Genomic DNA, 210715 nt, shown 5'->3' on the forward strand with positions numbered 1-210715 from the left:
CCTGCCATCAATGGAGCAGTACCACTCTACACGGTGCAGTTAGCCACTGAGCTATTGATGGGATTTTTCATAATTTCCATCAAATGAAACTGACAGATGTCAGGCCAGTCAGTTTCTTTAAAGAGTGGGTAGAAATGTTCAACAGATCTCTTGTGCTCTCCTAGATTCACTGTGGGGGGGCTTTGAGCTGCACAACTCTTTGATCCTGTAATTGGCCCCTGTAACCATAAAGAGGAAATTGCTCTCCAATAACCTGCTTTTAATGACAGTGTACGCATTCTCGGAGAAAAAAATGTCATTTAACTTAAAAACCCAGCTTTCGGAGGGGGTGGGGGTGAGGCAAGTGTCACATGGACCCAATCACGCTCAAAGCCGGCCGATTCCTTACACAGCAGGGAAAGAGTTGGGAAAGAATTAGTTATAACTAATTGAAACTTCTATCCTTTTACACTTTAATTGTTCTCTGGTAAATGGCACATTAAACACCAGACTGATAGCACATTAGGTACAACACTGTATATAGTATATAAAGTAAAGTGCGCGTGACACAGAGTGATGATCAGTGGCACTGCAATGGCTGTGGAGGGAGGTGGCAGTGTTGGGATATGTAACTGAATAAACCTATTGAGTATATTCTGCAGCCTTTGGTTGCACTCTCATGGAGTGATAAATTATGGGGGTGCTATGAGTTGGCAATACACATCAGCCCCACTGCACAAGCCAAGGGCCAACATGATCTTCCTGTATTTAGGATGATTAGAAGAGTGGAGGGTGGGGACAGGGTATGATTTGGGATTTGGTTTAGGGCTTGGAGCTCAGGGTTGTTTGCGTCTGAGTCAGAAGGTTCCGGGTTCAAGTTCTGCTCCAGAGGCTTGAACACAAAATCTAGGCTGACACTGCAGTGTAGTACTGAGGGAGTGATACACTGGCAGAAATGCCATATTTCGGATGAAGTGTTAAACCGAGGCCTAGTCTGTCCACCTAGATGGACATAAAAGATCTTACAGCATTATTTCAAAGAAGAGAATTGCAATTCTCCCTGGTATTCTGGTTGAAATTTATCCCTCAATCAACATCTCATAAAGCAAATTATCTAATCAATATAACATTGCTGTTTGTGGGAGCTGGCTGTGTGCAAATTGGCTGCTGTATTTCCTAAATTATAACAGTAACCACACTTCAAAAGCATCTTATTGGCTCTTCGGATGTCCTGAGGTCAAGAAAGGGGTTTTATAAATACAAGTACAATTGGGACATGACCCCGCCCCCCCTCAACATTTTGACTCAGAGCGCTACCACTGAGCCACAACTGGCATGGGAGGCTTCCCCCCCCCCATCAGCCTGCTGCTTAGGCCTCAGCTGGACTATTGTATCCAATTCTGGTTATACTTTAGGGAGGATTTGAAGACCTTAGTCTTCAGAGGGTGGAGAATAAGGTCTTAGACCTTAAGAGGGTGGAGAATAGATTTACTAGGGTGGCTCTATGAAAGGCCATTGACCTGAAACGTTGACTCTTTCTCTCTCCACGGATGCTGCCGGACCTGCTGAGTCTTTCCAGCATTTTCTGTCTACATTAACCCTATTGGTACCAGGGACAAGGGACTTCAGTCAAGGTATATACAGAGAGATTGGAGAAGCTGGAATTGTTCTCCTTAGAGCAGAGATGGTTAGGGGGAGCTTTGATAGTAATGATCAAAATCATGAGGGGGTTTGATCGAGTTTCTAGTGGCAGGGGCGTTCCAGAGGACACAGATTTAAGATAATTGGCAAAAGAACGAGGAGGTGGGGGCAGGTGGGGGGAAGAGGAGATTTATTTTTAACACTGTGAGTTGTTGTGACCCGGAATGCACTGCATGAAAAGGTGGTGTGAACGCAGCTTCGAATATAACATTGAGAAGGGAATTGAATAGATAATTGAAATGAAGATATTCGCAGGGTGAAGGGAAAAAAGCTCTTTCAAAGATCCAGCACAGGCACGAAGGGCCGAATGACCTCCTTCTGGGCAGTAAGATTCTATGATTGAAGAGAATCACAATTAGGAAGAGGGTTGATTGTGTGTGTGTGTGTGTGTGTGTGGATTACCCTGTTGTTGGGGCTGATGTAATTTCCGTTGTTTAGTGTTAGGGGGCTGGCTGTGTAACCTGATCCATTGCACGTTAAAGCCTGCGGGAAACAGGGGATGTGGAAGCGCTGGCCGGGGAAAGACAGGAGTCTGCACTTTGGAGCCAGGAAAGGAGACACAAGAGGAGAGAAAGTTCAATCCAGATGCGAAGGCGCTGGGATCTCACTGACCGTCACCTCCGGCCACGGGAGTGAAGAAGGAGAAGGCTGTTGACCCAAACACAAGGTAACTGCACCGACCGTCTCTGTCTGTCTGTCTGTGTACCTGTACCACGGGGCTGCTTCAGTCCTGCCACACAGCTTCAGAAGGCTGCATTTTAAACTTTTAAATGACTTTCCCTCTTCCTCCTTGACTCTCCAGCCCCAGATCAGCTGTGTTTGGGCGCCGAGCGGCAATTTCAAAGCTCAGCTCCCTGTAAACAGGGCGATTGTTAAATCGCAGCAGTTCAATTCTCCCGGAGATCATGGTTAATTGTGGAGGGACTGTTATGTTCCGGATCTCCTTTTATAAGTGGATTCATTTCTGATCTAGTCGATTTCAAGGTGAAGTTTTGATTTTTTTGCAAAGGACCCGTTCACCTGCAAGAGAAAAAAAAAATTAAAGGACGTAAAGTTATTTATTTTAAAATTGGTTTTCTGTCAGTGTAATCGACAAGAAATAGATTTCCCAAACTGTGAGCGTCAATAACCGATCATATAATATCAGGAAGGGTTTTCTTTAATATGTGGGGAGGTCTAGATTGTGCACTTTGAGCTTTACAGTCAGTGTCCGTGTGTTTTAAAGGAGTTTGCAATGTGATCGCAGCTCAAATGTCCCTTTCGCACTTTCTGCAGCCTGGGTCCGTGGGAAAAAGCCGGACTGAGCGAAGCGATCAGGGGGGAAATGGAGCGTCTCCCCCTCAGAACCTCACCCCACACAATTCCTACACCCCGGATCCCACTACCAAGCTCACACACCCCTTACCCCTCCCTGACCCCACTCCCCTCCCTGCCCCCACACCCCTTACCCCTCCCTGCCCCCACACCCCTTACCCCTCCCTGCCCCCACACCCCTTACCCCTCCCTGCCCCCACACCCCTTACCCCTCCCTGCCCCCACACCCCTTACCCCTCCCTGGCCCCACACCCCTTACCCCTCCCTGACCCCACACCCCTTACCCCTCCCTGACCCCACTCCCCTCCCTGCCCCCACACCCCTTACCCCTCCCTGCCCCCACACCCCTTACCCCTCCCTGCCCCCACACTCCTTACCCCTCTCTGCCCCCACACCACTTACCCCTCCCTGTCCCCTTACCCCTCCCTGCCCCCACACCCCTTACCCCTCTCTGCCCCCACTCCCCTTACCCCTCTCTGCCCCCACTCCCCTTACCCCTCTCTGCCCCCACTCCCCTTACCCCTCTCTGCCCCCACTCCCCTTACCCCTCTCTGCCCCCACTCCCCTTACCCCTCTCTGCCCCCACTCCCCTTACCCCTCTCTGCCCCCACTCCCCTTACCCCTCTCTGCCCCCACTCCCCTTACCCCTCTCTGCCCCCACTCCCCTTACCCCTCTCTGCCCCCACTCCCCTTACCCCTCTCTGCCCCCACTCCCCTTACCCCTCTCTGCCCCCACTCCCCTTACCCCTCTCTGCCCCCACTCCCCTTACCCCTCTCTGCCCCCACTCCCCTTACCCCTCTCTGCCCCCACTCCCCTTACCCCTCTCTGCCCCCACTCCCCTTACCCCTCTCTGCCCCCACTCCCCTTACCCCTCTCTGCCCCCACTCCCCTTACCCCTCTCTGCCCCCACTCCCCTTACCCCTCTCTGCCCCCTCTCCTCTGCCCTCCTGAGCCCCCTTTCGCTCTCTGCCCCCACCCCCTCTCCTCCCCTCCGCTCTCACCGGCCACTCCCCTCCCCTCCCGACCCCCATTCCCCTCTGGGTCCCCACTCCCCTCCACCCCCACTTCCATCCCCTCCCCCTCTCCCATCTTGGACCCCACTCCCCTCCCCTCCCTTCTCGGCCCCCCTCCCCTCTCGGCCCCCCCTCCTGGCCCCCACTCTCCTCCCTTCCCCTCCCCTCCCCTCCCAGCTCAGCCCCTTATCTGCCCCTTCTCTGCCCTCACTCCCCCTGACCCCTCCCGCCCGCTCTCTGCCTCGCCTCCAGTCCCTCTGTGCCCCTCACTGGTCCCTCTCTGCCGCACCCCATACCCTAACTTGCCCACAAAAACATTCTTAGCCTTTCTAAGTTGTGTTGTGTATCTTTGTAGGACAGATGATTCCAGACCTCTATCATGCTTTAAGCGGACAGGTCTTTTCTGATGTATAACTGATTTCAATTTACTTTTCACCAGTGCCTCTGACCTCTGCTCTGCCTTTCTTTAAAGCAAGGTTATCTTATCTAAGCTATTTAACATTGTATATGGTACACCCTGGTGGTTCATCTCTCCTCATCCTCCACTGCCTGCAGTTAACTCTTTCCTCTCCAGATTTTGACAGGCACAGATTTAACTCCTTCACGTTTGCCAAGTTGTTTCCAATGTGCACTGCCGGTAAATTCTCAAAACAAATGCTAACTCACTGATCCTCCCTGTCCCAGTTGACACAAGCCACTTGGAATACTTCCAAGTTTGTCCTGAGGTATAACCCCAGCATCACCTCAGATGAAAGAAAGATTTATATCTATATACCTTTCATCTTCTCAGTATTGCAGAGATGAGGAGAAACTTCTTTAGCCAGAGAGTGGTGAATCTATGGAATTCATTGCCACAGAAGGCTGTGGAGGCCAGGTCATTGAGTGTATTTAAGACCGAGATAGATAGGTTCTTGATTGGTAAGGGGATCAAAGGTTACGGGGAGAAGGCGGGAGAATGGGGTTGAGAAACTTATCAGCCATGATTGAATGGCGGAGCAGACTCGATGGGCCGAATGGCCTAATTTCTGCTCCTATGTCTTATGGCACAAAGCATTTCCCAGCCAATGAAATGCAACTGAAGTGTATTAAGATGCAATTAAAACACAGGTAAACTAATCCTTGGCCAATGGAATCCACAACCTGCAAGAGGTGACGCTGCTGCAGTACCTAACAAACCAATGAAACAAATGGCTATGGACAGTCCAAAACACATCCCCAGACTTCAGCTTCCTACCTTCAAGCCTGATGTAAGTCTACAGGACAATGACAGCACTGTGACCCTTCCCAACCCCCAACTCCACGTGGAAATGTTGGAAGAGGGGCTATGTTTGACAGAAAGATGGCTTCAAATTGATATTGATATGAAAATGGTGCTGTTTGATAAGAGTTGTGCTGCCAAACGAGGGGACAATGGCTTTGCAAACATGACATGGTGTCCTTCAACTCGCTGCCAACAAAACTCAACACAGGCCGTTGAGCTAATGCATCAACCTTCCTTCAACCAGTGACTTACAGCAACAGCTACTTGCATTTATGTAGCAATTTTAATGAAGTGTAACCTTTACATGAGGTTTTGGGGAGATGGCTGTGTAGTGGTAATGTCCCTGCACTAGTAATCCAGAGAGCCAGGCTTGAATCTCACCCTTGCAGCTGGTGGAATTTAAATTTAATTAATTAATAAAATTCAATTGATTAATAAAAAACCTGGAATTAAAAGCAAGTGGCAGTGATGGTGACCATGACAACCATCATTGATTGTATTAAAAACCCATCTGGCTCACTAATGCCCCTTAGGGAAGGAAATCTGCTGTCCTTACCTGGTCTGGCCTACATGTGACTCCAGACCCTCAGCAATATGGTTGACTCTTAACTGCCCTCTGAAATGGACCAGAAAGCCACTCAGTTCAAGGGCAGTTAGGGATGGGCAACAAGTGCTGGCCTTGCCAGTGAGGCCCACATCCCATGAAAGGATTTTTAAAAATCCTGATCTCTGTTTATCAGCTGCAGGGGTTGTGGAGGAATGTTTTGGACATGACCTTAAACCAAGACCCCACCTGTACTCCCAAGCAGAGGTAAAAGACCCCACAGTGAAGAAGAAGAGCAGGAGGGTTCTCCCTGGTATCCTGACAAATATTTATCCCTCAACTAACATCACTAAGACAGATTATCTGATCATTATCACCTTGCTATTTGTGGGAGCTTGCTGTGCACAATAGACTGCTGGAGTAACTCCACTTCAAAGGTACTCTTTGGCTGTAAAGCACTTTGGGACCTCCTGAGGTCATGAAAGACTAGCATTTATATAATCCTTTCTTCTAAAAGATCTTTTCAAATGTCAGTTTATCAATGACCTCTCTGTGCTAATATTTATCCTTAGAGATCTTTGTATATGTAAAAAGAAAAGCCACAAGTGTTGAAAACAATTCATCCACTTCCCTGATGTAGGTAAGATTCCCAGTCTGTGCTGAGGTAGCTCACTGACTGAGGACTAACCTCAGTGTCCTCGGACTTGTGGGGTGGTGGGGTAGGGAGGAGGTGGAGGTGGGGGCGGCACCAGATCAGACAGTGCCTCTTCTTCTAATAACAATCCCTAGATCCCTGGTGGATCGTGCACTGTGGGTTTGTAATAAGGGAAAGCACTAGACTCTAATGTGATGCTCCCATTGTCAAATAACACTTGCTGTCTCGATTTATGCGTGAGAATTGGCCACTTGGGTGAAGTACCCAGTTGGTGAGCTGGACACTTTACCCTCAGCAACGGCCTGAACCATGGGCTGTAGGCAGCAGAATGGATCATCGTTGTCAGTGCAACCAGCTCCCCACTTTAAGGTTGAACTGAATTCAAAGCTATCTTTGCTACTCCCAGTTAAAGATATTGTCCTCCAACATTCACCCTCACAAGGGATGTATCGCGGTTTAGTTGAAGATTAAAACATCACCACATGCTGCTGCCTTGTGTGCGTTTTACTTTACTCTGACATGGGTCAAAGGTCGCAGAGTTGAATTATATCGTCGCAAGCTTTTTTCCATCTGTTCCTTGTAAGAAACAGCAGCAGAGCAAAGTGCCTCGAAGTCAGTGCCACGTCCAAATCTGGTTGAGTCTGCAAATTCTTTTCTTGATTGTAAACCTTTTCTCCAGCAGCTGACGAGTTCAGGCATCAGGAGCATTTCTGTATGCTGCTTATGATAGATTGATCTGTCATTTATGCCCTGCGTTTCCCTCTGTTCTTCTTCTGAATGGTGACCTCCCACCTGAGAGGGAAAACAGGGCCTCGGTTTAATGTCTCATCCGAACAATGGCCCCTCTGACAGTACAGCACTCCCTCAGTGTTGCACAGGGAGTAGAACCTGAACACATGATCTTCTGACTCAAGTGAGAATGCTACCAACTGAGGCACCTACTGATCAATATTGTCGAGGCAATAATGGAGGGAAGGCTGCGGTGTGTGAATGGCTGATGTAGAGTATTGGGTTGAAAGTTCCCAGTGTGTGAAAGGGGGGCAAACGCATAGCGTTGAACACAGGTCAGTGATCACAATCTCACCTGCGTCAGAAGGTCATAAGTTCAACTCTTAACTCCAGAGACTTCAGGACATAATGTAGGCTGGCACTCCAGTGCAGTACTGAGGGAGGGCTGCACTGTCTGCGGCGTTGTATTTTGGATGTTGATGGACCCCTCTCCTCCCCACTTACCTCCCTCAGGATTTGGGGTGTGCTGGGTAGATCCCACCAGTGAAATTGGAGTTTGGTGGAATCAGCAATGATTATGCCACATATTAGAATTTGGGTTTTGTCTGAGTGTTTTGGTTATGCCATCTCTTGGTTGGCAGCATAACAAGGGCGTACGTAAGGTGTGCAGAAATTCGGTGTTAATGTGTGGATCTTGAGCGCTTCTGTCTGTTCCCACTTACGATGTACTTAATTAATTGGAATGGACCTGACAGAACATTAACTTTCCAGTCATTTTCCTCCTCTCTTCTGCCAACATCTATGTTTTTTCCCCTTTTCTTTATCCGATTCTCCATTCTGGCTCTTGCATTTTCTTTCTATCTGTGTTTCTACATATGATTCTCCTCGCCTGGACTTGCATCCTCTCTTTCTCTTCACCTGTGTTTTTGCTGTCTGTCTTTGTCCCATTATTTTTCCCTCTCTTGTCTCTGTCTGTTATTGTGTGTCTCGTCCTCCCTTTCACTCTTACAGTGTCTTTGTCTGTGTGCACACGTACTTCCTGCCTCTCCTTTTTTCTGTATCTCTCCATCTTCTCTGTGCATGCCTCTACCTTCCTCTGTCTCTATCCCAAACTGCTGCTCTCTCTTTCTCTGTCTGTGTCTCTCTCTTACTCTACAGCAACAGCAATTGCATTTATATAATGCCTTTTAATGCTGTAAAACGTCACAAGGAGCTTCACAGGAGCAAAATTGACACTGAGTCACATAAGGGGATAATAGGGCAGGGTGGTCAGATTCTTGGCTAAAGATGTAGTTTTAAGGAACACCTTAAAGAGTGAGCGAGAGAGGCAGTGAGGCTTGGGGTCAGATAGGACGCCTAAGTTGCGAATGATCTTGCTCAGCCTCAGACAATGGGCATCGAGGAGGATGGAGTCACCGTTTAGGGACTGGAGTTTGTGATGGGGACCCAAGACAATGGTTTCAGTTTTCCCAATGTTTTAACTCAATTTTCTGCTCATCCAGTACTGGATGCCAGGCAAGCAGTGTGCCAAACCGAGGGCAGGGCTGAGGTTAAGAGAGGCGGTGATGAGATAGATAGGGGTGCTGCCAGCTTACATGTGGAGCCTGGTGTTTTGTGTTTGGTTGATGTTGCCAAGGGGCAGCCAGTAGATGAGACTCTGCATTTCCCTCTCCTTGCCAGTTCTCTCTCCCTCTATTCAACCTGTCTATCTTCCTCTGTCTCTAACCCTGTTCTAGCTCTCTCTATCTCCTCTCTCTGCCCCAGCCCCCGACTGATCTTGCAGGCAAGTGCTACTCTTTGATTTTGCCCGATGGTTCCTATTTCCTAGGCGGTGAAAGCACAAAGCAAAAACCCTGCCACTCTTCCTCCGCTCCCAATGCCCTTCAAGATGAATATGTATGTGCCACGGTGTTCAGACAGCAGATAGGCAGAGAGTACCATGTTGTTATAGAGTCCTGTTTGAAGGAGAGTCTTGCTGCTAAATGGCTCAAGTAAATCTGCTGACTGGATATGATTGGGTTCGTATCACTGTGGCAGAATGTATATAATGGGAACAGTACAAGTACTAAAAAGATGAAAAAAAACTGCAGTTCAGTGCACAATGAGCGAAAAGAGGACTGATTCACCTGGAGTTTCTACTTTCGAATGGGAGTTTGTGGAATTGGAGGTGTGCTAAAGAGTCTATACTGGCACATTAATTGACCAAAACGCTTCTCGGCCTTTTGGCTAAGGTCAAGTGTCGTGAAGCGATGGCTATAACCAGTCGACCTCCATGGGGTACGTAATACCGTTCGGGTGACGGTGAAGGACAGCAAAGGACGAGCACCCATGGATCGTGCCTTCTTCATTAAGCGAATCCTTTTGGAGTCATGAGGATTTGAAGCCGCGGAGATCTACTGCCTGCAGGACTTCCCCAGCACTGGATACTTCGACGTGACCTTCAGGAATGTTGTTGCCTGCGTCAAGTTCCTGAAGGTGTTCAAGGAGAAGAGAGACCAGCCGGAGATGAGGATCCTGACGGTGGAGCCGCACTTTGCTCTGCCATTGCAACGGGACCGTGTGGTGACTGTGCATCTCTACAACCCCCACGTCTCTGCCACCGATGTGCTCACCTTCCTCGCCAGGAACGTTGACAAGGCTGGGAGCTGCACAGAGGTTAAAGACGCCTTCAGGATTTGGACAAGCAAACGCCAGGTCAAGGTCACCCTCAAGACCGATAGTAAGGGAGCCATCCTCCACCCTCCTTCCAGCTTCTCTATCGGGGGAAGCCGTGGCTACCTTGTCTACGCTGGGCAGCCCAAACTTTGTTGCTCATGCGACAAGTCTGGTCATGTGGCGGCCAACTGCAGTGCTGCCCTCTGCAAGAACTGCAAACAGGAAGGGCACCAGACAAAGGACTGCAAACAGCCTAAGTGCTGCAATCTGTGTGGTGAGGCAGGCCATCTCTACAAGACCTGCCTCAAATGCTGCCTCACTTATGCACAGGCAGCCAAAGCCAACGAGGGGGAAGCAGATGAAATGCTTCGTGTCACTCCAACCACCAAGGCCCCCAGTGAGAACAATGGGTCAAAGGAGGACACGGAGAAAAACAAGGTGAAGGAAAAGTTGAGGCAGCAGACAGCCAATCAAGAGCACTGCCCCCTGAACCTCCCACTCCTCAGCACAGCGAATCAATGGAGGAGGAAGCAGCAGAAAACAGCAGGGGGAGTGGCAGCTGGTGAAGAGAGCCAAAAGGAAGAAGGGGCTAAGAAAGGACCAAGCCACTTCCCAGACAAGTGGCAAGAGGTGTCTCCCATCCGGCATGGATGATAAGGGCAGCTGCTCTTCGGGCGAAGAAGCGACAAAGCTGTAGGGAGCTGGAGGACGAGCCACCCGAGCTCCAGAACATTGGAGACAATGAGGAGACCAGTGCACCTCAGCCCCAGGAATCTGGGAGCAGTGAAGTGCTCAGCGCATCCCAGTTCCGGGAAGCCAGGAACAGCAACGCCCCGGAGGGGGAGAGGATTGGAGAGACTTCTTCAACAGAGAACAATTCAAAGCTCGTTCCTTGCATGAACCCCCAGATGCGACCTGAGCGGAACATCTTCAATGGGGTGGTTAAGGACAGATTCCTCAGCTCATCCAAAGTGAGACAATTTGTGAACACTATGGGTATGCAGGAGCAGACCAAAGGTTTGGAACTCTCAAGACAGCAGGTTTGATAAATGACAAAGTGCTTTAAAAATGGGGGTAAAATATGCATTAATGTGCGTAGCATTAAATCTACCATGCGATGTGTTGCGACCTTGGACTACCTTGCCAAGGTCAAAGCTGACCTGTTGTTTCTGCAGGAGTGTGCCATACCGCACCTCAGCTCCTACAGGCAATGGTCACGATGGTGACCCCATGGGCCATCGATCTGGTCGGGCTGAAACGACTCTCGTTCCTCCGGCCTGGGTATTCTGCTGCGGGGAGGCAACTTCACCATCTCCGAGGTTAAGGAGGTGGTGGGCGGGCGCCTCCTCGTAGCAGACGTAATGTACAAGAATGCTCCACTCCGGTTAATTAATGTGTACGCCCCGTCACAAGGGGCCGAGCGGCTGGCGGTTTTTCAGCAGCTCCCACTGCTGCTGGCGACCTCCAGGCTGGTCATTCTGGGTGGTGACTTCAACTGCATCATCGATGCGGCTGGACGATCCAGCAGGGCCAACAGCAGATTGGATGCTACGTCCAGATCCCTGATGGAAACGGTAAAGGATGCCAAGCTGCATGATGTCTTCAGCAACCCTGCAGATGGAGCACAGCGTAGATACACCTAGTCACAGACAGACGGGTCCATCCATTCCAGAATAGACTTCCTGTTTGTGTCCCGTGAGTTCACAGTCAGATCCACCGACGTCAAGCCGGTGTTCTTCCCTGACCACTGCCTCCTACTGGCTGACTGTCACTTAGAGGAAGACCAGAGGGTTGGCAGGGGGACATGGAAGCTGAACGTGCAGCTGCTGACCCCAGAGAACATTGAGGAGCTCAAGAGGGATTACAAAGGTTGGAGAACTGTGAAACCCCTCTTTGAGTCCCTGACACACTGGTGGGAAGCGATCAAGGGAAACATCAAGAGGTTTTTCATCCTCAAAGGCACCCAGAAAGCTAGAAAGGAACAGAGGGAAATGTCCCGACTCCAGAAAAACATGCAGAATCTGCTCCAGCTGCAGTCGATGGGGGTCGATGTCATGGAGTAACTCCAAGAGTTGAAGGGCCAGCAAGCCTCGCTCTTTACCTCGGAGGTCTCCAAGATCATCTTCCAGTCCAGAGTCCGCTCCGTGGAGCAGGATGAGATGTGCTCACGTTTCTTCTTCCAAGAGGTACACAGAGAGAGCTCTGTAATCAGCAGCCTGAAGGAAGAAGACGGCTCAGTAAAGTCATCACAGTCTGACATTTTGAGGATCAGCAAATCCTTTTATGCCAGATTGTATGACATGAAGCCCACACACAGCGCGGCCTCCCAGTCCTTCCTGTCCTATATCACAGAGGTGTTAGACGACAGTACACGGAAGGGTCTAGATAAACCGTTAACTCCTGATGAACTGACTAAAGCCCTTGAATCCTTCAAGAAGAGTAAGACTCCTGGAAGCGACGGCTTGCCGGCTGAGTTGCATTCGGCTCTGTGGGACTGGATCGGCCCAGACCTGCTAGAAGTGTAAGAGAGTATGCTTCTGGCCAGCAGCGTGACAGAATCCATGAGGAAAGGCATCATCACCCTCATCTACAAGCACAAGGGGGAAAGGGAGGAAATTAGAAATTGGCGATGCATCTCACTGTTGAATGTGGACTATAAAATTCTGTCCAAAGTCATCACCAATTGGGTCAAGTCTGCTCTGGAATTGGCAGGAAGATCTCTGACAGCCTTGCGCTACTCAGGGATATGATTGCCTATGTGCAGGACAGGGGGGTGGACACCTGCCTCAGCAGCCTGGATCAGGAGAAGGCCTTTGACAGAAATCGCACACCTACATGGTGGATGTGCTCTCCAAAATGGGGTTTAGGGAGGGAATCCGCAACTGGATCCAACTGCTCTACATGAGCATCGGTAGCGCAGTTTCAATCAATGGGTGGGAATCAGATAGCTTTCCTATTAAATCTGGAGTCAGGCAAGGCTGCTCTCTCTCCTCTCTCCTGTTTATATGTTGCATAGAACCCTTTGCTGAGTTCATCAGGAAGGATCCAGGCATAACAGGAGTGACAATCCCAGGCAGTGGAGGCACTCAGGTAAAAGCCTCCCTGTACACGGATGATGTCGCCGTCTTCTGCTCCGATCCACTGTCGGTGCGCAGACTGATCCACATCTGCGACCAGTTCAAACTGGCCTCGGGAGCCAAGGAAAATCGTGGGAAGAGTGAGGCCATGTTCTTTGGGAACTGGGCTGACCGATCCTTTGTCCCCTTCACCGTCAGGGCTGGAGGCCTGAAGGTGCTGGGGATATGGTTCGGAGGGACCGGGGCATGCGTTAGAAACTGGAAGGAGCGAGTGTCTATGGTGAAATCTATGGTGAAAAGGAAACTGGGCATGTGGGAGCAACGCTCCCTCTCCATTGCAGGTAAGAACCTGGTCATTAGGTGTGAGGCACTCTCGCTGTTGCTGTACATGGCGCAGGTCTGGCCCATTCCACACTTCTGCATGGTGGCGATCACCCAAGCCATCTTCCGCTTTATCTGGAGGTCAAAAATGGATCGTGTTTGCATGGACATGATGTACAAGCCTCTAGGTAAAGGGGGAAAAAAGTGCCCAACATTGCCTTCACCTTGATGGCCACTTTTGTGTGCGGCTGCATCAAGCGGTGCGTAGACCCTCAGTACGCAAACACCAAGTGTCACTACGTGCTGAGGTTCTACCTGTCCCCAGTGTTGCGAAGGATGGGTCTGGCCACGCTGCCGCGGAACGCTCCAAGTAGTTGGACCGTGCCACACCACCTGTCCCTCCTGGAAATATTTATGCAGAGAAACACCTTTGACCACAAGTCCATCAAGCAGTGATCGGCACGTAACGTCTTAGAGGCCCTGCGGGAAAAGGAGATGTTTGATCCTGTCGGATGGTACCCCAAGCAGACTGTCTAAGTCATTTGGCAGAATGCCTCATCGCCAGAACTTTCCAACAAGCACCAAGACGTAGTTTGGCTGGTGGTGAGAAAGGCCCTCCACGTCAGATCCTTCCAACACGCCAGGAGTCTCACATGCTGCATGTTGCCCTCGAGGTGGCTGTGGTGGGGAAGAGACCGTTGTTCACCTCCTTGTAGATTGTGCCTTTGCAAAGAAGGTCTGGAGAGAGATGCAGTGGTTTCTGTCGAGGTTCATCCCGAGCAGTTCTGTGACACAGGACTCTGTGCTCTACGGGCTGTTCCCAGGGACACACACCGAGACAAACATCAACTGCAGCTGGAGGATCATCAACTCGGTGAAAGACGCTCTTTGGTCTGCCTGAAATTTGTTGGTCTTCCAGTGCAAAGAGTTGTCCCCGACCGAGTGTTGCAGCCTGGCACATTCCAAGGTCCAGGACTATGTGCTGACGGACGCACTAAAGCTTGGGGCAGCCGCCGCAAAGGCGCAATGGGGAAAGGTCGCTGTCTAAGACCTTTCTGCCACAGTGCACCGAGGGACTGGGAACTGTGTAGAGCCCCTCGGGCTGTACAGCTTACAATGAATATATGCATTGAATATTAATTGTATTATAATTGTATTGAAGCACCTCAGAGTGCAACATGATGTATGATTGATAACTCCAATACCATTGCACTGTCTGTGATGACCATATTGAAATTATTGTAATATTCATCGATTGTATTGAAGCACCTCATGATCCATGTGTAAAAGTTGAATCTGATTGCACTTTTTGCGATGGTGATTTAGAAATATTTTGTAATGTTCTTCCTGATATTTTATGAATAAAGTATATTTTTCCAAAAAAAAAAATTAATTGACCAAAAACAAATACTTGCATTTATATAGCACCTATAGGGTAGTAAAACATTCCAAAGCGCTTCACGGGCATTATCAAGCAAAATTTGAAACTGAGCCGCTTGGGGGGATATTAGGACAGGTCATCAGGCACAGGGGTGCTGGGTGAACAGGATTTTGAGTACTATTCTGCGTGCTGTATACCTTGTGACAGCGGCTCTTCGTTTGACTGGGTTTAGTGTTGAGCAGTACAGCAGTATCCTAGCATACCAGCTGATGAAACCTCAGGGTGGCGAGGGTGGGTCGGCGATTGGTGGGAATGGGAATCACACTGAATTCCTGACAATGGCTGTCCTGTTCTTGGTATATTCATTGTTAGATAAAGAATGTTACGTGAGATGAGGGGACCTGCACTGAGGGAAAATAAGAGCTTCAGCCTCCTATTCTGTCAAAATGTGGATGGAAGTGTGTCGCAGGCCTGGCTGTTTTTCAGAGCTTTCGAAAGATCACTTTCAGCCGTAGTTTTGTACCATGGAAATGGTGAAAATGATTAAGCACCAAGTGCATTTGGAAATCCATGAGATGTCGGTCATTTTGTCCCTAGCGATGGATCTCTCTTGGCTCTTGACCTCCCAACCTGCAGTTTCTGGCACCGTGACAGCCTCTCAGGCACTGAACGGATCTGTTCTCTTGCTCTTGTGCTCTCCCTCTCCATTTACCTTATCTCTCCTGGACTGTGTTTGATTACCGAACCTTGTCTTAATGTGTCTGTCATGCAGAAAGACACTCGGTCCATTGTGCGCTGATTATTCCAATTAACATATGGTCTGTGAGCATTGAGTTGCGGGACAATGGGTGGAGATGGTTGGTTAAATCAGGGCTTTGTTATCAAGTTTAACCCCTAAATATGAAATGGACTCTCCAAATCTGTCTGTTTGACGATAGCAGACCCATTGGGCCAGTCTCCTACCAGTTTTCCTTAGAGGATCCTCCAAGTGTGACTGACCCTGGAAATATGTTCATGTGGTGCCAAGGCAGGAAAAGCCTTGCCAGTGCCCTTTACTTCCAGTCGCCATTTTGATTGGGCTGGGAGGAGAGCTTAGCCTAACCATACAGGGCCAACAATACCCGTCTCCACCCCTGCCTCAGCTCATCTGCTGCTGAAATCCTCATCCGTGCTTTTGTTACCTCCAGACTTGACTGATCTAATTCTCTTCAGGCCAGTCTCTGTAAATTGAGCTCATCCAAACCTGTGCTTCCCACATCCTAACCCTCACCAAGTTTCATTCACCCATGCTCCTTTGCTTGCTGGTTGACAATGGCAACACCTCGATTTTAAAATTCTCATCCTTGTGTTTAGCCACTCTATGGCCTCACTCTCCCTCTCTTTGTAATCTCCTCCAGACCTACAACACTCAGATATCTGCACTCCTCCAGCCTCTGACCCATCCCTCATATTCTTCACTCCACTATAGACAGCAATTCTTTAATTGCCCATGCCCTAAGATCTATAATTCCCTCCCTAAACCTTTCCACCTCTCAATCTCTCTCTCTCTCCTCTCTCTCTCCCTCTCTCTCTCCCCTCCTTTAAAACCTATCTCATAATTATCTGGCCTAACGTCTTTTTTCGGCTTGGCTAACATTCCTATGAAACATCTTGGGACTTGGAACCATGTTCAAGGTGCTACACGAATACAAATTGCCGCTAGTTGTACCAATACTACAACATCTTGCATTTATATGGCACCTTTTAGTTAGGAAAACATTGTAAGGCTCCTCACAGGGACATTGTCAAACAAAGTTTGACATTGAGAAGAAGGAGACATTCGCAGGAGGTAACTAAAAGTTTGATCACAGAAATGGATCAGGGAGATGGAAAGGACTATGGAGAAAATTCCAGATGTTGGGGCCGAGACAGCTGAAGGAATGGCCGCCAATGGGAAGGTGATGAGACATATGGTACATGTAAGTGGCAGCCATTTTACACAGAGCAAGTTCCCACAAACAGCAATGTGATAATGACTGGCTAAGCTGTATGAGTGATCTTGGTTAATGGTTAAGCATTGACCAGGACACTGGGAAGACATCCCCTGTTATTCTTCATGGTGTGTCATTGGACTTTTTTATGTTTACCTAGGTGAGAGGGAAAACAAAACCATTGTTTAAGATTTCACCTGAAAGGAGGCTCATCCTCAGGACCAGACAAAAGTGTGAGATTGAAATAATATTTATAATGCTTAATATTATACCCCATGTACCAGCTTAAATATTCACTCCTTCCACCACCTGGGGAGCAGTGTACCTACAAAATGCACTGCAACAATTCACCAAAGCTTCCCCGACAGCACTTTCAAAACTCGCAATATCCACCATCCAGAAGGACAAGGGCAGCAGACACATGGGAACACCACCACCTGCAAGTTCCCCTCCAAGCCACTCACCATCCTGACTTGGAAATATATCGCCATTCCTTCACTGTCGCTGGGTCAAAACCCTGGAACTCACTCCCTAACAGCACTGTGGGTGTACCTATACCACAGACTGCAGCGGTTCAAGAAGGCAGCTCACCACCACCTTCTCAAAGGCAATTAGGGATGGGCAACAAATGCTGGCCTAGCCAGCGATGCCCACATCCCATGAAAGAATAAAAAAATGCTGACCTTGCCCATATCCCAAAAATTAATTTTAAGAAAATCTATCTGCAGTGGGACTTGAACCTATGACCTTCTGACTGAGACAAGAACACTACCATCTGTACTACAGCTAACGCCAGTTACAGAGTTCCCTCTATCCTCCCCCAAGTACCCACATGAAGTGGCCAGGGTATGTTAGTTGTTGACTGAAGTGCAGAAACATATTGGATCCAAGCCCAATCATATCCTACATATTAATTTTCTGGTCGGAGGTCATAGGATTGAGTAAAGAATTTAAATTAGTAAGGAAGGGGGACCATATACAAGAAATGAAAGAAGCCTAAATATGTACAAAACAGGAAAGGAGAGTAAAGGACAGACTAAACGAAGGGAGGGCAGAAATAGCCAAGGAATAGAGTTCTAAAACAGGAGTGCAAAAAAGGTGGCTAAAAATAAAATGAGAGGAATTGCTATTAAAAATGAGTTGAAGTGTAGAGCATTGGACGCAGTGTGCATAATAAAGCAGGGAAACTTGAGATGATAATACATGTGAAGAGCCAGATATAGTAGGGATTACTGAGATGTGGCTACAGAATCAGGACTGGAAATTAAATGTTGTGGTGTATAACATACTTAAAAGAGATAGAGAGGGGGAAAAGGGGAGGTGGGGTAACTATTTATTAGAAGAACATAGCAGCAGACAAAAGGGACACAGCTAGAGTAATACAGAAATAGAATCCATGTGGATGGAAATAATAGATAATAAAGGATCAATCACACTAATATGAGTAGTCTGCAGACCACCTAACAGTGAAAGGGAAGTAGAGGAAAAAATAAGCAAACCAATTGGGGAAATGAATGAAAAATAGAGAGCAACCATGATGGGGTATTTTAACTACCCTGACATTAATTGGGCAGAAGAGGTAGGTAAAGGGGATAAGGAAATGGAGTTTCTACAACATGTACCGGATTCCTTTCTAACTCAGTATGTAAGAAATCTAACAAGGGAAGATTTATTATAGGATCTAGCAATGGGGAATGTACAAGAGCAGATGAGAAGTGAAAGTAGGAGGAAATCTAGGCAATTGTCATAATATAAAACTGGTTAGGATAATAGTTGAGAAGGACATGATAAAAAGCAGGGTAATAGATTGGAAAAAGCTGATTTTTGAGGGGCTAAGAATAGAACTGGGAAAATAAAATGGACGGCAATATCGGCAAACAATTATGTAGGACAGCAACGGGAAAGAATTAGCGTCTTTTTTTTCTGTATTTGCTCATGGGATGTGGACATCGTTGGTCATTGCCTGGCACTTGTGTGGCAGGAATGCAACTTGCAATTATCAGCCCAAGCCTCGATGTTTTCCAGGTCTTGCTGCATGCAGGCACAGACTTCTGAATTAGCTGAGGAATTGCGGATGGTATGTCAGAGTCCAAGGAAAATGTATTACATTAACACCAAGAACAAACTAAACACTAATGGGACTACCTGAGGACGGATAAAGACATGAGGGAAAAATTGAGGGTGAAGAAAGAGGCATGCACAAAATATGTGGACAGGAGGGGAGAATATAGAGATTAGGGGAGGTGAAGAATGAATGCAAAGAGGAACTATGGAATTAAATTATCCAGGAACATAAAACAAAATAGTAAAATATTCTACAGGCACATACATTTTAAAAATGGAAAGCTGCGATGGGAATAGGGCTACTAACAGATGGACTTGTGGAAAATCACAGACATTTATAGCAAAATGGCAGAAATGTTAAATAAACTTACCGATAAAATAATTACCAGATCAGTTAGACACGACACCAGAAGATGAGATTTAAAAAGTTATAACATTTAAAATAAAGAGCAGAAAAAGTGAACACACTAATGTGAACTTATTTTATACTGTTATGATATGGCAGATGATGTGTGCCAGGCCGATCAAATCCACGAGGGAAACTTGATTACACGGTCACAACTGTATTGCAATTTGTATTTTATTTTGCGTTGCGTGCCTTGAATTCAGAAGTAATGAGACTACCACGACTTCAGAGGTTTTTTAGAAAACTAAATGAAACATTTATTAACAAAAGGCAAGATTTCAAGCACCTGCATAGGTCTACAAATTACTACTATAATAACTCCTAAAACCCCTAATTAATCTGGCTCCCAGTTACACTTCAGCTAAGGCAACAGTAAAAACAAATAGATTTAAACAGACCCAGGCAAAGCCACACAATATCCTGGGCAGTCACATTCAAAATGAGTTTTCTCAGCTTCTGTTCCTTTTGACAGCAACTCGATGCACAGAGGCTGGAGGCTTTTCACACTTGGTGTTGGATCTTAGAATCTCTTCTCCTTTTACGCATAGCCTCATCTCCTTTATACATGTTTCTCCCTTTTAATGCAAAGTTCATTGCTCCCATATGTTTTTGCAACTTTACTTTTCTCATAATATAAATCTTTCATAATACTAATTTTATCAGTACCTTTTGGGAAAAATAAACACGTTGTTTGGCTTAGCTTCTTCTGGCTAGATGTAACATCTTACCATCCCTTTGAAATTCAAACTACTCTGGTTTTAGCTAAAAATACAAATTTTTCTTACATTTCACATTCTAAAGCATTTCAAACCTAGCTTCCTTTTTGATGGCGCAAAGCCTCCAGACCAACTGTCTCCAATTCAATTAAATCCCACTATTAACCCACTTTCAATAAATCACAATATTGTGAGAATTATTATATTTTTATGACAATACACAGATTTTAAAAGAATCTTGTGAAGTAATAGCAGAGGCACCAACACACGTATTTAATACTTCATTAGATAATGGTGCGGTGCTAGAGGACACCGTGTATAACTATACCTACATTTTAGAAGGGAGCTAGAACATGACCAAGGAATATAGATCAATCAGCTTATCATTAGTGGTAGGAAAAATAATAGAATCCCTACTAAAGGAGAAAATAGAAGAACATCTAGAAACAAAAAATGTAATTTTATGTGAAAAATATAAGAATGGATAGCATGGATTTCCAAAGTGAAAAACTTGCTTGACCGACTTTATTGAATTTTTTGAATTCGTAATAGAGCAAGTGAGTGTAGACTAAGGTAATACAGTCAATGCAATGTATCTAGATTTCCAAAAGGCCTCTATAAGGTGCCACATAATAGATTAATTAATAAAGTCAAGTGTGTAGAGTCAAAAGACAGGTAACAGAATAGATTGCCAGCTGGCTGCAAGCAGAGAGTAGGGGTAGAGGGCAGGGACTCGGAATAGCAGAAAATGGGAAGTGGGGTCTCAAGAATCAGTGCTGGGACCACAGTTGTTCACGACTTACATTAACAATTTAGACTTTGGAATCAAAAACACAATTTCTAAATTTGTGGCCAGCACCAGGTTAGGCTGGGGAGGAGAGTCAATACTGGGGACAACTGCAACAAATTACAAGATGACATTAATAAACTTTCAGAATGGAGATATAATTGGCAAATGAATTTCAACATAGACAAGTGTGAGGTATTACATTTTGGTGCGAAAAATAATTGGGTCACTTTGAAAATAAGAAGCTAAATGGGGTAAGAGAGCAAAGGGATCTTGGATTACAAATAAATCACTAAAATTAGAAAAGCAGGTTATTAAGATCATTTAACAAAAAACAAACCAAGTACTGTGGTTTATTTCTAGAGGATTAAAACTGAAAAGTGGAGACATTATACTGAACTTGGATTGAACCTTGCTTAGACCATACTTTGAGTCGTATGCAGTTCTGATAGTCATCGTATAAAAGGGTATAGAGGCACTGGAGAGGGTACAAAAAGGATTTACAATGATGATACAAGGGCTGTGACAATATAACTGTCAGGATAGGATGAACAGGCTGGACCTTGAAAAGAGATGGCTGAGGGGTGACCCAGCAGAGATCTTTAAATTCATGAAAGGTTTTGATAAAGTAGACACAGAGAATGTTTCCTCTTATGGTGAAAAGCATAACTGGAGGCCATCAATATAAGACAGTCACCAAGAAATCCAACAGGAAATTCAAAAGAAACTTTTTTTACCCAAAGAGTGTTGAGAATGTGGAATTCACTACCACAGGGAGTGGTTGAAGCAAAGAGTATAGATGCATTTAAGGGGAAGCTAGATAAGCATATGAGGGAGTAGGGAATAGAGGTTAAGCTGATAGATGAGGAAAGATGGGAGGAGATTCGAGTGTCCTGGTTGGGCCACATTACCTGCTTGTTGTATGTATTTTTGTAATTTTATGAACTCTGACCAATTATCCCCAGGATGCTGAGGTAAGGTGTAAAAGCTCTGACAGTCTATGTGGCTAAAATTTGCCAACTGACCGTGAGTGCTTGTGGCCCCTGGCTGGTGTATATGACTGAGTGGCATACTACATGGCCCATTACAGTAGCTGGCTATTGGGGCTCCTTGAACATTCTTTTCCATTCTTGTTAACGTTGGTCAGTGGGTAACTTGCCTCTGAATCAGAAGGTTGTTGGTTCAAGCTCCACTTCAAAGACTTGAACATAAAATCAGACAGGTGCTTCATTGCAGCTGAGGGAGTGTCACAGTAAGGGAGCTGCTACCATTCAGGTTGGACTCTGGCGCTTTCCTTTCTTTAGTAACGAGTAGTCTCTGTTCAGGCACTGATTTGTTTGGTGCTTTGTTTGCAGGGTTGAAGAACCTCGAGGACCTGCACCCCACCCCCGGTGAGAGCTGGTTATCATGGAGACAATGACCGAGAATGGCAGTGGTGGCTTCAATTGGCAGAAGCGGTGCATGACACTGGAATCCCAACTCTTCAGGTTTCGGTTGCAAGCAAGCAAGATCCGGGAGCTGTTAGCCGAAAAGGTGAGCAAGGTGGAGCATAAAGACACTCCCAACCAGAACATAAAAGCAAAAAACTGCAGATGCTGGAAATCCAAAACAAAAACAAAAATACCTGGAAAAACTCAGCAGGTCTGGCAGCATCTGCGGAGAGGAACACAGTTAACGTTTCGAGTCCATATGACTCTTCACCAGAACTAAGGAAAAATAGAAAAGAGGTGAAATATAAACTGGTTCAAGGCAGTGTGGGGGGGCGGGGAGACAAGAAGAGCTGGATAGAAGGCCAGTGATAGGTGGAGATAACCAAAAGATGTCACAGACAAAAGGACAAGGAGGTGTTGAAGGTGGTGATATTATCTAAAGGAATGTGCTAATTAAGGGTAGAAAGCAGGACGAGCAAGGTACAGATGGCCCTAGTGGGGGTGGGGTGGGGTGAAGGAATCGAACCAGAACAGTCTGTTTTACCCAGTGCGCATATAAAAGCCAATGGGGCTGGGCCAGTTCCTATACATTATACAGAACCCAACGAGACTGAGCCAGTCCTATGGGGTATACAGAACTCAATGGAACTGGACCATTTCCTGTAGTTCATATAGAACCCAGTGGGACTGAGCCAGTTGCTGTAGGTCAAGTAGAACACAATAGGACTGAACCAGTTCCTATAGGCTATATGAAATGCAATGCGACTGAGCCAGTTTCTGTAGGATATATAGAACCAAATGGAAATTGAGCCTGTTCCTACACATCATATAGAACCCAATGGGACTGAGCCATTTCCTGTATTATAGGTCCTGTAAGTCATATAGAAACCAATGGGACTGAGCCAGTTGCTGGACATCAATAGAACTCAGTGGGACTGAACCAGTTTCTGTAGGGTATATAGATCCCAGTGGGACTGAGCCAGTTCCTATAGATCATATAGAACACAATGGGGCTGAGCCATTTCCTATAGGGTATATAGAACCCAATGGGACTGAACTAGTTCCTGTAGGGTATATAGGACCTGATGGTACTGAGCCAGGACCTGTAGGTCATATAGAACCCAATGGGACTGAGCCAGTTCCTATACATTGTATAGAAACCAATGGGAATGAGCCAGTCCCTATATATTATATAGAACCCAATGGGAACGAGCCAGTTCCTGTAGGGTATATAGATCCCAATGGGATTAAAACAGTTCCTGTATTATATAGAACCCAATAATAACGAACCAGTTCCTGTAGGGTATATAGAACCCAATATATGTAGATCATATACAACACAATGGGATAGAAACAGTTCCTATATATATAGAACCCAACTGGACTGAACGAGTTCCTGTAGGTCATGTAGGCCCCAATGGGACTGAACCAGTTCCTGTATTATATAGAACCCAGTGGGATTCAAACAGTTCCTGTATCATATAGAACCCAATGGGACTGAACCAGTTCCTATAGGTTATAAAGAACCCAATGGAACTGAATCAGTTTCTGTAGGTCATGTAGAACCACATGGGACTGAACCAGTTCCGGTATAATATAGAACCCAATGTGAGGCCATTTCCTATAGATTATGTGGAACCCAGTTGAATGTGGCACATATGGGACCATGAATGACTGTCCCAGTTTTATAGAGCCCACTGAACCTTACCAAGGCCCTCTTGTTAAAATAGTAATGGAGGAAGATATTGCTTCTTCACTTGGACCAGGGTTGTGGAGGTCGGGTGGGGGTTTTTAAATTGATCACTTTCTCTGAGGTTTGTGCAGTGTGAAGTTGATGTGTGTGGATCAACAAATTTATGGAAGTTTATACAAATGTCCTTGTAAAATGAAATGCTCTTGAGTCATCAGGCAGGACCTGGAGACTCAGGGCAGGACTTGCCCTTCATTGGGCGGGTGCAGTGGGCAGGCCTGGGAACGACCATGAAACGGACCACCAATTAAAGGCCAGCCAACGTGAGAAGTGCGCTGAGAGCCTCAGCACGACCAGGGTGAGGGGCGGGAGGAGTGTGAACACAAAGTCTGTGCGGGCGTGGGGCTGCGCTCACTTTCAGCTCCCTGAAGGCAGGGAGCTGCCTCAGGGAGCTGAAGAATTTTAAAATGAAAAATGAAGACTTTACAAATAACATAAACATGTCCCCCACACGTGACTCAGTCACACGAAGAGGGACATGTTAACAATGGTGTTAAAACAATTTTATTGTTTTTTTAATTTACTGTTGGAAACCTCATCCCGCCCATGAATGAGGTTTCCTAAAAAATGCAAAGCTGCCTGGTCTATTTGCCCACCCACCAACCGTAAGGTTGGACGGGCAGCGGAAAGTAATGTTCAATTACTTCTCTAATAGCCTTAATAGGCCTCTTAATTGTCGGCAGACGCGCTGCCGACTCTCACGTGCCCACCGACTGAAATATGACGCGAGTGCGCAGTGATGTCAGGACGCTCGCCCGATGCCATCACGCGATATTTTACTCCCGATCGGGTCTGGCGGCACCTGCCCATGGGACAAAAAATTCTGCCCTTCGTTTTAGACATTGCAGTAAATTTGGGGTGTGTTAGTGGGCTGAAGCAGGGAGACCTGAGAGCATGTGCTGTCAGATCGAGGTGGCAGTCTCAGTGGGTGGCACGGTTAGATTCTTCCAGAAAATAACTTTGATAATCTAGATTTGGACCTGCACCCCAATCATCTCTATCCATAGTTCTAATGCAAGGCTGGTTGATAGCCCAGTTACGAGTTTAGATGTCACAGTGGCTAATCATGTTACACTTTAACTATGTCTTGTTAAAATTGTGTGCGTGTCAGAGTTCAGACTGTAACTAGTTCCGTACATATAGGGTAGCTTTTTATTCCAAGCCTCTGGCACCTGTTTTTCTTAATAGCTCTGGATTAGACATATAGTATTCTAGAGATCAGTCAACCATGCTTGTCAGGTGTCAATCTTGGCTCAGTGTCTTGTCTGAGTCAGAAGGTCAGAGGTTCATGTCCCACTTCAGAGATGTTAAAAAAAATTCATTCTCAGGATGTGGGCATCTCTGGCAAGGTTATTCATTGCCTATCTCTAGTTTCCTTGAGAAGGTGGTGAGTTGCTTTCTTAAACTGCTGCAGTCCGTGTGCTGAAAGTGTTCCCATAGCGCTGTTAGGAAGGGACTTACAGGATTTTGACCCAGTGACAATGAAGGGATAGTGATACATGTTTAGTACATGTGATACATGGTGGAGTGCAACTTGGAGGGAAAATGGATGAGAAGGTGTCCCATATACCTGCTTGTCCTTCCAGGTGTGGGGGTTGAATATTTGGAGGGTGCTGCGAAAGAACCTTTAGTGAGTTACTGCAGTGGGTTCTGTAGATGGTACGCACTGTAGCCACAGTACACAGGTGATGAAGGAAGTGGATGTTTAAGCTGGTGAATTGGGTAAAATTATTGAGCGCACAATTCATTCTAAAACTTCAGTGCAGTTCTTAGGGAGTGCCACAATGTTGGAGGAGCCTCCCTTCGGATGAGACATTAAACCAAAATCCTGTCTGCCCTCTCAGTAGATGTAGAAGATCCCATGGCACTACTATTTGAAGAAGAGCAGGGGAGTTATCTCCGGCGTCTAGGCCAATATTTACCCTTCAACCAACATCACTTTAAAAAAAACAGATTGCCTGGTCATTTATCTCATTTCTGTTTGTGTGACCTCGTATATAAATCTGCTGGCCAGTTTACCCCATTACAGTGGTGCCGGCATTTTAAAGTTGCTGTAAAGCTCTTTGGGATATCCCGAGGTGCTGAAAGACACTGCATCGGTGAACATTGTCTCTTTCTTTCTTTGTATATGTAGTCAGAATGGGTTTGTCGATGGTTAAGAACACACCCAGTGAGGTGGCGTCAAGCTGCTGTTGGGATGGTCCAGAAGGTTCCCTGCTTCCCAAGCATTCAATGCCGGCTGGCTCTGAAGTCAGATTTCTTTCTCCCTTTCAGGCTGTAATCACTGGACCCTGATTAATGCCAGATTCTCCAGCGGTTTCATTCTATAATTAGAAAGACCATAGAACCTACTAAGGGAGGTGTCAGGATGGAAATGGCACTGACAATTACCCTAAATTGCTGGCTTATTATGTCCGCGGTTTCAGAATGAGGGAGTTATGCCCCCAGGACTCAGCTCCTGCCACCAGAGGCAAGATTTCTTTTGATCGTCCTCTTCTTAGCTTCCTCTTCTGAAGAACTTTTCTGCTCATTGAAGTGAGGGATGTCGTTGCAGAGGAATGACAGAAGATTTTTTTCCACGCTTTTTCCCTGTGCCACGTCTGTATTGGATACCTCCAGTTAAAGATTGACACAAGTTTAATGACTTGGAGCTGGAGGGCGTGTGCAGCCTTTCCTAATCAAGGCTGATTCTGTCTATTTTCATTTATTTCCTGGCTTGGTCTGGTTTGAATTTTGTGGGTCTGGAGATTTGGAAAGCACCGTTTTTAGCGCTGTTCTCACTTCGGTGGGTACATCAGAACACTGAGCTCTCTATATTAATGGGAATACACATGGTCCCACCCCGAGTTTCAATAGTATGCACTGTCATGGTTAACAGAGACTAAAGGTTTGAACTCCTTGTTTCACACTGTTCCATTGAGCATTGCCAGGTCATGCACAGCTCAAATTACACGCAGTGTAAATCTCCTTCTATTGTGTCCCATTGAACACAGCCAGACCAGATATGGTGCATATCAGATTCAAAAGTGTAGCTTATGTGGAAACTTGCTGTGTGCACAAATTGGCTGCTGCATTTCCCATCTTTACAACTGGGGTTACACTTCAAAAAGTACTTCATCGGTTTGTAAGGTGTGTATTGGGAGGTTCTGAGGTTGCGAAAGACTCTGTATGAATGCAATTTTCTTCCCTCCTCCCCTTTCCTTGCCTTCAATGGCAGTGCTGTGTCAAAGGGGCAATGTACGTGCCTTCAGAGGCAAGGAGCTCCCTCTTCCGCAGTTCCTCTATGCCTTTGGTGGCACCAAGTAGTATGGCTTCCATTGCTCGGCTGGTAATGTGGCTTTCCCAGTGTTTGCCATGAAGGACCTATTACAATTTGAGCTTGTTCCAGATCATTTTCTTTCTCATGCCCACACTCCCTGTGAATTGAGACATGATTCGATCTGGGATGGCAGTTCACAGGGTGAGCAATAAACGTTTTATACTTTTTAATAAAACGTCTATCCTTGTTTATTCTGGTTATTAAAATCGATCCATGGCCTTGTCACCCCTCCCTATTCTCTGTAACCTCCTCTGGCTCTACAGCCTTCCAAAAACTCTGTGCTCCTCAATTCTGGCCTCTGATGCACCCCTGATTTTAATCGTTCCACCAGTAGCAGCCGTGTCTTCAGCTGCCTAGGCCCCAAGCTCTAGAATTCCCTTCCTAAATCCCTCCTCCATCTCTCTACCTTTCTCACCATTCTCACTCCTTAAAACCTGCTTCTTTGAACAAACTTCAGTCACCTGTCCTATTATCTGGCTCACAGTGTCAGGGTCAGTTTCTTAACATTCCTGTGGCATGTATTTTGGCTGCTTTATTGTGCTCAGGGACTTATATAAAGCCAAACTGTTGTTTCGATGTACATTGGAAATGGTAGACAGTTTCCACTGTATGTTCCGGATCCCTCTAACTAACAGGAAGCAAAACTTTGGCTAGAGTTCCAAATCAAGGTAATTATATAGGAACCTAGAAATTCTAGGAAATAAAAGATCAAAGTCCATCTGTTTCTCCTTTTACCATCCTTGTATCTACATAATACAACAATAATGGAGTTGTTGGCTAATCACAGGAATCAATCTCTATTGATTCGCCTGCAACCGACCCAGACATAATATGGCAGGATGTTAAAACACAGAAGGGGGCCATTCAGCCCATTGCGCCTGTGCCTAAGCGGTGAAACAAATATCCAATTATTCCTATCCCCCTCCACTGTTCTTTCCAAATAGTTCTGCGCATTTTTCCTTTTCAAGTATTTATCCAATTCCCTTTTGAAAGTTATTCCTGAACCTGCTTTCACCAGCTTTTCAGGCAGTGCATTGCAGATCAGAACACTTGCTGAATTCTTTTGTCAATTCTTCTGTGTTCTCTGCTGGTCGACCCTCCTGCCAGTGGAAATGGTTTCTCTACATCAACTCTACCAAATCTTTCATGATGTTGAACACCTCCTTTAAATGTCACCGTAACCTTCTCTGCTCTAAGGACAGCGATCCCAGTTTCTCTGGTCTCTCTACATCACTGAAATTCTTCATCCCTGGCACATGACGTGAGGAAAACCCTCAGTGCTGGAAAGCTTTGGGAACCAGGGGTCCAAAGTCAGCTGTTCCTCTCAAGCCTGCTGCACTTGACACTTACAAATTTTAAGAAATAACATTTATCAGAAGCACAAGCAAACAAGGCAGACATCAGTAGATTACAATGATTACAATGACATCAGTCGCCATCCCTATTTCAAAACAATAATCATTATGAAGTTCTTTAATTTACATTAGACCTCTGTGTTTGAGAGGTTTTGTGGAGGATTTTACAATATACTGAGTCTTTAGCTGCCTGGCAAAGTAGAAAGTGCTGAAGGGTCATTACTGACAGCCCCAGTTATAGCCCTCTCTCTGCTTGCAGGAAAAAGGCCATGTTTCAACTCCCGGGAAGTCACACTGAGCCTGCAGAAGCGGCAGAGGAGAAATGATCTACTATAGCAGGTCACAGGGTGAACAATGAGCCTGCTGTACTGTGTGGATGCACAGTGCTATGGGGTTAACTCCATGTGGGCTGGATTGCTGTGGAAGTGGACTTTTGTGTTGGGTAAAGGAGAAATGATCCGGGGTGACAGGTCACAGGGTGAACAATGAATCCATTGTACTTTTCGGGCAGCCAACTGGGGTTAACCCCGTGTGAGCTAAATTGCTATGGAAGTGGGCTTCTGTGTTGGGCATGAGAGATTGTGCATCTGTGAACGTGTGTGCGTACGTGTGTGTGCGTACGTGTGTGTGCGTACGTGTGTGTGCGTACGTGTGAATACAGCCAGGGCTCAAATCTGTGTCAAGGAAAAGAATCCTTGTTAAATAAAGCTGTCAATTGCAAATAGGTTTCAAAGACACACTGCTCACTATGCAAGTCACATAGCCTTCTCTACAGGACTCCCTGATGGGGTCGTCGTGGATAGGCCGTGGATAGATATATAAACAACTGATCAATCCAAAATGAGAGGATCTGGTCATCAGCAGTGACTATCAGTGAGGCTGATGACATCCCAGGAGTGTGCAGTCTAGAGCACATTGACAGCACTGAGAGACAAATGACTGCCCAAGAGAGCACAGCAAGGTATAGAAATACAGTGGCCATAGCGGATTAACAGTCAGGGGGGTAGACAGACAATTTCTGCAGCTGCCAATGTGAGTCCTGCATGGCGTGTTACTTCCCTAGTACCAGTGTAAATGATATCACTCAGAGGGTGCAGTACATTTTGAGGGGGGGTGGGGGAAGGGAAACAAGTCATAGTCCATGTGGGAACCAACGTCCTAGGAAGGAAAAGGGTTGAGGTCCTGCAGTTAACCTTTCAGGAGCCAGGGAGTGAATTAAAATGCAGGACATTTTTTCTTTATTCTTTCATAGGATGTTGGTGTCGCTGGCAAGGCCAGCATTTGTTGCCCATTCCTAATTGCCCTTGAATTGAATAGCTTGTTGGGCCATTTCAGAGGGCAGTTATGAGTCAATCACATTGCTATGGATCTGGAGTCACATGTAGGCCAGACCAGGCAAATTTCTTTCCCTAAAGGACTTTAGTGAACCAGATGGGTTTTTACAGAAATCAGTGATAGTTTCATGGTCACCATAACTGAGACTAGCTTTTCAATTCGAGATTTGTTTATTGGATTTGAATTCCACGGGCTGCCGTGGTGGGATTTGAACCCTTGTGCCCAGAGAATTCGCCTGGGCCTCTGGATTACTATACCAGTGACATTGCTACTTTACCACCGTCTCCCCCAAAAAGGTTATAAGGTTTTAACTCCCAGTGCCGCATGTTAGTGGGTTTAAGAATAGGAGGATAAAACAGGTTAACACAAGGCTAGAGAGATGGGAGGGTTTCAGATTCCTGTGACATTGGGACCAGTTCTGGGGCAGGAGGGATCTGTTCAAGATGGACAGGTTGCATGTCCACAGAGTCGGAACCAATATTTTTGTAAGGAAGTTAATCACTGTGGGGGAGAGTGTAAACTCATTTCGCAGAATGAGAGGCACCAGGATGAAATATTAGGAAGCAGAACTAAAATAGAGAGGCAATAGCGCTTGAGTAAAGTTCAGAAACAGGAGGGATGAGGAGGGGCAAATGCAAGGCAGTCTGAGGTGATTTCGAGTGCATGTGCCTGAATACATGTAGCAGGCTAAATGAAGATTGGTGAGTTGCAGGGACTGTGATAAAGTGGCAAGAATGAAGACCTGGCTCAAAGAACAGGGAGATTGGGAACTTAATATTCCTGGTTTCAAGGTGTTCAAGCAAGATTGGGGAGGGAGGGCGGCATTATTAATCAAAGATACTATTATGTACTGGAGCGGAATGATGTATCTAAGGGTTCAAGACTTATTTAGTTTGAATTAAGGAATAACAGCAGAGTTATTATACTGCTGGCTGTATACTATAGGCCACTAAATAATGGGAAGGAGATAGAGAAGCAGATTTGCAGGCAATTTGCTGAAATATGCAAGAACTACAGAGTAGTGATATTGAGGCTTAAATTATTTGAATATAAACTTGGATAGTAAAAAGAAAGACTTACATTTATTTAGCAACTTTCACAACCACTGAGCATCCCAAAACATTTTACAGCCAATGAAGTACAGTCAGAGATGCTGTCTTTAAGATGAGACATTAAGCTGAAGCCCCACCTGCCCCCTCAAGCAGAAATCCGGAACACTATTTCGAAGGAGAGCAGCGGAGTTATCCCCGGTGTCCTGTCCAATATTTATCCCTCAAACAACATCACCCAAACAGATTGTCTGGTCATTATCACATTGCTGTTTGCAGCAGCTAATTGGCCATCACATTTATTCCATTACAGCAGTGACTACACTTCACAAATTTGTCTTTGGCTGGGAAGTGCTTTGGGATGCCTGGTGGTCGTGAAAGGTGCTATACGAATGGAGGGCCTTGTTTTGTTTATCACCAGGATTAGAATAACTATGAAAAAAAGGCCCAACCAACCTTAAAAATACTTACCCGGAGAAGACTTCAGTGCTTGAAAAGGGACCTGGCTGAGCTGATTGGATTCAGGAATTGGTGTCAAAACAATAATTAAATAATAGGAGGCTTTCAAAGGAGATGCTTCAAGTACAGAGGAGACATGAGGGGCAAAGGGAAAGGTATCCAAAGCTAGAACTCCCTGGTTAACTTAAGATATGGAGGTTAAAATAGGACAGAAAGAGTTCTTGAGGATTGTAAGGTTCATAATGCAGTAGAGAACCAAACTGAATACAGAAAGTACAGAGGCGATCGGAAAAGGGGGGGAACAATAGGGCTGAAGAGAGTATGCGGATACACCAGTGGCTAACATAAAAAAAGGATCCCAAAAGCCTTTTTAAGCACATAAATAGTAAAAAAGGTAATGAGAGGAAGATTAGAACTGAGAGGCAGTGGCACTAAATTAATGCTTTGTGTCTGTGCTCACTCGAGAAGAGGATGTATCAGTGGGGAGGTTGTGGATAGCAATCTTGAATAGGATAAAAATTGATGGAGGAGGTAGTTAAAAGGTTGGCAGTCCTCAGAGTAAAAAAAGTCACCTGCTCCAGATGGGATGTATCCTCAGTTACTGAGGGAAGCAAGGGTGAAATTTATAGGGAACAGTAGCATAGTGGCAAAATTACTGGATGAAGGATTCAGAGACCTGGAGAAATGTTCCTCAGGCAAGAGTTCAAATTCCACCATAGCAGCTGGAAGAATTTAAATTTAATTAAATAAATCTGTATAAAAGCTAGTCATAAAACCCATCTGGTTCATTAACAGCAAGACCTGGACAACATCCAGGCTTGGGCTGTTAAGGGCAAGTAACATTCGCCCACACAAGTGCCAGGCAATGAACATCTCAAATAAGAGAGAATCTAACTATCTCTCCTTGACATTCAATAACATTACCATCACTGAATTCCCCACTAGCAACATCCTGGGGGTTACCATTGACCAGAAACTGAACTGGACCAGCTGTATAAATACTGTGGCTACAAGAACAGGTCAGAGGCTAGAATTCTGTGGTGAGTAATTCACCTCCTGACTCCCCAAAGCCTATCCACCGTCTACAAGGCACAAGTCAGAAATATGATGGAATACTCGCCACTTGCCTGGATGAGTGCAGCTTCAACAACACTCAAGATGCTCAATACCATCCAGAACAAAGCAGCCCACTTGATTGCACCCCATCCACCACCTTAAACATTCAATCCCTCCACCACTGACGCACAGTGACCGGCAGTGTGTACTATTTACAAGATGCACTACAGCAGTTCACCAAAGCTCCTTCGACAGCACCTTCCAAACCCGCAACCTCCACCACCTAGAAGGACAAGGGCAGCAGATGCATGGGCACATCACCAACTACAAACTCCCCTCCAAGCCACTCACCATCCTGACTTGGAAATATATCGCCGTTCCTTCACTGTCGCTGGGTCAAAATCCTGGAACTCCCTCCCCAACAGCACTGTGGCTGTGCCTACACCACATAGACTGCAGCAGTTCAAGAAGGCAGCTGCGCACCACCTGCTCAAGGGCATGGGGCCTAGCCAGCGATGCCTACATCCCATGAACTTAAAAAGATTGTGGAGGCTCTGGCCAAATTCTTGCAATCCTCCTTAGGTATGAGGATAGTGCCAAAGGCCTAGAGCCTGCAAATATTGCTCCCCTGTTTAAATAAGGGGGTGGGTTAAACACAGCACTATAGTCAGCCTAACATTGGTGATAAGGAAACTTTTAGAGACAATATTATCCAGTTAATTTGCAAAATGCATTTGGAAAAGAATAGTCTTATAAATGAAAATCTACATGGATTTGTAAAGGCAAATCATGGTTGATGAACTTGTTCAATTTCTTTCGTGAAGTAACAGAGGCTTCATGAGGGTAGTGCAGGCGATGTTGTGTACATGGGTCCTCAAAAGACTTTGACAAAGTATCACATGATCAACTTATGACAAAATGGCAGCCCATGAGATTAAAGGGACAATGGCAGCGCAGATACAACATTGGCTAAGAGACAAATGAGGGAGAGTGGTAAATGTTTATTTTTCAGACTGGCAGAGATATATGGCGGTGTTCCCGAGGGTTCAGAATTGGGCATTCTGCTCTTTTTGTTACATTAAGACAGGACTTTGATGTATAGGGCATAATTTCAAAGTTTGTCTCTGATACCAAACTCTGAAATGTAGTAAATAATGGGGAGAATGGTAACAGACCTCAGGAGGTCATAGACAGACTGGTGAAGTAGGCAGACACGTAGCAGATGAAATTTAACATAGGCCGGGATTTTCCTTGAATCGATGAAGTCTGACATCAGACGGGGAAACTAGCGTTTGACCCGGCAACGGCAATGGTGAAATTTCACCCCGGATTGTGTGGATCATTGTAAAAAAAATAATCAGAGGCACGGGTTTTATGTTGGGTCGCTAGCGGGGTGGCCTCAGATCCACCCACGCCGCCGTGACCAATGCTGCTGGGAACCAATGGGTGTCAAAGAGGGGAAACATGCTGCCCCCCAAATTTAGTGACGGCTCCCTTGAACACCTATTAGACGCAGTGGAGGCACGTTGCAATGTTCCCTACTCCCGCTCTGGGCAAAGACCAGCAAGCAAGGTCACCAAACCAGCCTGGGAGACAGTGGCAGCGGTGGTCAATGGAAAGAGGATGAATGATCTCCTCCATTCCATCAGGGTAAGTCACTCTTCTCATCGCTCTCAACTCACACACTCACAAACCCATCACACATCCCCCCACTCACTCACTACCAGCTCAAAGGACGTCACCACATTCTGTCACAAACCTCTTCATCTGCCCTGTGGATCATGTCCTCATTCGTTCCTTGGCACCACTCACCACCCACATATCCATCCTTATCATCTGGCCTGGCAGGCGTCCAGCTTACACTCTCCATCTGTCTTCATGCAGGACAAGCTGGCACACAACAAAAGGGGGAGGTCGCAGACCGGTGGAGGAAAGCCTGACATCAAGGTCCTGATGGACTTTGAAAATAGAGCAGCTCAGCTGGCCGCTGAGGGTGTGGACCATTCCTGTGCTGACAGTGAGGTTGGTGGCACTCGCCAAGTGAGGATCCAGCACTGCAACATCTATCAGACAAAATGATGCCTCCTGTTTCACAGGCCACTGCCATGCACTAATTATCTCTTTCTTCTTTCGCCAGGCACATGTGGGAAGCAGCTGAGGGAGTCCATGAGCCAGGTCCTCAACTCCAGCACTGAGGACACCTCAGAAGAGGAACCCACAGACACCAACATTGAAGTCCCATCGCAGTGCTCACCGATACCATCCACCAGCGCAGAGGCACAGATCTCAGTGGGACTTAGCTCTAGAGTAGCTGGTGAATACATTGCACTGTCTGATGCACAGCAGGCAGAGGCAGGGACATCCCAGGGCGCTAGCACTCAGAGGATTGCTGGAGGCGAGGAACCTGCTAAGTCTGAGTCAGAGGAGCCTCTGGACTCGATCATACCTCAGTTGCTGGAGCTCCAGAGACAAGCTCGGGAATATCGGGAAGGGATATCTGCTGCACTCCTCGGATTACAAGGCACGATGGAGAATTCTGTCCGCATTCAGACCGAGGTGATAGTGCTGGTGCGCCAACACACCGAGGTCAACACTGCTAACGTGACAGTTGTCGCAGAGACCTTGGCCAAGGACATCGGTCCTGCGCTGCTGCAGGAGCTGCATTTCATCGCTGAGGCACTTGCTGGCATCCACCAGTGTCAATGCGAGAGGGGGTAGGGCATCTCAAGCTCACTCCAGCTGCCCCTTCCTCAAAAGGAGTCAGCCAGGCGCCCTTGGGCACCCATAGGGAGGAGGATCAGCAGCTGCACAGCCTAGGGCCATCCACCCAGGTGACTCCCGGAGTGATCGGCCCATCGAAACCCCTTTTCCTTTGACCCTAGCAGCTCCAGCTCTACAGGCCAAGGAGCGTGGCACTGCCACACAACAGCACCCCGAAAGCAGGCCGGGGCCCTACAGGTCTCAGCCCTCCAGAGGACACCCACCAAGGTCATCACAAACAACAGGGTGTAGCAGTCAGCAGGCTGCCTCCACCTCTGCTATGGATGTCGGGGATGCGCCAAGATGTAGTGGCAGGCTTAGGAAGGTCAAGAAGATGTGGCTGCACAGCTTGGGCACGGTTGTTACTCAATTGTACATAATGTTGACCATTGTAAATACACTCCCAAGAATGTCTCCTTGTCTATGGCTTCTTGTGCAGCATTTGTGTCAATCAGATGCGGAACCCTGGTTCCTACACAAAATGAAGGCCACTGCCGCAGTCCAGTGTAACCTTTTGAGCACAGCGATTGTCCAGCTTCAAGGTCACTGTCCAGATTAGTGATGTGAGTACTTCTATGTAACTTGTGTTTGCTGCAAGAATCTCGTACCCAAGCATCATGGGTTCCGTGATGTTTTCGGTGTGTTCTCAGCATCTTAGAGGTGGGACTGCCCCCCTGTCCCCATCTTGACACCATTCCTGACAGGTGAAGGTGCGGTGCTGAAGGGAACAGGTGATGAAGCCTGCCAAAGGACCAAGTTGACTCAAAGTCCACGTGGCTGCTGTTTCTCAGCAGTGTCTTAATGATATGAGCCTCTTCACAGAGCGTGTGTGCGCTGCCCTCAGCCAGACAGGTGTCAAGCGTTCCCATATGCAATGTGAAGACCTCAGGAGTGTCTTCACTGTATCTCATCATCATTCTCCTGGAATCTCACAGCAATGAGGGCCTCACAAGCATAACTGCCTCATCTGGCCAGTGCAATGGCCTCATCACCTGCATCCTCCCCTTCCAGGACCTCATCACCCTCATTCCCTTCAACTTCCTCCTCATCTGTGGAGACGTGCAGCTCTTCCTTATCTCCATCATCCAGGTCTTCCCGCCTTTGCATTGCCAGGTTGTGTAGCGCGCAGCAAGTCACGATGATGCGTGACACCCTCTGGGGAGTGTGCCGGAGTTCTCTGCCAGATGTGTCAAGGCACTGGGACCTAATTCTCAGTATTGCTATGGTGTGCCCCACCAAACTCCGGGCTGCGGCATGAGCCTCATTGTACCTTCCCTCAGCAGCAGACTGAGGCATGGGCGTCATCAGTCACATCCTTTGCAGGTAGCCCTTGTCCCCGAGGAGTCAACCATGCAGCCTATGTTGTCCCTGGAAGATGTCAGGGATCTGAGACCTGCTGAGGATGTACGAGTCATGAATGCTCCTGGGATATCTTGCACACACCTGCATGATCCGTTTGTTATGGTCGCAGACCAGCTGAACATTGAGGGAGCAGAAGTCTTTGTGGTTTATGTACTGGATTGCTTGTTGCCAGGGAGATTTAAGAGTTGATGGCATCCTGCACCTGTGGTAATTTGAAAATCTCCACCAATCCCAGTGCTCTTGCTTCCTGGCTCGCCTGATCCCTGTTGAAGTTGAGAAAGTTGTGTGCCTTGGCAAAAATGGCGTCAGTGACCTCCTGGATACATTTGTGGGTGGAGGCTCGCGAGATCCCACACAGCTACCCAGTGGAGCCCGGGAAGGAGCCGCTGCCATAGAAATTGAGCATGGTAGTAACTTTAACTGCCACTGGCAATGGATGCCCTCTGAGTCTCCGTGGTGACAAATCCTGCAGAAGGTGGCATATGTGAGCGACCAGTTCCCTTGAAATGTGGAGGTCTCATGACACTGGTTGTTGCTCACCTGCAGGTAACACATGCGCTGTCGATAGACCCTGGGTCTAGTGAGGCGCCCATGAACAATGGCTCCCTGGGGTTAATTCTCTGTGTGCGGAGAAGGCCCTGATGCCCCTTGGTTTTGTGGGATCCCCTTTGGCAAGCCAGGCGCTTCTGTCACATTCTTCTCTGTCTTCTCTCCTGCCAAGAAGCAACGAGGCAGACAGCAAGATCACCAGACTCCATGTTCCTGATGGTCTCCTCACTGCAGTATCAAAGAGAGATGCAATGGTCAGCAATTGTCTCCCAAGGACCACTATGGGTCAAGTCATCACCTGCGGCTGCCTCTCAAAGCCCCTTTACACATGCCGGAGAGCTGTGACCATCACATGGATGCCCAGCATTTAGTGCACATGATGATTGACCAAAACCCCATCCCCACCGCCCCACACCACATGACCGAGTGGTGACCACCTCAGCCACTTGACTGCATCCTGAACTCTCATCTCAGGCGCAAGCATTGTCCTAAGCTGCAATCCATGGCTTTGCGGTTTGCTTGGACTATGGGGTGACTTTTCAATGTCAACTTAAACATAGTGCAAGGGATTAGGAGCACAGTCAGTGTTCCATGGCCACCTTTCCCAAGGGGATCCTCAGGCTTGCCCGGTCGCCCAATGGTTCTACAGCACCATGGCACTCATTTGAAATCTGCATGCGAGGGTTTAAAAGTAGAGGTGCAATCATTGGCACTCTTAGGAAGTAGTGCTGCTTGAATGGGCACAATTGCTTGACTAGCCTGACTCCAAGCATGTCAATTGAGCTCAAGCTAGACAGTCTCAGCTGAGGAAGAGTGCTCATCTTTGACATGTTTTTCCATTTGCCTGGCCATTTTCATCTCCACCCCACCCCATCCCATCCCATCCCACCCCATCCTATCCCATCCCACCCCACCCCACCCCACCCCACCCCACCCCACCCCACCCCACCCCACCCCACCCCACCCCATCCTATCCCATCCCATTGGCATATGTTAGTGTGCAATTTGCAGCCTGTGCTGCCGTGACCTCCAGTTGCACTGTTGCTCTTGCCCTGAGATTCCCTTCTCTCCAGCACTGTTGCCCTAGCCCCGATACCATTAGCCAGCCACAAAGAAGCCACTATGGAGAATTGCCTGTGGCCCACTCCCTGACTCTACAGAGCCACTTCCTAGTATTGGGATCCTCGAGAGTGCTCCGCTAAGCTGTGTGCTGTGAGTTCCCCTCAGAGTTCAGGTCGCCAGTTGCACACGTTGTAAAAGCAGTTGTAAATCACACCATTCTAAAATCACGCTGATGCGGGATTTAAATTTGACGTGAGGGGGTGCGATTCCGGCATTGGGCCACAATAATGATATGCAAATATATTCAAATTAAGTTCCTGATTTCCAACAACAGGAAACGGAGCATGCCATTGACAGGGGCGATGGGGGGGGCGGGGGGGTAGGGGGTGGGGAGGGGAGGGGAGAATTGTTTCCTGCATTTACATCACCAGGAAACATGCCTAGGCCTTCTTGAGAGATTTTCTGATCTCGCCACCAAAGACACCCACTCTATCAGGCTTGGGAAATCCCAATCATAGAGAAGTGAGAAGTGATATGTGCTGGTAGGAAGAATGAGAAGATGCAAAATGATGTAAATAATACAATTATAAGGTGCGTCCAGGATCAAAGAGAGCTAGGGGTGTATATAAATCTTTGAAGGTGGCAGGACAAGTTAAGAAAGCAATCAAAAAAGCATGAAATAAAAACAGAAAATGCTGGAAAAACTCAGCAGGCCTAACAGCATCTGTGGAGAGGGAAACCAAGTTAACATTTCAAGTCAATAGGACTCTTCCTCAGAGCTGAGGAGGGTTAGAAATGTGATGGATTTTAGCTGTTTAAGAGGGAGGAATGTCAGGGATGGGTGGGAGCTCAGAAGAGATTTGACAAAGATGTCATGGACACAAGATAAAGGAAGCATTAATGGTAGTGTTAAAGACTAAAGAAGCTGCTGATAGTGGCATAAAGGTAGGATAGCAGAATGTGTTAATAGCAGAACAAGGGTCAGCAATTTGTGAAAGCAAAAGATAAGAACAAAATATAGGAACAAGTGACAGATGGCCCTGTGGAGTGGCGGGAGGGGGAGGAGTTTGGGGAAAAAATGGATTAAAAAAGGAGTCAAGATGGAGGAGAGTGTTCCTGGTCTGAAGCTGTTGAACCCAATGTTAAGTCCGGAAGGCTGTGAAGTGCCTAATCGGCAGATGAGGTGCTGTTCCTCCAGTTTGCATTGGGCTTCGCTGGAACATTGCAGTAGGCCAAGGATGGACATGTGGGTATGGGAGCAGGGTGGTGAGTTGAAATGGCAAGCGATGGGAAGACTGGGGTCGTGCTTGCTGACTGAGTGAAAGTGTTATGCAAAGCGGTCACCCAGTCTGCATTTAGTCTCCCCAATGTAGAGGAGACCACCTTGGGGGAGCAGCAAATGCAGCAGCCAGATTGAAGGAGCTGCAAGCAAAGCACTGCTTTACCTGAAAGGAGTGTTTGGGGCTTTGGATGGTCAGGAGGTAACGGGACAGGTGTTGCACCTTCTGTGATTGCATGGGAAGGTGCCGTGGGCAGGGGATGAGGAGGTGGGACTGATGGAGGAGTGAACTAGGGTGTCACGGGTATTAAAAAAACATATTGGCTCCTTGATTTATTAATAGAGGTGTAGGGTATAAACACAAGGAAGTTATGCAAAACACTGTTATGAGAAGTTATAAGACACTGGTTAAACATTAGCTGGAGTATTGTGTTCACTAATGGACACTACACTTCAGGAAGGATGTTAAGGGCCTAGAGAGGGCCTAGAACAGTAACAGGGATGAGGGCCTTCAGTTATGTGGAGAGACTGGAAAAGCTGGATTGTTGTCCTTAGAGCAGAGAAGGTAAGAGGAGATTTGTTGGAGGTGTTCATGATCATGAACAGTTTTGGTAGAGTAAATAAGGAGAGATCGTTTCCAGTGGCAGAAGAGTTGATAACCAGAGCTCACTGATTTAAGGTGAATGGCAGAAAAACCAGAGGTAACATGAGAAAACATTTATTTTACACAGCGATGAAGTGAATTATAATCTTAGCCCCTTTTGGGGTCTATTCTGGATCAGGCATACTCCTTGGATGATCACTCTCACTTAAGATTGAGAAAGGCAGGCCTCACAGACACTTAAATGGGTCTGAAGAACTACTCTAATTCTTCTGGAAGGTAAGGAACTACCAGGGAATATTACTGTCCTATAGATAGCCTTTTTAACAAGTGTTAGCTAGATTGTAACAATCCGAGGATTATAAGGGTCCTGGCATCTCTCCTCAACAATGTACCTCTCTATAGAAGAGTGTACAGAGATGGGTTCTCAAGTTTGAATACAGAAGACTATATGAGACAATATACTTTCTAAATTATATAAAAGTTTATTAACGGACCGAACATGCAATTCACATTTGATGATAGTCGCAACTTTGATAGTTCTAGGAAAAGAACATATAATCTTGTTTCTATTAGAGAATCCAAGTTTTAAGTCTAAATAATGTTACACGTATTTAAGATATTCATGAACATTTAAAGTTGTATTTACCTTAAAGCCCTGAGTAGAAAGCTACAGAGTCTAGTGAGATATCTCTATACCAATTAAGGGGAGAACTATCATCATTACATGCTGCCGCAAACCTATACCTTGAGAGATCCTAAAGTGAATCCAAAGTATATAAAGAGCCAAGTGTGTGGTTCCAATGTTTAAACCATAAAACAGCTGAACTAGCAGGAAGTATGTTGGGCACACATGCTAGACAATATCCTTCGTTCTAGTCAACATCCTTCAAGCAAGCAGGATACTGAGAGGTACAGATGGTGGTCACTTTCTTGCTACACTCAGTTTCCAAAATTCTATTGACAAGTAATTTAGGGACGTCCTTAAGGTTATCCATTGTTAGATTGTGGTATCCTACAATTTATCAATTCCTTGCTGAGGTGATGTAAAGGGCAGTCCCTGTTTTTCCGGGAACTGCCCTATGTTAGACTAGAGGATATATCACAGGATATTGGTGTCCTTTAGCACATAATTATGCCTAGGCATGTTTATAGGCTTCTATACCTTTTGTCTAGCAGATGAGATCTGCTTTTAATTTTTAATCCCTCATAGGAGAATCACTCTTTTTAATCTTATACCTCCATATTTATAGCTGGATTCTCCATATTTATAGCTGCATTCCTTCACAGTGTGTTGTCATGATCTAGAAAGCACTGCTTGAAAGAGTGGCGAAAGCTTATTCAATAGGGAATAACTTTGAAAAAAAATTGGATAAGTACATGAAAAGCAAAAATATTTACAGGACTATGGGGAAAGAGTAGGGGAGTGGGACTAATTGGATAGCTTTACCATAGAGCCAGAACAAGCACAATGAGCTGAATGGCCTCCTTCTGTGCTGTACAATTCTATGATTCTATGACCTAGAACTGTCTATCCCATATGTCTGATAGTAGTTAACTGTACAGTTCTGAAAGGCTTGTTTTATCTCCTTTCCTTTCTGCCTTTTTTCCTTTCCTACCTTCCTCCTCTCTCTCTCTCTCTCTCTCTCTCTTCCCCCCCCCTTCCTTCCTTCCCTTCCTTCCTTCTCTACTATTCTCTATTTCCTTTCTCCCTCCCTTCCTACTTTTTCTTTCATACTATCTTAGTCCTGGCCTATATCAATCAAAATCATTAATCTGAATATCTCATTGCTATTTTTGGGATCAAGCAGTGTGCAAATTAGCCACCCAGTTTGCTCCATTACGACAGTGACTAAACTTCAAAAGTACTTAATTAGCTTTAAGTGCTTTATGATGCTCTGAGGTCGTGAAAGGCGCTATAGCAATGCAAGTTTCATTTCTTTTCTTCTCTATCTCTCTCTTCTCCTTTAAGACCCTCTTTAAAACTGACCCTTTTAACTAAGATTTTGGCCGTGTGTCCTATGATATCTCCTCATGTGGCTCATTGTTGGATTTTATCTGATATTGCTCCTGTAAAGCACCTTGGGACATTCTAGGATGTTAAAAAGCGGGACGCCGTTCTTGAGTAATAATGAGATCTTTTGGGGAACACTGCCTCACGAGAATGAATTCATTTGCACGTCAGTCGTGAAGGAGAGCAGGATCAAGAAATTGAAGTGGGAAAGAGACAGAGTCAGCAGGAGACTTGCCAAGGCCTTGACTCATGTGACTTAAGAGAGATTCAGCTCTCCATGAGGTCTGGGCCTGTTGAGTGAAACAAATTGGAGCAGTAAATTCTCCTGGCTGAATGCTGTTAAATCAAAGGGATCACGTTTCTTGAAGGACCCAGGGTCAAGAGGAGCATCTGACAAGACATATACCCACTATGCTTACTGAGAAAGGACTTGTACCTGTTTTAACTCAGCCCAAAGCTCAGTTTTCTGAGCCCTTCCTTTCTATCTTTCTTCCATCCCTCCCTCCCTCTTCTGCTTTGCAGTTTGGGAGTTATTATCTGTACCTTTCCCTGAGATCTGATGCTTCCTTGGCATTGCCTAGTGCCAGTCTTTCCCAAATGGAGCAAGTTGGAGGTCTACTGAACTACAACAGCTTGCATTTATATAGCGCCTTTCAGTGTAATCAAATGTCTCGTGCATTTCACAGGAGTGTAATCAAACTATTTGACACCAAGTAATATCAGGAGATATTAGGACACATGACCAAAAGCTTGCTCAAATAGATTTTCAGGAGCATCTAAAAGGAAGGAAGAGAGGTAGCGAGATGGAGACATTTGTCGGGGGTATTTCCAGAGCTCAGCTCCTAGGAAGCTAAAGGCACAGCTGCCATTTGTGGAGCAAACTGGCTGCAGTGGAGTTGAAGGGAGATTAGAGGTGGCTGAGCCCAGCGTTCCTGGAGGGTTGTAGAGGATTCAGAGATAGGAGGTAGAGGCCGTGGTAGGTGAAAACTTGAGGCATTGCTGGACTGGGGGCCAATGATGGTCAGCGAGTACAGGGGTGATAAATTCCAACAATGTCTTTCTCAAGACAAGTTCCAGGAGACGAGCATTAGATCCTGAAGTGAATAACCTGCCTATCACTTCTTAAGGAATCTGCAGGAATTCACCAAGGCACCTTAGACAGCACCTTCCAAACCCACGACCACTACCATCTAGAAGGACAAGGCCAGCATATACATGGAAACACCACCACCTAGAAGTTCTCCTCCAAGTCACTCACCATTCTGACTTGGAAATATATCACCGTTCCTTCACTGTTATTGGGTCCTGGAACTCCCTTCCTAACAGCACAATGGGTGTACCTACACCGCATGGACTGCAGCGGTTCAAGAAGGCAGCTCACCACCACCTTGTCACGGGCAACTAGGGATGGGCAATTAATGCTGGCCCAGCCAGCGACACCCACATCCCGAGAATGAATTGTTTTTTAAAAACCCACATCGGAAACCGACCCTGGGGGCCAGGCAACAGCAGGATGAGAATCCGTGCCACTCACACAAATGGTGCAGCCCAAGAATAGGGTAGAGGCAGCTAGATGTAAAGCCCACCTGTTACCTAGGGCTTCCAACTCTCCAAAATTGCCCTGGAATCTCCAAGAAATAATGATTAATCTCCAGGATATTGCTTTGAGCGAGCAAGGGAGAAAAATTACAGAGGCATTTAAAAAATGTTTCTTGAATATTTTTACTTAGGTATAAAAATATTGGACTTGGCCTGTTGGGTGTGGGTGTTGTGGCAAGGGAGGGAAGCAGGGGTTGGAGGGAAAGGCTGTATGACTGACAGTCAAGAATCTCCACATCTCCCAATTAGTTCATGGAGAGTCTTTTCAGTTTGTGATTGGTGTGGAAGGACCGGACACATTGAGGATGGACTTGTTGTGCAACCAATGGTGAGAATTGAAGGCAGCAGGTCATGTGACAAAACCTCCAATAGTTGGCAACCTTACTGATGCCCAAAACAAGCCCTGATAGACACCAGGTACAGCTCCGCCCCCACTAAGTGATTGAGGGGACAGGGAAAGGGGTTTTCCTTGATGGACAAAGTGACATTTACACAAAGGGTACAACTTGGGGCAGAGCTGTAGGTGTTTTTCAGGAGAAGGAGCATCTCCTCTCTGCACCATCATCCCATTGATTCTTTTACGATTCACGAAACAGTAGCTAACACCCTACCCAAGCACAACTGTCCTGGGGCAATTTGCTAGGCTGGGATGGAAAGTTACATCAGCATCCTGGGGACTATCATTGACCAGAAACTGAACTGGACCAGCCATATAAATATACATAAACACCATGGTTACAAGAGCAGGGCAGAGGCTGGAAATTCTGCAGCAAATCTCACCTCATGACTCCCCTAAGATTGTTCACAAGATACAAGTTAGGAGTGTGATGGAATACTCCCCACTTGCCTGGATGAGTGCAACTCCAACAACACTCATGAAGCTCGACACCATCCAGGACAAAGCTTCCCGCTTGATTGGCACCCCATTCACAAACATTCACTCCTTCCACCACTGATGCACAGTGACAGCAGTGTGTACCATCTACAAGATGCACTGCAGAAACTCACCAAGGCTTCTTCGACAGCACCTTCCAAACCTGTGACCTCAACCACCCAGAAGGACAAGGGTAGCAGATGCATGGAAACACCACCACCTGTAAGTTTCCTTTCAAGCCACCTGCCATCCTGACTTGCCACTATATCACCATCCCTTCACTGACACTGGGTCAAAATCTTGGAACTCCCTTCCTAATAGCACCAGATGGACTACCATGGTTCAAGAAGGTTGGTCACCACCACCTTCTCAAGGGCAATTATGGGTTGGCAATAACTTCTGGCTTTGCAGGCGACGCTCAAATCCCATGAACGAATCGAATAAAAAGGGGCTGAATTTTGCCGTTGGTGAGCAGGGGGCGGGGCCTGCTCGCCGACGCGCAAAATGACGCGGGATGATGTCGGGGAATCCCTGATGTCATCCCGCCCCATTTAAATCTTCAGGAAGGCGGGGGCACAGCCAAATCAGCTGCGGGCCCACCGACCTGTCAATGGCCAATTGAGGCCATTGACAGGATCATTGAAACAATTAAAGGACCTGCCCGTCCAACCTTAAGGTTGGCGACAGGCCAGGAGCCCCGGCGGCAAATAGATAAAACATGAAACCTCATCCACTGGCAGGATGAGGTTTCATGTGGGATTTAAAAAACTTTAATAAAGTTTCTGTGATATTTATGAACATGTCCCATCTCGTGTGACATTGTCACATGAGGGGGACATGTTAAGGATTTTTTTTTCCCTCTATTTTTAATGTTTTTACAACTGTCAGCGATCTCCGTGAGGCAGCACTTAGCCTCAGGGAGATGTGCGGTCTTTCGTGCGCATGCGTGAAAGAGCGCACTCTCGCATTTGGGGAATCCTCCCCCGCCCGCACAGGAAGCGCATAGTGCTTCCCGCCAGGTGTCACGCTGGGCGGGCCTTAATTGGCCCGCCCACTTAAGATGGCGGCGGGGCTCACTTCTCCGGCGGGAATTGGCTCCCCGCCTGCCGGAGATTGGGTCGGGCCCGACCGACAGGCAGAAAATTCTGCCCAAGGTGACTTTGAACAAGACTTGGGCCAGTAGTAATGGCTTGTGAGGGAGTCTTGTCCGGTTAGTTGTCTCTGAAAGTAAACCTGCCCGGTTAGTTGTCTCTGAAAGTAAACCTGCTTTAGAGTTAAGGGGATTAAAGGGAGGCAGTGGTGAAGTGATATTGTGACTAAACTAATATTCCAGAGACCCAGGGTAATGCTCTGGGGACCTGGGTTTGAATCCCACCAGGGCACATGGTGAAATTTTGAATTCAATAAAATCTGGAACTAAGAGTCTGATGATGACCACAAAACCTTTGCCGATTGTAGTGGTACACTAATGTCCTTTAGGGAAGGAAATCTGCCATCCTTACCTGGTCTGGCCTACATGTAACTCCAGACCCACAACAACATGATTGACCCTTTAAAAAAAAATGCCCTCTGAACAAGGGCATTAGAGATGGGCAATAAATGCTGGCTTAGCCAGAGATGCCCACATCCCATGAACGAATAAAAAAATGTGCAGAAAGCACCTGCCCAGAGATTAACACTCAGTGGCATAAAGTCGGATTAAATATGTTTTACTTGATATCCTTTAGGAAGGAGGAGATGACTTCCATTGCTTTGAAGGGACACTAGGAGCCAATTTAAAGGGACAGCAAGGATTGGGTGCTTGAGAGTTGTACCATTTTTGAAGTGTAACAAAGGGAGCTCCTGGCATCTGTGAGGCCTGTGCCCCAGCAGGGAGTCGGCTCCTTTGAGCGAGGGGGGAAAAGGAAGAACGGGAACAGGAAAATCAGCAGAAAAAGGGATAGGTTTCCCGATCGATGTGCGGAGCTGGGGATTGACTTAGCAGCTAGTGTAATCCTCGGCCAAAAGACTTCTGGGTTAACAGCTGGGATTTTAATTGAGACACTGAACCATTTCTGAAAACAGATGGAGAGCTACTTGAGCGGCTGGGGAAGGGGGTTGTGTTATTAAGTCTTCCCCCTCCCGGCCCCCCCCCCCACCCAAGTCAGCAGAGAGGCTGATTTCAAGGCTGGTGTGTGCCTTTTACAACTTCCTCATGAGATGCCTGGGCTCAATAGGAGGCGGGTGGGTTGGGAGAGAGAGGGGGAAAAAGTGTTAGTTCAGACAAGCTGTGTAATTGTTTTACACACATCAAACAGGTGATTAATGAAACCTGAGACTTTCCAGCTTTTCTCTCTGTCTGCTGTGTGCGTGTGTTTTTTTTTTCCCTTTTAAAGTGAATCCCCGTGAAAGACTTCAACTGTTTCCCCTCCACCCCAACCATATTTTGGATCAAAGCCTTGGGCTCCACTCTACAATTACACACCAGCTGTAAATAGGGAGCTTTATTCCAACAAATAGCCTTCTCCAGGGGAAAGGTCATTGCCTTAAATTGGGAAGATTAAAAAAAGACCTTGCATTTCCATAGCACCTTTCATGATCTCAGGATGTTGCACAGCACTTTACAGCCTGTGGAATACTTTTGAAGTGTAGTCACTGTTGTAATGTAGGAAACATGGCCACTAATTTGTGCACAGCAAGCTCCCACAAACAGCAATGAGATAATGATGAGATGATCTGTTTTAGTGATATTGGTTAAGGAATAAATACTAGCCAGGAACACTAGGGAGAATTCGCATTTATAACATGCCTTTAAAGTAGTAAAATATTGCAGTGTACTCAACAGGAGCATTATGAAACAAAATTTAACAGTAAGCCACATAAGGCAACATTGTTATTCATGGGATGTGAGCTTCGCTGGCTAGGCCAGCATTTATTGCCCATCCCTAGTTGCCCTTGAGAAGGTGGTGGTGAGCAGCCTTCTTGAACCGCTGCAGTCCATGTGGTGTAGGTACACCCACAGTGCTGTTAGGGAGTGAGTGCCAGGATATTGACCCAGTGACAGTGAAGGAATGACAATATATTTCCAAGTCAGGATGGTGAAAGGCTAGGAGGGGAACTTCCAGGTGGTGGTGTTCCCATCTACCTGTTGCCCTTGTCCTTCTAGATGGTAGTGGTCGTGGGTTTGGAAGGTGCTGCCTAAGGAGCCTTGGTGAATATCTGCAGTGCATCTTGTAGATGGTACATGCTGCTGCTACTGTGCGTCGGCAGCAGAGGGAGTGAATGTTTGTGGATGTGGTGCCAATCAAGCGGGCTGCTTTGTCCTGGATGGTGTCAAGCGTCTGGAGTGTTTTTGAAGGTGCACTCATTCAGGCAAGTGGGGAGTATTCCATCACACTCCTGACTTGTGCCTTGTAGATGGTGGACAGTCTTTGGGGAGTCAGGAGGCGAGTTACTCGTCACAGGACTCTTCATCCCTGATCTGGTCTTGTAGCCACAGTATTTATATGGCTAGTCCAGTTCCGTTTCTGGTCAATGGTAAACCTTAGGATGTTGATTGTGGGGGATTCAGTGATGGTAATGCCATTGAATGTCAAGGGACAATGGTTGGATTCTCTCTTGTTAGAGATGGTCATTGCCTGGCACTAGTGTGGTGCGAATGTTACTTGCCACTTGTCAGACTAAGCCTGGATATTGTCCAGGTCTTGCTGCATTTGGACATGGACTGCTTCATTATCTGAGGAATCGCGAATGATGCTGAACATTGTGCAATCATCAGCGAACATCTCACTTCTGACCTTATGATGGAAGGTCATTAATGAAGCAGCTGAAGATGGTTGGAAGAGGACACTACCCTGAGGAACTCCTGCAGTGATGTCCTGGAACTGAGATGATTGACCTCCAACAACCACAACCATCTTCCTTTGTGCCTTTGTGCTAGGTATGATTCCAACCTGCATAGAGTTTCCCCTTAATCCCCATGGACTCCAGTTTTTCTGGGGCTTCTTGATGCCACACTCTATCAAATGCTGCCTTGATGCCAAGGGCAGTCACTCTCACCTCACCTCAGGAGTTCAGCTCTTTTGTCCATGTTTGAACCAAGGTTGTAATGAGGTCAGGAGCTGAATGACCCTGACGGAACCCAAACTGAGCGTCAGTGAGCAGGTTGTTTCTAAGCAAGTACCGCTTGATAGTACTGTTATGACCCCTTCCATCACTTTACTGATGATTGGGAGTAGACTGATGGGGCAGTAATTGGCTGGGTTGGATTTGTCCTGCTTTCATGTACAGGACATAACTGGGCAATTTTCCACATTGCTGGGTAGATGCCAATGTTGTAGCTGTACTGGAACAACTTGGCTAGGGGCGTGGAAAGTTCTGGAGCACAAGTCTTCAGTACTATTGCTGGAATATTGTCAGGGCCCATAGCCTTTGCAATACCTAGTGCCTTCAGCCGTTTCTTGATATCAGGTGACAAGAGGTAGGTTTTAATCAGAGTTGGGAGGGAGGAGAGGGAGGCAGAGAGGGTTAGGGAAGGAATTCTGGAGCGAAGGGCCAAGGAGAACTCTTCAATTAGTGCCATGGGTTCCCTTTCATTCACCTGAGAGAGCAGATGAAGCCTGGTCTCATCTGAAAGGTGGCACTAGTGACAGTGCAGCACTCCCTCAGTGCTGAACTGGGAGTGTGAGCTTGAACATTTGTGCTTAAATCTCTGGAGTGATGCATGAACTCAGCTTTTAACTGAGGCAAGAATGCTACCAAATGAGCCACAGCTGAAACGTGTGAAGCAGTGCGAGAGTGACTGGTAGCAAAAGCCAAGTCCTTGGCACCACAAGTGGCTGGGGGACAGGGGATTCTACTGTAAGGGGAACAGTTAGATGTTTCTGTGACCACAGACGTGACACCAGAATGGTATGTTGCCTCCCTGGTGACAGGGTCAAGGATGTCACTGAGCGGCTGCAGGACGTTCTGAAAGGGAAGGATGAACAGCCAGAGGATGTGGTCCATATCAGTACCAATGACATAGGTAAAAAAAGGGGTGAGGTCCTGAAAGCACAATATAGGGAGCTAGGATAAATTATAAAGCAAGGACCTCAAAGGTAGTACTCTCAGGATTACTCACAGTGCTAACGAGAACTGGAATAGGAGAATAGACCAGATGAATGTGTAGCTGGAGAGATGGTGTAAGAGGGAGGGATTTAGATTCCTGAGGTTTTGGGACTGATTCTGGGGAAGATGGGACCTATACAAGCTGGACAGGTTGCACCCCAGCTGAACCGGAACCAGTATCCTCACAGGGTATTCGCTAGTACTGTGGGGGAGGGGTTAAACTAGAGTAGTAGTGGGATGGGAACCTGACCAGGGAGACACAAGAGAGGGAAACAAGGATAGAAATGAAAGACAGAAAAGTAGAAAGCGGAAGTGGAAGGCAGAGGAAACAAGGGCTAGCAGCAAATTGGGCAATCGTCCTAAAGATGATGTGTAAAAATGTTAAAAAGACAAGTCTAAAGGCATTGTATTTGAATGCAAAGAGCATTCACAATAAGGTAGACGAATTAGCAATGTCAATCGGTGTTAACAAGTACGATATGATTGTGATTACGGAGAATGGCTACAGTGCGTCCAAGGCTGGGAACTGAATATCCAAGGGTAGTCGCTATTCAGGAAGGACAGGCAAAAAGGAAAAGGAAGTGAGGTGGCGTTGTTAGTTAAGGATGGAATCAGTACAATAGTGGGAAAGGATATTGGCTTAGAAAATCTAGGTGTAGAATTGATCTGGGTGGAGCTAAGAAGTAACAAGGGTGGAAAACATTAGTGGGAGTTGTCTATAGGCCTCCAAACATTAGTGGTAAGGAAGGGGATGGCATTAAACACAAAATTAGAGATGCATGTAACAAGGTTGCTACAGTAATCATGGGTGACTTTAATTTACATATAAACTGGGCAAACCAAATTAGCAATAACACTGTGGCAGATGAATTCCTGGAGTGTGTACGCAATTTCTTTTAGGCCAGTATGTCAAGGAACCAACTAAGGGAACAGGCTATCCTAGATTTGGTATTGTGCAATGAGAAGGGGTTAATTACTAACCTTGTTGCGCGGGACCCTATAGGGAACAGTGACCATAACATGATTAGAATTCTTCATTAGGATGGAAAGTGAAGTATTCCAATCCAAAACTAGGGTCTTAAATCTAAACAAAGGAAACTAAGAAGGTATGAGGCATGAGTTGGCTACGATAGATTAGGGAACTTCATTAAAAGCCATGATGGTGGCTAGGCAATGGCTAATATTTAAGGAATGAATGCAGGCATTACAACAGTTATACATTCCTTTCTGGTGCAAAAACACAACAGGAAAAGCAGTCCAACCATGGCTATCAAAAGAAATTAAGGATAATATCAGATCCAAAGAGGAGTCATATAAATTGCTAGAAAAAGTAGCAAGTCTGAGGATTGGGAGCAGTTTAGAATTCAGCAAAGGAGGACCAAGGGATTGATTAAGAGGGAAAAAATAGAGTATGAGAGTAAACTTGCGAAGAACATAAAAGCAGACTGTAAAAGATTCTACAAGCATGTAAAAAGAAAAAGATTAGTGAAGATAAATGTAGGTCCCTTACAGTCCAAAACAGGAGAATTTATAATAGAGAACAAAGAAATGGCAGAACAATTAAACAACTACTTTAGCTCTATCTTCATGGAGGAAGACACAAATAACTTACAGAAATGCAGGGAAACAAAAGCCTAGCGGAAAGGAGGAATTGAAGGAAATTAGTACTACTGAAGAAACAGTGCTGGAGAAATGAATGTGTCTGAAAGCTGATAAATCCCCAGGGCCTGCTAATCTACATCCCAGGGTACCAGAGGAGGTGGTCATGGAAATAATGGATGCATTGGTTGTCATCTTCCAAAATTCTATAGATTCTGGAACAGTCCTGGCAGATTGAAGGGTGGCAAATATAACCCCACTATTTAAAAAAGGAGGGATGGAGAAAACAGAATTATAGACTGGTTAGCCTAACATCAGTAGTTGAGAAAATGCTAAAGTCTATTATAAAGGATGTGATAACAGGACACTTAGAAAATATCAACGGGATTAGATAAAGTCAACATAGATTTATGAAAGGGAAATCATATTTGACAAACCTACTGGAGTTTTTTGAGGAAGTAACTAGCAGAATAGATAAGGGAGAACCAGTGGAAGTGGTTTTTCAGAAATTTGGATTTTCAGAAAGCTTTTGATAAAGTCTCACATAAGAGGTTAGTGTACAAAATTAAAGTACATGGGATTGTACGTAATATATTGGCATGGATTGAGAATTGGTTAACAGACAGGAAACAGAGAATAGGAATAAATGGGCCTTTTTCAGAGTGGCAGGTGGTGACTTAGTGGGGTACTGCAGGGATCAGTGCTTGGGCCCCAATTATTCGCAATATATACCAATGATTTTGAGGAGGGAACCAAATGTTCCATGTTTGCTGACGACACAAAACTAGGTGGGATTTTGAGCAGTGAGGAGGATGTTAAGAAGCTTCAAGGCAATTTAGACAAGTTGAATGAGTGGGAAAATACATGGCAGATGCAGTAAAACCTGGATAAGTATGAAATTATCCACTTCAGTAAGAAAAACAGAATGGCAGGATTGCTGTATGAGGAGAGATTGGGTCAACTAGGCCTGTATTCGAAGAATGAGAGGGTATCTCATTGAAATGTATAAAATCCTGACAGGGCTGGACAGACTGGATGCAGGGATGATGTTTCCTCTGGCTGGGGGGTCTAGAACAAGGGGTCACAGGCCAGAATTTTCCAGCGCCGTTGGCATCGAGCGTCATGGAGGGAGGGGGGGAACAATATGGCAAGAAAGCCAAAAATCGGTTTTACAGCGTTGTGAAACTAGTTTGCAATCGTCCGCTCCACTCGTCAATGGGGGGCTGCGTTTCCCGCTACCACACGTTGGGAATGTAATTTTAATACATTTGCGTCTAATTATAAGCCCTGCTCATTGGAAACGTTCCCCCACATCAAATTTACCACCTACGTCCCCATGACTACAGAACACTGTGCGTCACGACTGCCTTTAAATGGAGTGCGCCTGGAGACCTGAACTTTGAGGGGAACTCGGAGGTGAGTGCGCACAACCTTGCACAGCTTCACCCCTGCACCATCACAGAAGAGGTGCCGAGCATTGGCCAGGGGCACAGGCAGGTTGCTTTTTCCCAGCTGGCTTTCAGCATGGTGCCGGGGCAAGGGCTCCGGTGCGGGTCAGGCCGGGGCGGGGCTGGGGTGCAAGACAGCACAGGCTGACTGAAGGAAATGCTCACGCACGTGCCAGGGAGCTGGTGGGGTGGTGGGGTTGAGGGAAGCGACCACACACTTGGAAAAGCTTGTCGAAAGCGAGCATTCTTCCACAGCCGAGGCCGTTCAGCTGCAGCTCCATTGACAGGCTTGGAGTCGGGGTCTGAAGCTTTTCTGCCCACTCAAGCAACACAAAAGCATGGCACAGACAGCAAATTAATGTGTGTTTTAGGGGGCAGCAGAGCAATTGACCGACTGGGCAAGTTGTACAATACCCTTGCAAGAGGTGGACATGCTGCAGTCACTGGTGGAGGCACTCAGAGCCCCTTGCAATGTCTTTATTAAGGTTTGGACCAGTACCCATTATGGTTCAAGCCAACAGTGCAGCCTTGCAGGTCCGGGTTAGGAGAATGCCTGTGCCTGAGCTGAGAGCACAGCATGCAGTCCAATGGGCAAAGCTGCCGCCAATCGGTCAGGTGGAGTGGGGCGGAGGTGGGTGGGGTTTCGGACAGTCAATGAGTGCACTACATACTGGCCATTCAAGTGGTGGCCAGCACTCCCTGGGATGCGGTAAGGGGCCTTCAGACTTAACCAAGAGGCGTTCTTAGTACGCCCATGCTAACCCACAACACTGTCTCTTTGATCCTACAGGAGGAGAACATCAGGATCATGGAGCCTGGTGGTTTAGTAGTCTGTCTCATGGCTTACAGAGACCAGAGAAGAAGAGGAGAGCAGCCGAGGCACCTGGCCTGGCAAAGGGTGGAGAACCTGCCTGAAGATGAAGGGGTGGCAGGGCTTGCAGCACACGCAGCTGAAGATCCAGAGTGAGCCATCGCTCATAGGTGCCTCGCTAGACCCAGGGTCTAAAGACAGTGCCTGTCATTCCTGCAGATGACTGAGAACCAGTGTCGCTGAAGACTGCACATGTCTAGGGAACTGGTTGGTCACATATGCCACCTGCTGCAGGATTTGGTGCCACGGAGACTTGGAGGCCAGTGGCCATGGAAGTGACTGGGGTGCTCAATTTTTATGCCAGTGGCTCCTTCCAGGGCTCCACAGGTGGCCTGTGTGGCATCTCGCAAGCCTCCACACACATGTATCCAGGAGGTCACGGACGCCATCTTCTCGAAGGCACAGAACTTTGTGCATTTTGCCCGGGGTCAGGAACGCCAGGAAGCAAGAGCGCTGGGATTTGCACAGATCTCAGGTTTTCCACAGGTGCAGGGTGCCATCGACTGCACTCACATGGTGCTTAGATCTCCATGGCAACAAGCAGTCAACTACATCAACCCACAACGGCTTCCCCTTGCTGAAGGTTCAGCTGGTGTGTGACTACCACAAACACAACCTACCTGTCTGTGCATGATTCCCAGGGAACCTCCACCGCTCCTATATTCTCAGTACATCTCAGATCCCTGACATCTTCCAAGGTCCACAGATACTGCAGGGTTGGATCCTTGGGGACAACGGCTACCCACAGAGGATGTGGCTGATGATGCCTGTGTGGCAGCCTCCTCAGCAGAGCGACGGTATAATGAGGCTCATGTCGTAACCCAGACCTTGGTGGAGCAAATGCTAGGCATTTTGAAAATGAGGTTCCGGTGCCTTGACAGGCTTGGTGGAGCCCAGCAATACAGTCTCCAGAGGGTGTCGCGCATCATCGTCACTTGCTGCGCACTACACAACCTGGCACTGCAAGTGGGGGAGGACCTGGCTGAGGTGGACGTCGAAGGGGATGATGATGATGAGGTCTTTGCATTGGCCAGAGGAGGCAGGCATGCATGGGGGACCCTCATATCTGCAAGATTTGTGGAGAATGATCACGAGATGCAGTGAGGACAATCTTGACATCTCCCTGTGCATCTGTGAACATTTGACTCCTGTGTGGCTGATGGCAGCACACATACCCTCAGTGCTCAGGCTCATGTCATGGAGACGCAGCTGAGGCCCTAATAGTCACTAGATCCCAGGAGGAGGATGATGATGACATGCAGTGAGGACACTCCATAGATCTTCACATAGCCTCTGAGAATGTCTGACTCCTGTCTGGCTGAGGGCAGCTCGCTTGTGCTCTGTGATCAGGGTCATATCATAGAGACACAGCCGTGAAACTTTAAATGTACCTGATCCTTTGTCAGCCTTCAGCACCTGTCCCCTTCAGGAGCACAGCGTCGCCAGTCACAGATGCTGACGCCTGCCCACGACATTCTGGCAGCAATAACAAGCACCCATTAAGGTGCAGGCATCAGTAATGTGTCCAGTTAGTGTGAAGCTGGGCCATCACTTTGGTCTGAAGGTTACACACTGCACAGGGAAGAGGCCCTGGAATGAGACATCTGCCTTTATCTTGTGCAGGAACCAAGGTTTCACATCTGAGTGACACAAACACTGCTCATCATAACAAGGAGCCATAGGCAGGGAGACATTGTTGAGAGTTTATTTACAATAATGAACATTAAGTGCAAGTGAATAACACCTGTGCCCAGGCTGTGCAACTGCATCTTCTTAACCTTCCTAACCTGTCTTGGTGCTCCCTGGACATCCACAGAGGAGGTGGAGGCAGCCTGCTGACTGCTATGCTCTGTCTGTGATGACCCTGGTGGGTGTCCTCTGGAGGGCCTCGGCCTTTCTTTCAGGGTCCTGCTGTATGGCAGTGGCACCCTCCTCAGCTTGTGGAGCTGGAGCTGCTGGGGCCACAGGAAGAGGGGATTCGGATGGGCCAGACACTCCCAGACCTCGGTGGATGGCCCTGGGGTGTGCACCTGCTGATCCTCCTCCCTATGGGTGCCCGAGGGCCCCAGGCTGACTCTTTTGAGGAAAAGGGGAAGCTGGAGTGAGATCAAGCTGCCCACACCCCTCTCGCATTGACACTTTTGGAGGCCATCTATGGCATCAGCATTGGAGTTCATCCCATGCCAATGCAGGACCAATATCCTGTACCAAGGCCTCCTACCAGTGTTGACCTCGATGTGTTGGCATGTCGGTGTTATCACCGCAGACTGAAGGCAGACATACTCCTCCATCGTGCCTTGCAATCTGAGGAGTGCAGCAGATATCCCTTCCTGTTGTTCCCAAGTTTGCCTTTGCAGCTCCTATAACTGAGGTATGACTGAGTCCAGAGGTTCGTCATCTGCCTGGGACTCAGCAGGTTTCTGACCTCCAGCAGTCCTCTGAGTGCCAGGGACCTGGGAAGTCCCCTGCCGCCTGCTGTGGTTCAGACAGTGCGATGTGCTCACCAAATTGTAATCCCGAGGCTACTCTAGAACTAGGTCCCAGCGAGGGGTGTGTCTCTGCGCTGGTGGAGGGTGTGGGCGAGCGCTGTGAGTGCTTCACTCAGGGTGTCAACAGATTCTCCTTCTGAGCTGTATTCACCGACCAGCTGGATGACTCTCTTTTCAAAGTCTGTGAGGACCTTGATGTCGGGCATTCCTCCAAAAGTCTGCGACCTCTCCCTTTTGTTGTGCACCAGCTTGTCCTGCATGAAGACAGATGAAGAAAGTGTAAGCAGGACAGCTGCCAGGCCAGATGATAAGGGTCGTGCCGATCGTTTCAGACTGTTCCTGCCCCACGGAACTCATTTCTTCCTATCTTGACTCCATTCTCTCTCCCCTTGTCCAGTCTCTTCCCACCTACACCCGCGATTCCTCCTGATGCCCGACATCATATCAACAATTTCCAGTTCCCTGGCCCTAGCCGCCTCCTCTTCACCATGGACGTCCAATCCCTCTACACCTCCATCTCCCACCAGGATGGTCTGAGGGCTCTCTGCTTCTTCCTTGAACAGAGGCCCGAACAATCTCCATCCACTACCACTCTTCTCTGTCTGGCTGAACTTGTGCTCTCACTGAACAATTTCTCCTTAAACTTGTCTCACATCCTCCAAATAAAAGGTGTGGCTATGGGTAACTGCATGGGCCCCAGTTATGCCTGTCTCTTTATGGGGTATGTGGAACATTCCTTGTTCCAGTCCTACTCCAGCCCCCTCCCACGACTCTTTCTCTGGTACATCAATGACTGACTGCTTTGGTGCTGCTTCATGCTCTCATCTGGACCTGGAAAAATTTATCAATTTTGCTTCCAATTTTCACCCCTCCATCACTTTCACATGGTCCATCACTGACACTTCCCTCCCTTTCCTTGACCTCTCTGTCTCAATTTCTGGTGATAGACTGTGCACCAATATCCATTACAAGCCCACTGACTCCCACAGCTACCTCGACTACAGCTCCTCACACCCCGCTTCCTGTAAGGACTCCATCCCATTCTCTCAGTTCCTTCGCTTCCGTCGCATCTGTTCCAATGAAGCCACTTTCCAAAATGGCACTTCTGACATGTCTTTCTTCTTCCTTAACCAAGGTTTCCCCCCACGGTGGTTGACAGGGCCCTCAACTGTGTCCGACCCATCTCCCATGCCTCTGCCCTCACACCTTCCCCTCCCTCCCAGAACCATGATAGGATCCCCCTTCTCCTCACTTTTCACCCCACCAGCCTCCGCATTCAAAGGAACATCCTCCGCCATTTCCGCCAACTCCAGCATGATGCCACCACCAAACATATCTTCCCCTCACCCCTCCTCCCCCAGTCAGCATTCTGCAGGGACCGTTCCCTCCAGGACACCCTGGTCCACTCCTCCATCACCCCTAACACCTCATCCCCTTCCCACGGCACCTTCCCATGCAATCGCAGAAGGTGCAATACCTGCCCCTTTACCTCCTTCCTCCTCACCGTCCAAGGCCCCAAACACCCCTTTCAGGTGAAGCAGTGCTTTACTTGCACCTCCTTCAATTTGGTCTACTGCATTCGCTGCTCCCAATGCGGTCTCCTCTACATCGGGGAAACCAAACACAGACTGGGTGACCACTTAGTGGAACACCTCCGGTCTGTCCGCAAGCATGACCCAGATCTTCTGGTCGCTTGCCATTTCAACACACCACCCTGCTCTCATGCCCACATGTCCATCCTTGGTCTGCTGCAATGTTCCAGTGAAGCTCAACGCAAACTGGAGGAACAGCACCTGTTGTTCTTTCACACAATTCTACCCTTGTTCTGCTATAATCACATTCTGCTTTCTTACCTTTACGCCACTATTAGCACCTTTTTTTTAAGCACTCACCATTACCATTGACTTTGTCCTTTAGTTCATGAAAATCCCTCCATTGTCCCTACCTATCGTTAGCCTTCTATCCAGCTTCACCTGCCCCACTCCCCTTAAGCAGTATAAATTTCATCAGATTTCCACTTCTCTTTAGCTCTGAAGAAGGGTCATAAAGATTCGAAATGTGAACTTTGTTTCCCTCTCCACAGATGCTGAGTTTTTCCAGCATTTTCTGTTTTTGTTTCAGATGAGAAGAATGCCTGGCATGTGTGGGTGGTGAGTGGTGCCATGGACGGGATGAGGACAGGATCTGCAGGGCAGATGAAGGTGTGTGTGAGAGTAAATGGTGATGTCCCTTGAACTGACAGTGAGTGAAATCCCTGTGGATGTGTGATGGGTTTGTGAGTGTGTGAGTTGAGAGTGTTGAGAAGAGTGACTTACCCTGGTGGAACGGAGGAGATCATTCATCCGCTTTCGACACTGGATGGCTGTCGTCTTTTGTAGGGTGTTGGCGCTGACCACTGCTGCCACCATCTCCCATGCTGGATTGGTGACCTTGCTCGTCTTCGCCCAGTGGGGTGGGGTAGAATACTTCACAGCGGGCCTCCACTGCACCCATTAAGTGCCCGAGGCAGGCGTCACTAAATTTGGGGTGCAGCATGTTTTCTCCCTTTGGCAGCCATGACTTTACAGTAGGTTCCAATTTCTTAGCGCTAGGTCTGTGCAGGGGAGCCCTTTAAATATGGCACCCGGATAACTGAAGGCCTGAGGTAATGGCAGGACGTGTGAATCAGAGGCCACCCCACCAGCAATCTGGCGTGTTTCCCGGGAATGCATTATTAATAAGGCGGGACATGCCAGGATTGGGACGATGCAGCGCAAAAACCCACCATTGCGGCCAGCCATAAAATGTTCTTTATCCCACCCGCTACGGCGGGATATAGGGTGGGCCATTTAGAACTAAGATCAGGAGAAATTTCTTCACTCAGAGGATGGTGAACCTGTGGAATTATCTACCACAGAAGGCTGTGGAGGCCAAGTCATTGAATATACTTAAGAAGAAATATATAGATTTCTAGACTCTAAAGGTGTCAAAGGGTATGGGGGAGAGATCGGAAGTATGTTGTTGAGATGGTGGATCAGCCATGATCATACTGAATGGCGGAGCAGGCTTGAAGGGCTGAATGACTACCCCGCTCCTGTTTTCTATGTTTCTATAGTAACAAACAAAAACAAGTACACAAATTGAACAATATTGCACAGAAGGCCATTCGGCCCATTGTACCTGTGCCATATAAGTAAAACAAAGCAAATATTTGCATGCAGCCTTCAATGCTCATTACGTGTAACTGAAATCCGACTACAATTCCATACAAATGATTGCAGCAGTTTCAGATTCTTGGTTTTTTTTTGCACAGTTTGGGACTGGTTGCCAGGGAGCCCTGAAGAATCAAAAAGCTCCGGGAATCATGACAATAGTGTGTCTCTGGGGAAACTCTCTGCTTCATGCTGGATGGTGTGTGTCTTTAACTCAGAAAACATACCTTACTTCAAGGGGTTTAGGGAGGTGGGTAGCAGGTGCAGTTAGAAACTCACCCACTGCAGCTGTCATGATGATGGGAAATTGTGACTGAGTGAGATCTACCTATAACTTCACCAGCTAACCAAATACATATGGGACTATTTAAAGAGGACCACTTTGTTTTTAAAAAACACAAGAAAAGACACTAACCAAAAATGGCTGCCACGAGTCATCTGATGTCTGATATCGTAAGTTGACCACTTTTCTGGAAAGTTCCGATGTGGATTGCACTGCAGACCTGCCCTGACATGTTGTATGGAATTTCACACCTGGTGGGGTGTCAAGGTCCACTTCAAAAATGGACATTTGAACGGAAGGCATTAGAAATGCAAAGTGCTGGATTTTAATCAACTGAGCCAGAGAACTAAAAAAGTGCAAGAAGGAGTGAGACAGAGATAAACACAGTATATTGTAGTATACATAGGAATTATTCTAAATTAAAATAATTAAAATAAATTAGTAAGTACTTTAGTAAACGCTTCATATAAAGTATAAAGTATGTCAGTGCAGCTCGGCCATGTGGAATGTGCATCTTGTGGAATGTGGGAAGTCATGCAGGCACAAAGTGCCCTCGATGACTACATCTGCAGAAAGTGTCACCAGCTGCAGAAACTTGAGCTCCAAGTTGCGGAGCTTGAGCGGTGGGTGGAGTCACTGTGGTGCATCCACGAGGCTGAGGATTACGTGAATAGCATATTTAAAGAGGTGGTCACACCGCAGCTAAGAAGTACACAGGCAGAGAAGTAATGGGCGACCGCCAGAGTATTTAAGAGAAACAGGCAGGTAGTGCAGGAATCCCCTGAGGCTATCTCGCTCTCTAACCGCTTTCCCATTTTGGATACTGGTGAGCGAGATGGTTCCTCAGAGGACTGTAGCAAGAGCCAAGTTCGTGGCACCACAGGTGGCTCAGCTGCATGGAGAGGGGAGGAGGAAGAGTGGAAGTGCTATAGTTGTAGGGGATTCAATAGTTCAGGGAGCAGACAGGCAATTCTGTGGCCGTAGACGTGATCCAGGATGGTATGTTGCCTCCCAGGGTCAAGGATGTCACAGAGCAGCTGCAGAACATTCCTTTTGTGGGAGGGTGAATAGCCAGAGGTCGTGGTCCACATAGAAAAAGGGATGAGGTCCTGAAAGCAGATTTTAGGGAGTTTTAGGGAGTTAGGAAGGGAATTAAAAAGCAGAACCTCAAGAGCAATAATCTCAGGATTACTCCCAGTGCCATGTGCTAATGAACATAAGAATAGGAAGATTGAGCAGTTCAACACATGGCTGGAGAAATGGAGTAGGAGGGAGGGCTTTAGATTTCTGAGGCATTGGAATTGGTTCTGGGGCAGGTGGGACCTGTACAAGAAGGATGGGTTACACCTTAACAGGACTGGGACTAATGTCCGTGCGTGGTTGTTTGCTAATGCTATTGGGGAGGGTTTAAACTAGATTGGCAGGGGATTGGGAACCTGGGGGAAATTCAGAGTGTAGAGGAGAAAAACTGACAGTGGGAAGTAGTGAAGTATCAACTGGTAACGAGGATATATCAGAATTGCATCAAGGTAGATAGAATACTTGGAGAGTTTGACAGAATTAGAGTAGACAACTGTGAGTCATTAGATGGGGTCAGAATAAGCGGGGAAGTAAAAAAAAGTCTAAATCAGGGTTAATGTGCATGTATGTGAGTGCACGGAGTGTGATAAATAAGGTTGGTGAACTGCAGGCACAGGTTGACAAATAGAATTATGACATTATTGCTAAAGCAAAGCCCTCAAAGAAGGGCAGGACTGGGTGTTAAATATTCCTTGGGTACAAGGTGTTTAGGAGAGACAGGAAAGGAAGAAAACGGGGGTGGGGGAAAGGCAATATTGGCTAAAGATGGCATTACAGTGCTGGGGAGGATGTTCCAGAGGAGTCAAGGACAGAATCTTTCTGGCTGGAGGCAAGGAATGGGAAAGGTGCAATAACATTGATTGGTGTAGTATATAGACCACCAGCTAGTGGAAGGGATGTGGAGAAACAAATTTGCAAAGAAATTGCGGAGAGGTGCAAGAGTTATAGCATAATCATAATTAGGGACTTCAATTATCAAACTATGGACTGGGATAGGAATGGTTCAAAAGGACAAGAATGTGTTCAAGATAACTTTCTGCAGCAGCACGTTTCCAGTCCAATGTAGGACATGCACTTTTGTACCTGGTTCTGGGGAATGAGTTGACCCAAATGGATCAAGTATCAGTGGGAGAGCCTCCAGGGGACAGTGACCATTGTATCATAAGGTTTAGGTTAATCATGGAAAAGGATAGAGAGCAATCCAGAGCAGGGATAATTAATTGGGGGAAAGCCAACTTTGATGGGATGACGATGTATCTGAGTCGAGTGAGTTTGAATCAAATGTTGGCAGAAAAGACAGTGGCTGATCAATGGGCCACCTTCAAGGAAAAGGTATTGCTGGCAATGTCAAGGTATATTCTCTTGAAGGGGAAAGGTAGGAAAAATAAATCTAGAGTGCCCTGGATGATGTGAGAGAGGTAAAGTTGAAAAGGAAGAAGTGCACGTACGACAGGTGTCAGGTAGAAAATACAATGGAAAATCAGGCTGAATATAGAAGGACCAGAGGGGAAGTGAAGAAACTAATAAGAAAAGCAAGGAGAGAGCATGAAAAGAGGCTGGCAGCTAACATAGAAGGGAATCCCAAAGTCTTCTATAAGCATATAAGTAATAAAAAGGTGGTAAAAGAAAGAGTAGGGCTGATTAGGGACAAAAAAGTGGACTTGCGTGTGGAGGCTGGAGAAATAGCGGAGGTGTTGAGCAAGTACTTTGCATCTGTCTTTACGAAGGAAGAACTTGCTACCCAGGCCGAGGTGAGGGAGGCGGTAACTGGTACACTAGAAGAACTTACAATCGAGAGGAAGGAGGTGTTGGAAAGACTATCTTTACTTAAAATGGATAAGATACCAAGACCGTATGAGATGCCTTCAAGGATACTGAGGGAAGTGAGAGTCTAAATTACAGAGGCACTAGTGATAACCTTCCAGTCTTCCTTAGACACAGGGGAGGTGCCAGAGAACTGGAGAAATGCGAATATTACGCCCTTGTTGAAAAAGGGATGCAACGAGAAAGCTGGCAACTACAGGCCAGTCAGTTTGACCTCAGAGGCAGGGAACCTTCTGGAAACTATAGTTCGGGATAAAATCAATAGTCACTTAGACAAGTGCAGGATAATTAAGGAAAGCCAGCATGGATTCATCAAGGGAAAATCATGTTTAACTAACTTGCAGGAGTTTTTTGAAGAAGTAACAGAGAAGGTTGATAAAGGAAACACTGTTGATGTGGTGTAAATGGATTTTCAAGAGGCATTTGATACAGTGCCACACAACAGACCTATAAGCAAAATCCTAGGGTCATGGAATGAAATGGAAAGTAGGCACTTGGATAAGAAATTGGCTGAGTGACAGGAAATAGAGAGTAGTGATAAATGGTTGTTTTTCAGATTGGAGGGAGGTTCGTAGTGGAGTTTCCCAGGGATCATCGTTGGGACCCTTGCTCTTCCTGATATAGATTAGTGACCTAGACTGTGGTGTTCAGGGCATGATTTCAAAATTTGCAGATGATACGAAGATTGGGAATGTTGTCAACTGTGATGGGGATAGTCTTGAACTTCAAAGGATATAGACATGGTGGATTGGGCAGACAAATGGTGAAGTTCAATGCAGAGAAGTGTGAGATGATTCATTTTGGCAGGAAAGATATGGTGAGACAGTATAAATTAAAGGGAGAGACTCTAAAGGAGGTGCAGAAACAGAGGGACCTCGGTGTGTGCATACATAGGTCATTGAAGATGGCAGGGTATGTTGAGAGAGCAGTTAATATAGCATAAAGTATCTTAGCCTTTATTATTAGAGGCATTGAGTACAAGAGTAAGGAGGTCATGTTGAATTTGTGTAAGACACTAGTTGGGCCTCATCTGGAGTACTGCGTCCAGTTCTGGGCGCCATACTTAAGGAAGGATGTGAAGACATTGGAGAGAGTACAGAGGAGATTCATAAGAATGATTCCAGGGATGAAGAACTGTAGCTATGAGGATAGATTGGAGAGGTTGGGGCTGTTTTCCTTGGAGAAAAGAAGGCTGAGAGGAGACTTGATAGAGGTATTCAAGATCCTGAGGGGTATGGACAGGCTAAATAGTGAGGAACTGTTCCCACTCAAGAGACCATCAAGAACTAGAGGGCACAGATTCAAAATAATTGGCAAAAGCAGTAAATGTGATGTGAGGAAATTCTTTTTCACCCAGAGGGTGGTTGGAGTCTGGAACGAACTTCTTGAAAGGGTGGTGGAGGCAGGTTCGATCGAGGTATTCAAAAGGGAATTGGATTTCTACCTGAAAAGAGGGAATGTGCAAGGTTACGGGGATAAGGCAGAGGAGTGGGACTACGTGGAATACTCTTTCAGAGAGCCAGTGTGAACTCGGGCCGAATGGCTTCCTTCTGCACTTTAAAGATTCTGAAATTCTGTCAAGACAATGGAAACTGCTAACCAGCCAGATACCCAACAGGCACTCAGAACTCCCTGTGGAGGATGAAATGACTCCATCTCGTGTTGGTTTCTACTATCTTGAAATATGTAAAAGGTTTCTGAGATAAAAGATCAAAAATGCGATTATTTGTTTGACCTGGTCATAACACAGCAGGACCCAGGCTCGGAGGCAATGTCACCATGGGCTCGCCCATTTGTTGCACTAGCAGGAGGTGGATGCCAGCCTCTGGGAAATTCTCATGAAGCTCAGAGTGTAGGGGGCTACTAGCAGAAGCCAGAGGCACGAGACACAAACCATCTCGACCCATCAAACCCCGCGCATGCACAGAAGCAAAAATGGCTACAAGGGAAGCTAAGGCTTTATGACATTCGATGGGGTGACACCGTGTCAGCTAGTAATATCCATACAGAACCCTGCCCATTCAGATTAAGGACTTGAAGATCACATTAGGTAATCAAGCACGATGATATTGGTATAAATGTGGGACACTCCTACTCTAATGGGAGGTAAGAGCATGTGGTGAATTCTGGGCTGGGAACAAGTTGGTTGTTACTCTGTCTCACCTGCCTTATTTGGGTGACTATTACAAGTCCTGGGTAGGAACACTTATTGGAGGGAAATCTAAGGTGTTTTATCTTAAGCGGTGCCATCGGCCTTCCAGACTGAAATTCCCTTTCTTGCTGGAGCAGTTTCACTTCAATAGACAGAACTTTCACCTAAGTGAAGCCCAGACTTACTAGATTATGTTTCACATGCCCTTTTAATTAATAGAAATGAGCATAGTGCACTGCTGCTGCGTCAATAGGGTGCAGGACAAGTCCAAAAGGATCTTTCCTCATGGACATACTCACCGACTTGAAAATGATCATGGTGGGGGGCGGGGTGGTAGGTGGAATGGTGAACTGCCATTTGGAGCCGCCTAGCCTCTAATTGGCTGATTTTTCCATCATCCATTTCCAATTCAACATTGCAAGCCCACGTGAAATGAAGAGATTTGACTGCATGGCGTTGCAAACAGTATGAAGCAGTGCGAACATTTGAAATACCAGACCTAAGGCCGCTTGATACCAGATCAGGCCGGAATGGAGTGAAATTCAGACGGTCTGGTCCCCCTATAGGTGTGTGGGGAAGGGGGTTCTGGAACGAATGGATGGGATCCAGGGAATGGGAGGCCTAAACCTTCCTTATAGGACCTACTTCCTCAGTCTTTCTGACCTCACAAAGGAAAGTTTAAAAATTCCATTCCTATTTGGGCCTCTTTATGTTCCCAACAGATCCCAACTCTCTCCAGCCCGGTTGAACAATGGTTTTCTCACTCTGGCCTGAGTTAGAATCACAGTCAAGGCTCAATGATGTCATCGGAACATGCCTTATGTTTAAAGGAGGACCCCACTGGCTTTGGGTGGACAGCATGGCTGCCCTCCCAGAAACCTGGATAAGAATCACTAATGGGGGACCTGGCAACTCAAGAGCAGGTAAATAAGCCGGGCAATTTTAATTGCACTCTCGCCCAGCTTCCGACAGGCAGGTAGGGTTAAGTTCATTCTCAGTGTATTAGGGTGAGTCCCAAGATCTCTGCTTGAAGTAAAAGCTCTGTTAAAGACCAATGGGCCTCTCGTCCTAGGTGAGCTTCACTGATTTCAGTGTTGAGTAAAGTTTCTTCCTGTCAGTATCCCATGGATGTTGCTTAATTCTTGTCTTCTGTCCTCCTTACAGATGCAGGAGTTGGAACAAAGAGTGATTGAGGCTGACCAGCGGGCAGAGAATGCAGAGAAACAGGTATCCTATATGCAACAGAGAGGGACAAAGGAAGTGGCTGTTTGTTATATGAAGTGCCCCTTCTTAGTGTGTTTAGCACTACCATGGCAATACATTCTCAAAGGATTGTCTTGGAGTCTCTCATGAATGAACGATTAATTTCCAAGTCACTGCTCTGAACAATGCCTGAGAGAAATGAGTAGTGATTTCTTTTAAAATAATATTATTTATTTTCTTTGAACACTTTTGCATATTAGTTATGAAAATATTGGACATGTAAGAGGACTGATTGACAATCAAAAAGCATCAACAAGAGTCAGTTTACTTTCCAATTAAGAACATAAAAACTAGGAGCAGGAGTAGGCAATTCAGCCCCTCGAGCCTGCCCCGCCATTCATTACGATTGTGGCTGATCTCATTTCGGCCTCAACTCCAATTTCCGGCCCTCTCCCCATAACCTTTCAACCCATTACTAATTAAAAATCTGTCTATCTCCTCAAATTTATTCAGCGTCCCGGCATCTACTGCACTCTGAGGTAGTGAATTCCACAGATTCACGACCCTTTGAGAAAAGTAATTCCTCCTCGTCTCTGATTTAAATCTACCACCCCTTAGCTTAAAGCTATGGCCTCTCGTTCTAGAATGCCCCACAAGGGGAAACATCCGCTCCACGTCTACTTTGTCTATCCCCTTTAGCATCTTATATACCTCAATTAGATCTCCTCTCATCCTCCCAAACTCTAGCGAGTATAGGCCTAAACTGCTCAATCTCTCCTCATAAGACAAGCCCTGCATCTCTGGAATCAATCTAGTCAGCCTCCTCTGAACCGCCTCCAATGCAATTACATCTTTCCTCAAGTAAGGGGACCAAAACTGTGCACAGTACTCCAGGTGCGGTCTCACCAATGCCTTGTACAGTTGCAATAACACTTCCCTATTTTTATACTCTATTCCTTTAGCAATAAATGCCAAAATTCCATTTGCCTTCCTTATTACCTGCTGTATCTGCATACTAACTTTCAGCGATTCATGCACAAGGATACCCAGATCCCTCTGCACTGAAGCATTCTGAAGTTTCTCTCCATTTAAATAATAAGTCGCCTTTTTATTCTTCCGACCAAAATGGATAACCTCACACTTATCCACGTTAAACTCCATCTGCCAAATTTTGGCCCATTCGCCTAACTTGTCCATATCCATTTGTAAATTTCTTATTTCTTCATTGCAACTTACTTTCCCACCTATTTTGCTGTCATCTGCAAGTTTAACTATAGTACCTTCTATCCCTGAATCCAAGTCATTAATATAGATTGTAAATAGTTGGGGCCCAAGGACCGAACCCTGTGGCACCCCACAAGTTACAGCTTGCCATCCAGAAAAAGACCCATTTATCCCCACTCTCTGCTTTCTGTTGGTTAGCCAATTCTCTATCCAAGCTAATATATTACCCCTAACTCTGTGTGATCTTATCTTGTGTATTAATCTTCTGTGCGGCACCTTATCAAAGGCCTTCTGGAAGTCCAGATATACTACATCTGCAGGACCCCCATTATCCACTTTGCTTGTCACATCTTCAAAGAACTCTAGCAAACTAGTCAAACACGATTCACTCTTCATAAAACCATGCTGACTCTGATGGATTGCATTTTGACTTTCCAAATGCCCCATTACTACTTCCTTAATAATGGATTCCAACAATTTCCCAATGACAGACGTTAAACTAACTGGTCTATAGTTTCCTACTTTCTGCCTTCCCCCCTTTTTGAATAAGGGCATTATATTAGCATTTTTCCAATCCACTGGAACCTTTCCAGAATCCAGGGAATTTTGAAATATTATAGCCAATGCATCCACTATCTCTGCTGCCGCTTCCTTTAAGATCCTGGGATATAGGCCATCAGGTCCTGGGGATTTGTCACCCTTTAATCCCGATAGTTTGTTCAGTACTTTTTCTCTAGTGATGGTAATTGTTCTAAGTTCCTCCTTCTCTATATCCTTTGCACTACCTGTTACTATTAGGGTGGTACTAGTGTCCTCCACTGTGAAAACTGAGGCAAAATATTGATTAAGTGTCTCTGCCATTTCTGCGTTTCCCACTATTAACTCCCCAGTCTCGTCCTCTAAGGGACCAACATTCACCTTAGCTACTCTCTTTTCTTTTATATACTTGTAGAAGCTTTTGCTATCAGTTTTTACATTTTGCACTAGTTTTCTTTAATAATTTACCTTTGCTTTTTTATTTTTTTTTAGTAACCCTTTTTTGATCTTTAAAAGTTTCCTAATCTTCCAGCCTGCCACCGACCTTTGCAATTTGGTATGCCTTAGTTTTTGCCTTTAAGTTATCTTTAACTTCCTTGCTTAGCCATGGATGCTTTTCCCCCCTCTTACCATCTTTCTTCCTCTTTGGAATATATTTTACTTGTGAGGAATTGAATATCTCCTTAAATATCTGCCACTGTTCATCAACTGTCCTACCTTGTAGTCTTCCTGCCCAGTCCACGAGGGCCAAATCTGCCCTCATACCTATGTTAGTTACCTTTGTTAGCTCCAGAACACTAGTGTGGGACTCAAGTTTCTTGCTCTCAAACTGAACTTGCAATTCTAGCCTGCTATGATCACTCTTCCCTGGATGATCCTGTACTATGAGATCATTAATTAATCCCATCTCATTACACAAAACCAAATCCAGAATAGCCTGCTCCCTGGTTGGCTCCACAACATATTGCTCCAAGAAACAATCTCTAATACACTCTATGAACTCTCCCTCAAGGCTACCCTTGCCAGTTTGATTAGGGAAGGTGTTGCACCATGAGTAGGAGCATGTTAGGCGACCAGTGGCATGCGTATGGGGGCAGGGAGGGGTGGTTGGAATGCAGGAGGTCATGGGACGTAACCTCCAAAAATACATCCAACCAGAGTAAGCATCCCTAGTTGGGGAAATGAGAAACTTGGCTGATCACTTCAGGTAGTCCCCATGATACGGTGGAAGGTTTTTGATCTAAATGGCATTTTCTTACACCGCGCTTTATGTTCATAAAACCCTGATCTTGCTTCTCTTTGCTGGCTGTGCGAGAGAGAATGTACTGGCATCCTATCTGTTTTGCCTGTGACAGAGGCGTGTCTCTGGCACAGATTGTTCCACACTGTTGTGCATACGCAGTTATCTTTTTGTGACTCATTTCCTTGGTAATAACTTGTGTGGATGAACTCATTCAAATTTTCCTGCCTCCCTCATGGGATCAAGGAACCCTACAGTACAGAAGGAGGCCATTCAGTCCATCATGCCAGTGCCAGCCCTTTGAGTTATCCAGTTCCTCCACTCCCACTCCTGATTTTTCCCCATAGATTTTTCTTTTCAACTATTTCTCCTTTTGAAAGTTACCAGTGAATCTGCTTCCACTGCCTTTTTCAGGCAGCGCATTCCAGATCAGAACAATTTGCTGTGTTAAAAAAAAAAGTATTCTTATTGGTCCAGTCCTTTTTTTTGTCATTTATGTGTGTGTTCCAGTGAGATTGAGAGTTTGGTGATCTGGTACCGAACTGATTACCCCCTTCCCACCACCTCCCACCCCAATCTCACTCCCAAATCCAGATCCTGAGGTGATGGTTGACACCTCAACCATTGTCCAGCCAAGATCAGCTAACTTAGCATCGATCAGTGACTGACTCTGGGACCCTCTTGGCCTCAATGCTTTCTGTTGTGCACTGGGGCACTGTATCTATGAATTAAGCCATTGAGGATGGTGACCTTTTAGAGCTCTGGTTAGGCCAGAACTAACATATCCCGTCTAATTCTGGTCAACACATTTCAGGAAGGACACGAGGGTCCTTGAGAGGGTGCAGAGGAAGTTTACCAGAATCGTTCCAGGAATGAGGGATTTTAGTTACAAGGTTAGGTTGGCAAAGCCGGGGTTGTTCTCCTTGGAGAAATGAAGATCGGGGGAGATCTGGTAGAGGTGTATAAGATTATGACAGGTTTACATAAGGTACACAAAGAAAAGCTGTTCCCATTAGCTGATGGTACAAGCACTAGGGGACACAGCTTTAAGGTTTTGGGCAAGAAATACAGGTGTGAGTGGCAATGACCTGGAACTTGCTGCCTGCGAGGGTGGTGGAAGCAGAGATAATTAATGATTTCAAAAGGAAATTAGATGGAGCACTTGAACGAAACAAACTTTGCAGGGCAACAGAGAGAGAATGAGGGAAATGGGACTGACTGGATTACTCTACAGGGAGTTTGCATGGACTTGATGGATCGAATGGCCTCCTTCTATGCATTAATGGCTCTATGGCCTGTTTGGAATGATGTTGCTCATATCCTGATTCGCACCAGGTCCCGTTCACCCAACGCCTCTGTGCTCAATGACTTATTTAGGCACCCAGTCCAGCAGCACCTCAATATTAATGAGTATTATTAATGGTTCCTAATGAATACTTTATCTCTATCTTCACAAGAGGGAGGGATGATGCAGACATTCTCATTAAAGAGGAGGATTGTGAAATATTAGATGCAATAAGCATAATGAGACAGGGAGTACTTGAGGGCCTGGTATCCTTGAAGGTGGATAAATCACCAGGGCCGGATGGATTGTATCCCAGGTTGTTAAGGGAAGCCAGGGAGGAAATAGCAGATGCTCTGAGGATCATTTTCTCACTTGATACAGGCGAGGTACTGGAGGATTGGAGGTCTGCAAACATTGCACCATTATTTTAAAAGGGTGCGAGGGATAGGCCAGAAAATTATTGGTTGATCAGACTGACTTCAGTGGTGGGCAAATTATTGGAATCAATTGTGAGAGACAGGATAGACTGTCACTTAGAAAGGAATGGATTGATCAAGGACAGTCAGCGTGGTTTTGGAAGGTGAAGGCCGTGCATCACTAATTTAATCAAATTTTTTGAGATAGCTACAAGGAGGATTGATGAGGGTCGTGCAGTGGATGTTGTCTACATGGATTTTAGTGAAGCATTTGACAAGGTTCCACATGGCACGCTGGTCAGAAAAGTAAAAGCCCATGGGATACAGGGGAAGGCAGTGAGTTGATCTAAAATTGGCTCAGCAACAGGAAACAAAAGGTAATGGTTGACGGATGTTTTTGTGAATGGAAAACGGTTTCCAGTGGTGTTCCACAGGGCTCAGTGTTGGGGTCCTTGCTGTTTGTTTTATATTTATTAATGCTTTAGATTTAAATGTGGGAGGCATGATTGGGAAGTTTGCAGATGACACAAATATTGGCCGTGTAGTTGATAGTGAAGGTGACAGCTGTTGCCTCCAGAATGATATCAATGGTTTGGTTGACTGGGTGGAAAAGTGGCAAATGGATTTCAACCTGGAAAAGTGTGAGGTAATGCATTTGGGGAGGGCAAAGAAAGCAAGGGAATACTCAATAAATGGGAGGATATTGAGAGGGGTTGAGGAAGTGAGAGACCTTGGTGTGCATATCCATAGGTCCCTAAAGATGGTAGGACAGGTGGATAAGGTGGTGAAGAAAGCATATGGGATGCTTTCCTTTACTGGACAAGGCATTGGATACAAAAGCAGAGATGTAATGCTGGAACTGTACACAATGCTGGTTAGGCCACAGCTGGAATTTTGTCTACAATTCTGGTCGCCACATTACAGGAAGGACACAATTGCTCTGGAGAGAGTACAGAGGAGATTTACAAGAATGTTGCCAGGGCTTGAAAATTGCAGCTATGAGGAAAGATTGGATAGGCTGGGGTTGTTTTCCTAAGAGGAGGGGAGGCTGAGGGGTTACCCAATTGAGGTGTACAAAATTATGATAAGCCTAGATAGGGTAGACAGGAAAGACCTGTTTCCCCTAGTTGAGGGGTCAATTATGAGGGGGGCATAGATTTAAGGTGATTGGTAGAAGGATTAGAGGAGACATGAGGAGAAACCTCTCCACCCAGAGGTTGGTGGGTGTCTGGAATTCACTGCCTGGTTTGGCAGTGGAGGCAGAAACCCTCAACTCTTTTTAAAGGCACCTGGATCAGCACCTGAAGTGCTGTAACCTGCAAGGCCACGGACCGGGTGCTGGAAGGTGGGAATAGAATGGGCGGCTAGTTCGTTTTCTTTTTTTAATCGGCCGGTGCAGAATGGCCTCTTTCTGTGCCGCAACATTTCTATGGTTCAATATTCAAATTCTCTTCCTCGTGTTTAAATTCCTCTATGGCCTCACCATAGCACTTCCTCCAGCCCTACAACCAAATTTTTAGTGTCAACGTTTGTCTTTTAGCAGTCCTGTGAAAGGTCATGGAACGTTTCAGTGCATTAAAGGTGCTAGATGAATGCAAGTTATTGATGTTAGTGTTGTTGCTGTTGTTGATGATGTCGTCAGTGGTGGTGTTGGTGTTTGGTGTTGGTGTGGAGTGGAGTATGTTTGACGGTTGGGGCATGTACAGATTCTGCGGAGCCTCGCGTGGTTACCTAGGTGAGTCGGCCTAGTGCTGGATTCGTGCTCAAAAGGTTCCCACAGCTCCCCTGGCAACTGATGAATGATTAAACCCCTGGCCACTGGGCCAAACCGCCCCCCCCACTCCCTCATCCCCCAGCTTCACAGTTCACTTGCTCACATCAATGTGTGCGCCTGGGAAAACCCCTGGAATCAGGAGAGAAACGGAGACCTCAGCTGAATGAGGCGTTTTATTGCTTTTAATGAGTTGGAACTGCCCTTCCCCCACCCTCCCCTCTCATCCCCTCCCCGTCCAAACAGCCTGGATGCCATTCTCCATCAGGAGATTTTAAAACTTTGTTACCTATAAACTCAACAATTCCTTTGCTATTCTGGCCAGCCTCCCACCTTGCAACCTCTGTAAACTTGAACTCGTGACTCTCTGCTGCTCATAATCCTAATTTACAGCAAACTCCTTTCACCCCTCGCCCCATCGCTTGCTGACCTACATTGATTTCCGATCCAGCAACTTCTGAATTTTAATGTTCTCATGCGCATGTTCAAACCGCCCCTTAGGCCTCACTGCCCTTTATCTCTGTAACTTCCTCCAGCCCCGCAAACTTCTGAGACAATCTACGTTCCTCCAATTCTGGCCACTTGTGTGCCGCCCTTTCCCTTCACTCCACCAACGCTGGTGCCTTCGGGCGCTAGGGCAGGATTTTCGGGTGGTAGGTCGGAAGCAGCGGGCAAGCCCAGTAGTGGCTGGGAAACGGTCTGCCGCCCACAATCGGGCAGTGTGAAAGGCACGCTGAGAAGCTCAGGGCTGCCGGGGTGGGAGCACTGAAGTCTGCGCATGCGCGGGGTGGGTGGTGGGACTGCGCACTGAAAGCTCCCTGAAGGCAGGGAGCTGGCGATTTTTAAAATATAGAAAAAAAAAAATGTCCCAACGTGGGACTCACTCACAATAACATAAAGAGAATAAAGATTCTGACCAAAAATTTATATTTATTTTTTATTTAATTGTGGAAACCTCATCCCTCCCGTGGATGAGGTTTCCTGAAAAAAATCAAAAGGCCGCCTGGCCAATTCGCCCGCCCGCCCACCAGCTGTAAGGTTGGACAGCAGCGAAAAATAGCATTTGATTAATACATTAATGGCCTCAATCGGCCTCTGAAATGTCGTCGGGCTTGCTGCCGACTCTTCTGAGCGCCCCCGACTGAAAGATCGCGTGAGTGCGCGATGACGTTGGGACGCTCACCCGATGTCATCGCGTTGCTACTTTACATCCAGTCGGGTCAGGCACGTGCCCACCCGCAGAACGTAAACTCCTGCCCCGAAGCTCTGGAATTCCCTTCCTAAACCTCTGCCTCACTACCTTTCCCTCCTCCTTGAACAAGCTTTTGGTTCACCTGTCCTGATACCTCCTGGTATGGCTGAGTGTCAAATTATAAGGACATGAGAAATAGGAACAGGAGTAGGCCATACAGCCACTCGAGCCAGCTCCACCACTCAATAAGATCATGGCTGAACTACATCAACTCCACTACCACCTGCATCCCCCACCACCATCCCCATATCCCTTGATTCCCTTAGTGCTCAAAAATCTATCAGTCTCGACCTTAAATACAGAATGCATAGCCCACTGGGGTGGAGAATTGCGAAGATTAACAGCCTCTGAAGAAATTCCTCCTTATCTCAGACCAAAATGGCTGACCTCTTATCTGAGACTGGGCCTCCTAGGGCAGAATTTTCCATGCCCGCTGGCGTCGGGCGTCATGGCGGGCGTGATTGCACGTTGATGTGTTTCATAACTGAACATAAGCGATGCGCACTTGGCGAGCTGAACTTTGCCCAGGACTTTGAGATTTGTTTGTTTACCTTGCTTCAGGCATCACTCACGGTCAGCACGCCAGGCAACACGACGTTGCTTTTAGGGGAGCTCACGGGCAGGTCACCCACCTACCGGGCCAGCTGTAAGATGCAGGTGGCTTTTCAACGGCTGCAGGGCTCGGGCTTGCTTGGCGAAGGGGGAGAAGTGGCCTCAGGCAAGGGAAGAGGCCACAGGACGAGTGATGTACTGGGGAGGGGGGGCATCCCAGGGTGTACGTGGGGGCACATGTTGATCTGTGCAAATGGCCTCAAGAGGGTGAGGGCTGAGGAGGCAGTTTCCAGAGGAGATGAGTCCACATGGAGTCCAGGAATTTGCCTAGTGAACCTTTGTCACACTCCTTCTATGGCAAGTATGTCCGTCCTTGGTAAGGAGACTAAAATTGTTCATCTCTGAAGTGCCTTGGGATGTTTTTCTACATTAAAAGCGCTATAACCAAGCAAGTTGTTGTTATTGAAAGGTCAACATTTATTGCCCATCCCTAATTGCCCTTGAGAAGGTGCTGGTGAGCCGCCTCCTTGAACTGCTGCACTTCAACTGGTATAAGCACACCCACAGTGCCGTTAGGGAGGGAGTGCCAGGTTTTTGACCCAGCGACACTGAAGGAATGGCGATATAGTTCCATGTCAGGATGGTGTGTGTCTTGGATGGGGACTCCCAGGTAGTGGTGTTCCCATGCATCTGCTGCCCTTGTCCTCTTAGATGGTAGAGGTCACAGGCTGTCGAAACAGCCTTGGCAAGTTGCTCGTCCCAGAAAAGAATGGTGTGCTTTAATTTTTCATTTTCTTCAAACGCCCTTCTTTATTAGTGATTGGAGGTGCTAAAATAAGGCCAAATGACTGAGCTGGATGATAAGTAGTGTTAGAGACAGGGAGAGATTAAAGGGATGAAAGGTCCTTTTTCCACCTCGACTGAAGACAGCGTGTTTGTAAAAAAGGAAAAAAAATGTTTTAACCCTCTGCATGCTGAGACTGTCAGGAACGGACGGACAAATGACAGGTTTTCTCGTCTGTTTTAAAAGGAAAATGCATATTAATTATTCAACATCCGAATATGTATGGAAGTACACACACTCACACACTCACACACACACATACACACTCAAGAAAAGGTTATGATTAAAGATGGTAGCATGCACTTTGCTCATCAGAGTTTGAAAGTTCTTTGGCTACACTCGCTTTTCCCCAGGATAAAGGCTTGGAAACGATGCAGGCCAGTAATCCTTTTGGTCCATTGAAGTCTGGAGGTTTAGGAAGACGGATTCGCTGTGGTTTATTGCTTGCAGTAGCAAATTTCTCTTGTTCCGCTCCAGTTGAGGTTATTTCAAAGCCCTGTGGTGAAAACCATGGTTCAGTTCCTCAAATGGAGGAGTCGAGGCCAACCCGATGTCTATGCTTTCTGATGGTTCTTAGGCAGGTTCTTCTTCCTCCATTGTTCTGAAAATGCGCCTTATTAAACGTCTTTATTAAAAACCTGATTTCTGTCATCTGACCAGAGTGCTTCATTTCCATTATCCTGATAGCAAGGCCATTGTCAAACACTGGGGTCTGGGTTTCACCCATTCCCATGCCATCGTGACAGAATAGGGTTTTTTCACACCCATTCTTTGGATTTCAACTCTGAAGTCGAAAAGTCTGCAAGCAGTATGGTGAAAGCAGTTTCTTTAATTATTTGGAGAAGGGCAGATTATCTTGGGGGTCCTGTAGCTCCATGTGTATTGGCGGGAAAGAAAAGGTACCTGACCTCTCAACTCCATTTTCTTTTCAAGTAAAGTGTCTATTTCAAATTTATACTCCAAAAGTTCATATTGCGTGAGCATGACAATAGCCATTCGGCCCCGCGTTCCTGGCCCAACTCTGAAATTGGTCCCGCGTCTCCTCCGTGTCATGAAAACTCAAGGAAGATGTCAAGTCAGAGTTGGCATCTCTAGTTAAAACTGCTCAAAAGCCAAAGTAACTTTGATTGTACCTGGGATTCCGATCCTCATTGAAGTTCATAACAGCTGGGTGGAGATAGACCTGTTGGATACTGGTAAGGATTTTCAGACCTCCAATCCGGCTTCTCCATGTTTACATTGACTAAGTCAAGATTATTTCCTTTCATCCAGCAGAGAAAGTACTAATGGTCCAGTATGTTTCCTCACATCCCACAGTTCATTCGCCAATCATCAGAAAATTCCCAGCGGTAGACCAGCAGCATAAGGGTTAAAACCATTCAGTAATCAAGGCTTCAGCTCAAGGCTTCTAGGTGAACTTCAAAGGCTTTAAGCCCGTCATTAGCCATATGGACAGATCGTCAAAAGAATTCAGACGATTAGCCCTCTCTGTGTTGTCAAGGTTGGCACTTTACTCAATTACCAGGAAGCTGAGGCCCATTATTAAGACTGAGTGCATGTCAAGACGGAAGGTTATGAGTGGGGTGGTGGGAGGGCTAGCTTTCCCACACTCTGTGCCTGAGTGTCAATAAATATCTCCTTTGTGAGGATTCGCTCACAGAGTTGTGTTGTGTCAACATTACTGAGGGCCTCCGAAGCTTGATCTGTTACCGTCTGCAAAACAGATTTAGCCTCCCCTGTTTTTTTTTGTGTGAGTGGGAGTTATAGGGGTACTTTGGACTGTGACCTTGTGTGGAGAATGGATGGCTTCAAGTTACAACCTAACGCGAGCTTTGTTTAGCCGACATTAAGAGCAGACATTAAACAAAGTCTTGGGTGGTCATTTCCTCGGCTTCTTCCTTCTGTCCTGTTCTTTACCCATAACACTATAATCATCGGGAAGGAATGAAAGGTTGAGGCTCTTTTGTCTAAAAAGAGAAGGCTGAGTAGTGACCTAATACAGATCTTTAAAATTGTGTAGGGAGTTTGATGGAGTAGATGTGGAGAAAAATGTTTTCGCATGGGTTTGTCCAAAACTGCAGGCCTTAAAATATAAGATATTCACTAACAAATCCCATAGGGGACTCATAAGAAACACCTTTATCCAGAGAGGGGCTAGAATATGGATCTTGTTGTCAAGTGGAGTAGTTGAGGCAAAGAGCATAGGGGAAACGGGCTAAGTACAAGAGGGCAGCAGGAAGAGAAGGAAATGCTGATGCGTTAGATGAAGTACTCTGGGAGGACGCTCTTGGGAAGAATAAATATTGGCATACACCCGTGAATGGTCTGCTTCTGTGCTGTAAATTCTATGTAACACCAGTTCTCTGTTTATGTCTCCAGCTGAGAGACAGTTGACCTCCCAGTATACTCTCTGGGAGGATGGCGTTTTGGTTCAGCATTCTGCAGGGCCTCTCCTTTTGCCTCTGCATTTAAGATAACGTATCACTGGTACATCAGAATGTGGAAATAAAACTTCCCATTGGACACAGAGCAAAAATTGCAGGGAACTCGCCGGAATTGAACTTTTACTGGAGGTGTAGAACTGAGGGAGTGCTGCACCTTCTGAGGTGCCATCCCTGAAACATTATCTGGCCATTATCTCATTGCTGTTTGTGGGGTCTTTCTATGCACTGATGGGCTTGCACTCTCCTACATCACAACAGTGGCTATGATTAAAGTAAAAATCACTACGCACTGAGCTAAGGCTGGCACCCTAAAGGAAAGGGAAGGAATTGGCCAGGACAGTAAATGCCAGCTCAGTCACTCCCCACTCAGCTACGTGTGCTGGAAGAAGCTCGCTCAGGTCAAGCAAGGTGAGAGAAGCCACCAATAAGGATAAACTACTTTAAGTATGCATTCTTTCCTCCCCATCACACCGTATAAAAGGGCTTTAATGGATTATAATAAATGGCCCTAAGGTCACAGCATATCCTTGTCACCCCTATCTTCATCTAGCAGTGTTCATTCATTAGCAACAACTTATATTTATACAGTTCCTTTAGCGTAGAATGCTTCTGCTAAAATTTGTTTTACTTTTAACTCTATTCAGGTGCAGGCAATGAGGGAGAAATTGAAAGTGGCCAATGTCCAGACCAGCGAATCAGAGAACAGTTTATTCAGGAGGTACCAAGAAGTAACCAATACACTGCAGGAAAAGGACGACATGATTCAGAGGCTGGAACAACAGTTGGACAAACAGGTAGTTCAACAAAACAGTTAATGTTTGGAACCAAATATCACAATTGCAATCATAAATCTTTTAGGTTATTTGAAAATCAAGCAAGACCTTGAAAAGTCTTTATTATATTTTTACTCTCCTTTGCTTACATTAATTATAGAGAGCAAGACTCTGAAACCTCAATGTTTCAGTAGATAGTGTAATTGTTTTTAATTCGTTCTCAGGGTATGGGTGTCACTGGCAAGGCTGGCATTTGTTAACCATCCCCGGTTGCCCTTGAGAAGGTGGTGGTGGACCTTCTTCTTGAACCGCTGCAGTCAATGTGGTGTAGGTACACCCACAGCGCTGTTAGGGAGGGAGTTTCAGGATTTTAACCCAGTGACGATGAAGGAATGGTGATATATTTCCAAGTCAGGATGGTGTGTGTCTTGGAGGGGAGCTTGAAGGTGGTGGTATTCCCATGCACCTGCTGCCCTTGTCCTTCTAGGTGATGGAGGACATGGGTTTGGGAGGTATAGAGGATTATATATCTGTAGGTCCCAGATTCAAATACCAGTGATGCTGACCTCAACAGATGGCAGTAGTGGACTAATGGTGAGTATCCAGTCAATAAATTTTAGTCTGAAAACAAAATGTAGGTGAAAGCCTAGACAGGAACCAGCTCTCAGATTATTTATATATGAAAGGGACATCTGGATTAAAATTGTTTGATGTGTGGTAATCATTACAATGTGGGAAATGTAGCAGCTAATTTGTGCACAGCAAGCTCCCAGAAACTGCAATGTAATAGCAGCCAAATAATCTATTTTAGTGATGTTAGTTGAGGGAATAAATATTGAGCAAAACACTTGGGAGAAGTCACCTGCTCTTCTTCGAAATTATGCCATGAGAGGGCAGATGGAGTGGCAGCTTAGTCTTGCCCAAACTACGGCATCTCCGGCAGTGCAGCACTACTTCAGTAATGCACCAGTGTCAACCTACAGCCTGTGCTCCAGCCTCTAAAGCAAGGCTTCTGACTCAAAAGATGATAGTGCAACCCACTGAGTCATTGCTCACACATTATAAATATGGTAGTTATATTGTGGATGACATTTCAATTAACAACAATATATCCATCTTAAATAGGTTACTATTTAACTTACCATTTAAGAGCATTAGGATTGGACAGCCCAAGCCTGGCTGTGGTTACACTTGAAACAGTTTTTCTCACAGAATATTCCGGATCAGTGGGCAGATAGGTCTAGGAAGAAATGTTTCCCGTCTTATTTCCCTGTTGAGATATTTGAACACTGAAGAACCCCAACCAACATTATTAATATTTGAATGGAAATGCATGTTTTGTTTTCACAATGTGTGGAATCGCTGTTATATTTTTTACCTCATTAGGCCTAAAATCTGTGTATTTGTAGCCAAAATTGCTAAGTTCTCATTCGATCTCATCTATTTGTGTTTTGACATAATTTCCAAATTCAAAAATTAATTCCTGCTCAAGACATGAAAACAATTTTAATTACCTTAATTACTAATTAATTTTCTCAGAACCAGTTAAGAGCCCAGGAAGCGAAGGTGATTGAGGAAAAGGCGGCCAGAATCAAAGAGTGGGTGACGTTTAAGTTAAGAGAAGTAAGTCCTGAGTCGTGGTGTATACTTGAGGTGACTTTGCAGCATTAAATGAAGCCACTGTAGAGAGGATGAGGCACTGAACCCTCCGAGATCACTACACTTCTCTAATCTTGAGCTTTTGTCCATCCCCGATTTTAATGGCTCCACTGTTGGTGGACGTGCCTTCCGCTGCCTTGGTCCTAAACTCTGCGATTCTTTCCCTAAACCTTTCTACCTCTCTGTCCAACTCTTTCTCTCCTCCTTTAAGAGGCTCCTTTAAACCTGCCTCTTTGACCAATTTTTTCGCCACCTGTCCTAATATCTCTAAGTGGCTTGGTGTCAAATTTAGTTTGCTCATGTTTGTGAAAGCTCCTTGGCATGTTTTACTACCTTAAAGGCACTGTAGAAATACAGATTGTTGATTCTCCTCATGGCCACAGCTGCCTCCTTTCAGCATTGGCTATGGGGTGTGAGGCTTTACAACTCACACCCCCAGATATTCATGGGGCAGAATTTTGCCCTTGTCGGGCGGGCTCTTCCTCCTCGCCACACACTCCTCCACCCTCCCTCTGTCCATGCAGCAAAGGTGAAGGATGCTATTGCTGCTGCAGATGTTGGTTTCCTTAAAGTGCAAAAGTGAAAATTAAGTGTTCATAAATCAACAAACATCAACTAGAAGGTTCGCCTCCACCTTCTCAAAAGCAACTAGGAATGGGCAATGTCCACATCCGAATGACTCTATAAAGCAATTACAAGTCAGTCCTGTTTCCCCCTGGATTCCTCCCTTTTCCAAGTTCTAGGACCACAGTGTGCTCATTATGAAAAAACTTTGGCCAGCGAGGGACAATTCTGTGAGAGTGACCAGACTCCTTTCCCTGTGGATAAGACTTGGCACAACCAGACAGGAGAATTGAAAGAAAATAGCAGCTAATCCAGTGTATGGAGAGAAGAGTCATTTCCACTTTTCTGCTCCTCACCCGAAGGCTTGGCCCCATTGTAGGGAATGCTGTACTTGCCTGAACTACACTCGCATGTACCTCCGAGCACAAAGTCTTTCGATAGTGACTAGGAGGGAGGAACCCTGTCACGTTCTCCCCAACTTCCTCCTGCCACCTTGGAGAGTTATGGGTTGCTGAAAGTGGCTAACTTGCTGAAGACCAGAGTTTGAATTCACGCTTTCCTGCTCTCGCACCAGGTGCTGCATCCAGGCAATACATCATCATTCCGGAATCTCGGCACATTCCTTGACCTCTGACCCGCTGTTATCATGAGATGAGTAACGTGCATTCCTGGGCTGAGATGTCAAAATATTATTAAACACCGAGCCTGGACTTAACCATTTAGAAGAAGGTCCTGTTCTTTGTTTATATTATCCCTCTGCAAAGTTCCATATTTCCACTACCCTTTGTGTGAAGAATTGCTTCCCGACATCAGCCCTGAACTGGCTGGTTCTAATTTTAAGGTTCTGTCCTCTTGTTCTAGGCTCCTCTCGTCAAAGGAAATAGTTTCTCTCTATCTACCCTACAAATTTCTTAAATCATCTCAAACACCTCTACTAGCTCAGCCCTTAATCTTCTGTACTTGGAGGAGTACAAGCCTAGTCTATGCAATCTGTCCTCATTGTTTAACCCTTTTAGCCCAGAATAATCCTAGCAGAGGTCACGGGATGATGATAAGGACAGGATCCCCAATTGCTTTTCATTTTGTTTCTTGCTCCCCCTGCAACCTTTGACTATGTCCATGAGCTCCACACCTCTCTCAGCTGAGACCACAGCTGGTGGTCTTTGGCTCAGCACAGACCATGAATAGAAGCTGAAGTCGACCTGACTGAGATGGAGGAAGTGGGGATGCTCAGTACTGCAAAGTATTTACCCACTTTGGGGGTTGAGGGGGGACAGGGAGCTCACTTGTTTAGCTTTGAGCTTTCAACTGTTTAACAATCTCTCTCTGCTTTTTATCTCTTGGCCCAATTCATATTCATGCTGCCACCACCCCTTTAAACCGTGCACATCATTTTTCCTGACAAGTCTGTCATGTGGTACTTTATCAAACACTGTATTTTTATCAGGGTTCAGCATTTCAGCACGCGAATGGCCACACTTACATTCTATTTGGAGGAAATCTGATTTTCCTCCGCACTCTCGACCCACGTTATTTACCTCTGGCCTGTTTGCGGGCCGGGACTGCCTAGTGTGCAGAAGACACACCCGAACCCGCTGAGGTCAGGTTCCCCATTTTAAATAGGGAATGGAAATCAGATTTCTTCCCACACACCATTTTCTTCTGGTGGCGCAGGGTTCTGGAAGCCCAATAAACGCACGCCAGGTTTGACAGTTCATGAAGAAAATGGAAAGCCTGCTGAGGAGTCTGGAACATTCTGAAAGGTAAGTGTAAAGTGTTTTTAGAACTTCAAGTGTCACTATTAGATGCTGTATGGTAATGTGGGTGTGTTTTTAATGCAGTGATTCATCATCGGGACCTGTCCTGCAAATATAAGTTGACCCTCATATTGACCAGCCTTGTGCATTTGTTCACAAGTATTGCAGTGCTTTGCCAATGGAGAAAGCATCATAATACAATGAAAAATGTATCAAATTGTCCTGTTAGCCCGTGCTGTCATCTTTTCTACTGTGATTTAAATGGCTCTGGCTGATCTGGAAAAAAGCCTGGTTTTGACCCTTGGAAAGAATCTAACCATTTGCTTCTCTACATTGATTGACAGGCACCCTGCCTTGAAATTGAAATGAGCACCTGTTCTTCCCCTTTCAGAGAACAATCTATTATTTGGACAGCTGTGACCATTATCAATGCTTGGCTGAGTTTCAAGTGCTAATGGGTTTCAGCACAGGTGTTCCATGCATCTGAGAATGAATGATAGTTTCAAGAAATTGTAATAACAGATAGTCCCTTTCATGTTTCTGGTTTGTTGACGCAATTTAATAGGATTACAAGTTTTTTTTTTCACATGCCAGAATGCAATTTCTTTCTTCATGTCAATGATATGGGGAAATCTGAGGAGGAATGGAGGATACATGAGGGGCAAAGAGGTGGCTTGGTGGAATCTGAGGGGTATGGAAGATACATGGGAGCATAGCGGTGTCATGGGCAATCTGAGGCAGCATGGACTGGCATGGGGGTGGGTAGGAGGGTGAGGGGTGAGGCTTCGGAGGTTTTTAAACACTGTTGGGAGCTGGGATACCATGTTGGAGAATCAAGGCTGGCCTTCTAACTGACCCGTTTCTACGCCAAAATTCCTCCTGCACTGGTTAGTGACTCACAAACTGTGCTGGAAACCCAGCTCCAGTGTGAAAAGACAAAAGTGACACATGAAGTCACACAAGGGTTGGGTGCACAGTTTGCGAATCACGAAAATGTGCAGGTCAAGCTTTTCCCAAGGCAAGATAAATATTTGGCCCCTTTTGTTTATCCTTCAGCTTTCAAGAGCATTCCCATTCATTGGAACCTAAAGGAATAGATTTGTACTAATGCTGCATGGGAAAGTAGTGCTCACAATGTCACTTGTACCTTATGGATTGAACATAAGTCTCATTTTTCTCACCTCAGAAAGTACATTTTATAGTGCTAACTTTCAGATTGCGTTGGATTGAAGGTTGTCAGGTGGGAGTGAGGAAGTGAGATTAGTCACAGGTACAGGAGGTAACACTGCTTCACAAGGTGGCGCATTGAGCAGGAGAGATCCAATCAGCAGTTCCCATTGTGTCCTTGTGTTACACAGCTTATTCCAAGATCGCTTTACCTACACCACAATAGAGGCTATGGGGGAAATTTTACCAGGCCCTTGGAGGCGGGGAGGGCATGGGGCAAGGAAAATCAGCAAACATGGTGTTGGACAAGAATGCCAACATGTTCCCGCCACCTTTCACTTACCAGGGTGGCAGCTTCTGTGCGCTGAATGTAACCCGCCCAGCAGAGGCGGGAAGCCTGTTGAAGTTGTTAATGAAGCAACTCATTTTGCATTTTCTGAGGGCAATGGGATTTTTTGGGGGGCGCACGGGACCCCCCTGCAGTGTCTGCAGCTTGTCAACTCACAGGAGGCGCGTGCACCAGCAGGAGATCAGAGTGCCATGGCAAGACCATGCGATCCCCACATTAGAGGGGCAAATGGGCAAGCCTGAGGTCCTCCGCAGGGGAGGATTGCCTCTGTATGATTATCTTCTGAACGCTGCTGTCGGGCGTAGTATTCTGATGAAGAAGTGGCCGGCCTTTCCTCCAGCTGTTTTGCTCATCCCCTCCGTCCTGCCCTCGCTCTCTCGTCCCATCCACCTCGGCAGCACCCGCACTGCAGACACAGTGAAGACTGCCTGCCACCCTTTAAATCGCACACCCTGAATCACCCTCAACTCGCCTTCCTTCCCTAATTGAATGCCCATCCCGGAGGCTCCCTCTTAATCGGGTGCATCCCTGAAGATTGCACCAGCAGTCCTGATCGGGATTACAAGCCAAAAATGATCCTGACCTCGAGAGGAAAAAGACCCAAAGATCCAGCCCTACATTTCAGAACTTCCTGATTGGTTGTGAGGCCTTTTGAGTTGCTCGAAGGAGGTGAAAGGTGCTGTATAATTGCAAGTTCATTCCTTACTTATTTTCTTTTGGTTTTGCTTTTTAAAGCTGGAATTTGAAAACCATCATCTCAAAGTAACCACCCGGAAACAAGCTGAACAGATTCAGGCCCTGCACACCAAGATTCAAGGTACAGAGACCTGCCCTTCACAGGAAGGAGAAGCACAAAGCTTTGAAATGGAAAATGGCAACACTTTAAATTCTTCATCTTCTTCTTGTTTGGCTAACTTAGAACAGGATGCTCCTGTGCATTGACTGACGTGTGGTAACATAAGATTGTGAAGCATCGGAAGAAATCTTTGGTCTATCTGGGTGGTCCTGAAGTTTAAAAAAAAATTACCATTCTCGCTTTCATTCCTTTCAAAGGTGGTATCTGGCAAATTTTCTCCCAGTTCCCTCTTAAACCAGTGGATATAATCTACTTTCCCCAGGGCACTTTGTTCCTTCTATTCACCATTCTCTGTGTAACCTAAATTGTTCACTCTCTCTCATTAGATGTCCTGGCCAATAGTTGTCCTTCAATCAACATGACAAAATCATGTTATCAGGTCACTTATCACAGTGCTGTTTGTGGGAGCTTGCTGTGCAAGAATTGGCTACCACATTTCCTACATTACAACAATGATTACAGTTTAAAGGTAGTCCACTGGTTGTGAAGTGCCTTTGCCTCTGAGGTTCCACTCCAGAGACTTGAGCACATAATTCTAGGCTGGCACTTCAATGTTAGATGGGACCTCAGGTTAAAGTCTCCTTTAAAAGAGAGCAGTACTACACTGAGGTCAGAGCTTGGACCCATTGTTTGCTAGCACAGAAGTACAAGAGCTACTATTGAGTCAAACTTTTTAATAATTCATGAATGGAATGTGGGTGCCACAGGCAAGGCTACCTTTTAGTTCCCATCCTATTTGCCTTTGAAAAGATGATGGACACCTGCCTTCTTGAACCATTGGAGTCTATGTGTTGAAGGCATTCCCACACTGCTGTTAGGGAGGGAGTTCCAAGATTTTGCCCTAGCGATGATGAAGTAACAACAATATATTTGCAAGCCAGAATGGTGTGTCACTTGGCTGGAGGAGTTAACTGAGATAGGGTGGGATGTAGAGGCTGGAGGAGGTTACAGACACAGGAAGGGTTGTAGGGGCTGGAGGAGGTTACAGTGATATGGAGTGTTGTATGGAATGGAGGAGGATTCAGAGATAGGGAAGATTGTAGGGGCTGGAGGAGGTTACAGTGATATGGAGTGTTGTATGGAATGGAGGAGGATTCAGAGATAGGGAAGATTGTAGGGGCTGGAGGTGTTTACAGAGATATGGAGGTGTGTAGGGGATGGAGGAGGTTACAGAGGTAGAGAGGATTGTTGGGGCTGGAGGAGGTTGCAGAGATAGGGAGGGTTGTAGGGGCTGGAGGAGTGAGGAACTTGCAGGTGATGGTGTTCCCATGCACTTGCTGCCCTTGTTCTTCTAGGTGGCAGAGGTTAAGGGTTTGGGAGGTGCCTGAGAAGCTTTGGTGAATTGCAGCCAGGGAACGTTGCTAGTAAAGGGAATGGATGTTTAAACCACTCACTGGTAAGATTGTAAAATGGGTAAGATCAGACAGATTCGCAGTTATACTTCTCTCCTAATCTTCATTCCCATGCAAATGAACAGAAAGGCATCCGATATCACCCCATTCACATTATTGCCAATAGCTAAAATCCTTTATTACATTCCAAACTTTATTTCCATTCCCAAGTGAATGCTCAGCAAAAGGGAGGAACTAAGATGGCAGTCGGGAACATTGAAAAATGTACGTATTTGGGATGCTTTGATTTGCCTCACATTTCCATTCATTTCCTGGCAAATTCTTTATTTACAGGTGCCCATGGTTTGCTCCTCAGCAGAAATTTAATGACCCATTTTCCCCATGTTTCATATGCACCCTCTTCCAGTTCTAACGTGATTGTCAGTGTTTTATAACTCTGAGCCCATCAGCTGCAGGAAATTGGCATATGTGTATGTGTGGTTCTGATGATGCAGTGTGGCTGACTAGATGCAATGTTTTTATACATAGATACAGACAGCTGTTTCAACGTTAACAACTAGTATTTATATAACGCCTTTAACATAGTAAAGTATCCCAAGGCACTTTACAGGAAGTCAGACCAAAACAGCCAAGGAAGGAGGTACTTGGCAGCTGACCAAAATCTTGGTAAAGAGAAAGGTTCAACAGCGTCTTAAGGGGGAGAGAGAGCTGGAGAAAGAAATAGGTTAGTGGCAGGGGAGACAGTGGTAATGTCACTGGATTAGTAATCCAGGCTATTGCTCTGGGGACATGGGTTCAAATCTCACCATGGCAGCTGGTGGAATTTAGATTCAATTAACAAATCTGGAATGTATAGCTAGTCTCAGTAATGGTGACCATGACAGCTATCATCGATGACAGTTATCATAACTATCAGCGATTGTTGTAAAAACCCATCTGGTTCACAGATTTCCTTCCCTAAAGGACATTAGCCATCTTTAACAAAAACAAAAATTGCTGGAAAAACTCAGCATGTCTGACAGCATCTTTGGAGAGGAATACAGTTAACGTTTCGAGTCCGTATGACTCTTCATCAGAACTATTGAGAAATAGAAATATGGTGAAATATAAGCTGTTAAAAGGGGGGGTGGGACAGGTAGAGCTGGATAGAGGGCCAGTGATAGGTGGAGGCAAAGGAGAGATTGCCAAAGATGTCATAGACAAAAGGTCAAAGGGGTGTTGACGGTGGTGATATTAGCTAAGGAATGTGCTAATGGTGACATTAAGGGTAGAAAGCAGGATAAGCAAGTGACACATAGCCCTAGTGGGGGTGGGGGGGAAGGGATCGAAATAGGCTAAAAGGTGGAGATAAAACAATGGATGGAAATAAATTTTAAAAATAATAATAGGAATAGGTGGTAAAAGAAAAAAATATATATAAAAATATTTAATTATTAGAAAAAAGGGGATCAAAAAGGGGGTGGGGATGGAGGAGAGAGTTCATGATCTGAAGTTGTTAAACTCAATGTTAAGTCCGGAAGGCTGTAAAGTGCCTCATCGGAAGATGAGGTGCTGTTCCTCCAGTTTGCGTTGAGTTTCACTGGAACAATGCAGCCATCTTTACCCAGTCTGACCTATATGTGACTCGCAAATGTGGTTGACTTTTAACTGCCCTCTGAAATGGCCTAGGAAGCTACTCAGTTCAGGGGCAATTACGAATGGGCAACAAATGTTGGCCTCGCCAGCGACGCCCACATCCCATGAAAGAATGAAGGGGAAAAAAAATCAGTAAAGCAGTTTAGGACACCCTGAGGTAGTGAAAGGTGCTACATAAATGCAAGTCTTTCTTCCTCTATTCACCCTGGACCTCTCACCTTCTGACGGGAATGTTGCCACGAAGCCCAAGGCTCACTCCCCAACAACATCACAGTGTGAATGTTATAGAATTGGCTCTTGGTGGATAAAATCATGAAAAACAGCCCAGCTCACTATCTGAGGGACCGAGTAGACAGATATTTAGCTGGTTTTGGAAATATCTAATCCCAGGGTTTAATGTTTGACCGCTTCCCATAACATTCTGACTGAATGACTCAACGGAACTCAGTAACAGATTTACAGGTCTAAAATGTAATCCTGTGCTTTGTTATTCAATAACTAGGGATTAATAGGTAGGAATGCCCATCACCTTGAGTTGGGCCATTCAAACATTGCCAACCCATCAGCTGAGCTGTTTCTTGCAACAAGAAAAATGAGGTAAGGGTCAGAACTGACAGATTTTCTTTGACTCAGTTTCATTTCTCAGATTGCAAGAACAATGGGTGTGAATTCTTGTCCTCACCTTCAAAATACTACATGAGCCCCAGTTTTACCATGGCTTTCCTCTTTACAGTCGAAGTTGAAATTTTATTTCCCAAGTAGGTTGCCTTTAACGTTAGACTAGATGCATGTCTTCAAAATCTGTATAAGAACATAAGAAATGGGAAATGGAATAAGTTATAAGCAAATAGTCCAAAAGCAAGAAAGTTATGATGAACCTGTATAAAACACTGATTCGGCCTCAACCAGGGTATTGTGTCCAATCCTGGGCGCCACACTTTGGGAAGGATTTGAAGGCATTAGAGAGGGTGCAGAAAAGATTCACAAAAATGGTTCCAGGGATGAGGGACCTCAGTTACAAGGATAGGTTGGAGAAGCTGGGGTCGTCCTCCTTAGAGGAGAGAAGGTTGTGAGGAGATTCAATAGAGATATTCAAAATCTTGAGGGGTCTGGGCATAGTAGATAGGGAGAAATTTCCCACTGGGGGAGGGTCGAGAACCAGAGGACCCTGATTTAACATGAATGGCAAAAAATACCAGAGGCGACATGAGGAAAAACTTGTTCACACAGTGAGTAGTTAGGATCCTAAATACACTGCCTGAGGGTGTGGTGGAGGCAGGTTCAATCGTGGCTTTCAAAAAAGCCGTTTGTGACATCCCTCCCACCTCAGTCACACCTCCCCCACCCCATCACACCCCTCCCTCTTGTGTCACTCCTTCCTGCCCCCATCACGCCCCTCTCACCCACTGTTACCCCCTTCTCCCTCCTCTATCCCCGCTCCTCCTGCCCTCATCACCACCCCAGCCTCTGTCACTCCCCGCCCTCCATTACCAACACCCCCTGTTGCCCACACCCACATTAACCCTTCACCCTGTAACCCCCCCAGCACCTGCCACGCCTCCCCCTCCATCCCTACTAACTATCGATAATAAGAAAATATCTCCAACTCAGTGAGGCTGGATCCAATTACTGATGGTCGTAGAGTCAAGGGTTTCACAATAACAGAGGCTGATTTTATATTGAACAGATTTACAAGGCAAGAGACCAGGAGCAGATTTGACGGAAATCTCGGAATCTCCTCCTGTGCCACCAACTCCACAGGCCCTCCCCACATTCGAGAAGCCTGACCAGGTTACAAAGTTTCCCACCGAGGATAGGAAAGAGCTACTTCAGCAAAGCTCCACGGTAACAGCAGAGGAAGGAAGACTTGGCGATGCGGAAGATCAGCGGGGTTGCAGTCCAATCCAAGCAAGTGCAAAGACAGACACATGCAGTCTGGAGCCTGCTGGTTCCTCCCATGATGGTCAGTCAGGTGTCACAGTGGACAGTGGCTCCGAACTTGAGGGAGTGAGGGCTGAACAGGCTGTGCCTCCATTGCGAGTGACGAAAGAGACTGTTGTGCTGAAAACATCTTCAGACAAGAGTACTTCAGCCTCATCGACCAGCACACAGCTGGCCTCAGACCAGGATGTTTCATCTGACGAACTCAGCAGCAAGTTCCGCTCACAGAGGCTGGACTCTTCCTCATCCTCAAGTGAGACCAATGCGCTAAGCCCTGGCATACCTCCCACAACGCCTGTTAAACTGCCCTCACCACGCTCGCCAAGGCCCGCTCCACAAACCTTCACTGCCAAGGAAAGCAGCATTGGCACGAGCATGACCCTGCCCAAGGTAAGGACTCCATTGGCGCCCAGGGACAGTATCCAGCTGGCGAAGAAACACTACAGCCAACCGCAGCCTGGCGCAGAGAGGTTCAACCACATTGTCTGTATTGACATCTGCTCCTTCAAACCCATCGCCTTCCCACGGCAACCCATCCAGGTACAAGAGACGGATATCGACGATGTTCCTGAGCAGATGGAAACGGAAGAGTGTGATGGCTCTCCCACACAGGAGCTCTCCCTCCCATCGCCATCTGTGTCGAAAGAGGCATTGGATTCTGAAAGTGCCAAACGTGTCTCGATCAACAAGCCTCCACCGCCACCCTTACATCGTTTTCCTTCTTGGGTAAGGTTAAACTTTCCCTGCAGCACGTTCAGAACATGTCTTCCCCCCGTGGACCCTCTTTCTCAGTGTAACAGCGCTCAGCTCTGTGCCCCTGCCGGCCCCAAGCCCCCACAGCATTTTTTTTCATTTTCACACTGGACATGGGGGCTCGCTGGCTAGGCTAGCATTTAATGTCCATCGCTAAAGTTACAGGAGATGGAGCACCCCTCCCCACCCGAGCCCACCAGTATGAAGGGGCTCTCCAACCAAGTATCGCAGAAATCTCCTCTCCCCCAGTATAATAGCACTCTCCCACTCCCCCAGTACAATAGCACTCTCCCACTCCCCCAGACAATAGCACTCTCCCTCTCCCCCAGTACAATAGCACTCTCCCTCTCCCCCAGTATAATAGCACTGTCCCACTCCCCCAGTATAATAGCACTTTCCCACTCCCCCAGTGTAACAGCACTATCCCACTCCCCCAGTACAATAGCACTCTCCCACTCCCCCAGTATAATAGCACTCTCCCTCTCCCCCAGTACAATAGCACTCTCCCACTCCCCCAGTATAATAGCACTCTCCCACTCCCCCAGTATAATAGCACTCTCCCTCTCCCCCAGTACAATAGCACTCTCCCTCTCCCCCAGTACAATAGCACTCTCCCACTCCCCCAGTATAATAGCACTCTCCCACTCCCCCAGTATAATAGCACTCTCCTTCTCCCCCAGTACAATAGTACTCTCCCTCTCCCCCAGTACAATAGTACTCTCCCTCTCCCCCAGTATAACAGTACTCTCCCTCTCCTCCGGTATAATAGCACTCTCTCCCTCTCCCCCGGTATAATAGCACTCTCCCACTCCCCCAGTACAATAGTACTCTCCCTCTCCCCCAGTACAATAGTACTCTCCCTCTCCCCCAGTACAATAGTACTCTCCCTCTCCCCCAGTATAACAGTACTCTCCCTCTCCCCCGGTATAATAGCACTCTCTCCCTCTCCCCCAGTATAATAGCACTCTCCCACTCCCCCAGTGTAACAGCACTCTCCCTCTCCCCCAGTATAATAGCACTCTCCCTCTCCCCCAGTATAATAGCACTCTCCCCAGTATAATAGCACTCTCCCTCTCCCCCAGTATAACAGCACTCTCCCTCTCCCCCAGTAAACTAGCACTCTCCCTCTCCCCCAGTATAATAGCACTCTCCCACTCCCCCAGTATAACAGCACTCTCCCTCTCCCCCAGTATAATAGCACTCTCCCTCTCCCCCAGTATAATAGCACTCTCCCCAGTATAATAGCACTCTCCCTCTCCCCCAGTATAACAGCACTCTCCCTCTCCCCCAGTAAACTAACACTCTCCCTCTCCCCCAGTATAATAGCACTCTCCCACTCCCCCAGTATAACAGCACTCTCCCACTCCCCCAGTATAACAGCACTCTCCCTTTCCCCCAGTATAATAGCACTCTCCCACTCCCCCAGTATAACAGCACTCTCCCACTCCCCCAGTATAACAGCACTCTCCCACTCCCCCAGTATAACAACACTCTCCCTCTCCCCCAGTATAATAGCACTCTCCCTTTCCCCCAGTATAACAGCACTCTCCCACTCCCCCAGTATAACAACACTCTCCCCAGGCCCTGGTATAACAGCACTATCTCTCTCCCTGAGTATAATCGCACTCTCCCCCCAGGGGGAGAGGGAGGGTGCTGTTATACTGGGGGAGGGGGAGAGTGGTATTATACTGGGGGAAGAGTGAGAGTGCTGTTAAACTGAGTTTAAATTCCACTAGCTACTGTGGTGGGATTTGAACCCATGTCCCCAGAGCATTGGTCTGGGCCTCTGGGCCCCATTATTCAAGTGATATTCCCACTAGGCCACTGTCTCCCCTGTGCCAGGAACAGGACTATTTCCCTCTGCTCCAGCCTCAATCCCTCAACCCTATCGAGCTACCCTGGAAACCAACCTGCCATCCAATACCCTCAATTGGCTGACCCCATCCCCCACACCCCTTACCTAGTGTCCAATTCAATTCTCGACCCTGAATGTCTGCCTCACCTCCCACCCCCTAGGTCCCCCAACCCCAAATCCCCTCTGCTTCACTCCCCAGCCGCCTTCCCTCTTCATAACCAGCCTCTCAATCTGTCTGGCTGCTGCCATAAAGGATGCAAGTGTGCCGAGCTGTTTAACTGTCGAATTGTGTGCTGTGTGATGAGCTGCGATGAAGGAATTGTCAAGTTGGGTGCAGGATCACTAGTCATTGGGCTAGTAATCCAGGGGCCTAGGTTATTACTCTGGGAACCTGAGTTCAAATGCCACTATGGCAGCTGGTGGGATTTAAATTCAATTAACTAATTTAGAATATAAAGCTAGTCTTAGTAATGGTGACCATGACAACTAGCATCAATTGTTGTAAAAACCCAGCTGGTTCACTAATGTCCCTTAGGGAAGGAAATCTGCCATTTACTCGGTCTGGCCTACCTGAGACTCCAGGCCGACAGCGATGTGGTTGACTCTTAACTGCCCTCTGCAACGGCCTCAAGCCACTGAGTTCCAGGGCAATTAGGGATGGGCAACAAATGCTGGCCTTGCCAGCGACGCCCACATCCCATGAAAGAATGAGGATAGAGAAAAGGATCAGCGTGGGTGAGCAGTGAATGTCAGTCTGGCAGCGCTTCCTGAGCTGGTGTCTTGCCCCATCTACCTGGCACATGGTTTAGTAATCTTACTTGCCAGTTTCCTTAAGATGGGCTGCTTTCTCTCCCAGATCCTCCAGCCAGCCAAGGGCATATGCCATCCTCTTGGGGAGGGTACCCTCAGATCCCGAACAAAACTGCCCCCTCCTCTCCCATTTACCTCAGGAGAACTGCTCGGGACTGTCACGGAGACACGCTAAGTGATTATATGGTTCCTGACTGAAGAGAAGACTGCCTGAATCTTCAAACATACGCAATTTTTTTTCCAAACCACAGGAAAACAGCAATTACTGGGATTACATGTCTAAGCTTCCTTGGGAAATTGTCTCAGCGTATTTAAAGAGAAAAGGTTCATTGCCATGTATATAATGAGTACTCCCGATCTTACTGGGTTTTTTATATATAGAATGATTTATCTATGAGCTGAATTTTACGCGGGTGGACGGGCTTCAGGCCTGCGCTTCACTTGGTCAAGTTGCCCCACAGCCATTTAACCCACTCTAATTGGTCAGATTCAGGCTTCCACCTCCAAACAGGAGGCATTCCTCATCGCCTGGCCAAAGGGCCCTCAGCTTTTACTAGGTGACCTGGGCACTTGGTGCCAGCCTCCACCGCCACGGGAAAAGTACCTGTGGGACTGGCAGGGGTGGGTAGGCGATGAGCAAGGCACCCAATTTTATGTGCAGTCCCACCTCGGGGTGGGGCGGGGGGGCTGTAAAATTCAGCCCTACTTAGCCGAACAAATATTTGAACAGATCTTGTGTGACTTTGTTCACCGTGAATCAGAAGCGTATGTCTAAATAGAAACTACAGCACAGAAACAGGCCATTCAGCCCAGCCGGTCTGTGCCAGTGCTCATGCTCCACATGAGCCTCCTCCCACCTCTCTTCATCTGGTTCGATCAGCATATTCTTCCACTCCATTCTCCCTCATGTGTTTATCCAGCTGCCCCTTAAATGTACCTACTCCATTCACCTGAACCATTCCTTGTGGTAGCAGGTTCCACATTCTAATCACTTTCTGGGTGACGAAGTTTCTCCTGAATTCCCGATTGGATTTATTAGTGATTATCTTTATCTTAGATTTATCACCCCTAGTTTTGGGCTCCTTTACAAGTGGAAGCATCTCTATATCTACCCTATTAACGCTTCATAAATTTAAAGACCTCTATCGGGTCACCTCTTAGTGTCCTCTTTTCGAGGGAACAGGACCCCAGCCTGTTTAGGGTAACCTGATATTGATATTCTGACTTCAACTTTTATTTTGTTTGCTCTGTTTTTGACATATTAAAACCAAACAGTGTCCATTTAGTTGGTGGGGGTGTTTCCTCTGTGTGTGTGTGTGTGTGTGTGTATGTGTGTGTGTACGTGCATGCACGCACATGTGTGTGTGTGCACGCGCGTGTGTGTGCGTGCATATGTCTGAGTGTGTGTGTGTGTGTGTGCGCGCGCATGTGTCTGTGTGTGCGCACGCGCGTGTGTGTGCGTGCATGCACGTGCGTGTGTGTCTGTGTGTGTACGCGTGTGTGTCTGTGTGTGTGTGTAATCAGGTCAGCCATGATCTTATCAAATGGCAGAGCAGCTCAAGGGGTCAAATGGCCCACTGCTCCTAATTTATCTGTTCGTGTGGTATGTGTGCACACGTGTGCATGTGTGTGTGTTTGTGTATACATGTACACACGCTGTAGTGCCAGGAAATATAGTGAGGAACATTGGAAGAGGAGCTCCCCTTGCCATCATTCCATAACCTTAATGAATTGTCTAACAAAAATTATCTAACAAACATCTGAGTTTGAAATTTTCACTTAGAAACCATAAAAAAGTTACGGCGCACAAAGAGGCCATTCAGCCCATCAGGTCTGTGCCTCCCAAATCCTCCCATTGATTGACTATTCCCTTGCTTTGTTTGCCCTCCCCAAATGCGTTACCTCACATTTTTCCAGATTGAATTCCATCTGCCAGTTTTCTACCCACTCAGCCAAACTATTCATGTAATTCTGGAGACAACAGCCATCCTCTTCACTATCAACTACACGGCCAATTTTTGTGTCATCTGCAAGTTTCCCGATCATGCCTCCCACATTTAAGTCCAAGTCATTAATATATACAACAAACAGCAAAGGTCCCAACACTGATCCCTGTGGAATACCAGTGGAAACCGTTTTCCATTTGCAAAACCATCCATTGACCATTATCCTTTGTTTCCTGTCGCTGAGCCAATTTTGGATCCAAATCGCCACATCCCCCTGTACCCCATGGGGTCTCTCTTTTCTGACCAGTCTGCCATGTGGGACCTTGTCACATGCCTTACTGAAATCCATGTAGACAACATCCATTGCATTATTCTCATCAATCCTCCTTGCTACTTCCTCAAAAAATTTGATTAAGTTCGTAAGACATGACCTTTCCTAACAAAACCACGCTGACTGTCCCTGATCATCCATTCCTTTCTAAGTGACAGTTTATCCTGTCTCTCAGAATTGATTCCAATAATTTGCCCACCACTGAAGTCAGACTGACCGGCCTATAAATTTCTGGCCTATCCCTCGCACCATTTTTAAATAATGGTACAATGTTCGCAGATCTCCAATCCTCAGGTACCTCACCTGTATCTAGTGAGGATTGGAAAATGATCCCCAGAGCATCCGTTATTTCTTCCCTGGTTTCCTTTAACAACCTGGGATACAATCCATCCGGCCCTGGTGACTTATCCACCTTCAAGGATGTCAGTCCCTCCAATACTGCCTCTCTCATTATGCTTCAGAGAGCTCCAAAGAGCTCCAGATTTTCTCTACCCTTTGTGTGAAGAAATATTTCCAGGAATCACCCCCGAAACAGCCTAGCTCTAATTTTCAAGGACATGTCCCTGTGTACTGAGCTCCCCCAGCAGAGGCAGCACCTTCTATCAACCCTGTCGAAAGCTTTAATCATTTTTACACCTCAATCAGATCGCCCCTTAATCTTCCAAACTGGACAGGATATTAAAAAAAAGGTATGGCCCATAACATTGTTGATGACTGCGATAGTCTCTGGGGTTATCATAGAAACATAGAAAATTTACAGGCCAGAAGGAGGCCATTCAGCCCATCATATATGTGCTAGATGAAAGAACTATCTAGCTTAATCCGACTTTCCAGCTCTCGGTCCATAACCCTGTAGGTTATAGCACTTCAAGTGAATGTCCAAGTGTTTTTTACTGCATGCGATGAGGGTTTCGACCTCTACCGCCCTTTCAGACAGTGAGTTCCAGGCCCCCACCCCACCTCTAGGCCTCCTTTCATCCCATGGCAGGGAGATGTTACAAGAAGTAATAGTGAGACTTACATGCAAAGCATGCCGGATGCACAACTCATTATTCGTCACTCTGCTCTGATGTTGCCCATGGGGGCTCCAGAGCCCCCCTTAAAACCCTCGAGGAGGAACTAACTCAGTAGACCACAAAATCCAAGGACATCACTGTGAAGCAGGTCCAAAGTTTCTTCCACCAATTGTTAGAAGGGAAGTTAATGCCTTAGCTCATGACTGAGACACCCCTGAGCACTGGAACAAAACTTCTGTCAGTGTCCTTGTTGAGTTGAAATATGTACAGCGGGAAGGGCATACTTTTACCCTGAGAAACAGCCAAAATTCAGTTCTCATTCTTAAAGCCATACATTCTACCCTAATTTTCCTCTAATACTTTGACTTTCCGCTATTTATAATTTAATGCCAAAACGTGCGTCAAATTGGGAAGCAGAGAAGTTAATTTAATTGGAGCAGAGGAGCTTCTCTGACCCAGAAGCTGAGGAGGCAGTATATGCAAATCTAAGGCATTGCTCTGCTGCCACTGATGGGGGGGTATAATTACAGCATGACATGTTTACATAGCAGTTTCCAATCCAATGTAGACATGGGAAATTATAATGGAAGCGTCAGCAGATATAGTCACAAATGAAATGTTTTGCGACTGTGACTATGGCATATTGTGCTAGCTAACCTTTCTTGACCTCTCCGCAACCTTTGAACAGTCAGCCACATCATCCTCATTCAATGCCTCTCCTCTAGTGTCCAGACACAAGTGCAAGTTCTGTATTTCTTAAGCTCTTTTAGTCTTTCAGTTCTTGTTTTGCATAGATAACACATACAGAGACCATTCAGCCCATCATGCCTGTGCTGACTATTTGGAAGAGCTTTCTGACTGACCCAACTCCCCCGCTCCTTCCCCATAGTTCTGCAAATTATTTTACTTTCAAGGTTGGGAGACAATCAGATTATATTGTAGCTCTGACCGCATGTGCTGTTATTCATTCATATGACCCTCTGAGCAATCCGGGAACCAGAATCTTTGTTCTGATGAAAGATAGTGGGAGGGGGGAATACAGTTGCAAAGCTGAAACTTAAAGGAAGTAATGGAAGGGCCCCACCAGAATGAATCAACATGGAAAACCCGACCTGCAGCAGTCCTACGAGGGATAGACCGACTGATAACTCGCTCATGATTGTGTAGGTGATGCTCCATGACTGTCCTTGGTTGGCGAAACAATCTGTCTGGTTAAAGAAAGGAATATATTTATTCAGCGACTTTCAGAATGTCCCAAAACGCTTTACAACCAATGAAGTTGGTTACAGCCTGTTGTAACGTGGGAAATGCAGCAACTAATTCTCACACAGCACGATTCCACACACAGCACGGTGATCGTAGCAAGATTATCTGTTCTAACAATGTCGGTTGAGGGATAAATACTGGCCAGGACAGCAATGAGAACACTTCCTGCTCTTCTTCAAAGTCACACCATGGGATCTTTTACAACCACCTGAGAGGGCAGTCAGGGCCTCAGTTTAATGTCTCATCTGAAATATGGCACCTCTGATAGTGCAGCACACCCTCAGTACTACACTGAACAGTTGGCCTAGATTTTGTACTCAAGTCCTGGAATGGGACTTGAACCCATACCCTTCTGACTCAGGAGTGAGTATGCTACCCACTGTGCCATGGCAAACTAAGTTAGCTCCAACCCCTCCAGATTAAATAGTTACATTTCTCTTCCCCTTATTCAGACAGAGATTGTGCTTTGAGATGAGTCACTTTGAGCTTTGTACACAGGGACTGATTCCCATCAGTTTATTCTCCCCATTGAGTCCATCCCTTGTCTTTACAGGAAGGTCGAATCTATGCCCTGGCCAAGTCTGGCATGAGGATGTCTGACGTGACCTTTGGAAGCAGCTCCCCTAAGAGACGTAAGTGCAGCTATTCAAGTGACACCATTCCTTGACTGCGTGCTTGAGCAGCTGTGTTGCTTTCGCTGCATCACAGTCATTTCCCAAATGGTGGGTATGAGGGTGGAATCATTAAACCAGTGCTCAGGCTTCATCTCTGATGAGGCCTATCTTGTAGGCCCAACAGCCTACTCAGCACTTCGAAACCAACTAGTCAACGTGATTGTGAGGCCTCATCGATGGATATAGTCATAAGAAAGAAGGACTTGCATTTCTACATCAGCTTTTCCAACCTCAATATTACTGCCAATTAACTACTTTTGAAGTGTAGTCATTGGAATGCAGAACTCAGTTGGTGCATAGCAAGACCCCATGGGCAGCATTGAGAATTTATAATCTGTTTTAACATGCTGGTTGTGGGACAGCTATTAGCCAGGGCATGGGAGAAACTCCCTTGCTCTTCTTCATACAGTGCCATAGAACCTTTTACATTCACCTGAGAGGGCAAGCAGGGGCCTTCGGTTTAACTTCTCACCTGAAAGATGGCTTCTTCAGCGGTGTAGCGCTCCCTCAGTGTCGCACTTGGAGCGTCAGCTCAAATGTCTGGAGCAGGGCTTAAACCCAAGAGGCCTAGGGTTGCCAGCCCTCCAGGATTGCCTTGGAGTCTTCAGGAACTGAAGATGAATTTCCTGGTCACTGCCGCGAGAAAAACTCCAGGAGAGGAATCATATTGGGTGTTTATTTTTTAAATTTCATTTTCTTTGAACATTTTTGTTTCTTATTATTTATATTGGGGATGGGAAAAGAGGTCAGGAGGGCCAGTTGGAGATGTGAGGTCATGTGATGGAACCTCCAGGAATCTGTCCAACCAGAGTTGGTGATCCCAGTAAGGCCTCCTTCGAGTGGAGTTGCTTTGTGCAGAGTGGGTGACCCTTCAATCGTCCGGCTGGGGCTCCTGGTTTGGAAGGTAAGCCTTCCCTATTAGTCTACCGGAGCGGTCAAGAAGCCTCTTCCAGTGGCCATTCAAGGCGTTGACTCTGACACCTGCACAACTGACCATGGGAGCCACTGGATCTCAGATTGCTACAGCTAACCAACAGGAGCTGGAATCCCCCATTCACTCCCTGCGGCTCACCTCCCAGATAAAAGGAAGGGCTTCCCCCTGTAATTAAGCCCAAGGAATGCGGGCTGTGTTTACTGGTAAATCCTCACAAGCTCAGCTTCAAAGCTTTAAATAAACAGAAGGCAGGGAGGCAGGATCTGAAGAGGGTTCGAAGGAATCAAAGAGACTGCAGGGAAAGATGAATTCTATTCCTTGGCAGAAATGAGATTGTTTTCATTGGGTTTTGTATCTGACTCTTGGCCATTTTCAGCTGGGATTGTCAGGTTTGTTAGCTTGTTACGCTCTCTGTCCCCTTCACAGAGGAAGGGAGCAAATGCTGAAATCCTAGATTATCTCTGGTGCCCATCTCACCAATAAAAGGGTTCAGTGTCCACCCCTGCAGCTGTTATCCTATATCACTTGGGCAGTTAAAATCAGCCAAGTTACTTACCTGCTTGTGAACTGTCCAGATCCCACAAACTGAGATTTTTTACCCAGGTTTTCCGAAGGGCAGCTAAGGCACCTACCCAAAGCTGGTCTGGTCCTTCTTTAAGGATGCAGGCCGGGGTCTGGTCTGGGCTCTGGTCTGGAACTGGTCTGGGGTCTGGTCTAGTCCTTCTTTAAGCATGCAGGCCAGGGTCTGGTCTGGTCTTTCTTTAAGCATTAAGGCCAGGGTCTGGTCTGGGGTCTGGTCTGGTCTTTCTTTAAGCATGCAGGCCAGGGTCAGGTCTGGGGTCTGGTCTGATCTGGTCTGGGGTCTGGTCTGGTCTTTCTTTAAGCATTCAGGCCAGGGTCTGGTCTGGGGTCTGGTCCTGGGGTCTGGTCTGGTCTTTCTTTAAGCATGCAGGCCAGGGTCTGGTCTGGGGTCTGGTCTGATCTGGTCTGGGGTCTGCTCTGGTCTTTCTTTAAGCATGCAGGCCAGGGTCTGGTCTGGGGTCTGGTCTGGTCTGGTCCTTCTTTAAGCATGCAGGCCGGGGTTTGGTCCTGGGGTCTGTTCTGGTCTGGGGGTCTGGTCTGGTCCGGCCCTTCTTTAAGCATGCAGGCTGGGGTCTGGTTGGGTCTGATCTGGTCTGGTCCTTGTTTAAGCATGAAGGCCAGGATTTGCAGACAACATCTGGCCTTGACTGCGATTTGTTCTCAGGCCTGAGCAGGGGAGCTGCTGTCCAGCTGGGATGAAGAGTGTTAGCCCCTGCCAGAAAGGTGAAGAGGCCAGAACTTGGAGGTGTGTTTTAATTCCCTTTATGGGGCCAGGGGGACCACAGAAAGTAGGCCCCACAAGGAAAAATAAGCCTCCATTGTCCTAGATTACCCCCTCCTGTGAGACCTTTCCCACAGTCATTTCAGTGTCACCAGTGAGCGTGGGCTGTCTGATTCTCAGATAGGGTTGAACCTGTGCCACCGACACTGATGAATCTCCTCTGATTCTTGATCGTTGAATACGAGTCTCATTGCCAGGTTCAGCATTTTATTTCCTAACAGAACCAAGCAGGAGATATGTGCTGATATGAGATCCAATCCCCTCCAGGGAGTCTCAGTCTAAGTGACATAGGGCCTTCCCTCTTGAGTGCTCTTCACTTGACATTAACGGAAAGCTGAAGGTCCCACAATGGGCTCAGAGGCCTAACCTCCCTATTAACACCAGCAGTGCAGCTGGCTCCATTTTGAAAGGGCCACCCACCGAGTGCCAGAAGTGCCCACCTACTTTGAGCAATAGGCCCCTTTCCATATGAAAATCAAGGTCCTATGCCCTAAATTGGAAGCCAATCCTGATTTTAGGTGTGGACTGGTTGGAGCCTGCGCTGTGCTCACTCTGACCAGATCCACTGGTGATGGAACCGAAAGGGCCCAGGAAAGGTAACTGTCGAATTATTTTCATGGGCTTTGGAGGAGCAGGAACCTGTAAAATTAATCTGTTCCAACCCAGGAACCTCACGCCCCGTGATGCCTTACGTCACCGGGGGTTACCCTGGCCTGATATTTGAGGCCTCAATTTGGTGAGAAGTCTGATTGGTCCCCTGCAGCTCGCCTGCCAGACTTAAATGCCTCAAAATGTTTAGGCTTCAAAATGATGGACAAGTCTCCTCACTGCCAGAAGGCAGGGGATTGGCCAGAAGTCGAGTAGATCTTGCAGTGTGAGGAAATGTTACAATTCGAACCGGTAAGTGTTAAGTTCTAGACTCTTCACCCTCATGCTAACCTCCTACATTTTTCTGTTTTGCTCTCCAGTGTCAAACCTTCCTGCGAGTATAACCTCTGGTCCCTTCACACACCTCATTTACAAGAACGTGACTGTTCCTGTCTACACCACCTTGAAAGGGGTAAGACAATAAAATGTTTTGCCAAAGCTTATTGACCAGATATGACCCACAAAGAACTGTTAGGACTTTCCAAACATGTTGTAACCTTGCCACTAGGGAGCGATGTTCGCACTTCATAGGCATATGGAGGGTCAGCTGTGGGCTGAGGCTATTACAAGGCAGGTTGTTTCTTGCTAATTCATTTTAGGGATATGGGTTTTGCCACCCATCCTTAGCTGCGCCTCGAGAATGTGGTGGTGAGCCGCCTCTTTGAACCTCTGCAGTCGATGTGGTAAAGGAACGGGCGATACAGTTCCAGTTCTGGATGGTGTGTGGCTTGGAGGGGAACTTGCAGATGGTGGTGTTTCCATGCGTCTGCTGCCCTTGGTCTTCTTGATGGTAGAGGTCATGAGTTTGCAAGGTGCTGTCGAAGGAGACTTGGCGAGTTCCTGCAGTGCATCCTGTAGATGGTACACACTGCTGCTACTGTGCACTGATGGTGGAAAGAGTCAATGTTTAAGATGGTCGATGGGGTGAGGGGTGTTGCAGCTAGGTCCATCCCTTTACTTTTGCCTCACATCCACACTTCCTGGAAGGATTTGCTGGGATAGAGATCAGGAGTGAGAACACCAGCTGATTGTATCTCTCCCATTCAACAGAAGATACTGAGGCCAGTAGGAGCATGTCAGCCATCACCCCGGCTGGCATGAGTACAGGCCTCATTGTCCATGTACTAAATTGTGTATAGGTCACTGGGGAGGCACATTAGAAATGATTCTTCCCTCTTCCATTGCTAACAGCCCATGAGGCAATCCATTTCTTACACTGCTCCATGCCCAGTCTGCATTGTTTCCATAACAAGGGCCCTTTGTATGTGAGCAGGTCATTATCCTGTCTCACAATCCCTTATCAGCAGCTAGATGTGATTAGAGGGGAGGTTGTCCCTCCACTCCCATTGGACACAAGTACTCCACCTGAGGCCAGAGCTTTGGTCCCCAGTTCAGCAGGGTTACAACCTGCTCATTGGTTAATCATACACGGTTTCATCATTAACCATTTGCCCATTCTCTTACTCTGTGCTTTCCCCAGCTGGTGACAAGCAGTGACTGGTCATCACTGGCCTCTCGCACCATGTTCAACACTTACAGAGATGTCACTTCCATATTCTCTGGTTCTGAGTGTCACATGTGGACTGTGGGGAGGAGGCGCTTTGTGTCATGGTGTCGTGTTTGAAAACATTGAAGAAAAACTTTCTCAAATGTTTTACCATTGACACTGTGGCTGTGGTTTTTATCAGCCCACGACTGGAGTGTGGGAGGGGGAGTTAAATTCTTAAAAAAGAGAATCCTGATCCCCCCGCCCCTACCCCCACCCACCAACCTCCTGAAAATGTGCCTATTTCCTGTTTAACCAGGAGCCAAGCAAGTGGCCTGTTCCCGAGAGGTGTGTCAGTAATTATAACATTTGAATGAGGTTGTGCCTCAGATTCCGCAGCCACTTAGATTAATGGCTGCAGGATGTGGCTGTCGCTGATCAGGACCTCCTCCACTCCACTCCTTGGCTGCAGCCTTCTTCTGCTGGCCTCCCCTCCCCTCCCCACAGCCTCTGCTGGCCTCCCGTCCCCTCCCCACAGCCTCTGCTGGCCTCCCCTCCCCTCCCCACAGCCTCTGCTGGCCTCCCCTCCCCGCCCGACAGCCTCTGCTGGCCTCCCCTCCCCTCCCCACAGCCTCTGCTGGCCTCCCCTCCCCTCCCCACAGCCTCTGCTGGCCTCCCCTCCCCGCCCGACAGCCTCTGCTGGCCTCCCCTCCCCTCCCCACAGTCTCTGCTGGCCTCCCCTCCCCTCCCCACAGCCTCTGCTGGCCTCCCCTCCCCTCCCCACAGCCTCTGCTGGCCTCCCCTCTCCTCCCCACAGCCTCTGCTGGCCTCCCCTTCCCTCCTGACAGCCTCTCAGTCTGGCCAGGTGCCAGGCAGGAAGCAGAGTAAAGTAATTCAAGTGAGGTCCTGCCCCACAACCCCAATCCCCCTTCTCCCTGTTGAATGCCAGAAACGTCCATCCTCGGAATGTATGTCCTTCTCTCAATGAATGTACAGAAAACTGACTCTCTGGTACTCGATGTGAATGAGTCTTGACTCTCAGTCAAACAGCCAATTTCCCCATCTCCGATAGTTTTACAACTAATAAATGCAAGTGCTCAATATAAATTAAAACAATTTACAATTATTTTTCAATTCCCCTGTGATATTTCTCCTGGGTTTTTGCTCACAGCAATGTCCTGGACTCTGCAGGCCAATCCTGGAGTTTTGGCAGCCCTAAGGAATGACCTGGATATTTCTCCACCCCAATCCTAAACCCTAAGTGGGAGATTGGGTTGGGCATTTTTAACTGCTTGATGTTTGTCCAAAACAAATGGCTGATTCCTTTCTTCCTGACGGACTTTTCACAGAAAGCCACACAAATCAGCAGCATTCCCTTCCCGGATGAGTCCTCGGGATCCGACGATGACAGCAGCTCCCAAGCCAGCTTCAGAACATCCACCGTGGGGTCCGAGTCAAGGAAAAACAGTGGCCCTGGCAGCCCCCGAGCTGTAAAAAGAGGTAGGCGATCGACGGGATTGGAAACTGAGTGCGCTGGCGGCAGTCCTCAGTGAGTAGAAGAAAATAACTTGCATTTATATAGCGCCTGTCATGACCTCAGGACCTCCAACAGCACTTCACGCCCAATGAAGCACTTTCGAAGTGTAAAGTTGGAAATGCAGCAACCAAATTGTGCACAGCAAGCTCCCACAAACAGTAATGTTCCAATGACCAGATAATTAGTTTTACCCCAAGGGATAAATATTGGCCAGGATGCTGGGCAGAACTCCCTTGGTAGTTGTCGAAATCATTTCATGGGATCTTTCACAACCCACCAGGGAGAGCAGATGGAGTCTCATCGAAAAGACAGCACCTCCAACAGTGCAGCACTCCCTCAGTACTGCACTGAAGCATCAGCCTGGATTGTGTGTTCCGGTTCCTGAGAGTGGAACTTGAACCCACGGCCTCCTGACCCAGAGGTGAGAGTACTGGGCCAGGGCTGACACTGTAAAGAACCTTTAAAGAACCTCGCCCCGAGATGGGAATAACCCAGCAGAAGTGATTGAGGTGGCGATTGTAGGCAGCTACAAAGAGATAGCTTTGTAGGAGGCTTTTGTTGGAGAGGAGCGAGGTGGCACAATGAGGGGATGTGGGGCCATGATGGCTGACAGATCTTGGAGAAGTTTGATGGTGTTAGTGCTCAGGACATTCTCCACTGCATCTAACCTGTATTGTGAACACTTGCTAACTACAGTGAAGAGACCCTCCTTTATATAAAACATAAAATTACACACAGCTCATGGAATCGTGAGTAAATTGGGGGCCCATCAGTGTTGAGGCCACCTAGGTGAGAACTGAACATGAATTTTGTCACATTGCCACAATTTAAATGAGTCTTACAAGATTGTAGTTGGATTTAATCTAGTACATCCTTGGTGCACTGAGAAAGGTCAGAGTGTAAGGTTTGGGTTTACAGAGTAGACCAATGCAGCGCCTATCTGATTGGACGATTGAGGTATAAGCAGGTCCTCCTGGCACTGCAAGATTTCTGGTTTAGGTTATCCTGTGCATGCACGCCCCCATAAGGGGTGACCCCATTGAAGTGTTCAAGGGGGAGATGAGGGTCTCGTGGTAATGTCACGGGACTAGTAATCCAGGGGCCTAGGCTATTGCTTTCAGGACACGTTCAAATCTCAACACAGTGGAATTTAAATTCAATTAATAAAGCATGGAATTGAAAGCTCTTCTCAGTAATGGTGACCATGACAACTATCATCGATTGTCGTAAAACCCCATCTGGTTCGTTAATGTCCTTCAGGGAAGGAAATCTGCCATCCTTAGCTGGTCTGGCCTACATGTGACTCCAGACCTAGAGTAACGTGGTTGACTCTTAACTGCCCTCAATTCAGGAGCATTCGAGGGGCAATCCCATGAAAGAATAAAGAAAAAAGATAATTAAAGGATTTAATAAGGTAGATAGGGGGAAACTATTTCATCTGGTGGGGGAGTCCGGAACCAGGGGGCATAACCTCGAAATTAGAGGCTGCTGGTGAATTGGAAGGCACACAGGGGCAATGTCAGAAAGCACTTCTTCACACAAAGGGTAGTGGAAATCTGGAACTCTCTCCCCAAATGCTATTGAGGCTGGGGGGTCAATTGAAATTTTCAAAACTCCGATTGATAGATTTTTGTTGAGCAGGGATATTAAGGGATCTGGAATCAAGGCACTCTGATTGAATTGTGAAGCCTCCTCCTGTTCCTAACTTCTAATCCCTTCATTAGCTGCTCTTAGCTAATGCATGTGATTGAAGCGGTTTATGAATGAGGGAAAAATCACCGTGTGTCTTTCTCCGCAGGGGTCTCGATGTCCTCCATCAGTTCTGAAAGTGATTATGCCATCCCTCCTGATGCCTGCTCCGTGGACAGTGATTACTCTGAACCTGAGCACAAGCTCCTCCGAACCTGCTCCATCTACTCGACAGAGAGCGGCTGCAATGTAGGTGATCAGCAGACTGTCCTTTCAGTACGTTAGGGCCACTGATCAGACATCACCTTAAGGGATTAGAGCATCCATTGAACGACCCTGGGGCAAAACATTCACACCCCAAAATAAGAGTTATTTACATGTATTCGGCCTGTGTGGGTGCAAGCTCCACACAACCATCTCTGCTGGGCAGTTCCCTCCCAGGTTGTTGTAAATTAATTCACCTGGCCCATTTACAAGCCTTTCGGATTCTCCTGTGCTCCTAGCCGGTTCCAGTCTGACCGTGTGACATTTGTCCTTGGCTATCCTCTGTGTTTACACCACATGAACCAAAGTAAGCCAAAAAAGAACAGGAAACAATTGAGGATTCATGTGGGCAGCTTAAAAAATGTATGGTTTTCAGACATGGCCAGCTTTTAGGCTAGCCGGGTTTGAGACACTGTACCTGTATTTCACATCATTTACTGCACAGAAACAGCCCATTCAGCCAATAGGTCTATGCTGGGGTGTATGCTGTGCTTCTTCCTAATTTATCACACCTTCAGGGAGCGGGATGCAGAACTAATTGAAGGTAATGCTCCCAGAGGGTTACCTACTCTGACCAGACGTATTCTACAAGTGTCATTACAAGACATGGGATGCTCAGTTTCATAAATAGAGGTCTTGAGTATTAAAGCAGGTAAGTTATGCTGAACCTTTTTAAAGCTCTGGTTAGGCCACAGCTAGAATATTATGTCCCGTTCTGGTCACCACACTTTAGGAAGGGGTGGGGAGGTGAGGGTCCTTGAGAGGGTGCAGGGGAGATTGACCAGAATGGTTCCGGGGTGAGGGATTTTAGCCACGTGGTTAGGTTGAAGAAGCTGGGATGTTCTCCATGAAGCAAAGGAGATTGAGGGGAGATCTGATACAGGTGTACAAGATTCTGACAGGTTTGGATAAGGTAGACAAAGGAAAGCTGTTCCTATTAGCTGATGGCACAAGGACCAGGGGACACAGATTGAAGGCTTTGGGCAGGAGATACAAGGAGGGCGTAAGGAAAATGTTTCTAACTCAGTGAGCGGTAATGGCCTAGAACCCGCTGCCTGCGAGGTTGGTGGAAGCAGAGACGATCGATGATCTTAAAAGGAAATTGGATTGTTGGGCATTTGAGGGAATTAAACTTGCAGATCGACAGAGATAGTGGCGGGGAATGGCACTGACTGGATGGCTCTACAGAGAACTGGCACTTACTGAATGGGCCAAGTGACCTCCTTCTGTGCCACACTCGATGACCTCCCACCCCCTACCACACTGCCTCCACTCACACCGCCTTCCCACAGCCGACTGGGAAGCAAACAGACTCTGCCTCATCTGATTAGATAATTCCTGACTGTCAGTCGCCAGCCTTTCTCCCCCATCCCTCTTTTTCTAATGTTCCTTAGATTTTTGTTCTCCCTGTCGGTTCATGGAACTGAAAACTCCAGCACAATCTAACAGAGTCGACAAAATCTACTGGCTAGTTCCTGACTGACTCCCCCTCACCTCCCCTGGAGGCTGCTAGAGACGGTACAGTTTCCTCCCTCGGGTGTTTGCAGACTCCCTGATCCGTCCACGTGTCTGTTGATTGCAGGAGCCTTTAGAGAAATCTGGTTACCTGCTGAAGATGGGGGGCCAGGTGAAGACATGGAAGAGGCGATGGTTTGTGCTGAGAAACGGCGAGATCCTTTACTACAAGTCACCTGTAAGTATCCCAAGTCGGAGCCTTGAGGGTAGAAATGGAGATGCTCGGTTTAATATTGGAGATTTCTGAACTTGATGCTTCGAAGGCACATTAAATTCTTACCAATATTGCTGTGCCTTTTTCTGTCCGTCGGCACTGCAGAGCGATGTCATCCGCAAGCCACAAGGCCAGATTGAGCTCAACTCCTCCTGTCGCATCATTCGTGGGGAAGGAGCACAAACCTTCCAGGTGAGAACCTCCCATTTTCATCCAGCATGACAAAAAGTACATATAGAAGCTTGCTTGGAGCGTCCATCCCTGCCCTGGCGCTGGGTTCAAACTCCTGCCTCCATCTCCATCCCGCCTCAGCCCTCCTGCCGCTGAAACCCTCACCCACGCCTTTGTTACTTCCAGATCCGACCCTTCCAGTGCTCTCCTGGCCAGCCTCCCACCTTGCACCTAAGCTAGAGCTCATCCAGAGTTCTGTCCTTCCCGCCCTTGCAGACTCCCTGCCCTGCTTCCCGCCCTTGCTGACTCCCTGCCCTGCTTCCCGCCCTTGCCGACTCCCTGCCCTGCTTCCCGCCCTTGCCTCCTGGCCTCTATTTTGCTCCAGGCTTCACTTCTGAGCTCACACTGAAGCCTTGGGCACCATCTAGTGGCAGAAGTTGGTCGATACAGGTACTTCTGGGACTTCAGCTACGACCTGCACCAACCAATTTCTGCCCTTAAATCGAGCCTGCTCAACCCAAAAGCACTGAACTGAGGTAAGTACTGTAACTTTTTAAAATAATTTAATTGTATATTGTATTTCTTCTAGAATTAGTCATTTATATATTATTTATGTACATATGATTTATATATTAAATTTTGCAAATTATTTCAGCTGGGAATGCACAATTCTGCACATGTATGGAACAGTATTTCAACTTGTATATTGATTTTCCTGGGCAAGAAATGGCTGAAGAAACATAACTCCAGCTTTAACATTTGATTCCTATGGGAAACCGTGATTCACATGGAGTTGGTTCACTTAAAGTAATGATTTTCAGGAATGCAACCATTCTTTTGAGTGAGGACTTATTGTACTGCCTTTCTCGTCTTCCTGCCAAAGTGGTTGGGTTCGCGTTTCCCTACATTATGCTCCTGATTACACGTCTGATGTAACGCCCTTGGGAAGTTTTACTGCAAATCATTAAGCTACTTCATTTCACAGCAAGTGAACATGCAGAGCCTCAGTTATAAGTGGGTTCACTTAGCTCACTCAGTAAAACTTACCTCGCATGTTCACACAAATGAATGAACATTCTACACTTTGCCAGGTCAACTGTCAACTTCAACTTCACCTGAACAAAATAATTGTTAACTTCCTTACTGCACACCAAACCACTTCTATCTGACCAGAGCCTGCCACTGTAGCTTTCTGCTTCAAAAGCATTATTGTCCATCACTGTTTTTGCTGACTACCTGTCTCTCCATCCCCTTTTCTCCCCCCCTATATATCCCTCTGTTCACGGTCAGATGGGATCAGAGACTTCCAAACACAATGGGTGTGAAGTGCTTATTGAATACGAAGGCAATCTCACCACAGACTCTGCCAGACCTTGCTGACTATTTCCAGCACTTTCTGTTTTTATTTTGAACACACTGTTTATCTGTTTACTGTCGGGGAAAGAGTACTTCCGTGTAGCATATTAAGAGCATTTCAGAGGTGCCTTTCTTTAAAAAAAAATAATGGTGAATATCTTTTGTTTTAAAATCCCAACATTCAAACTCCATTTCCAAATCCTTTCTGTGGCAAAAAAAAAGTCCAAAAAAAACCAAACCAAATCACTGAAAGCATTTTACACAATTCCAAAGGGGGGTTGGGCTGAGTTTGTTTTTTCCTAAAACACATTGGAGCCAATATACTCAATGTACCCAGTATGGGGTGTGCAGTAGAATTTTTATTGATGCAGTGCAGCCTCACTGCAGGGAACCTGAGGACTACAACGCACTCACAGGGGGCTGAAGAGATCCTCCATCATGATTCATTGCTGCTTGTCTCTCCTGCAGCTGGTGACGGAGAAGAGGACGTACTACCTGACTGCCGACTCCCCAAACATCCTGGAGGAATGGATCCGAGTACTCCAGAGCATTCTGAAGGTTCAGCTGGCCAGCCCTGTCATCACACAGATTGAATCAAAGCCTTCTGTCAGAGGCTGGCTGACCAAGGTAAGAGGCTGATGGGAACTTCAGCCAAGACTGTTAAAGTGTCAAGCAATCACTCTCCTACCCGGTGCCTTTGGTTCCGTAAGGACATGCCAATACGCCTTTGGTACCACACTGAGAAGCAGTGGGTCCGCTTCTGTTCGGCACTCATTGGGCTGATTTTTACAGGCCCCCAGGGGCAGGAGGGTGCCCATAAAATGCCATGGGTGCTGTGCTTGCCACCAACCCACCCACTCCTGGCGCCCCCTGCCGCAATTTTACCAGTGGCAGGGGAGGCATCGGGCCCGCCCGCCCGCCCGTAGGTAAAGGGCCTTCATCCCGCCACTGCTGGAATTTAACCAAGCATCCAGCCCGGCAGTTTTCACTGCACGGGCGGGTGTCGGGCAGAAGGGCTGGTGCCTCCTTAACGGGCCCCCTGGTCCCAATGGATAGGTTCTGCACCTCGGGGGGGAAAAGCATGAAGGTAGGAAAACAACAACTTCATCACAGAAAGGAAAGGAATCACAGAGAGGGTGACTCTCCAGCTCCCTTGTGCATGGTTCTTAACCGCTGATTCCAGAGTGCTTTTAGCAGACACTTAGGACGCATGGACAAGAGATCGGAATGAAGGAGATATTAGAACCAGGGAAAGGCCAATAGGCCCTGACTAAAATAAGCACAGTAAATAGTCGAATACACTCCGTGGGTCAAGCAGCATCTATAGAGATCTTATTAGATCATAAAACCATAAGATGTAGGAGCAGAAGTAGGCCATTCGGCCCATCGAGTCTGCTCTGCCATTCGATGAGATCATGGCTGATTTGGTAATCCTCAACTCCGCTTTCCTGCCTTTTCCCCATAACCCTTGATTCCCTTACTGGTTAAAAATCTGTCTATCTCAGCCTTGAATATACTTAAGGACCAAGCCTCTACAGGCCTCTGCAGTAGATAATTTCACAGATTCACTACTCTCTGAGAGAAGAAATTCCTCCTCATCTCTGTCTTAAATGGGCGACCCCTTACTATGAGATTATGCCCTCTGGTCCTAGACTCTCCTACAAGGGGAAACAACCTCTCAGCATCTACCCTGTCAAGCCCCCTAAGAATTTTATGTTTCAATAAGGTCACTTCTCATTCTTCTAAACTCCAATGAGTACAGGCCCAACCTACTCAACCTCTCCTCAAAAGAAAATCCCTCCATCCCCGGGATAAACCTAGTGAACCTTCTCTGGACTGCCTCTAATGCCAGCATGTCTTTCCTTAAATACAGAGACCAAAACTGTTCACAGTATTCTAGGTGTAGCCTAACTAGTGCCTTGTATAGTTTTAGCAAGATTTCCCTATTTTTATACTCTATTCCCTTTGAGATAAAGGCCAACATTTCATTTGCCTTCCCTATTACCTACTGAACTTGTATGCTAGCTTTTTGTGATTCATGCACGAGGACCCCCAAATCCCTCTGTGCTGCAGCTTTCTGCAGTCTTTCTCCATTTAAATAATATTCAGCTCCTCTATTCTTCCTGCCAAAGTGCATAACCTCACATTTTTCCACATTATGTTCCATCTGCCACATTTTTGTCCACTCACTTAACCTGTCTATGTTCCTCTGTAGGCTCTTTGTGTCATCCTCACCACTTGCCCTCCTACCTATTTTTGTGTCATCTGCAAACCTGGCGATGGTACATTTCACTTCCCTCATCCAAGTTATTAACATATATTATGAATAATTATGGCCCCAGCACTGATCCCTGCGGCATTCCACTAGTTTCACGTTGCCATCCTGAAAATGCCCACCCTTATCCCAATTCTGTCTTCTATTACTCAGCCAATCCTCTATCCATGTTAATATACTATCCCCAACACCATGGGCTCTTATCTTATTAAGTAGCCTTATGTGCTGTACCTTATCAAATGCCTTTTGGAAATCCAAATATATTACATCTACTGGTTCCCTTTTATCTATCCTACTTGTTACCACCTCAAAGAATTTTAATAAACTTGTCAAGCATGATTTCCCCTTCATGAAGCCATGCTAACTCTGCTTGAATATAATATGTATTTCTAAATGCTCTGCTACTACATCCTTTATAATAGACTCTAACATTTTCCCAATGACAGCTGTTAAGCTAACTGACCTATAGTTACCTGTTTTTTGTCTCCCTCCCTTTTTGAATAAGGGTGTTACATTGGCTGTTTTCCAATCCTCTGGGACTTTTCCAGAATCTAAGGATTCTACAAGTGCATCCATTACCTCTATAGCTACTTCCTTTAATACCTTAGGATGCACCCATCAGGTCCAGGGGACTTAGCAGCCTTTAGCCCCATTTGTTTCCCTAGTACTTTTTCTCTAGTGATAGTTATTGTATTTATTTCCTCCCCACCCCCCTTTTGCCCCTTGATTATTTAGCATTTTTGGAATGCTATTAGTGTCTTCTACTGTGAAGACTGATGCAAAGTATTTATTCAACTCCTCTGCCATTTCCTGATTCCCCATTATTATTTCCCCAGCCTCATTCTCTAAGGGGCCTATATTGACTTTGGCCTCTCTCTTCCTTTTTATGTATTTAAAGAAGCTCTTACTGTCCATTTTTATATTACTTTCTAGTTTATCCTCAAAGTTTACTTTCTCCCTCTTTATTTTTTTGGTCACCTTTTGTTAGTTTTTAAAACTTTCCCAATCCTTTGGCTTACCACTAATCTTTGCCACATTGTATGTTTTTTCTTTCAATTTGACACTACCCTTAACCATGGTTGGTTTATCCCCTTCCTAGAATCCTCCTTCCTCACTGGGATATATCTTTGTTGTGAGTCATGAACTATTTTCTTAAACATCTGCCATTGTTCATCAACCATCTTTTCTGCTAAACTCCTTTCCCAGTCCACTCCAGCCAACTCTGCCCTCGTTCCTTTGTAATTACCCTGATTCAAGTTGTTTCGGATCCAGGTTTCTCACTCTCAAACCGAATGTTAAATTCTACCATATTCTGGCCACTGTTTCCTAGGGGATCTATTACTCTGAGATCATTTATTAAACCTGCCTCATTACACATTACCAAATCCAAAATAGCCTGATCCCTGGTTGGATCCACAACATATTGTTCTAGGAAATTGTCCCTAATACACTCTATGAATTCTTCCTCGTGGCTACCTGTGTCAATTTGATTTTCCAAATCTATATGAAGATCAAAGTCACCCAAGATTAATGTACAGCCTTTTTTACGCCATGATTAATGTACTGCCTTTTTTACACCATGATTAATGTACTGCCTTTTTTACATGCACTAATTATCTCCTGATTTATTCTTTGTCCTGCAGTATAGCTGCTATTGGGGGGCCTATAGACTACTCCCACCAGTGTCTTCTTCCCTTTGTTATTTCTTACCTCCACCCATATGGATTCTGCACCTTCCGATCCAAGATCGTTTCTTGCTATCGTACTTATTCCATCTCGTACTAACAAAGCTACCCACCATCCTTTCCTCCCTGCCTGTCCTTTTGAAAAGTCACATACCCCTGAATATTTAGTTCCCAGCTTTGATTTCCTTGTAACCATGTCTCCGTAATGGCTGTAAGATCATACCCATTAACCTCTATTGGTGCCGTTAATTCATTTATTTTGTTCTGAATACTACACGCATTTAAGTAAAGAGCCATTAAATGTGCCTTTTTACCATTTATCAGATACTCACCAATTGACCAGCTTCTTCTCCTGTAGCAGAGCAAGATTATTGAAACATATAAGTTCCTGGGGGCATTCGATAGGGTAGATACCGGGAGGATGTCTCCATTTGTGGGAGAGTCTAGGCCAGGAGATTAAGATCATTTAAGACAAAGGTGAGGAGAATTTTTTTCTCTCAAAGGTCATTCGCCTGTGGAATTCTCTCCCCCAGAAAGCAGTTGAGGCTAGGTCATTGAATTTATTCGAGGCTGAGTTAGATAGATTTTTGATAGGCAAGGGGCCAGACAGGAAAGTGGAGTTGAGACCACAACCAGATCAGCAAGGAAAGATCTGTGACAGGATGGAAGGCAGATGTGATTAAATGAGACCAAGTTATCAGTGTGGGAAAAGGAAAAACCCATATAGGAAAGAGTTAAACAAACCTGCAGAAAATTATATATTGCAGAAAAAAGTGTCTGACTACAGCAATGTGAGGAAGTAAGTATCCTGTACAATGTGACGCTTTCCTGCAATGCACCTTTATTTTGACAGTGGGAAACCCCATTTATCTTTTCCCCCTTAAGACAATAATCCAGCTAGGACTATAGGAAAAGAGCAGGGGAGTGGAGTTAATCGGATAGCTCTACCATAGAGGTGACACAGGAACAATGGGCAAAATGGCCTCCTTCAGCCCATTCATGAGCTGAATAGCTGTTTAATTCTATGCCTCACCCTTTGAGAACAAAAAGCAAACAGAATTGGGAGGAAGGGTCGCTCCAGGTACTCAATCCTCCTACCTGTGTGCAAAAGACTGTGTAACCTATACCTCTGTAGTGTGTGACATCCTGATTCATTAAGAGACTGGTCTGCACATTGAGGACACGATTTAAAGGAAGGTGGAGGGTGCAGGGAGGTGAAATCACTTATTTTCCAGAATTGCAAACCAGGCTGTAGCTGATTGTCAATCCATCTCACACTTTGCCCCTTATTCTGTTACGATAAAAGTCCATGTTAACGACGATGGAACAAGGTGTGAAACGGATGCTAATCCACTTTGTGCTTCGAGCCAAGGGTTAATTTCACCCCCAGGATGTGTGGTGTCTGCGCTTCTAGAGTCTGAGTAAATGTTGTGTTTGTTTCAAGTATGTTTTAGCCTCGACACGTTGCTCAGTGCATTCAGCCTGCCAGATGTTTCTTCTGCATCAGGTCAACTAAACAGCTACTTTTCATTTCTGCTTGGTTATTGGGGGGTGTTGGGTTGCTCGCTCATACGACACTCCAGCGAGGATGCTTTTGAGTCGGCACCAGTCCAGAAGCAATGGTTCAGAAAAACCAATTAAGTCATTTGAACTGGTGCCAGAGCAGAAGAATGTTCAAGTCGCTTCTTCATTTTTTAGCTGCGTTTCACGCTAACGGATTATTTTCTATCTGCTCCCCCCACAGTTCCTCCCACACAGTGTCTTCAGCTCAAACCTTTGCCCCACCCTCACTGCCCTGCACTGACATCCAAGTGCAAAGTCAACCATTTAGTGCTCAGGCTGGGTTGCTTGGAGTATGCCTGGAGACAATGGTTGACTTCGCTCATCAGCCCTGTATTGTTTCTTTAAGATCTTTCTACACTCGGCTTAATCAGCCAACTCAAATTCAGTAATACCCTGTGGCTAAGATATCAAAAGCACAAAGACGAGCTTTATCACAAAGTGATGTGGAGTAGGCGTTCCAATAATCTGGAAGGCGGAAGATAACCACTTGCACCCCTCCCCCATGCACCCAACAAACATAGCATGCTGATGGACCTTCCAGGTCTCCGCCCACCCGGTCGTTTATCATTGTCTGCTGAGACAGTTGCTATCAGCTGTTAGCAGGCTTGGGAGGCTCCACCTCCAAGCTCACCTGACATCTATCCAGAATGACAGATTTGTTACAGCAGAGAAGGAGGCCATTTGGCCCATTGTGTCTTCACCGGCCCTCCGAATGAGCAATTCACTTAGTGCCATTCTCCCGCCTTCTCCCTGCACATTCTTCCTCTTCAGATAACTGTCTAATTCCCTCCTGAATGCTTCGATTGAACCTGCCTCCACCACATTCTCAGGAAGTGCAGTTTCAGAGCTTAACCACTCGCTGTGTGAAAAAGTTTTTCTCATATCGCTTCTGCTTCCTTTACCAATTACTTTAAATCTGTGCCCTCTCTTTCTTGATCCTTTCACGAGATGCAACAGTTTCTCCCTATCTACTCTATCCAGACTCTTCATGATTTTGAATACCTCTATAAAATCTAATCTCAGCCTTCTTTTCTCCAAGGAAAACAGTCCTAACTTCTGCAATCTATCTTCATGGCTGAAACTCCTCCCTGGAACCATTCTTGTGAATCTTTTCTGCACCCTCGCTAATGCCTTCACGTCCCTCCTGAAGTGCGGCACCCAGAACTGGACACACTACCCCAGCTGAGGCCAAACGAGTGTCTTATACAAGTTCAGCATAACGTCCTTGCTTTTGTACTCTATCCCTATTAGTAATGCCTAGGATAATGTACGCTTTACTAACCGCGCTCTCAACCTGTCCAGCCACCTTCAATGACTTATGCACATATAGACCCAAGTCTCTCTTCTCCTGCACCCCCTTTACAGTTGTACCCTTTTACCCTTTATTTTATATTGTCTCACCATGGGAAGAATTCTCCCCCCCCCGTTGGAGGGGAAGTGCACGGCACGGGCAGGCACGCCTTCGATCAGCACCCCCAATTGGGGGCGCACCACTATTTTATATTGGCCCGCCCAGCGTGACGTGCACCAGGAAATGCTATGCGCTCCCTGTGCGGGTGGGGATTCCCTCAGCCGAGAGTGCACTCTTTCGCGCGGAGCGCACTCATCTCCCTGAGGCTAAGTGCTGCCTCAGGGAGATCGGCTCCAAATGTAAAAGTGGTAAAGGTACAAAAACAAAATTTCCCTGACATGTCCCCTCATGTGACACTGTCACATGAGTTGGGACATGTCCATCACTTTAAATCAAACATTTATTAAATTTTTTAAAACCCTCATGAAACTTCATCCCACCCGTGGATGAGGTTTCATGCTTTTTCTGAAGCCCGCCAGGGCTCCCGGCCTGCCCGCCGACCTTAAGGTTAGACAGGCAGGTCCATTAATGAGGTTAATGACTGTCAATGGCAGGCTCAACAGGCCGCATGGTCTACTCCTGCTCCTACTTCTTGTGTTCTCGTGGATTCTTTGTTTTCTGTAACTCAGCCAATTTTGTATCCATATTGTTCCTGTCCCTTTTATTTTATGACCTATAACTTTGCTCACATGTCTGTTGTGTAGCACTGTATCAAATGCCTTTTGGAAATCAGTGTACACCACGTTAAAAGCATTGCCTTCGTCAACCCTCTCTGCTACCTCTTCAAAAAACTCCAAGTTAGTTAAACACAATTTTTCCTTAAGAAATCCATGCTGGTTCTCAATTTTGTCCATGTGACTGTTAATTTTATATCAAATTATTGTTTCTAAAAGATTCCCCAACACTGAAGTTAAACTGACTGGCCTGTAGTTGCTGGGCTTATCCTTACACCCCTTTCTGAACAAGGATTTAATGTTTGCAATTCTCCAGTCCTCTGGCATCACCTCTAATTTTAAGGAACACTGAAAAATTATGGCCAGTGCCTCCACAATTTCCACTCTCACTTCCCTCAGTACCCTTGTATGCACCTCATTCGGTCCTGGTGCCTTGTCAACTTCAAGTACAGACAGCCTATCCGATACCTCCTCCTGATCAATTTTTAACTCTTCTAGTGTCTGAATTATCTCCTCTTTCAAAAAGGCCTGGGTAGCATCTTCCTTGGTAAAGACGGATGCAAAGTATTCATTGAATACCTCAGATATTCCCTCTGCCTCCATGTGTAAACCCTCTTTTTTATGCCCACTCTTCCCCTTACCACTTTTTTTTACTATTTATATGCCTGTGGAAGTCTTTGGGGTTGTAATGCATTAAAGGCGATATATAAATGCAGGTTGCTGAAATATCTTGCCCCTTTCCTGGTGCAGATGTGCTGGGGGCTTATTATTGCATTCTTTAACTGTCCAGCTGAGCTCAGCTAACTCGGCATGAACCTGAGAACAGCTGGTCTTTCAGTCGCTCTTTTAAGATGGATTTTGTGTATTTTTCTTTCAAGCTATGTCAAAGATAAGGAATCAGTGGCTTTCTGAAGCTGAGGGTTGCACAGATCATAAAATGACAGCTGGTTTAGCCTTACCCTGTGAGCATTCTGTTATTAATCTTATCACGAGACAGAATCTTAAACTACCTGCCCCGGTGATTTTGGAGTCTGATTAAAAGAAACTTGTCAGTTTAACGATAAGCAGGAGCGGACTCTTGTTCTTACAATGATCTGTCCTGGATTACATTACAAAAAGCCAACCTGACCCCAAAAAGGTTATTTAAATTTTGGTTCCAAGTTGGATGGAATTGATGGCTAACTCTTTTCTATTCTAGGGCATAATGTTTGGGCGGAGAGGTTGCCTCCCGTTTTGAATACCTGCAATTTTTAACCTCGGCAAAATAAGGAATGTTGGTCGGCATTCAATTCGAGGCTCAAAACGACTAAGAAGCTTGGACCAATTTTCCTTGAGTCATCTTATCTCCTGTAGGGGTCAATGATGAGAAGCATTGTATGGGATCAAAATGTTAATTGGATTATTATCAAATGGGAGAGGAGGCTCGAGGGGCTGAATGGCCTAGTCCTGCTCCTAACTCGTATGTTTGTGTTATAGGCCTAGTCTTGGCTATCGTGAGGTAGTGAGTTCAAGTTACTTGTCCCATAGTTAACCTTACCACATTTGAAAGATGCCCTACTCACTCTCTTGGTGGTTGACTGTCCTTCATGTATATTCTAGGTGAGGCATGGCTACTCCAAGCTGGTCTGGTGCTCCCTCGTAGGAAAAGTGTTCTACTACTTTCGGAACCAAGATGACAAGGTATGACCAGTGATCGGATCTAGCGACAGACTGAAGCCAGCTGATTGAACGGACATGTGCTTTCTGACTGGTGATTCCTGTGACACTTGAAATTTGAGCTATTCGTGGCTGCCTATGGCCTCTGCCTAGTATGGGGCTTGAATATATCAGTGTTACCCCAGTATGCTAGCCAGATGTGGCTAATTGGAAATCCAGATGTGGAAAATTGGATTTATCCTTAAGTTTTTTTGTGCATTTGATGGTTAAATGGTGAGATGAAAAGCAGAATGTTCTTTGATCATTACGAGTGCTTTGCTCCCTTGATTCCTGAAAGGTGGTAGATGTTCATTAAGGATATATACTCATGGGAGATGCATTTATCTATGTTGTGTGAGTATATCTGAGGTGTTTTCCACTAAAATCAGTGCACATCTTTAACAAAGTGTTGCTGTTGCTGTAGCTGTGGCTGGTCAGCGACTTCTGACAACGCTGAAATATGTAATTCCATGAAAGCACGAATGAACATAGATAAAGCCATTGGAAAAGCCAAAAGTGTTTTGGCTTGAATAAGAATGGGAGAGGAAGACAAGGGAAAATAAATAACGATGAACATTGGATAGGCCACATTGGGTACTGTGTGCAGTTTAGGAAACCCCATTATAGAAAGAACATGGGGAAACTAAAACTTGGGACCATAGTTTAAGAATAAGAGGTCCACCTTTTAAGACAGAGATGAGGAGGCATTTTTTATTTCCTCAGAGGGTCGTTAGTCTGTGAAATTCTCTTCCCCCAGAAAGTAGTGGTGGCAGGGTCATTGAATTTATTCATGACTGAGTTAGATAGATTTTTGATAGACAAGGGAGTCGAGGGTTATCGGGGTGGGGAGCGGGGGCAGGCAGAAAGGTGGAGCAGGGACCACAACCAGATCAGCCATGATCATATTGAATGGCGGAGCAGGCTCGAAGGGCCAAATGGCCAACTCTTGCTCCTAAGTCCTATATTCCCCTATTCCTATTAAAACCACTGAGAGCTTTTGGCATTCATCATCAAGAGGTTGGCAGAAACAGGAACCCATACTTAACGGGAGATACTGTTTCCACTGGAGCAGCGAGGGATAAGAGCACATTTAATAGCAGTTTTTAAAATGATGAAAGAGTTTTGATAGTATCAGTAAGGAATGATTATTTTCTCTGGTTTGGGAGTCAGTGGTTTCAAGTTGCCTCCAAGAAGCTGAGGAGAGAAATTAATTAAAAGAGGTTTAATTGCAGAATGTTGTTGGAGATCACAATACTTGACCACCCGTTAAAGGAAAATTTGATCAAAAAGTGAAACAGTTGCAGATATAAGGCTGTGGGAAGAGAGCAGAACAGTGAGCTTAATTTTGGAATGCACTAGCAATGGACCAGCACAAACACAATGGGCTGAATGGCCTCACCTTGTGCTATAAACTGTAATTATACGTGGCATGTTGTCATCAGATAACAGTTTAGTTTCATTGCTTGTTATGTCCCAAAAAAATACACTTATCTGGTGTGTTGACGTAATGGTTCTTTAATTCAGATGCTCTGGAACATTTTCTCCTGATAGTAAGATGCTAGAATGTTTGTTTTAGGGGAGGAAATTTGAGTTCTAGCTCTGTAAGACTCCACATCAACCCTGTCCAACCAAGGAAGAGCAGCAACCAGCAAAGACAATAAAATGTTAATCTACAAAGCTGCTACAAGTAAAATGAGGTCATGGTCAAAGCGTATGGAGCTCTGGTCAGACCACACCCTGAGTACGTACTGTGACCACAGTGTGACAGACCAGACATAGGAACAATGGAGAAAAGAATCTTGAGGAATGGTGCACAGTATCAAGGGCCTGACTAAGCTTTGTGGAAGATTAAAAAGACCGAGGGGTGGGCCCCACTAAGAATCAGGCAGCCAACAGGTAGAGAAGAAGCCAGAGCCATTTTAAGACCCAGGTCTCATTTAAATAGAACCACCAAAGAGATGGGGATTGAGGCTGGCTCAATATGGGGGTATTTTTTGGGGCTCGGAGCCTGTTTTTTTTTGTGGACCCTGAAAAATAATTTGAAAATTGCTTTTTTGGATGTACTGCCAGTAAAAATGGTAAATGTGTGTATGGCCCAGACCCCAACCAGCCTGTCATAAAATGGCAAACAGGGGCCATGGGATCCTGATTTGCATATTAAAAGAAGCCTACCACCCGAAATCAGTGGGAATTTCATCCATCCAGCGCTAGGCCGCAGGAGAATGGTGGTAATCAGAGAATTGGTAGTGACATGGTGGTTGATCCCATTTTGAGGCCATTAACCATCTGCAAATTTTTAGCCTGATACCATCATCCTACGCTGGTTTCATGTAAGGGAGACATCAGCAAAGCAGTTTGATCTAGTTTGAAATGCTTCCTTTGGTCATTTAGTTCCCTCTGGGCCACCTGAAAGTCCGAGAGGCTAAAGTCGGAGAGGTGGACCGTTCCTGCGATTCCGATGAGGATTACGAGGCGGGAGGCCGAGGGTTCCTCTCCTCGCACTTCACTCTGGTCATCCATCCAAAGGATCAAAGTCCGACTTACCTACTGATTGGAACTAAGCAGGAAAAGGTAAGAGATGTGTTGGGAATGGGAAGAATAAAGTTCAATTTGACCCTAAACTTGTTCTGGAGAGGGTCGGGGAAAATGAAGGGAACGTTTGCCAAGGAAATAGTCTTAGTGCTTTGATTATCATCGAGCTTGGTGCCTCTGTGGAGTTCCCCTCACTGTGGACAATGGACTCTGGTAGATAATCAGGCCGCACATTGTGGTAGGGTTGCCTGGTTTGCCTTGGAATCTTCAGGAATTAAAGATTAATCTCGAGGATGTTGCTATCAGCAAACCAGGAGGACAATCATAGGGGTATTCAAAAAAACTCTTTAAACACTTTGGCCTGAATTTTGCACTCCTCCTGGGTTTGTACATGGGGTGAGTGTAAAATTCCTCGGATAAGCTTCCTGCTGGATTCCCACCCACCCCAACCATTCTGCAACCTTACACTGGGGCAGGCTAGACCTTGGGCACCTTTGTTCCAATTGAGGCCATTAAGTGGCCAATTATTGGTCATTTAAGGGCCGTTTCCCTCCCAACCTCAATATTTAGGCTGGCAGGAGGGGTTCCCGTGTATGGGGGGAAGCTCGAAAATGATCGGGCTGAGGCCTTGGGTAGTGGGGGTGGAAGGTGGGGGGTGGGGGGGGTACCTCCATCAGATGCCCCCTTTTAACTTCCTCTTCCTGCAGGACTTTTCTCCGCCCACAGCCTCTTCCTGCAGGACTTCTCTCCGCCCACAGCCTCTTCCCCAATCCCCCACTATCCAGCTGACCCCCCTCTCCCCCCCCACCAAGGCCTCCCTGCCCTTCCTGCCCTGAGATCCCCAAAACTTACCTCTTCCTGGAAATCTGGGACGTAGGCTCTGGGGATTGCTTGCAGTCCCAGTCTGTCCAGTGCAGCTTCTGGCGCTGCACGGACTGGACAGCTGCCGGTTAATCTGATTTTTAAGGCAAGACTTTGTTTTGTGTGAGGGGCGGAAGTCCCGCCTGCAGCCAATTAATGCTGATTGGCGTGTGAAATGTCTGTGGAGCAGGCTGTGTTAAGCCAGGATGTGTTCCCCGCCGACTCTTCAAATGGTGGGACAGGAAACTCTGCCACCTTAAAAATCCTGGTCTTTGTTTCCTAATTATTAACATTTTGGACATGGGAAACAAAGCTGTTTGACTGACAGTCAAGCTTCATCCAGTCAGGTAACAGAGTTTGTTTTCCAATTTGCGTGACAAAGGCAAGGGTTGTTTGGCATGTTGGGAGACCAATGGTGAGCGGCCATTCGTGGGTGGTGGGGCAGGGTGGTTGGAGGTGGGAGGTAATGTGATTCCATCTCAGCCCTGACCCCCCCACTCTGCTCTCCCAGCCAAGGTTCATCCCCTCCTCCCTGATTCTCCGAGCTCTGATTCTCGATGCAGGTCATTTAGCACTGGTGGAGAGAACAGATTAGTTAATGTTTCGTGGAAAACCCTTGTCAGAAGAGTGTCTGGGTCCATCTTTTTTTGTGATCCCTCTCTCGCTCTCTGCTTCTCTGACTCCGACTCCTTCTCTCACTGCCTTGCACTCATTTGCAATGTCTCACTCTTACTTTACATCTCGGTCTCTCAATCTTAACTTACTATTCTTGGGTGATTAGTTTGCTGCCAAAATGGGCATTTATTACCCATCCCTAGCTGCCCTTTCTTGAACTTTCTTCAGTGGCATAGTGGTAATGTGACTGGACATAGTAATCCAGAGCCCCAGGCTAATTCTCTGGGGATATGGGTTCAATTCCGACCAGAAACTGAACTGGACTGGCCGTATCAATACTGTGGCTACAAGAGCAGGTCAGAGGCTGGGAATTCTGCGGCGAGTAACTCACCTCCTGGCTCCCCAAAGCTTGTCCACCATCTATAAGGAATACTCTCCACTTGCCTAAATGAGCGCAGTTTCAACTACATTCAAAAAGCTCGACACCATCCAGGATAAAGCGGCCCACTGGATGGACAACCCATCCACCAGCTTAAACATTCACTCCCTCTAACACCGACGCACATTGTGCGACAACATTGACAACACTGCAGCAACTCACCAAGGCTTCTTTGACATCACCTTCCAAAACCACGACCTCTACACCTCGAAGGACAAGGGCAGCAGATGCATGGAAGTTCCTGTCCAAGCCACATACCATCATGACTTGGAACTATATTGCCGCTCCTTCGCTGTTGCTGGTGTCATGACAGTGGATCACAGCCCTGAATTACTTGCGGGCATAGTGAACTTTTTTAAGGAAAACATGTGTTTTTAAAAAAGACATACAGGAAAAAGCTGGCTGAGAATGTAAAGTAACCACTTGCTGGAAAACTCCTATGCCGATTATACTCAACCAACAAGTCCAGAGAGAACATGGAATGTCGCACCTAAAAAGGTTTCAAGGCCTAATTGACAGAGACACTTGAAAGGAAAAGATGCAATGCAAAAGACTGAACTTTAATCTCCTGTGGTTAGGGAGACAGTGGAAACTGATTACCACATCTCAGCAGAACCCACCTCTTGTTGAATTATTTCTCAGAATGGGGAAATGGTCTGAGTTGAAAGAAAGCAGATTCTGGGCAAAAGACATGATTTTTTTCCATTCCAGGAATACACAGGGAAAGGGGTTAAAAAGCCAGCTGCAAACCCAATTTGTGTGTTCTAGTTCTGGTGTGCTGTGAAGGTCACAGCAGAAGAAGGTCAACTAGGCACCCCTGCAGCTTGCAGGTAAAAGTCTCTATCTCTCTCTCTCTATGGCTGGAGGAAGTCAGCAAAGCCACGGTCGGAAAGGAAATAGGACAGCTCCTTCAGCTAACCTGCAGAACCAAGTGTCTCCAAGCCAACTGCTCAATTGCCCAAAGTCATCTCTACAGGAATCATCCAACTTAACGGCTGCAAAGTTTCACCATCTACTCCCCATGGACAAGCCAAAGACTGATTCGTATATCTTTTTAAACTTTAATTTTTGGACCCAACTTCTCATTTCTGATCTGTGTGTTGTATTTTTATTTTTATTTTTCTTGGGCTTTTAGGAACTAATAAACCTACTCTTTCTTTGGCTCCTGGTTAAATTGGCTCCTTCTAAAACATAAATATATTCGCACTGGGAAAAGGTGTCCATGAGGGAAGAGATCCTTTTTAAACTAACCTTGTTGCGACCAACCAAGGGGGTTGAATAAGGAAGGGGAACCAGCTCATTCTTCCTCACCCAGGAGCATAACAAAATTGGGGTCATGTTCAGGAAGTTAACAATTTGGGGTATCTCGTCTGGGATCATAACAAACTGGGGGACCTCACCCAGGGACTGGTCGTAACACTGGGTCCAGATCCTGGAATTCCCTCCCTAACAGCACTGTGGGTGTAACTACGCCATATGGACTGCAGCAGTTCAAGAAGGCAGCTCACCACCACCTTCTCAAGGGCAATTAGGGATGGGCAATAAATGCTGGCCTAGCCAGTGACACACACACCTTGTGAAAGAACAAATTTAGAAAAATGCGGCAGCTGGGGGAATTTAAATTCAATTAATAAAATTTTAAGTTGAAAGTTAGTCTCAGTAATGGTGACCGTGAAACTATCATTGATCATCATAAAAACCCATCTGGTTCACTAATGCCTTTTATGAAAGGAAATCTGTCGTCCTTACCCTGGTCTGGCCTACATGTGACTCCAGACTCTCAGTAATGTGGTTGACTCCTAATGACCCTCTGTAATGGCCGAGCAAGCCACTCAGTCCAAGGGCAATTATGGATGGACAAACAAATGCTGGCCTTTCCAGCAATGCCCACATCCCATGAAGGAATAAGTTAACTGCTGCAGCCCATTGCTTGTTGTGGTTGGAATGTAGTTGAGTAGCTTAAGCAAGTCATGGTCGTATGGGGCTAGGGTCACATACAGGCCAGATTGGGTAAGGACAGCAGGTTCCCCTCCTTTAAGGATATAAATGAACCAGTCGGGGTTTTGCAACAGTCTGACAGTTATGTGGTGACTTTTGCAAATACCAGCTTTTTTATTTCTGTGCTTTTTAAACTGAATTCAAATTCTCAAACTGTGACGGATAAGATTATAACTCATGATCTTTGGATCATTAATACAGGCCTCTGGATTTTGAATCCAGTAACATAACTACTAGCCTACAGTACTCTGCTGCTACTCCCTCATTCTCTGTCACTCAGTCTCTCACTCATACTGTCACACTCAGACTGAAGTATAAGTCCTTTTTATCATTCACGTGTTTCTCCAAAACCTTCTTGACCCACAGGACACCTGGCTGTACCACTTGACCGTGGCAGCTGGGAGTAGCCGTTCTAAAGTTGGCACTGAATACGAGCAGCTCATCGGAAAACTGCTGGATGTCGATGGGGAGCAGAGTGAGTGTGACACAAGAAGATCCTGAAACTGAAATGACCAAAGGGCCAGGGATCTTCCAACGGGATGTAAATTAAAAGAATATCATAATTAGGTTTTTTGTTAACTATATATTGTGTTATTCAATTACATCCATTGCATACTATACCTTCGGTCTTTAAGATTAGGAAAGGATTTGATAGGGTAGATTTGGGTAGACTTGGGGTAGACTTGTGGGAGAGTTCAAAACCAGTTGGGTCATAAATATGATAGTTGCCAATAAATCCAGTAAGCAATTGAGGGGAACTTTATCCGGAGAGCGGTGTAAATGTGAAAATTTCTTTTTAAGGAGAGGCTAAATAATCACCTTAAGGAGAAATGAATTGAAGGATATCCTGATAAGGTGAAGTAGGGTGGGAGGTACCTTTTGTGGAGCATACAAAATGGCCTAGACTAGTTGGGCTGAATGGCCTGTTTCTGTGCTGTAAATTCTAGGTAATGTAAAGAGTGTGAAGTGACTGTGAGTGAGCCTCACACACTGGATTGGGTTGGAGTCGACCCTGACATCAATTTTAGGTGCTAGGGATGTAACAGGAGGAGGCCATTCAGCCCCTCAACCCTGTTCAACATTCAATTCCATCATGGCTGACCTCATCTCTGCTCCATTTACCTGCCTTGCTCCTGTCCACGCCTTACTTTATTCACCTAACAACGTTGATGATAGTGTTGAGAGTGTAGAGCTGCGCTTCCCAGCTGAATTGTGACCTGCCTTGCCCTGGCCCCCTGAGTCACCATAATCTGGCTGACTGAAGAATATCCCTCTTGCTCGGGACAGGGGATGAATAAATACGGAGGAGAGAAAACACACTAACCACCTCCATAATTACAAGCAATAAACTTCTAGTGCCTGTTTGGATGCACACCCTTCAATGTGTTGAACAAGTGGGATTTGAGTTGGATTGGGCTTCTCTGCACAGTCAGCTAATTGTGGATTAAAACCAGAAAGTGTTGGAAAACAAAAAATTCATGGAAGAACCCAGCAGGCTAGACCACATCTGTGGAGAGAGAAACAAAGCCAACACCTTGAGTCCAATATGATTCTTCCTAATAATTCCAGCTAATTTTGGACACTGCAGGTGCTGTTTAATATTAAAACAGAAAGTAGAGGTTAGTAGGTGCAACACATTTCTCCTACTATTGGTCATCTAGAGCAAGGTATTTGACACTGATCCGATTACTGCCGTACTGTAACATGCAGCAGATGGTGAACGCCTCAGTTGATGTCTTGTTCTCTGCAAGAATTGTCTGATCTCTGAGTTGTTTCCATGATGGAAGGTATTTTTACATTGAGTCAATCTGAAAACCAGTCACATACACCCCCTCCCCTCCCACCCCAACAGGAGAGCAGGCGGACTGGCCTTTAGTCTGGGTCACAGCTTTCGGCCGGTCTAGATCGGGTGACCTCAGCAGGAGTTATACTGTTGACAACATAGCACTCAGGGTCATAACAGCTCATAGGTTTTCCCATCATATCGAGGTGGAGTCCTTGGAGCAGGGATAGTTGAGGGGTTTGGGGCAAGGTAAACCTAGTGCCAATATTGGGTACTATCCATACAGTCCACTGGACATACCATGGAGAGTTACGAAACCAATGGTTAGAAAAGCAATTCCTGAACGACAGCCTTTAATTTTTGGGTTTGTTCTTGAATTCTCTGGCTCACGGGTAGTGAGGCGCAGATTCACGGTGTGAATTGTCCCTCGCTTTTTTGCACCTAGACTCGCCAATCTGGAAACACCCTGTACTGTGCTGCAGCAAAGATGGCATCCCGAATGCCCTCACCACTCTCCCCTCGGAAGCACTGCAGACTGAGGCACTCAAGCTGTTCAAGGTAAAAACCGACACACGTTGTATTATCTTTGATTGGTGTGTAACCAAGTGTGGATGTGTTAGTAATCGCAGGCAGAATTATACCTTCCCTGTTGGCAGGTTTGTAGGTTGGGGTGGGGGGAGGCCTACCCACAGGGCTCTCACCCACCCGAGCCTCTTCGCAATTTTACAGTGGGACGGCCGAGGCCGAGGCCTAGGCCACCTCCACCTCCCCTACTTTTGCTCCAATTGAGACCCTTAAGTAGCCAATTAAAGACCATTTAAAGGCCGCCTCCACCCTGGCAGGAGGAGTCTGGGGACGGGGGCAGCCCGAAAAGTGATCCTGCTCAAGCCTCGGGCTGGAAGGCAGGGTGTTGGTGGCACCTCCATCAGCAGCCTCCTTTCAACGTCTGGCACTTCCCCACCTTCCCCCCCTCCAAAACAAGTTCTGGCCCCTGTCAGTGCTTCCTACCCCCATGGCCTTGCCACCAACACCCCCTACCTCCCTCTTCTCACCTTTCTGGACCTCACCTCCCCTCCCCGCCTTGAGACCCCTGACACTTACCTGGTCCTGGGCTCCTGGGACTTAGACTCTGGGGACGGCTAATTCCTCCACCTTTGGCCTCCTCTGCATCTCTTTTCACCAACCCGGCTCCCTCCCCACCCCAAATCATTCCCTCCACCACACCATTGGTGTCTGTGCTTACAGTCACCTAGGCCCTAATCTTGGGAATTCCTCCATAATTCCCTCTCTCTTGCCCTCTCCTCCTTTAAGATTTTTCCTTTTTGATAGGGTTTGATATGGTTGATATAGAGCAGATGGTTCCACTTGTGGAGAGACCAAAATTGGTCCTGAATAAATCCAAGAAAGAAATTAGGAGAAACTTCTTGACACAGAGAGTGATGAGAATGTGAAACTTGCCACAACATGGATTAGTTGAGGTGAATGGCATAGATGCATTTAAGGGAAAGTTAGATAGCACATGAGGGAGAAGGAAATAGAAGGAAATGCTGATAGGGTTAGATGGGGATGGATGTGAAGATGCTCAGGCTTAATAGTCTATTTCTGTGCTGTACGTTCAATGGAATATGTAAACCCACCTTTTTAACCAAGCCATTTGTCACCTCTTGGTTGTCCCTGGTTGGTGCAGTTTGTGCAACCCGTTATATTCATGGATGGATACTTCACCATATTTTGTCCCCACAGTCATGCCAACTGTTCATCAATGTGCTGGTCGAGGCACCTTCGATAGACTACCATGTGTCACTGGCGCAAAATGCACTGCAGGTTTGCTTGACACACACGGAGTTACAGAATGAGATCTACTGTCAGTTCATTAAACAGACCAGCCATAGGCAGCCGCACAACTTCTCCCTCATACAGGTAACTGTCTTTTATTGCAATCTCGAGTCTCAGTCAGTTCTTTAGATATTGGAATCAGAAATACTTTTCCTTGTGCGTGGTATTCCCACCTGACATGGGAATTTAAGGGAAAAAGTCCTGGACCTATTGGGTGCAGTAGTTAATTCTCTCTCAATTGAAGACATTATATAGACCAGTGCGAAGAAAGCTTGCACTTTATGCTAATCACATTCTGGAAATCTTCATTCTTCTCTGCTGACCCATCATTCATGGGTCACTCATATTGATGAGTTTTTTGTATATGACCTTCAGCTGAAACAATCTATTTGAGCTTCAGTATTGATCATATACTTTACAAAGCATTTAATGAAATCTCTTATGGCTTCTTGCTTCCCCTGCAGTGCTGGCAGCTCCTGGCTTTGTGCGTCGCTCTTTTCCTTCCCCAGCACCACTTCCTGTGGTATCTCAAACTTCACCTGCAGCGCCACGCTGACCCCAGGTATGAGGCCTCTGTTGCACTGTACATCAGGGCAAAGCTGCATGGTACGTTGTGTATGCTAATAGAAAACTGGATAACAATTTCCCACTGCATTGGAGTTGACTAACATCTGCTTTTTGATATATTTTTTTCCAGAATTATAGGGCATATCCCCCAGTCTTTTAAAAGTATTGCTATCTTGTATTTTTGTCCTTCAGTGCGACCTACCATTTCCCAGTGAGGAAAGGCAAGCCAAAGCTCTTTCCAATACCACTGTATCACCAACTGCTGGGCCTGATTGGCGAATGACTGTTGCTATAACTATTCTTAGAGGGGACATGCTGGTCTCCATTTGCCCTCCCAAGATTGACCAAGATTACTGATCTACCCTGCTTAGTTTTGGAATTTTCTGCTATGTTTCACATTCAGTCAAGCATTTCCAGGTTAAATGTAGCATAGTTTCAATGCAGAGTAAAGCTCCATTTGCACTCCCTCACCAAGAATCCCTAGCCGATGTTTATCAAGCTCTCTCTGTTCTGCGGGGTCTGGCAGTTATAGCGGTTATGTTACTGGACTAGTAATCCAAAGACCCTGGCTAATGGTCACCCTTGTATGCGACTCCAGTCCCATTCCATTGTGGTTGACTCTTAATTGCCATCTGAAGTAGCCACTAATGCCACTCAGTTCTATCAAACTGCAACTAAAATTGTATACTGTGGTTCAAGGTTTGATTGGAGCATTAACACCAGCTTGGGTCTATTGGGCCGAATGGCCTGTTTCTGTTCTGGAAACACTTTCTAGGAAGGCCCAATGCCACCTTCTCAGGACAACTGGGAATGGGTAATAAATTCCAGTCTTGTCAGTGACGCTCACACCCAAGAATTAATAGGTCAGATATTGCTGGGTTTACATGTAAATCTCATTCTAATGTACCTCTCCACGGATCATACTCCATGTGACTGTTGGCAGAAGATGTCATTATATTTTTGTGAGGCGTGGTGCAGGCTGACTGCAATTATTACTGGAAAAGCACCTGAGACAATTGAGCAGAGCCGCATATGCTAATCTGGGGCCACTATTCTCTTCCTTCCCATCCCAGGACTGAGATAGGTAAATACTCCATCTACTGCCAAAGGTCAGTGGAGCGCGCACTACGGAACGGAGATCGGGAAGCCAAGCCATCCCGGATGGAGATAATGTCAATCCTCCTGCGGAATCCTTACCACCATTCCCTGCCGTTCAGTATCCCAGTCCACTTCATGAACGGTACTTACCAGGTTAGTGATGAAAGAGTTAGAGGTGACTTGATTGAAACATATAATATCCTGAGAAGTCTTGACAGGGTGGATATGGAGAGGATGATATCACTTTTGGGAGAATTTAGTGTTTTAGGGGCCACTTTTTTAAAAAAAAATAAGGGGTCGCCCATTTACAACAGAGACGAGGAGAATTTTTTCTCTCAGAGAGTTGCGAGTCTTTGGAACTCTTCCTCAAAAGGCAGTGCAAGCAGAATCTTTGAATATTTTTAAGGCAGAGGTAGATAGATTTTTGAAGAGCAAGAGGGCGAAAGGTTATCGGGTGGCGTAGGTGGGAAATGTGGAGATGAGGTTAAAATTAGATCAGCCAGGATCTAATTGAATGGGGGAGCAGGCTCGAAGGGCTGAGTGGCCTACTCCTGCTCCAAATTTGTATGTTTGTGTGTATGTCCTTGCGAATCCCAGACTTGTTTTCAGGCTCGGCCTATGCAGGCACACAGACCACATCTGCCACACAGCGTTATTTGAGGCTCATGTAATTTTCAGTAATGACAGTGTGTTTCCAACCACATCATTCACTGCCATTGCACTGCCCAGCAGCAAGGCCCTTACACACAGATTTTAGTAAAACGGCTGAAGCACCAGCTGTGCACAAAAGTGAAACAGCTGGGACAGCGCTCCTCTTTCAACCCAATGGTCACTTTTATTACAGTAAATCATCAGCACCTCACTGTGTGTTAGCTTCTAGTGTTCGACATTTCTCTTTGAAGCTGTTTGTGCTGAGTGCTCCTTTCAGGGTTAGAGGTTAATTGTTCAGTTGTGCACAGTTCTCTGGGGTGTTATATTCCGTTTTCGATGGGCCTCGAGTTATCAATCATATTTTCTATCAGTGGCTAGGGGTTAGATTGTCTTTGAGAAATTCAATACCCACAGGGAGTGAGGTGGCCCAAAGCTGTGTCGCACCCTACGGCAGGGAATTGTTTTGTGTCCAGATTTTGGGTTAGTTTATGGAGCAATGATGTCGAACGTAAACCACAAGAATAAGGCTCTGCTCTGCATCCTTCATCTTCGTGTTTTATTCAGGTTGTGGGCTTTGATGGTTCCACCACAGTTGAAGAGTTCTTGAACACACTCAACCAGGAAATAGGGATGAGAAAGCCTCTACATTCGGGATTTGCACTCTTCACCGATGATCCTTCTGGGAAAGATTTGGAACACTGTCTGCAGGGCAATGTGAAGGTGAGGCAACTTCATACATTGTGTGGGGTGGGGTTACCAACATAAAATCCAGGAACCCCTTCATTTGAATCTCCAAAATACCTGTCATTATTATCCTCTCATATACCAAAACCCCTCAATATAACACTGATATACCCCACACCCCTCACTGTAACACTGATATACCCCACACCCCTCACTGTAACACTGATATACCCACACCCCTCACTGTAACACTGATATACCCCACACCCCTCACTGTAACACTGATATACCCCACACCCCTCACTGTAACACTGATATACCCCACACCCCTCACTGTAACACTGATATACCCCACACCCCTCACTGTAACACTGATATACCCCACACCCCTCACTGTAACACTGATATACCCCACACCCCTCACTGTAACACTGATATACCCCACACTCCTCACTGTAACACTGATATACCTCACATCCCTCACTATAACACTGATATACCCCACACCCCTCACTGTAACACTGATATACCCCACACCCCTCACTGTAACACTGATATACCCCACACCCCTCACTGTAACACTGATATACCCCACACTCCTCACTGTAACACTGATATACCTCACATCCCTCACTATAACACTGATATACCCCACACCCCTCACTGTAACACTGATATACCCCACACCCCTCACTGTAACATTGATATACCCCACACCCCTCACTGTAACACTGATACACCCCACACCCCTCACTGTAACACTGATATACCCACACCTCTCACTGTAACACTGATATACCCCACACCCCTCACTGTAACACTGATATACCCCACACCCCTCACTGTAACACTGATATACCCCACACCCCTCACTGTAACGCTGATATACCCCACACCCCTCACTGTAACACTCGAATCTGATCTGTCGATTCAGTCAAACCAGCACAAATCAGAGCTGTATTCAGTATTAATCACACTTAGTATTCTGCAGTCTGCTCACTGAAGTATGTTTTTCACTGTTGAGTCGTGACAGCAAATTGTTATGTAACGGTATCTCAATGTGCTAATCCAGGTCTGTTATTTGTATAATCATTTTAATAATCATTTTTTGAAGATTTGTGATGTAATTTCAAAATGGGAGCAAGCCCTAAAAGAACTGCACCCTGGTAAATATGAAAGCAACAGGATTGTGAGACTCACGTATAAAAGCCGGTAAGACCCATAGATCAACAAGTATGACTATAATACCCAGTCCGTTATCGCCGGGTTTATAATACACTAGACAGTGCTTCATCCCTGTGTTTGTAATATACACACAGTGCCATATCGCTGTATTTATAATATACACTCGGTGCCATATCACTGTATTTATAATATACACACAGTGCTTCATCCCTGTGTTTGTAATATACACACAGTGCCATATCGCTGTATTTATAATATACACACGGTGCCATATCGCTGTATTTATAATATACACACAGTGCCATATCACTGTATTTATAATATACACACAGTGCCATATCACTGTATTTATAATATACACTCGGTGCCATATCGCTGTATTTATAATATACACACAGTGCCATATCGCTGTATTTATAATATACACACAGTGCCATATCACTGTATTTATAATATACACTCGGTGCCATATCGCTGTATTTATAATATACACACAGTGCCATATCGCTGTATTTATAATATACACTCGGTGCCATATCGCTGTATTTATAATATACACACGGTGCCATATCACTGTATTTATAATATACACTCGGTGCCATATCACTGTATTTATAATATACACTCGGTGCCATATCGCTGTATTTATAATATACACACAGTGCCATATCGCTGTATTTATAATATACACACAGTGCCATATCGCTGTATTTATAATATACACACAGTGCCATATCGCTGTATTTATAATATACACACAGTGCCATATCGCTGTATTTATAATATACACACAGTGCCATATCGCTGTATTTATAATATACACACAGTGCCATATCGCTGTATTTATAATATACACTCGGTGCCATATCGCTGTATTTATAATATACACACAGTGCCATATCACTGTATTTATAATATACACTCGGTGCCATATCGCTGTATTTATAATATACACACAGTGCCATATCGCTGTATTTATAATATACACACAGTGCCATATCGCTGTATTTATAATATACACACAGTGCCATATCGCTGTATTTATAATATACACACAGTGCCATATCGCTGTGTTTATAATATACACACAGTGCTATATCGCTGTATTTATAATATACACACAGTGCCATATCACTGTATTTATAATATACACTCGGTGCCATATCGCTATATTTATAATATACACTCGGTGCCATATCGCTGTATTTATAATATACACACAGTGCCATATCACTGTATTTATAATATACACTCGGTGCCATATCACTGTATTTAGAATATACACACAGTGCCATATCTCTTTATTTATAATATACACAGGGTCTGCCTTCCAGTCTTGTGTTCTGTTCGCACATGGTATTGTACCTATTTTGGATGAAATGCTGCATGCCTTTGTTACATGTTGGTGCTCCCTATCACTCTGTTATCATCATAGATGAGGGACAGTCACACGAACATTTCACCAATATCTCCTTTCAGCTGGTTGATTCTCATTGACATGTGCCTCCACCGCCCCTTAGTGGCCAAATAGTGACACATGTGGTTCAAATCTGCAAATAACAACTCTGTGAGAAACCCTGAATCAAAATGCAAGGTAATCCTCACTCACCAGGCTGTGTGAGAGACTGAATAAATACTGCAGGATATTCCCCGCCGACCTGTCTCTGAGGCAAACCCATGCTTTGTTCTCAGCTGTCTCTCCTGTTTAACTTTGTTGGCTGTGAATTATGTGCACTGTTGACCACATTGACCCCGTTCTTTTGCACAGGATGTATTTCAGAGCTCAGGCAAAGGGCGAAACGGAGCGAGAGCGCCTCCTGCTGACATATCAGGTTAACGATGAGGTGTTGAACGGACGATTCCCTGTAAATAAAGACCTGGCATTGGAGGTGACTGCACTAATGGCGCAGGTTAGTGTTTGGATCAGAGAGCACCAAGGCCAGTGTGCATTATTGGTCGGCAGGAAGCAGATATATTCAGCTCTCTGTTCAAAAGGACGTTAAGTTTCAAGTCCTATTCAATGCAGTGGATATTAATATGTTAACATAAGTCATCAAATCCTTCCCACCCTCCACCCCTTACAGAGAACCACCTGACTCTGCTATTCAGTGCAGCAGTCCCATTGGTGTGAGCGTGGCCTGGGGAGACTAGGAAGATAGTCACACTGTTCAGAAACATCCAACAGCAGCAGCCCAAGTTTCTCAGATTATCTCTTTTGCCCTATCATGTTTGCTCCCCTCCTCAGTCTCTCTCCTTTTGCTTCTTTGCATCATCTGTTCTGTGTGTCCTCCTTTGCCTTCCTCACTTCTTTTCTCCTCATATCTTGTTCCATCTGTCCTGACCCTCACATTCCATTCATGCTCTCATGTTCTCTCTTACATTTTCCTGTCTCTCTCTCTCTCTCTCTCTCTCTTTGTGCTCTCTTCTGTTTCTCGTGTTGTCCTTTCTTTCTCCCTCACATGCTCCTCCTTCCTTCAATCCTTCCTTCCCTCCTTCCCTGCCCCCTCTCATGTTGATTTTGCTCTCTTTCTGCCTCTGTCATGCTCTCCTCTCTTTGTTTTATCCTTTCTCGTTCCTTCCTCATTCATGTCCACATCTGTTCTGTTTTTGCTCCCACTCTTTTCTCGCATTGTCTACCCTGGTGTGATGTATGTAAAGATATCGCAGAGACCTTGGTTTTAATCTCCCACATTTTTTCTTCCCTCAAAACAGCTGACTTCCATTGCTACTGTGGGGGAGCTGGGCTGGTTGCCATTGGCAATGAGCCATGTTTTAGCAACGCATCTGTACATTGTTTTGCCCAAATTTCCTTCCTTCTTGAAGGAGTGGAAGGTGACAAGGCAGCCGAGGGTGTCCCTGCCCCTACTTAGTAGCTCCACATATATACCTACTAGCATGGGCCATTGGACAACGTTGGTGATCAGGAACCCTCGTAAATTGCTATTTTCCCCCACCTTTACTCAGCCGCTTCAAGGCTGAAAATAGTACATCTGTTCCCTTCATAGAAGCTCCTAGTAAAGGAAGAAGCTATTTTGTCCATTGTAGCTCTACTGGCTGTTTGAAAGAGCTCTGCAATTAGTCCCACTCTCCTAGTCCCTCTACAGCCCTGAAAATGTTTGCTTTTCAACTAATTATCCAATTCTCTTCTGAAAGCTGCTCCTGAATCTGCTTCTGCTATCTCTTTAGGTAGCGTATTCCAGATCATTACACCGCATAAAAGAAGTCTCCTCATTTCCCCTCTAGTTCTTTTGCCAATTATCTTAAATCGGTGTCTTCTGGTTACTGACCTGCCTGTGGAAACAGTTTCTCCTTATTTGATTCAGTCAAAACCCTTCGTAATTTTTAGACTTCCCTGCACCTTCTCTGATCAAAGGAGAATAATCTTCTCTGGTCTCTCCACAGCTGGCTTGACGTAGACAAGAGAATCCAGGCTAGGACCTTCTGGGTTTGTGTGGCTCAGTACTGTACAGAGCATACGCCGCAATTCATCCAGCAAAGATGCCCGTTCCTCCTTTGGGATAGATAAAGAAATCAAGGGATGTGGGATGGGAAGTTGGAATTGAAGTATATCAGCTACGATCTAAATGAATGGTGGAGCAGGCTGAATGGCCGACTTCTGTTTCTACCTGTGCAGCCCAGCTGCATTTCCCTGCATGGGCACTAATGCAGATAGCAGGCAGCACAGGTGATCCAGGATTCTGTGGGGTAGACATTTTTTAATGAAGTTTCCTGCAAAATTCCAGGAGTTGCTGTCTGATTGAAGGATTTTAAACTTTTCTGTTATTCATTCTCATGATTAGGGATGACGCTGACAAGGCCAGAAATTATTGCCCATCCCTAGTTACCCTTAAGAAGCTGTTAATGAGACACCTCCTTGAACCACTGCAGCCTGTGTGGTGTAGGTACACCCACAGTGCTGTTAGGAAGGGAGTTCCAGGATTTTGAATGAAGGAATGATGATATAATTCCGAGTTAGGCTGATGTGTGACTAAGGGGGGGTACCTGCAGCTGGTGGCGTTCCCAAGTGCCTGCTGCCCTTGTCTTTCTAGCTGGTGGAGATCATAGGTTTGGAAGGTGCTGCTGAAGGAGCCTTGATGAGTTGCTGCAGTGCACCCTGGAGATGGTACACACTGCTGCTACTGTGGTGAAGGCAGTGAATGTTTAAGGTGACGTTCCAGGGTTTGTAACGGGATGTGTGATTCCTGCAGGTAGAGTATGGAGATCTGGCACGCCCCAACCCTTCCAGTCCAGGTGGCAGCTCCCAGTCTAAGATGCAGCAGTTTCTGCAGCAGGTTCTGGAGAAATTCTACCCCAAACACTACCGACAAGGCTGCACCCCTGAGCAGATCAGGTAGGCCTCGCCTCTTCTTCCGTTTTCCTTCAAGGATGTTCTTTAACTGTACAAGTGGACTCTCTGCCCTTCTCAAGTAAAATCAATGATCAGAGTGAAGCCTAACGGCAGTGTGACATCTTTGGACCTTTGCCTGATTAAAGCTCAGAGTCAGAGAAAAGAGTCTGTTAGCTGAAGTTAAAGCTCCTGGAACTGAATGCAAAATATTGCCTGAGTTAGGAAACTGGGTAGGCAGTCAGAGGGTAGCAATAATGGTTATGTACTTGAATTAGAAGGAAATAACAAGTGGATAAGATCTTGGCCGGGGCCTCAGCTATCCACTGATTTATTAATGACTTGGAGAACACAATAGAGAGCTGAGTTTTGAAAGATCGGTGGCTGAATAAATAGAGTAGATGGGAACGTCAAATGACAAAAGTGACATTGATAGATGCATTAGACTGTTATCTGAAAAGTAAGAATGTGCAGGGTTACAGGGAGAAGATGGGGTAATGGCATGAGGTGAATTGCGCTCTCTTGGAGAGCCAGCATGGACACAATGGGCCGAATAACCTCCTTCTGTGCTGTAACCATTCTATGATTCTGTGAAGCGAGTGGGAAAACTGTGCCTGATGGATTTCAACGCAAGTAAATGTGACATCATCCCTTTTGGACCAAAAAAGGATAGACCCGAGTATTATTTAAATGGTGCAATGCTAGGAATGCCGGAGGTACAAAGAGTTTTAAGGATCCATGCACACAGATCTCTAAAATGTACTGGTCGGGTACAAAAAAAGTCCAAAAAGCTAGTTAACTGTTGGTCTTTAAATCTGGAGGGCTGGAAAATAATGGGGAGGATGTTTTGCTCCAGCTTTACTCAGTCCTGGTTAGCCCACGCCTGGAATAACTGTACAGTTCTACGAATTGCACCTTCAAAAGGATATCTTCTTTTCCCTGAGTTCTCTGCCTGAAAGTGGGTCCTTGGTGATTTTTTTTTACCACGGGTCAGGTGAGGCAGCAGGGCCCCAAGTCTACCTCAGCTGGGAGAGGGATTTGAACCCCCTGCTTTGGCATTAATCCAATCCACACACTAGTCATCGAGCCAACTGAGCTAACCAGTGCCCCCCCCACCAAGAAAGGAGTATGTTAGCCTTGAAATGAGTGAAGTGCAGATTCACCAGAATGTAATCCGGACCAATTGTTCCCTCTAATTTCTCCTCGCTGTGTGTGCCCTGTTTGATGCGCTGCTCCACACCTTTAAGATTGCCGCAGGTGTTTGTGTACAGCCTGTTTATGCCCTGCGTGGCACATCCCTATTTGCTGCACGGCCACACACCCGCACAGCTTAGAGGGGACATTGACCAGGACTCCCAAGGGTTAGATTATGAGGAGCAGTTACGTCAACTAAGCTTGTACTCCCTGGAATGTAGAAAGTGAAGGAGTGATTTGATTGAGGTTTTGGGGATTTTGAAAGGAAAGAATAGGGATGATAAGGATAAACTTTCCCCACTGGTGGACGAGACTAGGACAAGGGGACGTAGCCATAAATTCAGACCCGGGCTGTTCTAGAGAGAGGTTAAGAAACACTTCTTCTCACAAATGGTGGTGGAAGTGTGGAGCTGTCTCCCACAAAAAGCAGTGGATGCGAGATCAGTTACTAATTCTAAATCTGAGATTGATGGATTTTTCAAGGATATCGAGGGATATGGAATCAAGGCAGGTGGATGGAGTTGAGATACAGATCAGCCATGATCTAATTGAATGGCAGAATGAGCTCAAGGGCTGAATAACCTACTCCCGTTCCTATGTTTATAATAATAACTTGAATTTATATAGCACCTTTAATAGCATACAGTATCCCAAGGCACTTCACAGGGGTGTTATCAAACAAAATTTGACACTGAGCCACATAAGGAGGTATTGGGACTGCTGACCGAAAGCTTGGTCAAAGAGGTAGGTTTTAGGAAGTGTCTTAAAGTAACAGAGAAAGGTAGAGAATTAGAGAGGTGAGAAAGTTTTGAGAGGGAATTCCAGAGCTTACAGCCTAGGCAGCTAAAGGCATGGCCTCCAATGGTGGAGTGATTAAAATCAGGGATACTCGAGATGCTAGAACTGGAGGAGTGCAGGTACCTCAGAGGGTTGTAGGGCTGGAGGAGATTACAAAGGTAGGGAGGGGAGAAGCCACGGAGGGATTTGAAAATAAGGATGAGAGTATTAAAATGAGGCATTGCTTAACCAAGAGCCAGTGTAGGTGAGCAATGGGCAACACAGTTTTGGGTAAACTCAAGTTTACTGAGTGTAGAAAATGGGAGGGCAGCCAGGAGTGCATTGGAATATCAAATCTAGATAAGGTGATGACATCTGATGGCTGGGAGGAGCTTTCAGCTTTATAAGTTCCAGCTGCATCGACTGGATCTTCATAGATGCTTTCTCCATATCATTGGATAAGGTATGAAGAAAAAACTTTCTGGTCTCTCCCAAACTAGACAACAGAACAAAATCTATTTGCAAAAATTAGGTACAGAGTAAAACTGCCTTACACAGCCCTGCCAAGCCCTCCCACATTCAGTCGTAGTTTGGGTAGCACTAAAATTGTCAATCTCACTGAGAGGATAAAGGATGGCTTAAGACGGAAGCATGCCACACTAGTTCAGTAGGAGGCAGTGTAGAGGGAGCTTTACTGTGCACCTAACCATGCTGTACCTGACTGGCAATGTGGGTCTGAAGTGGAGAGTGTTCCATTCCTCAGAAATTGAGATTTCCTCCTCAAGTCTACACAGCAGGAAAAAACAAAATGGCTTCACTTTGTCTCCTGCCATCTCCCTGCAGTGTCCATTGTTCCTAGGTGAGAGGGCAGGATTACCTGCTAAAGCTGCTGAAGAAGGATGGAAGGAGGTAGTTTGGGAACCGTTCAGGTTGATACTTCCTTCCTAGGCTTAGGTTTAATGTTTCCCCCATGCTGAATCATAGGCATGAACATGCAGTGTGTCACTATGCAATGCCTCACCACGGAACTCCCAGGGTACGGCCTGTGGTCCTGCTTCGCACCACCATTCAAAGCCTGTGGCTAAATGTGGTTGTGGTACTGAGCCACAGCATTAACTCAGATGATGGTAGAAGTGAATGTGGGAGAGCTTGACAGGGCTGTGTGAGGCAGTTTTACTCTGCACCTAATCGTTGCAGCTTTTTAGTTGTACAGTTTGGGAGTGGCTGAAATGTTTTTCCTTTGTACGTATCCAGCGATGTGGAAAAAGTGTCTGTGAAGACCCAGTTGATGCAGCTGGAAGTTATAAACCTGAAAGCCCCTCCCAGCCATCAGATATGGGAGACCGTCGCCTTATCTAGATCCGGAATTCCAGTGCTCTCCTGGCTGGCCTCCCATATTCTCCCACTTTGTGAGGTTTGGGGAAAATCATTCAGAGTTCAAAGTCCAGGCCCCTATCTAGTCTCTCCTGTTCGGTACCTTGGGTTCCACTGCCCTCATCATAGGTCAACTGGTACTCTCCCTCTAGAAATGTAACACACAAATGATACCGCTTTGGTTGGGTACTGGGGAACTGCTGCCATTCATGTGGCATTGTATTCAGTCCCGACCACTGCCTCTCAGAAAGGTATATTGGCCCTGGATAGGGTGCAGTGCAGGTTCACCAAAATGATACCTGGGCTAACAGTTAAGTGAGGACAGGTAGGATAGATTAGGCTTTCATTCCCTTGAGTTAAGAAGATTGAGGGATGATCAGTTTGAGGTGTTTAAAATGTTGAAATGATTCAATAGGGTAGCTACAAAGAAATTATTTTCTCTTATGGGGGAGGATTTTCCCCTCGCCGAGCGGGTGGGCACGGGAGGGGTCGCGAAACAGTCCTCCCCCCGCCATCGGGCCCCGACCGCGATTTCACATTGCCTGGCCCATCAACAGCCAGCCAGCGTGAAACACGCGCTGGGGGCTTCAGTGCTGCCTGGGGGAGGGGGGAGGAGAGCGAGCGTGGACATTTGCACCAGCACGCGGGGGAGCGGGCACTGAAAGCTCCCAGAAGGCACAGAGCCGCCTCAGGGAGCTGAAGATTTTTTAAATGAATTATAAAGTTTCGAAAAGTAAGGAAAACGTGTCCCCACATGTGACTCTGTGGACACGTGAAAAATGAATTTTAAAAATTTGCTTTTTTTTTTGTCATTGTTGGAAACCTCATCCTGCCCGTGGATGAAGTTTCGCAAAAAATCCAAAGGCTGCTTGGCCTATTCACCCACCCTCCAACCGTAAGGTTTGACGGGCAGCAAAAAAAATTCAATTTAATTAATTGATTATTAGGCTTAATCGCCCTCTTAATTGTCGGTGGGCGCACTGCCAACTCTCGCATGCGTGTGCGCCCCCTGACTGAAATATCGCGCAATTGCATGATGACATCGGGGCGCTTGCCCGACATCATCGTGCGCTATTTCACGCTCGTGCGTGTCAGGCGCACACCAGCACACCAAGCTGAAAATCCTGCGCCCAAGAGAAAATAAGCTTAAAATTAGATCAAAAATCAGCGTGAAGTCAGGGAGTACTTTTTCACTTAAAGGGTGGTGGAAATCTGGAACTCTCTGTCCCAAAAGGCTGCAGATGCTAGCAGAGACAATTGGAGCTTATGAGAGAGGTGGTTAGGTTTTTGTTCGGTTGGGCCTCCAGGGCTAGGGAGCAAACATGGAAAAATGGAGTCGGGTTGCAGGTCAGCCATGATCCGATTGAATTGCAGAACAGGGGGGCTGAATGGCCTCCTCCTTTTCTGAATGTTCCAATATTCCCAATGTCCCAGGAAGACTCGGCGGTTTAACGAAGGAGGGGAGAAAATGAAGGTGGAGATAGGGGGTGGTGGGGTGAAGACAGGAATATTCCTTATGTATGCCTTCGCTATCTGAATTACCACGGGGCTGTTTCTCTTTATAATGCTGGTCATCTCTATTCAAACAGGCAACTGGCGGACAGACTGGCTACAAAATGGATGCTTCTGAGGGGGTGTAGCGGATCAGACTGTGTGCGGATCTACCTGACGGTCACCCGAAAGTGGCCGCTGTTTGGAGCGAAACTCTTCACCGCAAAGGTAAAACCGAAATGAATGTAACAAGGGGTGCAATCAAAAGGTTGAAGGAAAAGTGCCTCTGGAGCTTCAGGACCACCCCCCACCCCCACACAAAGTAGGAGTTGAAGTGCAAATAGTCCATTACTGATCTTCTCCATCACCATGACCACATGCTTTCACCTTCCTGACAGCATCTGTCTCCACCTCTGTCTCAGCCCATCTTTTTTTCCTTCGTTCTTTCATGGGATGTAGGCATCGCTGGCAAGGTCAGCATTTGTTGCCCATCCTTAATTGCCCTTGAACTGAGCTTGCTAGGCCATTTCAGAAGGTAATTAAGAGTCAGCCACCTTACTTTGGGTCTGGAGTTACATGTAGGACAGACTGGGTAAGGTTGGCAGATTTCCTTTCCTAAAGGGCATTAGTGAACCAGATGGGTTTTTACAACAATCAATGACAGTTGTCATGGTCACCATTACTGAGACTAGCTTTATATTCCAGGTATATTAATTGAATTTAAATTCCACCAGCTGCCATGGTGGGATTTGAACCCATGTCCCCAGAGTATTAGCCTGGGCATCTGGATCACTAGTACATGGACGTAACCACTGCACCAGCTTTGCCCCTCTTTGCTGCTGAAACTGTCATAATTTCCTTGTTACCTCTAGGCTCTGCTATTCCAATGCTTCCCTGGGCAGCCTCCCATCTACCACGCACCCTTAACCTGAGGTCATGCAAAACTCTGCTATGAGTATCCTGACCTGCAGCAAGACCTGTCACCCTTCATCGCTGTGCTCACTGACCAACATTGTTTCAAAATCCAGCAACGCTTCAGTTTTTAAATTCTCATCCTTGTTTTCAATTCCCTTCAAGGCCTCGCTGCTCCCTGTCTCTGTAATCTCCTCCAGCCCAACAGCCCTTGGGAATCCCCACGCTCCTCCAATTCTGGCCTCTTGAACATCCCTGATGTTCATCACTCCACTTTTGGCAGCCATGCCTTCAGTTGTCTAGACCCTAAGTTTTGGAATTCCCTCCCTACCACTGTCCACCTCTCCAATTCTCCCTCCTCAAGAGGCTCCTTTAAACTACCTCTTCAAGCAAACTTTTGGTCACCTGTATGTGGCTCAGTATTAGATTTTGTCTGGTGATGCTGCTATGATGTGCCATGGAACACTTCTACGTTAAACAGCACTATATAAATACAAGTTGTTCTTCTTGTCCACTTCCAGTAAATTAGGTCAGATGAGCACGCCTTAGGCTGAATTTAATATGGGGAATGGACGTCTCGCCCGCCAGCTAGAGAGTGTGTGGGAGCCACGTGCCACCTCTTTACAGGAGGGCCTGCTGCATTAAGTGCCAATACTGGGCAGCAGCAGGCCCTCCCCGGGGTCAAGGACCCCAGGGGTCGGAAATCCCACCTGTCGAGAGCCGACCAGTGGCCAGCAGCTCTTCATTGCTCTGCAGCACCACCAGGGAGATGGTGGCTGCTGCTGGTAATGCACCCAACCGAGGCCCAGGATCACCATGGGACCCAGGCCGCAGGTGAGTGATGGCGGGAAGGGGGTGGTGGGGTGGGTGTCAGAAGGGAAAGATTCGGCAGGAAGAACAGGGGGGTGACTCTCAATGCCCCCACCCCACTTCCTGATGCCGGGTCCCTCGATCAGACACTGAGGTCGGAATTTTCCAGCCCCCGTTGGCATTGGGCATCATGGCGGCAGGGGGAGATCAATATGGTGGGAAGGCCAAAAATCGGTTTCATGCCGTCGTGAGACCAGTTTGATATTGTCCACTCCACCCATCAACAGCGGGCCACATTCCTGCCTCTGCTTGTCGAGGATCTGATTTCAATACCTTAGCATCTCATTATAAGCCCTGCATGCCGGATTCACAGAATCAAATCACAGAATCTTTATGGTGCAGAAGGAGGCCATTTGGCCCATCGAGTCTGCACTGGCTCTCGGAAAGAGCATTCCAGCTAGTCCCACTCCCCTGCCTTATCCTCGTAACTTTGCACGTTATTTCTTTCCAGGTAGCAACCCAATTCCCTTTTGAATACCTCGATTGTATCTGCTTCCGCCACCCTTTCTGGAAGTTCATTCCAGACCCCAACCAATTAATTAATTAATTAATTCAACACCCCCACATTGGATCATGCAGACACATATGCCGACGTGTTTCGCAACTGTACATAAGGGATGTGGTGGGCTGCTCTTCACTCAGGACTTCGGGGTTTTTTTTTACCTACCTTCCTTCGGGCAGCACTCGTGGTCATCAGCGCCAGGCTGTGCAGATAACACCACATCACGTTTAGGGGGGGTGTCACAGGCAGGTCCCTACCTACCGATCCAGTCGTAAGGTGGGGCTGGCTTTTCAATGGCTGCAGGGCTAGGGCTTGTTTGGGAGAAGTGGCCTCAAGCAAGGGAAGAGGCGAGGGCTGTGCTAGGGAAGGGGGTGTATCCCAGGGTGGGTGCGGGGTCACAGGTTGATCTGTGCAAGTGGCCTTAAGATGGTGAAGGCTGTGGAGGCAGTCACCAGAGGAGATGAGGTCAGATGGAGACGTGAGGGTGTGTGTGAGAGAGTGAGTGGTGATGTCCCTTGAGCTGGCAGTGAGTGAGATGCCAGTGAATGTGTGATGGGTTTGTGAGTGTGTGAGTTTAGAATGATGAGATGGTTGCCTCACCCTGGTGGCACAGATGAGCTCATTCATCCTCTTTCTGCACTGGATGGCGAACCTCTTCTGTGCAGCATTGGCATTGATCGCCACTGCCACCGCCTCCCAAGCTGGAGTGGTGAGACTGATGGGCCTCCTTGGATCAGAGCAGGGAAACAACATTGCAGCAGGCCTCCACGACGTTCACAAGGTGTCCCAGGGACGCATCATTGAATCAGGGGGATGCACTCTTCTTGGCTTTTGGGGTCTTGTCTTCACTGGAGAAGTCCTGGGCTGTAAACATTGAGAAGTGTGCACGTGGCTGCAGTTTAACTATGGCGCCCTGCGTGAGGAAGTGGCGAGGTAATGGTGTGGCAGGCAAATTGGAGGCCGCCCACCAGCCAGACAGCATGTTTCTTATGGCTGTATAATTAATGAGGCTGGAATAGGATGATACAGCGCGAAAACCCGCCATTGTGGCCGGCGGGTAACATGACCTTTCTCCCGCCCTTTACCGCACTTTGTGCAAATCTGGGACGATTCCACCCTGAAGTGTCTTTGAATGAGAGAACCTGCCCCCCACAATCTCAACCCCTAGAAGCTTACAAGAAACCCCGGACAGGGTTTGCTTTTCAGGCGTCCCGCGTGGCACGTCCTTTGCCCACTGCTGGGTGAATACCAGCAGCACCGGGATGAGGCCTTTAAGTGGGTATTAATTGCCCATTTAAGGGCCTCAATTGGCCATGGGTTGGGAAGGCTGTCCATGAACCACCTCACCACAGACTTAAATGGGATAGAGGCAGAAAGGTGGCATGTTTCCGCCCCACCCTCCCACACGATTAAATGCCCCGCCGCCAAACTTGTCTTGGGGGAGGGCATTAAATTCCACCCCCTATTTACATATATATATTTGAATATCCCTGGTGGATTTTAGAAAGAGAGGCCTTGGGTTTTTGACTGGCTTGAAGGGCTCCTCACTGCTGTGCTGACTTTAAACTCTTAGGTTCTGAAAATAGTTTCAGCTCATGGGAATTAATTTTTGCTGCCATTTTCTCCACACTCACTCGAGCTGTGTGTGTAAAATGGGCTGCGTTGTAATTAATGTACAACCAAATAAGCAATCAGAATGCCCCCACAATGATGCTGTGCCCCTTGTTCAGCTACTGACACGATGAGCCAAAACTCCCAAGTGCTCCCATCGTTGCTGCTTCCTGTTCTCATTCGTTCACTAACAGAATGGGATGATTTTGCAATAATTCACACCAATAATTCCAACCAGTATACTTTATAAGAGCTATCTAATTAGTCCCACTCCACATGTTCCTGCAATTTTTACCTTCTCACGTACTTGTCCAAGTGCCTTTTGAAAGTTACTATTGAATCTGTTTCCATCACCCTTTCAGGTAATGCATTTCAGTGCATAACAATACACTGTGCAAAATTCATTTTCCTCATCTGCCCTCTGGTTCTTTTGCCAATTACCTCCTGGGAGAATAATCCCAGCTTCTCTTGTCCCTCCACACAACCGAAGTTTACATAGGATATACAGCACAGAAACGGGCCATTCAATCCAACCAGTCCATGCCAGTGTTTATGCCCCACTCGAGCCTCCTCCCATCTTTGCTCAATAAATCTATCATCATAACCCTCTATTCCCTGCTCCCTCATATACTTGTCTGGCTTCCCCTTAAATGCATCTATACTATTCACTTCAACCACTCCCTGTGGGAGCAAGTTCTACATTCTCATCATTCTCTTTGAGTAAGGAGGTTTCTCCTGAATTCCCTATTAGATTTCATGGTGACTGTCTTGCACTGAGGGCCTCTAGTTTTGCTCTTACCCAAAAGACATAACATTCTTTTTCCATCCACTCTATCAAAACCATTTGTAATTTTAAAGGTAAAGGCAAAATATTGTGGATGCTGGAAATCTGAAACAAAAACAAAAAATGCTGGAAAAACTCAGCAGGTCTAACAGCATCTGTGGAGAGAAAGACAGAGTTAACATTTCGAGTCTGTATGACTCTGAAGAAGAGTCATGTTAACACCTTCCTCTCCCTCCCAGAACCATGATAGGGTCCCCCTGGTCCTCACTTTTCACCCCACCAGCCACCGCATTCAAAGGATCATCCTCCACCATTTCCGCCAAATCCAGCATGATGCCACCACCAAACACATCTTCCCTTCACCCCACCTCCTCAGCATTCCGCAGGGATTGTTCCCTCCGGGACACTCTGGTCCACTCCTCCATCACCCCCAACATCTCAACCCCCTCCCACGGCCCCTTCCTATGCAATCGTAGAAAGTGCAACACCTGCCCCTTTACTTCCCCCCTCCTCACTGTCCAAGGGCCCAAACACTCCTTTCAAGTGAAGCAGCATTTCACTTGCACTTCCCTCAATTTAGTCTACTGCATTCGCTGCTCCCAATGCAGTTTCCTCTACATTGGAGAGACCAAACACAGACTGGGTGACCACTTTGCGGAACACATTCGGTCTGTCCGCAAGCATGACCCAGACCTCCCTGTCGCTTGCCATTTCAACACTCCACCCTGCTCTCATGCCCACATGTCCGTCCTTGGCCTGCTGCAATGTTCCAGTGAAGCTCAACACAAACTGGAGGAACAGCACCTCATCTTCCGACTAGGCACTTTATAGCCTTCTGGGCTTAACATTGAGTTCAGCAAATTCAGGGCATGAACTCTCTCCTCTATCCTCACCCCCTTTTTGATCCCCCCCTTTTTCCTATATTCATTTTTATTTTTTTTTTATTTATTTTTCCCCCGCTAACTATCATTATTTTAAAAATTTATTTCCATTTTTACTCATTGTTTTATCCCCAGCTTTTAGCCTTTTCGATCTTTTTTCCCCACCACCGTCCCCTCCCCCCACCCCACCCCCACTGATGCCATCTGTCACTTTCCAGAGTGCTTATCCTGATCCTGCCATTATCACATTCTGCTTTCTACTCTTAATGTCACCAATAGCACCTCCTTTAGCCAGAACCACACCATTAACAACCCTTATGACACCTTTCGCAATCTCTCCTTTGCCTCCACCTATCACTTCTATCCAGCTTCACCTGTTCCACCCCCCTCAAACAGTATATATTTCACCACATTTCTACTTCCCTTTAACTCTGAAGAAGAGTCATACGGACTCGAAACGTTAACTGTCTTTCTCTCCAGAGATGCTGTCAGACCTGCTGAGTTTTTCGAGCATTTTTTGTTTTTGTTACTGTGTCCAAGGCCTTGGTCAGGTCAATGAACACCATGTAGAGATCCCTTGTTTTGCTCATGAAGTTGGGTATCTGGCACTCCCTAAACTGGATAGTTTGTGATATGTATACCCACGCATTCCTGATACCATCCTTGTAGCTCCTCTACACCCGCTCCAAGGCTTTGACATCCATTTGATAGTGCTGCACAGAATTGGCAACAATACTCTAGATGAGGCCTAACTAGTGATTTGTAACCATTTAGCATAATTAGTGTTACAGTAATAAAACTACTTAAATGGCGGCAGTAACGTTATGATGGTAATATTGATTTTTAACACTACTGACCTCCAGTGTCTCTCCTTTCCCACTCTGTCTTATTTTTCACTTGATAGCCAAACTTGTGCACAGAAAAGTATTGATGTATAGACATTCCACTGTCCAGTACAGCAAAATTTCAGCCCCTTTTTTAAAATACCACACTAGACCAAGAGTATAATATGCACGTTAGTGTGACACAGTGTGATTTCATATTACTAACCCAACAAAGAAATAAATGATGCTCCTCAGGTGTGCTTTTCATAACTTCTTTCCACTGTATCCAGTGAGGCCTTTTGGCTGCTTCCACTGTATCCAGTGAGGCCATTTGGCTGCTTCCACTGTATCCAGTGAGGCCTTTTGGCTGCTTCCACTGTATCCAGTGAGGCCTTTGGTTCTCCGTTAATGTGAGGCTCTAACCAGTTCTTCTCTTCTCTTCTCTCTAGCCGATTGCACCTTCACCCCTTGATGAGAAGCCCGTGTGGTTAGCAGTGAATGAAGATGGTATCACCATACTAGAGTGCAGCACAATGGTATGAGTCCACTTTGGGAGACAATGGGCCTGTCTGAATCTGATCCAGGGAAAGAATGTTCAGTAGACTGGTACAAGGCCTTGTTCCTAGGGGTGCGCAATCCTCAAAATTCCTCATTGCCTGAAAGCCTCTCAAATCCGGCATAAGTTTAGCTGGTCCTGAACTGTAGGCTTGTTGAGATCAAATACACTCTGGCCTGGGGAAAGACTTCTCAAAGTTAGTATAGGCCAAGCCCATGATGGGATATGAAACACTGGTCCTCTAGTCTCTTTCCAGGTACAGGCTTTTATAGTATCCTTACATTATCCACTGACAAGAACAGAAATGCCAACCCCCTCACCTTCTCGTGACTCAAGCGACAAACTCATAAAAATCAGGAGATTTGGTATAAAAATTACAAATTACTATTTTTTCCAACATTGACAGTTTATAAACCTCACTAGCGGCTTATTTAATCTCTAACAGGTTAGAGCTCTTTACTAAAACTGTATTACTAGATCTGAATGTGCTTTATTAAAAAAAAACTTTTTCAAAAAACCCTACCCATTATCTTCACATGTGTTTAAAAGAGGAACCAGCTTCCCACCATAGCTGCTTTTGCCTGAATCGGCTGCCTCCTTAAAGGATGAAACCTAACTCATGTATCCCAGCCTAATGCACTAATACATTACATTTGCCTACAATGGAGTAACAATAATCACCTCCAAATCTGAGTTATTCAAAATATGATTGTGGCAGTCCTGTTAATGCAAGCACATGAATATTAACTGACAGCTAAAGACCCTCTGATCCGTCCAGCATGCCCCACACAATCGTGATACCTTGTGTGTCACTATAATGTTCCCTACGCAGAAAATGTAAAGATTTCAATTACCAGTGTCAATGATCAGTTTTAATCATTAGTTTTATTTGCAATATTTCGAAATAGCCATGTAAAATAATAGATACCTAGAGAGCAGTACAAGTGTGCTACTGTTTCTGTATTAATAGATGGCATTTTGCAATTCTCCAGCACTCTTTATGCAGGGACACGCCTCAAAGTGCAACATGTTGAAGAGTGCAAATCAATGGATGCTAAGCAGGGCGGAGGGGGGGTGGAAATATAAAAATAAAAAGTAGGTTGGAAATGAAAGGCACAGTGGAAGAAAAGTGTTTCCTTTAAGCATGGAGATGAAGGGAACTGAATAAAGAGGGCAGGACAGTAATGGCTAAATGAGGAGCCATCAATAGTGAAGAAGTTAAAGGCAGCTTGAAGCTTGGTGTTAGAGATGTACAGGAAGGATGGAATATAAGGCCAAAAATGTAGGTCAGTTGCCTAGGGGTTCTGTATAGCCTGAGCCAAGATAGAGAAAGACAGCAGTAGGACTCTGGCCCCCTGGCTCATCATCTTCAGCCTTTTCCCCCGCAGGATATTTATTATTTTTTTAACAAAAGCCTTGCAGAGCTTCTTTCAGCCACCAAGCTGTCGATTACCGAATGGCGATCAACCCTCCAGGATTGACCTGAAGTCTCCAGAAATTGAAGCTCAATCTCCAGGACACTGCTATGTGCATCCTTGGAGAAAAATCATTACAAAAGACGTTAAAAAAAATTGGGTTTTTTTTTGTCATTTTCTTTGAACATTTCTCTTTACCAGATATAAAAATATTGACAATGGGGGGAAAAGAATGTCTGTTTGGTTGACAGTCAAGCATCATCCAATTTGGTAATAAGTCTTTTTGCTTTCCATTTGGAATAGGAAGGCGCAAGGATGGGTGTGTTGGTTGACTAATGGGAAAGTCATGTGATGAAACCTCCAGGAATAGATTTAATCACAAGTTGGCAACCTTAAACAGAGAGTCAGTAGCCCCGTGCAACCTGACCTCAGCAGCAAAAAAATTGTCTGATTTCACAGACCTCTTGCTGAGGTCACGAGGGAGCCAGGATTTGGCTGACAATTCGCGAGGGTTGGAACTCTGCAGGAGAATGTGATAAATAGGAATTAATAAGGTGACTTTATATTTTCTGTTGCCATGGAGCAACAGGCCTGTCATTTCTGACAGAAGGTTTTCTTTGTGTTGCTCCCAGCATCTCGTGATAAATTATTCCTACCTGTCGGTCATGACTTTTGGAGGTTGCCGTGATGACTTTATGATTGTAGTCAGCAAAGCTAAGGATGGGAACCCAACGAAGACCACCATTGAAAAACTAGTGTTTGCTATGGCGAAGCCTAAGGTAAGGAGTTTTTGATTGCTCACTCTGCTACTGAAACAGAGAAATCTTTCTCATTATAGAAACCTGCAGCATGGAAGGCCATTCAAATTATCATGTCTCATGCTGGCAACAGAACTCTTTGAAAGAGTTAACCAATTAGTTCCACTTCACTCTTATCCCATTGCCTGACAATATTTTTCCTTCTCAGGCATATATCCAATTCCCTTATGAAAGTTACTGTGGAATCTACTTTCATCACCCTTACAAGCAATGCATTCCAGATCATCATAACTTGCTGTACAAAAAGAATTCTCAGCAGCCCCTTTAGCCAATTACCTTAAATCTGTGTCTTCTGCTTACTGATTCTTCTGCCCTTGGGAACAATTGCTCCTTATTTATTTGATCAAAAACCTTGATTTTGAACACCTCCTTTAAATCTTCCCCTTAACCTTCTCTGCTCTAAGGAGAACAATCCAACCTTTTCCAGTCTCTCCACATAACAAAGGTCCCTGATCTCTAGTACCATTCCAGTAATTCTCCTCTGCAGCCTCTCCAAGGCCATGAATCCATCCTGTGGTTCCCAGAAATGGCCTCAATACTCCAGTTGAGGCCCGACTAGTGATTGATAAAGGTTTAGGATAACTTCCTTGCTTTTGTGGCTGAAAGGGAGACAGGCAGAAAACACTGGCTTCAAATGACCTCATTACTGTTTACAGAAGCAAAGCTATGAGACGTAATCCTCAGAGCAAAACTCCCCCTCTTTTTGTTGTGCTTCTCCTGAGTCCTAGAAATTAGCTCTGTCCATAAGAAACTCTTGATAATGTTGACGAATCAGTATGACAAAACTTGGGGGAAGTTTTAATCGATCACTAACGGAAAAGCTATTATAGCCTAGTCCCTTAACTAGAAAAGCCCCAATATCCTATCACCAAAGCCACCATTCCTTAAGAGTAAGACGCCCAACACTGGAATACGAAAGCCAGTGGCCCCATTGGAACTGGAGCCCTCTAGCCTATTACTGGATCTCTTTGTAACCCTGAAACTGGAGACCCTATGGCCTATCACTGGATCTCTCGATCCTCTTGGGATCAATCCTATTTTGGATTTGGGGTCAGATGAGTTCCTGCTTTCCTCAATCAGATAAGTATCCTGGCCAATGTTTTTCTGACAGGACCGCATCAAACTGAATTTACCATTATTGTTTTAATACAGAATCTGTGCTAATGTGTTGGCTGTCTCCCTATCTCACTGTGCCTTGGCCTCTTTAGGTCTCTCCCACCCTTATCTCAGCTGGTGTTTTTATAGAGTAAGTCCATTGATCCCAGGCTCAAAGGGTTAAGAATAGCAGTGTTAAGAGTGTTGCCGCCCCATCTTCAAACAACATGGCTCCCTAATGGGAGGGCAGGATCTGTGAGTCGGCATTTGCTTACCTATTTTTGTTTCTTGACCCATTCCTGCCTTGGTCATATTCAGTCACAGAAGACCATAACTAACTGATGAATTCTATTCTATCAAATTGCCATTGGGAAATCCTGCTTAAAACCTCAGGGTCTCAAGACTTGAGACTAGTGGAACCTCCTGGGTAACAGTGTAACCTGATATTTCCAGATGTTTACACTGCTTCTCTGGGGGTTGAAGGGAGCTGAAAGACAGAGGGGAGGAGATGTTGCTTCAGGTACATGGAGCCTTGGACAGACCCCATCTGGAGTTCCGCATTCATTTCTGGGCACTGCACCTCAGGAAGGATATATTGGCCTTGGAGTGGGTGTAGAGAAGATGTACCAGAATGATCCAGGGCTTAGAGGGTTAAATTATGAGGGCAGGTTGTATAGACTGGGCTTATGTTCCTTCTGAGTATAGGAGATTGAGGATGATCTGACCAACATGTTTAAAATGTTAAAAGGATTTAATAAAGTAAATTTCCTCTGATGGGGTAATTAAAAATAACAGGGCTGTAATCTTAAAATTAGAGGCAAACCACTCAAAAACAATCAAATTTTCACGACTGAGATTATTAAGTGTTTGCTGTGTGGAGGTATTACAGGCTGTAAAGCTGAGAAAGAAAAATGCAACTGAGGTGCAGAGCAGCCATGATCAGTGATGAAAAGGTGAGACAGGCCCAAGGGCTCGATGAGCTGCTCCTGTTCCTAATGTTCTGCTGGTCACTCCTAACAAGAGGACCCGGTGATTTTTGCACAAGAAATTCAGCGGCTCACAAGCCTTTTTTCAGCAGCAGTTTGATGATTCCTGCACATCACTTGTGACTGCTCTTCTGTCCCCAGATCCTGGAGCTGACGCTAATACTTGCCAGCTACATCAACTACAGCAGCTGCCACTCGTTGCCCATCTCACCCAACCCACCTCCTGCAACCTTCTCGGGCAAGAAACTGTGGGAGATCGACAGCAAGCATTTCCCAACCATGACGCGGACTACACAAGGTCCTACCCTGCTCTGAGATCCCAAGCTGACTAGCAGCTGAAGGCACGACGCTGTTGCCCAAGCTATCGGAGGACAAACCACTTGGAAGATTCAAATGGTGCATGGATCACTGTTGTGTCTGGACCTTATATATTGCAGCTCGTATTTAAGTGCTCGAGTAGTATTTAGAGTTGATTTTTTTTTTCGCCACTACCCATCTTTTGTGAGCTAAGTGCGCAAGTCCCAGGATGCTTTGTGCTGTTGCTGCTAAGGCTGGTCCATACGCAGTAAACCAGAACAGTGCAGGCTGTTGGGAAAGGCGCCCTCTGTCAGGAAAAGCACCCTCTATCAGGAAAGGCCTTCTCTGGGCCCGCCCTCCTCCCCTCCCCCGCCCTCCTCCCCTCCCCCGCCCTCCTCCCCTCCCCCGCCCTCCTCCCCGCACAATTCCACCTGGAGCTGAATATTCTGCCAACAAGACAGAATCCAGCTAATATCATATCTGAAGCTCCAATTCTGATGGGCTTGAGTGCAAGGGTGAGGTTGTGGTGAAGCTGTGTTAATGATAAATTGTTTTTGAGTCTAAGACTGTAAAGCACCAGCAGGACGTGGATGCCTTTGCATGAAAATAAAAAAAGGTCACAGCAGCAGCAGTGCTGGGCTGAGGACCTCCTCCTTGCAGAGACCCTGGCAGCATCCCTCTATCAATCAAAAGGATTGTCAGTGCAGTCATTTAAAACGCATTTGACACATGTGTAAACCCCCAGAACAACAGTACCCAGGCTGAGTCCCAAGCACTATTGCAGTTCACCGTAATAAAGGTCATCAAAACCAAAGGTTGCCTTAACAGAACCAAGCTCATTCAGTCTTCATATCAATGTCAATATGGGATTGAATCATTGACACAGTACAGTCCACAGAAGAGACAGGTCACCTAGTTTGTATAACTGACCAGTATGGCGCAAATTATTCTCCTTCATCTGATGATCTAATTTTGTCCCTTGAATCAGGAGTGACAAGATCACTCTTGAATGTCAGCCAATGCTGGTGCTTGGTGAGCTGGGTGCAGGGACCACTGGCCACCCTGTGCATGGTGTATTGTGGGCTACTTGGAGTTGGTCAGTCGCTGAGTGGTTGGTTTCATGGTGTTTCCCTATTTTCAGTTCAACTGTTACGGGGAGGATGCTTTTCAAAGCGAAAGACAAGTGTGTGCTTGAGGTGAACCCTCTCCAGCACTATTGACCCAGCTGTCAGATGGGGGTGCTGCACAAGGTTTGAGGCTCTTTGAAAAGGAGGTCTGTATATTCTTTGCCACATCAAGACCAGTTGGCTCAGAGGCTGTTATCAGCCCTGGAAGCTGAACCGAGGGTGATATTGATATAAAATTTACCAGCTTGTGGACATGGCTGTATTTGATACTCAACGTTTACCATGAGAAAGTGTGAGGTGGTGGTCCTGATCATCTCCTTGTGCTACTGAGTGGCTACCTCAGTGGGCATCAAGAGTTGGGTGTCCTTTCATGAGGGGTCATGAGTGAACTAGTTTTTTCTTTATAAGCAGGCAACTTTCAAGGTTGTTTTTCTCTTTTCCTAGTGCCAGCTCACACATTTCACCACTTCAGTTGAGATTTATAATCCAGTCCAGTGCTATAACCACTACACGCTCTTGTCAGCATGGCTTAGTAACTTTTCTCACTTCTGAGCAGAAGGTTTGTGGGTTCCACACCAGATTTGAGCGTAGAATCCAGGCTAATACTCCAGTGCATTGAGGAGGTGCTGCTGTGTCAGATGAGACATTAGTCTAAAGTCCTGTCTGCACTCTGAGGTGGATATGAAAGATCCCATGGGATTATCTGAAGAAGTGCAAGGTCTTTTTTCCCAGTGTCCTGGCCAGTATTTATCCTTTAGTATTGAATGACATGCCTCTCTTATTTCTGGTGAAGGACACTTTGAAACTTCCAGCAATAATGACTGATGGGTCACCACGGAAGTGCCTCTATTCCCCCCACATCCAAGCGCCTAAGAATGCACTCAGATCCAACCTCAGAAAAGTACACCACTTCCCCTCTGAACAGATGTAAATTTTTGGCCTGAGTTTTTGCTCCCAGGTCAGGAGTGCAGAGTCGAGACAATTCCCAGCTCACAAACCCGACACAGGTCAGATTTTCAGTTCCGGTGGGGAGGGTGCAGGTGAAAATGGGCTGCTGTGGCGGGTGACACCGGAAACAGTGTACGGGCTGCTAGGTGCGGAGGCAGGCTGGGCGGAAGGTCTGCCTCGGTGCACCGGCTGTGTGTGGAAGTTTTTTAAAGAAAACAATAAATCATAAAACTGCCCTCATCCCTCACACCCGCTCACCCCCACACCCCATCCACGCCCCCACCCATCCTCCCATGGTCCCTCATACCCTCCATGTCAACCTATGCCACTCTGCCCTCCCATCATGGCATTTTATAGCCCTTATGCCAACTCATGCCAATCCATACTCCCCACGTACTACCCATTGCCCTTACACCCTCCATGCAAACTCACCTAGTATCCATCATGGGTAGACCTCAGACTCATGCTGAGATTAAATAAAGTTCTAATTGTCTATTGCAGACTTTATTATTTTTAAAAAGGCCTATAACTACTTGTAGCTATCAATCAAACTGTGAAATGGCAGGCATCCCACAGTGATAATGGAAGCTTGTGAAATCAGTCATGCAGCACTAATCCAGTAATGGTAACCCTCAGGTTTATGCCAACAGACAGTGAAATAGCAAGCTGATTGTTTTCAACACTCCACACAGCTTTTTTCAAAGATTTATAGGGCAGGAGTTTTAAATGCATTGTAAGCTTGATAGTTGCTTTTGACACTGTTTACAGGTTTTTTTTTGACAGCTCTCTTGACAGTTTCAACGAGTTTATGCACTTTTTACACACATGTCCACTTTTAATAATCCCAAAAGGCACCTTATCTCTCCCAAAGGGCACTTGACCTCCCCAAAGGTGTCCTGGGACCACCATATCCAAAGAGGTACCCACCTCTCCAAAGGATTCCACAAAGTTTAGACCTACTTGTGTTTCCCACTTCTGGCTAATGATAATCAGACATAACTGGAGGCAGCTGCTATTTTATATGGTCAGCTGCCTCTGAAACACGCCTGTCCCACCCCCAAGAAAATGATAGGTGCAGTGTTTGGGGGCGGGTCTTCCAGATTTTGGCCAGCTCTCCATCGTTGTGAAGATCCAGGCCTTTGTTTCCCAAAACACTCCTACTTCCCTGACTCAAGTTGCTGCCAGTTGAGTGGCAATTGTTCTGAATTCTGGGCAGTTTTGGACGGTTAGACTGTTCCCAGTAAGGACCAGACTGATACTAAAAGTAAAATTCTGCTGTGGCCAGAAATCTGAAATATAAACAGAATGCTGGAAGTACGCAGCAGGTCAGGCAGCATCTGTAGAGAAAACTGTTCAGGTCGATGATCTTTCATCAGAACTAAAAGATGTCGGAGATTTAACAGTTTCTGAGCAAGTAGGAAGTGGGAAAGGGGAGAAGGGGAAAGAATAAAATAGAAGGCCTGAGATTGGGTGGAAGGCAGACAAGATAAAATGACAAAAGAGATGATGGTGCAAAGCACAAGGGGTGGCAATGGGACAATAAGAAAATAAAAGATGATTCCAGAGAAGGTGTAAATAGTTAAAGCAGAAGAATTATCAGCACGGGCTGTCTGAAAAAATGGGAGCAATGGTTATGATCTAAAGTTCTTCAACTCAAAATTAAAACCAGAAGGCTGTAAAGGGCCTAAATGAAAGATGGGCTGCTCTTTCTTAAGCTTGCATCACTGAGGTTGGTCAACTCACTTCCCACAGGGGCAGCAGAGCTAGGGAATTCCCATTCCACCAGGCTCGGTTAGACTCAGAGACAATTGTGAACGGTTCTAAATCCAACAACCCTCACTGAAGGGGGCTGGATTAGAAGCTGTGTCCCAGGTGAATAATGTCAGCCTGACGCCACCACCCCACCAACCAAACCAACTGAGTTCATTGGAAAGTGTCTTTTTAATGGGTGAACAAAACTGCCCCGCAGTGTCAGAGGAGATCTTCTCCAATCACTGCTGCTGGTTTCAGCTTGCCCCAATCAGCTATGTTTACAGTACCCAGTGAACTTTGTGGCGGGGATTGGGGCACAGGGTAGGGTTAAGCTTTATAACAAAGGTTTCAGGCAAGAACAGGGCGGTACTGAACCGTTGCTGGCCACCTAAGCCTCCGTTGGCTATTCTGATGGCCCTTTCATAGCTATTTAATGGCCTTCTGTCTACTGTTGGAGTAGGGCAAGGGTCTGACCGGTGAAGACCGCCCTGGCGATTCCTTCACATACAGCCATGGGTGAACTATGTCACTGATAGACTTGTAGCATTATTTACCCACTTTGTTCTTTCACAAGAGACTTGAAGATGACTTTTTGTTCAAAGGTCGGTATGGAGCCTAAACAGCCGATACAGAACAAATGGAGTTCTCACAGAGCACAGAGTGTCGTCCCTGACGATTGTGAGTGTGTGTGTAAATACAGCACACTGTATAGTATATATTGAATACTTGAATGTGACAGGGACAAACCCATTTCTGTGAATGGTTATACCCAATGTACTGTACCTCTTATTTATTCTAACTGTTGAAGTGAACACTGTGATTTTCACACTTTAATTTGAGCAGTTGCCTATAGTTTGGGAATCATGGTGTGATTAAGAGGGTAATACTGGAATGTTCCCATACCCACTCCCTCCATGACTGGTAGTCAAAATAAAGAGGTAATACAAACATGCCCATGTGTTGTTAATCGCCTGAAGCAGATCCATTCCACTATCATTACTCACAATGGGTGTTCCTGGCCATTACCAAGAAGTACAGCAAACTTATTTTAACGGAGGGTGGCTGTGTTATGCAAAACAATGGTCTGAAATGTTTACTTTCAAATCATAAACCATTCAAAACAATCTACACTCTGTTATCCTGTACAAAACAGAAGTCATTTGAGTCATGGAGTTAAGTGCATGACCATGTGGTAAGTGTAGCATGCTGTGGAGGAACAGGTGGCTTTCGACCAATGCTTCTAAAGTTCTCCACAATTGAAGTTTTCCTCACCTCGTGTCTGGATCTGTTGTAGACTAATTGATAGAGATTGGTCATTATGATTAGTCAACTCCATTATATTTGTAGCATACGAACATACAAAATAGAAGTAGGCCATTCGACCCTTTGAGCCTGCTACACCAGTCAATAAGATCATGTTTGTGTTTTCAATTTCACATTCCCATCTACCTCCAATAAACCTTGATTCCCTTGCCTAACAAGAATCTGTCTACCTCTGCTTAAAAAATAGTCAGTGACCCCGTCTCCACTGCCTTCAGAGGCAGGGAGTTCCAAAGTCGCACAACACTCTGAGAGAAAAGATTTCTCCTTATCTCTGTCCTAAAAGGGCAACCCCTAATTTGAAAACAGTGCCTCTAATTCTGGACTCACCCACAAGGGGGAAAGATCCTTTCCACATCCACCTTGTCAATACAGCTCAAGGTCTTATATGCTTCAATCAAGTCAGCCTCACTCTTCTAAACTCCATTAGAAACAAGTCCAGTATTTCCTCATAAGACAACCCGCTCATTCCAGGTATCAATCTAGTAAATGACCTCTGAACCGCCTCCAACCCATTTACATCCTTCCCTAAATAAGGACACCAAAACTGCACACACTATTCGAGATGTGGTCTCACCAATGCCCTGTATCAGATGAATATCAGGATAATAGAAAGCCAATTAAATGGACTGTGGTCTTCTTCCGTCCAGCAGTCCAATGCTGCATTTTTTTTATTCATTCACATCGTTGGCTAGGCCAGCATTTATTACCCATTCCTTACTGCCCTTGAAAAGGTGATACTGAGCCACCTTCTACAACTGCAGTAGACCACACAATGTAGGTACACTCATTGTTAAGGAGGGAATTCCAGGATTTTGATCCAGCCACAATAAAGGAACAGCAATAAAGGTCCAAGTCAAGATGGTGTGTGACTTGAAGGGGGACTCGGGGTATTCCCAAGATCACTGCTTCCCTTGCTCTTCTAGCTGGTAGTGGTCTTAGATTTGGGAGATGCTGTTGATGAAGTCTTGGTGAGTTGCTGCAGCACACCTTTCTATATGGTATATGCTGCTGCCACTATGCACTGGTGATGGAGGCAGTGAATGTTTAAGGTGGCATATGGGGTCTCGATCAAGTGGGCTACTTAGTCCCGGATGGTGTCAAACTTAAGTGTTGGTGGAAAGGCTATGGAGAATCAGGTGAGTCACTCACCTGAGAATACACAACCTCTGACCTGCTCTTATAGCTACGGTATTTATGTGATTGGTGCAGTTAAATTTCTGGTCAATGATGACCCCCAGAATGGTGATGGTGGGGGATTCAGTTATGATACCATTGAATGTCAAGGGGAAATGGTTAGTTTCTCTTTTTGGAGATGATTATTGCGCCTGGCACTTTTGTAGCATGAGCATTACTCGCTAATTATCAGCCCAAGCCTGAATGTTTTCCAGGTCATGTTGCATACTTCATTATTTAAGTAATTGTAAATGGAACTGAACATTGTGCAATCATCCCACTTCTGACCTTATGATGGAGGGAAGCTCATTAATGAAGCAGCTGAAAATGGTTGGGCCAAGGACACTATCCTGAGGAAATTCTGCAGTAATGTTCTGGGCTGAGATGATTGGCCTTCAACAAATACAACCATCTTCCTTTGTGCTGGATATGACTCCAATCAGTGGAGAGTCTTCCCCCAATTTTCATTGACTTATTTTAACTAGGGTTCCTTGAAGCGACTCTTAGACAAATGCTGCCATGTGAAGGGAAGAGACTGTCACCTGACCTCTGGCTTATAACCCGTTATGGTTAAAGTTTTGAGTTTTGTAGCTAACTCAGCAATTTGAACTGAGCACCCACTCTTAACAGTAGTAAGTACTCACATAAAGCAGCCACTTCTATCGCTTCCACTGGGCAGCACTGAGCAGAAGTGGCAATAGCAAGAGTTTCAGCATTTGCAGTGAGCTGTCATGGTTGGCGCCCCCTTTAAGGGCAGCTCACTGATGGAAACAATCCACCCCACTCCATATTGACCTTCTCGCCAGTCCTGTATTAAGTGTCCACCACCCTTATATTAACAGATTAACAGCCATATACTGACCCATCTTTTGCCCTGATATCCCATCGCCCCTGACGTGACCCACCCACCACCTATATATTGATCTTTAGCCACCCATGACTCCTCGCACATTCATGTCATAAACGCTACCATCCACGTCATGATTCTCACCCCATTCACCCATGTTGTAATCCCGCCAATATATCGACACCGCCTATATGGCAACCCTCCCATTGCCCACATGGTGACCTCCGCTATCCATATACTGACATTCATTTATACTTGGAGCAGTCTCAGAACCAACTCTTAACACCTCCCATTGGAACGCAGGTGACACTCTGGATTTTAGAATAAACGTTTATTGATGAGTAAGGACCAGCTGATTTGTACAGAATAAAGGTGAACTAATCAAGAATGTTAAGCTTCTCCATTTCACCTCAAAAATAAAACTGAGGATTACTGCTGTCTGGAAATTGGGTGCAGCAACCTGGACGAAATGCTGGCGCAAACTGAGTGTCTGGTTTCTTGTTTATATACACAGAGCTCCTGCAGTCACTTCCAGTGTTTTCATACCTTCCAGATCACTAGAGAAGCTAATTTTGCAAAGCACTACATCACCAAAAATATCACACACTAAGTTCAAGACCATGATCATTCAGTACATCCTGGATGCTTCTTGGTCTCAGTGAGCATATGGTCACCGGCTGAAGTTAGTAAATCTTCTAATGCTCACTCGCTGGCTAACTTGCATCTGCCTACCAGTACATATAAAATCAGCCTTAAAACTGAGCCCCTCCATTAACCTACTTATAAATAATTGTGGGGCTGATTGTATAACAATAAAATTGTCCAATACTACACTGGGCACCACTGAATGAGGCATCAGGTACAGGTCTCCAGAAAGAAATCCTGTTACTGATTATTACCAGCAATAGATATTAGTTTAGTAATAGCATTCTACTACTAAGTCAGAACGTTGTGTTTTCAATTCCACACCAGAGATTTGATCACTAATTCCAGGCTGACATTCCACTGCAGTGCAGCTTTTGGTTGAGACATTAAACCAAGGCCCCAGCTGCTTTCTCAGGAGGATATAAAAGATCCCATGATCCTATTTCAAAGACAAGCAAGGGTGTTCTCCCTGATGTCCTGGCCAACATTTACCCCTCAAACAACATCACTAAAACAGGCTATTGGGTCTTTTATCACATTGCTGCAAGCAAACTGGCTGCTGTATTTCCTAAATTACAATAATGACTACACTTCAAAAGTACTTCACTGGCTGTGTATTGTTTTGACAATTCCCATGATTGTGAAAGGTGCTATATCAAGACAATTCTGTTTCTTTATCAATGCCACTGTGACAAAGAACCTTCAGGCTGTTGCTCATTCAACTGTTCTACATCTAAAGCTTTGCACTTAAAATGTGTTGCCCAAAGTTCTTCTTTATGAAGTGCCTCAAGAACAAAGATGTAGTTTCAAATGTGCAGTGATACCAATTGATGGTGAACTGATGCTTGCTATCTGGTGGGACCATCTCCTTGACTTTATGAGAGCAGTGGGAAATGCCCTCTTCTTCAAAGCCTTGCTGCTACAGTTAGTTGCAGAAGAGTCCTTTGATGGGGTGGTTGCTTAGTTTAGACACCTATTTTAAAAAAGCATTCTTTGATGATAAATTTCAGCAGCACAGGCAATCGATCCAGGCTCCATCTGAAAGAGAAAATTCCACATCATTCTCTTACAGAAAAGGCTGTCTGGAGCAGTTTTTAACCTTTAAAGTTGACTCCATTTATTACACTTCAATAGCCTGGAATCCTCACAAAAGTCCAGGTTTTATTGGCCAGCTTTCTTCCCCAACTCTCCGGAAAGTTGTCTGGCTGGGGTAGAATTCCATGAGCACCAGCAGCCCTCGGGCATTTCCCCCCCCGTGACTATCCTTCATGTATGAACCTGGACAACAAAGGTTGGCCAGCTAACCTACTTTCCAGTCCTCCTTTAAGATGCTCCTTAAAACCTAACTCTTTGATCAAGGTTTGTGGCCACCTGCCTGAATATCACCTTATGTGGCTTAGTGTCTAATTTTTGTTTTAGGTGCCTTGGGGTGTTTTATTATGTTAAAGGTGATTTAGAAGGCGGCAGAGTTAAGCCCAACCTTATTCCCCACATGCATACAAATGACATTTCCACCCAATAGTAATCCAGAAGAGGAATTTGTGCTTCTTTTCCTCCCCCCAACCCTGCAGCAGCTCTTTCACTGCATTGGTTAAAATCAGCTAACATACCACCAGGCTGGTTCTGGTTTGCGTGTCCGGCCCTGTCATGGTGGGACCTGCCGTGGGAAATTCGGCAGCCCAGCCAAAAGTCCATTGACTTTCGGCGGGACCAGACGGTCCCAACAGCAGGCGGGGCTGGAAAATCCTGCCCTTGGTTTCATAAGTACATAAAGAGCAAGAGGATATCTAAGGAAAGAGTAGGGCCTATTAGAGACCAAAAAAGCAACCAGATGACAACCAGGAGGCAGATGACGTAGACATGGTTCTTAATGAATACTTTGCGACTGGCTTCACAAAAGGGGGAATCGTTGAAAGTTGATTAATTGCCAGGCCGCTTAGGGAAGCAAAGGAGGAAATAGCGGAGGCTCTGACCTTCATTTTCCAATCTTCTCTGGCTACAAGTATGTTTCCTGAGGACTGCTAATAGTGTACCATTAGTTAAAAAGGGAGAAAGCCAGTCAGCCTAACCTCGGTGTTGAGCAAGTTACTAGAATAAATTCTGAGGGACAGTATAAATCATCATGAGGAAAGGTATAGTCAACATGGTTTTGTTAAGGGAAGGTCATGTCTGAGTAACTTGACAGAATTTTTTGAGGAGGTAATAAGGAGAGTTCTCTGAGGGTGAATTCTATAAAGGCTTTTGACACGTTCCAACATGGAAGACTGGTCAGAAAATTACAAGCCTACAGGATCCATGAGGAAGTGCCAAGTTGGATCCAAAATTAGCTTAGTGGCAGGAAGAGTAATAATTAACGGGTGTTTTTGTGACTGCAAGGCTGTTTCCAGTGGGTTGCGCAGGCCTTATCCTAGGTCCTTGCTTCACTGGCTTAGACTTAAATGTAGAGGAAATGATTAAGAAGATCGGAGACGATACACAAATTTACCCCGTGGCTAACAGTGAGAAAGAAAGCTGTAGATTGTAGGTAGATATCAATGCACTGGTTAGATGGGCAGAAAGGTGGCAAATGGAATTCAATCTGGAGAAGCATATTTAGGAGGGCAAACAAGGCCAGGGAATACGCAATTAATGGTAGGATACTAGAAGTAGTCATTTGGTAGTACAGAACTTGAGTATTGCCAAAAAAGAGACATATCGAAACTTTTCATCTTGCACTCATCAGTCATCTCATACAGTATAAATTGTTGTTTTCCCCTTAAATCAGTATTCTTGCGAATTGTCCTGATGAGTGCAAGACAAAAAGCTTTGATACATCCCTTTTTTCAGCAATACTCAAATACTGAGAAATGTAGAGGGTCTGAGGGACCTTGGACTGCATGTCTACAGGTCACTGAAGGTAACAACGTAGGCAGATAAGGTAGTTAAGAAGGTGTAGGGGATACTTTCCTTTATTAGCCGAGAGACAGAATATAAAAATAGGGAAGTTATGCTAGAACTGTATAAGATACTAATTGGGCCACAGTTAGAGTACAGGGAACAGTCCAAGAAGGATGGGATCACATTAAAGAAGGTACAGAGGAGAATTATGAGGATGTTGCCTGAAACAGCGAATGTTAGCTATTAGAAAATATTGGATAGGCTTGGGGGAGATTTAATTGAGGCGTATAAATTTATGAGGAACTTAGATAGAGTGAATAGAAAGGACCTATTTTCCTTAGCAGATAAGTCAATAACCTGGGGCACGGATTTAAAGAAATTGGTAGGAGGATTAGAAGGGAGTTGAGGAGAAATTTTTTCACCAAAGAATGGTGGGGATCTGGAACTCATTGCCTGAAAGATCGAGGTGATACAAAAATTTACCCTGTGGCTGACAGTGAGAAAGAAAGCTGTAGACAGCAGGATGGTATCGTTGGACTGGTTAGATAGGCAGAAAAGTGCAAATGGAATTCAATCTCAGAAATCCTCACCGCATTTAAGAAGCATTTGAATCTGCACTTGAACAGCCGTAACCCACAGAGCTACACACCAAGGGCTGGAAAGTGGGATCAAGCTGGATAGCTATCAAGGATATGACAGACCAAATGGCCTAATTCTGTGCTGTAAATTTCTGTAATTCTATGATTCATCAGTATTTTTTACTCAAAAAGCCATCAGGAAAGCACAGACGGAGAGCTGGCAGAAAGCCAGCCATGAAATGGTGGCCCTTCACCAAAACTTCTTGAAAGACCCTCACATCTGTGCAAATTTATGAGGGTTATAATTGAAAATTGATGGCCGTTTGGTCAGGTTTATTGAGTGAGGAAAATTATCTCATGCCATCATTTCAAGGCAGCCTGTCCCAGTGTAAACTGACAACAGTACAGGAGAAAAGTGCATAATTACCTGAAAGAATGAGGCTGTTAACTTGATTGAATCTACTTTACTGATCTGCCTGTGTCTGTTGTAGGATTTCCTGGCAGCTTCTGTACACCTGGGATAAACAGTCCAGACGTGGTTTGGCACTCTTGAAATAGAAAGTTGAGTGTTGTTAAATATCCACCGATTTCCTTCCTCTCCCCAAGCCCCTCGTGGTGACTATTAGCTGCACTTACTGAACGAAAGGGAGTCAAGCTGGCTGTTTGGAACTTAAGTTAACCTTTTTCTCCCTATTAAACATGGATTCAGCTTTGCTGGCACATGCCAGATAGTTATCAACCAATCACTTCTTTACACAACTGACAAATCCTTCCCTGTCAAAAAACAAATCTTCTACTATTTTGACAGATGCTGTGTACAGATGTGGTGCTCAGAAATCAGACTGTAGGTCATCATAGTCTATATCCCATTAGCCAAACCTCTCAGCCCACACATGCATTACTCGTCCTCCATCCACAGTATGTCAAGATGATGCTGGAATCAGTATATAGTGTGAGAGAGAGAGAGAGACACACAAAGAGAGAGAGAGCTAGATCAGTAACTAAAGCCACACAAGAGGAAAGGGAGAGAGAAATCACAGGGCCATAGTAAGAGTGCTTAGCAGTCTAAATAATTGACAAAGAGGGAGCGACAACGAAAGAAAAAAAGAGGTCAGGTTACGGAGACAATGAGAGAGCATGCGAGAAAATAAACGATTAATAGCCAAGCCACAGAGAGAGAGAGGGAAATCACAAACAGCCCAGAGAGAGAGGGGAAGAGGTCAACCAGCCACATTGAGAGAGATAAAGCAAGATCACCAACTAGGCAAGAAAAACAGACACAGAGAATACAGGAAAGAAAGAGACAGTCAGAAAGCGAGTCAGAGAGATGGAGAAAGAGAGAGAAGTGCAAGTATACCAATATATATGCCAGCTTTAAATATTTGCAAACATGACCCCTTCCCCCTATTTAACCTGGCCCCCTTTCCCTCACGCCATTTCAACTGACATTCTTTGATTCCCTTCTCTCATTATTCATGCTCACTTCCCACATACATTAATAAATCACAATGCTCTTCCACTGTAATATTGGTAAGTACCAGAAATGTATTGTCAGCTCCTCGAGTGCTACTGTGCCACACAATCCTCAAGATCTCAGGTTTGACCCTCATTCTGTGCTGAGTGAGAACAGGATTGGGCTCAGCTATGATGTTCCATGCTTCTAAGTTAGAAGGTTATGGGTTTAAGCCCTACTCCAGAGACTTGAGCACAAAATCTAGGCCAACCCCCCAGTGCAGGGAGTGTTGTACTGCAGAAGGTCCTTTTGTTAGATGCAATGTTAAACTGAAGCACCGTATCCCGTCTCATGTAAATGTAAAACATCCTACAGCACTATTCAAAGAACAATGGGAGACTTCTCCCTGCTGCCCTTCCCAATATTTATCCCTCAACCAACGTCACTAAAACAAATGATGTGGTCATTACCACATTGTTAATTGTGGGATCTTGCTGTGTGCCAACTGGCTGCTGCATTTTCTACATTAAGACAGTATCTAAAAAGCACTTGGGATGCCCTGAAGTTCTGAAGCTTAAAATTCCTCAGATAGGCTTTCCGCTAGATACCCATCTACCCTGGTCTCTCTGCAATTTAAAGCTGGGGTGGGCAAGGCCTCAGACAGGCCACCCGCCCTTGCTCCAGTTGAGGCCCTTAGGTGACCAATTATTGACCACCTAAAGGTCATTTCCTGCCCAGCCTCAATTTTTAGGCTGACGGGAGGATTTCCCGGGTATGAGTAAAGCGTGAAAATAATTGGGTTCAGGCCTCGGGCGGGAAGGGGGGGCCAACGCCTCCATCTTTAGCCCACTTTTAACTTCGGGCGACCCCCCTACTTAAAGGCTGGTAACCATAGGACCTCCTTTCACCCCCCGCCTCTCCCCTGATACCCCAATCCCCCACTGTCCACACCCCCAGGCCTCCCCTACCCTCCCGAGATCCCCAAAACTTACCTCTTCTGGAATCCTGGGGCTTAGGCTCCGGGGACTGCTTGCAGTCCCAGTCCTGTCCACTGCAGCTTCTGGCGCTGCACGGACTAGAGTGCTGCCAGTCTCCCGAGTGAGGGGTGGAAGTCCCACCTACAGCCAATTAACGCTCACTGGAGAGTGAAATCGCTGCGGGGCAGGCAGTGTCAGTGGGGATGTGTTCCCCACCAACTCTTAGGATGGGGGCATGGGAAACCCTGCCATCCTAAAACTCCCATCCATTATATAAATGCAAGTTATTTCCCCTTCGGTTGAACAGTCCACCAACATTACAACAGTGCAAAGCTTACTAGTGAATAATGTCCAATTGGACAGTACAGTGTGACCACAGCTGGAGATGAAGATAGATTTAGGGTGCCGGGACAAGGGTGGTGGAGGCGGAAGCCCACCAGAGTTCCCCACTTTTGATTGGCAGACCAGCAACCACCACCCCCACCCCTCACAGTGGAAATAGGTAAGGCCACACTTGGATGCAAACCCCTTCACGGTTCAGCAGCCACCAAAGTTCAGTCTGTGGGCTTACAAAGATTCACCACTTGACTGAGATACAGAAGAGATATCAGTGCCTCGTGGAACTGTAGCCCAGCAAGAGTGTTACCTGAATTTGTTACAAAGCCAGTATCAGAGATGTTGGTGTGGTAAGATTGCAGTGGATGGGGCGAGGCGGGGGTGGGGAGCGGGTGTGTGTGGTGGGAGGAGAGGAAGGAAACAGAGAGGGAATCATCATTTACATTCACTCACAGCCATTTGATCTTACTGTGTTTTACCTGAAACACTGGTACCACTTCTGAAACTCCTCTGGGGTTTCCTGGGTCTATCAGTAGTATACACAGGTAGTAGATAACCTTCTGCTGCAAGGAAGAAACAAAAGATCTTATATATTAGGCTTCATCGCTTCTCACAAATTTTCCCCAGCCTCTCTCAAACACAAACATCCTCTGGAACTGTTGCAGTCTATCTGGTGAAGGTACTCCCACAGTTATTGCAGCTGCATCCATCCAGGCAAGTGAAGAGCATTTCATTATACCCCTGGCTTGTGCCTCATAGGTAAAGAAGAGGCTTGGAGAATTTGGGGCTTAGCTACGCACTTGCCACAGGATACCTGCTCTAGTAGCCATGGCATTTATTTGGCTGATCTGGTTGAGTTTCTGCTGAATGGTAATCCCCAAGGATGTTGATGGGGAGGGAATTTGGCAATGGTAATGCCTTTGAATGTCACGGAGATGTGGTTAGCCTCTCTCTTGTGCGAGGGAATCTGTGTCTTTAAATTTAATTGTGGCTTTTGAGGCAGACCCTAGCTAAAACACAAACTGAACTGAAAGGGAAGCAGGAAGGGGAACAGGACAGATAAACATAGAAAAGAAACTGACCCTCCCAGTTGCTAAGGAAACAAAAACAAACACGGTTTTGAAACTAGAACTTTTAGAAAACTGAACCTAGTTGAAAAACATAAAAGGACACAGATTAGTCCAAGCTGGGCAGTAGCAGCTGATGAATCCAGTGGTGCAGAACAGGCAAACTGAAGAAGGCAGAGTCCACATACAGAAGCTGAGAATAAGTTGCTGCAGCAGTTTCTGTTAATTGAAGATACCATTAATGGATCTACGCCATTCAGACTAAGTTGAGCTGGCTCCACAGGTGTGTACCATTTTGTGGTGGGGACCGTGCATATGGAACTCAGGTTGGCTGTGTGCTGCTGTCAGATGGGATCAGTCTAGCTCCTCGAAAAATCAGAGCTGAAATTCTTCATGAGGAAGACGGAGTTTGAAAGACTTTGGGCGGAATCGGCCTTGCCCACTGGTGTCGGGCGTGCTCGGCGGCATGAGCAGACAATATGGTGAGAAGGCCAGAAATTGGTTTCATGATGTCATGAAATCAGTTGCGATCGTCCGCTCAGCCTGTCAGTGACAGGCCGCGTTTCCTGCCATCGGACATCAGGAACAGAATATAGAGAATGGCTAAGAGGTTAATCAGGAGCAAGAAATTAGAGTATCAGAGGAAGCTAGTTAGAAACATAAAAACAGATAGCAAGAGTTTCTACAGGTACTTAAAAAGGAAAAGAGTAAGTAAAGTGAGTGTTGGTCTTCTAGAGAGTGACAGTGGGAAATTAATAGTAGATAATAAGGAAATGGTGGAAGAAATGAACAAACATTTTGCTTCTGTGTTCACTATAGAGGATACAAAAAACATTCCACTAATAGCTGCAAACCAGGAGGTGAACAGGAGAAAGGAACTTGGTGAAATTGAAATCACTAGGGAAATGGTACTGAGCAAATTGATGGAGCTGCAGGCTGGCAAGTCTCTAGGTCCTGATGAACTACATCCTAAAGTCTTAAAAGAGGTGGCTAATGAGGTAATCGATGCACTGGTGTTACTTTTCCAAAATTCGCTAGATTCTAGAAAGGTTCCATCAGATTGGAAAGTAACAAATATAACCCCTCTATTCAAGAAGGGAGGGAGGCAGAAAACAGAAAACTATAGGCCAGTTAGCTTGTCGTCTGTCGTGGGGAAGTTATTACAATCGATCATTAAGGAGGTTATGGCTGGGCACTTAGAAGAGCTCAAGGCAATCAGGAAGAGTCAGCATGGTTTTGTGAAAGGAAAATCATGTTTAACCAATTTATTGGAGTTTCTTGAAGCAGTAAAATGCGCAGTGGATAAAGGGGAGCCTGTAGACGTACTGTACTTGGATTTCCAGAAGACATTTGATAAGGTGCCACATCAAAGATTATTACGGAAAATAAAAGCGCATGGTGTAGGGTGTAACATATTAGCATTGATAGAAGATTGACTGGCTGGCTGGCAGAAAGCAGAGAGTATGCATAAATGGGTTTTTTTCTGATTGGCATGATGTGACGATTGGAGTCCCACAGGGGTCTGCACTGGGGTCTCAACTTTTTAGGATTTACATCAATGACTTAGATGAGGGGAGTGAAGACACGGTAGCTAAATTTGCAGATGACACAAAGATAGGTAGGAAAGTATGTTGTAAAGAGGACATGAGGAGATTGCAGATGGATATAGACAGGTTGAGTGAGTGGGCAAAGATCTGGTAAATGGAGTTCAATGTGGGAAAATGTGAAGTTGTTCACTTTGACAGGAAGAACAAAAAATCAGAGTGTTACTTAAATGGAGAACGGCTGCATAATTCTGAGGTGCAGAGGGATCTAGTACATGAGTCACAAAAAGTTAGTATGCAGGTACAGCAAGTAATTAAGAAAGCTATCCTTTATTACAAGAAGGATTGAACATAAAAGTAAGGATGTTGTGCTTCAGTTATACAGGGCATTGGTGAGGCCACATCTCGAATACTGTGTGCAGTTTTGGCCTCCTTATTTAAGGAAGGAGGCGGTTCAAAGTTGGTTTACTAGATTGATACCTGGAATAAGTGGGTTGTCTTATGAGGAAAGGTTGGACAAACTGGGCTTGTTTCCAATGTTGTTTAGAAGAGTGAGGGGTGATTTGATTGAAGTATACAAGATCCTGAACAGCCTTGACAAGGTAGGCATTGAAAGGTTGTTTCCTCTTGTGGGTGAGTCCATTACTAGGGGGCACTGTTTTAAAATTAGGGGTTGCCCTTTTAGGACAGAGATGAGGCAAATTTTTTCTCTCAGAGGGTTGTGCGACTTTGGAGCTCTCTGCCTCAGAAGATGGTGGAGGCAAGGTCGTTGAATATTTTTAAGGCAGAGGTAGGTTCTTGTTATGCAAAATTTATTGGGGTTAGATGGGAATGTGGAAATCGAAACACAAGAAGATCAGCTATGATCTTAGTAAATGGCGAAGCAGGCTCGAGGGGCCGAATGGTCTACTCCTGTTCCTATTTCTTAATAATCTGCATATCATTATAAGGCCAGCCCAGCGGAATCGTTCCCCCCCCGCTGGATCGTCTGCCCACGTCAGCATGATCGCACGCCAAATTGTTTCACAACAGCATATATAAGGCTGCAGCGCTCACTTGGGTCACTTGTTGAACTTCAAGGTTCAGGCGCATGGGAGACATGGGGGCAAGGACTGCCCTGCAGTTGAGGCAACTTGGGTGTGGGGGCAAGGGCTGCCCCGCTGTTGAGGCAACTTGCGGATGGGGGCAAGGGCTGCCCTGCGGTTGAGGAAACATGGGGGTGGGCAAGGGCTGGCCTGCTGTTGAGGCAACTTGGGGGTGGGGAGGGCAGAAAAAAACTTAGGGGTGGGGGCAAGGGCTGCCCTGCGGTTGAAGGTAGCACATGTGGGATGGGGGACAGGGAAACTGCCATGCATTAGGAAAACCTTGTATAAAGTGACCATTCCTCCTTGGCTGAGACAGTTCATACACAGCCACGTTGACATGCATGGAGTCGGGCCTCTAGCTTATCTGCCCACTCAGGCAACACAAAGGCATGAAAGTGCCACCAAAGTGCTCCAGAACTTTTCATCCCTTGGGCACAGACTGAAGCTAATGAGTGTTTTAGTGGACTGCAGAACAGTTGGATGACTGGGCACATTGTACAATCTCCTTGCTAAAGCTGGCCGTGGAGCAGTCATTGGTGGAGGTGCTCACAGCCCCTTGCAATGTCAGCATTCTGGTTTGGACCAGTCTCCCCCATGGTTCAAGCTAACAGTGCAGCCTTGCACCCACACTCAAGTCGCCTCAGGCCTGCGCCTGAGCTGTAAGTACAGCATACAGTCCAATGGGCAAGGCTGTCACCAATCAGGTGGAGTGGGGTGGAGGTGATTGGCGTTTTGGGCAGCCATGCTGTGCACTAAACTCTCGTCATCCAAGTGGTGGTCAGCATTCTCCTGGATGTGTTAAAGGGCCTTCAGACTTAACCAGGAGAGGTTCTTAGTACACCAGTGCTAACCCACGCGTCTCTCTCTTCCATCCTGAAGGAGGAATGCATCAGGAGCATGGAGCCTGGTGAACTAGCTGTATGCCTCATGGCATAGAGAGTGGAGGCGACGGAGAAGTGAGCAATGGAGGCACCTGGCTAAGCAGAGGGAGGAGCAGCACCCTCAGGAAGAAGGAGCAGCTGGGGCTCCTGCATATGCTGCTGAAGAGCCACAGCGAGCCATCGTTGGTCAGAACTTAGCTAGACCTAGGGTCTATAGACACCACCTTTCATTCCTGCAGATGACCGACAACCAGTGTCGCACAAGACTGCGCATGTCTAGGGAACTGGTTGGTCACATCTGCCAGCTGCTGCAGGATTTGGCGCCACAGGGACATGGAGGGCATCCACTGCCAGTGGCCACGAAAGTGAGCGCGGCGCTCAATTTTTACGCCAGTGGTTCCTTCCAGAGCTCCACAGATGATCACTGTGGGGTATCACAAGCCTCCACCCACAAAAGCATCCATGTGGTCATAGATGCCATTGTCGCAAGAGCACACAACTTTGTGCATTTCGGCCAGGACCGAGAGAGGCAGAATGCAAAAGCGATTGGATTTGCTCAGATCTCGGGTCTCTCACAGGTGCAAGGTGTGATCAACTGCACTCACATGGCCTCCGTCGCAACTAGGGGTCAATTATGTCAACCGCAAGGGTTTCCATTCGCTGAATGTGCAGCTGATGTGCGAGCGCCACAAATGCATCCTGCTGGTCTGCACATGGTTTCCAGGGAGTGTCCACTACTCCTACATTCTCAGTCAGTCACAGGTTCCTGACATCTTCCAGAGTCCAGAGGTTGCAGGGTTGGCTCTTGGGGGACAAGGGCTACCCGCAGGGGACATGGCTGATGACACTCAAGCAGCGGCCTCAGGCTCAAGACTCAGAACGTGTAGCAAGGCTCATGCTGCAACTCGCAACTTGGTGGAGCAAACCATCAGGATGCTGAAAATGAGGTTCTGGTGCCTGGACCGTTCTGGTGGAGCCCTGCAATATAGTCCACAGAAGGTGTCGTGCATCGACGTTGCCTGCTGTGCCCTTCACAACCTGGCACTGCAACAGGGAGAGGAGCTGGCTGAGAAGGAGATGCAGGAGCTGGAGGACTCCTCTGATGAGGAGGATGTCAACAGTGATGTGGGAAGGAGGTCCTCTAAGGCGACGATGGCGGCAACGAGGCCCTCGCACTGGCCAGATGAGGGAGGCACCCTCAGGAGGCCCTCATAGCTGCTAGGTTTGTGGAGGATGATGACCTGCAATGAGGAGATGCCATGGATCCTCACATTGCATCTATGATTGTTTGACTCCAGTCTGGCTTATGGCAGCGTCCATACCCTCTGTGATAATGCTCCTGTCATGGAGACACAGTGGAGGCCCTAATAGTCGCTCTATTGCAGGAGGATGATGATGACATGCAGTGAGGACACTCCACAGATCTTCACATAGCCTGAGAATGTCTGACGCCTGTCTGTTCGAGGGCAGCTCACTTGCACTCCATGATCAGGGTCATATCATGGAGACGCAAAGCACCAGATCCTTTGTCCACCTTCAGCACCTGAGCCATTCAGGAGCACAGCATCACTGGTCACAGACGCTGAAGAGATGGGGACCAGCCCCACCTTAAAGGTGCTGAGGGCACACAGAGAGAATGATGGAACTCTGTGATATCTGCCCATGGCATTCTGGCAGCAATGACAAGCACCGCCAAGGTGCAGGCACCACTAATGTGTCCAGGGAGTGTGAGGCCAGACCATCACTTTGGTCTGAAGGTTGCAAAAATACATGGAAGAGTCCTTGGACTGAGACACATGCCTTCATCTTGCACAGAAAGGTTTCACATCTGAGTGACACGAGCACTGCTCATCAGAACAAGGAGCCATAGGCAGGGAGACATTCTTAGCAGTTTATTTACAATAGTAAACATTATGTACAAGTGATTAACACACGTGCTCAGGCTGTGCAACTACATTAGCTTAACTTGTCGAACCCTGTTGCTGCGTCTTGGTGCTTGCCTGACATCCACAGCGGAAGTGGAGGCAGCCTGCTGACTGAGACACCCTGTTGTCTGTGATGACCTTGGTGGGCGTCCTCTGGAGGATCGAGGCCTGGAGAGCCCTGCCTGCTTTCGGGGTCCTACTGTGTGGCAGTGGCACCCTCCTCGGTCTGTGGAGCTGGAGCAGTTGAGGTCACAGGAAGAGAGGGTTGGATGGGCCGAACACTCCCAGTCACCTGGGTGGATGGCCCCAGTGGGTACACCTGCTGATCCTCCTCCCTGTGGGTGCCCAAGGGCCCCTGAATAAATCCTTGAGGAGAAGGGGTAGCTGGAGTGAGATCGGTCTGCCCTGCACCCCTCTCACGTACACACTGTTGGAGGCCAACAGTGGAGTCGGCAATGGAGATCAGCCCACACAGCAGCGAAGGAGCAACATCCTGGACCAAGGTCTCCATGGCAGCCGCCATTCCACCAGTGTTGACCTCAGTGCATTGGCATGCTGCGCTATCACCTCAGCTTGAAGGTGGAGAGACTCCTCCATCGTGCCTTGCAATCTGAGGAGTGCAGCGGACACCCCTTCCTGATGTTCCTGAGCCTTTGCAGCTCCAGCAACCGTGACATGAGCAAGTCCAGAGGTTCATCATTTGACTCAGACTCAGCAAATTTCTGGCCGCCAGCAATCCTCCGAGTGCCGGACACCTGGAAAGTTCCTGCCACCACCTGCTGTGGATCAGATAGTGCGATATGCTCACCAGACTGTGATCCTGAGGCTACCCTAAAGCTAGGTCCCACCGAGGCATGTGTCTCTGCACTGGTGGAGGGTGTGGGTGAGCACTGTGACGGGTCTTCAGAGAAGGATTCAGCAGATTCTTCTTCTGAGCTTCCCTTGGGGCTTGATTGGAGGCCCTGGGTCATGGACTCTCCTGTCTGTTTCCCAGATGTGCCTGCGAAAGCAAGGAGAGATCATTAGTGCATGACAGTGGCCTTTTAAAAAGACACATCACTCACAACATGGTTGTCTGATGGATGTTGCACTGCTGTATCCTCAGTTGGCAGAGCACCGCCAACCTCACTGTCAGCACAGGAACGGTCCAGATCCTCACCAGCTAGCCCATGAGGACCCTGATTTCAGGCATTCCTCCATCGGTCTGCAACCTCTCCCTCTTGTTGTGTGCCAGCTTGTCCCGCATGAATAGAGATGGAGACAGCGTAAGCAGAATGCCTGCCAGGCCAAATGATAAGTATGCCTGGCATTTGTGGGTGGTGAGTGGTCCAATGAACGGGATGAGGACAATGAAGATGCGTGTGAGAGAGTGAATGGTGATGTCCCTTGAACCCGCAATGAGTGAGGGCCCTGCGGATGTGTGATGGGCTTGTGAGTGTGTGAGTTGAGAGCGATGAGAAGAGTGACTTACCCTGAGGGAACCGAAGAGATCATTAATCCTCTTGCGGCACTGGGTGGCTGTCCGCTTTTGCAGGGCGTTGGCGCTGACCACCGCTGCTACCGCCTCCCAAGCTGGATTGGTGATGTTGCTGCCCATCCTGCAGCCAGAGCGGGGGTAGAGTACACCATGGCGGGCCTGCACTGCATCCAAAAGGTGTTCCAGGGACGCATCATTGAACCTGGGAGCTGCAGGCTTCTTGCTTTTCAGGGCTATGCCTTCCATGTAGCAGTCGTGGGCTAGAAGCACTGAGAGGTGTGCGCTCGGCTGCACTTTGAATGTGGCACCCGGCGTGATGAAGCAGTGAGGTGATGGCGTGGCGGGCGAATGAGAGCTCATCCGCCATGGAAACGGCATATTTCCCGGGAATGCATAATGAATGCAGCAGGTTTGGGACGACACAGCGTGAGAAGACGCCATTGCGGCTGGTGGCTAAAACGTTGGTTTACCCATCCACCACCTTACTTGTGAAAATCTGAGATGATTCCGCCCTTTGTGACTGAGTGTGATCACCAAAATCTGAGTGGACTGCTAACCCAATTCAAAAGAACTGTCTTAGCTGTATCTGCCATTTAATGTGCAATTTATAGTTTATATTCAACCACAACCATGTTTAACATATGTTCATTTTGGATGTTAGAGTTTGGATAGATGGTACTTAGGGTGGAATCGTCCCAGATTTGCACAAAGTGCACAAACAGTTGGGGAGAAAAGTCGTTTTACCCGCCAGCCGCAATGGCGGGTTTTCACGCTGTATTCTCCCATTCCCGCCTCATTAATAATGCAGCCACAGGAAACACACCGTCTCATTGGCAGGCGGCCTCCAATTTGCCCGCCACACTGTTACCTCAGCACTTCTTCATGCAGGGTGCCACATTTAAACTGCAGCTGCATGCACACTTCTCAATGCGTGCAGCCCAGGAGGGCACGGGTGAAGACATGGCCCCTAAAGCCAAGATTGCAGCCCCCGATTCAGTGACGCATCCCTGGGATGTCTTCTGGACACCGTGGAGGCCTGCCGCGACGTCTTCTACCCCGCTCTGGACACAGGAAGCCCATCCGGCTTGGGAGTTGGTGGCAGAGGTGGTCAGTGCCAATGCTGCACACAAGAGATTGGCCATCCAGCACAGAAAGCAGATGAGTGATCTTATCCGGGTAAGGCAACCATCTCATCACTCTAAACCCACACACTCACAAGGTTATCACACATTTACTGGCATCTCACTCAATGCCAGCTCAGGGACATCACCACTCACTCTCTCACACACCCTCACATCTCCATCTGGCCTCATCTCCTCTGAAGACTGCCTGCTCAGCCCTCATCATCTTGAGGCCACTTGCATAGATCAACCTGTGCCCCCACAAACACCCTGGGATACCCACTTTCCCCAGTACAGTCCTCACCCTGCAGCTTATTCCCTTGCCTGAGGGCACTTCTCCCCCTTTCCCAAACAAGCCCTGCAGCCATTGAAAAGCCACACGCGCCTTACAGCTGGTCTGATAGATAGATACTTGCCCGTGAACCTCCCACTTTGAAGTGATGTGGTGCTGCCTGCGAAGCCTGGCGCTGATGACCGCAAGTGCTGCCCAAAACAAGGTAGGCAAACAAACCTCAAAGTCCCAAGTGCAGGTCGCCAGGTATATATCGCTTATGTACAGTTGTGAAACACGCCAACATGCCCAGATGATCCAGTGTGGGGAGATGATTCCAGCGAGCAAGGCTTATAATGAGATGCTAAAGTATGAAATTAGGTTCCCGACATGTGGCGGTGGGAAACACGGCCCGTCATTGACGGGTGGAGCAGACGATCGCAAACTGGTTTCACAAAGGCGTGAAACCGATTTTTGTCCTTCTCACCACATTGTCCCCACTACGACGCCCGAAAATTCGAGCCTTAGTGTTTGCTTTGTTGACTCTTGTGTAGTAAAAAAAAAATCCTTGTTTCAAATCTTGGAATTTTGTGGCATAATTCTCTTCGTAAATAACTGGGATTTCAAATTTTGTCTATTTTTAAAAAAGTTACTGGTCTTTACCCAGACTGCAACACTTGTTGCAGAAGTCCATTGCCTGGCACAAATGTTACTTGCCACTTATCAGCCTAAGCCTGAATGCTCAGGTCTTGCTGCATGTGGTCAGGGACTGCTTCAGTGTCTGAGGAATAATAAATGGAACTGAACACTGCACATTCATCAATAATCACACCTACTTCTGACCTTATAATGGTGGGAAGGAAGGTCATTAATAAAACAGCTGAAGATAGTGGGACCTAGGACATTATCCTGAGAAACTCCTGCAGTGATTCTCTGGGGATAAGATGATTGGCCTCCAACAACAACTTGTAATTTATATAGTGCCTTTAATATAATAAGACATCCCAAGATACTTTTCCCAAGATGCTTTACAGGAGCGTTACCAAACAAAATTTGATCAAACAACCATCTTCCTTTATCCTAGGTATGACTCCAGCCACTGGAGAGTTCTCCACTCAACACCCCCCTACCCCCATTCACTTCAGTTTTTGCAAGACTCCTTAATGCCACACTTGGTTGAATGCCGCCTGATAGCTGGGCAGTCATCACTCTGGAATTCCACTCTTCTGTCCATATTTGGACCAAGGCCATGCCTCCATTTCTCCCATCCACCTTACCGGCTGGGAGATCCTGCACCGTTCAAGGATGCTGCCACATTTCGAACCTCCCTTCCCAGGGAGCAGCAAGATCAAAATGATCATTCACTATCAATTGTGGCAAAAGGTTATGGCCCTGAAACACTAATTTTATGTTTCTCACCACAGAGCGTATCCAGCAGTTTCTGTTTTTAATTCACATTTTCAGCAGCTGCTGTATTTTAGAATGATAAAGCGCAGAAGGGGGCAATTTGGCCCATCATGTCTGTGCCAGCTTTTGGAAAGAGCTATCCAATTATCCCACCCACTCCTGCTCTTTCCCGTAGCCCTGCAAGTTTCTTCTTTTCAAGTATTTATCCTATTCCCTTCTGCTTTTATCCACCCACCCCCCACTGCAAGAATAATCATCGTCTTCCTCTGCAGTTTTCTCATTTTAAAATTTCTCTCTTTTCTGAGATCATCCTTTTAAAATCATCCACCATCACACTCTCCGAGGTTGGGCCTTCAAATCTTTCCCTTTAACCTGTTTGATTTTTTATTTTTAAATCTGTTTTTCACCTCCTACATTTAATTCCGTTTCCATTCTGACATTCTGACAAGACTTTCCTTTCCTGCCTCCCCCAACCCCCCTAGCCCCATCTGTCATCTTCTCTGACATTCCAGCTCTAGCCTCCAGGGTCCTCTCTTCCAACTACTCACCTCAACCCCAATCTTTTCCAATGAAGAACTATATATTCATTTAATCATTTAAAACAAATGTAAATCTTTAAAAAATGTATACATTTTTCAATACCTTTAAATTATATATTTAATTTTAATATTTATTTACTCTTTTAATCTTTCATGCTGCAATTTAAAATTTCAATTTAAAGGCATTTCAATAAATTTAAATATATATAGATTCAGAAGCAAAATACTGCGGATGCTGGGAATCTGAAATTAAAACAGAAGCACTGTGTCACCTGCCAATGCAATATGGCTGTGCAAGATGGCCGCCAATACACTTCTGCGCATGCGCAGAAATCCAATGACGTGACTGTCGGAGCGTGCAGCTTGGAACTCAGAGTAGCAGAAGGGGGAGGGAAGGATTTGCAGATGGGAAACTAAAATCCTTTCCTTGTGGGGTATTTTACTGCAGTCATGTTGTTGAGTGTTTCTAAACTCTTGCCTCACTATACCAGTAATGTAAGTGGATTGTAGGTTGCCATGAATGTTAGACGAGGCAATATAGACTAACACTCACAGCAAAGGACAATCCAAATACAATATTGGGATAGTGAGACAGAGTTTAGAAACACTCACCAACAGGACTGCAGTTAAATATCCCACAAGGAAAGGATCTTAGTTTCCTGTCTGCAAATACTTCCGTTCTATCACCCTGTAAAAGGGGTTTCCAAAATCCATCACTTTCAGTCCAGCATGGAAATTCACAATATTGTTTCCTCCTGCTGCCAGTGATGGCCACGTATGTGCCCTGCTGCGTACTGCCCCCTAGAAACATGGCAGCCGTTATCCCAAGCCTGTCATCAGCATACAACTGCGCATGGACAGCATTGGCAGCAAAGCAGCCAAACATAAAACGCTGGAAACACTCAGCAGATCAGGCAACATCTGTGGAGAGAAAAACAGAGTTAGTGTTTCAGATCACCGATCTCATGTCAAAATTGGAAGAAGTTAGAGGTTTAACTGATTTTAGGCGACAACAGAAAACTAGCCAAGGCTGGTGGAATGGGGATTTTCGACCTTTGTTGACCCTGCGAGATGAGAAGCTCTCAGTAACGGAAGCCTGAGGAACAACATGTCATCTTTCAGTTAGGTGCTTCCTTCATACAAGTGACTACACTTTAAAAGGAAGTATTTAATTGGCCATGAAAGTGCTTTGGGACACTTGAAGTCACGAAAGGCACTATATAAATGTGAATTCTTATCCTGCCCTTTCTCAATCCTCCAAAAACAACTTAGAGGTTCCCTAATTTCATGTGGTTTCTTTATTACAATATTAAAGACAGTCTAAAGAAAGCATTAACTTTCCTAATGCAGTTCCTCACCAGAACAGACCTGTTTAGACGAAGAATTCGCTCAAGCGTTAACCAGACTCTCATTTTCAGGTGTTGTCATTTCCCTGCAGTTGAGCATATTGGTAAATTAAGAAATTGTTACTCTCTGCCTCACTTACCATATAAAAGGCTTCATTGATCACAATATCTTTCACCTTCTTCATCTCGATGAACCTCACGCTCTCTCTGCCCGAGGCATACAAAGTGTTCATCTGGACTCCGATTGAACCAATAATCAGTACTGACTCCTGATCAATTTTAAATAAATGGAGGTGCAGTATCATCCCAAGGAGAGTCACAATGATGGAAGCTGAGAGCACTGAAGTGTTCTGCAAGAAACAATGCCCAATATCAAACATCAGTTCAGTTTCTGCAACCTGTTCATGAAGCCAACTTGAACTCTACTTCAATAATAGAAGCAGAAAATGCTGGAAATACTCAGCAGGTAACTTTCCAGTTCTGATGAAAGGTCACAGACCTGAAACGTTAACCCTGTTTCTCTCTCCACAGATGCTGCCTGACTAGCTGAGTGTTTCTAGCGTTTTACTTTGGTATTAGTGAACACCACTCCAGCCTGCACTATGTGCCCACAAAGGCATTTACACTGTTGTGGTCAGGCCTAATATCTCTCCCAAGCAACTTAAGCAAGGGATTGCAATCTGCCATTCTCTCATCTTAGTTTCATAATTGTACATATACAAGGATTCTCTGCATGTCTCCTGGTGGAAAGTGTGATGAAGATGGGGCTATCCCAGAATCCTTAGCAATGTTGAAAACCCCCTATTAAAATTATACAGGCTATACTGGTGGAGGTCTAATAGCCAGATAGGTTGTGAAATAAGAAAGGGCTAAATGAAGTGGAAAATATAATTGCAATGTGTTACGATCTCCGTGGTAACCAACAGCTTTTAAAAAGAAATTCAAAATTCCACTATATAGCTGAAAGGATGACTTGACAAGATTTTATGTTTTAAGAGGCTGATTCAATCGTGGTTCTCAAAAGGGCATTGGATAAGTACCTGACGAGAAAAAAATTGCAGGACTATAGCAAGAGGGCAGGGAGTGGGGCTAGCTGAGTTTCTTTTGCAGGGAACTGGCATGGACACAAGAACCTGGATGGCTTCCTTCAGTGCTATAACCAATACACAATTCTATTTGATGAAAAATCCTAGATATGAAATGCTCCATTACATGCTTGAGCCAAAACACAACCTGGTTAAAGAGGCACTCTGCACCATCTGCCTCCACCTCACATTCAGGCAGTGCATTCCACATCTCAATCACTCACTGTATTAAAACATCTTTCTTCATGCCACCATTGGTTCTTTTGCCACTTAACTGGCATCCCCTGGTACTTGACCATTCTACCAAAGGGAGCAGTTTCTCTCTACCTACTCTAACTGGACCCCTCATCATTTTGAACTCCTCTATCAAATCTCCTCTCAAACTTCTCAAAGGGGAACAGCCTTAGCATGTCCAATCTAACAATGTAAATGAAGGCCCTCATTCCGGTAACCATTCTCATAAGTCTCTTCTGCACCCTCTGTAAAGCCTTCACATACTACCTAAAGTGCAGTGCCCAGAATTGGACACAATGCTCCGGTTGAAGCCAAACCAGTGTTTTATCAAGGTTCATAATAACATCCATGCTTTTGTACTTTTGCCTCTATTTATAAAGCCCAGGATCCCATATGCCTTTTTAACCGCTTTCTCAACCTTCAAGAATTTGTGCACATGTACACTCAGGTCTCACTGTTCCTGCACCATCATTATAATTTTACTCTGTGTTTTATATTGCATCCTACTAAAATGTATAATTAATTACATATTCTCGACATTAAATTTAATCTGCCATGTGTCCGCCCATTACACCTGTTTCTATCGTCTTGAAGTCTATCACTATTCTCCTAACAGTTCACAATACTTTCAAGTTTTGTGTCGTGCAAATTTTGAAATTATGCCCTGAGCAAAGTCTAGGTCATTAATATAGATCAAGTAAAACAGTGGTCCTTGTACTGATCCCTGGGGAACCCCACTATATGCCTTCCTCCACCCAAAAACAACTGTTCACCCTACTCTCTGTCTCCTGCCACTCAGCCAGCTTCGTATCCATGATGCCACCGTTCCTTTTATTCCCTGGGGTTCACTCTGCTCACAAGCCTGTTATGTGGCACTTTAACAAATGCCTTTTGAAAGGCCACATATCCGACATCCACTACACTGCCCTCATCAACCCTCTCTGTTACCTCATCAACCCTCTCTGTTACCTCATCAAAAATCTCAATCAAATGCATTAAACATGATTTGCTTTTAACAAATCCGTGCTGGCGTTCCTTAATTAATCCTCACTTGCCGAATGACTGCTAATTTTGTCCAGATTATTGTTTCTAAATGTTTCCCCACCAAATGACTGGCCTGCGGTTGTTGGGCTTATCTTTACAGGGGGGGGGGGGGTTGTATTATGAGGAAAGTTTGAGTAGGTTAGGTCTAAACTCATCAGAGTTTAGAAGAATGAGAGGTGATCTTATTGAAACATACAAGATTATAAGAGAGCTTGACAGGGTAGATGGTGAGATGATGTTTCCTCTCATGGGGGAATCTAGAATGAGGGGGCACAGTTTAAAGGGGTCTTTCATTGAAGACAGGGATGAGGGGGAACTCCTTCTCTCAAAGGGTCGTTAGTCTTTGGAATTCTCTTCCATAGAGAGCAACGGAGGCTGGATCACTGAATCTATTCAAGGCTGAGTTAGACAGATTTTTGATTGACAAGGGAGTCAAGGGTTATGGGAACATGCAAGAATGTGCTGTTATGGTCACAATCAGATCAGCCATGATTTTACGGAATGGTGGAATAGGATTGATAGGCCAAATGGCCTACTCCTGCCCCTATTTCTTATGATCTCATGACCCTTTTTTAAACAAGGGTATAACATTTACAATCCTGCAATACTGTGGCACCACCGCTGTATTTAAATGAATTGGAAGATTGTGGCCAGTGCCTCTGCGATTTTCAGCCCTATTCCCCTCAGCATTAATGGATGCATCCCATCCAGTCCTGGTAACTTATCAACTTAAAGTACAGCCAGCCTATCTAATGTCACCTCTTTATCAACTTTAGCCTATCCACTATCTCAATTACCTTCTCTTTCACTATGACATTGGCAGTATCTTCTTCATTGGTAAAGACAGTTGCAAAGTACTCATATCGCCCCTCAGCCATGCCCTCTGCCTCCGTGCCTTTCTTCCTATCTTGAGAAACTTAGTTTTGCCCTGAGGTCAGTGCCCACTTGTTATAACCTTCCTTCTACCAGATGCCACCTACCAAGGCAGTGCCCACGTGCAGTGTGAAAGCCCCGCCCAATAAAGGGGCGTGTCCCGATAGCCTAACTGACGCGCCCGTGGACCAATCGGAGGCTGCGGGTCACCTGCCTGTACTCACTACGTCACTGCGCCCTGCTCAGCCAATCAGCGGGCGCCTCTCCGCCCTTCCCCTCACCTGGGTGCCGTAAAAGATTAAGTAAGCGACCAGCCAGACGGCGGCGGTGTACGTAAGCACCGAGCGGAGTGACAGCTTCGGAGAGATGACTGTAAATTCGCGACACAACGGGGAGTGGCGATTTTGCTCGAAAATGATGCCGCGACCGTTGATGTCCTTGAAATCCGGCGCCATCTTTTCCCACCAACGGGTTTGTCGGGTGACGTCGGGGAGCCGTACGCTCGGCGAAACGTCAGACCGCCTGCTGCGTCAAGTCACGTGACTTCGGTGGCTTGTCGGTGGGGCAACCATTTAAAGGGACAGTCCAGCCCTTTCTTCCCCCCCCCCGCCAAAAATCCAATAGAACCAATTCCCAGGAAATCTTCAAACTGAGTGGTGCAGCTACACAATCACTGGGAAACAAATGGGAACATGAAAATGTTAGTTTAAGGTCAGTGACAGGAAGGTACTGAAATCTCCACAGCTGTCCTGCTGATTATTTCCAGCATTTTCTGTAGATTTCCAGCATCCGCAGTGCTTTGCCTTGTAAAATATGCTAGAATCCTTGTTAAAAGATCAGATAAACAAAACAATGTTATCCATTCATGGGGTGTGGGTGTCACTGACTCAGCCAGCATTTATTGCCCAACCCTAATTGCCCTTATTCAGAGGGCATCAAAGAGTCAACCACAAGGCTAGACCAGATAAGGACAGCATATTTCCTTCTCTTAAAGGGTATCAGTGAACTAGATGGGTTTTTGACAACAATCAGCAATGGTTTCATGGTCCTCATCAGACTTTCAATTCCGGCTTTTTATTGAATTCAATTTTCACCATCTGCCATGGTGGGATTCAAACCCAGGTCCCCAGAGCACTAACCTGGGTCTCTGGAATACTAGTCCAGTGACAATACCAATATGTCACCACCTCCCCACGCTAGTAATGGAGAATATAATAATAAATAACAGATTCCTAAAAGGAAGGTGATGCTAAACAAGCCATTTTGAATTTTTGAAGAAATAACAGAAAGTGATAAAAAGGGCTGTGGTATGCATAGATTTTTCTAAAGTCTGCAATAAGGGGCCACAGAAGAGACTCATGACTAAGCTCAGGGTGTACGTGGTGGTATTGATATATGAAGTGGTACATTTTGGTAGAAAGAATGAGGAGAGGTAATATAAAATAAAGGGTGCAATTCTAAATTCAGTGCAGGAACAGAGAGACCTGGGGCTTTGTGTGTACAAATCATTGAAGGTGGCGGAGCAGCTTGAGAAAGTGGTCCAAGATAACATATGGTATCCTGGGCTTTGTAAATAAAAGCAAGGAAATTATGATGAACCTTTATGAAACAATGGTTCGGTCTCAACTGGAGTATTCTATCCAATTCTGGCACTGCACTTTATGAAGGATGTGAAGGCATTACAGAGGGTGTAGAAAAAGTTTATAAGAATGGTTCCAGGTATGAGGGTCTTCAGTTATAGGGTTAGATTGGGGAAGATAGCCTTTGAGAAGGCTAAGAGGAGATTTGATAGAAGTGTTCAAAATCTGCAGGGTCTGGACAGAGTAGATAGAAGGAAACTGTTTCCATTGTCAGAAGGGTCAAGAACAAGGGGACACTTATTTAAGGTGATTGGCAAAAGAACTAATGGTGACATGAGGAACAACCTTTTTGCTCAGCAAGTGGTTAGAACTGGAAGGCACTGCCTGAGAGTTGATAAAATTGTGGCTTTGAAAGGGGAATTGGATAAACACTCAAAAGCAAATTTTGCAGAGTTACAGGGAAAGGGGAAGGTAGTGGAACTAATTGACTTGCTGTTGCAGAGGGCCACAATTAGCTGAGTGGCAGCCATCTACGCTGTAACCATTCTATGAATCTATGAGGCAATGATCAGATAGCAGAATGTATTGAAGAGTAAATGTTAGACATTCACTCCCTCTACCATCACTGCAATATAGCTGCAACGTGTATGATCTACAAGGTGCACTGTAGTATCTTGTCAAGGCTTCCTTGACCAACACCTTCCAAACCTACAGTCTCTACCACCTTGAAGAGCAACAGGTGTTGGGGAACAGCACCATTTCCAAATACTCCTCCAAGTCATACAGCATCCTGACCAGAAAATATATCATTGTTCCCTCGTCATTGCTAGGTTAAAATCCTGAAACTCCCTCACTGACAGCACTGTGGGTGTGCATACAACACATGGACTGCAGTGGTTCAAGAAGGTGGCTCACCACCATCTTCTCAAGGGCAATTCGGGATGGGCAATAAATGCTGGCTTTGACAGCAATGCCCAGATAAGAAAAAAGTTGGCTACAAAACAAAAAAAAAATGGAAGGAAATAAGGGAAGTTACTCACCCTGGCAGTGTCAAGTGGTGTCCTACTGAGATCCATTATGGGACCATTAGTTTTCACCACATGTATATATGATTTCGACTCGGCAATTGGAGCTATGGTGTCAGAATTTGCAGACAATACAGATTGGTATCATCATGAAAATAAATTTCAATATTGTGACGTGTGAGGCAGTTTGTTACGGTAGGAGGAATAAGGAGACTAGTTATTAAATGGGATAGAGGAGCAAAATGGTCTGGGAATACAGATACCTAAATGCCTGAAAGATCATAACAATTAAAAAGGAAGCCCTGGGGCTCATTTGTATTGAGAATACTAAAGCAGGGAGGTAATGTTAAATTTATGTAGAACCCTGGTTAGAAATGGAGTACTGTGTGCAGATATGGTCTCCATCCGGTTAAGGACTGTTAACGTTTAAAGAGAAATCCAAACGCCTCATTTTAACCAATAAAAATATGCCAGAAGATTTAACTTTTTTTAAAATAAAACTTATACTTTATTGTATACAGAACAAATATGATTAACATCATAGCTGATACCCAGCTATGTAGGGGGAGATGGTGACATAGTGGTAATGTCACTGTGCGAGTAATCCAGAGACCCAAGCTAATGGCTTGGGACTTCCAAGCTAATCGATTGGTTGCTTTCTTTGCCACAATACATTGCGAGGACCACAATAGATTCTTCCACTTGTTTCAAACTAGGCAATCTTGGGGGCTTCTGTTCCCCCACAACATTCAAACTGGGATTAACTCTCACCCACCTTCCACACAGTGGATGATGAAGTTTGTTTCTTACTCTGATTATAGTGCAGGTCTATCGAACTGTCATTTACTTTGGCTATCTTCTCTCAGTGAGTTGCAAACTGTATACTCCAGTTCCATTTGCAATTCCTGCTTGGATGGCTCTGCATTCCTTTATGTTGCCTCAGCCAGTTTCAGTCTGCATAGAAGTTTTGGCTTCCAAATCTCAAGTTCAGTTTTTTGTTTCCTCAGAAACTGGGAGGATCTGTTTTCTTTCTGTGTTTCCCTTTTCTGTTTCCATTGGCAATTTTGGTTTTCAGTTAGATCATGTATTGTTTTAGTTTGATAACTCTATCTATCTATCTCCTCTATTCTGACCATTTAAATGTAGTAACCTCCCAACTTGTTTACATTGCACTCATCCCATGTTCTACTTTTTTTTAATTCATTGGGATATGGGCATCATTGGCTAGATCAGCATTTCAGGGGGCATTTAAGAGTCAACCAGCTGTGGGGTCTGGCGTCACCAGATTTCCTTCTCTAAAGGACATTAGATGGGGTTTCTTTTTTAAGCAACAATCGACAATGGTTTTGTGGTTATCATTAGACATTTAATTCCAGATTTTTTTTTGTGGTGGGACCTGAACCCAGGTCCCCAGAGCATTACCCTGGGTCTCTGGATTACAAGACTAGCAACAATGCCACTATGCCATTGCCTCCCTGTTAAAACTTTAACACTTAAAACTACAAGCTATAAGTTACTTACTGAAACACATGAACTGAACTAGATATTCACAACAATATATTATGAATAATGTATAATTTTAAGTCGAATTTATACACATTATATCTTATGAATAATGTATAATTTTGAGTTGAATTTATATATATTTGTGTGCTAAGAAAGATAAAAATGGTTTCAGTTTATTTTAGGTTTTGTTTATGACCCTTGGTGCCTGGGAGTCTAGATAGATTTATGACTAAAAGGTTTAAGGTATTTTGGGTTTGTTTTTGTATATACATTTTTAATGAGGTCTTACAACCCCTGAAGTTAAAGAGGTGGGTTAAAAGGGGCCGAATGTTCAGTAATTCTGAAAAAAAAGTAGAAAAGCTTCACTGTTGCCCAGCAACAGTAATCCGGTGACACAGACACAGAAAAGACAGGAGTCATTGTGTGTCAGAGAGAGAAGACAGGGATTTTAAGCTCTCTGAGAATAAAAACTACAAGGCGAGTGTGACAGTGATTAACTGAATGATCACAATATTGAAACATTGGAAAATACATAAAAGATTTACAAGGATATTAGAAGATTTCAGAGGATGCAGTTATCAAGAGAAATTGAGCAGGCTAGAAAAAAGAAGTCTAAGAGTGGATCTGATAGATGCCTTTAAGGGATTTGACAGGGTGGATGTGGAAAACTGTTTCCATTTGTGGGTGAGACAAGAACAAGGAGGCATAGAGATCAAATAAAAAAATTAGGAGGAATTCCATTACACAGAGAGTAGTGACAAAGTGGAATTCTGTCTCATGCAGTGGTTGAAGCAAATTGCATTGATGCATTTAAGTGGAGACTTGATTCATACATGCAGGAGAGGTACTGTAGGAACAGAGATACAGTGGGAAGAGGTAATTAGAGTGGGACGATGCTCATGTGGAGTATAAACATCGGCACAGACCAGATGGGCTAAATTACCTGTTTCAGTGCAGTTAATTCTATGTGATTTAGCACATCAACTTAGTGTAGCGGTGATGGAGTGCTGCACTGTTGGAGGTCCCATCTGCCTTCATAAAAGATCCTGGGACACTATTCAAACAAGGGCATGTTCCAGTGCCCTGACCAACATTTATCCCTTAACCAACACCACCTAATACAGATTAACTAGTCACTTCACAATATACTCAAGGATGAGGAAGTCCATTTTGCTTTTTTGATTTATACATCCAGGTAGATCAGAGCACTCCCACTGTAGCACCTAATTGTTTCTTAAATTACTCCAAGAGTTTTCTCTCCACTGCTCCATGTGAAAATGTATTGGTGTCAGCTGTGGCTCAGTGGGTAGCACTCTTGCCTCTGAGTCAGGAGGCCATGGGTTTGAATGCCACGCCAAAGACTTGAGCACACAATTTAGCTGATACTCCAGTGCAGTACTGTCACAGGTGCATCTTTTGGATGAGATGTTAAACCGATGCCCAATTTGTCCTCTAATGTGGATATAATAGATCCCTTGGCATTATTCAAAGAAGAGCAGAGCAGTACAGTACACATCAGTTCCTGGCCAGTATTTCTCTCTCAACCAACATCACTGAAACAGATTATCTGGTCGTTACATAAGAACATAAGAAATAGGAACAGGAGTAGACCATTCGGCCCCTCGAGTCTGCTCCGCCATTCAATAAGATCATGGCTGATCTTCTTGTGTTTCGATTTCCACATTCCCATCTACCCCCGATAATCTTTGATTGCCTTGCCTAACAAGAATCTATCTACCTCTGCCTTAAAAATATTCAATGACCCCGCCTTCGGAGGCAGAGAGTTCCAAAGTCGCACAACCCTCAGAGAAAAAATTTCTCCTCATCTCTGTCCTAAAAGGGCAACCCCTAATTTTAAAACAGTGCCCCCTAATTCTGGACTCACCCACAGGAGGAAACATCCTTTTGACACCCACCTTGTCAAGGCTATTTGGGATCTTGTATACTTCGATCAAATCACCCCTCACTCTTCTAACTCCTGTGGAAACAAGCCCAGTCTGTCCAACCTTTCCCACTCATTCCAGGTTTCAATCTAGTAAACTTCCTCTCAGCCACCTCCAATGTACTTACATCCTTCCTTAATTAAGGAGGCCGAAACTGCACTGTCCTGTTTGTGGGAACTTGATGTGTGCAAATTGGCTGCCTACATGAACTCAGTGACTACACTTCAAAAGTACTTCATTGGTCATAAAGCAGGTTGGGATGTCCAGCGGTCATGAGAGGTACTATATAAATGCAAGCCTTTTGAGCCAGTCAGTTTTCACCTGCTTAACTTGTTGTCATAGTTAAGTTCACGATGGAATGTTGGAGCAAGTTTCTGTTACTCTGACTCTGTTATTCCAACTAAAATGAAATTGTGGCTCATCCAGGACAGGATGTTGGACAACGAGTGTGGCAACACAACACAGAGGCAGTGGAGCAGTGGAGGCTGGATGTGAGGAGGTAGGGCTGGGTGTCCTCAGTCTACATGTGGGTGATGTTGCAAAGGGGCAAAATCTAGCTGAGGAAGAGGTGGGGGACAAGGATATTCTTGGGGGAACTCCCAGGCAGTGTGGGAGCAAAAGAGAAGCCACTGCTGTGGTTACAATTGGATAGATAGAGTGAAACCAATGAGGCAGTCGCACAGAACTACGGAGTGGAGGAGAGGCATTGGAGGAGGATGGTGAGGTCGACCATGACAAAGTTGCAAAGAGGTTTAGTAGGCTGGGGAAGCATAGTTCACCGGGGTCACAGAGGATATCATTTATGTTTTTTAATAATATCCATTTTACTGCTGTAGCAAGGGTAGAAATCTGGTTGGAGGAGTTCAAACATGGAGTTGTGGGAAAGATGGGCATTGATTTTGGAGGTGACAGCACATTCAAGGATGTTTGAGAGGAAAGGCAGGTTAGAGATGGGGCAGCATTTTTCAAGGACAGAAGAGTCGGGTGGATTTTTTAAGGAGGGAAGTGATGATACTATTGAAAGGGTGGGGAACCTGAGGAGAGGGAACTATTTCCAATGTCAGCTAGTACAAGGGCCATAAAGAAAGTTGGGTGGCAATGGGGTCAAGGAAGGCCAAAGTGAGGTCCAGCACATCAGTGCAACAGTCAAAGCTGAAGCATCTTCAGCCAGAAGTGCCAAGTGGATGATCCATCAGGACCCCCTTCTGAGGCCCACAGAATGTCCTGTACAAAAAAAGCAGGACAAATCCAACCTGGCCAATTCCCGCCCCATCAGTCTTGATTATCAGTAAAGTGATGGAAGGAGTCATCAACAGTACTATCAAGCAGTACTTGCTTAGAAATAACCTGCTCACTGATGCTCAGTTTGGGTTCCACCAGGATCACTCAGCTCCTGACCTCATTACAGCCTTGGTTTAAACATGGACAAAAGAGCTGAACTCCAGAGGTGAGGTGAGAGTGACTGCTCTTGACACCAAGGCAGCATTTGACTGGAGTGATGGATGGTGTCACCTACAGTGCTGTCAAGTGGCAATTACTTCACAATAATGTGCTCACCGATGGTTTGGCTTCTACTTGTGCCACATGGCTCCAGAGCTCATTACAGCCTTGGTCCATACATGGACAAAAGAATAGAATTCCAGAGATGAGGTGAAAGTGACTGCTCTTGACATCAAGGCAGCATTTGACCAGAGAAAACAGATGAGCAAATCTTGCATGGGCAAGGAATCCACCTACCACCCTCCCTCAGCTGTTGTACACCACATGGAAGAAGCACTGAGGGTCACAAGGACACAGAATGTACTCTGGCTGGGAGCCCATCAACAAGAGTGGTTCAGTAGCACTGCTACTTACCGTCCTGAAGGACATAGCTGCCAGACAGGGCCTGCGGCAGGCGGTGGTGGGGTCCAACAAGAAGGAAAAACCTACTTGACCTTGACCTCACCAATCTAATTTTTTTCCCTTTATTCTTTCATGGGACGTGGGTGTTGGTGGAAAAGCCAGCATTTGTTTCCCATCCTTAATCACTTGTGAACTGTGTGTCTTGCTCAGCCACTTCTGAAGACAGTTAAGAATGAACCGCATTTTTGTGGGTCTGGAGTACACATGTAGGCCAGACCTGGTAAGAATGGCAGATTTCCTTCCCTAAAGGACATTAGTGAACCAGATGGGCTTTTAAAACAATTGATGATAGTTGTCATGGTCACCATTACTGAGATTAACTTTCAATTCCAGAGTTTATTAATTGAATTTAAATTCCACCAGCTGCCACGATTGGGATTTGAACCTGTGACCCCAGAGAATTAGGCTAGGCGTCTAGATTACTAGTCTAATGACAAAACCACTACTTATGCCTCAATGCAGCTGTCTGTGACAGTATTGGCAGGAGTGACCATCACACACCCACAAAGGAGATGAAGTCCCGTCTTCACATTGAGAATACTGGCCATCGTGTTATCTGGCACCACCACTATGCTAAATGGGAGAGATTCAGAAGAGATATAGCAGCTCAAAATTGGGCACCCATGAGGCACTGTGGGCCATCAATAGCAGCAAAATTGTATTCAACCACAATGTGCAACCTAATGGCTGTCAAATTCCTCATTCTACTAATACCATCAAGCCAGGGAATCAGCTCTATTTCAATGATGAGTGCAGGAGACCATGCTAGAAGCAGCACCAGGCATATCTAAAAATGAGGTGCCAACCTGGTATAGATACAACACAGGACTACATGCTGAACAATTGAAGCAGCATGTTATTGACAGAGATGTTTAATCCTAATAAGGAATTTAAGGATGGTTTTTTTTTAATTCTTTCATAGGATGAGGGCATTTCTGGCAAGGCCAGCATTTGTTGCCCATCCCTAATTGTCCTTGACTTGAGTGGCTTGCTTGGACATTTCAGAAGGCAGTTAAGCGTCAACCACATTACTGTGGATCTGGGGTCACACATGGGCTAGGTCAAGTAGGGGTGGTGGGTTTCCATCTCTGAAAGAAGTCGGTGAACCAGATGGGTTTTTACAACAATTGATGATAGTTTCATGGTCAGCATTTCAGAGACTAGCTTTAAATTCCAGATTTTATTAATTGAATTTAAATTCCACCAGCTGCGTAGTGGGATTTGAGCCTGTGTCCTCAGAGCATTGGCCTGGGACTCTATTGCTAGTCCAGTGACATTACTGCTACACCACCACCTCCCAAATTGAAAGAAATGGTGTAAAATGCTGCAAAGATTAGTGGTAGCCCAGAAGATTGGGAAAATGTTATAAATCAGCAAAGAATGACCTAAAAAAACATAAAGAGCAAGAAATTGGAGTATGAGAGAAAACGAAGGAGAAATATAGAAACAGACAGTAAAAGCTTCTACAGTATATAAAAAGGAAGAGAGTAGCTAAAGCAAGCATCGATCCCTTAGAGGGTGAGGTTGGGGAATTAATAATGGGAAACAAGGAAATGGCAGAGACTATGAACAAGTATTTTGTACCTGTCTTCACAATAGAAAAAACAGAAAGCATACCAAGAATGGCAGAAAATCAAGAGGCAAAAGAGAGGGAAGAATGTAAAACAACCACAATGATTAGAGAAAAAGTACCAGGAAAACCAATAGGACTAAAGGTTGACAAGTCCCCTGGACCTGATGGCCTGCATCTAGGGTTTAAAAAAAGTGGCTGCAGAGATAGCGATGCCATTGTTTCTAATCTCCTACAATTCCCTGGATTCTGGAAAATTCCCAGCAGATTGGAAAACTGCAAATATAACACCACTATTCAAGAAAGGAAGGACAAAGAAAGCAGAAAACTATAGGCCAGTTAGTCTAATTAATTAATTAATCTGTCTAATTAATGACCTCATAGTGAAGGAGCCTCCAGGTAGCAGTGATAATAACATGATTGAATTTTGCACCCAGTTTGAGGATGGGAAATGTGAGTCTAAGACTAGTGTTTTAAACTTAAATAAAGGAAACTATTAGGGTTTGAAGAGGGAGTGGACTAAGGTGAACTGGGAAATTAGGTTAAAGGGTAGAACAGTAGAGATATAGTGGCAGATATTTAAGGAGATATTTCATAACACTCAGCAAGATGCATTCCAGTGAGAAAGACGTTAAGAGAAGGATGTACCATCTGTGACTAACTAAGGAAGTTCAAGATAGTTTCAAATTCGCAGAAAAAATGTACAATTCTGCGAAGGTTAGTGGTAGGTTTGAAGATTGGACAGAATTTTAAAACTGGCAATGACTTAAAATAATGAGAACTTAGAATATGAGAGAAAGCTAGCTAGAAATATTAAATCAGATAGTAAGAGTTTCTACAAATATTTAAAAAAGGAAAGAGCAATTAAAATGGGTGTTGGTCCTCTAGGGAGTGAGTCTGGATATTAATGATGGGAAATAAAGAAATGGCGAAAGCGTTGAACAGATATTTTGTGTCTGTCTTCACTGTAGAAGATAATAACAAATAACATCTCAGAAATACTTGTAAATCAAGAGGTGGAAAGGAGGGAGGAACTTATAACAATTACAATCACCAAGGAAAGGGTACTGAGGAAACTATCAGAACTAAAGTCTGACAAATCCTCAGGATGTGATGGCCTGCATCCTAGGGTCTTAAAAGAAGAGGCTGCAGAGATAGTAGATTCATTGGTTATAATATACCAAAATTTTCCAGATTCTGGAAAGGTCCGATCAGATTGGAAAATAACAAATGTAACTTTTCCATTCAAGAGAGGAGGGAGACAGGAAGCAGGAAACTACAGTTAGCCTAACATCTTTCATGGGGAAAATGCCAAAATCTATTATTAAGTGGTTATAGCAGGGCACTTAGAAAATCTTAATGCAATCTGGCAGAGTCAACATGGTAATGTGAAAGAAAAATCATGTTTGACTAATTTATTAGAGTTCTTTGAAGAAGTAATAAGCAAGGTAGATAAATGAGAACCTGTAGATATGATGCACTTGGACCTTCATAAAAACATTTGACAAGATGCTACATCAAAGGTTACTAAACAAAATAAGAACTCATGGTGTATGGGTTAACATATCAGCATGGATAGAGGATTGTTTAGCTAACAGGAAAAAGAGAGTAGGGATAGATGAGTCATTTTCAGGTTGACAAGCTGTAACTAGTGGAGTGCCACAGGGATCATTGCAAGGCCCTCAAATATTTACAATCTATATAAATGATTTGGATGAAGGAGTGGAATGTATGGTTGCCAAATTTGCTGATGAAACAAAGATAGATAGGAGAGTAGGTTGTGAAGAATACATAAGGAGTCTGCAAAGGAATATGAATAGGTTAAGTAAGTGGGCAAAAAATTGGCAGATGGAGTATAATGTGGGAAAATGTGAACTTGTCCACTTTGGCAGGAAGAATAGAAGAGCAATATATTATCCAAATGGAGAGAGACTGGAGAACTCTGTAGTACAGAGGGATCTGGGTGTCCTGGTACATGAATCACAAAACGTTAGTATGTAAGTAAGTAAAGCAGTAAGTAATTAGGAAGGCAATTGGAATGTTGGCGTTTATTGCAAGGAGAATTGAGTATAAAGGTAGAGAAGTTTCATTACTGTTGTACAGGACGTTGGTGAGCTAACATCTGGAGTACTGTGTACACTTTTGGTCTCCTTACTTAAGAAAGGATATAATTGCATTAGAAGCAGTTCAGAGGAGGTTCACTCAACTGATTCCTGTGGTGAAGGGCTTATCTTATGAGTAAAGGTTGAGCAGGTTGAGCCAATACTCATTGGAGTTTAGAAGGATGCGAGGTTATGTTATTGAAACATATAAGATTATGAGGGGGCTTGATAGGGTAAATGCTATGGGGATGTTTGCTCTTGTGGGGGAATCTAGAATTAGGAAGCACTGTTTAAAAAATAAGGGGTCTCACATTTAAGACAGAGATGTCTCAAAGGGTTGTTTGTCTATGGAATTCGCCTCCACAGAGAGCGTGGAGGCAGGGTCATTGGATATTTTTAAGACTGAGTTACATAGATTATTGGTTAACAGGGGAGTCAAAGATTATAGGAGGCAGACAGGAAAGTAGAGTTGAAACCACAATCAGATCAGCCATGATCTTATTAAGTAGTGGAGCATGCTCAAGGGGCCGAATGGCCTACTCCTACTCCTAATTCATATGTTCATTTGTATGTTTGTATAAAACTGTTAAAATGTAACCATGGTCTTTCCACAGATAAACCTGTACATTTGAGTTCATAACTAACAAATACTGCCATACAAGGCAGCAGCTCATGTGTGGGATTTGACATTACTGAGCTCGTCTTCAAAGTTAGAGCAGGATATTCTTAGTGCCCATTGATCCCTGATAAGCACATGACCTTTTCCATGGCAGCAGGATGATTGGAATCAGAGAATGGGAAGTAATGACAGCTTGATGTCAGAGGTGTTGTAGATCAAGTCACTTCTATGTAGTTCATGTAAAGTTGCTATCTCTGGCTGCCTATATTCCCGGTGGTTTCACCACATAGCCTCCTGCCTCGTCCCACCCCCATCCCATTTCTCCTGCCATTAGTCTATCTTCTAGTTCCGCTGCCTTCCCACACCAAGGAAAGGGAACGGACTCTTTGGGCAGAATTTTCCCAGACCATAGAAGACGTATTCAGGGGAGAGTGAGGTGGGAAGGCCCAGAAAATGAGGCAGGTCTGGATCCTGATGTGATCCCAACCATCTTCCTGCTTTCCCTGGGGTGGCATTGAAGGTGCATGGAGAACACCCCCCACCCTTGGATCTGTTGGACAAGTAATTAAGAGCATGTTGAGGCTGTTTAGAAGCCAATTATGAGGTCCTTTAGCTCTGAATCCTGGATTTCCCAGTCAGGGCTCTTGTTTTCCAACCTGCGAGAAATTCACCAGAGTTACTGAGGTCAGTGCACAGTGGGACATGTTTTTTCAGTGAAACTGAGAGACTGGGAATGTTTTGATCAGTGGAACTGAAGAGCTGCAGTCATGGCCAGATGAGAGACTGCTGTTCAAAGCACTTCTTCCCTCAGAGAGTGCTTTCATTGCTGGACAGATGATTCCCAACTTCTTGCAGGAAACTTTGTCAAGCATATCACTCCATCTTCAGCTGCACTTATCTGCTGCCTGCCTTGACCACACCTCTACTGAGGATCAAAAGCAGAGACTGCACCTCGGCCAACTGCTCCAGGAGCAGCAGGAGCAACACCAGCCATAGCATCAGCTGCCTTCTCTGCAGCTGCATTCCCCTCCATAGAGCAAAGGGGAATGACACCAAGATCCAGCTGAAAGGAGGTGAGACCCCCAACACAGGCTATATGGACAAAGGATCAGCTCTCTCAGCATGTCTAAGCACCAGTGCATCAGGAGGCTCAGACTCTCACAGCAGGTTGCAGCTGACATCTGCAGCCTCCTGGAACAAAGACTTCCTTCCCAGTGGAGCAGCTGGGGATGGGCATAGATTGCCAGTGGTCAACAAGGTGCCTGTCACTGGAGAGCACCACTCTCTCTGGGTCTTTGCCTCTCACCAAGTTGTGTGGTGCATGAAGAGAAAGCAGAGAGGTTTGAGTGTTCATAAAGGCTTGAGTGCAGACGAAGGAAGGGACATCATTTGTGGAGGGTGACAATGAGGCATGAATACGAAAGGGCAGTAGGCAGAAGGTGAGTTTGAATGCTGGCTGCTCAGTTGGGGATATGAGGTGCAGGAGGTGTGCATGTGAGAAGATAGACTGGAGCTGCAAGGTTGTGTTCTGAAGAGTGTTATGATGGAGAATGCTGGGTATGTCAGAGAAAAAAAGACTTCCATTTGAATAGCATTTTTCATGACCATTGGATGTCTCAAAGCACTTTATATGCAATGAAGTTCTTTTAAAGTGTACTCACTGTTGTAATGTAGGAACGCAGCAACCAATATTCACACAAGTTCCCACAAATAGCAATGTGATAATGACCAGATCATCTTGTTGTAAAGATTGTGATAGAGAGGTTGTAGAGATAAGCCAGGGAACTACAGACCAGTGAGCCTCATGTCAGTGGTAAGGAAACTATTGGAGAAAATTCTGAAGGAGAGAATCTATCTCCACTTGGAGAGGCAAGGTTTGATCAGCGATAGTCAGCATGGCTTTGTCAGAGGGAGGTCATGCCTAACAAATTTGATGACCAGGTGTGTAGGTGAGGGTGGTGCAGTTGATGGATTTCAGCAAAGCCTTTGACAAGGTCCCACATGGGAGACTTATAAAGAAGGCAAATGCACATGGGATACAAGGTAATTTGATAAGGTGGATTCAAAACTGGCTTAGTTGTAGGAGACAGAGGTTGATGACAGAAGGCTGCTTTAATGACTGGAAGCCCGTGTCCAGTGGTGTACCACAGGGATCTGTGCTGGGTCCCCTATTATTCGTCATTTATATAAACGACATAGATGACTATGTGGGGGGTAGGATTAGTAAGCTTGCGGATGACACAAAGATTGGCTGGGTGGCTAACAGTGAGGTTGAGTGTCTTGGGCTACAGGAAGATATAGACGGGATGGTTAAATGGACAGATAAGTGGCAGATGGAATTCAACCCTGAAAAGTGTGAGGTGATACACTTTGGAAAGAGTAATTTGACAAGGAAGTATTCAATGAATGGCATGACACTAGGAAGTTCTGAGGAACAAAGGGACCTTGGTATGTGTGTCCATAGATCTCTGAAGGCGGAAGGGCATGTTAGTGGGGTGGTGAAAAAGGCATATAGGACACTTGCCATTATCAATCGAGGCATAGATTACAAAAGTAGGGAGGTCATGTTGGAGTTGTATAGAACCTTGGTGAGGCCACAGCTGGAGTACTGTGTGCAGTTCTGGTCACCACATTATAGGAAGGATGTGATTGCACTGGAGGGGGTGCAGAGGAGACTCACCAGGATGTTGCCAGGGATGAAACATTTAAGTTATGAAGAGAGGCTGGATAGACTTGGGTTGTTTTCATTGGAGCAGAGAAGACTGAGGGGCGACCTGATCGAGGTGTACAAAATTATGAGGGGCATAGACAGGATGGATAGGGAGCAGCTTAGTTGAAGGGTCAGTCACGAGGGGACACAAGTTCAAGGTGAGGGGCAGGAGGTTTAGTGGGGATGTGAGGAAAAATCTTTTTACCCAGAGGGTGGTGACGGTTTGGAATGTGCTGTGTGGGAGGGTGGTGGAGGCGGGTTGCCTCACATCCTTTAAAAAGTACTTGGATGAACACTTTGCACGTCATAACATTCAAGGCTATGGGCCAAGTGCTGGCAAATGGGATTAGGTAGATAAGTCAGGTGTTTCTCACGTGTCAGTGTAGACTCGATGGGCCGAAGGGCCTCTTCCGCACTGTGTGATTCTGTGATCTGTTTTTGTGATGTTGATGGAGGGATAAATATTAGCCAGGACATGGGATAACTCCCTGCCACTCTTTGAAATAGTGCCGTGGAATCTTTTGCATCCACTTGAGTGGGCAGATGGGGCCTCGATTTAACATTTCATGTGAAAAACAGCATCTCTGATAGTGCAGCATTCCCTCAGTACTGCACTAGAATGTCAGCCTTAGTTTTAAGTCCTGAAGTGGGACTTGAATCTGGAACCTTAACGGTGTGCAGCTTTGCACCTGAACGTGTTGTGCCGCTCATTTGTCATGCTTGCTTGAGGTCCTCTTGGTGCACTGCCTGAATGTTAGAGGGAGCACACTCCTGATATTGAGTTCCTCAGCCACTTCCTTGCTCCCCTGTTGGGTTGGAGAGGTTGTCCTCTTCCTCCCGTCCTGGGGAGAGCTCACCTCACTGCAACCCCTCAGATCCCACAGCAGGACCTTGAGGTAAGAATAGGAGACCCAAAGGGCAATCGTCCCAGGTTTTCTTTCCATTCCTGAGATTCCTGCAGCCTGAACAATCCAAATGTTGGTGAGCATCTCAAACCCATGTCGTGGTCCCTTAAATAGAAACTCTTCCTTAGACAGAATGGACGTGTCATCCTACTTGCTCTCCCTGATTGGTCGGGGAGCTTGGAAGTGTGCTATTAATTGGTTTTCTCTGATAAAGAGCAATTATTGGGTGTGTTATACAAAGAGTCAATTTCCAAACCCAAAAATGGTCCCGTCATTGCACCAGGGACTAAGTTGATAAGATTCGGCCCTTCGTCACCCAATTGAATTAATCTTGACTGATACTAAAATAGCCTTTTTCCCCACTGTTTAATATGCCTTTAAGGGATATCAGCATGACATCACTAGAAGGGAAATGGGTTATGTGATCCAGTCTTAGTTTCACTTTTGCTTTGAGCAGAGCACACACATGGCTTTGATGTCTTCAAGCTTAATGCCTATATATAATTGTTCTCATGTGTCTAGTTTTAATAAATTAACCCACAATGTGTTTACCAAATCCATTATGTGTGGTTGGTGCCTTGTGTCTTGCATAGTAAATAAGCACAAGGTATTATATCATTAGAATAACACAACATGATGATCAGCAGTGGGGTTAACAGTGGTACGACATGGTGAACAGCTTTAGACCATGCTACATGGTAATGAGAAGACGCTCAATGTTTTGGTCAGTCCACAACAAATTTGCAGTGTCAGAGAATGTTGAAAACGTAGCATGCTGACTGTAAAGAAAAACTTTGAAGACACAATGCCAAGTTAGTGCTCAAGTAAAGAGCTGGTAAGCAGACAGATCCCTTGTGGCGAGATTGCAGCGCATGGCCTGTCAGTTCCCTGAGTGGGACAGCGCATCAAGAGGACCAGCACTGGGTTAGCTCAGTTGGAAAATGCAAGTGACCAGGGTCTAGGCCGGATCAACAGCAAGCAAGGGAGAATCAAACAAAAATAATCATAAAAATTGGGTCAGAGAAGGTTACAATTATAATGAGCAGCTTTGGGAGTTGCTGAACAATAATTTGAATAAAAAGCAAAGATGCCATTACTCTGTGGTGCATCCCTGTCACAATCTGTCTTTGTGGATGGAGCTTTGGAAAAATGCATGAATGTGGCTATAGTGACCCTTATCTCAGGTACTAAAGAAGAAGGAAGATCAAAGGGTATTGTCAGAATGTCCACAAAATTCCCCAGTTTGAATTGGGATGCAGCTGACCTACTATCCAAATTCAAAATGTTTAAACAGCACACAGAACTATGGTTTCTTGATTCAGGTGTGCCTGAACCAGACAAGCAAGCCGTAAAAATTTGCCTAGAAATTGGGAATGAAGGTCTACACAGGCTGAATATGTCAGGATTAATAGAAGAAGAGTTAAAGGATCCCCAAAAAATACGGGCTACATTGGAAGACCATTTCAGAATCAGGTTAAACTTCTGTATTCATCAACTAGAGTTCATGTCATTTCAACAACAGCTGACAGAATCCATAGACCACTTCATCAGCAAATCCTGATTTTTCAAATGCAGGACTAGCAGACAGAATTGTTGAGTTTGGTGAAAGCATCCACTCCCATGGATACATTCCAGAAAGACCTGCTAGACAAGCCCAAAACATATAGCACCAAAGAGCTACTCAAGGATAGATGTAAGTACAAAGCAATCCTTGCAGGTCAACAAAGCTTACAGGTCCTAAATACAACCCAATACAATACAATGTTGACATGCTCAAGAGAACACTCAAACCCAGCAAGACATGTGGAAGGTGTGGCCTTCTGCATTCACCAAGAAAATATCCAGCTTTTCACCAATTCTGCAAGGCATGTGGCAGAAAAGGCCATTGGCAGCAGCAGTGCACTAGAAAAAAGGTTGATGCAACTACAAAGAACTGTATATACAACAGGTACCTTCAAGCAATAAGAATGATCATCCAATATTCTGTCAGAAACATATACATGATGTGATTGGCAAACCAGAAAATGACAATGATGCGCACAACAAGACAATAAGCAGTGAACTCATGTTTCACAACATCAATCATAGATGTCATCACACCATCCAAAGCGTTTGCCCAAATTCAAATTATCTATCCTAAGAAAGTTGGTAAATATTCATTGTTGGTCAAGATTGACACAGTCCCAACCTCTGCAAATTCTAAAAGACAGGTATCCATAGACATGGAAGGCCATGGCGAAACCTACTGCTGTGAAACTTTCAGCATACAACAGTTCACTTATTCCATGTGCTGGTTCCATAGTCCTGGAGTGCAAGTAAAATCAATCGTCCTGGGTGTCACAGATGTTCTACATCATGGAAACTAAAGGCCCAGCAATTGCAGGTCTACCAGAGTGTCATGACCTCACACTAGTCACAATCCATGGAAGCAGTTAGGCATCACAAGGGGGATCAACCTCAGAAACAAATCCTGTCACCTCAGTTCATGACCTAACATCGAAATATTGAGAATTTTCCAACAAAATTGGCAGTATCAAGGGAGCTGCAACATTACACTTGCAGGAGAATGCAAGTCTGTCAATTGATCTGGTACATTTTGCGCAACGCAAATACTAGCAGCTACGAGAAGAAACGGCAAAAGATTCTACAATACAGAAACTGTGGAAAGCCGTCATTGAAGGATGGCCTGATTCAATTCAGTATGTCCACAAACACATGAGACCATTTTGGCCTTATCAGGATGAGCTAGGCATCTCCCAGAGAGTCATTTTTAAAGGCAGGCAGGTCATCATACTGGAATCTTTGTGACCTGATATTCTTCAACAATTTCATCACTCACACATGGGCATAGATCGGTCAAGGACACTCGCAAAAGAGACAGTCAATTGGCCAGTTATGAATAATGACATTAAAGTCGTTGTTAAGAAGCATGAGGCACGTTAAGAGCATATGCCAAGTCAGTGCAAAGCACCATTGATTCCACATGAAGTTCCTACCCATCCTTGGTTCAAAATCACACCCAACCTCTTTCATGTCCATGGCACTGACTTCATCATCATTGTCGACAACTTTACAAAGAACTCCATTATTTGACAATTGCACAATATGTCAAGAACAATCTCAGTGTTATTTTCAGTCTATTTGGTGTGCCTGGAGAGAGCATTACGGTAACGGGCCGCAATTTATTGGTAAGCCATTTCAGGATATGTGTGAGAAGTGGAATATCAATCACACTACTTCTCATCCTCATTAACCTAAGTCTAACTGCCTAGCTGAATGCATCATTTGCACGGTGAAATTCTTAATTCTCAAGTATAGACAGATCAAGCAAGATCTACACATTGCAATGTTACATCTGAGAGTGACACCTTTAAGTGCAACTATTCAATCACCGGCAGAGCTCTTAATGGCAGACCAGTGCTTACCAATTTACCTACTCTTGCCATTCTACTCTCTCAGAAACTAGAGAGCAACTTTTAAAACTACAAGAGAAGACGACCAACCTGCACCATAAAAATGCAGGTACAGAATTGCCAAGTTTACAGTTGGGGCAACAAGTTCACATCCAAGATCCCACACAAGGTATGTGGCAACCAGTTGAGATGACAAAGATTTGTTCAGAACCAAGGTCTTATGAAGTTATTACATACAAAGTTGCAATGATGTGGTATAACTGAGGACAAATCAGATCCATTTCAGCTCCTCAACCACCACGCAGTCCTACTGCATCTAAGACAAGATCCAAAATGCAACCATGAGCAACATCTAAGAATGACAATCCCACAAATTACTGTGAGTAATTAAAGAAACCTCCAAAAAAGGTTACTACCACAAGACCTGGGCGTACCCATTGATAACTTTTACGCTTTAGAGGCTCATAGATTCATCAGTTCTATGCACTTATGTAATGGTAACTAAACATGAGCATGTATTGTAAATAGTTATACATTTTTGGAAGGGGAGAAAGTATCTTTAAACGGAAAGTGGGATGTTGTAATATGCCTTTAAGGGGTATCAGCATGACATCACATGAAGGGAAATGTGTCATGTGATCCCATTTTAGTTTCACTTTTGCTTTGAGTGGAGCACACACGCAGAGCTCTGATATCTTTGAGCTTTATACTTATATGGGTTCATTTATTCAGACTAGGCACAAGTTCTCATGTGGGTTCATTTATTCAGACTAGGCACAACGTGTTTACCTGATGAACAGTTGGTGTCTTGTGTCTTGCATAGTAAATAAACCCAAGGTGTTATATCATTATAATAACATGACACCCATCTGCAATACCTTTACAACAAATAAATTAAAAAGCTCAAAGAAAATGATAAAAATCATTCGCCTCCTGTTCCACCATCCTCATTGGCAGAGAGTTCCAGGCCACTACCACTCGCTGCATAAGAGAGTTCTTCTTCACATGCCCCCCTGCATTTCTTGACCAAACCCTTAAATCTGTGTCCCCCTAGTCCTTGTACCGTCAGCTAATGGGAACAGCTTCTCTTTGTCTACCCTATCTAAACCTGTCATATTGTTGTACACCTCGATCAGATCTCCTCTAAAGCTCCTTTGCACTGAGGAGAACAACCCCAGCTTCTCCAACCTAACCTTGTAACTACAATCACCCATCCCTGGAACCATTCTGGTAAATCTCTCTGCACTCCCTCAAGAATCCCCAGTGTCTTGACCAATATTAATTCTCAACCATCACTGATAAAACAGATTATTTGGTCATTATCTCATTGCTGTTTATGGGACTTTGCTGTGCACAAATTGACTGCTATTTTTCCTACATTACAACAGCATGTACACCTCAAATGCATTTCATTGGCTTTAAAGCACTTGGGGACATCCCGAGATTGTGAAAGGCATGTAGGAATGAAAGTTATTTCTTTTCATAAGTGGACAGAACTCACAGATAATATTGGCCCCTCCTCAGACAGACTGCAGAATGTGAAGGGTCCAGTATGAGTAGCTTTTAATGCCTGAAAGTGCTTAATTGGAAATTACTTTCTAATAGGACCTTAATGCTGGTTCATTAATTTAAACTCCCATGGGTTAGTTGGAGTCCAGAGTAAGATTGAGATGTATTGGTGTTGGTCTCTTTTAGTTTGACATTCCTGGCATAGACAAATTAAGTCAACAGTTTCTCAGAAGAGGTGTCCTCTCCAGATATACCAGTGCGTTACACAAGTGAAATCTGATGCTTCAGATTGTTTCGTTTTACTGTTACTTTAATATATGGGAAAATTGACAGAAAATGGGCGATGTTCATTCCAGGGTAGAATTTACCAGTGCTTAGATCTTGATAAGAGTGAGATTATGTAGTATTCTAGTAGCAATTCTTGATAGATTTTGAAACCATTCTCATGCATTTGAAAAAAATCCAACCCTGGCACGTGGCAGATTGTTATACATCCTTCAGGTTTTTATTAACCTAAATGTTTTTAGCATAAAACAACTGAGTTTATTCAATAATGGTATGCTGTTGAAGCTTTAGATCAAGGTTTGGATCTCAAGCCTTGGATCTCAAGCCTGTGACCTAACCATTTTGGCAATCTTAGGTCACACCAACACTCGCACAAGGGATCACAGAGATACAAAAATGATGGTCTCAATCAAAAGATGTATCCAGGATATGACTGCTAAGTAAGTACACATGCACCTTTTTAAAATGACAAGCTATAAGCACACATGTTCCATTTGAAGAAATAAATTGATTTGTGTCACTTAAGGTTTAGAAGCCCCATTTAGTTCTGCATGTTTTAGGAAATTATCAGTGTGCCATTCTTGCATGGAACTGGCTGCGATGGTTCTGGCTCAGATTCCAAAAGTGCTGGTCCAGGACAGAGCCTAAGAGGGGAGGTGCAGAGAGTGGCAAACACTGGGACCCAGGCTCAATGTTATAACAGCATCCAGAGTGATGAGCCAGACCTGAAAGACTTTTTTTTAAAAAAACTTGCAACCGTCAGCCTAACAAATCCGATTTTTTAAAAGCAAGTTTTTCAGCTGAGTTTCAGTGTGCAGCTGTGCTGCTGCTTCTGACCTTCAGGCAGCTTCGTGGTTCCAATTTTGAAAAGCCCACCAAAAAACATGAAGTACCTGAAGGTCAAAAGCAGCAACTGAGTTTTCTTGATTGAAGATCTGTTCGAAGGTGGTAAGTCCTTTAATCAATTTACAGCTAATTGGATGCTGGGGGTGGGGTGGGGGTGCAGGGTGAGATGAGCAGGTGGGGGTATTTCGGTGGTTGACATAAAGGGGTAGGGGTTGTGGGGGTGGGGGATGAGGTGGGAGTTGGGGGTGTGTGTGGGGTGGGCGTTGACGGGGATTTGAGGGGGGTGATGTGAGGTGTTGGGGGGTGAGGTGAGGGAGTGGGGGGTGAGGTAAGTGGGGGTGAAGGGCGTGGATGGGAGGGGGAGGTGAGGGGGCGGTCAGGTGATGGCGAAGTGGTATTGTTGCTGGACTAGTAATCCGGAGACCCAGGGTAATGCACTGGGGACCTGGGTTCGAATCCCACCATGGCAGATGGTGGAATTTGAATTAAATAAAAATCTCGAATTAAAAGACTAATGACAACCATTGTCTAATGCCCTTTAGGGAAGAAAATCTGCCATCCTTACCTGGTCTGGCCTACATGTGACTCCAGACCTACAGCAATTTGGTTGACTCTTAAATGCCCTCTGAAATGGCCTAGCAAGCCATTCAGTTGTATCAAACAACTGCAAAGTCACAAAGAAGGACTGAAACTGGATGGACCACCCGACATCAACCTAGGCACCGAGAAAGACAATGGCAAACTTAGCCCTGTCAACACTGCAAAGTCCTCCTTAATAACATCTGGGGGCTAGTGCCAAAATTGGGAGAGCTGCCTCACAGACTAGTCAAGCAACAGCCTGACATAGTCATCCTCAAGAATCATACCTTATAGATAACATCCCAGACTCCACCATCACCATCCCTGGGTATGTCCTGTCCCACCGGCAAGACAGGCTCAGCAGAGGTGGCAGCACACTGGTATGCAGGCGGGAGGGAGTTGCCCTGGGAGTCCTCAACATCGACTCCAGACCCCATGAAGTCTTATGGCATCAGGTCAAACATGGGCAAGGAAACCTCCTGCTGATTACCACGTAGTGCACCTCCTCAGCTGATGAATCGGTACTGCTCCATGTTGAACACCTCTTGGAGGAAGCACTGAGGTTGGCAAGGGCACAGAATGTACTCTGGATGGGGGACTTCAATGTCCATTACCAAGAGTGGCTCAGTAGCACTACTACTGACCGAGCTGGCTGAGTCCTAAAGGACATAGCTGCTAGACTGGGTCTGCAGCAGGTGGTGAGGGAACCAACAAGAGGGAAAAATGGACTTGATCATTCTCACCAATCTGCTTGCCGCAGATGCATCTGTCCATGACATTATCGGTAGGAGTAACCACCACACAGTCGTTGTGGGGACAAAGTCCCACCTTCACATTGAGGATACCCTCCATCGTGTGGTGTGGCACTACCACCATGCTAAATGGGATAGGTTTCGAACAGATCTAGCAACTCAAGACTGGACATTTATGAGGCGCTGTGGGCCCACAACAGCAGCAGAATTGCACTTGAACACAATCTATAACCTCAGTGCCCGGCATTTCCCCACTCTACCATTACCATCAAGCCAGGGGATCAACTCTTCAATGAAGAGTGCAGGAGGGTATGCACCAGGCATACCTAAAAATGAGGTGTCAGCCTGATGAAGCTATAACAAAGGATGACTTACATGCCAAACAGCTTAAGCAGCAAGTGATAGACAGAGCTAAGCAATCCCACAACCAACGGATCAGATCTAAGCTTTTCAGTCCTGCCAGTCATGAATGGCGGTGGACAATTAAACAACTCAGTAGAGGAGGAGGCTCCACAAATATCCCCATGCTCAATGATGGGGGAGCCCAGCGCATCAATGCAAAAAGATAAGACTGAAGCATTTGCCACAATCTTCAGCCAGAAGTACCGAGTGGATGATCCATCTCTGCCTCCTCCACAGGTCCCCAGCATCATAGATGCCAGTCCTCAGCCAATTCGATTGACTCCACATGATATCAAGAAATGGCTGAAGGCACTGGATAGTGCAAAGGCTATGGGCCCTGACAATATTCTGGCAATAGTACTGGAGACTTCTGCTCCAGAACTTGCCACACCCCTAGCCAAGCTGTTCCAGTACAGCTACAACACTGGCATCTACCCGGCTATTTGGAAAATTGCCCAGGTGTGTCCTTTACACAAAATGCAGGACAAATCTGACCCAACCAATTACTGCCCCATCAGTCTACTTTCGATCATCAGTAGAGTAATGGAAGGGGTCATTAACAGTGCTATCAAGTGGCACTTGCTTAGCAATAACTTGCTCACTGACACCCAGTTTGGGTTCCACCAGGGACACTCAGCTCCTGACCTCATTACAGCCTTTGTTCAAACGTGGACAAAAGAGCTGAACTCCCGAGGTGAGGTGCAAGTGACCTCCCTTGACATCAAGGCCGCATTTGACCGAGTGTGGCATCAAAGAGCAAAAACTGGAGTCAATGGGAATCAGGGGGAAAACTCTCCACTGTTTGGAGTCATACCTAGCACAAAGGAAGATGGTTGTGGTTGTTGGAGGTCAGTCATCTCAGCTCCAGGACATCACTGCAAGAGTTCCTCAGGGCAGTGTCCTCAGCCCAACAATCTTCAGCTGCTTCATCAATGACCTTCCTTCCATCATAAGGTCAGAAGTGGGGATGTTCGCTGATGATTGCACAATGTCCAGCACCATTCGCGACTCCTCAGATACTGAAGCTGTCCATGTCCAAATACAAGACCTGGACAATATCCAGGCTTGGGCTGACAAGTGGCAATAAACATTCACGCCACACAAGTGCCAGGCATTGACCATCTCCAACAAGAGAGATTCTAACCATCGCCCCTTGACATTCAATTACATTACCCAAAACTGAATCCCTCACTGTCAACATCCTGGGGGTTACCATTGACCAGAAACTGAACTGGACCAGCCATATAAATACTATGGCTACAAGAGCAGGTCAGCGACTAGGAGTCCAGCAATGAGTAACTCACCTCCTGACTCCCCAAAGCCTGTCCACCATCTACAAGGCACAAGTCCGGAGTGTAATGGTATACTCCCCACTTGCCTGGATGAATGCAGCTCCCACAACACTCAAGAAACTTGACACCGTCCAGTACAAAGCAGCCCGCTTGATTGGCACCACATTCACAAACATTCACTCCCTCCACCACCGACGCACAGTGGCAGCAGTGTGTACCATATACAAGATGCACTGCAGGAATTTACCAAGGCTCCTCAGACAGCATCTTCCAAACCCACGAACACTACCATCTAGAAAGACAAGGGCAGCAGATAGATGGGAACACCACCACCTGGAAGTTCCCCTCCAAGTCACTCACCATCCTGACCTGGAAATATATTGCCGATCCTTCACTGTCGCTGGGTCAAAATCCTGGAATTCCCTACTAACAGCACTGTGGGTGTACCTACACCACATGGACTGCAGCGGTTCAAGAAGGCAGCTCACCACCACCTTCTCAAGGGCAACTAGGGATGGGCAATAAATGCTGGCCCATCCAGTGAAGCCCACATCCCATGAATGAATTAAAAAAAAGAATCTATCTAGCTCTGCTAAAAATATTCAAAGACTCTGCTTCCACTGACTTTTGAGGAAGAGAGTTCCAAAGACTCACAACCCTCTGACAGAAAAAATTTCTCCTCATCTCTGTCTTAAATGAGCAACCCCTTATTTTTAAACAGTGACCCCTAGTTCTAGATTCTCTCACAAGAAGAAACATCCTCTCCACACCCGCCCTATCAAGGTCCCTCAGGATCTTAAAGGTTTCAGTTGTCGCCTCTTACTCTTCTAAATTCCAGTGGATACAAGCCTAACCTGTCCAGCCTTTCCTCATAAGACAACCCGCCCATTCCTGGTATTAGTCTAGTAAACCTTCTCTGAACTGCTTCTAACGCATTTACATCTTTACATAAGGAGACCAGTACTGTACACAATACTCCAGATGTGGTCTCACCAGTGCCCTGTACAACTAAAGCATAACCTCCCTACTTTTCTAATCAATTCCCCTCACAATAAATGATAACATTCTATTAGCTTTCCTAATTACCTGCTGTGCCACAAAATTAAATACTGTACTTCTCAAAATTAACTTTTGAATTTAAACCAGCACATAAATGGCAGCCTAAATTTTCATTATGCCCTAAAGTAGACATAATTCTGATGACAAGCTATGTTGATGTACCAGAGGCTTGAGAATCTTGGGCCTCATCAAAATAAATCTAAAAACAAGGAATGATGCACTATCGCCTGTTTTATTACTCTTACAAAATCTGGGAATGAAATCCATATTTGTCACCAGGAGATTGCTAAAAAGAAAGGGTTTACAAATCTCTGCACCATCTTAGATTCATCACAGATCAGCTGTAAATTCACAGTGTACAACACAATTTGTATGACACCTTCTGGGGGAATGGGAAACAATCCAATTCATGAGTTAAGGCCGTACTGAGATTTTGTACCATGTATCAGTCTTCTCTGAAAAATTCAGGTCAACAATTCAATGTACATTTTTCCTGGTACACTATCCTGGGGATAGTGTTATCAGCGTAAAAGGGGCAATTACTGTTTATGGTATGTCGTGGGTTGGTGCCAGAGAAGTCAGAATGGTAAGTTTGTGTTAACTACAGGGTTGAATTGTTTTGTAAATGTAATGATTTATTTGTAGCCATTTTCCTGACATCAGTTGATTGCTCTGTGATTAATTTCCTTAGAGGAACAGCATTGAGCTTACAATTTCACCATTGCTACTGTCACTCTGCCTATTGCATGCATATGTCATGAAAGAAACACAAAACCTACATTTATACAGCACCTTCCACAATGTCCCATATTGCTTTGCAGCTAATTAAGTACTTTTGAATTGTAGTAGTCATTAGTATAATGTAGGCAATGGTACCAAATGGCGGAACAAGATCGAGGGGCCGAATGGCTTACTCCTGCTCCTAATACATATGTTCATATGTCATTTGGATGGATGAGATGAGTTGTGCTAGGTGGCCTTTGTCATCCATAATTATCTTCCGAACAGAGGGTGGAATCATGGCTGGAGTTCTGTTTATTTTTTGTTAATGGAAGTTTACTGAGCATGCTTTGTGGGGCAAAATTGCCAGGACAGGAGTGCATAATGGGCTCCTAGTGAATCAGTAACCTGTTTTATATTGCACATGATTCTCAAGAGTCCTTTTCATTGACTTCAATCTTGTCCTATTATCCACTTACCTATTCTCCCACTCTATCTTGGTGCTTTTTATGAGTTTTTGAGGCATTGAAATAGCATGATAAAGTTATGTTGCATAGTAGATATTGAAAATATATCGTAGTGAGAAGCAGCAATCAGCAGAGTCCTCAGACTTGCTGATCAAGAAAACACAGATATAATTGTGAATCATTCAGTCTTTGTGTTCTGGCCTCTTAAAAGTTGTGTTGCACAGTGACATCCGACAGCTCCAACTCTTCTCACTGACAGTGAAGACCTA

General features: G+C 45.8%; 2 protein-coding genes across 3 annotated transcripts; one reads left to right on the plus strand and one right to left on the minus strand.

Moving 5' to 3' along the window:
* The first annotated feature begins 2156 nt into the window (after window positions 1-2156).
* Window positions 2157-158102, plus strand: plekhh1 (pleckstrin homology domain containing, family H (with MyTH4 domain) member 1). The gene is made up of 29 exons (XM_078563061.1): window positions 2157-2347; window positions 21930-22107; window positions 65617-65679; window positions 77865-78014; window positions 79533-79616; window positions 84225-84306; window positions 89020-89999; window positions 97804-97882; window positions 101190-101281; window positions 103705-103855; window positions 105691-105830; window positions 107428-107538; window positions 107680-107766; window positions 109570-109728; window positions 118249-118329; window positions 120736-120915; window positions 125156-125264; window positions 127018-127130; window positions 128316-128492; window positions 128873-128970; window positions 130049-130226; window positions 131289-131444; window positions 132523-132620; window positions 134362-134503; window positions 136802-136944; window positions 141873-142002; window positions 148608-148694; window positions 150762-150908; window positions 153170-158102. The coding sequence occupies exons 2-29, from the start codon at window positions 21982-21984 to the stop codon at window positions 153341-153343; spliced, it is 4317 nt and encodes a 1438-aa protein (XP_078419187.1). The 5' UTR covers window positions 2157-2347; window positions 21930-21981; the 3' UTR covers window positions 153344-158102.
* Window positions 158103-160811: 2709 nt separating this feature from the next.
* pigh (phosphatidylinositol glycan anchor biosynthesis, class H) lies at window positions 160812-183766 on the minus strand. 2 transcript variants are annotated; one of them, XM_078563069.1, is made up of 5 exons: window positions 183542-183766; window positions 180165-180374; window positions 167841-167921; window positions 165023-165143; window positions 160812-162178 (listed from the first exon to the last, which is right to left on the minus strand). In XM_078563069.1, the coding sequence occupies exons 1-4, from the start codon at window positions 183713-183715 to the stop codon at window positions 165060-165062; spliced, it is 549 nt and encodes a 182-aa protein (XP_078419195.1). In that variant the 5' UTR covers window positions 183716-183766; the 3' UTR covers window positions 160812-162178; window positions 165023-165059. The 2 variants fall into 2 exon arrangements, with proteins under 2 accessions (XP_078419195.1, XP_078419193.1); XM_078563067.1 differs by having other exon boundaries at window positions 167841-167924; window positions 183542-183765.
* Window positions 183767-210715: the final 26949 nt, after the last annotated feature.

Source organism: Cetorhinus maximus, chromosome 18 (genome assembly GCF_964194155.1).
Source record: "Cetorhinus maximus chromosome 18, sCetMax3.hap1.1, whole genome shotgun sequence".
NCBI lineage: Eukaryota > Metazoa > Chordata > Chondrichthyes > Lamniformes > Cetorhinidae > Cetorhinus > Cetorhinus maximus.

Bases quoted from the DNA above. Each gene is read 5' to 3' on its own strand.
- plekhh1 (XM_078563061.1), top strand. From the start codon at position 21,982: ATGGAGACAATGACCGAGAATGGCAGTGGTGGCTTCAATTGGCAGAAG. The intron at 22,108-65,616 runs GTGAGCAAGGTG...TCCTCCTTACAG, and splicing joins GGGAGCTGTTAGCCGAAAAG to ATGCAGGAGTTGGAACAAAG. The intron at 105,831-107,427 runs GTAGGTGATCAG...TGTTGATTGCAG, and splicing joins CGACAGAGAGCGGCTGCAAT to GAGCCTTTAGAGAAATCTGG.
- pigh (XM_078563067.1), bottom strand. From the start codon at position 183,715: ATGGCGCCGGATTTCAAGGACATCAACGGTCGCGGCATCATTTTCGAG. The intron at 167,925-180,164 runs GTAAGTGAGGCA...TCTTCCTTGCAG, and splicing joins TCAATGAAGCCTTTTATATG to CAGAAGGTTATCTACTACCT. The intron at 165,144-167,840 runs GTAAAACACAGT...TTCTATTTCAAG, and splicing joins AAGTGGTACCAGTGTTTCAG to AGTGCCAAACCACGTCTGGA.